General features: G+C 37.9%; 3 protein-coding genes and 2 non-coding genes across 5 annotated transcripts in view; 4 read left to right on the forward strand and 1 right to left on the reverse strand.

Annotated features, from left to right (window-relative positions):
* The first annotated feature begins 29,144 nt into the window (after positions 1–29,144).
* LOC118833831 (60S ribosomal protein L37-like) lies at positions 29,145–29,482 on the forward strand. Its single transcript, XM_036741243.1, has one exon. It carries the CDS (start codon positions 29,166–29,168, stop codon positions 29,457–29,459), a length of 294 nt encoding a protein of 97 aa, XP_036597138.1. The 5' UTR covers positions 29,145–29,165; the 3' UTR covers positions 29,460–29,482.
* A 20,053-nt stretch (positions 29,483–49,535) lies between these two features.
* UBAP2 (ubiquitin associated protein 2) lies at positions 49,536–176,480 on the forward strand. Its single transcript, XM_036739113.1, is given in 29 exon segments — positions 49,536–49,623; positions 62,039–62,179; positions 76,014–76,091; positions 87,587–87,697; positions 91,298–91,451; positions 92,519–92,596; positions 109,172–109,226; positions 109,625–109,728; positions 129,007–129,062; positions 134,943–135,010; positions 138,282–138,471; positions 141,787–141,997; positions 143,368–143,639; positions 144,190–144,359; positions 146,790–147,000; positions 152,051–152,090; positions 163,693–163,876; positions 165,010–165,079; positions 166,076–166,271; positions 167,634–167,725; positions 168,708–168,755; positions 173,216–173,294; positions 173,976–174,181; positions 174,929–175,028; positions 175,112–175,219; positions 175,555–175,622; positions 175,988–175,994; positions 175,997–176,178; positions 176,381–176,480. Coding segments are annotated over 29 exon segments (3,378 nt in total). The 5' UTR covers positions 49,536–49,620; the 3' UTR covers positions 176,477–176,480.
* LOC118835122 lies at positions 136,508–136,587 on the forward strand. The gene has a single exon (XR_005009464.1). It is a non-coding gene; the product is annotated as a small nucleolar RNA SNORD121A (small nucleolar RNA).
* Positions 138,598–138,679, forward strand: LOC118835121. Its single transcript, XR_005009463.1, has one exon. It is a non-coding gene; the product is annotated as a small nucleolar RNA SNORD121A (small nucleolar RNA).
* Positions 176,481–181,665: 5,185 nt separating the features above from the next.
* The window catches only part of UBE2R2 (ubiquitin conjugating enzyme E2 R2), a 132,400-nt gene continuing 25,707 nt past the window's right edge, over positions 181,666–288,358 (reverse strand). The window contains 5 exon segments of the mRNA XM_036739165.1: positions 181,666–185,188; positions 187,986–188,120; positions 198,349–198,403; positions 198,406–198,445; positions 222,876–222,962. Of these exon segments, the coding sequence (XP_036595060.1) occupies positions 184,972–185,188; positions 187,986–188,120; positions 198,349–198,403; positions 198,406–198,445; positions 222,876–222,962 (534 nt within the window). The 3' untranslated portion in view covers positions 181,666–184,971.

Raw genomic sequence — 288,358 nt, forward strand, 5'->3', positions numbered from 1 at the left:
GCAAACACTGTCAGTTCCTTCAACTAGTCCTCATATGACATCATTTTTGAGGTCTGTCACCCGCCTGGTTATCCTCCTGTTTTTCAATCCTATAATGTGATATTCAAAATTGAACCTAGTACTCCAGACTGATCTGATCAAGGATACTTCGTTTTGGATATGCATCTCCTAATGTAGCCTAGAGTTGTAATAACTTTTTTTGACCCATGAATCTTGTTATTTTTACTTCCCTAACATCTCTCACATCTGCCCTCCCATTAATCACATAGCCACCACTTTAGTTCAGGTCTCATCCCTTCTCATGGATTTATTGCAATAGCCTCCTAATTGGTCACTTTGCCTCACATCTATCTCCATTCCAATGTGTCATTCACATGGCTGCAAAAGTAATCTTCCTAAAGTCCTAAAGTGTCATTGCCTCGGTAAATTTCTACGGCTCCCTATTGCCTCTAGGATCAAATATAAACTCTTCTTGTTTTGAAAGCCCTTCTCAGCCTCAACCAGCCTTATTCATTTCTCTTCTTTTCTCCTTCACTTCAGCCAAATAGGCCTTCATGTTGTTCCACGTAATGGACATTGATGTACTGAGGAAGTAGGTTCTCTTTCAGGCCTCTGCCCATAAGACTGGATATATGAAGGAAAATTCAGGTAACCTTGGGAAAGGATAGCAAAGGTATACTGGACTCCTTCCAGGAAAAAAGTGAACAGCCTTTGACCAATGTCGGCTACAAGAATAGAGAAAAAGGCATGAACAACGATTCCATACTACTCTCCTGAGGCCTGAGCCACCTGGTCTACCACATTGCCGGGGTCAGAGTTAGCCATGTTATTAGACCTAGCAACTTTATTCAGTTCTCTTATCCAGTGTGAACCTCCAGATATCATCCACCTTTTTCACTGGCCACACTGGGAAGGGAAGAGAAGAGAAAGAAGGGAATAAGAGTTTATATAGTGCCTACAATATGTCAGGCACTTTTTACAAATATTATTTGTAAATTGGGGAGTTAGCATAAGGGGAGTTAGTATAGCAAAGTATGTCACAGAATAACCACTAACATTGACACCACTCAAGTGGGGCTCTGCCCAGAAGATAAGGTCTACTTGTTTGTGATGCATAGGGCATCAGGGTCATAGTAGAATGTCAGATCTAGTTTAACACGTCTCATAGTAATTTTCAACCCTTTGCTAACTCTCATGGGGGAACTGTCTACAAAGGGAATTTATCTTTATGGGGCTGGGTATGTTCAACTCGCCATGTCAGCCACTAAAAAAGGGATAAAGAACAGGTCTCAACTGGGACTTCTAACTGATTCACCTGGTTTTGCAAAGCAAAACTAAGCTGTTGTAATTCAATGGCTGGGAAGAGCTCTACCTTGGCCATACTAGACCATTCTATCACCAGTCATGGTTCCAATAACTCATTAAATTGTTTAAAGTTCTCCTGCAGTCTCCCAAGTTCATTGGTGGTGAAATCCCACCCATCCTCTAATTCCCTTGTAGAGAAAAATCACCCTCTAGTGTAACAGGTTAAGACTGAGTTTCTTGATCAAGACCAAGTGTCTCCCAGTTATCTTCATTTTCACTTCTATCTTTTTTTTCTCGTGGCCCTGGTCTCAGTAAAATTCTACACAATTACCAACAATATCTCTAGGTTGAACCTGAGGTTTCACCAAACACCCTGCAAATTGGCAAAAATGACAGATGAGAATAGTCAATGTTGGAAGGGTTGTGGGAAGATAGGCACACTGATGCATTGTTGGTGGAGCCATGAATCACTACAACCATTTTGGAAAGTAATTTGGAATTATTTAAATTAAGTGACTAAAATATTCATACTCTTTGACGCAGATATTCCACTATTGGGCTTATACCCCAACAGGGTCAATGAAAGAAAGTCTCCATGTACCCAAAATATTTAGCAACATTGCTTTTGTGTGTGATAACAAAGAATTGGAAACAAAGTAGATGGCAGTTGATTGGAGAATGTCTTAAATAATGGTACATGAATATAATGGAATATGACTTGCTATAAAAAAACTATGAAAGTAATGAGTACAGAAAAGCATAGAAAGATTTACACAACCTGATGCCGAGTGAAGTAAGCAGAGCCAAGAAAACAATATACGCAATCACTACAACAATGTAAATAGGAAGATACCCACTGCTGTGTCAGTCAAACACACCTTTCTGGCCAGGTGCTTTGACTATGACAAATGCAGAAGCAGAGGGGAGCTGTGTAAAGGGAAAAAACAGCCACAAAATATTTAAAAGTGAATATTGCAAAATTACAAAAAAAAAAAAACCCATGGTCCCAAAGAAGGTATATGAGAAGACAAACCAACCCATTCATTTTCAGAGGGGGCAGGTTCATTAGTATGTTGCATTGCATATATTTTCAGACTTTTGTATCATTGTAAATAGTTTTGCTAATTTCTTATCTTTGAAAAGTATTTGTCATATGGAATGACTATGAAAGATGCTGAGGAAAATTTTCATAAGCTAAAAATAAGGATAAGAAAATTTATTTTCTTTAATCCTAATGTTTCAAAGTAGCAAAAGAAAAAAAACCCGGCACTGGTCCAAAGAGAAACAAGAAGACACCCCTGCCTCTCCTTTTACAGAGGTGGGAAGCCCACAGGTGTGGGACATGCAAATATTTTCAGACTCGTTCACTTGTTTACTAATTTTTTTCTTTTTTTTCTCTTAAAAATGTTCTTTATTATATAGGATAGTCCTTTGGGAAGGAGAAGAAGGAGGGACAGTAGGGGAAATTTTGGTGATGTAAGACAAAATCAATATAATTTTTTTATAAAGACCTCTACGTTGGAGACCATACTTCCCATATGTCATTGGTCTTTGCCCTAATCCACATCACATTTCACTTGTGCTATTAACTACATCTATATACTGTCAGTCTTTAGGGCATACTGCTAAGAATTCAAAAGTACATTCACATCTATCTCAAGTTGACACATTTTCATTTTCCTTATGCAGGTATCCTAGGTTTTTTGTTTTGGTTTGTTTTTTGGGGACCATTAGCAAAAAAACAAGCCCTTGTAATACCTTCAGTCTCCCAGTCACCATCCTTAAACAGCCATTGGACTAATTCTGCAGTGTCAGAGGAGCCTGCCCCATTGTGATGACTTATCCTATTCAGTCAGAAATAAAGCATCCACACGCCTGTATCCAGCCATCCAAACACCCAAGCATCTATGCATTCTGCATCACTCTTCCTTGCCTTCAACCACAAAGTCATCGTAAGTTAGCTTGCAGATTTAACGCAAAATGTTCTGGGCCAAGTCTAACTCAGGCCTGGCTGATGTTCAGGCTTGGGTTTGGAACATAGCAAAATACTCATGTGGACCACACAATATTTTATAAATAGAAGTTTACTTGATTAAACAGAGATTCAGTATGGAAACATGATTCGGGTGGACCCAGCTCCCCTCTGCCTCTGCATTTGCCATGGTGGCAGCACCTGGCCAGAAAAGTATGTTGACTAGCACAACAGTGGGTATTCCATTAAGCCTAAGAAATGCTCATAGGCTGGACTTTTCTATTCTCCAGGAAACCAGGAAACAACAGCAATGGCTGGAGCCTTAAGTCTTCTAGACCAATCAAGTCTCAAGGAAGGTTTCCTTGCCTTTTTAAGGAGAACATCTAGCCTAAATGAAACAAATTCTGTCTCTCCTTCATACTCTCAACTGGCCTCTCTTACCAGGCCCCAATGAATTGTATCCTAGGACACTGAAAGGACTGGCAGGTACAATTAATGAAACATAGTCAAGTGATTTCTGAAAGATCATAGGAAATGGAATCAGTACCACAGCATTGGAGAAGGGAAAATGTTCCACTTTTTTAAAAGTTTTCTTGGGTTTTTTTGTTTGTTTTTTCTTTAAAGGGAAAAGAGTCTTTGAACTATAAGGCCAGGCATCTTGATTTTTACATGTGGCAAGATTCTATCAGTTTTTTTAAAGGGATGGCTAGTGACTATCTAGAAAAAGGAGCAATAATCACAAAGCCAGCAAGCCTTCTTCAAGAACAAATCATACCAGATTCATCTCATTTCATTTTTCAACAGGGCTATGTTTGATAAAGGGAATGCTATAAATATAGTTTACCTGGATTTTAGCAAAGCATTTTATACTATATGCTGTGGACAAAATGGAAAGATGTGGGGTAGATGACAGTACAGATAGTTGGACTTGAAACAGGTTGAATGGCTGGACCCAAGAATTGGTCATTTAGAGTTTAAGGTCAACTTGGAAGGTGGTTTCCAGTGGAGTATTCCCAAGAATTTTTGCTTGGCCCTTTACTATTTAATTTTTTGTCTATAACTTGGAAATAGAAATAGATGACAGTAGATTTGCTGGTGATGTGAAACTGGGATGGAAAGCCAATAAATACACTGGATGACAGAGGAGATCCAAAAAGATCTAGACATGCTTAAACACTGGACCAAATCTAATAATCTGAAATCCAATAGGGATAAATGTTAAATTGACTTTGTAAGTACAAAATGGGAACGGTGTAGCTAGCTAGTCGGCAGTCTTTCTGAAAAAAGATCTGGGTGTCTTGATGAGATACAAGCTCAATGAGTCAACTGTGTAATACAGCAGCAGGGGGGAAAAAGCTAATATAACCTTCAGCTACATTAAAGAAGGCATACCTTTCAGGACTAGGAAGGTGATAGTTCTATTGTACTCTGCCCTGATCAGATTCAATCTGGAATGTTGTGTACATGCTCAGGACCACATTTCAGGAAGGATTTTGATAAGCTAGAAAGCATGTGGAGAAAGGCAATCAAGAAAATCAAGGGCCATTTGAGATTCTGTTCAAAGAACTGGGGATATTTAGCCTGAAGAGGAGAAGACTCCAGGGGAAAGGAGTAAGCATTTATTAAGCACCTACTATGTACCAGTCACTGTGATAAGCACTTTGTTACCTCATTTGATCCTCACAACCTTGTGAGGTAAGTACTGCTGTTACCCCATTTGACAGCTGAGGAAATTGAGGCAAACAGAGGTTAAGTCACATACCTTGGGTCACATAACTAATAAATGTCTATGGCTGGATTTGAATTCGGGTTTTCCTGACTCTAGGTCCAGCTCTCTATTACCCTACATAGCTGCCTTTTTGTTAGCAAAAGTAACATGTCCTGTTAGTTGCAAACATAATTATTAGATGTCCGGCTAGTCCTTTTATGGAAAATCTCTATGGGGGAGTAGTCATCTTGAGTGAAGTGAATGATGTGTCAAAATAATATATCCCCTCTCATCCCTCTCCCCACCCCCAGATAAATCAGGGAATCAAAATCACTGTCCCAACAACACAGCCCATGCTTTCCTGGCTTATTAATTTACCACTACTTAAAGTGTCCTTCCTTCCCACTACCCCAGGTCTCCATCTACTGAAATATCATCCACTCTACAAGTGCCAATTCAAATGCCACCTCCACCATGAAGTCTCCCATGGATGTACATATGAGTTTAGACCCATACAATCCAAACTCATTTACTCCAGCCTCATTTAACTTACAAGGAAACCATTCCCAACAGATTAAATGACTTGTCTGAGATGACTCAGGGTGGGGTTGCAGAGAGAGGATTTGCAGTCAAGTTCTCCAACTACACAGCCAGTGTTGTTTCCAGCACACTAAACCACTGAGAGCTTTGTCCTCCCAAGGCAGGGACTAGGGGCAGCTGCTTCATAGGCAACTAAAGAGAAGCAACCAGGAACAGTTTTTAAACTCCTTTTTTCAAAGGCACAGACAGTTCCACTTTTTATGGAGCACAAATAATGATTTTGCAAAGTCAAGTTGCATATCCTTCAGTGAAAGCTCAAAACCTCCGGTGGACAGTGTACAATTTTTAGACCTTGTCTAAGGCAGGCAAATGCCTTTCATCCCTCAGGCCATAAGTGATCTCTCCCTGTTCAGGATTTCCTCAGTCCTTTGATCTGACCTCACTCATACACTTGGCCACACCAAGTTTTGTGTTCTGTTTATATCCGTATACATCTTAATGCCTTCTAATAGATTATAAGCATCTTGAAGGAAGAGGTGCTGTCATAAACTGTATCCCCTAACAGCATCTAGAATAATGACTCAAATATAGCAGGGATTCAGTCAATATTTGTCAAATGTTGGATGAATGAATGGATGAATGCATGAACAAATGGAACAGTAGTCCTCCAGACTTTGCTTGAATACTTCTAGTGATAGAAAGTTACTAAATCACAAAATTTTCTGGTTGTTGTATAATTTACAAAGTCAAATTGAACTGAATTGTAAACTTCAAAAGGACAAAGACCATAGATTTATATTTATTTTTTATCCTCTCCAGGGTTCCTAGTGCAGGGCTCTGCACACAAGGGGATACTATCTATGCTAAGGATTTCAAAGGACTCTGTATTGGTATCACTGAAAACATTATTGTCCTCACATAAGAGGAGAAAACTGAGACCAAAGAGACTTACCAGAGGGTGTCAGAGTCAAAAACAGAGACCTGAGACTACTGACACTATCTCTGTTCCAAGCATAGGCTGGTTTCCCTCCTAGAAGAAAAATTGAAGAGCCCTGAGGAACACCTCTTTACCCTCCAGATTATCAGGAACCATGAAATGTTCCTAAAAACAAACACACAAAAACCAAAAGCAGGCTTTAATCAGGGGAAAAGAACCTGAAATAACAGAGGGGAAACTTGACCCTTGTCAGGAAGTTGGAGAGTCAAAGGATATGATCCTGTGGTGTCAGGAGGAGCAAAGGAAGGAAAAGAACAGCTGTACCTTGGAGCTTAAAAGAGAGACTTCCTGAAGAGGAAGGAGCTGGGTGCCCTCAGGAGGAAGCAATTGTTTGACCTCCAAGGATTGATGAAGAAGAGCCACAGAAGCTATCAGGTGAGAGATTATTCAGTAAAGGTCAGAATGCCTTTGGTGGTTGGTGTCTCTGCACCCAGGGGGACCGAGGCAGCTATCTGTTGACCTGATAACAACAATAGAGAGGTCTTTTGTCTTCCTAGGGCACAGTTCCAAAAAGTAACTGAAAACATCCCAAGACTTGTCATAAATGGATGACTCCCACCCAATTCTGGCGATTTGCTTCCTGATTCTTCAGTTTACTCATTCCCCATTACCACTCTTCCACTCAACCTCATCTTCACAACAAGATGGTCAAACACTTGACCTTGCCATTGCCCATAATTGTTCCACTTCTATGTTCATGAACTCTGAAATTCCCTTATCCAATTATTGTCTATTGTCGTTCTACCTTTCCCTCTGCCTTATAACCCCTAATCCTGCTCTTTATCCTCACCATTATCTCCAATTTGCCCACCCCTTAGTTCTTTCCCAAGCCAGGAGATGTACACTAGCTACACTCTTCCCTTCCCCATCTTGACTCCTAGGTGAACCAGTTCACTTCTACACTCTCCTTCTGAGTCCCTGGACCCCTCATCCTATCACTACGAGGCATTACCCTGCCAAGCCTCAGCCTTGGATTATCCTCACCATCCACTGCCTTTTTTCAAGCTCTCTTGCCTCTGAGCAGAGCTGGAGAAAATCCCGAATCAGGGATGCCTAAACCCTCTACAAATTTGTTACATAATCTCAAACAGGTTCTCCCCGCAGCAATTCCTCCATCCTTTTACACCTCCTTAATCAGTTCACTCACTATCCCATGCACCACAATGGCTTTTCCAAACCTTTTCATCCTTCTCAAACTTGCCTTGGCTCTCCCTTCACCCTTGGCTTCACCCCCTCACCTTGCCTCACGTAACACTGAAAGAAAAATGAGGCCATTCACCAAGAGTCCTCTCTTCTCCCCTCCTCATCTCATACTATTTATATGCCTTTTGCCAGTATTTCCTCCTTCACCCCTATGTTATGTAAAGAGGTAGCCTTTCTCCTTACCAAAGCAAACCTTTCCCTAAGAACAAGTGATCCAATTCCATCCTGTCTTGTCCAGGAGATTAAAGTTCCCTCTGCCATCCAAACACTCTCACTAATCTTCAATCTCTGCCTACCAGCTGCTTCTCTGCTGCCCGCAAACATGTCAATGCCTCCCTTGACCTCAGAAAACCCTCCTTGATCCTCCCATCCAAAGGGTGTGCTGGAGCCAGCTCGTACTGACTCATAAGAACTAATTGTTAAATTTTCAGTGGGAACATTTATGCCTCAGAAATTGGCAAACACTATAAAACTGGGGATTAAGTCATATTGTTTTGTTGATTGTCTGTCCTTAAGGGTGATGGAGAAAATGGTAATAATGAGGATTAAACCTAAAAAGGTGTCTTTTCAGAGCACTGGTTGTTAAAATTTTACCAGCACACCACTGCCTCTGTCCCTGGTAGTTTTCATCTTATATTTCTCGTCCTCTTTGTGGCTAAACTCCTTGAGAAGGCCATCTACAACTGGTGCCTCCATTTCCTCTCCTCTTACTTCTAAGCCCTTTGCAATCTAGTTTTTTACCTCATCATTCAACTGAAACTGCCTTCTTCAGAGTTACCAATGATCTCTTAATCGCCAAATCTAATGGCCTTTTCTCAATCATCATTCTTCTTGACCTCTCTGTAGCCTTTGGCACCATTAACTACCCTCTTCTTGACACTCTCTACTCTCTAGGTTTGGCGACACCTCTCTTTCCTGATTCTCCTTCTCCCTGTCTGACCACTCCTTCTGTCTCCTTTGCTGGATCTTCATCCAGCTTGTACCTACTAACCATAGGTGTCGCCCAAGACACTGTCCTGGGCCTTCTTCTTTCTCCTTCTATACAATTTTTCATATGCTTCCATGGATTCAATTATCATCTCTATGCAGATAATTCTCAGATCTATTTGTCCAGCCCTAACCTCTCTCCTGACCTCCAGTTACATCTCCAACTGCCTAGTGGACAACCCATACTGGATGTCCTATAAACATGTTAAACTCAATGTGTCCAAAGTAGAACTCATTATCTTCCCCTCCAGCCACCCAACCTCTAACTTCCTAACTTCCCAATTGCTAAGGCACCACCATCCATCCCGTCACTCAGGTTCACAATCTTAATGGCACCTTCAACTCCTCACTTGCATTTGGGCCCCTATTGCCTGCCAATTCTACCTTTGTAACATCTGTCCTGTATACCTTCTTCTCTCCTCTGACACTGCCACCACCCTGGTAGGGGACCTCATCACCTCATGCCTCGACTATTACAATAGCCTGCTGGTTGATTCCCCCTTCTTCGAGTCTCTGTCCACTCCAGTCCATCCATCCACTCAGCTGTCAAAGTGATCTTCCTAAAGCACAGGCCTGACCATATTGCACCCCTGTTTAGTAAACTCCAGTGATTCCCTATTTCCTCCAGGATCAAATACAAAATCCTGTGTTTGGCTTTTAGAGCCCTTCATAACCTGGCCCCCTCCCACAATTCCAGTCTACTTACTCTGTGACCCAGTGACACTGGCCTTCTCTCTGAAGCTCAAAAATATACTCCACCCCCTGACTCCTGGCATTTTCACCAGCTGTCCTCCATTGCCGGAATGCTCTCCCTCCTGGATTCCCTGGATCCCTTCAAGTCTCAGCTAATATTCCGCCTTTGCAAGAAGCCTTCTGTCTCCCTCAATGCTAGTGCCTTCCCTCTATGATTATCTTAAAGTTATCCCATATATATATATGTGTATATATATATATATATATATATATATATATATATCTTGTTTGTACATAGTTGTTTGCATGTTGTCTCCCGTATTCAATTGTGAGCTCTCTGAGGGCAAGGACTGTTTTTGCCTTTGTTTATATCCCCAATGCTTAGCCCAGTGCCTGGCTCATAATAAATGCTTACTGACTTGACTTGATGAGCACACACCGCCCATCCCCCTTAGACTACAGTTCATTGCTTTCCCACACCAATGTAATGACAGTTCCCCACCCCGTGCACACAAAAAATGACTCTATCTGCCACCACTCTAACATTCCTTCTCTGTTGGACTCAGCTGTATCAGCAGGTAAAGTTCATTAGAATATGTGGAGTGGAAGAGAAAGAAATAAAGGAAAACAGGAAGGTGAGACCAAGGGGAAAGTAAGACCAGTTAAACCAAGGTTGTTACAATCCACTCGAGTTCAGAACTTTTACTTGCCCTCCTCTCCCAAATGAGACACAACTTCCTGGTATTTTGCTGCGGCAAATGGACCTCCTGTCTAGTTTCCCAGCCGAAAGACTTACTGTTCCTCCCCAACAGGGGCTGCACAGGCCTAAGTGAGTAAAGCTGCACATGGAGCCAGCCCAGTTCAGTCTGGTCCCACTTGGTTTAGTCCTGTCCAGGGTGTCCCAGCAGATCTGGGTCCCTACCCCTGGATGCTGCCCTTGGAAGGTGATAGTGGGACTGGTGATGTGAAGAGAGAGGAGGGTGCTGGGTTTAGGACTCAAGATGTGGAGAGGGAGGGAGAGGAATGGGCAAGGACAGTCTCCTTTCCTGCTTATTAATCCATGCTGAAATTTGCTGAAAGCCAGACAGTGGAGAGTAGAGTCCTGAGGGGCCTGCTCCACCCAGTCTATCAGGAGTAGAATTGTGAACTCCTCCGATCCATCAGCTCTGCCTCTTTTGGAAGTGAACTTGGTTGGGGCAGCTGCTTTGAAGAAACCTCATTAAATCTGAGCCCACTCTCACCAGGGACCAAGTTGGTTTGGAGAGAATGGGCACTTGGGTGTTGGGGGAAAATATTTGTACTTCTGTCCTTGGTATTTCTTAACAGTGATCAACGGTGTCAAATGCTGCACAAATATCCCTTTAATAAAGCTATTAAATGTTAATTGGTTAAGGGGATTGGGGCACTCATCACTGATCACTAGTCACAAGTGGAATACACCTGAATGGGGACTTAGCCATTAGCATTAGAAAAAAACTCCAGCTCTTCAGGGATGATCATAGAAACCTGAGGGGGAGATATAGTCAGTCCTGCTCTGAAAGAGCGAGCTCCAAAGTATTGCTATCCATACGTGAATGAAAGTCATCCTCCAAAAGGGTATTAGGAGGGAACTTGCAGGCTTTCACAAATAACAGTCAACCAGGAACATCTTCACTGTTAATTGTTCTGAGGCTTTAAAAGGGGAAAGAGATAGAACAATAAAAGGATTACCCTTGTCTATAAAGGAGGAAGAAGGTGGCAGAGTTTAACCATTTCTTATGATTGGTATGTTTGAGAAGAATATACAAACAGAGAGCAGTTATCCAGTGAACTTCATTCTTATCTGAATTGGACAGGGGAGAGTTGGACACTCCCAAACACAGTTTGTTGCAGAAATATATTAAACTCAAGAAGGAAACAAACGATGATAGAAATGGGAGTAGGTTCAGAGAGGGAATGGTACCAGGGAGGGAATTATTGCAAGCACAACAAACTTCCTGATACTGAAGGAAGATTAAAAGGGGGTGCGGTGGGGGAAGGGCAGAGAAAATAGAGTCTAATGGGGTGCCTTAGATTGCCTGTTAGATGATGGGGAGGATGACTAAACAAATTATGGTCTAAGAATGGAATGGAATGTTATTGTGCCATAAGAAATGATAAAAGAGACGACTGCAGAAAATCCCGGGTAGCATGAACTGATGCCAATCGAAGTGAGCAAAACCGGGAGAACAATTTCCACAAGGACAACATTGTAAAGAAAAACAACTTTGAAATACTTAAGAACCCTGATGAATGCACCGACCAGCCATGTCACTAGTAAGAACTATGTTGAAGCATGTTATCTACCTTTTGACGGGTGATGAATCCAAGGTGCAGGGGGAAAACACATTTTTGGACATGGCCACTGTGTGCATTAATTTTGTTTGACTATGCTTATTTGATACAAGGGTTGTTTTTTTTCTTTCTTTGTCTCAGTTTTTATTGGGAGAGGCTTGGGGGAAGGTTATTGATATTGATGCCAAAAAAGAAGGCCGTTTAACATTTTTTTAAAGTGCACAGAAAGGAACAGAAGAAAGTTTAGAAGGAAGCACAAACAAGCAGGACAGTAACGCGTGAAAATATTCTTTGCTATATAAATGGTTCTCTGGTTGGGGGGAGGGATACTGGGAGAAATTTAGATGATGAAAAATCAAAAGGTATCAATAAAAATTTATTTTAAAAAAGAATGTGTGAAATTTATTTAAAAAATAAGCAGTATGAAATGGAGATTATAGCTTCATGTATATAGCTTCCTCTTTGTGTGTTTTGCTGTGTATCTGGAAATGTTTATTTTTTGGTGTTTATATTCAGAATAAAAATTAAATTAAAAAATTTAATATCATATAGTGGACATTGGGGAGACACAAGGTGGTTATGAGCAATCTGTGACATAACCAATGAGGAAATCCAAAGAACAGAAATTATCGAAGTTTAGGGGTGTTTGGTACACCAGGTCTTGCCCAGATTCGACCTAAGCCTCCTTTCAGCCAGAGAGAAAAACAAAGTTTATTAAAGATCTGCCATATTGGCCCCAGACTCTTAAGAAATCTCACCATTGGCTAGACTCTTAAGGTATCTGAGCATTTGTGACACTAAGCGGGTCAGAACAATCTGAGCCAGAATGAATCTGAGCTAGATTGAATCTAAGCGCCTTCATGGAAGCAAGGTGGATCATATATACAGAAAGATTGTGGGAGGGATCTAGGGGTGGCCAAGTAGTCTGGGGTGACTAGAAGAGGAGGTTAGGGAGGGTCTTGAGGAGGAGTCTGGGGTGACTAGAGGTCAGACTGCAGGAATGGGATTAAGGGTGGGAAATGACTGAAGGCTACAATGGAGGGCTAGGCTAGGTAACAGATTTGGACATGAAAAGCTTATGGCCTCAAGTGACTGCCAGATCAAGTGGGAAGATTCGAGGTGGGGTTCAAGGGGGTTCCCAGAGCCTACCCCATCAGAATCACCCTGGAATTTTATAAGAGGAGGAAAAGATAGGCCTTCAGTCAATAAACATTTATTAAGCTCGATAAACATTTATTAAGCACTTCTATGTACCAGGCACAGTGCTAAGCATTAGGGATACAAATAGGAAAACCAGTCCTTGTCTTCATGGAGCTTACAATTGAATTGCTGTAGACAACACACAAACAGAAGCTGAAAATCAGGGGAGGAAGGTACCTGGGGCTGATGGTGTCCCTTCCCTGTGGTCAGTATATGGGAGGATATGGATAAGAGACAAAAAGGATAAGGAAACATGTGATTGGGCTGCCACCCATGCACATCAATGAAGGGTGCTTCTCAGTCAGTGAGATCATAAAGCTGTTTAAGCATCTGAATATTGTAGACATTGTACATATTGTTCTCCTGCTTCTGCTTTCTTCATTTTGTGTCAGTTTGTACAAGTCTCCCTAGTTTTCTCTGAATTCATTGTATTCATCCATTCTTACAACACAATATTACATTCATAGACTATAATTTGTCCAGCCATTCTCCTATGAGCACCTACTTTGTTTCCAGTTCTTTGCTACCACAAAAATAAGAGAGAGAGAGAGAGAGAGAGAGAGAGAGAGAGAGAGAGAGAGAGAGAGAGAGAGAGAGAGGAAGGGAGGGAGGGAGGGAGAGAGAGAGAGAGAGAGAAGGGAGGGAGAAAGGGAGGAGGAAGGAAGGAAGGAAGCAAGGAAGGAAGGAAGAAAAAAAGTTGCTATGAATATTTTGGAATATTTTATGAATATTTTGGAGTATTTGACCACCTGTTTCTGAGATCACTGGGTCAAAGAGAATTATTAGCAGTTTAAAGGCTTTTCTTACATAATTCTAAATTGTTTTCCAAAAGGTTTGGAACAATGCATATCTTTGCCTACAGCATTATTAATGTCCTAAGTGCACACCGTCATGAAGTTTTCCTTTCTCATTCATCTTATGTTGACCTTTTTTCCTCTAAAGCCTACAACTTTTAACACCAGGCACCCAAGCTAGCACCTGGGCAGACTGTCTTGTACTTTTGTTATTGTTATGAGTGAACCTTGTCTCTGCAGTTAGAGTCTTTTACTTTTCTGTCTTTATGCACCAATAGCACAGCTTGCTGGCCTTTCCGTAGGGGTCATATTCCTTGAGCCAGTTTACCTCACATCTAACCTGGGTCAAGTTATTCCCTTTACAATATTCCCCACCCCTACCCCATCTCCAAAGCAAAGGTTCTTAACCTGGGATCCATGAACTACTTTTTGTGGGGGGTGGTGGTGGTAGTTGTTTTTTAATTTTGATCATTGTATTTCATTTTAACTGGTTTCCTTTGTAATTATATGCATTCTATTTTAGGCATTTAAAACTATTATTCTGAGGAGTCCATAGACTTCATCAGACTGCCAAAGCACCCCACAACTCAAAAAAGATTAAGAATCCCCTGCTCTAAAGGGCCCTTTTGGCTTCTGGTCATGAGCATGCTGATTCCATTATCAAATCAACAAAGTGTCTTCTTGCCTTGTAGGCTTGTAGGGGATCAGTCTATAACTGAAAAAAGAAAAGGAGAAAGTAAGCCCCCTGGTCAAACTTGAGACCTGCCAAAGAACCAGTGAAGCTCATTGGGTAATTAAGCAAGGCACCTTGGTGTGATGGAAAAAATACACAGTACTTAGAGTCAGAAGGGCTTGGCTCCCTTTGTGACCTGGAAGAAAACTACTTCACCCTCCTTGGGCCTCATTTTTTTCACTTGTCAATAAAAAAGGTTGGACTGGGTGATCTTCAGGGTCCCTTCTATCTCTAAAGCTTAGAATCCCTTAATCATGGCCTCATTGGCATCTGGGTGTTCTTAACAAAACTACCATACCAAAGTGTCAGAGACTGACAAGGGTAAGAATTTAACCTTCTTTGGTCTGATTGGAAATGGTGGCTACTCTGGTTTTGGCCAGGCATTTGCCCTTACGTATTCAACTCAAGAAGCATTTGTTCAATACCAGGGGTGTACTGGAGGCAGATCTTATGGGCTCCCAAGAACCAATTGTTAGATTGTAAGTGTGAGCATTTGCACCTTGGCAAATACTACAAATCAGTTTGAGTTATTGATTTGTTGATTATCTAGATTTAAGAAAGGATGGAGGAAATGTTAGTGATGCAAATTAAACATTGTGCATCCATACTGTTCTACCCACACACCCCCAAAGCAGGTTGTTGAAACATTTATTATGGCACCCCGTTAAGCAAACTCTTCATGGGCTAGGTTCTAGAAATGCAAAGATCTTGTATCTGGTGACTCCTTCCAACTTGAAGAGTTGGTCATCCAGAGAATGACTATGGGTTTGAATTCCCTAAAGCTCGTGAGTCTCCAGTGACCTTATCTTTAAGGGTCATCCAGAGGACACAAGTATTAAAAACAAAAGATAAAATGGCATAGTCACAGACAAAAGTAGCAATGAACCATTTTCCTCATAAACCTAGAGTGCCCTTTCCCACAAATATACACATTGGTGTGAAGAGTGAACACTCATAGAGAGTACATGTTGAGGTGCATATAAGCAAGGAATATATATGTATGGCCAGGGTTCATACATGTATAGAGAGGCACAGATGTAAGGAGCACATGTAGCCAGGGCACATATGCAGAGGGGCAATCTCTCATTCCATATGAGTTGATGTCTTCTACTGGTATCATCATGATACTCCCACCAGGCCTGTGCTCTCTGTTCTCATGAACCTCAGAAATCCTGGTTTCTGTCCTCCCAGGGGTCTTTATATCCTGAGGTATCTCCCCCACACAAATGAATTTGTCTTAGAAACTTGATTTTGGGGCTCCTTCTGTGCTGGTTTAGGACCTGTGCTTGTCTGAGATGCCAATGAAGCCAAGAAAGTGATGTGGAGAACATGTGGGTCTTCTCTATGGACCCTATTCTCAGATTGGAGAGACTTAATGTAATGGACTGACTTCGCTCAATTTTAGGTACCCAGGTTAGTATCCTAGTTTCACTTGATCACTAAAAATCAAATCAGCTTTTACAAATGAATACAAATATTGTCCCCAATACCCCAGGGACATAAGCCCCCTCATAGCACCTCAGAATTGGGGTTGGGAGTGTAATCAGGCTCACAGCGTAGCTCAGTTCCAACATAGCGTTGATTATGCAGCTTTTGCTAGGTTTCAGAACCCAAACCATGCTCCTCAGGGTTTCAGTTCCAGGCTGACTGCAATATCAAATTTACATTCCTCAATTCTAGAATTCCCAAAGTTCAAAGACTCCACTCCCTACATGCCTATAATGGAAAAGCAGAAATGAAAAGGCCAAAGCCCCAGGCCCATTTCTTGCGCCACAGAGCCTAAGGAAAGAGTAGGAGAGGCAGCCATCAGGCCCTCCCCTCTTATCTATGCTGTGAGTAGAAAAAGTCCTTCACCCTTAGACCCCCGTGCAGCAAGGCCTGATGGTGCTCAGTCAGGTAATTTTAACAAAGCAGATATTTCTAGCTATGCAGCCAATGTAAAAAAAAAAACTGCTCTCAGCTCATCCATGTGGTGGTGGTTGTTCTTCATTTTCAAAGAGGACCAATGATATAACAGGTGATGTATTGGCTTGTGCATGAATTGGATTTAAGTGAGACAGACTTGTACAAAGTGGTCAGTCTTACTCTTCCTGAGTCATCGAAGTCCAGTGACAAGACAAAAGTCAGGATGACTGGCAATGGCCCATGAAAGAGTGGATGACCTTGGTGTTTTCCTTGACTGACCAAACTCTAAGCCCTCCACAATGCCTGCTTTAGCTGTCTTCATGGCTGTTGGGACAAATCATTCTCATCGGCCATTCCACTGGGGAAAGTCTTACTATGCTTGGGGTAGACATTCCCCTAACTCACCAACAGGTTTGAGTCCTGTCAGTTACCCTCAACCTGGTTTAGCCCATCTGTCCAGATGGTTGCCTGGGGTATGGCCATTGCACATGCTGCATTTTCCTGGAGCCATAGATGAGAGTTGTGTGAAGGTGGATACTAAAGGTGGATGATCAGCCCTGAAAAGGATTAAGCAAACCCTCACACCAGAGGTGCTAGTACTCCCTGAATACTCCATACGCCCCATCCGTGTGGTGGGCCAATACAGAATATCCATGCATACACCAGTTCTCCAGTCTCCCAGAAGCAAGTCCTTTAGCAGTCTTCCATGTGAGTGACACCATCTTGGGTGGTCTAGAAATGTGCCAAACCCCCATTACTAGAGAACCAGTCAATAGGGACTCTCCAGATGATATTAAAAAATATCCCCAAGGTTCATAAATAATTAGGCTATAAACTATCCCAGCCCCCTCCCCTACCTCCCATTCAGATTAACCTTTAAAAAAAATCTCCCCTTCCAAAGCTGCCCTCAATATTCAGAGTAACTTGATGTCTTGTGGATAACAATATCAGGAAGAATAAGAAGGGATGTTGTTTTCTGTTAGTCTGCACCTTGTGAATTTCATAGATGATAGCCGATCTTTTGGTATGGTAGAAACCCAAGCACCCAGTAAGAGAACAGTGATCAAAACTGTAACTAGGAAGAAGGACCAGGGATGTATCCCAAGGAACTAAAATGTAGAGATGCAGCATTTGTACTCCAACAGGTGGAAATAACTAAGCTTAGCACCTAGCTAAGAAGAATAGAAAAAATAGGAAGGTATCAGATGGACCTCTTCCTCCCTACCCCAACAACACAGGTGAGCTTTTCCCTAACTGCAGCTACCTTATATCCTCCCCTGGTATCCTGGGGAACCTGGTGGTTCTTCACCCTTGTTCATGGACACACGGGTATAAACTCTCCTCTGGTGACTATAAGACTTGCCTTGATTGCCATGTAATTCAAAGTCAGAATTTTAAAAGGCTAATAATACTCATTAACTGAGCTCATAGATGGGTGTTTAAAGTACAGCCCATTAAATAGTGTTCAGAACTATAATTAACGTCCCTGACTTTGAAAGAAAACAAACTATCAAACTATTTCATAAAAATAAACTTTACTCATGGCTCTATCTGCCCACTAGAAAGAAACATGAGACTCTGTAGAGGGAGGAATGGAGGTTAGGACTTGGCTTTTTGCCAGTGGAAAACAAATATCATTATTAAGGCCATTACTATATAGCTCAGGCATGTGCCTAGGTAAGGAAAGGCCTGTGATTGGAAAGAACCCTATGCTAATAAAACCTAAGCTCTGGGTTTAATTCCCACATGACCTAATTATTTCCCTTTGCTGAGTCTTTAGTTGAAGTCTGCACCCCTAATTTCATCCAATCATCTCCAGATGTACTTTTTGATGGGCCTGACTTCATGTCAAGGCAGAGAGAGTAGATAGTCACTTACCTGATTTGATGTAAGGCTAGGAAGAAGGCCCCCACTGTCCCACTGCAGCATCACAGAATCAGAAATTCCACCACTAGCTCTTCATTCCTCTTAGTTAAATATAGCATTTATTGGCCCCTCTTTTTAAAATGTAAATTCTCCAAGAATATCCAGTATTTAACACCTCAGTGTGAATGAATGTATCAAATATATTCCTGGGCCCAAGATTAAAGTTAGGGGAGGAGTGAAGGAAGTGGTGCCAAAGATGAACGGAGTGGGGGAAAGACTAGCATAGGGAGAGACTTGAGGCAAGGAGACCAGTTAGAAGATTATTGTAGTGGTCCAGAAGCGAGGTGACCAGGGCCTAAACTGGAGTGATGGCAGTGTAACTGGACACAAAGCTGTCTTCCTAAAGTGATTTTCCTAAGGTGGAGGACTGACCACATCAACCCCCATTCAGTAAACTCTAGTGGCTCCCTATTACCTCTAAGATCTAATACAAAATCCTCTGTTATGAATTTTAAAGTTGACCAAAGCCTGGCCCCTTCCTACATTACCAGACTTTTTTTTTTTTGGTGAGGCAATTTGGGTTAAGTGACTTGCCCAGGGTCACACAGCTAGTAAGTGTCAAGTGTCTGAGATCAGATTTGAACCCAGATCCTCCTGACATCAGGGCCAGTGTTGTATCAATTGTACCACCTAGCTGCCCCTATTACCAGACTTCTTACACCTTACTCTTTGTTATTCTTTGAACATCTCTATCTCCAAACTCCATGTATTTTCACTGGTTGTTTCTCATGCCTAGAATCCTCTCCCTCCCCATCTCCACTGAGCTTTGCTGGCTTCCAGGTCTCAGTTAAAGTCTCACCTTCTTCAAAAAGCCTTCTCATTTCTCTTTAAATTTTAGTGCCTACCTTCTGAAATTATCTCCAATTTATCCTGTATAGATCTTGTTTATACATAATTGTTTTCATGTTGTCTTCCCCATTAGACTGTGAGCTTCTTGAGAGAGGGGACTGTTTTTTTGCCTTTCCCCCCAGCACTTAGCACAGTGCCTGGCACATAGTAAGCACTTAATAAATACTAGTTGAATGTCTGACTGAGCACCAGTAGTTGGGAAACTGAAGACAGGTCTTAGCTCTTGGTTGTCAGAATAGAACTGGGAGACAAAAGCAGCCTTCACAGGTCACTACCCAGGAAGACAGGACCTGGTTTTATACTCCTTGGATTACTGAGAGCCATAGAAGGAGACACAGCCAACTCTGCACCCAGGCATTCAATATGAGGGTCCTTGCAAGAGACCTGACACCATTATGATCTCCAATACCTGACTGGGACATGTCAGGATCACAGTAAGAGACAGAATCAACTCCTAACTACTGACTATGCAAGGAGAGGAGATGGAGCCCAGTCAAGACCAGAATCTGCAATAGGCCACTAGGAGACAGACAGAATCCAAGGACTGAGAAAGAGGCAGGGGCCTAACACCAGGAACAGAATTGCAGAAACAGCAGCAACCATAGGGATAGAACAAAAGAGGGCCTACCCAAACCACCTAAGAGTGCTATAAGGATCTTGACCCAAACTCAATGTCCCAGTTCAAGAACTTGACATGGAAATATGAATGAACAAAAGAAAATGCTGAATGAAGGTGAGGAAATACTATGGGTAAGTGAATCCCAGGAGATAAACCAAGAAAATATGATTAACTCCACAACATCTAGAGAAAAAAAATTGGCCACAAGAAACACAAGAATACTAGAATGGATTATAGCATGGATTATAAAGTTTGATCCACCATGCTCAGCCATTTCCTGGAATATGGAGAAAGTAGGGTAAGCAGGATACACTTGAACCTCATTCTCATATTAACTAGTCGAAAGAGGGAAGAACATACACACATGGTGAGGTAGAAAATGGAAGATCCATTACTTAAGTGTAAAACATGGATTTTAGAGTGGAACAAGGATTGATAGAAAGGTTCTATCAATACAAGTTTCAAGAATGAGTTAGGTATCATGAAGTTCATTTGTTGAAATTTTTTGACCATGGTTTTTAAGAAACAAATTGATAATTTAAGGACAAATTAGGGCATCTAGGTGTTTCAAGACAACAAATTTCAATTCCTGAGTCAGATGTCTTCAGGAAAATAGTACTTGCTTCATGCACCTAAGTATTTAGCATTTACATATGGCTTAATCAGAGATGACTTAACAAATTTGAGGATAAAAAGTATTGTGACAGCTGAAGTATCAACAATGCAGCATGTAAATCTTAAGTAATGATACAGAAAATGTAGCAGGTACTCAAATGCTTCTATAATGTGAAGAAATTAAATTATTCATGTATAAAGATTTTTGAGCAGTAATTTTTTACTTACTGGCATTGTCACAAATTTCTACAATACATCGATTCATGTAAGCTATTTGTTAATTTAATTTATTAGATGGTATGTATGCTCTCAAACAAGATTACTATAGTATGTGTATATGTACATATAATCTGATGGAATAAGAAAGTATGAAAGAAAATTTTATTGAGAAACTACATTGTAGCTAAATAGTAGAGTATTATACTAAATGTAATTTATTTCATTAAAAAATCTATTAAGGAAACACAGCAACCAAATAACAATGTTTCTTCACGCTTCTTTATTGGTTCATGATAATATTTATTTTGCATTAAGAAGAGGGTAAAATTAAAGTCTGATTGAATTACCAGAGGGGAAAGGTTATATCGTTTATGCCCATTTTTTTCAGGCCCAGAAAAAAAAAAGAATAAATGGATTTTTTTAGAAGGTGGAGCTATATGCTAAAATGAACTTGAGTAATACCAGAAGCAACACTGGAATAAAGTTTGTTCCTAGTAAAGAAATTTTCATATTGTTCAAAGAATGTATATATTTAAGTCCAGATATGGCTTTACAAAAGCTGGGAAAGAAAAGGATTTCTGGAACCAGAAAGGGTAGGAAGAAAGGAGGAAACTCTTTGAAAGAAATCTGCTGAAAGAAATTAAGCTGATGGACTGAAAGGTTAAAATGGTTAAGATAAATGGTTAAAATACCACATTTCTAAAAAGCATGACATCGATCAGGAGTATTCTTCACATGTTTATCAGCAAGGCAATCATCACACCATAGATGATAATTGCCAAAATGCCTATGTGGTTCTGTATCACAAAATATATGAGACTCTCCACATAGAAGGTAGAAGAAGTAAAACATTTATTCAGACACCAAAGGACCAGATCCCATAAGCCATCCACCCAATCCATCACAGTGGCAAAGGATTCAGCACACAACATTACAGCATGGAGCCTCACCACCCCAAAACCATCCACCCCCCTGCTGGGGCCTTCCCACAAACAAACTCACTCACAACCACCACATGTCTGCTCTTTCCCTCAGCTCTAACTGTCATAACTGCTCTCTCTGCATTTCCTGTGACACAATTTCCTTTTGCTCTCAGCAAGCTCCTCCCACCACATGTGACTTAGGTTTCTTGTGATTTAAGCAGGTCATGCAGCCTATTAATGGGTGGGAAAGATCTTCAAATCTAAACTGCTATTACAACATGCAAAGGCTAATTGTCCAAGTCAATTTAATTATATTCAGCTAATGAATTAATCAAGAATGTCCATTCTTCAATCACATTAGTTAAAAGGTGTATTCAATTCTGAACATTTTAAGATTGTTGCACATTTTCAAATGTCACTATTTTGCACATGGTATAAAATAAATATTGTTTGATTTACTTTTTAAAAATTCAGGGGTAAAAGCATGATTAGAGGTAAAGTAACAGCAAATAGACTTGATCAAGAGATAAATAGGGAAATTAATTTTTTTGAAAGGTGCCACAGACAATGTATATCAATAACAAACATATATGCACTAAACAGAATAGTATATAAATACTATTAAATGAAAAGTTAAATGAATTACAGAAAGAAATAAAGAGTAAAATCATAATAACGGGTGACCTCGATTTACCTCCTCTCAGCCCTAAAACAAATCTAACAAAAATAAAGTAAAACAAAAAAGAAGAGAAGGACCTGAACTGAATTTTAGAACTGAAAAGCAATAATGTCAAATGCATATTTTATGGATCACAATGTACTAAAAATTACATTAAATAAAGGGTCACTGAAAAATTCCTAAAAATTAACTGGAAACTAAACAATCTTATAGAAGACGTGGCTCAAAGAACAAATCATAAAAACAACAAATTCATTAAAAACAATAACAACAATGAGATAATATACCAAGATTTCTGGGATGCAGCTGAAGCAGTTCTCAGGGGAAAATTTATGTTTCTAAATATTTTCATCAATAAAAGAAAGAATGAGAAAATCAATAAATTGGATGTGCAACTGAAAAAAAAAAACTGGAAGACCAACAAATTAAAATCTCCCAATTAAATAGCAAAAAGGAAGTCCTAATAATCAAAGGAGAAACTAACAAAATTGAAAACAAAACAAAAAAGCTACTGAATTAATAAACATAACTAGGATCTCTTTTTTTTTAAAAACCGTATTAGTCATGTTGTAAAACAAGATACAGACCTAAAGGGAAAAAAAGACATGAAAAAAATGCAGAAAGTGAAAAACAGCATGCTTCAAATTGCATTCAGACTTTATGAGTTCTTTCTCTGAAGGTGGATGGCATTTTTCATCATGAGTCCTTTGGAATTGTTTTGGATCATCGTATTGCTGAGAATAGCTTATGTTATTCACAGTTGATTATCAAACAGTACTGCTGTTACTGTGTACTATGTTCTCCTGGCTCTGCTCACTTCACTTTGTATCTTTCCAGATTTTTCTGAAATCAACCTATTCATCATTTCTTACAGCACAGTAACATTCTATTACAATCATATAGCACAACTGGTTCAGTCATTCCTCTAATGGTCATTCCCTCATTTTCCAGTTCTTTGCAACAACAAAAAGAGGTGCTATGAAATATTTTTGTACAAATAGGTCCTTCCTCCCCTTCCCCCTTTTAAAAACCTCTTTGGGATACAGATCTAGTAGCGGTATTGCTGGGTCAAAGGGTGTGCACAGTTTTATAGCCCTTTAGGCATAGTTCCAAATCACTCTCCAAAATGGTTAGATCAAAATGCATTAGTGTAGGAGCTCTTTAAAAAAAATAGAAAAGCAATAAAATAGACAAGCCATTAACAATCTGATTTTAAAATAAAGAAAACTAAATTACTAGTATCAAGTTTTTTAAAGTATCAAATTTTTTATAAAAGTGAATTTACAGCCAATGAAGAAGAAATAAAAGAAGTTATTAGGAACTATTTTGTCCCATTGTGAGTCAATAAAACTATCAAACTGAAGTGAATGAATATTACAAAAAAGTAAAATTCCCTGATTACCAAAATAAGAAATAAAGGATTCAAATAACTAATCTCAAAAAAAAAATTGAAAAGCCTAAGTGGGTTTCTGGGTCACATGAGCAACAAAATGGAGGACTAGATATTTTCTCTGATCCCCATGACTTCTCAAACCTCTCCAAAATAGAAATTATGTGCCAAAGATAAAGCAACGTCAGCTGTCTTCCTAGTCTACAACTCCAAGTATCCAAAAGAAGGTTAAAAAAACCCCCAACATCTCAAACCCATGAACTGATGCCAACTGATCCTGAGCTCACTTAGCACCACTCCCCCACCTCCTACACAACCAGCAGCAAGGCTGCACAGGCACACCCAAGAACAGAATATAAGCTTATTTTTAAAAAAAAAAACTCACCCCACACACTGGTCCCTCCACCCTCTTTCCAGTGCTATGGAGACCATGTGAAAATTTTCTCTAGCTGTGACAAACAGCCAGCAGAATAGCAGCCATTTAGAAGCAAATATCTGCCAGGGGCCACAACCCATAGCAAAATTACTGTAAAGCTCTGAATGGTAAGTGCCAGGCCAAACAACTAAGGAAGACAGAATGATACCAGGACAGTACATCATGTCCATGGGAAGCTGTGCAATACTCCACAAAGTCTGATGGAAAGAGTATAGCATCCATCTGGGGCCAGTTCTAACCCCACAAAAGCCATTTGGAGCAGAAACCTTGGATAGGGAACTGTGAATTGTCCAGCATGGGAAGAGGCTGAGATACTTCGAGATCTAACCCCCAAGGAAACCACAATAAGAGGGGAGGAAGTCTGAAAGGAAACAGTAGGAAATGAGGGAGGAAAGACCGAAATTATTAAAGATTTCAGAAAACTCAAAGACCTTGAATGTGAACAGATATATCAACAATAAAGGCATTAACAACAGAAGGAAATATAGTCTCCAGATATATTAAAGTAGTTCAAGCATCTGTGACTACTATAAAATAAAAGAAAACAATCCTACATTTGATGAGACAGGGGACCTCACAGAATTTGAGAATCCAGAACCAAAAACACTGTTCCTGAGTGGTTCAAAAGAGAAATGAGAATGATGAGAACAGAATTTACAGTCTGCAGAGTAAAATAATGGGCAGAATAGAAAAACTTGAAACTGTAATGGCAAATACTCACCAAAGAAACAAAAGAGAGAGCAACAGATTGGGAAAACTAATTCATGGAATGAAGGACAATCCAGAAGGAGAAAAGCAAAAAAAAAAACCAAAAAAACAAAACAACCCCAATAACATTAAAAGAATATGCTCACTATGCAAACAAAACATACTGATGTCAAAGACAGGATGCACAGACAACCTAAGGATCATAGGTCTCCCAGATGAACATGACAGGACCAAAAACCCTCAACATTATAAAGCAGGAAATAATAGAAGAGAACAGCCTAGAACTTCTGAACATAGTAAATTAAATAACAATTGAAAGAATTCACAAATTGTCTCCAGAAATGAGGCTGCAAACTCCAAGATCTATGTGGTTAAATTCGGCATTTCAATTCAGAAACAAGTTCTGCAAGTGATCAGGATGCTTTCAAATTAAAGGAAAGGAAATTTGAATAATGCAAACTATTTTGCACCCACTAGAAAACGTAGGAAGGAATGGAATAATGTGTTCTGATGAGCAATGGAGCTCAGTATGCAGCCTAAGGTGACCTACCCTGCAAATGTGAACTTAATCATACATGGAGGAAAAAAATGAACATTCATTAATAAAGAGGCATTTGAAATATTTTTAGAAAGAAAATCAGAACTGAAGATGTTACTTGCTTATCAAATATCCAAAGAACAGAAATGCAAGAGGAGTGAATAAATGCAACAGCCAAGGACAGACAACAATAGCAACAAAGTGACAGTGAAGGGACCAATGAGCAACTTCTTTCTAAAGGCACCCATGTAGACAGGGTGAAGGTGGAAATATGGTGGAGATAAGGGTGAAGAGGCAGAGAGGGAGCATTTTGTCTGCCAGTTTTTGTGGATTTACAACATGGGAGGGTAGATGAAAGAGTGAAACAGGGAGCAGGGAGATAGAGAGGAAAATGTGATGTGCTGGGGTCAAATCAAGGGTTAGCAATGGGGGAAAGGTAACCCTGTGATCTCAGAAAGAAAAGACTCTACAGGAAAGTGCATGAAAAGGAGAGAAGAAGGACTGAAAAGTGGGGAAAGGAAGGAGGCCTTACTTTGATGGTAGAAAGGGCTTTTCCTGATGAATGCTCCCATGGGAGAAAAGAAATGGTCTTTGAAGGGAGATGGGGACTTTACCCTGAGCATGGACTAGAGGATTTGGTGCTTGAAAAGTCTATTCATCCTTCATAAGGAGTTGGGGGGAAAGGGGAGGTGAAGCCTCAGGAGGCAACTGGCACCTAGGGGAGTGGGAGAGCAAGGACCTGGGGAGAGAAATTTTTGAGGCAAATGGGGGGAAAAAGGTAACCAAGGGAAGGTATAGATCAGATCAGTGATAGGCTGCATGATGGGGCAGGGCCCTCTCTGAAACCTGCAATAATTGGCATTGTTCTGGTATTGAGGCACAATGGAAAAGGGGAATTCATGGAGCAAGCTCAACAAGGCAGTGGTAGAAACTACCTAGAAGGGAGAACCTAAAACGGAGACCTTGGAAGCTTTGATTATATGAGGGATACAAAGAAAAGAGAGAGACCAGACAATTATAGTGGTCATGAATCAGACAATGAGGGTCTAGAGTAGACGTAAAAAGAGGATGGATAATGAAGAGAGTGCGAGAAATCCTTTTTTTTTTGAAAGGGTACAAAAAATGAAATTCAAAAAACTAATGAACACTTCTGGTGCCAAGATGGCAGAGTGAAGCAGGAAACTCACCTGAGCCCTTCCAAATTCCCATCCAAACAACCTTGCAATAATTCCTCAGAATGAATTTTGGAGTGGTGAAGCAGTTTACCAGTCCAGGACAGCTTGGAGAGTCAGTAGGAAAGCTCTACTTCACTGGGATGGGAGGGGAGCAGAATAGACAAATAAGCCAATGACCAGATCACACATTGTGGGCCAGCCCCTGGGCAAGCCAACAGTAAGGCCCTGAGCCCCAGCACAAGTCAGAAGCGAGGCCCTACCCCAAGTGCAACCCAGCAGAGAGGCCCTATCCCCTCCAGTGCAAGCCAGCAGCTAGGCTTTGAGCCTCAGTATAAGAAGCTTGGGGGAGTGTCCTCTCCACTCCAGGAACAAAGTCCAATTTTTACATAAAATAAAACGTCACAAAACAGGAAGAAAAATGAGCAAAAAAACCCCACCACCACCAACAACAAAAAAAACCTGACCATGGAAAGTTACTATGGTTACAAGGAGAATCAAGGTACAAACTTAGAAGAGGACAATAATATCAAAACAGTTACATGTGAAGCCTCAAAGAAATATATGAATTAGTCTCTGGCCCTAAAAGAACTCCTCGAAGATTTCCAAAAGGATTAAAAAATCAAATAAGAGAGGTAAAAGAAAAATTGGGAAAAGAAATGAGAGTGATGCAAAAGAATCATGGACATCATATTTCAAGAAATTATCCTGACATCCTAGAACCAGAAGGTAAAATAGAAATTGAAAGAATCCACCAATTTCCTCCAAAGAGATCCCAAAATGAAAACTTCCAGTAATATGATAGCCAAATTCCAGGGCTCCCAGGTCAAGGAGAAAATACTGTAAGCACACAGAAAGAAACAATTAAAATATCATGGAGCCACAATCAGGATCACACAGGATTTAGCAGTTTCTACAATGAAGGACTGGAAGGCTTAGAATATGATATTCTTGGAGGCAAAGGAGTTAGAATTACAACCAAGGATCACCTACCCAGCAAAGCTGAGAATAATCCTTCAGGGAGGAAAATGGATATCTAATGAAATAGAGGACTTTCAAGCATTCCTAATTAAAAGTCCAGAACTGAAAAAAAAATTGATCTTCAAATACAAGACTCAAGAGAAATATAAAAAGGTAAACAGGAAAAAGAAAACACAAGAGATTCAATAAGTTTAAACTGTTCATGTTCATATATAGGAAGATGATACTATTAACCCTTAAGAGCTTTATCACTAAATACAGTAGTCAGGAGGAGTATACACCATTTAGTGCACCAGAAGCACCTCTTTCTCTACAGCAGTCAGCTAGGACCCCTGACTCTCCAGCAACCATGTTAAAGGGACATGCAGTTGGCATTGATCTTGGCACCACTTATTCCTGTGTGAGAGTCTTCCAACATGGAAAAGTGGAGATCATTGCTAATGACCAAGGAAACAGGACCACCCCAAGCTATGTCACCTTCACCAACATAGAATATTTAATCAGTGATGCTGCAAAGAACGAAGTGAGAAAAAAGACTTCACTGAGAGAAGAAGAAAAGGAAAGATAGAATAGGGTAAATTATGTCATATACAAGAAGTGTGGAAAAAGCTATTACAGTGGAGTTGAGGTGGGGTGTGGTGAGCAACACTTGAATCTTACTCTTACTGGAATTGGCTCAAACAGAGAATAACATTCACACTTGGTTGGATATAATAATCTGTCTTGCTCTATAGGGAAGTAAAAAGGGATGGGATAAGAAAAGTGGGGTGGGGGAACTGATAGAAGAGAGGACAGATGGGAAGCAGTGGTCAGAAGTAAAACACTTGAGAGGAGGGACAGGTTGTGAAAGAGAGAAGGATAAATGGGAAAATAGGATGGAGTGAAATACACAGTTATCATAATTGTAAATATGAATGGGATGAACTCACCCATAAAACTGAAGCAGACAGTAAAATGGATTAAGAATCCTACAATATGCTGTTGACAAGAAACATATTTGAAGCAGAGAGACACACAGCTGAAGTAAAAAAAACAAACAAACAGGAATACCAATCATGATCTCAAACAAAGGAAAAGCAAAAATAGATCTAATTAAAGGAAATAAGGAAGGAAATTATATCTTGCTAAAAGATACCATCAACAATGAAGTAATATCAATACTAAACATATATGCAACAAATGGTATAGCATCTAAATTTTTAAAGAAGTTAAATGAGTTACAGGAGGAAATAGGGGGACTTCTACTTTCCCCTTGCAGAACTAAATAACTCTAACAAATAAGTAAGTTAAGAAGGCGAATAGAATTTTAGAAAAGTTAGATGTGATAGACCTCTGGAGAAACTGAATGAAAATAGAAAGGAATATACCTTTTTACAGTGGTACATGGTACCTACATAAAAATTAACCTTGTATCAGGACATAGAAACCTCACACCAAATGCAGAGAAGCAGAAATATTAAATGCATCCTTTTCAGATTATAAAACAATAAAATTACATTCAATAAAGGACAAACACATATGTATGTATTGATATATATGCACATATATATGTACATATATGTGTATATGTATGTGTGTGTGTAACAACAATGCTACTTGCCACTACTGTGGCTGTGTAAGACCAACAACAAGAGCACACAGGAGGGCTGCTAGCACAGGTTCTTTGATCTGCTTTTCTGAGGAAAGCAACTTTAAGGGGCTCACAATCTCACTTTAATTAAACATACATATACCTCTTTGGTCCCGGCGGCTGGAGGAAGATGACGAAGGGGACGTCTTCGTTTGGTAAGCGCCGGAATAAGACGCACACTTTGTGCCGTCGTTGTGGTTCTAAGGCATACCATCTTCAGAAGTCAACATGTGGCAAATGTGGATATCCTGCTAAACGCAAGAGAAAGTATTATTGGAGTGCAAAAGCTAAGCGACGCAACACCACCGGTACTGGTCGGATGAGGCACCTAAAAATTGTCTATCGCCGATTCAGGAATGGATTCCGTGAAGGAACAACACCCAAACCCAAGAGAGCAGCTGTTGCAGCATCTAGTTCATCTTAAGGATTTGACTGTTTGTTAAAATAAATGTCCTGAATGAAAAAAAAAACAAAAAAAAAACATACATATATCATTCATTTAGTTCAGGGGAAAAAGTCGGCACCCTGAACTTCAGAGAAAACACAAACAGAAATTACAAGCAGGAAAATATAAACAGCAAATAATACAAATCAACAGACAGGCTTCTAGCTGTCTGACCATAGCAACACATACAGTTCTCAGAGAGAAAAGCACCAGCATCTGGGTTTTCAAAGCCGGGGGCTCAACAGCTACCCAGTCTTGTCTGGTCAAATCACATGACACTCTTCCAGTGAGTGAGCCTCAAACAAAATGTTAACCTCAGAGTATATATACACTTCTTCAGGATCAGGGAGCTTCACACCTCTCTAGAGCTTCACACCTCTCATAACCTAATTAGCAAAAGGGTATGGGCCTTCCTACAAACAAAGGCAAGACTCAGTCAAAGGCACTTCATTGCCTCAGTGCTGAGAAGCACTCCAAAACAAAAGACAACAAAAAGTCCCACTTTGCTCGTCATTACAACATGAAAAGGCAGAAATTATTAATACAGCCTTTATAGCCCATACCACAATAAAAGTAGTCATTGGTTCAGGGCCCACAAACAAAAGATACAAATCCAAATGGAAATTTAACAATGAAATAATAATAATAATAACGATAGCTAAAATTTATGTAGCCCTTATTACATACCAGGCACTGTGCAAAGCACTTTACAATTATTATCTTGTTTAATCTTCCCAACAATCCTGGAAGGTAGGTGCTATTATTATCCCCATTTCATAAATGAGGCAAACAGAGGTTAAGTGACTTGCCCAGGGTCACTCAGCTAGTAAGTATCTGAGATTACATTTGAGCTCAGGTCTTCCTGACTCCAGTCCTGGCTCTCTATCCACTGAACCACCTAGCTGCAAATTCTAAATAATGAGTGAGTTAAAGAATAAATCATAAATTAACTTTGTAAAAAATGATAGTGATGAAACAACATACCAAAATTTCTGGGATTAAAGGAGTCCTTAGGGAGAAAATCATATTTTTACAAAAACACATTAACAAAACAGAAAGAGAGGATTAATAAACTGAATACTCTCTTTAAAAATTAGACTCAAACAAACCTAAAATAAGCAAAAAAAAGGCGATATTAAAAATTAGAGGGGAAATAGATCCATTGGGGAAAAAACATAGAAGTGACAAATAAAACTAAAAGCTGGTTCTTTGAAAAGACTAATAAAATTGATAAACCTTTAGCTAATTGATTAAGAAGAGCGGAAAATCAAATCAAAAAAAGAGCAAATGAGCAAGGTAAAATCCCAGCAAAATCATAATAAAACAATAGAACATATTACATATCATTATATGCTAACAAGAAATAGCAGAATATCTTCAAAAATATTAAATACCCAAACTATTGGAAGACCAGCTAGAGATCTTAAATAACCCAATCTCAGAAAAGGAAATAGATCTAGCTAGTTGTAAAGGAACTACCAAGGAAAAAGATTCCTAGTGCTGATGGATTCGCAGGAGCACTCTATCAATCTTCTAAAGAACAGTTAGTACCCATAGTTCACAAATTATTTTCTAAAATTGAGAAAGAAATCACCCTACCAGAATCCTTTTATGAGATAAATATATTCCTAATACATAAATAAGGGAAAGATAAAACACAGAAAGAAAATTATATGCCAACATCATTAATGAACATTGACTCAACAATTTAAAATAAAATTCTGTCAGACTACAGCAATTTATCCAAGAAATCATTCATTACAACCATTACCAGGGATTCAAGGATGGTTCAATATTAGGAAAACAATCAACATAACCAATCATACTAAATCATACTAAAAACCAAAACACCCAAAACTGTACAATAGATTCAGAAAGAACTTTTGACAAAGCACAATACTCTTTTATCCTAAATACTCTGCAGAGTATAGGCATAGAGGGACCTTTTAAAAAATATATGTATATCATAAAAGGCATCTATCTAAAACTGAAAGCAAGAATTATATGCAATGGGGATATTGGAACCTTTTCCAATAAATGAGAGTGAAGCAAGGATTATTATTTGATATAATTGTAGAAATGCTAGCAACAGCAATAAAACAAGAGAAAAAAATTAAAGGAATAAGGATGGATAAAGTATAAAACTATCCCTGTTTGCTGATGATCTGATTTTTTTTACTTGGAAAATCCTAGAGAATCAGTAAAAACACCAATTGACACAATTAGTAACTTCAACAAAGTTACATGCTTTAAAATAAATCCTCAAAAATCAACTATATTTCTACACAATAATAGCAAAACACAAGGAGCAATAATAGAAATAGGATTGCCATTCCAAATAACTATAAAATACATGAAATATCTAGGGATCAATCTACCAAAGCATACAAAAGACTTCCATAGAGTTAATTACAAAATGCCCCTTAAAGAAATAGAGAACAACATAAAAAGTTGGAGGAATATTCAGTGCTCATGGCTAGGCTGTGCCAAAATAATTTAAATGACAATACTACCAAAATTAATTTATACTTTTAATGTTATACTAATCAAATTACCAAGGGCATACTTAACAGAAATTGATAAAACAAAAACAAAAGATCTAGATCAGGGTTGTACAAAATGTGGCCCATGGGCCGCATGTGGCTCGCAGTAGGATTTGTGGGGCTCACCTACAAGCATAGAAATTCACATAAATGCTTTAGTAAAGGAGGCTGAGCTACTGCAGAACTCTCACTAAAACAACAAATCAAAACATATTGTCTATTGTTTCAATAAAAACCTAAGGTTGGACAGCCCTGATCTAGATTATCAAGGGAAATGATTTTTTAAAAAGTAGGGTCAAAGGAGGAATAGTACTTCTAAATTTCAAAATATATTAAAAAGCAGCAGTCATTGAAAACGTCTGATGTTGGTTAAAGAACAGAGAGATCAAATGGAATAGTCTAGACAAAGGAGATTCAGAAATAACAGAACTCAATAACAGTGTTTGGCAAAGTAGAAACATAAATCACATGGGGAAAAAACTCTTTATCTGATAAAAACTGTTGGAAAAACTGGAAAGCAGTCTGGCAGCAATTAGGTTCAGACTGCCACCTTACACTGCATGCATTCTACATGGATATGGAATCTTAACATTAATGATCAGACCATAAAATAATTAGAAGAGAAACAGATCATATTCCTCTCACACGTATGTATAGAAGATGTATTCTTAAGCAAACAAGAGACAGAGACAATTACTAAAAGATAAAAGATAATTTTGACTCAACACATGCCTACCAGGATAAAACATTCTTAGCTCTATTTGATTTCAGGTAAGAATCACGGTCAAGTTTTTGGAATGACCAATCATGGAGCAAAAATTCCATCACACTAGACTCAGGGTTAATCAGGTGGAAAACATTCTTTTTTACAAGAAAGTAACACAATGGGTAAAGCGAGTCAAGAAGATCTTACCTTTGACTGTGCCAAGTTCACTTACTCATTTTTCCCAGAACCAGATATCCACATCTGCAACTGTTCAGGATCACACTCTACTCCCTCTGAGCAGCTTGTGGCATTTTCCTCGAATTTTACTTACTTGATAACCCATCAGACAACTATACCTGAATTAAAAACTCAGAACAATATCATTTATAGTCCCAAGAGATTTTACCTCAAATAGCAAATTTCACCAATCACAGCTTAGAGCTGGATATAGTTATTATTACTCTTGTGGTGTTGTAATAAGCAATAAAAGTTTCCAGGACACATGCTCATACAAAAGATTTCACTTAACTCCCTTTATTTGTTTGTTTTTTTCTTTTTCTTCTCAAGTTTAAACTTATAATGGTATTTTAAAAAATCAATCATTGGAAATTACTTTTATATTATAAATAAATGTGTAAATTCTCAGTAAACCAATTAATTGCTTAGGAATTTCACAATCCTAGTAAGTTCTTTCCCAGGACTAATCAGATGTTACGACCTTGCCTAAACACAGTTTCAAGCAAGTCCTTATAAGTTTAAAACAAGGAGATTCTATAAGGTCTTTTCCCTCACAATAATTACCACTTTTTCCCAATAATTTTTCCAGTCCTTATCAAGTCTCATCCCTCAGTTATGGACCTAATTGGCAGGATTTTTCTCTAGTTATTATAGTTTGGGAGTCTTCAGGAGGGCTCACAGGCTCACTCCTTTGATCCCCTTAAATGTTTCTCCTTTTGTAGGGAGGAAGCAAGACAATTCTTAGAGTTCAAATTGAACATAATCTATTACAAAAATGGGTAGGAGACTCATAATGCACAGCAACATTTCTAATTTCAAGACACACATAAATTTAAAGGGTATTTTAAAATTTATCAGTAGTTTGTAAGACTCCCTAAGTATCTAATTTGATGTTCTAATCAAATCCATTTACTTTTTGGTTGTTACTTTATGTACACAAAAATTTATCTTTTTCTTTTTTTTAATATTTTATTTCTTTCTCCACTTATATGTAAAAACAATTTTTAACATTCTTTTTTAAAAATTTTGAGTTCCTAATTTTCTTTCTCCCTCCCTTACCTGCCCCTCCCTGAGATGATAAGCAATTTTATGTAGGTTATACATATTCAATCATGCAAAATATAATTAACATATTAATCATGTTGTAAAAGAAGACACAGACTCAAAGGGGGAAAAACACACATATACACCAAAATACAGAAAGTGAAAAATAGTATACTTCAAACTGTATTCAGACTCCATTAGTTCTTTTTTGGAGGTGGATAACATCTTTCATCATGAGTCCTTTGGAACTGTCTTGGATCCTTGTATTGCTGAGAAGAGCTAAGTTATTCACAGTTGATCATTAAACAGTATTGCTGTTACTGTGTATGATGTTCTCCTGGTTCTGCTCACTTAACTCAGCTTCAGTTCATATAAGTCGTTCCAGGTTTTTCTGAAATCAGTCTGTTCATCATTTCTTACAGCACAGTAATATTCCATTACAGCCATATGCCACAACTTCTTCAACCATTCCCCAGTTGATGGGTATTTCCTCAATTTCCATTTCTTTGCCACTACAAAAAGAGCTGCTATAAATATTTTTGTACAGATAGATCCTTCCCCCTTCCCTCACCTTTTTATGATCTCTTTGGGATACAGACCTAGTAGGGGTATTGCTGGATCAAAGAGTATGCACAGTAGCCCTTTGGGCATAGTTCCAAATTGCTCTTCAGAATGGTTGGATCAGTTCACAAGTCCAACAATGCATTAAATATCTCAATTTTCCCACACCCCCTCCAACATTTATTATTTTCCTCTTCTGTCATATTAGCCAAGAGTGAGGTAAAGCCCATTCGGTGAATAGGTCTCTTTAAGAAGTGAATCAAGGGGTGGCACCTTTAATTAGAAAAAGAAAAAAAAATCTAGCTGAGAGAGGAAGACTCTCAGGGTTGCTGTTCCAAAAAGAAACAGTTACCATTGACATTCACTCTAAGCCAGGAGGGCCCAAAATACAGCCATTGTGGTCCAATCTATGAGCTTCAGAGTGAACTGAGTTTACCGTTTTAAGAGAGAGAGAGAGAGAGAGAGAGATCTAGGCAGTAAACCCCAAGTTAAGTGGGCAGCTTCTGGCCATCAAAATTTGCCTTCTTTTGGAAAGAAGGAAAGGGAGAGGGAGAGGATGAACTGAGTTACTTAACTAGCTGGATCCCCATTCGGGCAGCTCATTTACTGAATGGGCATTACCTCACTCTGAGTACATGAAAAGGCCTTAGCCTAAAAGGGCCAGGCCTCCCATTGCATCCTGGTGAACATCTGGTCACTGGATCCAGATGGCTCTGGAGGAGAAAGTGAGGTTGATGACCTTGCACAGCCCTCCCTCAATCTGTGCCATGGTCCTCTTCAAAATGGAAGGATAAACACAACCTGACCTTAAGGAGTTTACTTTCTAATGAGGGAGGTAACCTACAGGGTAGTACCAGCCCATCAACTGCAAAGTTGACAATGGAATAATTGGGCAGGCAATTAACATGCCTTTTCCAGAGTATTGTTTTAATTACAGTTCTGAGAACTTGACTTGGAAAGGTGGCTGGATATGATGAAAGTATTTAGACCAACTGGGGTGGTGGTGAGGAGAACAGCTGAAAAAAGTTTGGGTTGAAGAAGAGAATTGTTTGGTCCTGGTGATGAGGTCATGGAACCTTATGTTTTTAGGGGTGCTTGAGACCCCAAAATACCAACACACCGGGTCCTGCCAAGTGAATTCGACTCAAGCCTTCTCACAGCCAAGGAAGAACAAAGTTTATTACAGATTCACCATATTGGGTTGTCTGAGGTAGATGGAATATGACCACCTTCATGGAGGCAGGATGAGACTTATATACACAAAGATTGTGGGAGGGATCTAGGTTGGTCCTGGGGTGATGGGAGGAGGGGTTTAGGGAAAGTCTTGAGGAGGCGTCTAAGGAGGAGCTTGATGGGACTGGGGTGAGGTCAGACTCCAGGAACCAAGAAAATGGGATTAAGGGTGGGAAGTAGCTGAAGGCTACCTGGAGATAACAGACCAAGTAGGGCTAGGCTAGTATTAGGGTAACAGATTTGGGCATAGACACTGATAAAATCAAGGGTGGAAACTAGCCAGACAATGGAGGGCTAGGCTAGGTTAAGAGTAACCTAGCCTAGAGATTTGGGCCTAGCCATAAAGAAAGGTTTATGGCCTCAGGCAAATGCCTCATCTAATGGGAAGATTCAAGAAGAGTTCAAGAGGGCTCCCACAGTCTAAACCCCATCACTGGGGACTGACTGGCTCAGAGGCTTAGCTCCTCCCAGGCATGATCTCTGGGAATCCACTTTGATGTATGGAGCTGTACTAGATGTCGGTAGGAAATTTTTGAAATCTTGTATTCTCAAAATAATGAGGAGCAGCACAGCTAAAAAGGAAATAAGGACAAGACTGATCTTGGCATGTGATTGAGGTGTAAAATATTGCACAGTTACATAGGGCAGCTAGGTGGTACAATAGATAAGAGTGCAGGGCCTAGAGTCAGGAAAAGTCTTGTTACTGAGTTCAAATCTGGCCTCAAACATTTACTAGCTATGTGACCCTGAGAAAGTCACCGGACCCTGCTTGCTTTATTCATCTGTCAAACAAGCTAGAGAAGGAAATGGCAAACCAGTCCAGTATCTCTGCCAAGAAAACTCCAAATGTGGTCACAAAGAATTGGACACAGCTTAAAAAACAACTGAACGCATTTTTAAAGCTTTACAGTTTTTAAAATATCTTTATATATTTTATTTGATCCTCAAAAACTCTATGAAGTTTCCAGCAAGGCAAGTCAATCATGACTATTTCCCTTTCCCTTCCTTGCCCCCCAAAGCAGTCACCAAGTCTTGTGGATTCTTCTTTCATTTCCTTCCCAAAGTAATCTCTCTCTCTCTCTCTCTCTCTCTCTCTCTCTCTCTCTCTCTCTCTATTTCTCTCTCTCTCTCTCTCCCCTATAAACTCATAACTTAACAATGAGATGGGTTCCATAAAGTTCTCAGGACCGCCAGAGGTCCAGGACAAAAGGGGCTAAGGACTCCTGCTCTACAAGAATCTGGAAGCATCTTGTTACAATGGATAGAGAGTTTGTCTTAGATAAGACAGTGACAGTATACGGTGTGAATCAGGGCAAACCTCTCAATGTCCTAGGTTTCCTCAATGGTCCCTTCAAAAAAAATCGAAATTCGACCAATACTCCAAGGCCATAGCAACATGCCACTTTCTATCCTCCCTTTAAACATCTATTGTTTTTTCAAGTGAAATACATCATGAACGGTTGATGACTGATCGCCTATTTTCGGGTTCTGTGTGTATCTTTCTTCCCTCACTTAAGACTGGGAGGATCAATAATTTGCCCAGATTAATGAAGCTCTCACCTAGAGTCAGGTCTTGGGTCTAATTCTCCAAAGACCCGGGGCAAGGAGGAATTTGGCTCAGATTTGTACTTGGAACCAGAGAAGAGAACCCGGGACGCCAAGCCCGTGGAGGCGGGGAAGGGGAATTTGGGTGGTCTAAAGGGACATATGAACGGGAGGACGGGCTGACAGACATAGAAGGATGAACTGATGGCTGGCTGGGGGAAGGGGCGTATCATCATCTGTCCTATCCAGAAGCTCTTCAGCCTCCCGCTGAGTTCGTGGGAGGCCGGACTTTGCCTACTTCTCCAACCGAAGTGGAAAGAAATGTTTCTAAGGTAGCGGTGTCAAGGACAAACACACAGGGTGGGTGGATGGAGGAGCCGGACCTAAGGCAACCGTTGGAAACGTGGCGTGGGGCGCCTAGGGGCTCCGGAGCGCGCGCGCCCGCCCCTCTCCCCAACCCCTCGGACGTCACTACGTCTCCCGGTATCCCCTGCGCTGGGCGGACGCACCGTGGAACGTGCCCGGCGCTGGCAGCAAGCCGCGGCTCCCTCATTGGTCGGGGCGCGATGGCTCCCGGAAACGGGGACTTCCCTTCTCCTCTTCACCCTCCCACTTCTCTTCAGGAACACTCCGAACTCTTAAGCACTACCTGCCAAGGCTGCTGACGTTCGCATTCACATAGCGCCTTAAGGTTTGCAAAGCGCGCTTTCCATACGCTATTTCCGAGGTAGGGTATTATCCTCCCGAGGATGGAGGGGGAAACTTGACACTCAGCGGGGAAGCTAAGTGACTCATCCTGGGTCACATACAAGTGTCATAGGCATTTGAACCGAAGTCTCTCCGACTCCTGGTCCTACTCTTTTTACAAACACCATGCTGCCTTTCGGTGGGGGGGGGGGGGAGAGGGGAGGAGTGTCACAGTACGCGGCTTTGTAGCGGTGCATGTCGGAAGTGGTAGTCCCTGGCAGTGCCGCGTTGGGTGACGGGCTCTTTCTGCTGAGGAAATGGCCCCTAGTCATGTGATCGAGGAGCCTGCGGTCCGGGGCGGAGAGGAAAGGGGGGGAGGGGAGGGACTGCCTGCCTTGTGATGTCATCGCCTCGCGACATCGAGTTGGAGTAGTGGGAAGCCTGACTGGTGTGTAACATTACTCCTGTCAGTCCTGATCCTTGTTCCTCCGGGTCTGGCCCCACACACCCTCCCAGCTGTTATCCTCACCACCACCCCCGCTGGGTGCCGCTCAGTTGGTTGTTCGCAGTCTGGGCGGGGAGGGGTGGGGAGGCAGGGGAGAGGAGGAGCGCAGCTGCGAGGGTCGGGAAAGAGCCGCCTACTAGCGCGTGTTCTCGGCTCTGGAGGAAAGGGCGGGGGAGGGGGGGAGGGGAAAGAAGGCGGGAGCAGGGCTCCGCCCCAGGCTCCGCCTTTGCCGGTGACGTGGAGGGGTCACGTGACGGGGCCCCGGCCGCCGCTGCTTTGTGAGAGGCACATAGGCAGGTAACGAGCGGCGGCGGCTGGTCCGGGGCGCGGCGGGAGCAGCAGCGGTAATGCCTTCCGTCGTTTCACCCTCTTCTTTCGTCTCTCTTTTCCCCCCTTCGCTGACCATCTTCACCGGACCCTAGGTTCTGCGGACCTCCGTGGTTTCTCGGGACCCTGTCCTACCCACCCCATCCCAACCGGGCCCACCTCCGTCCACGACCTGGCCTCCCACCCCACCCCAAGGCCTGCCTTCTCCTTGCCCACCCGCAAGGGGGAGGGGAAGGGCTGAACGCCCCTCCCCCCTCCTCAAGACCCAGCTGCCTTGGACTCCCGATAATTGCACATAACTCGGTGTTTTCCCACTACACGCTCACGGTGGCCATTTGGCTCCCACCCGATTCCCAGCTACCCTTTTCTCAATCCATCATCATCCTTCCTAACCCTTTCCCCTCCCCCCATTTTGCTTTCCCAATCTGGGCACTCCACCTAAGGCATCTGTGTTTCCAGCTTCCCAGACTGCCATCTTCCCCATCCATCTATCTACTCCATCCACCGCTGGGGGCTGGTTTTCTTCTTTACTACAGTTGCCGATCTCTACTCTGGAGGGTGTGGCTTTCTGCACTCTTTTCTTTCCCACCTAAGTACTTAAGCTAACCCTTATCCTGGTTTTCCCAGTCTTGTTCCTGGGTCCCAGGCTCATTTCCTCTCAGCCCAATATTCTGAAGTTTAGAGCTTTCAACTGTATTTCACTACTCTGAGGTTCAGAGCTTTCAACTATATTTCAATATTCTGAAGTTTAGATAGAGCTTTCAAGTCTGATAAACCTCTTCGAACAGTCTTACCAGTGTTCAGCCTGACTAGAAGTGAATTTATTATCACCTACATTGACATATGTAGTTTGAAGACAGTTTTCCTTAAAGCTTCTAATGCAGCTTGAAGTGCAACTTAATTAGCCCCCTTAAAGTGTACTCACTCAAGGAGTCCAACTTTATCAGTTTATTGGATCCTAGTGTTCTCTCATCTCCTTTCACAAACTCCTTGGGGTTCAGCTCAGCCCTACTTTGCATACTTTTCCCCTGGTTTAATTCTGGCTCTCAACCTAATTAGTTGCCTAGCCATCTTCTCAAGTTACACAACTCTGATCCCTCCTTGACATCTACGGAATTCAGTTTTTCTCTAGGGTGTGTGACTGCTTCTTCCTGCTTAACCTCACTCTAGTCACTTTCTTGCCCTGGTAACAGCATGACCTAATCTTCCCCTTCACCCCCAGCACTATCATTCACATGTATTATTTTCCCTTTTCTACCCTGGTTATAAGTATTCTGATTATATTCAATATTCGTGTCATTTTTTTCCCACCTGAGGATGCTATGAAACCTTTAACTATTTTAAAAGGGTATCTAAAAGTCTCCCATTTTTTTAGGGTAGGGAGAGGCACTTGACTCCCATAACTCCCTTGGTATTTATTTTCCTAAATAATGCCTACTATTTCTTTCCCATTCTTGCTTATGTCTACTGTTTTTCTCATGTTAGAACTTGATACTCATTTTCCTCTGAGTGTGCTAATTAAATAAGGGTTTTTTTGGCTTTTTTTTTAATTTGCTGGAAGAGAAGGCTATACAGGTCTTTTTACCACTTAATTTCTCCTACTAATACTAATATCTCCTTCAGTTCAGCAAGCATGTATCAAATGATTACTGTGCTAAGGATACAAAAAGAAAAAGGAATGTCCTTTAGTTTATATTTTGGGGGTAGGGACTGGGGCATGTATGTAGAAAATTAAACACATAGTAATTTCCCTGGAGGTTTGGCACCTGGGACTAAAGGGGAAAAGTTGGGATGGGCTGCTTCTATGATGTGACCCCTGAACTTAGCTTTGAAGAAAGTTGGGTATTCCACCACGTGAGGGTGAGAAGAGAGTGGAATTCAAACATGGGGAACATGGAAGGCAAAGGCATGAAGACTGGAGATGGAATGTCGTGTGGGGGAACCAGTAAGCTAGTTTGGTTGAACATAGATGGTAAAGGAAAATAATGTGCAGTAAGCCTGGAGCCCAATTGTGAAGGGCTTCAAAAGCCAAACAAAGGAGTTCATATTTTAACCCAGAGGCAAAAAAGGTGGTACCATGTATTCTTGGGCAGGTGAGTCACATGGTCAGATCTGTGATTTAGAAATACTTGTTATTGTGTAGAGGATAAATTAAAGAGAAGAGAGAGGCTTGATGCAGAGCTCCAGTTAGGAAATCATTGCAGTATGAGCATTTGGGGTGAGTTTTGTGAGAGGAGAAGGTTGTGAGAGAGATTGTGGATGTAAAATTGTCACCTATAGCTTATGAGGGAGGGGGAAGAGATGAGGAAGACCCTGAGGTGGTAAAACCTAGGTGACTGAAAAGATGTGCTGTTCTCAGTAGAAATAGGAAAGAGGTTTTCAGAGTAATGTTGCGTTTTGGACATACTGAGTCTGTGATGCCTTTGAGACATTCGTTTGGAAATAACCAATAGTTGGTGATGCAGGTGGAGCTCAGGAGAGATGCTGGAGTTGGATGAGTAGGTCCAGGGTTACCTGAGTAGAGGTGATTAGTTAAACCCTTAGGAGCTTATGAAATCACAGAAAGAGTATAGATAAATAGGTAGATTTATTTGTATGTCTAGAGAGAGAGAAACAGAGTGAGAGACCTAGAGAGACAATGTCCTGACTGGATTCTGAAGCTTCTTTCTTCTAACCTAGGGTAATCTCTTATTTGGGGAAGTGGGGGTGGGGAACAGAGGAGTTGCTCCTTTAGATGGATAACTAGAATTTCTAACAATAACTTCCCCCCTCCCTCCATATTCCACATATTGCTTGCTTCTCATTCTCATGAAGTCGTAATACTAGGCTAAAGATTTTTGCCCAGACTTATGCATTTACTTCTACTTCAATGAGGTTTTCTTATGAAGAGAAAGATAGTGGTCTTCTCCATTCCTAGTGTCAGAGTTAAGTTGATTTTTATATTTTTGCTGCTAACAGTAGTTATTTCTGTATCACACGAAGCTCCTCACCCACTACTTAAAACATTCACGGAAGAGATGACCTGGTAGACTGTGCCTGAGAAGAATAGGAGAGTCGTTTCTTTTGGGTGGATGGGGGAGAGGCCATAGGAAATGCCCCTAAGGATTGCTTCTCACTACTTTCTATAATTTTTCATTTTTAATCTAGAAGGGAAAATGTAGTTACATGGGAGCTGTCTTCTGTGCAGTGTATTAAGGATACCACCGCTCTTTTCTTGATAAGAAGCAGAGAAAAGGCCCATTAAGATTTTCTGTTTTTATGTGTCCTGGATTTTATGATGGTCAAAGAAATGGGATACATCTTAAATTTGTGATTCACTTAAGCTGAATGTGTTTTGCATTTGAGTAATAGTGGAAACTGGTCAAGCTCTCCACCCCCTCAAACTGAAAACTAGGTATAGACATTATAAACCTGGTTTTCCCAGTTAGTGTGGCCTCAGCTCTGCTGTGAGGATGTGTGGCATTAAGTTCAAAATGTTGCCCTGAAATTGCCAGGGCTCAGTCTTTAATAGTTCCAAAGTTACAATTTTACATTGTTTTAAATTATTTCTTTTGTATAGGTGTTTTAAAAGCTTGATAGGAACTCTTAAGAACCATTTTGAATATGTTTAATCCTTAGGAATATCTTCTGTAAGAGAGCATGACTGTTTTACAATAAATATGAACAGTATTTCTTTTTAGTGATTTTTTTTTTCATTTACATCTGACCATCCCTCTAGAAGTGGGAGGGACCTTAGAAGCTGTCTAGTCCAGCCCCTTCATGTCGCAGACCAGGAGGCCCAGGGAGATTCAGTGTCTTGCCCAAGATCACACAGGTATTAAACATCAGAAGTGAGATTTGAACATGGGTCCTTTGTCTCCAGACCAAGTGCTCTTTCTACTGTACCACATTTATTGTGGTCATTTTATATTTGGTTCTCTTCTGCTTGTTTCATTTTGCTTCAGTTCTTTAAACCGTGGTTCATACAAACCATGTTTTTTCTGAATTTCTCATTTGTCATTTACTGAACAGTAGAATACCTTCATATGTCACAGTATTTTTAGTGCCTTTTCTAGTCAGTGGTATTCACTTTATTTCCAGGTCTTTGCCTCCACAAAAGAGTGCTGCTTTTAATATTTTGTTAAATATTGGAACTTTATTTATGTCTTTTGCTTCCTTGTGGTATAAGCCCAATAAGGGGGGATTGATGAGTCAAAGAATTTTGACATTTAAGCCATTTTTCTTGCTTATATCTAAATTGGTGTCTAGAACAGCTTCACCAGCAGTGTAATAGTATGCCTGTGTTTTCATAGTCCCACTCAAATTGACTGTTAATCTCTTATCATCTTTGTCAATTTGTATGCCATCAGTTTATTTAAGTTTTTTATTTGTGTTTCTCTGATAGTAGTTTGGGGCATGTTTTCATTTAATGTTTTAATTAATTTAGAGTTTGCAGTTCTTTAGAAAACTACTCATGTCTTTTGACCACTTACCTATTTGGGATGGCTCTTGGTGCTAAATATTTGTGTCATTTATGTGTTTTGGATATTAGGGGTTTTTTGTGATATTTGATGCAAATATTTTTCTGCTCTATCTTCTAGTTATACATTAATTGATTTTGTGTAAAAGCTTTTAATTTTAGTAGCAAAGATTCCCTGTTTTGTCTTTTATGATTTCCTCTATCCCTTTAGTTAAAAAATTTCCCTAGTCATAGTTTTGAAAGATACATTGATCTGATTTTCATCTAATTTTTTTTTTTGGTGTAACCTTTTATTTTTGGTGCTTCTTGTGTAGTTTAAAATGTTGACCTAAAACTAATTTTGGACAGCTTTCCCAACGGTTCTTGTCAAAAAGGGAGACCTTACCCTAATAACTTATATTCTTGGGTTTATCAGACATTTGGACAGTGTTTTGGATTACTTCCTTGTCCATTCTTTTTTACTGAGATACTTTTTGTCCTTAATCAGTACAGTTTGATAATGTTATCAAATCAGTGTTTAGAAACATATCCTTCTTTGCAAATCTGTCATCTTCATGAAAAATATTCATATAAATCATAGGTTCCCAAACTTATCTGGTCTACTGCCTCCTTTAAAAAAATTACACAGCATCCTCCTGGAAATCCAAAGTAGGTAAGAAGTCTCAGATGAAGTGTACAATTGCACCTGATGCTCCTGGGGGGAGAGGAGGCCTTGTTCCAGTGCCTCCAAGGGGCAGTATCTCCTACTTTGGGAACATTTGATTTAAATCATATTGATATACTAGAAGCCACTTGTTAATCTTTTTCTAGTTATTAAGAATTATTTTCTTTTAGACAGTTATAAGGCATGTAGGATTGTTATGCTGCCTCAAGACACTTGCTGTGTGATCCTGGGCAAGTCATTTAACCTTTCTTAACCTCAGTTTCCTCATCTATAAAATGGGAATTTTTGTGAGGATCAAGTGAACTAATATATCCAAAGCATTTTGCAAACCTTGGTGAAGTGCTGTGTAAAAGTTAGCTATTTTAATTTTACTTTTATCTTCCCTACCCAAAACAACATTCCATATAATAAAAAATAAGGGGGGAGCATTTCAGCAAAATTAACCAGCAAATCAACCAAATCTGACATAGGCAGCGCTCAGTGCCCATATTCCCTCACTTCTGCAATGAAGGGAGGAGGTACATTTTCTCGTCACTTCTTTGGAACGAGCATGGTAGTTATAATTATACAGCATTAAACTTTGTTTTATGTTTTTTTTCTTTTACATTCCTTGCCATCGTATGTGTTGTTTTCCAGGTTTACTTTACTCTGCATCACTTCATATCTTCTGTCTTTCACGTTCATAATTTCTTAAATTGTAATAGTATTCCATTCCATTATATTGTGTTTGGGGACACTACTAATAAAATGATTAATCCATATATAGGACAGTATATGATTAATTAATGAAAAGATACAAGTACTTGTGGATTTGGGGAGAGGGAGATTTATATAGGCTGGAATTGTCAATGTCTTATTGGGTAGAAGTTTAGTCATTCAGAAGAGAGGAAGGGTGTAGTTCCAATTTACTTACCAGGATGACTGGACCAATTAATTCACAACTCCACTAATAGAGCATTAATTTTTTTGTTTTCCCACAACCCCTCCCACATGCCCCCCCTTTTTAATTCAGATCTCTAATTATTAATGATATGGAGCATCCTTCCCATTATCATACTCCCTCTTAACTCTTTTTCGTGTGTCTGCTTATTTTTTTCTGTTGAATTTGATGCATTTCCGCACCAGAATTCTTTGTTGTTTTCAGCCCTCCTTTGTCCAGTAGAGAAGAATGAGATTCGTCTCATGCTTCCCTGCCCTTTCTTCATGTTTATATATTCTTTTCATGTACCTTATTGTGAAAATAGCAAGTTCTGCACCTTGTTCCTACTTTCTAGATTGGTGTGTTCCTTTTACCTTCTTTCCCCTTGTCAAACTTTCAGAACAGTCCTGTCCACCCTCAAAACCCTTTGGTTTTTTTTTTATTTAATTTTATTTATTTAATTTTTTATTCTACACACTTAGACCACATTAAAGTTTGGAAGGAATGTGTTTCTTTTCTCCCTATTATTAGTATGTTAAAACTGCATCATTGAGCAGCGCCTTATAATTGCTCAAATAAATTTATCTTTCTAGACAACTTTTATGTTGGCATTTCAAAGTAACTGCTGAGCTCTCAGCTTCTTAATCAGAAATGCTCGAAAGTTCTCTATTCCATTCAAGATTCCCCCCCATTATTCTTAGCTTTAAAGAGTCAGTTATTCTTCATTTTATGCCTGTATATTTCTCCTTTTGGAATAGAGACAGCTAGGTGGATGGAATGCAGGACTTGGAATCAGGTAGGCCTGTTTAAATCCTGCCATTCTCAGGTACTAGCTGTGTGACCCCGGGTAAGTCACTTACCCTGTGTCTCAGGTCCTCATTTATAAAATGGGGATCATAATAGCATGTGCCTCCCAGGATTGTTGTGATGGTTAAATGAAGTGATATTTGTAAAGTGCTTTGTAAACTTTAATGTTATATAAAGCTAGCAATTATTGTATTCCAAGTTTTCTTCTTTATAGTAGATGCTCTGCCTGGTCTTGTTTGATTCTGACCTTTTGTTTCTTGGTATTTGAACTCTTCTGGCTACTTTTTTTTTTTTCCTATTCTTTGAAGTGGAAGCTGCTTTTGGCTGTGATATTCCTGGAATTTTTCCTTTTGAGTTTTCTTCTAGGAGGCGATTGGTGGATTCTTTCAAGCTTCTCTTGCCCACTGATTCTAAAAAGTCCAGTCAGTTTTCATTTGTGATTGCTGAAATATGGTGTCCAGGCTTTTCATAAAGTGTTTTTCAGGAATTCTAGTGATTCTTAATCTCTCATTGACCTGTTTTTTATATCATATCTTATATTTTCTTCTATTTTTTTAGTCTTTTGATTTTGTTTCAGCATTGCTTGAAGTCGTTGACTTCTCTCTGTTCTATTCTGATTTTTAGTGAGTCTATTTCTTGGATAAATTATTCTCTTTCTAATTGTTTTTTCCAGAGGTTGGTCTCCACTTGGGTTACCTGTGTTTTTTTTTGCTGACCTCTCTATTTTCTGAAGGTCTCTGAGGTAACGAATTTTGGACTTTCAGTTCTGCCCTCTATGGTGTCTCAGAATACAGAACTAGGAATCTTGGACCCTTGGGCCTAAGTTGTCCCATTCCAGGTTTTGCTTCTAAGTTCCATACTGTGAGTTTCTCACCATCTTGGGGTTTTCTCTGGGAAGCTGTTGGCTTTTGCTGCCTAGGGAGGTCTGTCTTTCTGTCTATTTACCCACCCCCAACCCCATCCCATATGTCTGTGCGTGTGTTTGTATGTATATACGTACACATATATCTAGTTGTATGTGTGTGCATGTATTTGTGTGTGTGTGTGTGTGTGTGTGTGTATAGAGGGAGGAAGAGAAAGAGAGAGCGCTATAACTGCTTTATAGAAATCAATCTATAAAGTATAAAGATAGAAAGGTAGATAGATAGCCTTGGAGGCTACTGTAGTCTCTGGCTTATTAGGCCTGGAGGTTTTCCGCTTGTTTGTCTAGGATGGTACTGGCTTTGATAGTAGGCCCTTTTCCTTTACTCCTCTTGGACTTTAGGTCTGCTTTTTGTGTGTGTGTGTGTGTGTAGTTCTTGTGTGAAAGAAATCACTTGCTTTAGCTTCTTATTGGATTTCTTGGTTTTTATTTGATGTAGTGTCATTTGCTAGAGTAGATTTGTGAGAGCTGGACTGCCTGTCTCTGTTCAAGCATCTAGGCCAAAGATATTCTTGTTGCTTTTTAAGAGATGTTTTATGTTGATGCTTAAAAAACAAAACAACAGTGTTGTCATTTTCCACTAATACCATATAACTTTCAAAAAGGTTCAATGAATTCACAGCCCCACCATTAATGAGTAACTTGCCTCTTGTCATAGTGGAAGCAGCATTGAATATTATGTGATTAAAGGAGACTAAATATATGGCATTTTACAAACCTTAAAGCATTATGTAAATGTTAACTATTTTATCTCTTTATTACTCATGCTAATTTGATGGGCATAAAGTGGTATTTCAGTGGTTTATTGTTGTAATTTGCATTCTCTGGTGATTACATGGTTTTTCTTGTCAGAAATTTTGAACACTTTTTCATATGGTTGTTGATAATTAATGTTTCTTTCCATAACTTAACATTATAGAATGGTTTTTAAAGTACCTTCTTGAAATAACTGGAGTCAAGATTGGGAAGGGAAGGAAAGCCAAGCCAGAACAAGGCTGATAAACTAAGAAAGTAAGGAGGGATTTAAGACCAAGTTCTTGAGACTTTGAGGCAGTGGGATAGATGGAAGAAAATGGGAGATTGTGATCAGTGAGAGGAATAACTTAGAAGCTGCAGTAGAGCAATTTTTGTGTTAGTGAATTTAAATTAAGGTGTAACTATCTCTGCTTGAGATAGAATCATGGGAGTTGAGATTGATGGCTTGGGGGAAGTCAGGGTGTTGGATCACATGTGTAAACAAAGAGTCACCAAGAATGTTGGGGATTGTGCTCTGGATATTAATATTAAACAAGAAGGAAAAATGGCATCAAGGTTGACAGATGACAGCATAGAGTGGGAGTTCTTAGAAATCTTTTTTTGTGGGACCCCTTTGGTAGTCTGGTAAAGAGTATGGACTCCTAAGAATAATGTTTTAAAATGCATAAAATATATAGGATTGCAAAGGAAACTAATTATATCGAGATACAGTTGTAAAAATATGTATTAGAAAAAGCACGAAGTTCACGGGACCTAAGTTTAAGAATCCTTAGTAGAGAATTGGGACAGGTTGATATAATTGGATGTTATGAACTTTAAAAGAAGTGGCATTGCCTTTTTCAGTGTATGGAAGTGGGGAAGAGGGGAAGGAGGTGTGCTGTAAGTGGCAGTGAAAAATAAGGAACATGGTAATTTTTCATCCTGGTCCTGTAGATTAGGTAGAAGCTTCAGAGGAAAGCCAGATTTCAGTTGGTGAAAGAAGACCAAAGATAATGGGAGATTTTTTGTTTTAATAATGTAGACTGAATTTCAGTGTGAATGGTGGTTGAAGGTAACTGGGGAGAAGAATTTTCACATAGCTTGATGCTCCTGAATCACAAGGAGTAGAGAAGAAAGAGGTTGCGATTTTTTAGAGATGGTTTTGGTGGTCATGGCAGACGGGGAAAGAATAGATATACAGAAGGTTAGATCTACCTCAAACTTTCAGATTTCAAAATTAGAATGTTGTTATGGTGGAGCCTATTTTGGAGTATGAAAGGAGTGAAGGTATCAGAAGCTTATGGTGACTGGGAGAATTCTGTAGGATGAAGAAAGCCTCTCTTTCTCCTGGCTAAGAGGATTACATCTACACCTGGACAGGGCCAAAACTTAGGGATTTTTTGAGGGTCTTTTCCCCTGCAAACTGACTTGGGAAACTTGAAGATCTAGCAAATAGCAAGCTTCTTTTGGGGTGGGGTGGGGGGGAGTAGTAGTTATGTCTCCTGGCATTGTTAAACTCAAATAGAATCCCTGTGAGCTGCATATTGACTTAGTTTTAAAATGTGATATCATCCATGTTTTATTGCATATTTATTTATTTCGTTAAGTATTTCTCAAGTACATTTTAATCTGTTTCTGGCCACATTCAGGAGTGTTGTGGACTGTGAGTTTGACACCTCCGGTGTACAAAATATTTTAACATAATTATTAGATAACATCTGATTCTACATTTGAACAAATTCTGCTATGTTTAAGCTTTATCGTTTCCTTGACAGTACAAAACAAATGTTATTTAGTTCTTGCACTGTAATCTAGTATGATTCACATAGGATTCAGTTAAAAGCAAAGCTTCTTGCTTGTATTTCTGGTGGACTGAGAAAAACAGATACTAAAACCAGAACCTGGAGGAGACTAGAGTCTCATAAGCTAGTGCTTCTAACAATTCAAGAACTCTAGATATGCCTCAATCTTCGCTGGGTTATTTTTAGTATTTGTTGCGCCTATCTGTTTCTATTCTAGGAATTCTTTGGAACAATTTTTCCGGGTAATTGAATTGAAGCCAATGTTGGGGCCGGTACTAAAGAAAGGAGGTGGACTATAAAGATAAATGGTATTCCTGTAGTTCAACAATAGTGTACATGGCTGGACTTTGATAGTGTTCTGCTTTACTAACAAAGCTCTATTTATTTTTTTTTAAATGGTCACATAAAGTTCCTATCTTGTAGGCTGGTCAAGGTCTTCATGTTATGGTAAGTTGGTTAAAGTCAGTTTTGTATTCTTATTCATTTGCCCTTGAATAATTTCCACAATTTAATGATTAGTATACATGGCCCTAAGGGCATAATTATTCTGATAACTTTTAACTATTGGAGTTTTGAATTCTGATTTTAGATTCTCTCTATAAAAGTTGTGTGTAAAGTGAATATGTATATCGAAACATTTTCCCATTGATATAACTCATGGTTTCAGAGATGTTTATTGAGAGCAGATTAGATTCCTAGTGTGTAATTAACCTGATAGTGCCTCTGCCTGATTGTCTACTTTTTAAATGATTCTCTATCTCTCAATGTGGTGAAAGAACACTTAGGAGCAACATAATAGTTGTCAGATGGAAGGGGAATTAAACTTGTTCTGCTCTGTTCCGGAGGTCAAAACTAGGAACAGTGGTTGGAAGTTAAAAAGAGGCATACTTAGATTTAAGGTACGGAAAACCTTCCTGGTAATTACAGTTAGCTAAAAGCAGACTGGGCTGCCTCAGGAGTTAGTGGGTTCCCCCTCAAAGGCTAAATGATCATCTGTCATGCATGGGTTTTTTTGGGGGAGTGGAGGGTCTTGATAAGGAGTAGGTTGTACTAGATAGCCTCTGAGAAACTTTCCAACTTGGTGATTCTTTGATTTCTGAACACTATTGTAATCACTTATTAACATATAGCTGTTCCACGTTAAAAAGAATTTTTTTTTTATTGAACAAAATTTTATTTCTCTCCCTCCTATGACACTTTCCCACTGTGGGGGCGTGAGGGAGACCTTTGTAACAACTATACAAAGTCAAGCAAAATATGTTCCAAATTTGGCCAAGTCAGAAATATATAGCTCATTCTGAACGATGAGTCCATCACTTCTTTAACAAGAAGTAGGGAGCATTGCTGCATTGTTGGTCCTTTGAGATTGTGGTTGGTCATTGCATTGATCAGAGTTCTTGAGTCTTTCAGCATTGTTTGTCTTTAAAGGATTGCCATGGTATAAATTGTTCTCTTACTTTTACTTATTTCACCCTGAATTAGTTCATATAAATCTTCTTAGATTTCTCTGAAACTATCCCTTCCATCATTTCTTATAGTATCACACTATTCCAATACATTCATTTAGTGTAATTTCTTCAGCCATTCACTGTCTACTTGATGAACTACTCCCTTAGTTTCCAGTTCTTTGCCACCACAAAAAGAGCTGCTATAAATATTTTTGGCATATATGAATCTTTTCCTCTTTCTTTGATCACTTTGCGGGCATAGTCTTATTTGTGCTATCACTGGGTCAGGCTATCCATGGTTTGCTAACTTCTTTGGGCATAGTTTCAAATTGCTTTCCAGAATCAACTGTTTTACTTTTAGGGGAAAATGGAATCAGGTATCAAGCAATTAAAATGTATAAGGAATTTAGTTAATGTGAGAAAGAAATTTCTTCTTTCATTGTTCTGCTTCCACAGCACTATGAGGGGAAACACTGGGACCTTGGGCTTCCCCTTATTCAATTTATGGTTAGGGTACATCCTGTCTGAAACAGGGACTAGAGGCTGGGACGTGACAACCCCTCAAAGCCTGGGAGTGCAAACAAGGGGCAAAGTTCTCTTGCATCTATGCATGCCTAATAACCTTCATACATATTAACTTACACATCCATGCATAGATTATCCCTCCATTTTTTGAACATGGGACCCATGTTTAGGAGGGGGAAACATGTTAGGGAGTAATGTGTAGTGAGTGGGCTAGAAAGATTGTAACCTGGAAGAGCTAGGACCAATCCCACCTCTAAAGAGAGGTACCAGGAATGATTAACTCCTTAAAAGGCTCAGTTTGACTTCTGTACTGTATGTATGTCCCTTTTGGGGTGTCATATACCCAATTCTTGCAAGAACTATAAATAAACACTTCCTTCACTCATTTCAGTTTAAGTTCTGTTTCTTAAGGGAGGGACTGAATCCCATTTCTAACAGTGAAGAATGCTAGAGAGGATCACAGAAAATAAAACAGACAATTTTGATTATATAACAAAAGTTTTTGTACAAACAAATCTGATGCAGATAAAATTAGAAAGGAAATAGGTAACTGGAAAAAAAAAAAGTCCATGCAGCAAGTTTCTCTGACAAAAGTCTCATATTCAAGATATATAAGAAGCTGACCCAAATTTATAAAACAAGGTCTTTTCTCTAATAGATAAGTGTTCAAAGGATATGAACAGGCAGTTTTCAAAGAAAAATATTCAAGCTCTTAACCATATGTAAATATGCTTTAATCACTATTAATTAGAGACATGCTAATTACAACAACTCTAAGGTTCTACCTCACTCATAAGATTGGCAGTGATGACAAGAAGAAAATGATAAATGGAGACAGGAAAACAGGTGCCATTAGTATAGTGTTGGTGGACCTGTAAATTGGTTCAGCCATTCTGGAAAGCAATTTGGAAATATTCCCAAAATATGCAGTTGGGGAAGGGAGTAGATATTAGTAGATACTGGTTTTTAACAAGACTATATTTCAGTCATTCAGTAAACATGAAGTGCCTATTATGTCCCAGGCACTTTGTTAAATACTAGCGATACAAAGAAAGGCAAATGGCACAGGTCCCTGCTCTCAAAGTTCAGAGTCTAACAAGGGAGACAATACGAAAACAACTAAGTACAAATGGGATGGATAGGGGATCAATTGACGACAGCTGTAGAAGTAAGGCACTAAAATTAAGAGGGATTGAGAAATCCCTTCTTGTAGAAGGTGGGATTTTAGCTGGAACTTGAAGGAAGGCAAGAGGCAGAGGTGGAGAATTCCAGCCATGGGGGATAGACATGATTAATGGGCATGATCTAGATGAAGATGTAGCTAAGGAGACTGAGAAGGAGCTGTTAGGATCACAGAAAAACTGAAGAAAAGACAGTATCAAGGACAACAGGGTGGTTTGCAACGTCAAAGGCAGCAGAGAAGTTACAAAGGATAAAGACGGTAAAAGGCCCATTAAATTTGGTGATTAAAAAGTTGTATAATAATGTTTGAAAGAGCAATTTTGGTTGGATGGTGGTAGGAAGCACAAAGATAAGAAAAGAGTGAGAAGGAAGTGAAGGCACCTTAGTGTATAGTTGAGCCCCCAAAGAGAGGAGAGATGGGACAATGCCTGTTACAGATGGATAGATCAGATAGGGGTTTTTGAAGTTGAGGGTGACATCGTCATGTTTGTAGGCAGTAGGGAAGCAGGTAGTAGGCAGGAAGAGATTGAACGTAAAGGAGAGAGTAGGGATGATGGAGGGGGTAATCTGTTGTAGAAGATGAGGTGGAATGAGATCACTTAAGTAGAGGGGTTTACTTTGGCAGCTCTTCCTGTAAGACCAGCGAAGGTGAGAATAGTGGTGGAAGGCATCTGGGTGATATGAGATGAGGGGAGAAGAGGGAGCGGCAAATAGTTTGAGTATTTTTAGTGAAATTTGAAGCAAGGCTCTCAGCTGAGAGGGTGAGAAGAGGAATAGCAATGCGAAGTTTGAGGAGGGATGAAAAGGTTTGGAAAAGGCATTGTGGTGAATAAAGTAGTCATTTACAGAGATATAAGTGAGGGCCTAAGTTAAAATTTCAGAACAAATTTGTTGCTGTAGATCTGGACAGCACAGTTTTGTGATTTTTCTCCAGCTGGTTTGGCAGCAGGTGATCAGGAGCCACAGAAGAGTAGGAGCAAAGGCAGCAGATGGGGAGTAATCCAGAGTTGAGGCTTGGCAGGGTGTAAAATCAGCAGTAAGATAAGGGGGCAAGGGATTCAAGAAAAGGAAACTAGGATTAAACTGATTTATCAAGGGGTCAGTGAGAAGGAAAAGAGGCAGAAGTAGTGGTCTAGGGGAAAAGAACTAACAGGTAGAGGGATTGGAGGTCACTCTGAGGACTAAGAATAGAGTTTGGGGTTGCAAGGCAGAGGGGAAGGCATGACAACAGATTATGGTGGTGCATTTGTGGGTGATGGCAAGATCAAAGGATATGGCCATCTTTGTATGTAGCTGCAGCGTAAGATAGAGGAGTAGGTCATGTGAAATGATAAATCGAGGAACTGTCAAGTTAGGGGGTTTGAGAGAATACCATTTATGTATGAGGAGGAAGGGGGGGCGGGGAAGAGACTATGAGCCAGACACTGAATTCATTGAGGAAAGAAAAGAAGTGTCCTGGAGGCTAAGTAGACTTCAGTAACAGAATTTTGAGTAGGTGGTAGTTGTAGATTGAGCGAACCTCACAGGAAGAAGAAATCACTGAGTGATGTTTGTAGAGAGTATGAGTTTGGTTGGAAGTGGCAATGGAGAGTAAATACCAGAAACTCCCAACTCCCCCACCTTGACTAGTGAGTAGAGGAATGAGATGAGTTGCAGTCAGTGTTTGAAAGGGTGGTCAGGGGAGTCAGTGTCATCCAAAGGAAGCCAGGTCTCTATGAGATCCAAAGAGGAGTGGGAGAGGAAAAATTAAGATAATTTATTATGAATTTGTTGTTGTTGTTGTTCAACTGGGGGGCAATAAGAGGAAGATTTAATAAGTAACTTGTAAAAATAAATAACTACAATTTGTAAAAGATGGGAAAACACATTGCATAGGATATTTTATAATCATTCCACATTATTCCAATTTTCTATCTTATATATCCATTTGCACTGTGAGAATTGATGTTTACAATTTTACCCTTAGGTACATGCTGTAAGTTTAAGTAATTTTCTTTTGGTTCTTAACTTGGCAAATATTTACAAAGGAGTATTTCCATATACAAAAGAAAGAACAGAAAAAAGAGCATTGCATATGAAACGTAGCAGCTTCATTTCAATACACAGCTTACATTTCTTTTCAAAACTGTATGATAGATTAAACACATTAGTTTCAAAACTATTTTGCTTATTTATTTCCTTGTGACTCTCCTATTTTCTGTTCCTTTTCTAAAAATGTTATAACCCTCTTTTGAAGGCATCACAATCATTACTCCTGTCCCTTCCCGGTTTAGAAAAAAAAAAAAAACTGAAAAACCAGAGACCGTGGCAACAAATAAATTTAATCCAGCAAAACATCCACACATTGACAGCATTTAAAAACGTGCCTCAATCTGCTGCACCTTTAGCCCCTCACTTCTTTGTTAGGCCATGGCAGGGTAGTGTGTGTTATCTGGAGTTGAATTGATCAGTTCTTAAGGTTTTCAGGTTTGTTTTCTCAACAACAGTGTTGTTACTTTCTTCTAAATTGTTTTCATGCTTCTGCCCGATTTACTCTTCACCGATTTACTCTTCATCAGTTTATATAAGCAATCCCAGGTTTCTCTGAACCTGTCCCTTTCATTATTTCTTTGGTGCAATAATACGTCATTAAATTAACATACTTGTATTTTTGTTTGGCTCTTACCCAGTTGATGAGCATCCACTTTCTTTCCAGTTCTTTGCTGTGATGAAAAGTGCAGCTACCAATATTTTACTACTCATACCTCCTTTCCTTTTTTCATTCTCTTTTGACATAAGCCCAATGGTGATATTATTGGGTCAAAAGTTATATACAGTTTAGTGATTTGGGTGGGGAGGGCATAGTTCTAAATTGTTTTCTAGAATGGCTGGACCAATTTACAGGTCTACCAATCAGTGGTACTCAAGGTGTCTCAGCCTGTTGATCAATTAGCACTTCCCTTTTTTTTTGGTCATCTTTGTCAATCTCATGGTTGTGAGACAACATTTCAGAGCTTTTTTTTTTTTTTAAGATTTTTATTTAATTTTTAGTTATTTAGAACATTCTTTCATATACCTGTTGATAGCTTGGATTTCTTCCTTTGAGAAGCTCTTCATATACTTTGCCCATTTCTCTGTTGGAGGACTGACTCATATATTTTAAGCAATTCCTGATAGTCCTTTATCAGAGAAACTTTGCTGCAAAGATTTTTTCCCTTGTTCTGTTTCCCATCAATTTTAGCTGCTTTGAATTTGTTTGTGCAAAGCTTTAATTTTATGTAATCAGAATTGTCTGTTGTTTGGTCATAAACTCTTTCCCTATCCATAATTGTGAAAGATGTCCTCTTGCTTGTTCCTTCAGTTTATGATCTGACCTTTTGTATCTTAAGTCAAGTATCCATTTGAAGTTTATTGTGACACATATTATGAGATCTAGTTCTAACCTTAATTTCTGGCTAACTGCTTTCCAGTTTTCCAAGCATTTTTTGTTTTTTCCCAGTGGTTAGGGTCTTTGCATTTACTGAACATTATGCTTCTACGTATTGTGTACCTAATCTAAAATTTGTAAAATAGGAAACCAAATGTTAGCTTATCTTGGCCATGTCTAAGAAAATGTATTCTCTCCTTCATTTCCTGCTACATTTTTGGATTATTGCTCTTATTATTTTAGTAGCTTTTAGAACATTTGATTGGTACATTTATTAAACACCTATTGCATGACCAGCATTAAGTTGGTATTTGAGATTTACGAAAGAAGAAAAACATCTTGACTTTCAAAGAACTTATGATAAAGTATTTAAGGAATCAAGTGAAGCAGTTAAGAAACAACTAGAGAATATAATTAAGTTATGGTCAATAAGATATTAACTACATAAAATGCAAAACAAAGGAGAATATGAAAATACTAATAGATTCTGAGTAACCAAAGGGAATTGCATGTCTCTTTGCTATAAAATATTGGGAAGAGGATTTAATTAAAAACTGAATGACTTTCATTACATTCCTGTTCTTTTAAGTTTTCCTTTTAGATCTTAGTTTATTTGGCAGACTAAAAACCCAATTCTCATTCTAGGTGGTTTATTTATTATCTTCCCCCAATAAATGATTAAATATTGTCTGCATTGTGATTTTAAAAAATTATACCTAGTGGCCAGAGCATTTCTAGAGTGATACATTACCAGTTTTATAGTGAAAATAATTGGAAATTATTTTTAACATATGGAAATTTGCTTTACAGATGTTTAGCAGAGTACTGTAATCCTACAATGTGGTAGCTTTGGCTTGTTTTTTGTTTGTATCTGTAACTCTTCCATCTCATCACAAATTCCTAATGTAAATCTTGAGATTATATGAACTCTTCCTCTTTGCACTGTTTAATTTAACCTGGCTCTGCTTTTTGGCAGTTTTGGCAGTTTTATAACCTTGATTTAGTCACTTATACTCTGGATTTCAATCTCCTCATCCGTAATATGGGTGGTGGTATTGGGATGATAGGCAGTGTTAGATAAGATAATCTTTAAGGTTTCTTCCAACTGAAATCCTAGGGATCCTGTGAGATGACAGTTTGGCTTAACCTATAAACTCAGTTCAGAAACCAATTTTTAGTTTTTTGGTGTCTAATCCCCTGTCATGCCACATCCCCCCCCCCCATTCTTCTGCATTTACTAGTCTTCCACTTCCTTTTTGACTAGTCTGTTTGATATTTTATTAAGTAGAAAGTTAAGCAATTTGTACCCATCCCGTACCTCAAAGTCTTTCTTCATCACCTGCCACTCATTGTAGTCTCTACCTTCCAGGGGTCCACTTTGTCATTTTATAGCAGTTGTTTGAGCTCCTATTCTCTTCTTAGTGGTGGAAGGTTCCATAGCTAAAGCATTCTAGGGCTTCACTCAGAATTCATTGTTTGTTAATTTTCTTCCTTGTACTCTTAAGTCATTTGACAAAGTCCTTACCTGAGATGATCACACACAAAATTACTGTATCTTTTTCTATTAATTATCATTCAAAGCAAAATTTTTGAATAATGGTGTTTATGTAGGAGTATTTGGTGGGAAAATACTTTTCTTTTTTGCAGGGGGGAAGGCAGGGCAGTTGGGGTTAAGTGACTTGCCCAAGGTCACACAGCTAGTAAATGTGTAAAGTATCTGAGGCTGGATTTGAACTCAGGTACTCCTGATTCCAGGGCCAGTGCTCTGTTCACTGCGCCACCTAGCTGCCCCGGAAAATACTTTTGATAGATTTTTTTTCTTCAGCCATGGACCCAAGAATCTCCTGGAGATCTTTAATTCTTGTCAGAAACTGCAAAAGATATTCCGAGGTGAATATTAGGAGGTAAAGAAATATTCTTTGGAGAGAAGTAGGGTAGAAAAATGAACAGAGACTTTTGAATTGTGAGAATCATTCGTTATTGCAGAGAGTTAGTGCCAACCCCGGGGCTGCTCGGACCCTAGCGCTTGGCCTGTTTCCTGGGTAATACCAGACAGGCTTAGTAGGAGCTGGAACGGTAGGCGCCCGGAGGAAAGACTTCCATCCCTATCAGCTCCCCCTTAACAGCCGCCCCCCCCCCCCCCTTGCTCTGGTAGCCATCCTTTCTCATGCAGGCAAAGTCCATTCACCAAGGACTCACAAGCCCAGTAGGAGGGACCCAGCTGGCCACTACCTAATGCTCTTGAACCAGTGCCTAACACAAACATGCTTTAATTAATGGGAACTTCTTGGATACTTTACAAGGGCGTCCTGCCCTGTGCCTCACATAGCTCATACAGTTCTGATACCAGTTTGTATACTGCCTGAGCCTTCCCATGCCTCTTTAGATACTGTAGAACAGCACTCCCCTTCTGTTCCCATACTCCTATGGAAACTATCTTACCACAGCCCTAGTTTTTCCCATATGCTTGTAGGCAACATAGTTTACAATAATCCAGATTCTTCCCACCAGATACCGCTACTTACGTCTAATCTAAGTGCAACAATACATTACTGAAGCACATCTCCTTTTTCCCATGCTCTCATCCCCTTGAACACCTGCTTCTGCTTATGTAGTGCAAAACCCTATAAAACTGGATAATGTCTGCCAATAAATCGGAGTTGTATCCATCTTTGGCTCCTGCCTCATCATTGCGTACTGAGATAGGGCTGCTTGCTGGTCAAGGACCCCTAACAGGTTATGATGGGGAGAGTTTTAGAAACAAACTGAGTTTACTTAGTGGCCCCACCAAACCAAATTAAAAGCTTAACATTTTTGTTCTTAAAGTTCTTTCAAGGTTATAAGGTCCTATGTTCTTAAAGGTTATAAGGTTAACTGCATATGCATTTTTGCTATGGTATGCCTTGACCTTTAAAAGAAAAATTTATTGCAAGAATGATAAAACCGAACAAACAAGAAATAAAAAAACATTCTGAAATTTTTGCATTTTGCTGAAAGAATATTGTAATGGCGAGTAAAGTGGGACTTTTTGTTGTCTTTTGTTTTGAAGTGCTTTTCAGCACTAAGGCAGTCAAGTGCCTTTGGGTCTTGCTTTTGTTTCAATCAAGAATCTTGATTGAATAGGGAGTCTGATGACCTGATCAGATCAAAGAATCCATGCTACTAGCCCTCCTGTGTGCTGGTGTTATTGGTCTTATGTAGCTACAGTGGCAGCAAGTAGCATTGTTGTTACAAATATGGAGAAGCAAATATTAACAATGTTAGTAACAATTTGCTTTATGTCCTCTCAGCTTTTCTGTTTATGAGTAGTTTTTTAGTTTCATGAATTGCCTTTCCAAAATACTGTTTTTCTCCTCTTTGGGCCTTTAACCTGTTCAAGTGCAGCATTTGGTAATTTTTGTCTGTTGGATAACCTGTTGGAAGTTGAATCTTTTTTTCAATCTCTTTGTCCTTATTCTTCCTCCAGAGGCAATATCTAGAGGCTGTTAATAGAAACTCATATTCATAGGATCACATAAAGTTGAAAGGGACCTTGGTCACCATTTAGTCACACTCCCTTCATTTACAGATGAGGAAATTGAGTCCCACGGAGGTGAAGTGGTCCAAGGTCATGCCTAGAGGATTTAAGCCTGTCCTCTGACACTGTATCATGGTGCATCTCTTGGCACTTGTCTTGGATGATTTCTGTGGTGTAAGGAATGAGAGTAAAGGTAGTGATATAGACAATGTGCATTGTTAGCTTTTTAGAGGCCTTTTCTTCATCAGAACACCTTGAGACATGATAAACAGGGTTAAGTATGATAAAATTTGTGGTTAGGAAGACACATTTGGTTAGTGAATATCATGCATGTTGTGATACATATTTTTCACAAAATACTTCTTATTGCTTCATGCACATGTGATTGGAACATATACTTGTGAAGTTGTCAGGGAGGAGTGAATATTTCCAGTTCAGTTAAAACATATTCCCCAAATATCTATAGATGTTAGTAATGGTAGTCTCTTTAAATTAGCACATTTTAACTGATGAGATCTCCTACCATTTAGCTAGCTCTTTAACATGTCTCTTTGAAACAACTGGGCCATACTTTTAATTTTTTTAAAAAAAATTTTCAAAGTTCTGCATAGTGAGCTTGCCTCTAGTTAGTAGCTCTAGATGTCAGTTTATCTGCAACACTGGATTGAAGTTCTGGCACCTGCCACTTCCAGCTTTGGAGATGCACTGGGATGCAGTGCAAAGTACATTTGGAGTAAGGAAACCTGGGTTTGAACTTGGACAAGTTCCTTAACCTCCATGGACCTCAGACTCCTCATCTTTGGAACTAAAAGACTGACCTCCAAGGTCCCTTTCTTGATTCTGCAGTTAAGTTGTGATGCTGAATTTATCCCATGGTAACAGATTGATGTCAGTTAGTGGATTTGAGTAACCTGCGAAGTCAGACAGGATGAAGATCCAGGTTGGTAAGGAATAGACATCTTCCTGAAATACAAATACTTCAAATAATTAAGGTGCCATCAATCTAATAATAGGAAGTTCTATGCATCTATGAACTTTTTTTTTTGCTTTTTAAAAATAATTTAGTATTTCTTTTCCTCAATTACATGTAAAAACAATTTTTAACATTCATCTTTAAAATTTTGAGTTCCAAATTCTCTTAAAAGCTTCCATCTCCCCCCTTTCCCTTTGAGAAGGCAAGCAATTTGATATAGGTTATACATGTGTAGCCATGGAAAATATATTTCTATATTAAGTCATATTGTAAAAGAAAACATAGATGACCCCTTCCCCCCAAAACTGAAGAAAAATAAAGTTTAAAAAGTGTGCTTCCATTTGTGTTCAGACACCATCAGTTCTTTCTTTGGGTATGGATAGCATTTTTCATCATAAGTCCTTCAGAGTTGTTTTGGATCATTGTATTGCTGAGAATAACTAAGTCATTCACAGCTGATCATCTTACAGTATTGTCGTTACTAGGTACAATGTTCTCCTGGTTCTACTCATTTCACTTTGCATCAGTTTGTGTAAGTCTTTCTAGGTTTTTCTGAGAGCATCCTGCTCATCATTTCTTATAGCATAGTGGTTTCCATCACAGTAATATACCACAACTTGTTCAGCCATTCCATCTGTGAACTCTTAATTGTTTAAGAACTATATTGGAATTTCTTTTTCCTTTTAGACAGAAAAATGACTGCCAGGAAGAAATGCTAATGGAAAATGGGCAGTGTGTGTGTGTGTGTGTGTGTGTGTGTGTGTGTGTGTAGTTTCTAGTAGATTTCTACATTTGTATTTGAAAATCTAGAAAGACTGATGCTTAAATTTTTTTTAAAGGTGAATATTTTATCTTTTTTAAGGGGGTGTAATTTGACTTAATCAGATTTTCTGGTGATAGTTAATCAGCTATCCGTAGGAAGACTGTTAGTTACAAGTTTATGCTTGTGAGATTAAACATCTTTTGCCCACCTTATTTTACCACATGTGAGTTGAAGTCAGAAACTTGGTTTCTGTTTTCTGTAACTCAAATCTCTGCCTGCTGTTTTCTCTCCGTACTTGATATCTGTTTGCTAATGCTTGCAAAGGCACAAACTCATCAGTAATTCTATTTCTGGACTTCTATAACATGAGTCTTGAATAGTTGCTGTCTATCTAAAGTGGCCAATAAGTAACTCCTTAAGGAAGCTATAATAAAGGTCCTTCCTATTACATTCATTGACCTTCTTGGTAAAATTTGTTTTTACCTTCCCTGACGGAGTGTGCTGACATGATTTGATAGTTTAACTATAATTACTTTAGCCTCCTTTGCAGATTTATAATTTGTAAGTGGTTCCTTTGTCGAGATGCCTTGGACTCTACTGTAAAGTAGAAGAAGTGAGGAAAAGTCCTGACTACATATGCATTATTGCCTTTGTGGAATCAGTTTAAGTGAAATTGTCAAATGGATAGGAAAAAAGGTCAAGAAAAGTAGTCTTCGGTCTGAATGAAGCTGCGGAAAATAGGAACTGCCTATACTTTTATTTAGTATTTGGGAACTCTAACTTGAGTGGGAGTTCTGCTGAAAATATTATTCCTGCACCTCTAAGTGGAGTGAATAAATGAATATTCTACCAGCAAATATTATTTGCTGTTGGTTTAAAAAAGTACAACTTTTAGAAAACAACTTTAATTATATTGTGTTTTTTCCCCTTTCCCCTAGGAATAAAAAGTATTTTCTTGTATAGATCTTGGATTTTCTGACTTTTTCTCATATAAGGGAGCTTTCTTTACTCAGATGTGTCTGAAATGCTTTATTCTGATTTCTTACAGATTTTCTATTTTGTACATAACGTTGTTTTGTATATACTGTATATGATGACTTCAGTGGGCAGTGAACGTTCCCGGGGCACTCGGGACAAAACTCAGATTTCAACCACACAGATGACACAGCCGCAGAAACAAATAGTACAGGTAAGTTTTATTCATCTTTAGTGGAATAAAGTAATTTTAGGGAAACTTTTTTTTTTGTAGGGGGAATTCAGTAGGAAGAGTCAGCAGAGCTTTGAAACACATAGAGACACCCTGCCTGGAGAAATTTGCATTCCCAGGCATACTTTTTGATATCTTGTAGCTTCTAGGGTACTGTTTTCGCATCACTTGGCTGTGCACCCAGAAACCATAAATTGTTACTTTTAGACTAAGCAAAACTTAGCAAGATGAATTTGATACAAAATTGGGAAGGGTACATTAAAGCCACTGATTTGGAGCAACTGAGGAAACAGCTCTGATTAGTAGTTTTAAGGTGATGAAAATTTATTCATTTTTGAATGCGGTAGTACATAACAAGTAATAATGTTTTCCAGCCTAGACTTGTTTTATTCAATAAGAATGGATTATGATTAGCAACAAATGTTTAATCTACTAAAGTCATCTGTTTATCATCTTAGATCAGTTAAGTAAGCTCCCCCAAATTTTGTTTATATTTTGCCTGACAAATCTTTGTAAACAGTATACAGATAGCTAACTTGAATCAGGCAAAGCTAAGTTTTTTTTTGTTTGTTTTTGTTTTTTTTTTAAATTTATTTAATATATTTAGTTTTAGTTTTCAGCATTGATTTTCACAAAAGTTTGAATTACAGATTTTTTCCCCATTTCTACCCTCCCCCCTCTCCAAGATGGCGTATATTCTGGTTGCCCCGTTCCCCAGTCAGCCCTCCCATCTGTCACCCCACTCCCCTCCCATCCCCCTTTCCCTTCTTCTCTTGTAGGGCAAGGTAAATTAATATGCCCCATTGCCTGTGTATCTTATTTCCTAGTTGCATGCAAAAACTTTTTTTTGTTGTTGTTTTTGAACGTCTGTTTTTAAAACTTTGAGTTCCAAATTCTCTCCCCTCTTCCCTCCCCACCCACCCTCCCTAAGAAGGCAAGCAATTCAACATAGGCCACATGCATATCATTATGTATAACCCTTCCACAATACTCATGTTGTGAAAGATTAACTATGTTTGACTCCTTCCTAACCTATCCCCCTTTATTGAATTTTCTCCCTTGACCCTATCCTTTTTTGAAAGTGTTTGTTTTTGATTACCTCCTCCCCCCGTCTGCCCTCCCTTCTATCATCCCCCCTTTTTTATCTTCTTCCTCCTTCTTTCTTGTGGGGTAAGATACCGAATTGAGTGTGTATGGTATTCCCTCCTCAGGTCAAATCCAATGAGAGCGAGATTTACTCATTCCCCCTCACCTGCCCCCTCTTCCTTTCCTACACAACCACTTTTTCTTGCCACTTTTATGAGAGATAATTTACCCCATTCTATCTCTCCCTTTCTCCCTCTCTCAATATATTCCTCTCTTATCCCTTAAATTGATTTTTTTTTTTAGATATCATCCCTTCATATTCAACTCACCCTGTGCCCTGTGTGTGTGTATGTACCTACAAATATACATACATAGACACACATGTATGTGTATATATATGTATACACACACACACATAGATATAGATATATATATTTTATTTATTTTTATATATATATATATACATATATATATATATATGCATGCATATTCCTTTCAGCTACTATGATATTGAGGTCTCATGAATCATACACATCATCTTTCTATGTAGGAATGTAAACAAAAGGTAGAGCCAAGATGGCGGCTGGTAAGCAGGGACTAGAGTGAGCTCCGTACCCGAGTCCCTCCAAAAACCTATAAAAAATGGCTCTGAACCAATTCTAGAACGGCAGAACCCACAGAACAGCAGAGGGAAGCAGGGCTCCAGCCCAGGACAGCCTGGATGGTCTCTGGGTGAGGTCTACTCCACACGGAGCTGGGAGCTGGGAACGGAGTGAAGCAGAGCCCAGCCTGAGGGGGCCCTAGCGCCCTAAATATGTGAGCTGCGGCAGTTACCAGACCCCTCGACCCACAAACACCAAAGACTGCGAAGAAGGTTAGTGGGAAAAGCTGCGGGAGTTCATAGTTTGGCTTCCAGCCCCGGGGGCAGTGGAGGTGGGGAAGCTACAGCTGTTGTTACTTCCGGCTCCAGGCCCACCTGGTGGGAGGAATTAAGTGGCGGATCAGAGCAGGAGTGCAACAGCCTGCTAAAGATCTAAGCCCAGTCTGGACTGGGGGTTCTTGGGGAAGGAGTAGTGCGGGTCTGACAGAGCTGGCACCTCCCCCCCAAACGTGGAACATAGAACTCTGTAGTCTACAAGCAGTCATACCCCACTGAAAAACTCAAGGGTCAAGTTAGTTGGTTGGGAATATGGCCAGGCAGCGAAAACGCGCCCAGATTCAGTCTCAGACTTTGGATTCTTTCTTTGGTGACAAAGAAGACCAAAACATACAGCCTAAAGAAGACAACAAAGTCATAGAGCCTACAACCAAAGCCTCCAAGAAAAACATGAACTGGCCCCAGGCCATAGAAGAACTCAAAAAGGATTTGGAAAAGCAAGTTAGAGAAGTAGAGGAAAAATTGGGAAGAGAAATGAGAAGGATGCGAGAAAACCATGAAAAACAAGTCAATGACTTGCTAAAAGAGACCCAAAAAAAACACTGAAAAATACACTGAAGAAAACAACACCTTAAAAAACAGACTAACTCAAATGGCAAAAGAGCTCCAAAAAGCCAATGAGGAGAAGAATGCCTTGAAAGGCAGAATTAGCCAAATGGAAAAGGAGGTCCAAAAGACCACTGAAGAAAATACTACTTTAAAAATTAGATTGGAGCAAGTGGAAGCTAGTGACTTTATGAGAAATCAAGATATTATAAAACAGAACCAAAGGAATGAAAAAGTGGAAGACAATGTGAAATATCTCATTGGAAAAACCACTGACCTGGAAAATAGATCCAGGAGAGATCATTTAAAAATTATTGGACTACCTGAAAGCCATGATGAATAAAAGAGCCTAGATACCATCTTTCAAGAAATTATCAAGGAGGACTTCCCTGATATTCTAGAGCCACAGGGCAAAATAGAAATTGAAAGAATCCATCGATTGCCTCCTCAAATAGATCCCAAAAGAAATCTCCTAGGAATATTGTCGCCAAATTCCAGAGCTCCCAGATCAAGGAGAAAATACAGCAAGCAGCCAGAAAGAAACAATTTGAGTATTGTGGAAACCCAATCAGAATAACCCAAGATCTGGCAGCTTCTACATTAAGAGATCGAAGGGCTTGGAATGCGATATTCCGGAGGTCAATGGAGCTAGGATTAAAACCTAGAATCACCTACCCAGCAAAACTGAGTATCATGTTCCAAGGCAAAATATGGATTTTCAATAAAATAGAGGACTTTCAAGCTTTCTCAGTGAAAAGACCAGAACTGAATAGAAAATTTGACTTTCAAACACAAGAATCAAGAGAAGCATGAAAAGGTAATCAAGAAACGGAAATTGCAAGGGACTTACTAAAGTTGAACTGTTTTGTTTACATTCCTACATGGAAAGATGATGTATTTGATTCATGAGACCTCAGTATTAGGGTAGTTGAAGGGAATATGCATGTGTGTGTGTGTGTGTGTGTGTGTGTGTGTGTGTGTATATATGTTTATGTATATATATAAGTGAATGCAAATGTATGTATATATTTGTATGTGTATGTGTGTGTGTGTGTATATATATATGTAAAAGAGAGAGAGCAGACACAGGGTGAGTTGAAGATGAAGGGAAGATATCTAAAAGAAATAAAATCAAATTAAGGGATGAGAGAGCAACATACTGAGAGAGGGAGATAGGGAGAGATAGAATGGGGTGGATTATCTCACATAAAGATGGCAAGAGGAAGCAGTTCTGTGGGAGGAGGGGAGAGGGCAGATGAGGGGGAAATGAGTGAACCTTGCTCTCATCAGATTTGGCCTGAGGGGGAATACCACACATACTCAGTTGGGCATCTTACCCCACAGGAAAGAAGAGGGAGGAAGATAAAAAAAAAATAAAAGGGGGGGGATGATGGAGGGGAGGGCAGATGGGGGTGGAGGTAATCAAAACAAACACTTTGGAAAGGGGACAGGGTCAAGGGAGAAAATTCAATAAAGTGGGATGGGTTGGGAAGGAGCAAAATGTGGTTAGCCTTCCACAACATGAGTATTGTGGAAGGGTTATACATAATGATACATGTGTGGCCTAGGTTGAATTGCTCAACTTCTTAGGGAGGGTGGGTGGGAGGGGAAGAGGGGAGAGAATTTGGAACTCAAAGTTTTAAAATCAGATGTTCAAAAACAAAAAAAGTTTTTGTATGCAACTAAAAAATAAGATACACAGGCAGTGGGGTGTAGAAATTTATCTTGCCCTACAAGAAAGGAAGGGAAAAGGGGATGAGAGGGGAGGGGGGTGATAGAGGGGAGGGCTGACTGGGGAACAGGGCAACCAGAATATAAGCCATCTTGGAGTGGGGGGGAGGGTAGAAATGGGGAGAAAATTTGTAATTCAAACTGTTGTGAAAATCAATGCTGAAAACCAAATATGTTAAATAAATAAATTTAAATTAAAAAAAAAGGAATGTAAACAAAACAGTTCAACTTTAGTAAGTCACTTAAGATTTCTCTTTCTTGTTTACCTTTTCATGCTTCTCTTGATTCTTGTGTTTGAAAGTCAAATTTTCTATTCAGCTCTGATCTTTTAACTGAGAAAGCCTGAAAGTCCTCTATTTTATTGAAAATCCATATTTTGCCTTGGAACATGATACTCAGTTTTGCTGGGTAGGTGATTCTTGGTTTTAATCCTAGCTCCATTGACCTCCGGAATATCGTATTCCAAGCCCTTTAGTCCCTTAATGTGGAAGCTGCCAGATCCTGTGTTATCCTCATTGTTTTTCCACAATGTTCAAATTGTTTCTTTCTGGCTGCTTGCAGTATTTTCTCCTTGACCTGGCAGCTCTGGAATTTGGTGACAATATTCCTAGGAGTTTTCTTTTTGGGATCTATTTGAGGAGGCGATCTGTGGATTCTTTCAATTTCTATTTTACCCTCTGGCTCTAGAATATCAGGGCAATTCTCCTTGATAATTTCTTGAAAGATGGTATCTAGGCTCTTTTTTTGATCATGGCTTTCAGGTAGTCCAATAATTTTTAAATGATCTCTCCTGGATCTATTTTTCAGGTCAGTGGTTTATCCAATGAGATATTTGACTTTGTCTTCCATTTTTTCATTCCTTTGGTTCTGCTTTATAATATCTTGATTTCTCATAAAGTCACTAGCTTCCACTTGCTCCAATCTAATTTTTAAGGTAGTATTTTCTTCAGTGGCCTTTTGGACCTCCTTTTCCATTTGGCTAATTAAAGTGTTGTTTTCTTCAATATTTTTTTCTGTATTTTTTTTGGGTCTCCTTTAGCAAGTCATTGACTTGTTTTTCATGGTTTTCTTGCATCATTCTCATTTCTTGTCCCAATTTTTCCTCTACTTCTCTAACTTGCTTTCCCAACTCCTTTTTGAGCTCTTCCATGGCCTGAGACCAGTTCATGTTTTTCTTGGAGGCTTTTGGTGTGGACTCTTGGACTTTGTTGACTTCTTCTGGCTGTATGTTTTGGTCTTCTTGGTCACCAAAGAAAGATTCCAAAGTCTGAGAGTGAATCTGGGTGCGTTTTCACTGCCTGGCCACGTTCCCAGCCAACTTACTTGACCCTTGAATTTTTCGTCGGGGTATGACTGCTTGTAGAGCAAAGAGTACTTTGTTCCAGGCTTGAGGGGATGCGCCATTGGTTTCAGAGCTATTTCTATACAGCCAGCTCTGCCACCCCAGCACTCCTCCTTCCTCAAGAACCACCAACCTGACCTGATGCAAATCTTCAGCAGGCTCTGCACTCCTGCTCTGATCTGCCACTTAATTCCTCCCACCACGTGGGCCTGGGGCTGGAAGTAACTGCAGCTGTAGTTCCGTAGCTGTACCTCCCCTGCTGCCCCCGGGGCGGTGGCCGAACAGGGAACTCTGTTCCCCGCAGCTTTTCCCACTAACCTTCTCTGTTGTCTTTGGTGTTTGTGGGTTGAGAAGTCTGGTAACTGCCACAGCTCACTGATTCAGGGTGCTAGGGCTTGTTCTGCCCGGCTCCTGGTCTGGCTGGTCCTGCTGCTTCCCACGCTGAGCTCTACTCCCCTCCACTCCGTGCCTGATAGACCTCATCCAGCGACCATCCAGGCTGTCCTGGGCTGGATCCCTGCTTCCCTCTGCTATTTTGTGGGTTCTGCAGTTCTAGAATTTGTTTAGAGCCATTTTTTATAGGTTTTTGGAGGGACGTGGTGGGGAGCTCATGCAGGTCCCTGCTTTCCAGCTGCCATCTTGGCTCCACCAAAGCTAAGTTTTTATTTGAATGAATGGAATCTATAGTAATAAAATTATACTGTATTCAAATGCCAAATACATATGATTTGTGGATTATAACACCACTGTGGCCCTTTTAGGGGGAGCTAGGTGGCTCAGTGGATAGTACTGGGCTTTGAATCAGGAAAACTCATCTTCAAATCTGACCTTAGACACTTAGCAAGTTGTATGACACTGGGTAAGTTACTTAACTCTGCCTCTGTTACTCATCTGTAAAAATGAGCTGGAGAAGGAAATGGCAAACTACTCCAGTATGTCTGCCAAGAAAACCCCTAATACAGGGTCCAGAAGAGTCAAGACAGGACTGAAATGACTGATCAAGTAGGCCTTTTATTGAATATGATAAGAAGGTGTTTTATTTTGCATTGTTAATGACATCTCTTTGGGGGGTTGGGGGCACCTTTAGAGTGCTACAGCTTATTAAAAAAGATCGTGGTACTTTGAAAGAAGTTATGGATTCTAATCTTGGTTCTGCCATTTACTTATCTTTGTGACCTGAGGCAAATCATTTAACTTCTGTGGGCCACAGTCTCCTGTAAAATAAGGAGATTGCACTGGTGACCTCTAAGGTTGCTTTAAACTGTAATGTAAACTATGACTCTGTCGTTCTATAGAAGGGGTCAATAAGACTGGCCTTTTTTTCTTTTAAAAAATACTTTGATGCTTTTTGTTTTTTTATGTTCATTTGAAGCCTCTCATGCGCTATTGGATCTTACTTTGTGACAGAAAAACAATTGAGCAAAAACATGCAATATAATAACTCATCTGATAGTATAAATTATATAATCTCTTTTAACAGTTCTTGTCCTCTGCCATGGGAGGGAGGGGGTAATAATTTCCATATCTGTTCTCTCTCTCCTCCCTTGGCTTATATATAATAGTTGGTGATCTCATCTTTATTTTTATTTCTTCAAGGCAAAGAACACTGAAAGTCACTTAATCTCCCTGGAGCCTTGGGTTCCTCAACTATGAAATTAAATCATTTGGACTAGATAGTATTTAAGGCCTCTTTTTTTACATGACTCTTGTAATGTAGATATTTAGAATATCTGTTTGACCCAAATTTTACCATGTGAAAGAGCTATCCCATGAATAACTCAGTATGAACATGGTTTCATTACTAAGGATGTAAAACAGTTCACATATCAAAATAAAAGGGAAGGGAGCCTCGGGAAATCCTGTACTATTTATTTATTGTTAGCTAAAGGATGACTAAATATATTTTATAACATTTCTTTTTTTTTGTATTTTTAATGAAGTTTTCTTGGCTCGTTAAAACCTATTAAATTTTCTCTAGCCATGATTTTAGAGAACACTAAAATCAATCTGGAATGTTTGCGTATGTTTATTTAAAGTAAAAGTCTTGTTTTTAAGCTGTTTTCAACTTAAAATTTTTCTTCCTGTGGGGCTGTCACATTTCTTGATCCCCCCCCCTTCCCCCCCACCCTTCAGATTCACACAGAAGGGTTCTTCAGAGAAAAAAATGTTCTGGGTTAGGGTCTGGTGTGGGGAGAGATATTTAGGGGCTCCAAAACTCTTTAACCTCAATAAGCCATTATGCAGTGGATTGGAGAACGTGGATTTAACATCAAAAGAAATGTCTGACTTTGAGGTAAATAATTTAGGGCCTTTCATTTGAAAATAATAAATCTTTCAGTTTTTTACTTGAGGATATATAGGGTCATTTTACATTATTTATTTTGAGACTTTAACTTTTTCGTTTTACACTCCAAACCCATATCAGTATTAAATTCAAAGTGCACTGCTTTGTACCCTACTTTGGATAGTTATATTAAAAGTCAACAATTACAGTTCTGTAGTCCAAACAGATCTTTAAAGACAATTCAATTACTAGATTTTACCTAGTATAAGCCATTGAACTAAGATTTGTTGTGATAGAATTAGTATGTTAAGTACTAGACTAGCATGTTTTGTTTTTATGTAGATTCCTGCTGTCACTGTTTTTCCTTCAGTTAACTGATTTATAATTCATCATATAATTTCTAGTACATTTAACCCTCCCAATATTCCTTCCAGTTGGGTATGTACCTCCTCAATTTCTTAAATGTACTAGGAGATTGTTACTTCAGAGCCTAGATGAAGATTCGGGGCTATAGACTTCCAAGACTTCTTTTGTGTACTTTGGGAACTTTAGGGAAGCTTCTTGAAAAGTAACTTTCATTCTTTCTTTTCCCCTTTTGCCCACTCCTTCACCACTGAACATGCTTGGCCTTGTTGCTTATGTGTTCCATTCATTGGTCAGTCTTGCAGAGTATTTTGCACAGTTCGATATTCTTTTAGGCACTTAGGTTGCCTGTATAATTATATAACACTGTATTTGGTGCAATAAGCACAAATATATTAAGATTGAATGGATCAAGTAAAGTGATAATTTCTAAGTTTTCCTGATATTCGTTCTTACTGTACTGTATCTCCCTTGCTGTTTCATTTTTCCCTTTCTGTTTTCTAATTATCCCAAGGCTCAGTCTTTGGCCACTGTCCTTTTTTTTTCCACTGTTCTTTGCCTTGAAGAAATTTAAAAAAAAAAAAGATGAGTTCACCAACTATTATGTTGCCTCTCAGATCCATATCTGCAACCAATATCTTGTTGTATTCCCTGCTCCCAATACCTGTAGTGCATTTTTAGGCTACTTACTTTCTTGGGCTACTACCGTCCTCTCAAGCTCAGTATAGTATTCACAAATTTACTTTCCACTTTTTGTTTACAAATAGATGCCCTCCTTCCCAACTTTTATATTTCTACAAATGACACTGTCATTCTTCCATTTACAAAACATTGGACTTCTTAAACATTGACTTAGCTTTCATCCAGTAAATCCTTTCAGTTCTTATCTGTCTTTTAAAAAATTCTCACTGCTGCCATCTTATCCTAAATTTACATCTGCTTCAACTTCCTAAGTTATAATAGGGTGTCTTGATGTTGGGTATAGTAGATTGAATTTTGGACCAGGAATTTGGGGAAGATACAGGTTTTGCTATTAATCAGCTGTATATTCTTGGGCAAGTTACTAATCTCTTGGGATCTCATTCTGTACAATTCCATCATTCCATATATTTTATAATTCATCCTGGAGAGAAGTGTTCCATTGCCTTCCACAGTCTTCTGTCTTTGGCCATTGGTTAATTCTGTAATAGGCATGTTTAGCGAGATAACACAGACCTTAAGTAGCCAGTTGTGTTGCATGACAACTGTGTGTGTATGTGTGTGTGTGTGTGTGTGTGTGTGTGTGTGTGTGTAGATCTTGATAGGTTGGAAATGTGCACCAAAATTTAATGATAATCCCAGATCTAGACCAAAAGGTATTAAAACATTTTTGAGTTCAGGAAAATCTTTGCAAAGAATTAGATGCTCAAGACCTTGGAAATAACCCAGAAATTATTTCCTATGGAAAAAGACCTATAGGCATTGTTCATAACAAACTCAGTATAGCCTGTATGATTCATTGCTAAAAAGACTAATGCAGATTTGGGTAGCATTAAGAGAAGTACAGTGTTGAAACTGAGTGATTTTAATGGTGTCTCTGTACTCTGCACTGCCAAACCAGTTTCTGATGAGATTGTTTATAGACTACTAGCCCGTGGTGTTAAAAATGTCTATATTCAAGTACTATTTCTGATGCATAGTAGCTCTATTGACTTTGGGCAAGTAACATTCCCCAAATGACTCTATTATGATTTTAAGTTGCAGAGTAGCTAATTTATATTGTTAAGAGATGATTCTCACCAGGAATTTCCCATACCAGCGAAACTGCAGTCTGGACTCTCTCTCTCTCACACACACACACAATATTTTTTTTTTAAGATGAATACTGACACAACCTAAGACAGTAAGGATGGTGAGGGATCTGGAATCTGACATGCATGGCATATTGGGCTAATTGGGAATTGTCTAACATAGAGTTTCCTAAAGTGGGTGATACTGTGGCGCTGGAATGATGAGGGGAAGAAGAGAGGTAGGACAGTAGTAGCACATTTTTCATCTGTTGTGTAACAGAGTTAAAGTCAGAGTGATTACATTATTTTTCAAATAAACACACCATACGCAAGTTGTAACTGATCAGTGGTCAAGTCTGCTGACAGGTCTTAATAAGCAAGTGTTGGCAGGAGAACTTGTGCGTTGTTGGGAAGTTGAGCATGCACTGGCAGGAATATGTATGTGTAATGACTTGTTTACAGTATGATACTATAGGGTTAGATGAACCAATATTGCATCATCAAAATTTCAATGCAGGAAAAACCCCACAAATTTATAAAAATTATTAAATTTAAGCTGCATCATTAAAATATTATATATATATTTTGAAATGGTGCAAATTTCAAAAAAAAAAGTCATTGAAGGGTTAAAGAAAGTGGATTACCTGAGGGGTGCTGAGTAATTTTTTTTTTAAAGGGGGCTGTAGGCTAAATAAGTTTGGGAACTTCTGGTCTAATAGAAAAGTAGACTTGGAAGACACAGTAGTTGTCTTCCTATGTTTGAAAGACTGTTAAAGATCCGATTTATGTAATTTATAGAAGCAGACCAGGATCCTAGTAGTGGGGAAACAGAATTAAAGCAAGGCAAGAACTTTTATAAGATTTTACAACAGATTGAGCTACCCTGCTTAAGTAGTGGTCTCCCTGTCACACTGGAAGTATTCAAGCGAAGACTGGATGGTATTAACAATAGTTGAGAAAGGGATTATTTTTTTTTTTGGTGGGAGATTTAACTACATAAATTCCATTCCTATCCAGTTGCAGGATTTTTATTCTGTTCATTGAAATGAACTTTTCTGTTTAACCAGGTTTGTGTCTTACCAGCCTAGTTAATTAAGCTTATTTTCAGGTTGGCTGACTCTCAAAGACTATATCAGCTAAGTTGTATGGAGGCTATGAATTGGATCACTATAAAGTGCCCACACCAAAATGACAGCCTTGAAGGATCTATTAAACATTTTGACATTTGATTATTTGTTACATTACTTTCAGTTATGTGTGTGTTTGAAAGCTAGATTCTAAGGTCCTCTGAGGTAATAGTCATCTCATACATTTCTTTTCCGTTCTTCTCAACAGCTAGCATGGAGCCACATTATAATTTTCTTGTACATTTATTTGAAAGGAATAGCAGATTATGCATAGTAGATTTGCAGTTTCATATGCAGTCATCCTTTTCTTACTATACTATGTTATGGAAATGTTTGTTTTATTCGGTAAATTAAAAATAAAATTTACAAAAAAAGAACTACATTCTGTTAGCATTTAATAGTGATATTAATTGAAATAAATGTTAAGGAAGCAGAGGTATGAATGTAAAGAGATGGTTTTAGTATTTTAGAAATCATTTGTGAGTAAGAGGAAGGGAAGAAGAATCAAGAGTGTTACAGCCATTGAGTAGGGGTTTATATATAATAAGTATGTTTTCAGAGAGGTTGCATTTTTTAGAAGAGACCTTTTGAATGGTTTAGAAGTTAGCCTTCTGGAAAAAAAATTTTAGCCTTATACTCAACTCCCAGATAAGATTAGATACCTTTTCCAGTATGCCACTTCAGATATTAAGAGGGGAGTAGGAAGAGAATGAGCTTCAGTATTGGTATTTAGGTTGGACAAGTTTCGGAGCAGGCCTAACTTGTCTGCTGTGTAATAAGATGCAAATATTTCTAGAATGGAGAGAATTATGATTAAGCTCTTTCCTCATCTTACTGCTTTTTCTCTTTAATATTTTAGTGTAGCCTTCTCTGTTTTTTTTCCCCCTTGGCTGTCACTTTCCCCTGTTCAGTTTTTCTGCTGGCTCCAGATACCACCCTCATATGGAGGTGAGCAGTTAAGGCATCTTGAAGAATAGCATACAATCTTTGATGCATGGTTAGAGTGCTATGTGGTGAAACCAGTAGTGGCTAAAGACCACTATTAAGCTTACTTGGAAAACTGTTGTGAGATGAATATATATTATCTCCAGAACCTCTCTTATACTAGCAGTTTTGGGGTTAGAGGGCCAGCTTGGGAGTTACTGTGAATAAAGCATTAATATTGCATTGGAAATGCTTTGTGCCAATATGTTTGCTATCTCTGGAGCTAGAGTTCTCAAGGAACCTTGTATTCTCAGACCTGTTCCTCTTTCCTGAACCCCTACCTCAGCCTCGGGTCTTTGGATAGTTTTCAGGGGGTCCAGGAACTTGTGGCGGGATAAATTTTCATCCTTGTTTCACCATAATTGTTTTCCTTTATAATCATGTGTATTTTATTTTATTCATTTAAAAATATTCTGAGAAAAGGTTCATAGGTCTCACTATTTACTCCTGTTCTAGAGTTTTTTGGCCTATGCAGTGTAGAGATTATACTTGATTGTTATGGCTATGGCATATGTTTGAATCTGCCTTGGATGCTATTAGAAAAGAAGTTTCTATAAGCTTACTGGCAAATGCCATTAAGAGCAACACCTACAGAGGAAATGCACCTACAAAGTAAGACGTGCTGCAAAAAATTAAGTGTTGTGGATACTGTAAGTCATAGATTGTTTAGTCATTTCAGTTAGTTACGCAGTTACGTGAAGTTAATTTTCTTAGCATATGTAACTTCCATTTGGAAACTCCCCTCTACCAAGGAACATGAAATTCATCTAAGATTGAATACATATGTTCTAGGGAATCATCTGAAGTACATAGAGGTTAGTTGCTCAGAGTTATAGAGCTAGTGTGGGAATTAGGATTTGAACTCAGGCTTCAAGTTTTTTGAGGCTGTAAGTCCTATCCTCTGTGTTGCTTGCCGTTTCTCAGTTACTTAGCTGAGAGAGACAGAAAGTGAGAGAGTTTCTGTTTAATAGTTTAAAACTTCACTAAGACTTTTGGGAAGCTGTGTATGATTATACTCACAAAATGCACACATTTGCATTATAGGTTTTGACCCCAGTGTAACTTTAAAAAAAGGTTTAAGTCAAATAATTGGTTTTATCCTTTTACATATGTGTGTGTGTGTGTGTGTGTGTGTGTGTGTGTAGTGGGGTGGGTGGGTTTTTATTTTGTTTGTTTTACTTTGGTCTTGTAAGAGTGATACCTGAGCCTTGGTTTTATAACAAGGTCATTTGTCATACCAGCTGTTCCTTTCTGCCTACCCATCCACTTCTGCTGTTTCTCTGTCTGTCTCTCCTCCCCCCCCCGCCCCATTTTTTGCCTCTTTTTATTTAATAATTTCTTTCTGAAGAGAAACATCATTAGGGTCATTGTTTCCATGATTAACTAATGCTGATAAAGCATGTGGTCACAAAGTGGAACACAAGTTTTAGGGCACTCAGATACAGAAATAGAACACTTTAATATTTGTCTTTATTTTGATAATAGTTTACCTTATAATAATAATTGCTGGCACAATTTGCAAAAGGGGACTATTTGCTAGATAACTCAAATTAACAGAGTATTTTGGTTCTTGGACATTAATGCAAATTTTGTCATTTTGATTGTATTTTTATTGCAGAAACCTTAATTGTTCATTGTACTTTTTAGGCAACAGCTGAACAGATTCGCCTCGCTCAAATGATCTATGATAAGAATGATGCAGACTTTGAAGATAAAGTTAAACAGGTACATTACTGTCAAGCAGAAGCTCTTATTCTAGCCTTAATGTTTATTTTCTAGGGTTTTCAGTTATACTGTAAAATGAATATAGGATTAGCATTAGCCACAATTCATTGAAATTTTGAAAAAACGTCACTTATGTTCACTCCTAATTTTTAAATATTGGAAACAATTTCTTTTAGGTGTCCTAAGATGTCTGGGAGTTGATATTCTCATTGCTCTTAAACATTGCTAAATATTCAGTTAGCTGAGTATTCCATGGCTGCCTGTTCAGAGTACCATTTCTTCCTCCCCACCACCCCCCAATAGTATTTTATTTTTTTCAATTACATGTAAAGTTTTCATCATTCACTTCTCCAAGATTTTGAGTTCCAAATTTTTATCCCTCCCTTCCCAAGACAGCAAGCAATCTCACATAGGTTATACTGTACACTCATATTAATCATACATCCATGTTAGTCATGATGTGAAAGAAGAATCAGAACAAAAGAGGGGAAACCAGGAGAAAGAAAAAAACTGAAAATAGTCTGTTTCGATCTGCATTTAGACTCCAGAGTTCTTTCTCTGAATGTGGATAGTGTTTTCCATCATGAGTCTTTTGCAATTGATTTGGAACATTGTTTCGCAGAGAAGAGCTAAGTCTGTCATAGTTGATCATCGCACAATGTTGCTATTACTGTGTACAGTGTCAGTTCAGTTTCAAACTTACATTTGAGAAATTAATTAATCTATTTGTTACGACAAATTCCTACCAGCTGGAGAGGAAGTAACTTGTGAATTTGACTTGTACCTACTGCTTCTAGGTTTTGCAGAATTTAATTTTGAGTTCTATTCAAAAACATGAGCTCACAAGAAGTATTTTCATTTTTAAAGTTTTCCTATCAAAGTCTTCTTTTGTTCTGGAGGGATCTTTGTTAAATGACAGGACTGAACTAAATGATTTTCAGGGTCCCTTTCATCTCTAAATCTTGAGGAAAGGTAGCGTAGTACGTTGGGAAGAGTTCTACAAGAATTCTTCTAGACTTGGAGTAAGGAGAGGCCTGTATTCAAATACGGCTTCTTATGGTTACTGCTTACTGGCTGTGTGATCATGGACGAGTCATTTAATGTGCAGGAAGCAATAAAGCAAGTAAAATGAAACTTGATATTTATAGTAATAATACCGGACCTTTATATAGGATTTAAAGGTTTGCACATACATCACCCTCTCAAGCCATAAATGGTATTATTCCTTCCCCCTCCCCCTCTTTTTGTTTTTTTACAGTGACAGAAACTGAGATATAGGTTAAAGATTTTGCTTACAATCCTATATCAACTAGTAAATGTCACAGCCAGTTTTAGGACTCAGGTCCCATGATTCCAAGTACTCTTTGCCTCTCTACCCACTTCACAATGTAATTTTTGGAATCAAATGAAATAATTTATATATTTGTAAACCTTAAAGAACCATTTGTTGGTTGTTATTATTATTATTATGAGTAATGGAATCAAAGCATTAGTGAGTGCTGAAAGGAAAATTAAGAACTCTGTTCCAGCCCACTCGTTTTACTGGCAAGAAAACCTAGGTCCAGAGAAACCAATAGCCTTGCCCAGAATCACTTAGCTAGTAAATGGCAGAGATGGGATTGAAACTTGGGTCTTCTCACTTCATATCCAATGCTCCTTTCCAGTTCAGGTCATGCAGGCTCACAGTTTAGGTGCCATCCTCTACTCCTCACCACACTCTCACTTCATATCCAATTTGTCTCCTAGTACTCTCACTTCTACCTTTGTAACATCTTTTATATATATCCCCTTCTTTCATCTGAAGCTGCCACCACCCTCATCCAGGCCCTCATAACCTGATGCCCGGATTGCTGTAATAGTTTACTGGGCTAGTTGGTTTTCCTGCCTCACGTCTCTCCCCACTCCATTCCAGCCTCCATTCAGCTGTGTTCACTAAGCTCCAATGGCTTCCCAGTACCTCTGGGATAGTAGAGAAGGCTTGGGAAATTGACTAAAAGTTGATCCTAAGAAGAGAGATTAAAAACTTATATCACTATTCTGAAATTCCCAGATTTTAAAAAAAAGTTTTAGCTCAATGGAAGTTGTTTTCTTAGAAAAGCAAAAGACCAGGTGGAATTGATTTTATCCTGTATTCTGAGGCAATAAGAAGTTCTTTGCCTGGGATTTTTGATTATATTATTTGAAAAAGTATTTGTAAAAAGGCTATAATTGCAGATAATTGCATATTACTTGCCAATGTTTCTTCAGGTGATGAGGGTAGAAAGGTTGTGCAAAGAACTTGATAAAACATCTAAATTCGATCATTATGCTCTGATGTTGATTTCAGAAACTCCTAGGTAATAGCTTAATAAAATAAAAGGAAGACTACATCTTAACTTAAGCGGTGTGGTATTAACATTGATTTGCATTTAACCAGTTTTATTACAACTCAAAGCTGACTTTATTATTTATATTTACAGTGTTACTGTTGTTACATTGTTATAAATTTTCCCATTATGTTCATAGACCATCATTTCCTTAGCCATTCCCATGTCATTGGGCATATATTTTGTTTTCAATTTTTGTTAACGCAAACAATTTCTACAAATATTTTTTACATATGGGTATTTTTCTTGCTGTCAATAACTTAATTGATATCTTGTCCTAATAGTGGGATTAGATCCCAGTTTATTAACTCTCTCTTACATAATTCCAAGTTGCTTTTTGAAGTGGTTGAATAAATTCATAACTCCCTCAGCAGTGCATTAGCATGTCTGCCTTTCCTCAGACCCCTTTACAATGAGTATTTCCATCCTTTAGCACCTTTAGTTTGTTGGGTGTAAGAGGGTACCTTGGTATTGTTCAAATTTGCATTTTCCTGATGGGTAGTGACTTTGAACATTTTTAAGGTGATCATAGTTAGCTGTTATTTCCTCTCAAAAATTGTTCATCTCAGAGGGCCATAGTCAAGGTGGCAAAGTGAGAACATAGCAACTTTGCTGCAGCTCTCCCCAGCCTCTTCCACAGTGACCTAAAAAATGTGCCAAACCAAATTCTGAGTGGGAAAGCCAAGAAAAAGTCAGAATAAGTAATTTTCCATTTCAGGGAAGCTTAGGAAGCTAGAGTGGTCTGCTGATACTGGGATGGGGCTGATCAGGACCATAGCACAACAGAAGCAGCACTAGGTTGTGACAGTAATAGTAACAGTGAAGGAGAGCAGCTCAGTGCCCTGGGATGGTAAGGAGACTGAACACCTGGCCAGAAAGAGATCTTAGGTGACCCCTGTGCTAGCATTGGGAGCAAGAAAGGTGCCATCTAGCAGCTCTCTTGCCCATTACTGAGTTCTGGATCACAGTTGCACAGTGGAGTGCAGTGGTCACAGTTCTGAGGAACCAGGGGCCCTACTTACGTAGGGAGCAGAGCACAGACCATGAGGACAGTGAACATACCTCTTCCTGAATCATACCACATAGGAAGCAACAAAAACTTACAGGCCTTCAAAGGGCGCTTTGAAAACAGCAGAAGAACATCAAACAAAGAAGCTCAATCGAGTCATTCTCTTCCCTATACCCTACCTTCCACCCCCAGGTGAGCAGAGCCCAACTAATATAAAAGCCCAGATTCAAGAAGTAGGCTGGAAAAATGAGCAAACAGCAAAAAAAGAACCTGAGTTTTAAAAGCTGTAATGGTGACGGGAAGTTCAAGACACAAAGAATACAATGAGCTGAAAATACAGGCTCAACAAGAATTCCTAGAAGAGCTAAAGAAAGAGATTTTTTGCTATTTTTGTTCATGTGGAGAGCAACTTGAAATTTTCCAAAAGGGCTATAAAACTGTGTGAGTAGTACCCTTTGACACAGCAATGCTACTGCTGTGTTTATACCCCAAAGGGAAAAAAGAAAAAACCCACCTGTACAAAAATATTGTAGCAGAGAATTAGAAACTTAGGGGATGCTCATTAGTTGGGGAATGACTGAACAAGTTATCCTATACTAATATAATGGAATCCTACTGTACTCTAAAAAATGATGGATGAGATGGTTTTAACCAAAAATCTGGGAAGACTTGTGTGAACTAATAAAAAGTGAAGTGAGCAGAACCAGGAAAACAATTTACACAGCAATAGCAACAATATTGAAAAAATAATCAACTTGAAAAGACTTAACAACTCATTAATACAGCGATTCACCATAAGTCTAAAGAAATCAAGATGAAAAATGCTATCCACCTCCAGACTTGAAAACTGATGGACTCAGAGTACATCCTTCTTTTCCTTTTTCTTTTTGGATAGGTGGGGGAAACGTGGCTAATGTGGAAATATGTTTTGCATCACTTCCTATGTATAAGGAGTATTGTGTTTCTTGCCTTCTCAATGGAAAGAGGGAGAGAATTTTTTTGTAGGAAAATCTTTATTTTCAGGTGCTTGCATCTGTCATTTCTAATAATTTATTTTATTAATTCATCACTTAAAAAAAAAACTAGTGAAGTCTGATTTTTTTTTCCACTCCTTTATTGCCTTCTCAAAGGTAACCAAATGAACATCAAGAACTACTGACCTATGTTCCCACTGTACAAAACCTTTAAAGTTAATTTTACACAAATTCAGAGTATCTTAATAATGAGTGTTAGTAGGGAACAAGTAGACTTTATCAAGTGATTTAACAATGGACCAGATGTTTACTGTTTCACAATTAAATAAGAAATGTCAAGAAAATATTATAAGATCTCATTGTGTCTTTTCTTTATTGATTACAAAATACTTATTTGCCAGGAAAGTACTGATAGACTCTGTTACATTAAGATCATCAAGGATATTTTGGAAGATGTAACAGCAGAATTAACTGTTCATTGACCTGCTATAAACAAGCATCAGATTAGCCACAAAATGGGTAAATCCTCACCAAAAGTATTTGCCACTGTGATAGGGGGATCTACCAGCACAAAGTCCAGGTGGGAAAGAGATTCCATGTGGATGCGGAGGTTCTCCAGTTGTCCTTCTTTGTTCATGTCATTGTCCAGACATGTTCATGTCCAGAACATTGCAAGACCTCCTCAGAGATCTATACTTAAGAGCGATACTAACTCAGAGGGGTTTGGTGTCATCATCCTCACAAGAAAGACCAAGTGGATAAAGAAATGTCCTTTGCACAGATAAAACATGCACCTGAACGGGCAGTCCCTTTTTAGTGCTTGTTCAACAATGCATGTATCCAGGCAGAAAGTACATATGGGTGATAAGTTAGGCTTGTAGTGGAACTGGAAGAGGAGAGACAGCTGTTTTAAATCTGGGAAATTGCAAAGCTCTTTAATTGACCCCAGATTTCTCATAAAAGCAAAGGCCCACCTGTCTTTTTAGTATCAACATTTTACAGTATTGCTTTGTGGCAGTGAGGCATGGAAGGTACCATATGCAGAGAAGTGAGGTGCAGCATGAGTGGAAGTACACTCCACCATCTGACCAAAGAATATCTTTGATGAACATCACCAATAAATTACATGCTAGGAAAGGGGATAGGCTTGCTGATCATGTGGCAACAGCATTTGCCTGATAAATGGAAATAAGGCAGGTCTCCTGAATGTTGGATAGGCTACCTGTGGTGAACTTTTAAGACAACTTGAACTAGACTTGCACAGGATAGGCAGTCATGCATGGGTTGGGCTCAGCATTGTTGGATGAAGCTCCCAAATTTATGATATCAGATCTATTTTAATACTAAGTTTGTTAAGTTAAAAAAATTCCCTCACAGCTAATTTTCTTTTAGTGATTTGTTTTCTCTTGTTCTTAAATGAAATTTACTGTAAATATGTGGTGTGAGGTGGGGATTGAAACATAATATTTTGTTATGTCATCTAATTTTCTTAAAAATTTTCATTGAATAATGATTCTTTACTAGTTTTTATAATCTCGTATTTATCACTTAACGTCTTGAATATATTTGGTTCTGTTTCTGGGTACTTTATTGTTCCATTGGCACTTTTAATCTCAGAACAGATAGTTGTTTTGTTTTTTTTTTTTAAAAAAGATAGTGATTTTTTTATTGTTGATTTTTTTTAAAAAAGATTGTTTTGTTTTTATGTTTAACTAGATTTGTCCTTATATTACTTCCTCTCTCAGAAAGCTGTCCTTGCTTTGAAAGACTCTTTAAAGAAAAAGAGGAATAGAAAAATATTAAGAAAACCTGATTCAATATAAAAAAAATCTAGTGATGTTTGTAATGTCCACATTCCCCAACCCCTGAAAGGAACAGGAAGTATTTTATTATATTTTTTCTTTGGGATCAAGCTTGTTCTTCATATTTTTGCATCATTTAGTTTTGTTCTTTCCATTTGTTTTATAATTATTATGTATATTTTATTGAGTCTGCTTACTTCACTTTGTTTTATGATTCTCTGCATTCATTATATTCATCCTCTCTGAAATGATGCTAATATTCCTTTACATTCATATGCCACAATTTTGTTTTGCCATTGTCCACTCAATGGGGATGTACTTTATTTTCAGTCCTTTGATATCACAAAAAGTGGTGCTATAAATATTTTTTGTGTATACAACCTTTGTTTTTGTCGGTGAACTCTTTGGAGTATTTTCTTAGAAGTATAATCTGTGTCAAAGAATATAGAAAATTTAGTCACTTCGGTTGCAAAATTCAGAGATGCTTTCTAGCATGCTTTTACCAATGTAGCTCCTCATGATACATTAATGTAACTTTGTTTCCATTATCCCACCAACATTGACATACTGTCTTTACAAAAACTTGAGAGTTTTATAGAATTTAATTTAGTTTTTATCAAAACATGAGCTTATAGTTTTAGTATTTTCATTTTGTCGGATATGAGGGTGAAGCTTTAAAATTATTTTGATTTTCTGCTCTCATTAATTCCTTCATAAGGTCAGTTGCTCACACATCTTTTGAGGTTTTTAAATTTGTATCCTTTAATCATTTATCTGTTAAGGAAGCAGATAGTAATTTTACGTAACATATTATGAAATCTGGCAAGGTTGAGTCACAGTACATAAACTTTCTCCCACCTGTTTCCTTTGATATACTTGCTCTTTTTTTCTCCAAATACCATTGTTATATTATCTAATTCTGTGAAGTAATCTGTTTTGATTGTTTTTTTCTTTAAATTTGCATCTTAATTTGGGAACCTTGAATGCTTTAACCCTTTTGAATCATCCTAACCATGCTCACAGGTCATCTCTACGGATGTTTACTTATTTCTGTTTTTAAGAAGTTTTAAAAAAATTGATGCTTAAATTTCTTTTAAATGTATTTTAAAGAGTTTTTATATTTCATTTTCCCCCATTTTTCTATAGATCTGACAGGATATTACATGCTCCCCTGATTGGCTTATGTTATCTCCCTTTATGTCTAAATCACATACCTGTTTTGATTTTATCTTGCTATGCGGTATTAGATATGTCAGTCTATAGCTAGTTTCTGCCAAACTGCTTTACAATTTTCTCAGCAGTTTTTGTCAAATAGTGAGTTCTGTCTCAAAAGTTTGGATCTTTGTGTTTATCAAACACTAGGTTACTATGGTCATTTACCACTGTGCGTTGTGTATCTAATCAGTTCCACTGATCCACCACTATTCCTTAGCCAGTACCAGATTATTTTGATGATTACTGCTTTATAACAGTTTGAGGCCTTCTTTCACCTTTTTTCTCTTGTTTCTCTTGATGTTCTTGACCTTTTGTTCTTCCAGATGAATTTTGTTATTTTTTTTTAGCTCAATAAAATAATTTTTTTGGAATTGGCATTGAATAAGTAAATAATTTAGGTAGAGTTGTCAGTTTTATTATATTGGCTTAGCCCACCCAAGAACAATCAATATTTTCACTGTTGTAAAAACTGGCTTTATTTGCGTGAAATGTGTTTTGTAATTGTGTTCATATATAATTTATAGTTCTTGGCTTTGTCTTGGCAAATAGACTCCCAAGTATTTTATATTGTCTACAGCTGTTTTATATGGAATTTCTCTTTTGCTGTTTAACTTTATTGGTAGTATATAGAAATGCTGATGATTTGTGTAGGTTTATTTTGTGTTCTGCTAAGTTGTTAATTATTTCAACTAGTTTTTATTTTATTCTCTAGGATTCTCTAAGTATACCATTATATATCACCCACATCATATATTGCCTACATCATCTCCTCTGATCTTTTTGGGAAGGCTTCTAGTTTATCCCTACTACAGATAATACTTGCTGATGGTTTTGGATATTTATCATTTTAAGGAAAACTCTATTCCTGTGCTTTCCAGCATTTTTAGTAGGAATGAATGTTGTATTTTGACGAAAGCTTTTTCTGTATCTGTTGAGATAATCATGATTTTTGTTGGTTCTTTTATTGAGATGGTCAGTTATACTGATAGTTTTCCTAATACTGAACTAACTCTGCATTCTTGGTACAAATTGAGCTTTGTTATAGTATCTTTGTGATATGTTATATATCTGTGTCTATATCTATATTTTTTATTTATATATATATCTCTTTGTGATATGTTTCTCTAATCTCCTTGCTAGTATTTTAGCTAACATTTTTGCTTCATTACGGAAATTGGTCTCTAGTTTTATTTCTCTGTTCTTGCTCTTCCTAGTTTAGGTATCAGCACCATATTTGTGTTGTGAAAGGAAATTGGTAGGACTCCTTCTTTGCCTATTTTTTCATATAATTCATATAGTATTTGAATTAATTGTTCTTAAAAATGTTTGATAGAATTCACTTATGAATCCATCTTTCCTGGAAGTATTTTTTTTATCTTAAGGAGCTCATTTATGGCTTGTTCAATTTCTTTTTATAAAATAGGGTAATTTATGGATTCTATTTCCTGTCCTGTTAATCTGAGCAGTTTATATTTTTGCAAGTATTCATCCATCTCATTTAGATCATTAGATTTGTGAAATTCTCACCTTTTTTTTTTTTTGAGATTCCAACAGAGTTGACTCATATCTGTGCCTTTTATATATGTCAACTCCTTTTAACAGCCCTAAAAATGATAAAGTTTTTTGGAACTGTATGTATTATCTTCCCTTATAGGAATGTTAGTAGTTTAACTTTATTGTGACCTCTATAATTATACTTTCGTGTTTACCTTTTTATGTTTAAAAGATGATTTTAAAGGCCTCATGTGTGTCTTCGTTTAGAGTAGTGCTCAGATGTTTTATAGTTTCTTATTGCAAATCTGTAATCTTTTTCTAGAAGCTTTTCCTATTTTTTGTTCATATTTTATAAAATACAGTTGATTTATTTTTAACCTTTCAGTAGCCAGTCTTTGACATGAGTTAAGATTTTTCTTGATAAGTACATCGAATTGTGCCATTTGTGAATCACTAATAATTTATTCCTTTAATTTTTTTTTCATACCTTGTCATTATAATAGCAGTAATAAAGCATCAAATGAAGTTGGCTATATTAAAAAAGTGTTTTATATGCCTGGAGTTTAATAATAATAGGATTTCTATAGTGATTTAAGGGGCATAAAAACACTTTTTTGCACATTTTATCTTCACCACAATACTGAGAGTAGGTGCTGTTACTGTCTTCATTTTTCAGATGAGGAAACTTGGGCAGATAGTAACAGTGTCACAACAGCTAGCCACTTTTGATCTGTGGTTAATCATTTCTTCTTCTTTAGTTCTGTATTCTATCCCCTGTGCCACCCAGCTTCCATTTTAGTAGAAATACCTCTGTTCATTGAATATAACATTAGTTTCTGGTTCCAAATAGATGCTTTTTCATCCTATTTAAATAATCCCACTTTTAATTTTTTAAAATTGCAAACGGATGCTACATTTTATCAAAGACTATTTATAAATTGATAGCGTAATTTTAATGATCCTAATATCAACCCATCCCTTTAATTCGTAGGATCTTAGGAAGCTTTTATATAAATGCTATTTAATAGAATATAACAAAATATTTTTTTGAATTCTAATTTGATATTTTTATGTCAGTATTTATAAAATTTGCCTAAACTTTTTTTTTTTTGCCCTTGACATATTCTGGGACTAAAATTTGGTTTGCCACATTTGAATAATATATTGTTTTTATGTTTATTAGCTATATATATTAGTAGGGAATGGTAAAGACCACAGAATACTTTAGCTGTCTGGGGCAAAAGAATTAAAGAGATGTTCCTCCTTGAGGAGCAGATGACAGAAAGAAGATAGTCTAGTACTTCTTGGTTTATTTTTTTGGGGGGCGGGCAGGGCAATTGGGGTTAAGTGACTTGCCCAAGGTCACACAGCTAGTACATGTGTCAAGTGTCTGAGGCTGAATTTGAACTTGGGTCCACCTGACTCCAGGGCCGGTGCTCTACTCAACTGTGCCATCTAGCTGCCCCTAGACTAGTACTTCTTTACCTCCTATTGGAATGTTAGTACATTGATCAAAATGTTACCTTTTTAGTTGAATACATCACCTTGAGGGTACCGAGAAGAATTTACTGACATGCAAATTGTAGCTTTAAAAATCACCAAGGGAGGCAATTAATTTTGGGGACACAAAGTAATGAAAGACATGGTCAGATAAAAATACTATAATTGAGTTGAGAAGGGGTCACAAGGATTTTGTCACTGATATCCCTGCAACAGAACTTCCTTTGTGAAATCTCACAGAAGTAGATTACAACTTTTAGAAAGATTGTTTACATAATAGCTTGGGTAGTTTGTTCTAAAAAGTCAAGGTTATGGGAGCAATGCCAGGCATATATGGAATGAGACTCAGAAAGCCATGACATAATAGTGATTCCTTAATGTGTAATCTTACACCTCTTTTAGTATTTAATTGATGAATTTCATGCAACTCAAGTTTTTAGTAACCTTTGAAAAGTGATGCACCTTGCTAGTGTGGGAATTTGTTACTCTGAACTATGAAGCTGTGGATTGAAGATTTAATTTTGTTTTTTAAATTTACTAAAGGGGATATTGGAGTGGCAGCTTAATGAGATAAAAGTAATGCCCCAAGAAATGGACCCTACCTCAGGGCTATTAACACAGTTTGGGGAGATGATATTATCAAATTAGGATGGGGAACTGGTCTGCTTGGAGGACTCAAAGCTACAAGTAAGGGGGCTTGTTGGCAATAAAATAAAAATGAAATGAAATGAATTTCTTCCTGAAATCTTGTAAGGCTATGTCTTCACATAGTAGTAGGTGACCCCCAATTTGGCTGTGGGAGAATGAAAGAGCACACATGTAGACTTAAAGTTCAATGTAAAATGATTTTGTGTCACTTTATGATCAGTTGTTGTAAAGTACACAGATGAATCTAGAAACTGAGAATTATTTGAGCTCTTGAAAATATTTCATTAAAATACTATGGGGTTTTTTGGGCAGGGCATTTGGGGTTAAGTGACTTGCCCAATATCACACAGCTAATAAATGTGTCAGGTGTCTGAGGCTGGATTTTAACTCAGGTCCTCTTGACTTCAGGGCTGGTGCTCTACTCACTGTGCCACCTAGCTGCCCCAAAATGCTATTGTTTGTTAACTAATTTGTGCTTTTTCCATAGCTTATGGAAGTAACAGGGAAAAATCAGGATGAGTCCATAGTGGCCCTGCATGATTGCAATGGTGATGTGAACAGAGCCATCAACATATTGCTGGAAGGGAATTCAGACACGGTAGGTATTAATTTCTAAAATTCTTATGGGGTGTTTGCAGTTGATTCTTTTGGTAGTGAAATTTTATCATTTTAAGTGCAAGCACAATAGAATTTGTTAAGTAGACTTCATTGGCTTCAACCAATTCATATTTCCTGGGTTGGTGGTTTTTTTTTTTTGGATTGTTTTTTAAGATGACCTCTGGGTTACTATAAATCTATTTTAGTTATTGAGGTAAATAATTCAAGTCCTATCAGATACCTCCCCCCACACCCCAATAATTTTTTCTTTTCCTAAAAGAATTGTACCTTTTCTCCTTATTTCTTCTTATTTTTTACCACAGCAAATGAAATATTTCAAAGTAGTATCTTTTGGGATACTGAGGAGTCCTAATTTTGTAAACTTCCCTGTATCCTTAACCCCAAATTTTTTTTTTGCCTCTTATGATAATTATGGGAAACATTTGAGGGACCGGGAATTTATTTCAATGTTTCTTAATTATACGATTATACATTATGATAAGGTTATGATTGAATTTTAATTCCATTTTTTTTTCAGTTGAATCAGAACTGAAGGTGTAGAAAAAGTAAACTACATATGGACAGCTTATTCTAATGTGTAATTGAATGCACCTGTATGATCACCCCTTGGACAGTTGAAAATACATAGGGTTTATGTTAGATCCATTCTATTATATCTCACTTCAAAAGGTAGAAATATGAATGTGAATACATATTTGTAGTTAAATACAATGTTGAGTGCATGAGAATCCAGTGGTTGTGCTTTAGGTAGGGGAGTTTTTCCTAGTGTATCTTTAATTTCAAATAAAATGATTTCTTATACTAGCTCAAGTTTAAATCGCTACATGATCTTGGACGAGTCACTTAATTTGCATCTCTTTCATGTGTAAAATGAGGATCACTATAGTGCCTGCTTTACAAGGCTATTGAGAATAAAATGAGATATTTGTACAGAATACATTCATGTTCTGTTTCTTACCTATTTTTTCCCCCAGCTTCCCTGAGGAAGCCCAATACATAGTTAAAGAGCTCTAATTCTTAGGAAGCTTTTTTTTTTTTATATAGAATCTGAATCTGGCTCCTACTGACTGTTCTTAATTCTCCCCCTCTGGATCTAACAAGGAAGGTCTAATTGCCGTTCTAAATAGCAGCCCTTAAAGATTTGAAGATAGCTATCATACTACCTCTAAATTCTCTTTTCTGACATTGAGGCAAAGTACCATTTAGAAATCAGCTATGCACACATTTTTAAGTTTATTACATACTGAGGACCAAGTTCTTTCCAAAGCTTATATGAAATATAAAGCAAATTCACAGTTAAAAGTTATTAAAAAAAACAGTGCTTGTGGAGCATTTTATAAATTATAAAGATTAGTTTTATATATATCATTACACCTGTGCCAGGAAGTGGGTAATGTTCCTCATTGTCAGTCTTCTTGAATCAAGGTTAATTATAACATTGATCAGTGTTATAAGTCTCTTAGAGATTTTTTTATTTTTATATTGTCATGGTATAAATTGTTCTCCTCTTCTGTACACTTCACTCTGCATCAGTTCATGCAAGTTTTGCCAGATTAGAAACTATCCCTTTCAGTATTTCTTATGCGTAATAGTTGCACTCATGTACCATAATTGTTCAGCCATTCTCCAGTTGATGTCCAGGCCTTTAGTTTCCAATTCTCAGCTACCATATTTAATTTTGCAATTAAAATATATAAATATTTTGTGCATAGAGGACTTTTTCCTCTTGCTTTGATCTCTTTGGATTAACTTTGGAACATAGTTGTAAATTTTTTCCAAAGTGACTAGAGCAAGTCAGAGATTCACCAACGGAACACTAATGTACCTGTCTTCCTGTAGTCACCCTCCAAATGTCAGCTTTCCCAACTAATGTATTTAAGTTTGGAGCTCAGAACTACTCTAATTTTGTTAGTTATTAGTGGTTTTGGTCATTTTTTCATATGGTCATTGATAGATTGCTTGGATTTCTTCCTTTCATAACCACCTGTTCAAATCCTCTGATCATTGTCATTTGGGGAATGGTTCTTAGTCTAAATTTGAATCAGTTCATTCTGTATCTTAGAATTGAGACTTTTATTAGAGAAATGTGCTGCAAAGATCCTTTCCCCTGCCTTAATAGTTTTTCTTCTAATCTTAGCTGTGGTTTTTAAATCTTAGGTTTGTCCACAACCTTTTTATTTTACATTATCAAAATTGCCCGTTTTGTCTTCCGTGATGCTCTTTATTGTTTGGTAATGAACCCTTAATCCCTTATGACATGACCCATTTGGATCCTATCTTGGTATATAATGTGAGATGTGGATGCAGATTTCTCAGAGACAGCTATTCGCTTTCTTGAAACTTTTTGTCGGGTGGTGATTTCTTACCCCAGTATCTCAAGTGTAATTTTATTGAACACTAGACTACTGGATTTACTTTTATATGTCGTGTATTTTTTTTACTGATCACTGTTTTTTAACCAGTACCAAATTAATTTTAATGACTAGTATAGTTTGAGATATAGTATTGCTACTCCCCTTTTCGTTCTGCTTTTTTCCATTGTTTCCCTTAAAATTTGTGTCTTTTTGTTTCTCTAGATGAATTTTGTGACTGTATTTTCTAGTTTTATAAAGTAATCCTTTGGTGTTTTTATTGCTGTGGCCCCAAATAAGTAAACTAATTTAGATGGTATTCTCATTGGCTTCATGAGCAACGAATACTTCTAATTATTTTGTTCTTTCTTTATTACCATAAAGATTGTATGTGTATCTTTGGAGTGTAGACTCCCAAGTATTTTATGCATTCTGTAGTTATTCTAAATAACTTTTCTCTTTCTCTTTCTTCTTGCTGGGTTTTGTTAGTAATATGTAGAAATTCTGGCTACTTTATGTGGTTTTATTTTTTTATCCTTCCTACTTTAATGAGGTTATTAATTGTTTCAGTTTATTTTAAGTTTACTGTAGGCTTCTGTAAATATACTATCTTATCATATGCAAAAAACAATCTTGTTTTCTCTCTTCCTATGTTCTCTCCATTTCTTTTACTTTTCTTATTTCTTATTTTTTGTCAGTGGTATCTTGTAGCATAATGAAGTTTACATTTATGTAATGCTGAATGAATATGATGTATTGTATTCATCTGGATTTCAGGTATTAAGCTGGGCAGGTACTATTTGCATTTTTCAGACAAGTAATTAGTTTGTGGATAATATTGGTTAACTTAATTGGCTTGTCTAAGGTTACACAGTAAACAGTGAAAATGGAAGGACCTGGTCATCTATTTGTTCTATATCACATTGCCTCATGGTCGTAGTGTTTTATCCAAATTTGAGCTGTGACTCACTTCTTAGCTAGGTAAAGTAAGTGGTCTCTTATATGCCTTCGATATCTATATGGAAAAGAAACTCTTGGTTAGAAAAAGAACATTCAAGATATGAGAAATTTTAAAATAGATGAATTGTTATGTTGGGTATTCACTTGAAAGCTTTGATTGCTTAGTATTATTGTTACCTTTATGGGGGAAAGACAACAAGTTTGGAAGATATTTTTAATGTTCCTCGGTTTAGTTTTGAACATTTAGCTATTTTCTTCTCTGCAATCAGACTTCATGGGAGACTGTAGGTGGTAAAAAGAAGAGTATTGGAAAAGAGAGCTCAGAAAACAAAGAGAATAGAGAAAAGAAAAATGATAAAGAGACAAGTCGTGTACGTGGAAGCAACAACCGGCGGGGAAGAGGTGGCAGTCGTGGCAGAGATTGTAAGTGCAAATCTCCCTTTGCCCAATAACTTCCCAATAGCATTCCCAGTTATTTGGAGCTGAAATAGGTGGTTTGTTTAAATATAAAATGAACACTCATCCACCAACTTTTGGCCAGCATCAACTCTGCCTTATCCTTTTGGCCTTTGTGTATGTTTCTGAGAACTGTGCTTATTGTTATTTTGAAGGATAATTTTCTCATTATAGAGGTAGATTTATTCTTTTCTCCTTTTCTTTTGTTCTGAATATTGTTACATTGGAATTTTTTTTTACATCTCAGCATATTTTATTACACTTTAGTGAAGAAATTATCTAAGTTTGATAGCAATTACACAGATAGGTCACAGTTTATGTATATGTCTGTGCGTGTACATAAAGCATAATTAAATAAAACTTTAAGACTCAAGTCTGTTACTGTAGAGTCTTTATCTCATCTAGTAGTGAATGTTATAAAATTAGGAATAGTATTTGGGAGATAATTTTTCTTTTGCTCAGAATTCATGCGTTTCCTCGGAGAGCTCTCATATATATATTATTTTTTTCAAGGTTGAAATTTCTACCAGAACCATGAATTTTAAAGACTTTCATTTGGCACAACTTTGATACTCTTTGCTGCCGCAGCTTCATCTGGCTGCATAATATTAAATAATTACACACAGTGATGATTTGTTATATTGTTATTTGTTATGTTGGACGATTTTTTTTATGTTGGACAGTTACCAAAGAACACATTCATTTCACGGGAAAAGAAAGGGACTTTGGATTGGACAAGAGCCAAAAATTAATGGATCAAAATGATTAATTTATGACACTTTTTTCTCATTCCTGAAACCTGATTTGGTAAGGAAGCAGGAATGTTTAGCTTTTGATATTCTGGGCTTTGGGTTTGGTTTTTTTTTTTTTGTTTGTTTTTGTTTTTTAGTTTTTTTCAGTAACAGAATCTTTTGTCCGCACTAAACTTCTTGTAGATTCTCTGTCCTCCTTAAGTGTTTCATTATCCTTCCATTAAGGTCATATATGAGATGACATGACAAAAAGTAGAATTCTTTGTTATTCTTCCTTCTTAGTTAGAGGTGAAGAGAATGGAATTGACTGCAATCCAGGGGACAGGCCTTCAGAACGTGGCAAGCGTGGCCGCGTTAGAGGTAAGATCTAAAAAATAGGAGACAGTGTGAAAAGAGGTTATGATTGTAATATTGTATTTTGTCTGAGGGATCTCATTAAAAGACATTTGGCTTTGCATTCTCTGGGTCTCTTTCTGTTTCTTGGTGCTTTGAAGAAATATGTTAGTCTTACCCTGATTATCAGAAAACATTTAGGCCCCTTTTGGAGGTAGAGATTTAAATGTTATGATTCACCAAATGTAATACAAAGTGAATACAGAGTTGATGTCAGTATATTTCGGTTGACTTATGAGATTCTTCTTAAAAGTAAGATTGATTAGGCACCTGGCTATCTCCAGTTTTTTTTAGAAAACAATGATTCTTTGTTCCCAAGAATGTTACGGATTCCCTTTTGGAAAGTAACTTTATGAATACAGAAGCAGTTTTTTTCCCCCTTGGGGTGGTAGGTGGTTGGAATAAAAACAGATAATTAGGAAAGGAAAAGAAATGACACTTTTTCATGTTTAGTGCTGGACAGATTACTCAAAAAGCATTTCTTTTGGGCCTTTTTGTCAAGGAACTTGGCAGTGCCTAATCACTGGGAATACAAAGATAAAAATGAGCTAGCCATTGCCCTCAAGCAGTTTACATTCTTTCAGAGAGACATTTACAAATATATAGAAAATTTACACTAATTTTTTGGTAGAGTGGGAAGTCTAGCAACTTTGTTGATCAGGAATGGCTTCATGTAATTGGTGATGCTTGAGGTGAGTCTTGAAGCTAGGGATTTTGAGAGGCCAAATTGAGGAGAGAGAACACTCCACGTGGGGGGGGGGGGTCAGTATTGAAGGCTTAAAGATAGGAGATGGTGTGTCAAGTAGTTGAACAGTAAGAAGGTTAATTTGGTTGGACCATAGAATATATGAGTTATGTAATAAGACCAGAAACATAGATTGGAGACAGATTATGAAATCCTGTATTAGATCCTAAAAGTAATAGGGACTCATTGCAGCCTATGGAGTAGGATAGTGACATGGTTCGACCTGCTCCTGAGGAAAATGATTTTGGCAGCTTTGTGGCACATACATTCAAGTGGAAGAGATAACTGAGGCAGAGAGACCAGTTAGAAGGCTATTAAAAAATCTAGTTGGGAGGTGATCAGAACCTGAGCTAAGAACTGTGAATAGAAAGGGCTGGATACTAAAATTTGTTCTGGAGGTAAAAGTAAGGTGAGTAGCAGGTGTTTAAAACAGTAATACATAAATTATGAAGACTGTATTACATTAAGGCTTATCTGTGAATTCTTTTCAATTCGAATTTCATTTTCTTTGTTCAGAAGCTCTAGGAAGTTCTGTTATTTCCTCCAGTTAATTTTTTTTTGTACTGTTATGTTCTTTAGGGAGATTTATGTACATACGTTATATGTCAGCATCCTGTCTTCAGTGAGTTTAGTATGTTTTGCCAGCATATAATGAGCATAGTTTATTGTAATGTTACTGGTTTTTGCTTCTCTTCTAGGCTGTCCTTCACTTCTGTGTATTTGCATTCCCAGTCTATTGTTTTCTCTTTTGTTTTGTTGACACTTCCTTTTGCAGATTCATATTTTTATATTCTGCTCATTTTTTCAGGCCATAAATTCTACACTCATAATTTTCATTTCTCTTTTGAACCACTCAGGAACAGCATATTGTGGTTCCATGTTCTCAAATTCCACAGGATCCTCTGTTTCATTAAGTGTTGCATCGTTTTCCTTTCTCTTGGTTGAACTAATTTACTAGATCTGGAGGCAGTATTTCCTTCTGTTACTGTTTTTCCTGTTGATTTATATGTTTATATTCAAGGTCTTTTGAGTTTCCTTCTTACTGAAATCTTTGGTAATTTCAGCCTTTTTTCTCTCCTCATTTTCATCATCACTCATTTCCTGGTCCCAGAGCCTCCCAAACTGGGCAATGCACAGTTCACTAGCCTAGTCCTTGCCCCAACTAACTTTTGGGTGGTTAGAACTGTCTTCACCTGGGTGTTGGGCTCTTTTCTCTTTGGTTTGATGGAGTGCTGCACTGCCCCTCACATACATGGTATCCTGACTTGGCAGCTTGTCCCCTTCCCTTTGTTCTTCAGTTCTTTGGCCCAGTACCAGGAGTCAAGAGCTTTGCAGTGCTTTTCTGGGTTGCAGCCCCCAGTAGGCTCGTGCTTTTTAAAGAACTGTGGCCAAGCTGGGTATGGAGGCTGGAACAGACTTACAGAGCTGGGGTCTCCATGCATTGGAAAGAGGGAAAGGGAAGGGAGGGGGGAAGATTGGGGAGTAGGGATGAGTTTTGGTATAAGCTTTGCCATGTTTTTGGGGGCTTCTAGTCTTGGGGGGGAGTCGGGGAGGAATACTTAGTGAGCTCAGTGTCAGTGAACAGCAATTCCTGAGTTTTTGAGGGTTTGGTGTTTTTTTGTTTGTTTTTTTTTTAAATCTTTTGGATTCTAACTATCTTAGACTATGAAACTAAAGTCGCTTTATGTTTTGCACATAGTTTCTGCTTTGGAGAGACTTGAGAGGTTGTAGGGATTGGAGAAAATGTCTGGTCCGCTATCTTGTTGCTCATATGACCAGGAATGACCATATTATGTTGAAAGGGTGTAATAACAATGCTACTTGCTGCTGTGGCTGTGGAAGGCCAATAACACCAGTACACAGGAGGGCTGTTAACACAGGTTCTTTGATCTGCTTTTCTAAGGAAAGCAATTTTAAGAGGTTAACAATCTCACTTTAATTAAACACGCATATACCATTCACTTAGTTCAGGGGGAAAAGCCAGCACCACCCTGAACTTGAGAGGAAATACAAACAGAAATTACAAGCAGAAATTATATAAACAGAGCAAATAAACACAAAGCAACAGACAGGCTTCTGTCTGGCCACAGTTATCAGAGAGAAAAGCACCAACGTCTGGGTTTTCAAAGCTGGGGGCTCTTTTATGGCTATCCAGAGTCTTGTCTGGCCAAATCACATGAACACTTCCAGTGAGTGAGCCCCAAGCAAAATGCTAACCTTACAGTATATATACACTTCTTCAGGGTCAGAGGGTGTCATAACCATGTGACTCAAACCCATGTTACCTAGGCCTTCCCTTGACACAAGAAGGTCATCAAAGACTCTTGATTGAAACAAAGGCAAGGCTCAAAGTTCTGAGAAGCACTCCAAAACAAAAGACGACAAGAAGTCCCACTTTGTCTGGCATTACAGAGGATTTCAAGAATTTGCTCATGTTACTTAGCATTTGTTTTCTTGGTACATATCATTGGCAAAATTATAGACTATCCCATTTTGAAGGGGTATGTACTTTTGAGGCCGTCTGTAAGTCCTTAACCACACACTCCTGTTTGGCTTTTTCAAGCTGATTATCCATGACTCTCCTTCAGAACCAGGTTCAGCCAAACTGCCCTTCTTGCTGTTTCTCACACATAACACTACCATCTTTCATCTCAGTGTCTTTTCACTGGCTCTTCCCCATGCCAGTAGTGAACTGTCTCCTCACCCCTACCTCTTAGAATCTTATCCCTTTTTCATTTTTTCATTGTTTTAATTTTTTAATGGAATTTTTTTTTCACACCATTTCTCCTTCCTGTCCTTCCCCCATTTGAAAAAGAAAGAAAAACAAAACTCCTGTTAAGGAATGTATATAATCAAGCAAAATAATTTTTTGCATTGGCCATGTCCTTCTAGATTTCTCTCCCCCCCCATTCTACATTCTGCACTCTGAGTCTTTTACTTCTATATAAAGATGTTGATATCATGTTTCATTATTAATCCTTTAGAATTATGGTTGGTTATTATACTGGTCCTAAATTTTTGAAAGTTATTTTTCTTTATGATATTGTTATTATTTAAGTTCTACTAGTCCTCCTCATTTCACTCTGCGTCATTTAATACAAGTTTTCTCAGATTTCTTTTAAACTGTCCTCTTTATCATACTTATATATAGCTGTAACTTTTTCAGCTTTTCCTCAGTTTGGGGGTACTCCCTCAATTCCCAGTTCTTTGCAGTCTCAAAAAAAATCTACGCATGTTTTTAACATCCTTATTTAGAATTTATTTTGCTTAGGAATAACCCCTCCCTTAATCTGCATTCCTTCTTATTCTCCCTTCTGCTCTTGCTTCCCTTTTGAATGAAATGTGTTTCTGTTTATGTATGTATTGTTCTCTTTTTTACTAGTTTAGATGACAGAACCCCTTCTTCCTTGTTTGCATAGATTTCTCACCTCAGTTATGTGAAATAATCTCCCCTGTTCTTCTCTTTTCTTTCTCATATTTCTCTTCCTTTCCCTTCTTCTTTTAAGATCTTCAGAACATAATAGAACCACTCTCAGACCTGTTGTTTAATTAGACTTTCTATGATTCTGTGATACTCATAACTTTCATAGTGTTACACATGTGTTATCTTCCCTCTGGTAGAATGTAAACAGCTTATTCTTATTTCATCCCTTATGATTGTTCATGTTTACCTTTTATATTTCTCTTGGCTTTTGTTAGTGCTTCCAGTTTTTGTGTAACTGTGATCTTTTCATCAGAAATGCCTGGAAGTCCTCTTTTGTTAAAGATCCATTCTTCTGTAGGATTATACTTAGTTATGCTGGTTAAGTTAATTCTTGGTTGTAAGAATTTTGCCATCTGGAATGTTGTATTCCAGATTCTTTGTTTCGCTGTAGTTGTGGCTGCTAAATTGCGCACGATCCTAACTCTGGTTCCTCAGAACTTGAATTCGCTCTTGCTTGCTTTTTGAAGTGTTTTTTTTTCTTTTACATGGAAGCTTCTCATTTTGTCCATCACGTTCCTAGGAGTTTTCATTTTGAGGTTTCTTTCAGAAAGTGACCAGTGGGTTCTTTCTGTTTTTGATTAGCCCTTTGTTTTTAAGAGATCTGAGCTGTTTTGAGAGTTCTTGATCCACAAAGTCTACACTCCATTTTTGGTGATGGATTTCAGGTAGTCCAATGATTCTTAAATTTCATCTCTGTCTGTTTTCAAGGTCAGTTAATTGCTATAAGATAGTTTAAATTTTCTTCTTTTTTAAAGTCTTTTTTTACCTTGAGATATTTAATATGTCAAGGAGTCTTTATCTTCAGGGACAGCTATGTGGTATAGTGGATAGAGCAGCATGCCTAGAGTCAGGAAGACCTGAGTTTAAATCTGGCGTCAGACACTTAGTAGCTGTGTGACCCTGGTCAAGTCAGTTCGTCTATGTTTTCCTCAGTTTCTGCATCTATAAAATAGGGGTGATAATTGCACCTACATCCCAGGTGAGATAATAATTGTATAATATGTGGTATAGTACCTGGCACGTTGTAAGCACTGTATAAATGTTAGCTGATATCATCACCATCAATATGATATTTGGTCAATATTGATTTTCATGGAATTTGTCACTTTTGTGACAGTTTTGTACATCTTGTGCCAAACTTAATTCTTTCTAGTCTTTCTTTCATAGCTCTCATTTCTTTTTCAGTTTTTCCCTTGAGTGGTCTCATTTCAGTTAGTCTTTAAAACCCTTGTTTCATCTATTCCAGAACTTCTAGTTGGTTTTGTGGCCGACCTGTGTTTTCCTTTGAGACTTTGCTTTTGTTTTAAAGTCATTTTCTTCTTCTGGGTTTGTGTCTTGATTATTCCTTACACCAGAATAAACTTTAAAAAAAAACTTTTTAAAATTTAAAGATTTAAAATCTTTTGTGTTTTAACATAGCCGTAGTTTACCCAAATATCCTTTTGCCTCCCCAAGAGCCACATCATAGAACAAATACTGCTTTTTAAAGACAGAAAGGGAACAAAGAGCAGGGAGAAAAGTCAGTATTACTGAATAGTACAACAAAAATGTCCAAAAACATGTAATGTGCAGCACAAGTGGACTTTCCTCCTCTGAGAAGGGGTGAATTAGGAACATTATATCACATCTTTCCTTTCAACTTATACTTGTTCTTTTATGTTTGTGTTTCTGTTTACATTGTTTTATTTAATGTATTTGTTGTTCTCTCTGCTTACATCATTATCAGTTCATATAGATCTTTCCATGCTTCTCTGATTTCATCACATTAAATATTTAAGCACAGTTATATTCCATTACATTCATACCCAGTTATTGAGTATTTGTTGTTTCCAATTCTTTGCTATCATAAAAAATGCTGCTATAAATATTTCAGTGTGTATGGGAGCTTCTTGTCAAAGGCCTCCTTGTGGTATACACCTAATAATGAAATCTGTGGGTTCAGAGGGCATGGACATTTTAGTCACTTTATCATACTTGCTTTTATGGTACAATCTTTTTTTTTGTTTGGTCTTTCTTCCTGCCTCCTTCCTGACTTTTTGTTAACTTCTAGTTCTGTTCTATTGAAAGTAATGTCTAGGTTGTTCCTGCTGTTGCTTTTTGGGGGGTATTGAGTGTTGTGTTCTTCCAGGGTTTCAGAGGCAGGCTGGTAACCTGCAAACTTTCACTGTTTCATAAGTAGTCTCAGCTATGGCAAAGTCTGATGACCCCCACCCCCACCCCCTTGCTCTGCCGTTGCCCTTGGTTTGTGTCTGGACAGTGGGCATTTAGGTTCACTTTGTTTGTAGTTTAGTAGATTGCAGCTGCTGCTGATCTTCACCCCTGTCAGCTATTGAAGAAGCCCTGCTTGTTCGGAGTGATGGAACTAGAGGCTCCCCTTTGTTCTAGGATACCTACTCCGGTTATTCTGTTGCAAGCTTCAGACTGGGCTGGAGCCTAGAACAGAGACCTTCGTTCTGCTCTTGGGATTTGAGCAACACTTTTGAACTTATTTCTGGCTCAGTACTTGACCTAGGGGCAGCATCTGCTCTTTACTCTGGAGTGCCCCTCTAGGCTCTTCAGTCTGCCCTGGATCAGTGACTTAGAACTGGGTAGTAAATGAGAACAGAACTCCTGGCTGGTGTCTCTTCCTGCACCATGCAAAAGTTTTTCAACTCCTTTGTGCTAGGATGGGATCCTCTTTGTCTTGGTAAATCAACATCTCCCTGAGCTGGAATACTCCTCATGGCATGCTTATTGCTGTACCCTCTCTCTAGTGTCCACAGACCTCTGTCTCTCCCTGCTTACCTGGGATGAAAAAATGATTCACTGTGATTTTTGTTTTCACTTGGATTTTCCAATCAGGATTCATTTGAATGTGATTTCTGTATCTGTTTGAAAGAATTGTTTTCTTTAGTGGGACAGGAGCAGGGGAAGCTTGCTGTATTTCTTAACTTAGTGGAACGGGGATTCTTAACCTTTTTTGTATATGATATGCACCATTCTCAGAACAGTGTTTTTAGATATATAAAATACAAAGAATTCTAAAGGAAACCAATGATATTGATATTCTTACTACAGTGTTTAAAAAAAAAATTATGGATTTGGGGCAGGTAGGTGGTGCAGTGAATAGAGCACCAGCCCTGGACTCAGGAGGACCTGAGTTCAAATTCGGCCTCAGACACTTGTCACTTACTAGTTGTGTGACCTAGGCAAGTAAGTCACTTTACTCTGGTTGCCTTGCCTTCCCCCCCCCCCCCCCAATTTATGGATTCACCCAAAAGTTAAACATAACCCTGAATGAAAAGAAATGGACATTTAATAAATTGCCAGACTTTCAGGATTTTGTTTTTTTTTTTTTTAAAAAAAAGAGCTTAACAGAAGATTTGACATATATAAGATCCAAGAAAAATACAAGGTACGTATCAAAGACTAATTACAAGTGATTCAATAAGGACAGACTTTATTTTTTATATGAGGAAATGTAAAACATATGTCTGAGATTGTTATTAGTAATTGGGTAGTTTAAAAGAAGGATTGGGGTAGACCTCAGTATAATAGGGTTCTAACAAGTAAAATTGTTTAGGAAAAAGTGAAAAGAGTAATTATACAAATGAGGTGTGAGAGGCAGAACTGACACAGAGGAATTAGATGGGGGAGGAGGGCTGGTAGCTCTGGAACCCTACTTTCATTGGGAATGGGTTTAAGAGGGAACAATACATATATATTTCGAAGAATATAAGAAAATCTAAATTCAGAAAGAAATAAAAGGCTAAGGGGATAGGGAGCGTGGACAGGGAGGGGATAGAGGAGAGGATGAGGTAATAGGGTAAGGGGGATGTATACAGATTAATGGGAATGGGAGGATAAGGGAGGGATCCTGGGGGGAGGTGGGGAGGGAGGTTAAGTATTAAGAGGGCAAGGTAGATAGAAGTAAAATAGAAGAGTCAGGAGGGATAGGGAATAAATAGATACGCATAAACATAAAATAAAGATGAGGAGTAGAATTTATTGGGGGGGGGAAGCAGGGGTAGTGATCATGATCTCAGACCAAGTTAAAGCTAAAAGAGAAAAATGTGGAAGTGACACTGTAAGTCAGCTGTATTAATCAACATTGTTTTAGACTACTTAAAATAACTAGATAGTATAAATATGAAATGTTGCTGTGGTGTAGGAAATGACAAGTTGGTGGACTTAGAAAAAATATGAAAAGACTTGGACTGATGAAGGAAAAGGTTATCCACCCATAGACAAACAGAGGGCAAATAAGTATAGTACAGTCTTACATAGATGTATATGACTATATATGAGTATGATTATAGATAGCTAAGTGTATATGTAAGTGTGTCTGTGTCTGCCTGAACTTAATTGTTGCCTTCTTGAGGGAAGGGTGGGAGGAGGAAGGGGAAAAAACCAAAATAAAAGGTACACGGCAGAGAACAAAAGAAAACTTTCAAGAAAGCAAAGATAGATAGCTCTGAACACAATGCGTAGTATTATATAGGCTTTCTTGAAATGGAAATTTATTGTACATTTTGAATCCTCTTATGTTCTGCTGTGCACATGGCAATGCTTTTTTTTTCTTATTCTGTATTTCAGTTTTAATATTTGTTTCTTTTTCTTTTCTTATTGTATTTAAGTTTTAGTGTACAAGTTTAAATTTTTTTTTTAAATTGAAAAAAACTCATGGATCCCCTGAAATCTTTGTAACTTGTGGTTAGGATCCCCTGTAGTAGATATTGTTACAGCCTAGAACTCCTGTGGTAGGAATTTCACAACGATACCTTTGTCATGGGACCTTCAGAATTCACTAATTGCACTACATAGGATTTTTTTTCCCTAGCAGTGAAAACTCATTAAGAGTGTTGTATTAGGAAGATTTTTATTTCACCGTATTTTCACTTTAAGTGCTTAATTCTGTAATTTTAGGAGTGAGGCAGTTATTGGAAATCATCTAATTCAATTTCACTTTAAAGTTGAACAAGGCATTGTTAGCCTTGCATCAAACTCCCAACCAAAAACAAATTGACCCAGTGGTGATACTAGTCAATTTTTTTTTTAAATTTAATTTTTTACAGTTAAATGTTTCTTTTCTTTTCCTCCCACTTCTGCCCTTACCCTCATTGGAAAAAAAAGAACAAGATGCTTGTGACTAATATGCATAGTTAATCATAACCAATACCACATTTGCTCTTTCCAAAAGGATATGTCTCATTCTTTACCTTAAATGTGCATTCTCTTTTAGGAGATTGGTTAAAAGTTTCTATCCATTTGTCTCCTTGAAATGTAATTGGTTACTACAATGATCAGTCTTTGAAAGTTGTCTTTACAGTGTTTTTACTATACAAGTTTTTACTATACAAGTTCTTCTTGTTCTGTTCACTTCACTCTTTGTCATTTCCTTCAAATTGCCCTGTTTCTCAAACACCATCACTTTGATAATTTCTTTAAAAATAATAATGCTCCATTACATTCATAAACCATAATATCTTCAACCAGATTCTTTTCCACTATAAAAGGAAGATCATAAATACTTTTGTACATTTAGAACCCTTTGTTCTTCTTTCCTTTCTTTAGGGTTTAGGTCTGGTAGTGATACATAACCTAGTAACCTAGGTTCAAAGTATATATAAGCAGTTTAATGACCTTAGGCATAGGTTCAAATTGCATTGAAGATTGGCTAGACTACTTCATAGCTCCTCCAAAAATGGGTCAATAAAGTGTTTGCTTCCAGCCTTCTCCCACCTTTGTCGTTTTTCTTTCTTGTAGTTTTTGCCCATCTGATGGATGTGAATTGCAACATCAGACTTCCTTTAATTTGAATTTCTCATTATGAATGAGGAATTCCAAAATAGTATGTAGAAGATAATATCTTTTGTATGATATAAACATAATGAGAGAATATTGAAAATATGTAGTATCCATTATATAGAGCAGATATTTTCCTCAGGAATTTTTTCTCTGAGTATTTTGATTTAAGGAAAAAAGGTGCCTTTTAAAAATAGATTGTTGATAATATATTTTGTATATCACCTGTTCCTGTAGCCATTCTGTAAGCCCCTTATAGAAAACAGTGCCTTATAATAAAGCATTTAAGGGAATGGGAGAAGGAGTTCAGCATAACTAATCAATATATCAAAAACTCTGACATTATATACAGCATCCTATATCTGTGGACCCCTACTTCTGCAAAGGAGCATGAGCATGAGGAGAAGGATGTTTTCTCATTGTCCTTTTTGACCCTAGCTGAGTCATTACAATTTTTCAACATTCAGTTTTTTAAAATAATTATTTATTATGGATACCTTTTGTTTTTATATTGCCCTAATTTTTACATTCCATTCTCCTCCTTTCATCTCTATACCATCCCTTATAATCAGCATTGATTTTGCTTGTTTTGTTGTTTAGTTTTTCCATTTATGTTGTTACAACCATTATGTATGTTGTTTTCCTGATTCTGCTTACTTTATTTCATATAGGTTCATGTAACATGTCCTGTATTTCTCTGTATTCATTTTGTTGTTTTACTATTGACCAGGGAAATCCTGTTACATTTGACTATATCACAGTTTATTTAGCAATTCCCTGATCAAGGGGCATCTTCTTTATTTATATATCCTTACTACCATAAAATATGTTGTGATAAATATAAAATAGGACCTTAAATATAGGATATTTAAAATGTACTTTCATATATTTGTATAGAGTCTCATAGTTTCATCATAAGAAAATCAAAATCATTCGCTACGAATCCCCTCCTTCTCATCTCAAAACCCCTTCATGTTATCATCCCCCTATGTCTTCTTTTACTCCAGTCTCATGCTCAAGAGGTCACCGTTCTGACGTCTCTTCTTTTTTGGGTCATCCGTATTTTATTCCTTCTCTTTGCCAACTACCTTTTGGACATATTCAGACTGAAGGTCTCATCAGCGTTTTAAACTCAACATGTCCAAAACCGAACCCATTAGCTCTACTTCCACTCTGTCCCCAAATCCCTTTCCAGACTTTGTTGTTACTTTTCAAGTTGCCAACATCCTTCCAGCTACCCAGTTTTGCAGCCTTATTTTCGTATTCCACTACTCACTCCACACATCCAAGAATTTGCCAAATAACATAATTTTTTTATCCCCAAATATCTCTATAATCCATACATTTCTCTTCACTCTCGTAGCCATTACCCTGTTTCAGGCCCTCAACTCCGTAGCTGAACACTTGTAATTGTTGTGCTTCCCTGTTGCTAAACCTACCTCCATTTCCCATCTCTGTACGTTACCTTGACTCCCTTATGTCTATAAGATTCTTCCTCCTCATCTGCCTCTTGGAATTCCTCTATTTCCTTCAAATTTCAACTCAAAGCATTTTCTGATTCTACCACTGGATAGCACCCTCCCTCCAAAAACTAGCTTGAATTTTGTATCTTGTGCATGTATTTCTATTTCTATATGTACATGCTATCTTACCTTTTAAGAGTGTAACATCATTGAGCCTAGGAACCGTTTCATATTTGTTTTTATTTCCCCATCTCTTATTCTAGTGACTGGTACTGTGGGAAATTAAATGTGTGTTGATTGATTCAAGTGGCTTGATATTTAAGGGAATTTAATGCTGAGTCCTTTAGTAAAATGAATCATCATTTCCTGATTTGTGTGTTTGTCTTTCTTTTTACATATTATGAAAGTGAGAAATATTCCTCACAAAGATCACTGTGGGCTGGGAACCAAGAAACTGTCTTGGTAGTCATCCTGATGACATCTGATTGCTTCTGAGACCCATTGCAATCCTGAGATGATAGAATTCTTTGACCTTTTCTGGTGTTCTCTTTTCCTTTATAAATAATTTGTGAAATGCATTTCCAAGCAGTGTACATTATTTAAGTGTTCTTGTACATATTGTATTGATCTAATATTGTAACTGTATATTTTTAAGAACTGTATGTATAGCTGAATCTACCCTTCTATTGTGATATTGCAAACACTACAGTGAATTCGTTCTAAATTTCTCTTTTCCCTTTGTCCTTTTCACAATATATTCTCTTTCAAAAGGTGCGAAAATATGTTTCTTGGGTGGCATGATTTTTAAAAAATATAACCCATTTTGAAAAGAATACTGGTGTCTTGGTAGGCTGGTAATAGATTACCCATGTTTCTTACTGAATTACTTACCTACTGGTACATTCATTCTCAATTATGAGAAGATCCTAAGGAATTACAAAGGAGAGATTTTAAAATGTCATAATTTATAAATCAGTAATTTAGAATTCTTTGTAGCACATGTTTTGCATTAAAAAGTAAGATCATACACTTAGTACTGGAAAAGGGTGTTAGAACTAGTCCAACCACCTCATTTTAGAGATGAGAGACTCAGGCGCATAGAAGTTAAATGATTTGCCCAAAGTCACATAGCCATAGTAAGTAGCCTAGCCACTTTCAACTCACATCTAGATCTAATTTCTTAACTGACAGTCACTGAGATTTTGTTCATGTCCCCTTTCCACCGTATCTCTTCAGAGATGTGGTGTTGCTATGTTCTCAAATCTGTTAGGCCTGAGCTTGGTCTTTATAGACTCCAGCCTTCATTTTTAATAGTTTCTTATGAATTGCTTTCTGTCCCTTGGATTTCCCTCTGCTTCCTGCCAGAGAACACTCTCTCATAATGAGGAAATTTTTTTTTTGGTGCAAAGAAAGGAGGAATAGGAAAAAATTTAAGCAAAGCAGTTGATACATATAAAAAAATCTGACACCACACACACTTTTGGACTTTGTAGCTCTGCAGAAGAGTATAGAGAAATGTCTTCTCAGCTTGTCTTTGTTCTTTGTAATACAGCAGTGTTTCGGTATCAGTTATTTTCTGGTGGTAGTGCTTTCTATTTACATTGCTGCTATCATTGCATAGATTTTTTCCTGGCTCTGCCTATTTCCATTTTCATCATCTCATGTAAGTCTTTCCATGTAGCATTTACTTTCATTTGTTTTGTTGCTGTTCTTGCATTTACATTGTTTGATTCATTTTGTATATTGTTTTCCTGATTTTGCTTATGTCACTTCATTAGTTCATGGAAGTCTTTTATGGTTTTCTGTATTCATCACCTTTTTTCCTACAGCACAGTAACATTCTGTTATATTCAAGTGCTAAAATTTATTTAGCCATTCTCTAGCTGATGGGTAACTCCTTTGTTTTTTTCCTACAAAAAATGCTACTATAAATATTTTGTAGCATATGTGATCTTTCATTTTGTGATTGATTTTGTTGGGTTGTACACTTAGTGAAATTTCTGGGTGAGAGGATATATAGGCACTTTTTATGACATTAATTTTATTCTTTTCTTTTGAAAGAATTGTCGACACACTTTACTCCATGGACCATTCGTCTGATTTCCATTCGATTCAGTGCTATTAAAATAATTAATGGATGTGGTAGTTGTTACTATCAGTAATCTAGTTGACTATATTTTTTAAGATATAAATTCCTTTTAAAAAGAGGTCTTTGCTAAATAAACAAATCAAGAAATTTAATACTTGCTCTCCACTCTTGTTGCTCAAGAGGCTGACCTTGAGTAAAACTACCTTTTTGGTATTGTGGAATTGTTGATGCTGTATATGTTGGCCGGTTTTGCTTTCCAAATGTAAATGAAAAAGTTAAATCCTACATTGTACTATGGGTCTTTTAGAATTAGAAGAGACCTTGGTTGGGGCGGGGCGGGGCATCTAGTATAATTTAGGAAAGCAACAATCATGAACATCCTTGAAATTTTCATGTGATGGGGAACCCACTACCTCTTGAGGCACAGTCTCTTCTACTTTTGGACAGCTCTAATTGTTAGGAAGGTTTTCCTCATAAATTTGCCTCTTTGAATTTTCTCATTGTTTCTGGTTTTGTACTTTGGCACCAAATGGAACAAATATAACTATTTTCACAAGTGACAGTCCTTCAGTACTTGAGGACAACTAGTACTGCAGGCCAGACGTTCCTAGTTTTCAGTCATTCTTGATGTGATATTGATGTAAGGCCTTTGACCATCCTAGGTTGCTTCTCTTTGGAAGCTTTATAGCTTTTTCTTTCCTAAACTCTGGCTTCCAAAATCGATTATAATACTGTAGCTGTCTTTTGACCAGGTCATAGTACAAAGGAACTATCTTATTTTTGGAAGTCATGATAATCTTAGGCTTCTCAGGTAGGTAGGTATTGGTGCAGATAGAGCAATGGAATTACAGTTAGGAAGGCCAGAGTTAGCCTCATCTCTTAAGATACTGCTGACTAGCTGTGACTCCAGACAAGTCACATAATCTCTCTCAGTCTCAGTTTCCTTATCCATAAACTGAGGATGAAATCCTACATCACAGGAGCATTGAGAGGATCAGATGACAATTATAGCTTTGTAGCCTTGTTTGAGATATGATACTGCTGGACCCTCTTCTTTCCCATTTTTTTCTTTGATTCCCTTGATATTCTTGACCTTTTATTCCTTCTGATTATATATCTTGTTAAAATTTATGTTGACCAATGTATTCCTTATGTATCCCATTTGTTTCTGTCTTCTCTACCTCCCTCTTTTTCTCTCTCTGATGGATTTGTGACTGTGAAAAATGTTCCATCAAAAGCAAAATATCTTGACAATATTTGTCCTCCAACAAATTTTTTCCCATGCATGTCAGTTACATAGGATATAACAGGGAGCTTTGTTCAACCTTTTGATTATTAATATCAGATGAAGTATAAAACAGGTGTAGCTTGCTACTCTTAAGGAGGCCTTTTAGTGAAGAGTACAAATGCAAGAGGCACTTTGTCAGTGATGAAATCCTTTAGATCAGAGGTGTCAACTGAAGGCAGTTGAACTAGATTAAAATATAATTGGGAGATGTTTAACACAATACATTAAAGAATGTTAATTTGTGGATATCTAATCAATCTAGAGCCATCTGGGATTTATTTATTTGTTTGTTTGTTTTGGGGGTTTTGGGAGGGCAATTGGGGTTAAGTGATTTGCCCAAGGTCACACAGCTATTACGTGTGTCAAGTGTCTGAGGTCGGATTTGAACTCAGATCCTCCTGACTCGAGGGCCAGTGCTCTACTCACTGCACCACCTAACTGCCCCCATGGGATTTATTTCGATTTGAGTTTTGTCTCACTGTTCTAGATACTCTTTTTCTTATAACATGTACTGATTGCATTAAATCCCGAGGCAATACTTGACTTAAAAACATCTAGTTTTAGAACATCCCTTTCATATAAAATGACCTTACCCTCTCAACACACTAATAATGTTGCTGCAAAACCTCTGCTGCTACTGACCTCCTGTGGAACTTGTTTTCTCTCTAACCAGAGTTTCCATCTTTTCTCTTATCCTCCCTCCTTGTGATTGTTTGATGATAGTTATTGGATGATAAAGGAAACATGATTTTCCTAATTCATTCATTGCTGAGGACCTCTCTCCCCCACCCCTCACCCCCATTTCATATGTGCGGTCTTCCTGCCAATAGTTTGGAGCTAGAGAAAATACTACTTCTGTGTCTCCTAGGAAAGGATTTTGTGATGGTGGTATTTTGGGAAGGGGACATAGATGATAGGTCCTGTGTTTGTGCTGGGGCTTTAGCTGAAAAGATGGAAAAACTCATGTTAGAAAGTGAACATTTTGTCACTGAAACCTTGTTGTAAATTGTTGGATTTTATGCATTTTTTAAGAAGGTACCATTATGTATTATTAGGTCCTTACAGGCTACACTAGAGATCCAGTCATTATTTTAAGACATTTTCCTATAGGAAAATGTTTGGTTTTCTAGACAAAAATCAACTTTTGGAGCTTACTCTGTGTAGTTTATGTATTAATTGCATAGTATCATGACAAAGGGAGAAACAAAGTGGGAAAGAGGGGTCTGCTGTTATTTAATTGCTTAAGTCCTTGTCCTCCCCAGATAATTCTTTGGCCTTTCTATTACTTTTCCTTGTCGGTAAGTTTATTCTTATCTCTTAGAAATCAGTCCTAACAGTTTAGTGCCACATTGATGGTGCTTTATTATGAGCTGGTGTAGCTGGGTATTAATTCAGCCCAGCAAACCTCTGCCCTGTTTTCTGAAGCCAACCTCCCCGCAGTTGACCTCACTGATTGGCCCAACAATTGAGCTGAATAATTTGTTCAATGATTTAACTCTTTAATGGAGCTAGACTCCTTTGCTTCATCACTGTCACCATGTGCTTAGTTATTGGGCTTTCTGCTATAGATAAAGAATAGAATATTTTTGGAGACAGTAGGAGATATTGACAGTTAAGGAAATTATTGGAAAGGGAATTAAAATACTGTCTGCCGCCGTATAAGATATTCTCTTTTGCTTCCTTTCATAGGATTTGGACGAGGGAGAGGGAGAGGGGCAGGGCGTTTCTCATCCCAAGGTATGGGGTAAGTATCAGTTTTCCAGTCTGACTTGTTTCCCTTCTTATTTCCTTTACCCATCTTGCTTTTGCTGGTTCATTTCTGCCACAGGTGCTTTCTATAATTGTAATATTCAGCTTATGTTTCATTCCCATGAAATGATTTGATAAGGGGAATAGAACAAATACAGCAGTTTCGTAAGGCAGTTTAAAGATGTCTAGTTAAATTTAGTGAGTGTAATTGTGTATTAACAAAAAGCAATGTTACAAAACTGAATAAATGTGGTTTGTTTTTTTTTGTGAGGGCTACTATGAGAAGTAAAAGGAAATGGGGACTTTTCCTATAGCAAAGCAGCAATACTTTAACATTTTAGAATTTTGATGTTGGAATTTTAACTTTACTTTGCAATTATTTTCAAATCCTAGGACATTTAACCCTGCAGACTACACAGATTCTTCAGCCACTGATGGCTTTGGGACAAAACCAGAAGTTTGGGAAGCCGGCCAGAATGATACAGATGATGGACCTGGTAGGATTCTCTTAAAAGAACTAAGCTGTAATAAAATGCTGCAGTCAGAGGCATTTTGAAATTACTTGAGATGGATTATTTTTACAGTAATAGAAATCAGTTTTCATATATGATCATGAAACTAAAGAAACCAGACAGATAATTGGCAGTGGTTTTTGAAATTAGAAACAAAATGCAAACAACTTAGAACTTAATTTTGTCTATAGTCATGAAAAATGGACTAGTTTAAGATATAATGATTTTTCCCAATTTTGCCCCCAAAAAGTTCCTGATAATTTTCAAGTGGTCTGTAGCCTATAATGTATTTCTTTTTACTTGGAACTAAATTACTCTTTATCAAAAAGCAGATGAGAATCTTACAGGGTACAATTTTGCCCGTATATCCTTAGGAGATATTAAACAAGCTGTGAATTGTAGGGTTTTTTTCTAACAGTATTTATAATTGTATTGTCTTCTTAGGAATACATGGATATAAGGTTGAAAATAGAGATGTTAGTAATTAAGTGGGTTTTTTTTTTTAAGTAATAGACACTCAACAAAAACTCAGATTTACCAAATTCTTTACAGTTGGGAATTATTTTTCTCCCAGCGTCCCTGATTGGTAGATAACAAAAATGTAATTTTCTAGAATTAAGGTGATGAAATTAAAGGTCAGGGAATTTAAGTGCTTAAGTACTTGATACATTGTATATAACATAAATTTTGTAAGTAATGTAATGCAGAGATTTCATATCATTTCCAGTCAATCCACAGAACCAGCATAGAGTAGACATAATCTTGCTCAAGACCTGCCAAGCAAAAATTATTTTGGACTTAAAGGTAGAAAACCAAAATTTAGCATTTAATTTTATTTTCACAAATTGTTCTCATAAAAAGTTTGGGCCATACTTAATTTATCAAGGTCAGAAAAAAATTCTAGGATACAAATCTGTTAACTCTAGATTATATAACCATTTGATAAAAAAGAATTAACATGTTAGCAGAATTAACTTAAAATGAAAAGAATGATTTATCTTTATGATAGTTAAAAATCTGTATAAGATCAAGTTGATTATTTTAATTTTCCTTGTATTATAATTATTTTACATGTTTTGGGGGATTTTTTCACCCCAAATTTTTTCCATGTGCTTCATTGAATTTGTAACAGCATTGAGCCCCAAGTGTGGTTAAGTGCTTGTTTCCTAAAATCCCCAAGTTAGTGGATATTAGAAATATATGCATTCTTTGGAGAGGAAAGCCAAAGTGAATCATAGTGATTTAATCTCCTGTTCACTGAGAAATCTATTACAATACTCCATAAATAAAATTCTTTTTTCAAATGAATTCTTTAAATTAGGATTCAAACACCTTTTATAAGTTATGCCTAATGGTATTTATTTCTATTAGATTAAAACTGATTTTAAAAAATATTTAGGAACCAAATGAAAATAACAATAAACAACATTTTTGGTGGAAAATAAAAATGAGCAAGAATGCCAGCATTATTTTTTACATTTTTAAAAAAAATCTATAATGTCTGGCTCAATAGAAAACTGCCAGATTCTCATCTCCTTCTGCATTTTATCTGTTGTGATAAATTGTTTGAAGTATATGAAGAAGATTCATAATATCTTAATATTATTATGAAAATAGTTTTGACCTTGCTGACCCCTTAAAAAGGATCTGGGGACCTCTAGGAGTCTACCCACTACACTTTGAGAAATGCTGTTTGATGTGATCATGGAGAAAAGTGGGGAGGCAATGCTTTCTTAAAAAGTCTTTATTGTTGTTCTGAATTTGTGGCCTTGGGCAGTCTTTTAGGCCTCTTTTTCCTCCCTATTTAATTTGAGATGTTACCCAATTTTTATTAAGAGATATTAGGATAAATCAAAAAATTTTAAAGGGGCATAAGTTTACATAGAGGCATAGATTTTTAGCTAGAAGGTACTGCACAGGTTGTTTAATATAGCTCGTTAATTTTGCAGGTGTGGAAACAAAAACCCAAAGTGACTCATACAGAGTAGCTTACTCTCTGAGGATTGCATATACCACCTCTTCAGTATTCTATGATTTGGACTTAAGGGCAGCTAGGCAGTGTTTTATTAGCCTTATCTCAGCTTGCAAGACGTTCTCTTCTTCAGTGCCATCTTTGTTCTTTGTGGAACATTTAAATAATAATTTAAAAATTAAGATAGACTGAGGCACAGAGTTTGGAGCATGATTAGTTAATTAGTAAAGGATGAATTTGCCAATAGGATTTCAGCCTCCCCAGAAAAACTAAGACCCTGAGGTTGAGGGATAGGTACCTTTTTTTTTAATAGATTTTAGGGAAGTGCAAAATAAGGAACAGGATGTCGTAGACAGAGAACAGGTTATGATTGGTTGGAAATTGAGAATGAGGGGCTAATAACAACCCTCTCTTTCCCTTCTGTGACTAAGAAATGTTCATTGTTTGAATCCACCTGCAAGGTTAGAGATAGTGGACCAGAATTCTTTGGATAATAAACCAGACATCCTTCAAGGATAACATATCTTTCACACAAAAATAGAACAGTTAATTAACAAGAGAACCATATTTCTAAAGTTAACTCATTACAGGACAGTTGAATTTCTGACATCATGACTTAGACAGTTACTGGACAAAATAAATTTTAAAACAATTTAAAAAGAAAGAATTAATTTGATTATTTCATTTGTAATTCTGCAACATTCCCTTTTTCAGTAGTTTTTTGGCTATTACCCTTTACATTGGTTATAGTCCTTATATATGCTGTTTTATTTGCATCTTCTCTTTTTTCATCATGTTTATTGTTTTTTATAGCACAATGGTATTTCATTACATTTATATGACAAAGCTTTTTTTTTTTACTCATTCATTTTCTTTTTCTTTTAAAAATTCTGACCTTGACAGACATTCCAGAAAATTTCCAAATACAAAGCAGAATAGAAAAAAGAGGATATGTGAATCCAGGAAATCTCTATTACACACAGCATGCTTTTTAAGTTTGTAATAAATTCACGATATTACTTTAAAACCTTTCCTCCTTATTGATTGCTTTGTGAACTTGTCTCTGAAGTGTATTTTTTAAGTGTTTTGCTAACCCTCTTTATTTTTATAGGGATTTTGGTAGGATAGGGCAGGAGGGAGAGAGTGCAGCACTAGCACTAGCTCCCATCGCTTCTGAAATTAAAACTCAGTCCTTTTAACAAATAAGCATTAAGGGGCAGCTAGGTGGCACAGTGAGTAGAGTACCGGCTCTGGAGTCAGGAGGACCTGAGTTCAAATCTGGCCTCAGACGCTTGATACATGTACTAGCTGTGTGACCTTGGGCAAGTCACTTAACCCCAATTGCCCTGTCATCATCTTCATCCCCCCCTCAAAAAAAAAACCCAAAAAACAAATAAGCATTAGTGAAGAAAACAATGGAAGTGCTTGTTTCAGCTAGGTGGCGCAAGTGGTTCGAGTGCCAGGCCATGAAGGAAGACCCATCTTCCTGGATTCAAATCTGGCCTCAGATTCTTACTAGCTGTGTCACTCTAGGCAAGTCACTTAACCCTGTTTGTCCCTGTTTCCTTGTCTGTGAACTGAAGAAGGAAATGGCAAACCACTTCAGGCTCTACCAAGAAAACTCCTAATGGGGTCATGAAGAATTGGAGACAGCTAAAATGACTTAACAACTACAAAGAGCAAAACAAATCATACATTTGCCTTGTCTAAATATATCTCTCATTCTGCATTATCTGGAGAGACTGTGCTTCATCTGAGATCTTCTAGAGTCATGGTTGATCGTTACATTGATCAAAGATCCTTAAATCTTTTAGAAGGTATTTTTCTATACAGTGTTCTTGTTACTGTATAAATGATTCTCCAAGTTCACTTCAATTCACCCAAATGAATTCATACAATTCTCACTGGGTTTCTGTGAATCCATCGCTTTGGTCATTACTTAAGATGCAATACCATGCCATTATATTCATATACCACAATTTGTTCAGCCCAACTATTGAATACTCCCTTTTGGTATGCTGTTAACACATTTGTATTATTGGGTCCTTTTACTCTTTCTTTCATCTTTTTAGTGTACAGTCCTAGTAATAGTATCACTGAATCATCTGCATAGTTCCAGTTGCTTTTGAGAATGTCATGACCATTTCACAATTCTTCCTGCAGTGTTTATTTTCCTGTAGCTCATCCAAATTTTTTAATTTTGTTTTTTGTTGTATATTTGTCATTCTGATTGTTGTAAGGTGAATAGGCAAGTTATTTTAATTTACATTTCTCTTGTTACAAGTGTTTTGGAGCGTTTTTATGTGTTTTGTTAGCTTGAATTTCTTCAGGAACCATCTTTATGTCCTTTGATCATTATAAAATAGATGTCATACTTTTGCTTCAATGCAATCTTAAACATCTCAGACTTGAGATCTTTGTCAGAGAAATTTACCAAGATTTTTACACTGTTTCATTTCTAATTTTAACTGCATGTATTTTGCTTGTGCAAAACTTTTTCAATCTTATGTAATCAAAATTGTGTCGTATCGGGGGGCGGAGCCAAGATGGCGGCTGGTAAGCAGGGACTAGAGTGAGCTCCGTACTGAGTCCCTCCAAAAACCTATAAAAAATGGCTCTGAACCAATCCTAGAATGGCAGAACCCACAAAACAGCAGAGGGAAGCAGGGCTCCAGCCCAGGACAGCCTGGATGGTCTGTGGGTGAGGTCTATCCCACACGGAGCTGGGAGCTGGGAACGGTGTGGAACAGAGCCCAGCCTGCGCGGCGTGGAACAACCAAACTTGGAGTCAGGCAGATGGGGCCCCTAGCGCCCTGAATCAGTGAGCTGTGGCAGTTACCAGACCCCTCGACCCACAAACACCGCGGAGAAGGTTAGTGGGAAAAGCTGGGGGAGTGGAGGGAGTGGAAGGAGTTCCCGGTTCAGCTTCCTGCCCCAGGGGCAGCGGAGGTGGGGCAGCTACAGTTGTTGTTACTTCTGGCTCCAGGCCCACCTGGTGGGAGGAATTAAGTGGCAGATCAGAGCAGGAGTGCACAGCCTGCTGGAGATCTAAGCCCAGTCCGGGTTGGGGGTTGGGGAAGGAGCAGTGCTGGTGTGGCAGAGCTGGCACCTCCCCCCCAAACGTGGAACATAGAACTCTGTAGTCTACAAGCAGTCATACCCCACTGAAAAACTCAAGGGTCAAATTAGTTGGTTGGGAATATGGCCAGGCAGTGAAAGCACACCCAGATTCAGTCTCAGACTTTGGATTCTTTCTTTGGTGACAAAGAAGACCAAAACATACAGCCTAAAGAAGACAACAAAGTCATAGAGCCTACAACAAAAGCCTCCAAGAAAAACATGAACTGGCCCCAGGCCATAGAAGAACTCAAAAAGGATTTGGAAAAGCAAGTTAGAGAAGTAGAGGAAAAATTGGGAAGAGAAATGAGAAGGATGCGAGAAAACCATGAAAAACAAGTCAATGACTTGCTAAAAGAGACCCAAAAAAACACTGAAAAATACACTGAAGAAAACAACACCTTAAAAAACAGACTAACTCAAATGGCAAAAGAGCTCCAAAAAGCCAATGAGGAGAAGAATGCCTTGAAAGGCAGAATTAGCCAAATGGAAAAGGAGGTCCAAAAGACCACTGAAGAAAATACTACTTTAAAAATTAGATTGGAGCAAGTGGAAGCTAGTGACTTTATGAGAAATCAAGATATTATAAAACAGAACCAAAGGAATGAAAAAGTGGAAGAAAATGTGAAATATCTCATTGGAAAAACCACTGACCTGGAAAATAGATCCAGGAGAGATCATTTAAAAATTATTGGACTACCTGAAAGCCATGATGAAAAAAAGAGCCTAGATACCATCTTTCAAGAAATTATCAAGGAGAACTTCCCTGATATTCTAGAGCCACAGGGCAAAATAGAAATTGAAAGAATCCATTGATCGCCTCCTCAAATAGATCCCAAAAAGAAATCTCCTAGGAATATTGTCGCCAAATTCCAGAGCTCCCAGATCAAGGAGAAAATACAGCAAGCAGCCAGAAAGAAACAATTTGAGTATTGTGGAAACCCAATCAGAATAACCCAAGATCTGGCAGCTTCTACATTAAGAGATCGAAGGGCTTGGAATGCAATATTCCGGAGGTCAATGGAGCTAGGATTAAAACCTAGAATCACCTACCCAGCAAAACTGAGTATCATGTTCCAAGGCAAAATATGGATTTTCAATAAAATAGAGGACTTTCAAGCTTTCTGAGTGAAAAGACCAGAACTGAATAGAAAATTTGACTTTCAAACACAAGAATCAAGAGAAGCATGAAAAGGTAATCAAGAAACGGAAATTGCAAGGGACTTACTAAAGTTGAACTGTTTTGTTTACATTCCTACATGGAAAGATGATGTGTATGATTCATGAGACTTCAGTATTAGGGTAGTTGAAGGGAATATGCATTTATGCATGTTTATGTATATATATATAGGTGAATGTGTATGTATGTATATATCTGTGTATATGTATGTGTATGTATGTATATGTATATATATGTGTTTTTATATATATATACATATATATGTAAAAGAGAGAGAGCAGACACAGGGTGAGTTGAAGAGGAAGGGAAGATATCTAAAAGAAATAAAATGAAATTAAGGGATGAGAGAGCAACATACTGAGAGAGGGAGATAGGGAGAGATAGAATGGGGTGGATTATCTTGCATAAAGGTGGCAAGAGGAAGCAGTTCTGTGGGAGGAGGGGAGAGGGCAGGTGAGGGGGGAATGAGGAAACCTTGCTCTCATCGGATTTGGCCTGAGGAGGGAATACCATACATACTCAGTTGGGTGTCTTACCACACAGGAAAGAAGAGGGAGGAAGATAAAAAAAAAAATAAAAGGCGGGGGGATGATGGAGGGGAGGGCAGATGGGGGTGGAGGTAATCAAAATAAACACTTTGGAAGGGGGACAGGGTCAAGGGAGAAAATTCAATAAAGCGGGATGGGTTGGGAGGGAGCAAAATGTAGTTAGCCTTTCACAGCATGAGTATTGTGGAAGGGTTATACATAATGATACATGTGTGGCCTAGGTTGAATTGCTCGACTTCTTGGGGAGGGTGGGTGGGAAGGGAAGAGGGGAGAGAATTTGGAACTCAAAGTTTTAAAAACAGATGTTCAAAAACAAAAAAAAAAGTTTTTGCATGCAGCAAAAAATAAGATACACAGGCAATGGGGCGTAGAAATTTATCTTGCCCTACAAGAAAGGAAGGGAAAAGGGGATGAGAGGGGAGAGGGGTGATAGAGGGGAGGGCTGACTGGGGAACAGGGCAACCAGAATATATGCCATCTTGGAGTGGGGGGGGGGTGGAAATGGGGAGAAAATTTGTAATTCAAACTGTTGTGAAAATCAATGCTGAAAACCAAATATGTTAAATAAATAAATTTAAATTAAAAAAAATTGTGTCGTATCTTCTGTGGAGTGCTCTATCCTTTCTCTGGTCTTGAATTCTTCTATCCATCAGTATGAAAGTTATTTTCTTTCTTGCTCCTGTAATTTGTTTTTTAAGTGACCTTTTAATGTGACCCATTTGGAACTTATTGTGGTTTATGATGGTAAATTTTAGTCTAAACCTAATTTCTGCTAGGCTGTTTTCTAGTTTTCCCAGTTTTTGTCAACTAATGAACTCTTATGAAGTAGTTGTGGTCTTTTAAGTTTATTGAACACTTATTACTATGTTTGCTTTTGTATGTTATATACCTAATTTGTTTCACTAACAGACTTTTCAAATATCAAATTGTTATGATGATTACAGCTTTGTAGTAATAGCTTGAAATCTAGTACTGCTGGGCCACTTTCCTTTTCTCTTTTTTTCTGTATTTTTCCTTGAGATTTTTGACCTTTTGTTCTTGTGTATTTTGAATATGTTTTGGTGGTAGTTTGATTTATATGCCATTGAAAAAGTAAATTTAATTGGCATGACTCCATCCATAAAGCAATTTATACATTCTACAGTTAATTTGAAGAATTTGTTTTTCTCTATATTGCTCTAGAATTTTGTGGGTAATAATATAAAACCAAAATTTTGTGTAGTTTTATTTTATATCTTGCTACATGTGTTAGTATTTTCAAATTTCTTTTAAATCAACTTGTTGGTGTTCTTATCCTGTCTTTTCCAGAAAGTGTGCTTATTTTCTCAGTTTTTTTTTTCTTGTCTTATTGATAGAGCCATTATTTGTAACACTGTCAAATAGTAATAGTAGTAATGGACATCTTTGCTTTACTCTTTATTGCAAAGGGCTCTAATTTATCTCCATTACATAATAGTATTTTTGATCTTAAAGATAGCTGCTGTTTACCATATTAAAGAAAGATTCTGTGCTTTTTAGTGTTTTTAACAGAAATGAGAGTTGTATTTTTTTTAATGCCTTGACCATGTTGATATAGTCATGTGATTTTTATTGCTTTTGGTATCACTGGTTTATTTTGCTTAAAATTTTCCTAATATACCAACTTTTTGTTCTTTAAAAAAAATTCTCTCTCATCATATTCTAGAATCTTGATGATACTCAATCATCAACTACATGTTACATATACTACATTTTATTTCTTTGCTCATAATTTATTTAAAATGTTTGTGTCATTTTTTTTTTTTTTTTGGAATGCCGGTCTACAGTTTCCCTATTTAAGTGTCAACCATATTTCTATTATAGAAGGAATTCGGTAAGAACCTGGCTTTCCTGTTTTTATAAAAAGTTTATGTAGTATTTGGATTACTTTTTCTTTCAGTTTTTCTTGGAATTCACCCTCAAATCTGTTTGGTCCTTTAAAAACAATTGCTACGTAATTGGACAAAAGCGTTTCTTTTGGTTTTTTTCATTGGTTTTTTTTTTATACTGGAAAATTGTTTTCTGGTCTCTTTTAGTCAGACTGGTTAATGGTGTATCTTACTGTTTTTCCTCCCTTTCAATTTTGTTAATTTTTTGATTTTCAGTTTTTTGGGAGTTTGGTGGGGTGTTGTGTTTTGTGTATCTATGTGTGTGTGTGTGTGTGTGTGTGTGTGTGTGTGTTCGATTGGGTTTTTTCAGTTTGGTTTTCTGTGACCAGTTCCTTTTTCTCTTCTCTTCCTCTTTTTGGTTATTAAAATTGTTTAAAGATTTAAGTTTTCCATTTAGGACTGCTTTGTATATTAAAAGTTTTAATCTTTTGTCATGTTCTTCGATGAAATTTTCTGTTGTTTCTATGATTTGTTCATTGACCACTAAATTTTTTATATTAAGGTATCTGGGCTTTGATTTTTATTCATTTATATAAGGGACATTTATTGAATATAATTTTTGTTGTACTGTTGTCATCAAGGGCGTTTAACATTTTTCAGTTTTTTTAATGCCCTAATATGTAGTCAGGTTTTGTAAATGTACCATGTATGGCTGAGAAATAGGTATATTCCTTTCTTTTTACATTAAGTAATCACTAGAGACTAAGGCTTGTAAAATGTCTTCCAAGTCCTCAACAAGTCTTTCTCACTTGTATTTTAATTTCATTTATCTTGGCCTAAGAGGAATCATTGAGAAGTCCAATTATTATAAATTCTATTTCTTGCTATAAATTGATTGGCTTTTCCTTTAAATGATATGCTTTTGGGTGCATATATATCAGTTCATTATGGTACCTTTAATTACAATTTTAATTAAGTCTACTTTTATTGTTGCCTTTTCCGAAATCATGGTTGCTACTCCTGCTTTTTGCTATTTCATCTCTTTTTCTTGATTGTATTTTATTTTTGTGAAAAGTGCTTTGTAAATGTGTTCATATAGTTCCTGGGGTTTTTTGGCAGGTAGACTCCAAATATTTTGTAATGTCTATAGTAACTTTTAATTAGAATTTCTTGTTCTATCTCTTGCTGTTGGGCTTTATTAGTAATATAGAAATCCCAAGGATTTGTGTGGGTTTATTTTATATCCTGCAACTTTTGCTGAAATTGTTTATTATTTCAAGTAGTTTTTCACTTGATTCTCTAGGATTCTCTAAGTATATCATCATATCATCTGCAAAGAATAATAGCTTAGTTTCTTCTTTGTCTAATCTAGTTCCTTCAATTTCTTTTTCTTTTGTTGCTAAAGCCAGCGTTTCTAGTAGCATATTGAATAACAGTGGTGATGATGGACATCCTTGTTTCAAAAGCCCTCATCTTATTGGAAATGCTTCTAGCTTATCCTCATCACACATAATGCTTGCTGCTGTTTTTAGGTAGATGCTACTTACCATTTTAAGGAAGGCTCCATTTATTCCTGTGCTCTCTAGTGTTTTTAATAGGCATGGCTGTTGTTTTTTCTCAAAAGCCTTTTCTGCATCCATTGAGATAATCATGTGCTTCCTGTTAGTTTTGTTGTTGATATCAATTATGCAGATAGTTTTCATAATATTGGACCAGCCCTGCATTCCTGGTATAAATCCTACCTTATGATAGTGTATTCTCATGATCGTTTGCTATAATCTTTTTGCTAATATTTTATTTAAAATTTTTGCTTCTGTATTTATTAATAAAATTGGTCTATAATTTTCTATCTCTGTTTTGACTTTTCCTGGTTTAGGTATCAGTACCATGTTTGTATCATTAAAAGAACTTGGGAGGACTTCTTTGCCTATTTTCCTCAATAGTCTATAAAGTATGGAAATTAATTGTTCTTTAAATGGTGGATAGAATTCACATATAAATCCATCTGGCCCTGGAAATTTTTTTCCTAGGGAGTTTGTTGATGACTTGTTCAATTTCTTTTTCTGAGATGGAGTTATTTAAGTATTTTACTTCCTCTTCTGTTAATCTGGGCAATTTATATTTTTGTAAATGCCCATCTATTTCACTAAGATTGTCAAACTTATTGGCATACAGTTGGGCAAAATAGTGCCTAATTATTGTTTTAATTTCCTCTTCATTGGTGGTGAATTCACCCTTTTCGTTTTTGATACTGTTTATTTGGTTTTCTTTCTTTTTTAAAATCAAATTAACCAAAAGTTTGTTTATTTTATTTTTTTTTTCGTAAAACCAGCTGTTACTTTTATTTATTAGTTCAATAGTTTTCATAATTTCAATTTTATTAATCTCACCTTTGGTTTTCAGTATTTCTAATTTGGCATTTAATTGGGGATTTTTAATTTGTTCTTTTTCTAGCTTTTTTTTGTTGCATGCCCAATTCATTGATCTCTTTCTATTTTATTTATGTAAGCATTCAGAGATATAAAACTAATCCTAAGAACTGCTTTCACTGCATCCTGTAAGTTTTGCTATGTTGTCTCATTATTGTCATTCTCTTGGATGAAGTTATTGATTGTTTTTATATGATTTGTTGTTTGACCCACTTATTCTTGAGGATTAGATTATTTACTTTCCAATTAATTTTTAGTCTATCTTTCCATGGCCCTTTATTATATATAATTTTTATTGCACCATGGTCTGAAAAGAATGCATTTAATATTTCTGTCATTCTGCACTGGATTGTGAGGTTTTTATGCCCTAGTACATGGTCAGTTTTTGTGTAGGTGCCATGTACCGCTGAGAAAAAGGTATATTCCTTTTCTCCAGAGGTCTACCATATCTAATTTTTGTAAAATTCTATTCACCTCCTTTAACTTCTTTCTTGTATATTTTGAGGTTAGGTTTATCTAGTTTGGAGAGGGGGAGGTTGAGGTCATCCCTTCTTCCCCCCCGCCCCCTCCCACTCTTATAGTTTTGCTATTTCTTCCTGTAACTCCCTTAACTTCTCCAAGAATTTGGATTCTATACCACTTGGTGCATATATGTTTAGTAATGATACTACTTCTTTGTCTATGGTGTCTTTTAGGAGGATATAGTTTCCTTCCTTATCTTTTTTAATTAGGTCTCTTTTTGCTTTTGCTTTGTCTGAGATTAGGATTGCTACCGCTGCTTTTGTTAGTTCAGCTGAAGCATAATATATTTTGCTCCAGCCTTTTACCTTTACCCCATGTTTCCCGATTTCAAATGCATTTCCTGTAAACAACATATTGTAGGATTGTGGTTTTTTACTTTTAGTTTTTAACATTCACTTCCGTAAGATTTTAAGTTTTGAATTTTCTCTTCCCCCCTCCCCAAGTTGGTGTGTAATTTGTTAAAGGTTCTACTTATACATTCATATTAAACATATTTTCACATTAGTCATGATATAAAGAAGACTTAGAACTAATGGGAGGAACCATGAAAAAAAAGAACCAAAACAAAACAACAGAGGAAAAGGAGAACAAATAGTATGCTTCTAGACTCCAAAGTTCTTTTTCTGGATGTGGATAGCATTTTCCATCATGAGTCTTTTGGAGTTGTCTAAAATCCTTGCATTGTTGAGAAGGGCTAAATCTGTCAGTCACTCATCATACAGTGTGGCTATTACTATGTACAATGTTCTCCTGGTTCTGCTCATTTCTCTCTGCATCAGTTCATATAAGTCTTTCCAGGTTTTTCTGAAGTCCTCTTGCTCATCATTTTTTATAGCACAATAGTATTCCATTACATTCATATACCACAACTTATTCAGCCATTCCTCAGTTGGTGGGTATCCCCTCAATTTTCACTTCTTTGCCATTACAAAAAGAGTTGCTATAAATGTTTTTGTACATGTGAGTCCTTTTCTCATTTTTATGATCTCTTTGGGATACAGCCCTAGAAGTGGTATTGCTGGATCAAAGCGTATGCACAATTTTAGTCCTTTGGGCATAGTTCCAAATTGCTCTTCAGAATGGTTGGCTGAATTCACAATTCCACCAACAATGCATTAGTGTTCCAGTTTTCCCACATCTTCTCCAACATTTACCATTTTCCCGTTTTGTCATGTCAGCCGTTCTGATAGATGTGATGTATCTCAGAGTTGTTTTGATTTACATTTCTCTAATCAATAGTGATTTAGAGCATTTTTTCATATGACTATAGAGAACTTTAATTTCTTCCTCTGAAAAGTGCCTGTTCATATCCTTTGACCATTTCTCAATTAGGGAATGACTTGTATTCTTTTAAATTTGACTCAGTTCTCTATATATTTTAGAGATGAGGCATTTATTAGAGAAATTAGTTGTAAAAATTGTTTCCCAGCTTTCTGCTTCCATTTTAATCTTGGTTGTGTTGGTCTTTGTGCCAAAACTTTTCTATTTAATGTAATCAAAATCATCCATTTTGTATTTCATAATGTTCTCTATCTCATTTGGTCATAAATTCTTTTCTTCTCCATAGATCTGACAAGTAAACTATTCGTTGCTGTCCTAATTTACTTGTAGTATCAATCTTTATATCTAAATCACGTACCCATTTTGACTTTATCTTGGTATAGGGTGTAAGATGTTGGTCTGTGCCTAGTTTCTGCCATACTGCTTTCTAATTTTCCCAGCAGTTTTTGTTAAATACTGAGTTCTTATGCCAGATTGCTATAGTCTTGGACAGTGTTGTGTGTTACATGCCTAACCTATTCCACTGATCCACCCCTCTTATTTCTTAGCCAATACCAAGTAGTTTTGATGATTGCTGCTTTATAATACAATTTAAGAACTGGTACAGCTAGGCCAGCTTCCCTTGCACTTCTTTTCATTAATTCCCTTGATATTCTGGGCCTTTTCTTCTTCCAGATGAATTTTGTTAGTGTTTTTTCTAGGTCTATAAAATAATTTTTTGGTAGTTTGATTGGTATGGCACTGAATAAGTAATTTAATTTAGGTTGAGAATAGCTAAGTCATTCACAGTTGATCATCATACAATACTGCATTTACTCTGTATACTGTTTTGCTCACCTTACGTTGTATCAGTTTATGTACAACTTTGCAGGTTTTTCTTATAGCATCGTGCTCTTCATTCTCTCCCCCACCCCCACCCCACCACACTTAATAGTATTTTATTTTCTCCAATTATATGCAAAGGTAGATTTCAGCATTCACTTTTACAAGATTTTGAATTCCAAATTCCCTCCCCCCTTCCCCAAGACAGCATACAATCATATTAAACATATTTCCCCATTAGTCATGTTGTGAAAGAAGAATCAGAAGAAAAGAAAAGCACAAGAAAGAAAAAACAAAACAAAAAAGAGAGAGAGAAAATAGTGTGCTTCAATCTGCATTCAGACTCCATGGTTCTTTCTCTGGATGTGGACTGCAATTGTTTGTCTCTTCTTATAGCACATCACAATCATATATGACATCTTGTTCATCCATTCCCCAGTTGATGGGCATCCTCTCAATTTTCAGTTCTTTGCCACCACAAAAAAGATTTGCTATAAATATTTTTCTACAATGTCTTGTCCCCTTTTCCCCCTGCTTTGGGATGCAGACCCTTGTAGTGGTATTTGTGGTTCAAAGAATCTGTATAGTTTATAGCCTTTTGGACATAGTTCCAAATTCTTCTCCAAAATGATTGCGCTATTTCACAACTCCACCAATAGTGCATTTGTACCCCAATTTTCTCACATCCCCTCCAAGTTTGTCATTTTCCTTTTCTGTCATATTAGCCAAAAGAGCGACAATGTACGTGCAAAGAACAATAACAAAAAAAAATAACAGAAATGGAAGTGGCACAAAAGTACTAGTCTAGGGGCAGCTAGGTGGCACAGTTGAGTAGAGCACCGGCCCTGGAGTCAGGCGGACCCAAGTTCAAATTCAGCCTCAGACACTTGACACATGTACTAGCTGTGTGACCTTGGGCAAGTCACTTAACCCCAATTGCCCTGCCCGCCCCCCCAAAAAAGAAACCAAGAAGTACTAGACTATCTTCTTTCTGTCATCTGCTCCTCAAGGAGGAACATCTCTTTAATTCTTTTGCCCCAGACAGCTAAAGTATTCTGTGGTCTTTACCATTCCCTACTGATATATATAGCTAATAAACATAAAAACAATATATTATTCAAATGTGGCAAACCAAATTTTAGTCCCAGAATCTGTCAAGGGCAAAAAAAAAAAGTTTAGGCAAATTTTATAAATACTGACATAAAAATATCAAATTAGAATTCAAAAAAAATATTTTGTTATATTCTATTAAATAGCATTTATATAAAAGCTTCCTAAGATCCTACAAATTAAAGGGATGGGTTGATATTAGGATCATTAAAATTACACTTATCAATTTATAAATAGTCTTTGATACAATGTAGCATCCGTTTGCAATTTTAAAAAAGTGTTTTTATGCCCCTTAAAGCACTATAGAAATCCTATTATTATTAAACTCCAGGCATATAAAACACTTTTTTAATATAGCCAACTTCATTTGATGCTTTATTACTGCTATTATAATGACAAGGTATGAAAATAAATTATTAGTGATTCACAAATGGCACAATTCGATGTACTTATCAAGAAAAATCTTAACTCATGTCAAAGACTGGCTACTGAAAGGTTAAACATAAATCAACTGTATTTTATAAAATATGAACAAAAAATAGGAAAAGCTTCTAGAAAAAGATTACAGATTTGCAATAAGAAACTATAAAACATCTGAGCACCACTCTAAACAAAGACACACATGAGGCCTTTAAAATTAAAAAAAAAAATAACAGAAATGGAAGTGGCACAAAATATCAAAGTTTTACCCCAAAGAAGAGACACAGAAGAAATCTCTCCCTTGATTCTTTGCAGAGGTTAAGAGGCCAGGGGGGTGGAAAACAGCATATTATCAAGACATTTTTTGATATGCTGGTTACTTTAGCTCAATGTTTTTTCTTGCTGGAATAACTGAAGCAAGCAGAATCAGAGAAACAATACACACAATGACTACAACAATGTACGTGCAAAGAACAATTAATTTTTTTAAATTTTTTTCCACATTGTTGTAGTCATTGTGTGTATTGTTTTTCTGATTCTGCTTGCTTCAGTTATTCCAGTAATTCTCAAAGTGTTTTCTGAGGACCCCTTATGTTGCCAGACCCTTTTAGGGTATCTGAGAGGTCAAAACTGTTCTAATTTCTAAAGTTAAACATTGATAGATATATCCCATATAAACAAAAACTCTCTGGGTGGAGGGATTCTTGGTAATTTTTTAAAAGTGTAAAGGGGTCCTGGGGCCAAAAAGTTTGAGAACAGTGACATAAATACTAAAAATAAAACTATGTTTTTCTATATTCATCATATTAATCTTTTATTCCATCACAGTAGTATTCCATTACGTTCACATACAATTTGTTTGAACATTCCCCAGTTGATAGGTATGTACTTTGTTTCTATTTCTTGGCTAGCACAAATATATGCACAAAAATATGTACGTAATTTTGATTTATACAGGGCTTTTTTTTAGTCATTGACATTCTTGCAATAGTTGCACTGCCATGAAATCTTTTGGATTGGTCATTTAAGCATTCTTTTGTGTAGTTCAAAATTCCTTTCCATGATGGTTGTACCACTTAATAGCTCCAACAGTGCTTTAGTGCACCCATTTTCCCCTAATTCCTCCAGCTTTCACTGTTCCTTTCTTTTGTCATCTCTAAGTGCTTTGTTGTGAAACCTTAGGGTTGTTTTATTTCCACTTCTCTTATTGCTGATTAGTAGCATCATTTTATATGGTTTTTATTAGTTTACAATTTGACCGTCTAAATATCCATTGCATTTTACTTATTTCTGTTAGTTTCATATATATTTTAGATAGCAAATACTTATCAGCGCCACTGGATACAAAATTTTTTTTTTCTAATTGACCTCTTCCCTTTTTATCCTAGTTGCAAAAGAGCTTGTTCGTGTAATAACTGTTATCTAGATTGTCTTCTGTAAATCACTTTTGTCCCTTGCTTGGTTAAGAATTCACCTTTTAACAATATCTGATTTAGTTTTCTAATTTTAAAAAAATTATATGTTCTTTACTCTTCTGTTCAGATTCAAGTCTGTTTTGAATTTAGTGAGGCATAATGGCTTATATCTTTTAATGGATCTTCCTCCAGGTCACACCCACCAACTGGTGACTGTCCTTTGCCATTCTCTTTTCTCCTAAAATTCTAACTCATTTCGTTATCTCATGAACTTTCTTGGATTCAATTGTCTATTGTAGGTGATTCCTAGAAATGTTTTTCCAGCACTTATCTTGTATGTGCTGCTTCCTATTATATATCACTGAAGTTAAACTGAATTTCCCTTCAATATCTAAAAATCAAGCTGTCTAAAACAGAACTCATCATTTTTCCTCCCAAGCCTCCCCATCTTCCCTGTTACTATTCTGAGTACTCTCTCATGCTCCCACTCCTCACTTGCGCTTACCCCACATGTCCAATTTTTTGTCAATTCTTATTGTTACTATGATGACAGCCTCATCAGTACATGTCCCCTTTTCTCTTCTGACACTAACAACCTGGTGCAAGTCCTTTAGCAAAGGACTGAGCATGTTACCCTCCTACTCAGTAAACCCTTTGGCTCCCCGTTACCCCCAAGATCAAATAAAAAATTCCATTTGTCTTTTTAAAGTTCTTTATAACTTGGCACTTTAAGACTTTTCCAATTTTCTTAGACTTTATATTCACTTCCACACTCTGTGTGCCAATGTCACTGGCCTTTCTGCTGTGATTGGCTGTTCTCTGTGCCTGGAAGGTTCTCATTCCTTACCTCCGTCTCCTGGCTCCTTTTAAGACTCACGTTCAAATTCTCCCTTCTACAAGAGGCCTTTCCCATTCCTTGCCATTTTAATAAAGCCTTTCCTTTGAGACGTAGTTGTTTGCTTGTCTCCTTCTTTTGAATTTTCGCTCCTTGAGGTCAGGTTTTTGCCCTCTTTGTATTCCTGGTGTTTAGCCCATGACATCTGGCATGAGATAAATACTTCATAACATATCTTGAACTGGATATCCTTGTAGGTATCTTAAACTCAATATGTCCCATATTGAACTTAGTATCTTTTCCCTCAGCTTTTACCACCTTCCCAACTATATTTCTTTAGGGGGCACCACTATCCTCCTAGTCCCTCAGACTTGCGCTCAATGTCATTCTTCTCACTGTCTTTTACCTCCCATTATCTAATCTGTTGCCCAGGCATATCCATTTTACATAATACTATCTCTTGAATACCCCTATCGCCACATGCCTAGACCATTCCAGTAGTCTGCAGTTGGTCTCCTTGCTGCAGGTCTCCCCACCTCAGTCCATCTTCCACTCAGCTATCAAGTGATCTTCCTGCGTAGGAGGTCTCACCATCTCACTCTAATGCCCAGGAAACTTCAGTGGCTCTCCATCACATAGAGGATGAATTATAAAATCCTTTGGCATTCAAAGCTCTACATATGCTCTCCCCTCCCCCCACCTTTCCAGTCCCACCTTTCCAGTCTTACTATACCTTACTCTACTCTTATGTACCGTGTAATCCAGTGATACTGCCTCTTTGCTGTTCCTCGAACTCTGTCTCTTGGCTCTAGGCATTTTCCTGGCTCTCCCCCTGGACAGAATTCCTGCCTAGGTTTCTCTGAGTTTCTCCCCATTTCTGTCTCCTGGATTCCTTCAAGTTCCAACTTAAATCTCACTTTCTACAGGAAACATTTCTCAATCCTTCTAAATTCTAGTGCCCTCTTTCTGTTTATTATTTCTAATTTTTCCTGTACATATTTTGTATGTGGATAGTTATTTGCATGTTTTCTTTAACATTAGGTTGTGAGTTCCTAGTAGTCAGTGACTATCTTTTGCCTTTCTTTATATACCAGCCCCCAGCACAGTGCCTGGCACATACTAGGTGCTTAGTAAATGCTTATTTACTAGCTAATTTCGATCTGACTTCTTTGTGGTTTCTCCCAGTAATTCTGGTCACATATTGAGATCTTTCCTGTGTAATTTATGTTTTGGGTTTATTGCACTACATTAATGAGTTTAGCGATTAAAAAAAAATCTTGTCTAGTCTGTTCCATTGAGCTACTATTTCAATTTTTTAAAACCTTTCAGAGTTCCACTCAATTTCTCCTCATTTGTGTTTTTTATGCCATGATAACATTCTAGTACATTCGTGTAACATAATGTCCATCAGTTGTTTCTAAATTTTTGCATTTCAAAAAAGGTGTTGCTGTTAATATTTCCTTATAAATTAGTCCTTTCTGCCTTTAACCCATCAATCCTAGTATTTGGTATCTATGAATAATAGTTGGTAACTTTCTTGGTTAAAGCCAATTTTATCCCCAGAATGGTTAGCCCATTTTTCAACCTTGCCAACAGTGTACTTGTATACGCAATGACTCTTTCCCCCCCTGCACAGTAACTATTAAACTGAATTGATGATGACCTAAAACATCCCTTTGCTTCATATGAGATGGAGTTTAGAGTGGAACCATGAGACACCTGAAGTAAAAAGTATACTCTGTACTTACTTTTTTTTTTTTTCCAGCAGGGGCATGGAAGAGCTCTATGGAAGAGTGGACAACAGAAGACTGGAATGAAGATGTAAGTATATGTTGTAGACTGGATAAAATAATCATATTAGTAAGTAAGAGTTGATTAAGTGCCTATTCTATTTTTGTAAGCCACTTTGCTAAGTGGTGAAGATGCACAGAGTTCCTTTTCCCTCTAGAAGGTTTTATTCTATCTGTTGGGGGTGAGGACTATGTAACATTCACATGTACAGATGCGTGCAAAACATACAAGGTCTTCTAATAGAGGAGCATACCGAGCAGGGTGGGCCAAGCTGTGTGTTTGAATTGGATTTTGAACAGAATTTAAGGATTCCAAGTGGCCACGGTGAGCTTAGAGAATTTCTGCTTCCAGACTACTCAGTTTGGCCTTCATACCCTGTTCATCCTGTCTACAGTATGTGTTTTCAGCCCTCTTGCTTAATTACTCACCTTCCCAAAGCATTTGCCACAGCCAAATCTGTCTCCTTACTTGGCTTCCACATGTTTCTGGCATTCAGTTCTCCATACTTTCATTGTTGTTCTTCTTGCCTATCTCCTACCTAGATAACCCCTCATGTATCTTCTCATTTCAAATCCTGTACATCCTCCAAAACTAAGGAGGATGCAGAGTGTTACTTCAAAAGTTGTCTGTGTGTGGAGGCAAAAACTTGGTTCATGTTACCTGTATGATCTTGGACAAGCCATTTCTCTTCCGGGTCTCATTTTCTTTCTCTAAAATAAAGCAGTTAGAGTAGATCATCAGATCTCTTCATCTCCCTTCTTACTCTCAGATTCTGTGTGCCTTCCCACACCATTCCAACCCACACTGATAAGTTCCTCTCTCAATTCATGCAGCATTTTTTGCCTACTTCTCATAGATAAATAATCATGTATGGCTACTTCTTGGCATTTTTTATTCTTTCATTTTTCTGTCTTGCCTCTCATCTTGGATAAGTCATGGTTCTCTTTGTGCCTACCCCTTCCCCCATAGCAACTAATACTATTCCTTGCACATAGTAGAGGCTCAGTAAGTGTGTTCTATTTCATTATAAAGAGGACATCATAAATGGATAGTGTACAGTCCATAAATGGATTGTAAGCTGTGTTATATTTGGGTTAGGTGAAAGAACTACAATTGTTTAGCTTGGATAAAGAAAGTCTGAGAAGAGGATATGATCGGCATCTTAACGATTTAAAGAGCTATCGCCGGGAAGAGGATGTAGACTTTATATATTGGACCCCATACAAATGAACTAAAAGCAGTGGGCATAAGGTACAAAGAGACAGATTTCTGCTTGACTACTAAATAAGTTTCCTTAAAATTAGAGTTTAAAAAAAAATCAAATGGATGGGCTGCTTCTTGGTTGAGTTCAACACACATTTATGTAAGACCTGTTATGTGCCAAGTTCTGTGCTAGGCCCTGAGGATACCAACAGAAAAAAAAATGAATCCCCTGCCCTCAAGGAACTTAGAGTTTGTACAGCAGAAATAGTATGCACACAGATAAGTAAATGCTAACTATTTTGGTAGGTGAAGACTAATAATTAGGGAAATAGGATAAGACCTTGATACAGTGACTTCCATTTTACCTGAAACCTTTAGTCAGTGGCTAGATGACCACTACTTAGTGATCATTTAGAAGGAGTTACTGGTGAGGTATGGGTGTACTAAGTGATATGTCCCTTCCAACTCTCATAATGTCATACTAAAGTTATATAGAAGTGTATCCAAAAAAAAGCAGAATTAGATTTATTGTCTTTTGAATTAGGAGCCAGACACATTTTTCTCTTTACATAGGTATGAAAGAAAAACGAAATATTTTTATTGGATCATTGATTTAGAGCCTTTGAGGTACGATGGTATGAAAATTACTTGGAATCAACAGAAGTTTGAAAAGTTTCCATTTTGGAGCATCATGCACATGTGTTTCTACTGACAGGCTAATTCAGGACATCATCTTTGATGAAATAAAACTAGATTAAGTTGGTTTCCCCTGACAGGCTAATTCAGGACATCATCTTTGATGAAATAAAACTAGATTAAGTTGGTTTCCCCATCTTTTGTTAGTTCTCTGTGAGTTGAGTGCTAGATTTTGGGCCATACACACATTTCATAGTTTTCTTGTGTTGTTTTTAATTCTTTGGCGTTTAAGAATGTCTATTACTCCAAGGAAACATGCAAAAGATAGAGCTCTTTAAATGGCACACTTTGACTAATAGAGTACCTATCTATTGTCTCGGTAAAGAAAAATGCTTATCTTAACCAAGATGATGTAAAGACTGGACTAATGAAGATTCTTCTGATAGAACTCGCCTTTTCATTTAAAACTATACCAAAATGTTAGACTGATGATACACAGGAGGCACTGGAAGCTTGGACTCCAGCCTCTAACAGGTTCACTCTTGATCTAGTCAGACAGGAAAGTGAGCTTCAAAGGGGTTAACAATAAGCTTTATTCTAGTCTAGTTTTCTCTAACACAGTATTGCTGCTAATGGAAGCACCACAAACTCCTACAGTATTCACTAATCACCCTTCTCACAGGGGCTGGCCCAGTCAAGACGGGCACAACTTGTGCATTCAACCCTAAAGGGTTCCCCTAAATCCTTTCATGCCTCAATGTGGGCTGGTTGAGGCAAACACAGATTCCCCTCTCCCAGTCTTTGATGGGGGCCGATCAAGGCGCACAGCATCCCAGCTTGTGCATTCAACCATAAAGGTTCTCCAACTTACTGACCGTTGACCACCTGTTTTATAGGGCATCAGACAAAGAAGGCATATTGCCAGCAATAACCTCACTAGTTTACATCACCTCATCCCTATATCTCACTGCGCAATCGCAGTGGATGTTTACAGTTTCAGCACACATGTTTATGTTATTTATTCTTATATAATGCTGCATAAGTGTGGTGGAGATGTTTTGAACCATGAGCCTGGGAACTCATATCTAATACCTGGGAATGTTATGGCCACGGATCCTGGGAAACTGAGGTTGTTATGACCATGGTTCCTGGGAAACTGAACTCTAAGAAATAATAACAAAAATCCACTTTACACATACTAAAATCTACCTCACTGACACTAAAATTCACCTTACTTACACAAAACTGTTATTAGAAGTTCAGGTGAACCTGTAAAATCTGGGCATGTTCATTAGATAGTAGAATACAATTAGAAAAATATTGCATATTTTTTACTTCTCTTGGGCCTAGAAGTCTTGCCTCCATTAAAGGAATTATGAATTCTGATAAACATATTGCTATATTTTGAAGCCAAAATTTTCTGAAATTATAAAAATTCCCAAAGGAAGATGGCATGCTGTATTATTGTCCTTATACCATGCCTCATTGATTAAGAAATGGACAAAAACATGGTTGACTGATTTATAACTCATTGAGAATTGGTGGGGTATAATGAAGACTAGATTTGGAAAAATGGATTGTTCAAAGCTATCCAATGTGATAAGTGTGCTTTCTTGATAAATTATAGAATCTGTGTTAAAATCTTGTGAACTCAATGCAAAGTTATGTAACAAAGTGATTGCACCAAATGGAACACATTTTGCTTATTAAAAGTTTTTTTAAGTTGTAAAAAAATGTAAGGTTAATTATGTCAGAAAATATACCTTACTTTGTCTTAAGTAATTCTCACAACTGTAGTCATTCTAGACTCCCATTTCACTTTTGAAGAAAAGAGGTGATAACATGCCTTCTGCAACACAAGCAGTGCACCTGAGATTCCAGTTTAGGTCCTCTGGCTCTTTCTTACTGAACTATAAGGAACTAATTTCCTCCACTTGTCATCTTCTCCATTCCCCTGTTTAAACTCAATGGTGCTGGATGGCATGATAGTTTAAAATTATAGTAAAACACTATGACCATATAAGAGCAAGAAGAATTAATTTCACATTTGGAATTTTGGTTAAAATTGCAAAAATTCCAGGCTCCATGTGGCCTTTTTATTTTATTAATTCCTGTCATCATAGACACTACTTTTTGAATCCGACACTGGGATGCCCATTTATGGCTCATATTTTATCTTTTCTGGTAACTTCACACACTCGCATGGCTTCATTGTGCTGTTTCAATCAAATCTGATGTCAGCTTCCTATTGTTCTATCTCTCCCTATGTTCCATTCCTTTTAAACGTATTCCTGTTCATTACTGTGACCCCCAGTTCTTCAAACCCTCAGTAATTTCTAAACTATCATCCTTGCTCTTGCTTCATTTTCCTTCCTACTCATTCTTAACTATAGTTAACCAATCTCAACATACCTTCCTTCCCTGCAGCAGGGCAATCTGTTTACACTTCTTTAATTGGTTCTTTACCTCACAACAGCTGTATTGAGACCTCCCTTCTCTCCTTCACATACCCCACCCTCCATCATACATGTCAGTGGAAGACCTCTCATTACTGTAGAAAATATAGGTCTTCATATCAAAACCCCTTGATACCCTTCCCTTTTACTTCTAAATCTTAAGTGTTGGCCATTCTTCTTGACCATGCCAACCCCTTGTACCCTTGATTTTATCCCTCCTTATCTTTTCTAACATCTTACCCCTGAAATCGTTCTCTCCCTTCCTCTCTAATCTACTTCCCTATGTACTGGCCCAGGGGTCAGGTATATATGCCTTAGGCCCAGGCCTAAGATACCTGCTGCCTTGAGGTCACATGTGGCCTTCTAGGTCCTCGGGGTGTATCTTTTTGACTGAGTCCAAGTTTTACAAAACAAATCCTTTTATCTGTGAAGTTTGGATTCAGTCAAAGGGTTACACTTGAAGACCTAGAGAGCCACATGTGGCTTAGAGGCTGCAGGTTTCCCACCCCTGTACTGGTCTGTTCTCTGCTACCTAAAAATATGACTGTTGGAGAGTCACAGTTTCCCTGCCCTTAAAAAACAAAACACCAATTTAAAAAAAAAAACTGTTTTGAACCTCCCACCCACTTGAAATACTATCCTAGATTTCTTCTGTTCACTTACCAAACTCTTAGAACAATTTGATGAACTCAGTACTCATTGACTCCTCTTCTTACCTGTTTCTCAGTTCCTTCCACTCCAGTTTCTGACCTCTTCACTCAACTGAAACTGATTTCTCTAGTTACCAGTGATTTCATTGTCAAATATCCTCCATTTCTACATTCTTGGTCTCACTGCAGTATTTGACACAAATTACTACCTCCTTTTGGATGCTGTCTCCTAAGTTTTTGAGACCCTGCTTTCTCTTAGATTGCCTCCTGTCATGGTGGGTTTCGGGTCGGGGGGCCCGCTTTATCAATATCCTTTTGCTTAATCTTTATTGATATTCCACTCATCTTTGTATGTCCCCTGATGCTTTGTCCTAGGCCCGGTTCTCTATATCTTCTCTGTTATTTCAATAACTTCAGTTCTTGGCTTTCAGCATATGTGTATCAGAAATACATCCCATATGTACCTTAAATTTAGCCTGTCCAAAACAATTTATTATACTTCTACTGAGAGCATCACTCATAATTCCAGCCTTGGAGCCATTCTCATCCTTCCGTTCTCCTTCCCCCATTTTCCACATACTCAATCTGTTTCTACATTTTGGAGCTTCAATGTCCGTAACATTTCTTTCATTTGTCTTCTTTTTACCCACCCATTTACCACCCTAGGTCCTTATCTCCTCTCACCTGGATTATTGCTTTACCCTCCTAATTGTTTTCCCCTTCTCAAGTCTGTTTCCATCCTTTATACAGCTGCCAAAAGTCATTCTCTGGGGTTCTTTGTTACTTTAGAGATTGAACACAAACTCTTGATATTTAAAGATCTTCACTTTTCCTATAAACTACCACTGGTTGAACTACTATGAGATGGTTACAATATAATAGCTTATGATTGTTGGGAATTTGGTGTGGACATTGCTTTTATGCTCTGCCTGACACCTAGAATTAAGTTTCTCATTTCCACACAGCTTTCTGAAACGAAGGTATTCACCGCTTCTTCTGTTCCAGCTGAAAATCATGTAACACCTGGACAAAGGTAAAATCTTCTATCCTTGACAGCTATTAGAACAAACTTTTCCCATTAGTTAATTTCAAGTTCATATTATATTAGGTTACCTAAATCAGATGTAAGGGGGAGGAAGAAAGATTTCCTTTTTTTATATGGAAATATTTTCAATTCTCAAAAATGACTAAACTTAATTTTTTTTTTCCAGAATGAGATTTCTAATAGTGGTCTTCACACAAATATTGACATCATTTTAAGTATGTTGCCATTTTTGGCAGTAGTTCTCCCTATTTAACTCAAGGGAATAAAAGGGGAAAAGTTTAAGATTGAGCTTTTTGGGAAATAATAACCATTGTCTTTCTATGATTAGAAATCATAGTACACTATATATGTATGTAGTGGAAAGATTAGGTTTAAAAATATGAAACTATATTTTGTTTTTAGCTGAATTAATATCAACTTATTCTAAAGACCATTTATAGATAACGTAAGAGACTCTGAAGTTTTTCAGTTTTGAGATTCTTTGCTTCTGCACACATGAAAGGTTCTGCATTAGAAGTATTAAGTAAGATAATTTTAATAATATTGACAACTCTTACTGCATTAATCATAAAAGAGTAACAAGCTATATAGTACTCTGCTCAGCAAAATAACTTTGTTTTAGAGCTAATTTTAGTTAAATATAATAGGAAGAAAGATGAAATCCTAAGAGTGTAGTAGTAATAATTACATTTTGAAATTGAGCTTTTTTAGTTTTGACTGATTTAACCTAAATATTCAATTAACTGCAGTTTATTGTATTATCATTTAAGTCCTGAATTATGGCTTATAACTGAACTCCTTTTCCCTTCTAGAGTTCCTAGAGTCTCTCTTCCTTATAATTTTGGTCCTTATATAAGGTTAAAGTCTAGTGAGAATTGGTTTGAAAATGTGTCATACACATTTAAAATAGTAAAGTCTCTGAAATTAGCAAGAACTAAATTCCAAATGTCTTCCCAATTTTCCATCTCTTTTCTTAGAATTCACTAAATGTAATGTAAAGTAAATTCAAATGTATCCTATGCTCAGAATAATACTAAAAGCCTCCACAAACTAAAAAAAGCAGTTAGTGGGAGAGGTGTGGTAGTTGGTGCATGTTAACAAATTAGAAATGAAGCATTCAAAGAAATCATTTAAAAGATTTTTACTCGATTCCTTGGTACTGAGGAAAATCTAAAAAATTAATTTTAAGGCCATTTTTAAAAAGTATTAAATATTTTTCCATGCAGTAGATTTAAAGTTCTGAAAACAATACCTAGAACTATTTTGTTGTATATATTTTTGAAAGTACTACTTGAGAATTTTGAACGTGTGTAATACTTTTTTCATGTTTATTAATTGTAGGTGTGAAAACAAATTTCTTGTCATTTAAGGTGATAGCAAAACTTCTTTAGTTTATGAGATTGTCTTTTTTTTCTGAAACACAAATTATTTTCAAGAAGTATGTTCATTGACCAAATTTTGGAGGGGATGGGGCAGTACTGAAAAGTCCAAAAAACAATGATGTATTCTTTTCCAAGCACATATCTGACCAATCCATGTGGAAAATGTTTCTGAGTTTTTTGGACCTAAGAAATATTATAAATATTATTAGTTTTATAGGTGAGGTATTCTACCCATGCTATTTATCACACAACTTTGAAGTATAATTAAAACAAACAACTAGATTATCTTATAGTCTAAAATTCTAGGCTTAGCTTTAATTTATGTTCTGGTCAAATAAGTATTTTAAAGAAAGACTTCTGCTTGAAAGAAGAGGAATTGCGGAGGCCTCAGGCTTGTTCATACAAGTGAAAATTGGTAGCAGAAACTGGGGGTATTTGTCCTATAGAAGAAGACTTGGGTGGGGATAACATTGGAAGGGCCCTTCTTTTGGAAAAGGGAATTAGATTTGTTCAGCTTAGAGTAGAATGAAAATCTAAGAATAGCGGGTGAAGGAGGCAAATTTAGGCTTGAGTTAAGAGGATGAAAAGTGTTTCTTGAAAATGAGACTGCCCTAAAGCAGAATGGGCTGCCTCAAGTGGCAATAGGTAGGTTCTCTCCCACTGGAGGTCTTCGGACAAAGACTGTGTAAACAGTGGTCAGATTTTGTTTTTTTAGATTAATTTATTTTTAGTTTTCAACATTGACTTTTATAAGATTTTGAGTTCTAAATTTTTTACCCTCCCCAAGGTAGCATGCAATCTGATATAGGCTATACATGTACAATCATATTAAACATATTTCCATATTAGTCATGTTGTGAAAGAAGAATCAGAACAAAAAGGGAAAACCACAAGAAAGAAACAAGCAAAAAAAGAGAAAATAGTATATTTCAGTATGCATTCAGATTCCATAATTCTTCATCTGGATGTGGATAGCATTTTCTGTCTTTTGGAGTTGTCTTAGATACTTGCATTACTGAGAAGAGCTAAGTCTATCAAAGTTGGTCGTCACACTATGTTGCTGTTACTGTGTTACAATGTTCTTCTCCTAGTTCTGCTCACCTCACTCAGCATCAGTTCATGTAGGTCTTTCCCAGTTACTTTTTTTTTTTTGGAGGGAGGAAAGCAGGACAATTGGGGTCAAGTGACTTGCCCAAGTCACACAGGTAGTAAGTATGTCAAGTATCTGAGGCTGGATTTGAACTCAGGACCTCCTGACTCCAGGGTGGGTGCCCTGCTCACTGCACTACGGTAGCTAGCTGCACCCCTAGTTATTTTTTTAAAGGAATTTCTTGTTCAGGTTTTGACTTCTGAAATCCCCTCTGATCCCAAGATTAAATTCTGTTAAGTAACAACCTGATAAACACAGTCCTTCCTTGAACCAAGGGAAAAAAAAGCCAGCATAAATGTTTATTAACTAAATAAAATTCAGTATCTATATCTGCAAGTCCAGATTAGTCAATTTGCCTCTCACATTCCCAACTTTATAAGGTAGTAAATGATCTCAGATATAGCAACAATGAAGTGAAATAGGTTTTCAGAAATAATTACTCCCAGATTTTCTGGGTAGATGCATTCAATTTTACTGCTTTTCCTCCCAACTCTTTACAACCCTTCTTGAATTTGAATTTCTGTGCATTTGTTTTTTCTGGCGTATATATCACCCCTCCTTTTTTATTTTGTCTTATTTTTTTTGCTTCCTTGTTTCCCAAAGGTTAAATATAGCTCCTTTGCTTATAGATTTTTTCATGTGCACAATTTTCTTGTTATTTTGCTTCTCAATACACTTTCTGCTAAGATAAACATTTGACTTGGATATTGTCTTTTTGTCTGCTTAGCATTGACTTGGTAGCCTTGCTCCAGAAGCCTTCTACTTCTACCCAAGTCCCAGAGGTCAACTCATTTGAACCTCCTCAACAGCAAGGCTTTGGTCAAGCCCTGGTCTTCACAAATTCTCAACACAATACTCAGATGGCATCAGGAACTAGCAACTCGAGTACTGTCAACTCTTATTCTCCCCAGAGCCTGGTAACTGATTTTTATTTCAATATGGAATTTCAAGGAATGTATATAACATTTTATACTACAATCATCCATATTCTGGAGCTCATTCAGAGCCTTGCCAGTCATATTTAGAAAACAGGTTTTTTTATAGTCCAGGAAACAGTGATGTGATAGTTTCCAAGCACATATCTGATTATTGTATGTTGAAATCCTATCTCTGAGTTTTCTGGATTAATGAGAAGATATATTTTAAGAAAATAGTTTCATTGTCTTAGAACACTTATTAAAGTTCCAAGTATTGTTGATGAAATTTAAATAAAGATTTTTGTGGAGTCTCTGTTATTATGAATTAGAGCCATGCCCACCTCCAGTCTCCAAATGCTGTATTGTTTTTATTTTCCATGTTAACTAAAAATAGACACATATGATACTCCTTTTGGCATGCCAGAACACCACAACAGGAACTGTTTCTGTGGTGGTAGTTAGCTAGGTGTTAAACAATAATACTAAAAGTTTGCCAAAGATAGAATTTCATATTTTAGAAATAAAGATTTAAATGTCTATAGTGTGTAGAACACATCGAAAAGCGTAAGCAAAAAGGAATGCAGCAGGATTTTTTGTTTGGTCATGGAAAGAACATTTGCTGAAGTCACTGGACCTAGTTTCCAATCTCAGTCCTGCTAACTAACGAGCATTGTGATCTTGGGATAAGACTTTTTGTCGTTTTGTGCTTTAAGTTTCTCATCTGGACAATGAACAGATTTATCCAGTTTAAATCTATAATCCTGTACAACTGCCATTTTGAAATATTTCCAATCCTAGCCAGTTTGATGTGTCCTAAGTGTAACTTTTTTAGTTATCAAATACCAGCTTTATAAATGCTCTTTTATGTAATAAGAGCCATTTGCAGATTTAGTAACTGAACATGCAGACTTTTATACAGACTATTTTGTCTTACCCTTTTTTATAAGTCATCTTTTCCTGATTTGGAACTGCTGGTGTCATAGAACTGATATATGTGATGATGGCATTGCTTTTGGTAGAATGGGGTAAGGCATGGTGCTGTCTGTTTTCAGGTCTGACACCATTAGAATACCATGCAGTGTTTGTCTCTCTGTTAGTTATTTTACTTTCTTCCTGCATTCAGGTGTTAGAAAATGAAAACATATATGATTGTAATGCTAAATGAGTGAGAAATCATGTAGTTCCTTAATTAGTACATTCACCTTTAGTTTTGTTACATTACCTTAAAGCCCATATTCAATCAACCTAATGGCCCCAGGAATTGAAAGAGAGATCTATGGGAGCAGCATTGTGCTCAACCTTATATAATGTAACTCCCCAACCCCCCCCCCCCCCCCGGGACAGAGTTAGGGAGACCAAGCTTACACATGTGAAATAATGTGAGGACAAAATAATAGTTATTTAAGTGCTACTTTTGCATTACTGATGATAGATATAAAATGAGTTGGAGATTGTCTAGGGTTGCTGTTATCTAGGACTCTTTTCTCAGATTAATAGGGACTTGAGTTAAACAGTGCAAAAAGAGGGGTTAGCATGTGGATAAGAACTGACATTTATATGATACTTCTGAGTTGGCAAAGTTGTGTGTGTGTGTGTGTGTGTATGTATGTGCGTGTGCATGCGCACATGTGTGTCTTTTTTTGGTCTCTATGGAAATCCTGTGAGGCATGTGTTATTTTCCCCATTTTTTAGATAAGGAAAACGAGGTCCTGAGATGAAGTGACTTGCCTTATGGTCACACAGAAAAGTGCAGGATTTGAACCCAGATCTTCAGTTCCAAGTTCAGCACTTTACTAAGCCATGCTAGGAGAAGTAAGGAGAGGTCAGCATAAATACTGGTTTAGAAACAATTAAATTTGGGGTTGGGATCGTTAGGGAATAGGTATGTATTGTCTGACTAAGTTTTTTCTTAATAAGAAAACCTTATTTCAATAGAGGTGTCATCTGTACTATCATCCAGCCACTAACTACTTTATCATTTATGTACTGCCAAGTTTGAAACTTCTCCAGAACAAGTGCCACATTTCCTGTTTTTATGACTTACTCTGTTTAAGAATTTGAATTGTCTTTTTTTATCAGATTACTGTATAAATTTGAAGGCTTTTAAATTGGGATCTATCATGTTGCCCTATTTTTTGTTCAGGTAATATTTGATTAGAAGACCTACGTCAGTTGTGCCTGGGAATGATCTGGATAAGTGAAACCTCAGTGTCTGGAATTACTTAGACCATTTCTTCCCCGTTCTCTTTTCCATCTTAACTAGTCCTCTATTCTGCTTTTAGTTGCTGTCCAGATCAGTTTAGCTTAAACTCTCAGGAACCTGAAGAAAAGCAAAAGGCATTTGGGTGTACAAGTTTGCTAGAGTACTGCCTTTATGCATAATTTGGGTCATGCGTAATTAAGTATCTTGAGCACAATTTTTAAAATAGCATTCAATGATTATAGATTTCTTAGAACAAACAGGTAAAACAGTAAATAATTGCTGTAGTCCAATGAGATTTACTTAAGAAAAGTACATAAGTTATAATGCTATTGGATATCTTTGAGTTCTAGTTACAGAGAGTTTGTGTGTCTCTATAAACCTAGCAGTATTTGGTTTAGAACACATCCACCTAATAATATTACTTGAGTCACTTAGTCATATTGTCTGCTTTGATTTAGTTTACTGTTATGTTTCCGGGCCCCCTTTTGAAAACTCTTCCATTAGTGTGGCATTGTTGTGTGATGTTCTCTTTCTTTTTTCTTTTTTTTTGGAGGTGGGGAGGCAGGGCAATTGAGGTTAAGTGACTTGCCCAAGGTCACACGGCTAGTACGTGTGTCGAGTGTCTGAAGTCAGATTTGAACCCAGGTCCTCCTAACTCCAGGGCGGGTGCTCTCCTCACTGCCCCACCTAGCTGCCCTGTGTGATGTTCTATTAAAATGGCTAACATCATTTTTAGATGATGATATGCTTCATTGCTTGTATAAAGTATATCTCAAATACTACATTTGTGGTGCTTAGTCATGAAGTTTTTCAAAAGTGACATTTTTACTGTCAAATTTTACAGTCACTCTTCTTGTCATACCCTTTAAATTACTTATGAAATATATAACACTTTTCTTTTAATATTAGAATTTGCCAGATAAAGAGAGTTTTAGTTATTTGTCACACTTTATTAGAATATCCAGAGTATGGATTTTTCTTCAAGCAGGTTTCAAAAATAGTGAAGAATTGAATTTCAGGTTTTGAAATATTGATGAAAACTTGTCTATTTCACATCTCACATGGAAATTCTTCCTTCTTGAGAAAGTCCTTTTTTTCCCCCCTCTATACAGTCTTCAGTTCTTGGTTCTGGGTTTGGAGAGCTTGGGTCCTCAAAGATGGCAAACCCTACTGGTTCCCAGATCTTGGACCAATTGAAATCTCCAAGTTTGGGTCAGTTCAGCACGCAGAGTTCACAACAAAACAGCACTAGTCCTCCTACAACCACTTCAACTTGGGATCTTAAACCCCCAGTTCCCCCGTCCTCTATAATGAATCAGTTTGGTAAGTGCATGAATTTTCTATTACAGATAATCAGTTCAACCCCTGTCTTACTTTCAGTGGGGAAAAGCATGATTCTTATCATTGGTTGAATTACATTTAATCACACAAATACTATGGAAATAATATTACATAGCAAATACAACCACAGAATTTTATGCTAAATTAAAGGGAATACAGTTTTTGTTAGAACTTTGAAAAATAATTATATTGGCAAAATATCCTTTTTTAAAATTTTTGGCTAAGGAGAGAAAGGCCTTATTTATTATTGTAGCTATGGTATACATAAATATGTGTGTGGAGATATGTATTCTATAACAAGGAATAACAATTCATTTATATTCCCCCCAGCATGAGGAAGGATTACATTATAGTTTAAAAATTTTAAGCAAACACATCCTTTTACATATAGGAAGAAAGGTCAGAGGATACAATATACTAGTGATTATGAAATGAACAGCAATAGTTACAGTGTCAGTCCCTACAATAACCCATTGGTATCTCAAACTCAGCATGTTCATAATTTTGGCAGTGTTCTAAGCTCTGGGCTATGGCTACTTATAAAAAATGTCATTCAGATAGCTCATTTTGATGTTTTGGATTGTACATTGTAGGAAAGATAGGAGAAACAGTGATTTGAAGAGCTTAATACTATTCTTCTTGAACTTTTTTTTTTTTTTTTGCCTTGCTTTTAAATTTAGTAACTGAAAGTGATCTGAGATTCTGCTTCACAACTGGCAAATTTAAACTAGTTCCTCCTCTGGTTTCCAGGTGTTCTCATGCTTTCTGTAAATTGAATCATGTTCTTTCTGTATCTAGGTAGCATGTAAAGTGTACTATGTGTTAAAAGTTTTGTTTAAATTTCAAACACTGGCATCATAGGGAGTGCCATCAAAACATCAAAGTGGTCTTAAATAATTTTACTGAAGACTGTAGTGTTTTTATTTCTATAACCAAGTTGGTGGTACCAGCACCACTCATTGAATTTAACCTAAATTTTGTGGCTATTTAAGATTTTCACTTACATAGCTATAGTTTGAGGTATCTCTCTTCACACAAGTCTTCAAATATTCTTTTGAAGTGATCAAGTATTCTTTAACATGGACCTTTCCCTACCATATATGGAGGAAAACTTTGCCATGGAAGTGCATGTTATAGTCATGTCATTTATGTGAAAATTAGGTAGACAAATATAAAATCATAAATTAACTACTGCGTTGACTGGATTAGAAGGTGGGGTGGAATAATTTTTTTTTCCATTATCTTAATTACACATGATAGTGACAGAACAGATAGCACAAACAAATGAGCACCTTTTGAGTAACTGAATAATGATTACATGCTGGCCTTTTTTCTTTCTGGGTATTTGATAGACTTCAAATCTCAGCCTGAGCCATCCCCAGTTCTGAGCCAGTTGAGCCAGCGACAGCAACACCAGACCCAGCCCATCCCCGTTCCTCCCCCTGGGATGGAGAACTTCTCCTCTCAGGTAAAACTCCGAGAAAACTCTAGAGACAATGCCACAGCTGTGAACAAAATGCTGCAGCTCCCCAGCATGTCTACAGAAAACCAAACGGTGTCTGCCCAGCAAACTCAGCCGAAACAGATCAAACCCCCAAAACGGAGAGTACCGCCATCTTCTAAGGTGAGTAGCCTAACCATAAGTTATGTTTACCAAAGGGAAACTTTAAAATGGGAAAAAAAAATTGAAAATTGAACATTTCTTTATAAATTGTTTATTTAAGTATTTTTTACATACATCATATTGTACCATGTAAAAATACATTTATTTTCAGTTGGACTAATAACATAGAGGAAAGGTAAAAATGAAAGATGGCGGCTTCTAAATACTAGAGACTTTTTACATAAGTAAGGAGCTAGCCTAGCATCTGTTTAGTTACCCTCCTTACCTATTGGTTGAAGTGGATTCATTTATATTATCCATAGGAAATAGTTCCTTTCTGAGAACTTCAATGCAAAGTTATGTGCAGCCAAAGGAAGGCAGTGGTGTCACTGACAGTCCCCATACTGTGTATTTGTCTTCCCTCTCCCTGGCCCCATTTCCCCCTTTCATGCCTTAGGTTCCTCTTCAACATCTAGTGACATTTAAGGATTCTTGCTATTCAGGAAAGCTTCTTGAGACTAAAAAATATGCTGAGCTCTGAATGTGAAAAACATATGTTTTCCCCCTACAGATCCCTGCATCTGCAGTGGAAATGCCAGGATCAGCAGATGTTACAGGGTTAAATGTTCAGTTTGGAGCTCTGGAATTTGGATCAGAACCTTCTCTCCCTGAATTTGGATCAGCATTGAGCAATGAAAATAGCAATCAGGCCCAAATCAGCTTGTATCCAAAACCTGTAAGGTATACAATTGCTCTTTTCTATGTTTCAGGCTGTTGAGTGTTGTTTTCAGTTTCTATAAGGTACAAGCACAGTTGAGTCAGAACGGCTCATGGAAAGGAGACAGTTTTGTGAATTGGGAGTTGAAGGAGTTGCCTCTTGACAATGGGACTTTGAGAGTAAGCAGGCTTGTTTGGCTGCTATATGAAAGAAAACAGATTCTTGGGAGGGAAGAGGAGTAAAATTAAAGTTTCGTTGTGCTCAGTAGTATCTCCTACCTCCCCACAATTTCTTTAACCAGCCTTTTCTTAGGTATATGTTTTAATAGCTTTTTTTTTTACAACCACAAAATTCCTCTGATTAAATATATATATGAGATCAAATCAAAGTGAAGAAGGAATGCTTGCTTTTTTTTTCTCAAGATATGCTTGCTTTGGAATGGAAACATGAACAGTTTAGCGAAGTCTGCTTACTGGATTCATGCATCTTATTTCCAGAGAACATGAAGAAATATGTGTTTTGTGACAACAGTCATGTAGAAGGTAGAAATGATGCATCTTACAGAATGAATTCCATATAAGGATGGTGGAAAGTTAGGGTCCTCAAAAAGATATAATTTAACCCTTCAACAACTCATCAAAGATGAGATGGTTATTTTTCCATTGAGGATAGGAGAAGAGAAATGAGTTCCATTTTAGCAGGGCAGTAGTCGGTAAGGGGACACATATTTGTGTGTATTTATTTGTACTCTGTCTTTGGGAGACATTTGTTATAGAAATCTTATCAAAATGATGGGGAGGAAAAGACACTCTGTTTTTCATTCTCACAACATGCCCTCTGTATTTTAGAACCATCTCCTATGAGTTTTTCATGCAGAAGTTCACTAGGTGGTTATTAGTTACGCTAAAGTCAGAACTAAACATCTATGCTATTCATTATTATGCCTTTGGTTACTAAATGAAGGTAAAAGCAACTCGGGTAGTATTAGAGTGAAGAAAGGGAGTTTTCTAAAGGGGATTGCATTTTTAGGGAATACAAGTTAAAGAAGAGCCACTCTTTTTTTAAACCAGTCCTTTGATTTCATTGGTGTAAGGAACTCCTTGTGTGGTAACTTCCCTCCATCAATCAGATCAGCATCTGCTCTGCAATTTTTTGCTCAGAGGTTAAATGACCTGCCTGGGGTTGTCCAGCTACAATGTATAAAAGGTGGGACTTCCAGCCTTGTCTTCCTGATTTTAATAATTGCTCTCTGTCCATCGTGCCATATTTCCTCCATAATTTTACACTCCACAATTAGAAAAATGAACATATGTGTGGTGAAGATCCAAGAGGAATTGGAGGAAACAAAAGAAAACTTGCAAGGTAGCACAAATGTTGGTGACAAACAGTGACAGTGATGATATATCACTAGAGAAGCAAGTAAGAGTATCTATGAGAGAAAAAAGTCAGCTCAGAGTGAACAAAATCTTTTCTTAGCACATTTTAGCTTTTTATCATACTCTAGAACACTTGGTATGATGTGAGACTGATGGGACCAATGTGTTAGCACCCTGGTGTAAGAACCAAATACAGAGGATACAGTAGATCTTATCTCGCCATCAGTTTAACCAGCAGCAGTGTATTCAAGCTTTGGAAAAGTACTGCTGAATTTAACCTTTTCGTTTTTGCTATATTCCCATAGTTCAGTGCCACATTGGCTTTAGGGTTTTTCCCTCCTCTGTTAAGAGTTTTATTTGAGCCTTTTTGAAGATTTCAATATTGAATCATAATTTTGAGTCTCTCTTGTCTCTTGAAAATAAAAACACTTAAAGTCATGTAGTCTAACCACCTACCTCATAAAGGAAGGCCTTCTATGTTATCCCTGACAGTTGATCATACATTTACAACTTGATCAATTGGCAGTAATGGGGGAGCTCAGTACCTTAATATGCAGGGCTGAGGGAGGGATATGACTGATTTGTCAAGTCTCTATTTTATTGGACTATTTTTAAAAATAATTATATTTGGTATGTGTTTAGTACTTTTTAAATTAATACCCACCCTATTCCCCAGGTGACAGAGATCAAAGTTAGCTTATGCCTTCTTTCTAACTGGGAAACTAGAACAGGATTATTAAAAAACTTGCTCAAGGATATACAATGAGAAGAAAAACTTAAATCCATCTAGATTCTACCTCATTAGGAGATCACTAAGTCATTATAACTTCTTAATCAGATTAAAATCTAGTTGCCTTTCCCCACCCCCAAGAACTGAAAAATATTTGAGGTAAAATGGCTTTGGAGAGAACCATGATAATTTATCTGTATTTAAATGTAATATTGTAGGTAAGCACACTATTTATTTGATTTTAGAATATGGCTAACCAGTTAAAGTAGTAAGGTGGTGGTATTTCATGAAGGAATCTGAAGTGACATTTATTTACTGAGATGATAAATAACTTTTACTTTTTCCAGTGATCCTTTGAATACCTCTTTGCCAATATCCAATACAGTACAGGAGTCGACCTATACAACCTCCGTCATCACCTCTTCCAGTTTGACCAACTCATCTCAGAGCACTAGTCCCGTAACAACATCTTCCTCCTACGACCAGAATTCTGTGCATAGCAGGATAGCATACCAAAGCTCCATGGCTCCATCTGAGACGACTTCTATTGCTGTCACAGTAAGTATCTTTTTGGCTTTCTTGGCCCGTTGAACATCTCTACATGCTTGTTACTTAGTCATCTGAAACTCAATCCAAAATGGAACGCCTCTTCTCCCCCTAATATGCCCCTCCTGCAAACTTCTGTATTTTTCGTGAAGGTTCCTACATACTTTCATTTACCTCAGAGTCATCCATGACTCTTCCCTTTCCTCCTTCCCCTTTGATCCACCTCCTTTCAGGTAAGAGGTCTTGCCCATTTTACTTCTATAATATCTCTTACATCTGCCTCCTCCTTTCCATTCACTTAGCCATCACCCTTATTCGGGACTCTCACTTGAACTACTATAGTACCTTCCTAATTAGACTCCATGCTTTTACTCCCTCCCCTTACCCTCTCTAATCCGTCTTCTAAATAACTATCATGTTCCTAAAACATGTGCGTGTGTGTGTGTGTGTGTGTGTGTGTGTGTGTGTGTGTGTGTGTGAAAATTATATACGGTGAAGGAGGGAGAGTGAGCGTGGCTGTAGCCTACCATTCCAGATTTATTTGTTTACATGCTATATCTCAAAAAAAATATAAGGTCTTGGATGTTAGAGATGTTTTTTGTTTTTATCTTTGTATCCCTATGCCTTATATATGTGATAGATGTTTTAATAAATGTTTATGTAATTGAATTATAGTTTTATAATTTTATGTATGAATTTGGGCCTCTTTTTTCCCCTAACATGTTATGCAGATATTCTTTTCTGTCTATGGACTTTGGGGTTTATTGATACCATGTTTCTTTACTTGTGCTTAGATTGCATGATTGGGCCTTTGTTGGTGAGGCCCTTATTGGGAATATAGGCACCCACTTGACATGAGTTGACTCGGTTCTCTGTTTTTGTACTCTGCAAATCTACCTTGACTTGTCCTTTCCACCTGTGCTTTTGATTTCAATCCCCTCCAGTCTCCTTCTGTCAATTATCCCCTCTCTATTCATGCTTCTCCAAACATTCCCACACTTTTCCTTAGCCTAAAATATGTTTAGGTCTACCAGGTCATGAAAAAAAGAGTTCTTTAAGATTCATTTATATTGTATATACATGGTGATACTCTCTCGTTACCTGCTCACTCCTTGGCATTCTGTATTTCCTCTCACATTTAACCTGATCTCTCCTAAGTCAAAGACCTTGTAATTACCAAATCTAATGACATTTTTGGTGTTCTTTTTCTCCTTGATATTTTTGCAGCATTGGGCACTCTTCAACTTACTATTTTAATATTCTCTCACCTTTTGGTTTTTGTAACACCGTCCTCTCAGAAAGATTCTACTTACCTCTTTTGCTGCTTTTCTCCTTTACTAGTGTCTTACTTCTCTTCCTAATCCCTACTTCTGGATATCCTTCAAGGCGCTGTCCTCTACCATCTTGTTTTTCTTTGCATTCCTTCCTATGGCAATCTCATTTCTAGCCATGGCTTCAATTTTCAGTTCTTTTCCAGTGGGTCAGTCTTTTCATTTCTAGTCTCAACCTTTCCCTTAAACAGTGTTCCTGTGTCTTAAGCTGTCTTCTCCACATATCTATATATCCTGCTGGCATTTCAAACTCATGTTTATCCAGAGTTGAACTTATCACATTATCCAAACCTGTTTCTCTTCCTAGTATCCCTGTTTTTGTTGGTGGTTTTCCGTCTCCATAACTCCCTATAACTATTCAATTTCTACATTCTGTCAGCCCTAAATTATATATATGCTTCCCATCTTTTCCTCTAGTTTAGACTTTCATGGCTGATTTCCTATAATGACCTCCTACCTGGTATTCCTTCCTTCCTCTAGTCTCTTCCCTTTTATAATATTTTCCTCCTGTGCCCACTTAATCTTTCTAATGTATCATTCTGATTATGGCTGCCCCTTGACTCAAAAACCTTTAATCACTCCCCATTGCTCACCAAATAAATTATGAACTCCTTATTCTGAAATTCAAGAACCCTCTCCGACTCCATTATCTAACTCTAACTGACCTTAGTTCTCTCTGTGTGTATTTGATTTGTTTTGTGCTTCACCTAAATTAAACTGTTTTTTACTTCCTCTATTCCCTTTCTTATAGTAATACCTCCAGTAAATGAAATCTACCTCTTCTATCCTTCATTTTCACGAGTTGAAACCCTTACCTACCTTTAAGGTTCACATCTGATATTGACATCCTCCCTTAAGCCTTCTCTGGTATACTATGCTGCTGCAAATAATTTTTTCTCCAAACTCCTCATAGAATTTTATTTAGGTGTACACTTTTGACTTAGGTACATCTCTTTTACCTTGTCATTTGAGCCATTAGATGGTAAATGGCTTGAGGGCAGAAATGATATCCTGTTTCATCTGTGTATTTCCTTAATACATTGCACATAGTCTTCCTGGCATTCCCTAGCTTAAACATACAAGTTTAATGGTTTTCAAACTATTAATAGCACCATATAATATAAAGTTGATGGTTGAATTTTATTATGAATTGAAAAGTATTAAAACAATACCTTAGTGAGAAAAGATTAGTAAATAATAGTTGTATGGGTTTATTTGCCATTACATCTTTGAAACACAGTTTTAAGAAATCTGGTGGTATATACTGAGAATGACCATAAGCTCCTTTTTTTTTCCCCCTCTAAGATAGGAATTCCTTTTGTCCTTTGGTCTGTCTTCTCCCATCAATTCTTCTTTGTACCTCTAAGCTTTTTTTTTTTTTTTTTTTTTTGAGATAAGCAGAAACTCAGACCAAAGTACCACCTGGATCAAGTGTTCCTCTGATGTATAGATATCCTTTTGGTCCCGAGAGTCCCCCATAAACATTTTAAAACAATTTTTTCCAAAGTCAAGGACGGTGACTTTGAGATTTCCTTCAAATGTCTAGTAGAGAATAAAATTAAATATGACTGCAATCCTATGCCTAACAAATGTTTAAATTGAATTGGTTGCTTATCCGAGGAGAGATACTCACTGTTTACTAGTTATACTTCTAATGGATCTCAGGTTACCATGGAAGCAGCTGCTACCAGGTTTGTTTTTTTTTTTCTAGAGGAGAGTTTGTTTTCATGACTTGTGGTATTAAATATAAGTGATTTGCTTTGCTCCTGTGTGACACTGAGCAATCTATCCCTTTCAGAAAGAGGAATACAGTATAGTTAAGATAGTTCCTATCCTCCTGGAGTTTATCATGTACGAGTGGGGTTAAGACATTCAGAAAGTGTACAATGCTTACCTTCCATTAGACTGCTAGCACCTTGTGGGCAGGGACTGATTTTTGCCCTTTTTTTATATCCATAGTTCCTGGCACATAGTAGGCATTTAAAAAATGCTTATTGGGAGCAGCTAGGTGGTACAGTGAGTAGAGCACCGGCCCTGGAGTCAGGAGGACCTGAGTTCAAACTCGGCCTCAGACACTTGACACATGCACTAGCTGTGTGACCTTGGGCAAGTCACTTAACCCCAATTGCCCTGCGTTCTCCCTTCCAAAAACAAAAATAAATAAATAAATGAATGAATGAATGAATGGAAGGTTGTTCTTTGGGGCAGCTAGGTGGCGCAGTGAGTAGAGCACTGGCCCTTGAGTCAGGAGGACCTGAGTTCAAATCCAGCCTCAGACACTTGACACATGTACTAGCTGTGTGACCTTGGGCAAGTCACTTAACCTCAATTGCCCTGCCCCCCCCCCCCCAAAATGCTTATCGACTGACTTTTCTAAGAGCATGTACCTAACAATAGGAGTCTACATGTCTATTTCTCCATTCTTCTGGAAAATAATCTTTTCTTTCTCCACATTTTTTGTTGTGGGGGAATGAAGAGAACATGAGACTTAGAAGCAAGTTATATAGAAAACAAAGATGAATTAGGGATTCAATTATTGTATTAAAAATAAAATTAAGAATTTTCATCCTTCAGTGTGGGAGAGGGAGGAACTAGCCAAAAGATTATAATTTAGTTTTAAATTTTTCCTGTAATTTTTTTCTTCATCCTTTATTTCCACTTTTTGAAAAAGAAAATGCTTTAGTTAATTATAGTTCAGTATGAGCAATGGAAGTATTGTGACATTTCCCTTTGTAAGATTCTAATTGAGTAAATGAGGTTACCAATTTGTTTAATTGGTTTCTTACTCTAGGACAGAGCTGTCCAAAGTGCAGCCTGTCGTGTGATTTTATGTGGCCTGCCTGTGTTTACTACAGGTGTGAAACTTGACATAAATGCTTTAACTAAAGCATTTGTGTCAATTTCTGTGCTTGTGGACACAGGCTGGCCGCATGGGGGTGCACAGCCAGTGTTTTGGACAGCCGTGCTCTAGGAGATAGTTCCATTTACTTGGAGTAAATAAACTTGTGTGGGGAAGAGAAGGAGTAAGGTATTTTTCTTTCCTTATGATAATATAGCTATTTAGCTTAAGTATCTTTATTGTTGTTTTCAGTTGTATAGTTTCTTTGGAGACTAATTCATTTCTTATCTGTAAGTTGTGATGTTTTGCAATCACAGTCATTACTTTACACATGTCTCTTTTGAACTGGAAACATCTCCCATCTCGATACTCATATATAGCAGCTTTGAGTTTGTTATATTGTTTGTTATATCATATCATGACAACTTTGAGTTTGTTGTATTGCTGATGGCCTTACTCATTGGAATAATTGTGTATTTTGCCATTAATATTCTGACACAGAAGCTTGGAATATACTGTCTGCCTACTTGTTAAATTTCTGTTCTTTGTAGTTAATATGTTCTGTTTTTATTTCCTAGCATTTTGCTCCCTGAGTCTTGCCTGAATCATAAAATAATTTTAGGGTGCCATTTAGTGAATTTTAAAGTGTTATTTAGATTGGTACCTTATAGTCTGCTTTTAGTCTTATGTGATGCAATGTTCATTTTTATATAATCTGTGCTGTTACATTCATTATTATTATCATTCACATTCGAGGCAATTCTGCCCTTTATTCTCCCCTTTTAAATACATAGCTAGATTACGTATTAAATTATTTATTTTTGATGTTCCTTACACTACTCCTGTAGTTTCAAAGCTAATTTTTACTTGTCCTCTTTTCCTCCTGATGCAGAATGGACATGGTGGTGTTCGAACTCAGCAAACTCTAGACAGTAAGTATACAGAATGCTTTTTCTGATACCTTGATTTCCTCAGGACTGTACAGACTGACTTCAGAGCTAATCATTTGATTTATGATATGGAGATCTTGTCACCTATTGGTTATCAAGTAATCCTAGAATGGACCATGTTCTGTAAAACTTTGTGTATCTTTTCTGTGATTCTTTCAGTTGGGAGAGTTTAATTCATCTTGAGGGAGACCCAACTTTTTATATTAGTTGAAAGGTCAAGAAGATGTTTGCCAATTTCTAAAAGATGAGGAAGATAAGGGGCCTTTGGACGCAGTCATTTGGACTTGGCTGTTAATAGTTATCTGATTCAGGGTACTGGGACCAGTGGTCGCCACCTGAAAACAAGAAGGAAATGAGAAATAAGTTTTGATTTCCAGCTACTTTTAACGATTCCTGTGGTCATAAATGATACTGCTATAAGGAATCTAGAAAGCATTGCCAAAGATTTTAAGAAGACTTCAGGAAGAAGCTGAAGAACTTAAAGGATCTGGTAGTATTTGTGTTGTTGTTGCCATTTGAAGGCCACAAGGACTTTGAGAGTAGAAGGGGCAGAATTATGAAGTGAATAGCTAGGGAAAATAGTGTCTCAGAGGAAGATTGGGATTTAAAATCTAGGTACAGTGAGCTTCTGGTTAGGGATGAAGTATAGCAAAGACTTCAGAATTTATTTACCTGAAATCTTGCAAATCTAATGAAAATGACATTTAACTGAAAAGGAGGAAACAGGAAATGACCTAGGTTAGATGCCACAGGCTGTATGCCACCTGGTGTGAGCTCTATTATGGGAAAAGAAATAAAAGAAACACCTGATGTTCCCAGTCATCTAAAATCTTAAGGAAGCCAGTGCTTATAAAACCTATGGCCTTTGAGATCTCTACACAAATGTAGAAAGCCTCTAATAGGAAGGTGCCCATTTGAACCAATGAGGATGAAACTAGTGATTGGAACATTGCTCTGGAAATATAGAACTTATTTTACAGAAATAAGAGAGGGTTTTTTTTAAAGTGTTGTGGGTTTTTTAGCTATGGGTATAAAGGGGAGAATATAGGGCACACCTTCCTTGTATGTTTATGGATAGATATAGACATTTGAGGAATGCAGGATTGGAAGCAAAGCAAACATGAATGGTAGAGAGAAATGGATGGCAAGACAGAAGCAGTATTGTTACCAGTATACTATGAATGCTGCTGCTACTTTTACTACTACTAAGCTAACATTTATTTAGCACAATTTGAAAAGTATTTTACTATTATTTTATCCTCTCAACAACTCTTAGAGGTCGGTACCATTATCATCCCTGTTTTACATATGAGGAAATGGACCTCAGAGGTTGTGTGACTTAATTAACTGGAAAGTGTTAAAAGTCAGGATTTGAACTCAGGTCTTCTTGACTCTAAGTCTAATACTCTACTGTACCACACTGCTGTGTCTATAGACCATGTGAATAGAAAGAGGAAACAGATGAATTAGGGAGATAAATCACAAATGTGGCACAGCAGCTTAGTGGAGTTACAACGGAGGACTTCAGTTATCAGGACATCTGGCAGAGTACACTCTTTGCCTAAAGGAATTAATAATATCTCTTCTTGCTGTAATGCTGGAATATCTGCTACCTACCCTAGGTTTAAGGAGAGCAGATTTCTCATTGTTCAGGGGAATAACAGATAGGATCTGACGGCCTAAAATTCTACAGTGGAAGTCAACCCTAGAAGGATGGGAAGCATTTATAAATGAATTTTTGAGACACAGAAACAACTGTAGGGAGAGTTGTCTAAAGTGACCTATACAAATGAGCAGGAAACTCATTAACCAAATTAGATTTTTAAATGATACTTAGAAGATGGAAATCAGAGCAGGTAGTGAATGGAAGCAAAATTTCCATAAGACTGGTGTCAGGAGTACCAAAAGCCAAGGCTGATGAAGAAAACCAAAAAAGGATAATGTTTTGTTTTGTTTTTTTTCTGGGTGGGGTTGTTTTTGGTTTTTTAAGCTATGTTAGAAATAAGAACAATCAGAAAAAGGGATGGCACTGCTCCTTAGGATAGATGTGGCATGTTGCCGTGTTGCCAAAAAAAAAAAGGGCAAGAAAGATAAAGTGAAAAAATTATACTTCATTCTTCACGCAAGAGTTCATTCGTTCTCTTGAGGTGGATAGCATTTTTCAACGTGAGTCCTTCCTGAATTGTCTTGCATCATTGTGTTAATCAGAGTAGCTAAGTTTCTTACGGTTGATTTTCCTTACAGCATTGTCTTCATTGTGTACAGTGTTCTGCTTTGGCTTGCTTCACTTTATGTACTTCACTTCAGATGGGCCTTCCCAGGTTTTTCTGAAACCATCCTGCTCTCATCATTGGTAAAAGCACAATAATGTTCTATCACAATTATTAATACTATAGATAGCTTTGATTTCTTCTGAAAGCTATCTGTTCATATCCTTTGACCATTTATTAATTGGGGAATGGCTCTTATTTGTATAAATTAGACTCAGCTTCCTATATATTTGAGACATGGGGCCTTTATCTGGGAATTTTGCTGGGGGACTTCCCCCCCCCCCTTTTTTTGCTTTCCTTCTAATCTTAGCTACATAATCTCCCATGATCTATCTATCTCTTCTTTGATCATGATAGATTCTTCCTTGATCCACAGATAGAATTGTTAAAATTTTCCAGGTTCCCCTAATTTTCTTGTGATATTTCCCTTTATGTTTGACTCATGTACCCACTTTGACCTCATCTTGGTATATGGTATGAGATGTTGGTCTCTATGCAGTTTTCTGCCAAACTACTTTTTAGTTTTCCAAGACAATTTTTGTCAGTGAATTTTTGTCCCAAAAGCTTGGATCTTTGTGCTTATCAGACACTAGATTACTATGGTCATTTAATACTGTGTATTGTGTACCTGATTTCTTCCACCAATCCCCTGCTATTTCTTAGCCAGTATTGGATTGCTTTGATGATCACCGCTCTGTAATAGAATTTGAGATCTGGCCCTGCTAGGCCGCCTTCACACGTCTAGGTATTCCTGATGTACTAGGCCTGCTGTCTCAGGTGAACTCTTATAGTTTGATTCTAAAAGTGGAATGTGAGTTTGCTCAGCTATTGTCAGTGATCAGTGAGAGATGATAGAGAATGAAAGGGGGTCCTGCAGGATTAAAGAGAGAAAAATGTTCCAATTTTTAAAAAGAGATCAGGGTAGGGGATGGAGAACAATTCTCCAAACTGTAGACCAATGAAGGTTACTTTGTTCCCTGTCAAAATTCTAAATCACAGTATTTAAATTATTGTTAGGGAACATCTAGAGAAGGAAGGCAGTGATCACAAAGATCTTGTCTTGACCAAAAACAAAGTGTTTACAGACTAACCTCATTTCTTTTTGATAAAGTTACTAGCTCAGGACAGAGTTGTAGACAGTTTACCTAGATTTTAGCCCAAGTTTGGCAAAGATTTTCATGCCGTATTAATATGAAAACTTGTCTGACCTTGAACCCAGAGCAAACTCAATAAAAATGGTTAGTGTTATTAGACAGGAACTGCGTTTATGCACAAGTCTCATATATCCTGAAGTATTTGAAACATCATCTCAGCAAAGATTGTGATTCATCTCAACACAATCAAGATTGTTCCATGAGCAAAAAAGTTTCAGAACTCCTGTGCTGAGATATAAACGAAATTAATTCAGCAGGTTCCCAGGGGCTGTTGTAAGGTCTCTCATTTTCTCTTTTCTTTAGTTTTTATTATTTCTTGATTGTTCAAAGGCTCTTTTGGTATCTACTATTGCCTTGCTTGTGTTTCTTGTCCAAGTCACCTACTTTCCCTACAGTTTTAGGAGTTATATCCATTATGGTTAGTTACCCAACTAAAATGTATCTTGCCTGTGCTTTCCTGCTTCTCATATTAGAGATGATCTGGCATTTGTGCCATTTTCTTCTTCCTTCTCATACCCTCTCATCTCCAAACAAGTATCATAAAAAACACCTAGATTTCTTGCAGAAAATTTCACCTGTTTATGGATCTTTTATTCCTAACATTTTGAAAAGTGTATACATTTCTTTCAGCAAAAAAAAAAAAAAAAAAAAAAAATTGTCAGTAATACATTTGAATCAACAAAAATATTTTCTTTTGGGGGGGGTTTCTGCTTGTTCTCAGTATGGCCCAAAATTAATTGGAAGTATACGTACATATACACATACATACATATAGCATAAAGTGACCCCCTTAGATTCATGGACTATTCTGAGTCTTTTTGATATAATGCACTTGAAATATGGATTTGGCATTAGTTTTTCTAGTTTTTATGTATAATGTGTTATGTGTGATTGAAGAAAAATTATTCAAATTTCCTTCCTTACCTATTGTAAAGTGATTGTGATCTTTTCAGGCTTGTTGAAATCCTAATGTGCTTTTCAGTCTTTTGATAAGTGTGCAATGACTTTAAATAACCACATATTTTACTTATGTTTTCTTTTGAAAACAATGGAGTCTGCTCTCCATGAAGTACTTTGGAATTAATATATTAATTGTGCCCTGTAAACCAGATTCACTAATTCATCAAACATATTTTAAACTCTTTGTGCCATCTATTAAGGCTTATGGGATATATGAAGGTGAATAAGGCTTAATCTCTCCCTTCCCAGAGTCTACAATCTCGTGGAAATTTTTAACATACATAAACAATACATTAAATTACAAAAATGAAATAGCATTACCATTCTGGAAAATTTTTGATGGGTTTGGAGTAGGTTTCAAGAATTAGGTGTCATTTGAGCTATCCCCTGCAGCACAGGTGAGCTTTTAAGGGGCTAGGGCATTCTAAAAGGAGGAGACATCCCAGGCAAAAGATTGCATTTGATGATAACCACCTAGGTCAGGCAGTAGTAGAGATGAGGCTGGAAAAGTAGCTTGATTGAGCTTGTAATCTTAATATAAGGTTAAAGAATTTGGGCTTTGTTTGGCAGGCAGTGGGAAAAGCATTTGAAGGCTTTTTAGCCCAAGAACAACATAATCAGAATTTTACTTTAGGAAAATATGTCTAGCTATTGCAGTAGTTTAGATTAGACATGAGCAGGGCCTGATGTGAAATAGTGGCAGTGGAAAATTGAGGAGCTCACTTGTTTCATCTGTATCTGACTCTTTGTGACCCCATTTAAGTTTTTCTTGGCAAAGATACTGGAGTGATTTGCCATTTGCTTCTCCAGCTCATTTTTACAGATGAGGAAACTGAGGCAAAAGGAGTTCTTAAGTGACTTATCTAGTAGGGCCATACTGCTATTAAGTGTGTGAAGCTGGATTTGAACTCAGGTCTTCCCGATTCTAGGACTGGCATTCTGCCAACCTTGCCACCTGGCTGCCCAGTTGATGAGCAGACAGAAGAAAAGATATGGTAAGAGCATAGCAGTTAACTGTATGTTGAAAGTGAGGGAATAAGTCAGGCATGGAAAGAACTTCAGAGGAGTAGCCGAACAGTGTCATCTCAGTTCAGAGCATCAAGCCTTTGCTGTCCATTCTCTCCCACTTTGAATAATTTTCTATTTTGTATATACCTAGTCAGGGGTAGGGAACCTGCAGCCTTGTCCCTGATCGGAGATCATCATGTACATGTTGTCTCTTCCAATACAATGTAAGCTTCTTGAGGGCGAGGACTTTCATTTCACCGGCTAGGTACTTAGTAAATGCTTGTTGGCAGATTGATTAAGGTTGCCACCTGTTGTGTGCTGCCTCTGTTCAATTGAATGGAGCCTGAGAAGCAGGCTCTATTAAAATTCCACTGTTAGTTGATTGCTGTCCAGAAAGAATCCGTTGCACTAAAAGCCTCCTAAAAAGTTCCTTCATAGTTAGAATTCCAATTGTAGTGTTGGCCCAGCTGTACTACTACCTATACAGTGATCTCGGTGTAACATTTACTTCAAATCGGCAGTATTCTCCATGTTTTCCAAACCAAATTCCTGCCTTCTAGTGGCACATTTCAGAGCTATAAAAAATGATGACATTCTCCCACCCCCTGAACAAAAACTAAGGAAATCTGGGATTAGACATCTTCTTTCTGTGTTTCCCAACTTTATCTTTGCAAACTACATTCAAAATTGCTCTGTAGAATAGTCATAATGGTATATTGACCACCATTAGAGTCTATAAAAATGCAAGTATTCCATTTATGATTTCATTATTCCAAAATAACATTACCAATAAAATATTTCTGAACCATTGTAATATGACTGATTAAAATTCAAAAAAATCTACTTTGTGCAGCTCATTGTTTTATAAAAAAAACTAATCTGTATTTAACAAAATTGAATTGTAAAGAATTCAGTTTAATCCAGTTTACTGTGAATACTCACTTAATAAGAAAGCCATTATCCATCTGGTTGTGTGATCCCCGGTTTAAATCTTTAACACAGACTCATTAATAAGGCACAGATTCACCGAAGTTGAAAGACCAGGGCTTTAGAAGGGACTTCAGAGATCATCTCCCCCAATTCTCTCATTTTCCTAACAGTGAAACTGAAATCTGGAGAAAGGAAGGTCACACGAGTGGATTTGAAATCTAGGGCTTTCTCCAGCTCCCCACCCTGATTTCCCAGCTTTCCCATCGTAGTTGATACCTACTGCAACACGTTCTTGGGAAGTGGTCGGGAAAGGGCTCCCCTCTGGAGAACAGCAGTTAAAGCCCTGTCATGGCACGTGCTGCCTTGTTGCGTACAGAGTAGAACAGTATTTAAATACTGGTAACAAGTTGGAAACTCTATTTTGATATCTCAGAGGTTGGTAAACTCTGAATTGTAATGTTACCGGCCCTGATCTAGTGGAAATAAGAAATATCTAATCTGTGATGCTTTAAGGTTTACATAACACTTTCCATAAACTCTCTCATTTGCTCCTCACAACAATTCTGTTTTATATATGATGAAATTGAGGCCCTTCTGTGTGCGTTCTTAATGTCACCTCCTGCTGGCTCACTTACCCACTATTATCTTCTCTAATCTATTTGTTCCTTTCTGTATTCTGTACACAGATGCTCAAAAGTCCCCTGTGTCCTTCAAGGGAAAAAAAAAACAACCCTCACTGGAACCCTACCTTACTCATTAGCCATTGTTTTACATATCTTTTCCTTTTCTCATCCAAACGCCTTGAGAAGCCCATCTCTACTAGGTTCTTCCTCCTCCTCACTCCACTTCTAAATTTCTGTGATCTGACTTCCAGCCTCATCACTCAGCTATGACCCCTTTCTCCAGAGTTACTACTGTCCTCCTTATTGCCAAATCCCTTAGCCCCTAATGCTCTTCCTTCTTTAGTTTGCAGCATTTGATACTTAACTGCCTCCTCCTGAATATCCACTCCTCTGAGTTTGACGTTTTCCTGTTTATCTAAACACTCCTGCGTCTCCTGCTGGATCTTCATCTGTTTCATACCCACTAACTTTAGGGCTTTGTGATATTGCTCCTAGTTTTCCTCATTACTTGAACATCCCTCAGGCTTCTATTAAATCTTCAATAATGTCGCATCCACTAACTGATTCTATCCCAAGGCTCTGTTTCTTTTCTTTCTCTACTCTTGTACTTGATCCCATCAGCTCTCGTGATTCCTTTACCATCTTTGTGCAAATGACTATTCAGCCATAGTCTCTTCCTTGATATTTAATCAGTGACATTTCATGTTAGACATTTCGAATTGGATGTCTGAAAGGCATCTTGAACTAAACATGTTGTTTCCACTCAGACTTCATCCCTTTAACCAATTTCCCTATTACTGGCACTTGCTTCCAGTCACTCAGCTTCCCAACTTTGAGGTCATTCTCCACTCCTCACCCTCACCCCATATATCTTGATAATTAGTTGCAAAATCTTGGGTTTTTTCCCTCCATTTCTTATATTCCTTTCTCCCTGCTCATACAGCCACCTTCCTTCATTCTTTCCCCTCCCCCAGCAGAGCTTTATCACCTTTCACCGGGACTGTCGTCGCAGTGTCCTGGTTGGTCTCCCTAATTCAAGTCTCTCTACACTAATCCATCCTCCATGTACCCACCAAAGTGATTTTTTCTAAAATGTAGATGTGACCAGGTCATTGCCTTCTCAAATTCTGACCTTATCGTCTTTCAAATTAAATATGAACTTGAATGTTTGGAATTTAAACTTCATCTTACCTTTCCACCCTTCTTACCACCTTCCACATGCTCTTTTGTCCAGTCACACTGGCCTCTTTCCACTTTCATATTTGTAACCTCGTTTCCCATCAGCATTCCTTTCCCCTGGCTGTATCCTATTTCTAGAAAGCTCTCTCACCTGTGTCTCTTAGAGTCTGAGGCTTCTTTCTTGACTCATTGTTTCCAGCCCATCCCCCTTCCAGTTGCTCATTCCTCCTCATAAGGTTACCATGTATTGACTCCATTTGTATCTTCTGTATACCTGTCCACGTATGCGGGATCTCCCTTTTTAAAATGTGAGCTTCTCTAAAGGAGAGATTGTTTTTGCTTTTTCTTTGTATCCCCAGTACTTATCACAGCATCTGACACAGAATAAGTTCTAATTTAATAAGTGCTTGTTGACTGAGGGTCAGAGACGTTAACAGGTTATAATTAGGAATTGTCAGAATGTGAGAATTGGAATTTAAACACGACCCCTTCCAACTCTCACATCCTGCTGGATATTTTTGTACTGTATCACACCAAACCACTTGAGATAAGAACCATGATCCCAAGAAGGCTGTATCACCACCCTGCAGAATCCATGCTTCTCTTAACTAATCCAAGTCCCATCTCTCTCACTTAGTACTTTAATGGCTACCATGAAGTGTCCTTGAGTTTCAGTTTCTTTTTCTTTAAAATAAGGACAGTTAGTCTTAATAGGATTCTTGTAAGGATCAAATTAGTTAATATGTGTAAAACCCCCTGAAAACTGCCACGTGCTTTACAAATAACTGTTGTGGATGGTGGTGATGATTGAGGCAGCCTTAAGGAGTATATATGGTGGTGAAGCAGCCGGGCCTTTTAACATGTCCTAATGGGAAGGATTTTTTGACCTTTTAAATATTTCAAAATTTTGCTTGGTTTTAAAAAGGTGTCATTTTGAAAGTGGGGGCATATGAGACTAATCCTGTTATAGAGGGGGTTTTGTTCATTTTGAATTTGTTAATCTTAGACTGTGTTTGGATTTACTTGTATCATTTTCTTTTAATTATACTTTGTAATTTGTTAGCTTCTCTAATGCCACTTTCCCCTTTGAATATCTTGACTCAAGCTTTTTGAGAAAAATAGACTGATTTTACTATGCAAATTTGCATTTCCACTGTCTGCCATAAACCTTTCTTGCCAAAGGAATACCAGTTCCTTTTCAAAAAAAGATGAACATAGACCCAATGCTTTGTTTTAAAGCATATATTTGAGTTAAATATATGGAAAATTCTATACCGGCATGCTAAATCCTTTTCTTTGGGCAATGTCTTTTTTTATTAATTAAATTTTTTTTAGTTTACAACACTCAGTTCCACAAATTTTTGAGTTCCAAATTTTCTCCCCCTCTCTTCCCTCTCCCCCCGCCCCAAGATGGCATATAATGATATGGGCTCTACATATACCTTCACATTAAAATTCTTTTCCCCATAATAAAACTGTAAAGAAGAATTATAACCAATGAAATGAACCATGAGAAAGATGTAACAAAACCAAAAATAAAATTACAAAAAAGAGAGAGAGCAAATAGTTTGCTTCAATCTGCAGTCAGATTCTGTAATTCTTTGTCTGGATGTGGACAGCCTTTTCCATCATGAGTCATTTGGAGCTGTCTTAGAATCTTGCGTTGTTGAGAAGAGCCAGGTCTATCAAAGTCAGTTATCACAGAAGCAGTGTGTCTTGTTGTCTACAATGTTCTCCTGGTTCTGCTCCCTTCACTCATCATCGGATCATATAAGACTCTCCAGGTTCTTATGAAGTCCATCTGCTCCCCATTTCTTATAGCACAATATTATTCCATTACATTTGTATACCACAACTTCTTTAGCCATTCCCCAAATGATGGGCATCCCCTTGATTTCCACTTCTTTCCTACCACAAAAAGGGATGCTGTAAATATTTTTCTACATACAGGTCCTTTCCCCCCTTACATGATCTCTTTGGGTAAAGAGATACAACCCTAGAAGTGGTATTGCTGGGTCAAAGGGTATGCACATTTTTATAGCCCTTTGGGCATAGTCCCCAATTGTTCTCCAAAATGACTGAATCTGTTCACAACTCCACCAGCAATGTAACAGTGTTCCAATTTTCCCACATCCTCTCCAGCATTTATCATTTTCCTGTTTTGTCGTGTTGGCTCATCTGACAGGTGAGATGTGGTAACTAAGAGTTGTTTTGATTTACATTTCTCTGATCAATAGTGATTTAGAGCATTTTTTCATGTGACTATAGATATCTTTAATTTCTTCCTTTGAAAACTGCCTGTTCATATCCTTTGACCACTTCTCAATTGGGGAATGACTTGTATTCTTATAAATTTGACTCAATTCCTGGTACATTTTAGAGGTGAAGCCTTTGTCAGAGACACTGGTTGTAAAAATTCTTTCCCAGTTTTCTGCTTCCCTCCTAATCTTGGTTGTGTTGGCTTTATACAAAAACTTTTCAATTTAAAGTAATCAAAATTATCCATTCTGCATTTTGTAATGCTCTGTTATCTCTCGTTTGGTCATAAATTCTTCCCTTCTCCATAAGTTGGACCGGTAAACCATTCCTTTCTCTCCCAAATTGGTTGTAGTATCAGCCATTATGTCTTAAGTCATGAACCCATTTTGACTTTATGTTGGTCTGTGTCCAGTGTTTTTTGGCACCTTCTGTGCTCAGTTTAGGTGCTGGACATTAGTCAGCAAAGTCAAGTAAGTGTCCAGGAAGTAAGAGCAGAAATGTGAGACAGCAGAGAGCTGCCTTCAGAGTGAGGGGCCCAGCTTCCAGTCCTTTCTGAGATGCCAGCGAGTCATTCAGCCAGGATCCCAGGCAGCTCTCTCAATGGACTTGTGACCTTCTTTATTTAGTGACATTTCCTTACCTGGAGTTGCCTATGCTAAGGAAATCACAGACCTGACCCAGAGAATGGCTGTGAGCAATTTCTAGTAAGTCTTTTTAAACCCGCTCATGAAAAAGCATTGAATTTAAATATACGTTTTGCTTGAAAATACAGACATTGTTAGTTTTTAGGATAATTCTTCTGCATGAGGGCTTTAAAGATCTTTCCCTGAAAGATTTCTTGATCCACTTTGTGGGTTGAAGCTAGAAGACCCTGTAGTGTTGTAGACATAGATGTAGGTTATGACATCTCCTGCCCTTCATCAAAAGGAATTTACTTTGGATGAAAAAATGTTGATTTTTCTTGCATTCGTTTGTATAAGGAAAGGCCTCAGTTAACAGTGAAGGATGCTAATGTCCATTGTTGTCGCATTCTATGACCGGTTTTAGCCCAGCCCAGTTCCACATCATTAGTAACAGTAGAAATGGAATTGGAAGGTGAAGGGAAGGCTCTCCGCCGAGCACAAGTTCGCTGTCACTATTGAGCTTAGCAGAACCCTGTTCTTCTATGGATTTCTCTGCAACTTAAATAAACTTGTTGCAGCTACTTCATCTGTTACAGCACCGAAGACAACAGAAACCTCTCCCTCTCTCTCGACTCTGGGCTCTCTGCCAAGCACAGCTTCCGGTACTACGCTTCTGCCTTCAGCAACCCCACACACGGCCACGTTGCCTTCCTTGCCCCAATCCAGCGATTTGTCCAGTGGCTCCCTCGCTCAGCTAAGCAGGTATAGTGTGATGTGCGGGCCTGGAGTGGAAAAAAGAAAAGATTGAAATCCGATGGAAAGCTATGTGGAGATTTGTTTCCAATAAAGAAATAATGTTTTTATCTGATGGTTGATAGATTTTTACCATAAATCATTTGGGTGAGGTTTTGCCTGGCTTGTACCTTAGCAGAAAAAAAATAGGCTTAATAAAATGAACTGCCTAACTTCCTTAGCCATTCTTTTATTTAAGTGCAAGAATGTCCTAAGTTCAGGCTGATGCCAGCCTCTGCTTTGATTCCCAGTCAAATGGTATCTAAACTGCTACCGTCATGCCCATTCTTACTTTATATGTTCACCCAAGCTTAAGTTTAGGGAAGGATTGACAATGAAATGAAAATTGAAATGAAAAATGAAAAGACAGTGGTGCCTACTTTCAAACACATTTCCAATTTGACTCCCAAGAATCACTTTTCAGCCTTAATCTTTTTACCAGCAGGGTTATAATGAAATGGATTTTGAGAGATGAAGTACTTGAAAAACTGTGTCTCCTTCATTCTGTTAACCTTCTCTTATCAGAGATCCTTTCCATCATGTTAAGCAGAAGAGCTTGATTTGAATCCTAGAATTTATGGTTAATTACCCAGCCCATGAGCGTGGGTTGTTTGGTTGACTATTTGAACATAGTTCCTTTAATTACAACTATAATGAAATATTTCTTGCCCTTTACAAATACTAGTGGCTAGAGAATCTTAACTTCTATTTCTTAAAAGAATACTCAGACTTTTTCTAAGAAATGGAGACAAGTAGCATGTATAATTGACTCTTTAACTTAAAAGATAACAGGGCTACATGAGCCAGAGTTTTTCATGCTAGCACCAGCCCCTGGTGATCTAGACCTCCAAGTTTTGCTGAGGGTTTTTCACCTGTCTAGATGGGGAGCAGAGACGCCATTGGCACTGAAATAGCTTTTAGAGGAAGAGAATGGAAGAGACACATTAGAGCCCAGCATATGGTTTTCGAAGCTGCCAGGTGGGCCTATGTGTAATCTTAAAAAAAATTTTTAAACTGTGCCCCAAAAAATCCCCTTCTCTAAGTAGTCATTATCACATAATGACTGGTCTCAATGAAAATAGTTACTCCCTTTTGTTTTGTAGTTCACTGTCCAGTCATCAGAACAGCCTTTCTTCTGCATCATCAGCACTGTCATCAAGTACTTCACACACAGTAAGTGGCCTTTTTTCCACCTAGGAATTGGAGAGTGTTGAAGGTAATTTGTAATTTTTGACAGAAAATTTCTTTAAGATTCTCATCAGTTAACCTCTCAAGCTCTGAATTTAAAACAAAACAAAACAAAAACATGAAAGACTTGTTCTAACTCCAAAAGATCTCTTTCTTAATAGGTCTTTTAAACTTGTTTAAAAAATTATCTAATTGTGAGGATAATCTTCAATAAACCTCTGTATTATTAGTTAATAAAGAACAAAAAAAGTTATACATGAAGTTCTGTTTTGAACAGTTTGTATTTTTAAAGTATATTAAATTTATTATTGTAAAAATAGACATCTTGTTTGTGTCCCCTTGTGAATTTTTTTTCTGCTGTGTGTTTGATGCTTTTTTGGTCAATTCTATCACTACCCACTCACTAAACTTCCTTCCCCTTCCCCCTTCTTCCTACAAATAGAAACCCTTTTTTGTAATAAATAGTCTTACAAAATGGATCAACACATTGGCCATGTCTGAAAAATGGATGTTTCATTCTTCATCTCTATTCTCCATCACCTCTCTACCTAGAGGTTGTTGGAAAGTTTCGTGTGTGTGTGTGTGTGTGTGTGTGTGTGTGTGTGTGTGTGTGTGTTAGTGATAGTCGAACACCCTCCCACCCTTCAAGGATTTTGGGGAGTTTGCTGGGTGGGGTTTCTTCAGTGTTATAAGAAAACATTCAAATTGGGTTTTTTCCTTGCCACTTAAGTGAAATGTGTTACCCCTAAAGAATATTGTAAATTATCTACAGTGTGTAAAGCAAAAAAAAATGAATGGGCGACTGCACTAATCAACATCTCTGAATTATTAGACTCCACACGCATTTGGAATTAATCTTGGAATCATAGTGAAAATAGCCCTTGCAATTTCTAAATTGAATTTGTAAGAGAGTTTACTGTGTGTTTGGCACGTCGCCTCCAAGCACTCCTGAGTCCCTTTTCCTCGGTTTTGTTTTGTCAGCATGCCGGGGCTGAGAACACAGCCTCGCTTCCACCCTCCACCACTTTCTCGGCTGCTTCTGCCTCCGCCACCAGCACCAGCTCTTCAGCTGTCAGCATGGCCAACAGCATGAACACTACAAACAGCCTTGGTCTGAGTGTCACCAGTGTCTCTATGCCGAGTGCAACCACCAGGGCAGCACCCTTAGTTTCTTCAGGTATAAGATGAACACTGCTGCCTCTCCCTACATAACCAGGCGGGTTAGCATCTTGACACTTTGGAGTGACTTTTGTAGGGGGGTAATACCACTTTTTTTCAAATGCTGACAGGCTTGAGAGTTGAATTCTTGGGATTCTTTTTTACTTCAGACACATCTGGGGAACCTTCAGGTTTCATTTAAAGGGGAGAGGGAACTGCCAGAGTTAAGTCTTTGAGATGCAAGAAAGTATCAGTTTTGACAAATTGTGGCAGGTTTTTCCCATGTAGTTTTCAAGTTCTGTTGCCAGAATCCCAGTGGCCACATCTTATTCTGTGATTAAAGACAGCATCATGCCTTGCTGTAGCCTAGAAAAATGCTGCCTGTTCTTGGCTACTGTTCGGGGTGGGGGTGGAAGAACTTTATCTGTAATTTCACTAGTAGGCAGGTCTCTCCCAGGGTACAGCATTTAACTTAGCAGGACAAACTATTGCCCAGCTACTCTACTGAATCCACAGTCCAGACGTTGCCCAGCCTGATTTCCCATTCAGCTTCTTTGTATGAACAGAAAAATTTTGCCTTTTTCAAATCTGATAACCTATGTGAACAGTATTTCCCTTAGGACAGAAGTTCTTAACCTAGGGTCTATAAACTTGCTTTTTAAAAGCTTCAGTAACTGTATTTCAATATAGTTGATTTCCTTTCTCATCTTTTATGCATTTAAAAGCATTATTCTAAGAAAGGATTCATAAACTTGACCATACTGTCAAAGAGAACCATGTCACAAAAGGTTAAAATCCCCTATCTTCCAGAATGTGCTTAAGTGTTCTCAGATCGTGGATGGCAAAATGCAGTTTTTCTCTCAGTTTGATTTTCCTGCACACTCACCACTCCTTCCCCATCCTCTCCTTCTCTCTCTCCCTCTCCCTCTCCCTCCCTCCCTCCCTCCCTCTCTCTCTCTCTCTCTCTCTCTCTCTCTCACACACACACACACGCACACGCACACGCACACGCACACACTCTCACAATATTCTTGGAATTCAGTCACATCTCATCTAGCAATGGCTTCACTTTTGCTCCCTAGGGTCTCCAGCATTCACCTGTCAGGAGATAGCGACCCAGTTGCAAAGTGCAAGCAGTCAGCCTTTGAATTGTCTCTCCAGTGTGTGCCGCCCCACTCCCAAGCAGACATACATGTGATCCAAGCTTTTGTGTATAGTTAGTATCACAGGACCTACTTGACTGAGGTTCTTCTGACTTGCCATGAAATTAGGTCTTATCAGCGATGGACCAGTAGGGTCCTGTCGATACTGTTTTCGTTACTGCTTTACATGGTTTGGTGGTTTGTTTGTTTTTTTGTTTTTGTCTTTTTTGCTTCTACAGGCAAAGCTCCCCCCAACCTACCCCAAGGTGTCCCACCCCTTCTACATAACCAGTACATTGTGGGTCCCGGAGGACTCCTGCCTGCCTACCCAGTAAGCACTCTACTTGTACCTTGTCTCCTGCTCTGACTGCCTTGATTTGGTCAGTTTTGGGGGTGGTGTTCCAAGCCTCCTGTCTGGCTCCTGGAATTGTATCGTGCACTTAATTTACAATTTTCCTCCTGTGCCCCTTGTAAGTGTTATTTATCAGTGATTGTTAGGTAAGGCATTATGGGCATGTCTTCCTTACCCAGCAATGTATGTGTGATGCGCCCTACACCCAGAAGCATACAGACTTTGCTCATTCCAGGAGCTGTAGGTTGTCAGGGCCTCCTATGAAGCTCAACAATACTATAATTCTCACCGCCCCCTCACTACTCTATATGTCCTTCCCAAACCCTGGAGTACATTCACTCTTCGGTCCAGATTCCGCAAAGGAAAAGACATCAGCTTACTGATGAAGGCAAAGGAGTGATTTGAATAATACAACTGGGCTTGGCTCCCAACACTGTAAAATTCAACTCCTGGGACAGCCTGGCATTCAGACTTTGCATTGAAGATATTTTCTCCAAAAACTAAGCTGTGCCCAGAGCTGACCTGTCCGTGGTTGCTGCTTTACTCTAAGCTGTTAGAGGGAAAGGATGTAGTTGGATGAGAGTCCTGGCGCTTCCAATTCCTAACCTAGAAATCCAGGCTTCCAGTGACTGTAGGAGCTGAGCCAGGTGATCTCAACTCCAGCACACTGCTGGCTCCTCCCTTTTTCCTGGCTTCCACCGAGGAGCAAGCTATATGTTAAAACCAGTGGGTGAGTTGGTTATTTATAAAGTCCAAATGAGAATCTCCTGGGTTGTCACAATGATTCTTCCTTGGGTTTCCCTCCTTCCCCATTTGGGTGCTTGCACACCATTGTTATGGTGCCTTGCCAGCAACAGTTTTGAACTTCTTCCCTGGGGTTCAAAATCTGGGGGGGTGTCTGTGGCCCAAGGAATGGGGGAGTGTTATAATGGCCTTGTTACTTGTCTTTGTCTTCAAGCAGATTTATGGTTATGATGATCTCCAGATGCTCCAATCCAGGCTACCAATGGTAAGTAGGAAACTGTTGGTCAGATTGTGGCACAACCACTGTCCTCCTGCAAGTGGCAGGCAAGATGAAACATGGACGAATCGGCTTGTGTTGCTCATCAGCTGTCGTCACCATAGTGGGCCAGACAATGTGAGGCGAGGGCAGGCACCTGAGGCATTTGCTGACACCATCCCTGTCCACTGTAGCTACCGTTTTTCTCTCTTTTGCCTGCCTTTCTCCCTTCTGTCACCCATAATTGCTTTTTCCTAACCATATTTTCCTTTCTCCTCCTTTGTTCTTATGCCTGCACAGGGTCTCCACAGGCATGGCTTAGATTTACTTTAGTAATTTTGAGCTGAAAAAAAAAATTGCTGCCCATTGATTTGGGGAATTCTTAAGATTACCAGGAAGAGGAAGGATAATTTTACATTAGTTCACTTTTGCTTTTTCATGAGATTCAGATAAAAGAATCCATTCCCAGTCCTAATCTCCTTCCTGCCTAGTCTTTTCATCTGTAGTGACTGAGCATAAGATACTTTTGGGAGGAGGCTTCAGAGGGTCCTGGCCAGATCAATCTGCCTGTCTTGGGTTACCTCTAGATCAGAACTCTACAAGGTCTTAGATATAGGATCCTGAGGAGGATGGATAAGGAAGTCACCCCAAATTTAAGGTGGGAAAACAGAAGGAGGTAAATGTTTAATTAACTTCAATGATGTTTTTAATTAAATATCTCTTTATGTAGCCCATGCAGAAATATGCCTGACATATGGTTCTGTCGCTTGGGGTCCCAAAGAATGAAAATCAGTTTTAGTTTCCCTTATATTTCCTAGGAAGAGAAAAATGTAACAGGATTTATGTTCTTTTCCCATAGTCCCAATGTAGGTCCATTCTCTCCTTTCTTCCCTGCCTTTATTCTATTGCCCCTAGCCTCCATTCTTTTCTTTAAAAGCTAAGAAGTAATATCCACTGTTACAGACCTTTTTGACATGGGTCGGTTGAATTTATTTCTGATCATTTATCTCATTTTCCTGCTTGAATACCCAGGCAAAAACTTCATTGTTAGCGCAGATACTGTCATAGCAATGCCATTTGTTGGGAAGGTAATTTTACTTATCCATCCAACTTGGAACCTGGACTAAAGGAATGATTTGTAACAGGCTTTGATTCCAAATCCAGGTTGGCCCCATGGTCTTTAGTTCTGCTAGTTTCGAAGAACACTAAACACTTGCTTTTCCTATTGGTAACTGAAGGTTCCTGTTTTTTAGACCAACAGCATCACAAAGATAAAATCTACTTAATTGTCATAAACACAGCCTTCATTTTATACAGCCTCCATTCTAGATGCAACTAGCCCATCTTTAGGAAGGGTTTCTAGGGCCAGGAACGGCAGGGCATAGCTATCACCTTCCCTTCAGGCAAGAATTCTTTAAAGCCAAGCCAAGCTCAGCCGTTTAGATGGAGAATATAGCTGCTTCTATTCCTGTGGTTCCTTTAGTCTTTCCTTCACTAGACTGAAAACCCGTAGCAGCAGCTTTTCTCTGTATAATTCTGATTTTCTAAATCTTTTATCTTCTGAACCTTTGAACTTTTTAAAAACCATGCCAGTTAACTCTTAAGTCAGTCATTCTGAATTCGGAGAATATTAATATATAAATTTGACAGAATGTAGTCACAACAGATTAAAAAGTAGTTTTACAAACCTGCGTCCAAAATCGAGATAATTTATTCCCTCGTTGGTGTCATAAGCCTGTGGACATATTGCCTAGGACCAAGTTATTCAGCTTTCAGTCTTGTCTTTTCGATTCTCAGAGTTTTTCTTCCTTAGTCAAAAACTGTTGGTGTTGATTCCCCCTCAAAACACCTCCTCATTTCTACTCTAACAGATCTGCCAAGAGCATTAATTATAATTCCTCCCCTTTAAGAAATCCTGTGCCTTTTGGAAGTATTTTTTCAGCCTTAGAACCATGTGTTCCATAAGCTCATCACTTTCTCAGTCAAGTGTCTGTAGGAACCTCTGACTAGGGGATCTTTATTTCCTTCTCTCACCAAGCCTGAGATTGTTTTTGCTGAAGACTGGGAAGCTTGATGACAGATTTGTGAAGTTAATGCCTTGACATTTGCCCTTTGGAAGAGGCTGATCTTTAAGACTTTCTGAGGATTTGGATTGCAGGTTGTGCTTGCCGGTTAAGAAACTCCCAAGGAAACCATCTGGGCCAGTGTATTGGAGATATTGTGTAGGAGCTGCTTCTTAGGAAGGTTATAGTCATGATAGATTTGAGTGAAAAGGAACAATAGCTGATGAGAAAACTCCAAACTGAGGTGAGAGATCTGCCCACTCGTTGTCTATATATTTTCCATTTATTTTTTAGCTTTTAAGAATTTTCCCTATTCTCTGTCATTTTCATGTTTGTTTGGTCACTCTTAATCTGTGGAACTTTGAAGCCAACTTTTTCAGAGATCAGATTGTTTATGGCAGAGTAACTAGGCATTTTTAGTGTATAGAGCATGTTCTCTCCATAGCATTTAGGAAAAGTCCTGAAGCAGCAGGTAACCCTCTCTCTTCTTGGCAAACCTGGAGCACCAGGTTTCTGACTAGGTCTGTGGTTAGTGTTGTTAATGCACTCCTGACAAACCTTAAGGCCGTATTTTTCAGGCTCAGTAATTTGCAGTGGCCCAGAGCAGAGCTCAGATGTCTACAGCCTTGGACTAGCATGAGCCATGGCCACATGAGAGGTAGTTCCCTCAGGAAAGCCCCCAAGAGTCTAGCTGTGTCTTTCTATGTCCCCAAGATGAGTATCGATGGCCAGATCTCAAGACCTTCCCCCAGATGACACACTTTTGAGTTCCTGGTTAGTCAGGCCTGCTTCCTGCCCAGAAGAAGAGGAGGAGGAAGGCTGTTTCCCCAAGTTGCTTTTTTTTCTTTCTAGACACAGCCAAGTAAAACTAAATGAGAACAGTGATTTGTGTACACTAGCCAGTGGTAAGAGAAGCAGCCTGGTGTAGTGAGAGGAGTGCTGACCCTCGAGTCAGAAGACCCAGGTTCAAGACCTGGCTGTGCTGTTTCCTAGCTCTACCACTTTGGGCAAGTCCCTTAACTTCTGAGCCTCAGTTTCTTCATCTGTGAAATGGTGATAGTAGCACTGCCTACCTCACAGGGTTGTTGTGAACCATAAAGCACTATATAAACGTGAGCTGTATTATCATTTATCATGCTCTGCAGCCACAGTGGGTGGCTTTGGCAGTTCACTTCCTCCTGTATTCTGTGGGATCTGGGTTAGTTTTCCCATTACTGGTAGGCCCTCCCTGCCAAAAATCCCTAGCCCAGGAGAAGGGTAACCCTCTGCTTTGTTTGTGATCATTTTCCCAGGAAGGTGATTCCCTTCCATAACTACTTGCTTATAATTCAGTTTGCATTCTCCAGACTATAGGCTCCATCCAATCAAAAATATCCTCGTTTGTAGCTGATACTTAGTGTGTGTTAAATCTTAAAGATAAGAAATTGAAGTCTTTTAGCCAGCTCTTTATGACCCTTCACCAAAAGTGCCTTCAACTCAGTCAAAATGTCACCCCACCCAGCCCTGCAAAAGTACATGGTGGCTCCATCGCTGGGGGCCCCATGGGGGCTGGCTCTTGGCCTGTTGGAGGGAGGGAGGGAGGAGTGTTCACCAGGCTTTGTATAGGGGACACCTCACTTTGTAGGAAGGATGGATGGTGCAGCAATAACATGGCATAAGACATCTCTTCTATCCCAGCCCCTGCAGGGGGAGGGGAGAGGGGGAGGGAGGAACTTGCTGAACTTTGCCGTCTCTGCTGCTGCTGCTGCTGCCGCTGCTGCTGCTCATCCATAGAATCACTGCCTTCTCCACGTTTCTCCTATGCTCTGCAGGTGTCAGTCCGGTTGCCTCAGCCCCAGGGTGGTGGGTGTGATGGTTGTCATAACTCGCTGTCATGTTGCTGATTGTAGACAAACACCAAAGTCTTAACAAGCTCTCAGGCCATCATTTCCTTTAATGCTAGCACTGGGGGGAGTCTGCCCTCCCAGCCCAACCCTCACATACCTCCCCCCTGATTTTTGGCTGTCCCCTTTTTAACCCTTTAGGCACCTCCTCTACTGATGACTCCTTTTCAGGTTTGTACTGTTCAATCAACTTTTTTAGCCGCTATTCTGAGTCTTTGATTTAGGAAAGAGTAGCATTTTTTAGGCCTTGTAGCATTTGCAGCCAACCAGTTAAGGTACGAAACAGGAGTGTGTGGGATTGGGTACCTAGGCATCCTGGCCGGGTCCCATCTGACTCTGACCATGCCTGGGCTGTCTGTCTGTCCTTCCCCTTGGAAGTCCCTCACCCCTGCCCCCACCCTGTCCCACATGTGTTGGAACCCTGTGCGTTCTGGTGCTGCCGTGTGCCTTTGCCTGCTGGGGGTTTGTGCTCTCATGTGTTGGGTTGGGATTTGATCAAGTTGTTTGGGGGTGTCTCTTCCAGGATTATTACGGAATTACATTCCCGGCTCCTGCGACCCTCACCGGCAGAGATGGGAGCCTTGCTAATAACCCATACTCAGGTTTGTGCCTTTTCGGGGAAGATGTAACTAGGTTGGCTTTTTCTCTCCCATCCCCGCTCCAGGGCCAACTTGAGGCTTGTGGTATCGATCCAAAAACTTAGGGTTTGGGTAAACTAGAATCTGCTTTGCCCATCTTTTCTTTGTAGGTAACATTGTGACTGTCCACAAAGCAGTTGGATCTGAGACCTTTCCTTGTCTGTCTTGTGAAGGGACCATCCCTAATAACTTTTGCTTTCAGCTACAGTGTGATAAAAAGAGTGCTGGATTTTCTGGGTTTGGATCCCTTGGTGACTTTGGGTAACTCACTGTAGCAGTCTGGGCCCTAGGCTTCCCCTGTTAGTGTGTTTGGACGAGATGATCATGGGATCAAATGGAGTAAGCCTTTCTGCTCTCTGAGTCGAAGAGGAGGAAAGTGACAGCCACAGTGACTGCCAGTTGGCCCCTATACCCCATCCCCTCTTGTATATTCTTCCATGGGGCCAGTGACAGAGGCCTTCTTTGTCCCTCTTGCTGTCTTGAGAGGGAAAGGAGTGGTCAGAATGGGGCAGCACTGAGCTAGATAGGAGACCTGGATCCTGTCTTCATGCCCTCGGATGTCCCTACATCTCTCCTACTCAGCTGGGACTGCTTCCTACAGGGCAGAAGAGGTCAGCCCTTGGACCTGCTGCCTTCTCCCCGCAGGTGATGTAACTAAGTTTGGCCGTGGAGATTCCTCGTCCCCTGCTCCCACCACCACTCTGGCTCAGCCACAGCAGAACCAATCTCAGACCCACCACACAGCTCAACAGCCCTTTCTCAACCCCACGTTGCCTCCTGGCTATAGCTACACTGGCCTCCCCTACTACGCCGGTGTACCCAGCGCTTTCCAGTATGGGCCAACCATGTTTGTGAGTATGTGGGTGCATGTTTGGGGACAGAAAAACAGCTTTAAGCCACGCAAAAGGCTGTGCCAGAAGCGACGGTAATTAGTAGCCTTGAGGAAAGTTTCCGCTCCCTACTCATGTTATTTTGGAGCGTCTTCCTGTGTTGAGCTAGGTGACACAAGGTTCATTCTAATTCTCAGTTCTAGAGTGGCTAAGCTTCTTTGGCTCTCTGCTTCCTCAGTAGCCATTCTTAACCAAAGAATGCCATTCGAGAAATGTTCTCCTGGTACAGCTTGGTTTTGGTTTTTTCCCTTAAAGCTTTATCACCTTAGTGGAGATAGAATGTGAGCAGTTTCTCTAGGGTCTGCCTTGAATCCTTGCTCTTTATGGGTTGCTTCACACATTGTCATTTTCAGTAGCCATAATATCACTTCAGCTATCCCAAACACACACTAGGAAACTCATTCCTTACCCCTTTTGGAAGCAGTTATTTTAATCTGTACAAGATAAGATGTCTTTGTCTCCCAGGGCGGCCCCATCTTAGAAAAATCCTTTTCAGCAAATGCATTCTGTCTCATACTGGCAGAGGATGTTTCTGTCTTGGGGACATAGAAGAGCAGTTACGCGGGTTGATAAGGTTTCCTGAAAGGGGGGTAACCACATAAGTATCATGTTGGAAGGCCAAAACGTGGGAAGGCATGGAGAAAGAAAACAGCAGGTGTTGCTGCTTCTCTGTCCTTGCCCCAGAATTGTGTCTCCCTGCCCCTTTAGGTCCCTCCTGCTTCGGCTAAACAGCATGGAGTGAACCTGAACACCGCCACTGCACCCTTTCAGCAGGCCAGTGGTTATGGCCAGCACAGCTATGGAGCAGGTGAGGGGGCAAGGCCAGGAGAGGACTTGGGACTGGGCCCTCCTCTCAAACCTCCTGTGCTCACCATTTCTGATGCCTGGCAGGTTATGATGACTTGACCCAGGGAACAGCGGCTGGAGATTACAGCAAAGGAGCCTATAGTGGTTCATCACCAGCACAAAACAAGTCTGCTGGTTCTGGACCTGGAAAAGGTAGTGCCTTGACTTTAGCCCCTTTTCTTCCCATCTTACTCTCAAGAGCTATTTAAAGTTCCCTGTATTCCACTGGCAATTTCTCAACAGCTGCTGAATCTATCAGAAGTTCTTTTTGTGGGTTTTTCTTTCTTTGGGTGGTTTGATTTTTTATTTTGGTAGGGTTGGGTTCATTTTTATGTACTAAACTCCTTCCGGCCACTGAGCTCCCAGAATCTTCCAACTCTTCCAGCACCAACTTTTTGCCCTTTACTCTGACATTGGAGCAGGAAATACTGCCCTAGGGAGACCTCTACTGGATCTCCTTGGGGGAACAGCCGCTGTTTATTTCACAGGGGTGTCAGTGACCTCAAGTAATACAGGTGTGCCTGACATAGCTGGTTCCGTGTACAACAAGACTCAGGTGAGTTGCAGGAAGGAGGGGGAAACTGGACTTTATGCCTAGATCCCCCTCAACCTAGCCCTAATTCCCCACACTTTCCTTTTGCGTTCAAGAAGCCTGGTATGTCCATGGAAAACACGGAGGCACCATATGTATGTCGTGCAGGGCAATCTTAAGCACTGCTGCTTATTCACCTTTCTTGACTTAATTTCCTCAAAGGTCAAATGAGGGATTGGGCTAAGTGATCTCCAAAGCCCCATTCCATTTAGGTGAGGAAGAACCAACCTGAAGAGGCAATGGAGCGTGCTGTAGTGGGAAACACTTAGCTTCCCACTCTCCTATGTATTAGATGTATCACCCTACCCCCTGCCATATCCACATTGCAGACATTTGACAACAGGGATTCCACGCGGGCACCCCACCACCATTCAGCCTGCCCTCAGCCCTGGGCTCCACAGGCCCACTGACCCCTGGTGCCGCCCCGGGTTATGCCCCGGCCCCGTTCCTGCATATCCTGCCTGCCCACCAGCAGCCCCATTCCCAGATGCTACATCACCACCTCCAGCAGGATGGGCAGGTGAGTCGATCCTTAGATCCCAGAAGGACTCATCTCCCCCTCCCTTCCCACGATCCACAAAAGTGATCAATCAATTACTGAATGGGGGGTGGGGGTGCATAAGTTGGGCTGGGGATTAAAAGGACTCTGGGACTTTTCAATCTCCTGCCCCTGGGGCAGGTGACTGCTTAAACCCTGACTATCTGGGGCCCTCACTTTTCAGGGTGGCGCTGGCCAGCGTAGCCAACCCAGTACCCTGCAGCCAAAGTCTCAGGCCACCAAACCCACCTATGGCAGTTCTCCATACTGGACAAACTGAGCCCCCTGGGGGGAGGGGGAAGATACTGGACCTGAGAGGAGAACCAACACACAGAGACCCATTCTTGGAGACCGGCATTTTATTAGAAGAGTACTTACGGAGAAACAGTAACTGTCTCAGCCAAGAGTCCGTCTGGGGGGAGCATCTGCCTGCCCCTGATTCACTGTTGTATGTAATATATTTATGTATGTATTTGTAAATGTCATAGAAGCCTACATACTTGTGGTGTCTACAGCCTGCAGCTGTGTGTGCTCTCCGTCGGGAAAGAGGATCCTCCCCTTCCCCTGTGACCCCAACTCTCTGGGCTTCCACTCTGTCCCACTGGCTCTTGACAGGGGCATGGGAGGGGAGTGGGAGGAGGTGGGAAAGGGAAGGGGCCCTCAGCCAAGGCAGTTCAGGTTTGGAAGGGCCTGGTACACATGAAGAATCAAGGTGTTCTCTCTCTCTCTCTCTCTCTCTCTCTCTCTCTCTCTCTCTCTCTCTCTCTCTCTCTCTCTCTCTCTCTCTCTCTCTCTCTCTCTCTCTCTCCCCCTCTCTCTCTCTCTCTCTCTCTCTCTCTCTCTTCCCATTCTCCTCCTCCCCTTCCATGCCATTGAGTTTTTGTTCCCTATGTTGGTTTTGCTGTTACTTTTTTTTAAACCATTCTGTCACTTGTCCCATCCCGTCTCTTCCCCCAGCCTGTTGGCGTTCACTCTGGCCGGATGACAGCAGAAGTGTCCAAACCCCTCCCTAAGGTGAAATCGGACATGGGCCATGTGTCTGTGTAGGGAGGCCCTACCCTCCAAGAACTTTTTTTTTTTTTTTTTACCATCAGGGCCTCAGGCCATAAAAGTTTCTGAAACTGTCCTCTGTTCCCACTCCTATGCCTGGCCAATGCCCACAAAGTAGGGCCAACTACTCCCCCACCCTCCCAAAAGAAAACAAGCCCCCTCCAACCCAAGAGGAACACAGGCTTTGTTCCTACTGTCCTGCACCAATTGGGTGACTGTTTCAGAAGTTTCATTTCTTTTAGCCCAAACTCCACATAATAAAGTTCTGAGAGTACAAATGTCTTCTAGATGTTGTAATTTGGGTCAGGTGGCACAGAACTGAAGTCTGAATGAGAGAATCTAAGAAGAGAAGGTTCTTCTCTGAGTTTGGTATTCTCACTCCCATATCAACTCCACCTCACGACAGGAGGCATTCCTTTATTTGTATCCCAGGGTTGGATGAGCTGAAAATGCTCCATTTTCTATTCCATTGAAAGAGGAAAACTTCAGCAGATGGGGCCAGTTTACCCAAAACAATCTCTGTGAACCAAACAGGGTCCACTCCAGTTAGCTCCTATTCTCAACCTGCGTCGCCTTGCCTCGAGGACAACAAACCTCAAGGTGAGAAACTACTGTCTTTTAGGCCCTCCAAACGGGATATTTGTGAAGGGCACATAAGAAGGGGAAAATTTGAAGAATTTTGAAGTGAGATGGCACCAGAAGAAAGGGGATTCCTTCAGGAATTGATGTCAGGAAAAGCCGTGCTACCTTTGCTTCATATTTAAAGTGAATGAAGCCAGAATGGGGAGAAGGCACCCCACTTCCCCAGTACCTTTCTTGATGCATTATGAAAATTTGACAGTAGTGTTTAGGAAAGATGATAGAGGCAAGGCATGAGATATTGGGGTAGTTGCTAAAGGTGTGGAATCACAGTGGTTCACAGAATGCATATGAGTAGGATTATTTGTGTGGAGATAGTCCAAATGCTTAGGTACTACAAAATGGTCAAAAAGCTTAAATGTTAAATTTTAAGTAAGTGCTAATAAAACATTCAGGAAGGAAAACAAAACCAACTGGAGGAATCATAAAATACAATTTAAGTCACAAAACAATTGAGAATTGTTAAGAACTTAAGCAGCCATCTATGGAGGTAATCTAACCCATACCAAAAAGCAATCTCCACATACTGGTAGCACAGCCTCTGCTTGAAGACCTCCACAAACTAGGTAACCTCAATTAGCCCATTTGCAACTTTCCCATGTTTCTTCTGGATCTGCCCACTAGGGATGAACAGAACAAATCTAATCCTCATGGAGGCCCTTCAAATACTTGACAGCTGTCTCCCAAGTCTTTGTCTGCTCTGGTCTTCATGGCAAGTTCTTTCAGCTGATCTTAGCATGACTTCAAGTACGTTCACCAACCTATTGTTGCGTTTCTGATATTCTAAGGCTTATCAGTGTCTTAACCTGTGGCATCCACACAGTGGGACCATCAGCTTCCCTATACCAAGAGAATATGCCACTGCCTCTGTTTCTCAGTGCAGCCCAAGATTTCATTTGTGGTTTTGTGTGCCAAATGACACTGCTAAGTTGGAGCAAGAATCAAGTGCAGAAAATGTACGGTGAACTAACCATGCATGCCTCCCCTCATCCTATGTGAAGCTGAAGATTTGGCACCAAAAGATATATAAAACTCTACATTTACTAAATTTTATTTTATTGGGTTCATCCCAATACCAAGCCTGTTATCAAGATCATTTTGGATCCTGTCACCCAGTATGTTTCTTTTCATCCATGGAACTGATGAGTATATATCATCTATCCTTTTCTCCAACTCATTGATTTAAAAAAAAATTATAGGAACAAGCAAACTCCACTATATGCTACCATGTTGAAATCAACCATCAACGACCACTGAGTCTGGACATCTAACCAATTCTGAATTGTATTTTCATCTCAGTTCTTAGATCAAGACTGATCTGGCAGTAGGGTAATTAAAGTTAGGAGCCTCATAACTTAATTCATTTGTAGCATAGGTTGGACAAGATAGGGGCTTAACCATTTTTTGTGCCATGGACCCTTTTTCTCAATGTTTTCAAATACATAAAGTACTTAAAGGAGTAATTTTGAAATACAAAAACTACTCTTTTTAAAAATTGGACTGAGAAAATGAAGTACAAATATTTCAAGAAAGTCCTAATATTTGATCTGAACAAAATTTTGAATTCTTCACGTGCAAGCTGTTCCTGCCTTGCTTGAAATGAGCCTGAATTATGCAGTATTTAACCTGCAGAAATAAGATGCAAAAGATAGAATTTCAGGCAGTTTGACTAGGGTGATAGACATACTTTGAGGCCATGGGTTTTTCTGTTGTTTCTGAGGTCACCACAGAAGCCCATGTCTGTCAGGTCTAGTATGGTGAGAGCTTCAGGTCAAAACAAATGCTGGCATGCTTCCTATGGCTTCCCTATAGACAAATGAAAAGACAAGTTATATAGAAGGTGATCGTAGCCAGCAGTGATTGCCTCTGGTAGCTGAAGTCAACTTAGAAGTAGCTCATATCTGGTGTGACATTTGGTCTGGGTTCTTTCCTCACCTTAAACAATTTTTGACCAGGAGGATGTGGAATAAAAGTAGTTTTTAAAAAAGAAAAACATGGTGGCTTGCATGAGGGGAATGAGGTTGTATGGCTGATAGCTTAACATCCTATGGAGCAAAGCATTAACGCCTTAATTAGCATTTGTAGTGTAATGAGATGTAAGGCATGGTTTAATACCAGACATATAAACGTAAAAGCCAGTCCTACTTATTACCCAACAATTATTGTAATAAACCAGACATCTATTTACTCAAAATGTGAACCTAAATCCTGGTTCATTTTGGACTTAAGCTAATGTAATGGAAGGAAAAATTTGATGAACTAAGTAAGGCTGGGGGCAGTAGCAAGGTGACCAGAATTATTCCTCCTTTTCTTCCCTTTCCTGCTGGTTTAATATAAGTTCAGAGAGACTTGAAAGATTTAGAAGCCCTAGGAAAAGAGAGCTTTGCCTTAGTTTGGAATTGCTTCAGTACAACTTAAATGTAGACCTCCATACTGCTTGGTAGATAAGGAATGACCTTTGGGTGGGGTCAAGGTTAATCTGGCAAAAGCCACAGAGAACAGTATCTGAAATTAGCTGAGGTCTGGTGTAGAAAGGCAACAGAAACTTGCCAGGAGTATAGGTACTAAGAAGGACAAAAGTGCTGAAATTAAAAACAACGTGGTTGCTCAATAGAGTTCTAAAAAACAAACAGTGGAAAGAAGAAAATGAGGCAGATTAATGTTCCAGGGGCCATATGTGTTCCTAGAATATAAGTGTTAACTTGTTGTTATAAAGAAAATATTCCTTTTTATTCTGAATTATCTTAAAAATTCATCTGAACACAGCTTCCTGAGTCTATCTTCCTGGAGGAATGAGTGTGCTGCCCATGTGAGGTAAGATTAGCCCATCATGATCTCAGCCTAATTCCCTCTTAAAACAGTGGCTAATTAAGTTCTGGGTTTAGTTTCACTAAGATTCCCAAACCTATGGTGCCCTCTCCAAACTATTTGGGAAGCTTCTTGGTTGATGGGTAGAATCACTAATAAGAGAAATGAGAGTGGATATGCTGCCTCACTTGCAGAATCCAATGGTCTGAATCCTGCCCAAGGCAACTGACAAATTCTGCCTCTCTATCTTAGCTTAGCTTTGCTTTCAGAAGGTTCTTGTATACTGGAGTGGGCAAGAGGCGGCCAAAAAAAAAATTTAAGGGGTAAACTTTTGGAAAGCGTTTGCCATGAGATGCTGTCCATGCTTGCCATGGCTAATATCAGGGGTAAGGGAAATAACATGCAATATTTAAAACATAACTCTTGTAACAGAATTAGTGCCTCTTCCTCATCCAAACCCACAATTTATTGACAGGTACATTCACTGTTGGAGCCAGTGAACAAATTATACACCAGAATAGCAAACACCAATGTTACATCCTCAACTACCACCCCTACCCCACCCCCACCCCCCAGCAACACCAATGTCTTAGTTTCTTAATAGTTCTTAATTTCATAATAAATATTTCTGACTCCAGCTATTTCCAGGACATGCCCATTAGCTTTAATAGCTATGAAGAAGGGAAAGGTAGTGGAAAAGAAAGCAAAACTATTCCCTTGAAATACCAATTAAGTAGTTTGAAACATGTCACGGTCTGGTGATTCCCAGGCAGTTGTATCTGTTGCTTGGGCTCACCCTTAGCTCGGAGGCAAGGGAGGATTCTCTAGGAAGTGAGAGTGACACACCAACATTCCATGAAGTAACTTTACAGCAAACACCCAGTGCACAGACTCGGAAGAAAACAATGAGATATTGAGAACTTTAAAATATTTTAACCCACGGGGAAAAAAGCGGATCATTCCATGGGGAAGTAACAATACAGGTGTTATATTTTATTTCACATTTTATTAGTAGACAGGTGTGCAGAAAAGACAAAAATAAACTACTAATGAGGAGGACAACACAAAATGCATCAGTTAATCCTTTCCGGTAAATTATAATACTGAAGAAAAAAGGGAAAACATCTAGAATTTCAGCTATGAAAATTACTAAGAAGTCTAGTGCATCCTGCTGGTTTCAGAACAGTTGAAAGTTGCATCTGAATCGTGTTTTAATAATAAATGTAAACCTTGTTCATCAGGATGGGAAGGAGGATGGGGTAAGAAAAGCAAGAATGTTCTAGTTAAGGTAAACTTTTTCCCCTCAATTTCTTAGATCTTTTTATAGCCTTACTTTGCTTGTGTGTCTCCAAAACAACAGAAACCAGCAAGTAAACAAGTAAATGACACTTGGGTGTAACAGAGGAAAAGATTAGTCAAATGGTGGAAAAACTGGAAATGTTTTTCAAATAAAGCAGAGGAGGGGGCAGGGGGACCAACAAAGAATCATGATAATGCATCTTCTACCACCAAGCCTGAATATACAAGTCACTGGAGATCATAAAGGTCGGTCTCTCCTAGTACAAAGGGAAGCAGATCCTGAAAGATGCAGCCATCCTCATTTCAAACCGAGTCATTGGTACAGCTACTGTCACAATGATCTGGCCTGAACCTCTGGCCCTTGAATCACCTCCCCTTAACCTCCACAAAAGGGAAATAGAAAACATGGCCCACACTTGGCCACTTCCCCACAGATAGCATAGGCTGCTACCAACGCCAGTTACGTTAATTAGACGTATTCTCAGAAGTCCCTGGGATGTATACACTAGGTTCACAGAGTCAGACTGTCTTACAAATGCCTACAGTTTTTTAAAAGCTATTACACCCCAGATATGTTTCTTGAACACAATCTTAATAGATAGTAGCCACACACTCACTAAGTAACCCACCATAAGGCTAAGCCAGAAGCTCACCCTACATTCTCTACCTTCCATCTTTGGCTCCCTGAGTCAACACGCAATGGAGGCTGATAGATCTTAGGAAGATGGATACAGCCTCAGCCGGGGCTCAGCAGCAACTGAAATAAAAAGGAGCCGAGACTGGCTTGTAGGAGACGTCTCAGCAGCAAGGGATCTATTAGAAACAAAACTAGGCTACTTTTGACTCTTGCTGCTGGACACTGGTGGATGTCACAGGGACAGGTTAAGATAAATTAGGGGTCCCTGAAGTCATCCTTAGGTCATTAACACGGGAGTTAAAAGCCCAGCATTAGAAGGATGTTTAATGAGGGGTGGCTAGCAGCAAGTGCTGGCTTAGGGTCCCAGGCAAATAATCCTCAATTTCTGTTTAAAAAGGACTTGTCCCCAACCCACTCCCCCAGGAGACAGAACCAGCATCTTGCTGGTTTTAGGACCAAAGATGATTTAGCCCAGGCTAGGCAAAAAAGCAAGAAATTGAAGAGCTAATGAAACCCTGAGATCAAAAGGAAGGGAAGTTAAGTAAGAGTGCATTATTAACTCTTAATCCCTAGCCACTACAGGATCCCTGGGATGCAGCTAGGATTTCTTGCTGAAGAACATTCCAAAAGGGTAGTGCCAAGTAAAAGAACTAATGAAGCTGATGCATCCAAGATAGGACTGTGGTCATGCTCCCTTTATTCCCAACACTTAGTGTGTGAAAACTTTGACATTCTAGGGGTCTCCTCACTGCCTCCCCTCCCCCTGCTATGGAAAGAAACCATGAACCTTTACTCTGACAGAAACTCTCAAATCTGAAATCCCTAGTTGTCAAACGCTGCCAGGACCCACCTCCTGGGGTTAGGCCTGGAAAAATTAAAAGCAGTGATTTCCAGAACAAAGTTTATCATGGGAATTCCCTACTTTCCCACAAATTTCCCCTAAAAGAGAGAAGGGAACTGTACTGTAGGTGGTGTTTCAAGTCAGACACAGACTCCACATGGCTCATCTACTGCCTGCACCTAAGTAAGGTCTTCCCTCCCAGGGCCCACCCTCTCCCTTAGGGCATTCAAATCTGCCTCTGGAGCTATCCAGCCAGGCACCCATCAGTGCAGGACTTTTACTATGACAAAGGAGGTTAACAAGAAGAAATTTTTATCAGTTCAGATTACATTCAATGAAGAAAGCAGTAACAGTCACTACTCACTCACATCCACATTTATCACTATAGGGTGTAGTAGCTTAATGATATACCAAAACCAGAACACTGGACATGCTCCTGGGACTAATACTGGCTGAATAACACCGGCTACTTGAAAGACCCAAAACACAGACCACCAGGTAGCATAAGATTGTTCCCTGTGGGGAAGGACTTGTTTTAAATCTATTTCCCCTCCTGGTGGTGGCCATCACCAGGAGTTCTTTTCCCCCCCAGCAGCATCTTCACAATGGCATAGTGATTTTTTTTTTAACCTTCCTTCTCACCACCAAAAAAAATCCCACAAAAACCCCTGCCTTAAAAAATAAATAGCAACCGATGTGCTCAGTCTATGTAAAGTATGAATATTATTCAGGCATTAGATCCTAATCAATTTTTTTAAATCTGATTTTCTCTCCACCCCAGTATAGCTGAGGTCTCAATATTAAGATTGTTTCAGAGATGGCTGAAAAGTCGCACTGGCCTTTCAGTGACACATCTCCTCAAGCTCAGCACACAGCTGCTCACACCATCTGCCTCACACCTTAAAAAAGGGAGGAAAACAAAATTTACCACCACAAGGTGAACGCAGTGTGCACACGCTATGTCAGAATGGAGCAGCTAGAACCTGGCAAATTTGCTTCTTTTTTTTTTTTTAAAAGGTTTTGTGGGTTGTTTTTTGTTTTGTTTTCCGGTTTTTATTTTGCTACCAGAGTATATGCAGCACTGTTGAACTCCCAAAGACCCAACTTCTGGTGGGTTCCCAGCTTTAAATACATTAAACGTCTTGATGAGAGACTGTATTTAATTCTTCAGAATCTAAACACAGACCAAACGTGTTTCTCTGTGAACACTTTGTAGAGATGAAGTGAGAAGGGAGTTCGGGTTTTGTTTAAAAAGGAATCGTAATACAGTGATGGAAGGATAAAGAATGCAAGAATTCAGACATTCTGTGGAGGGTTACTTCCTCTCCAGTGAGAGGTCCATAAAAAGGAGCAAACTGAGATCCACACAACAGGAGACAGCAGTAGACACATTTGTTTTCCCCACCCCCTGTGTATGGTTTTTGCCACTGGACTGCTGAGTTACCGCTGCTTCCCTTTGGCCTGAGATGGCTGGGCAGTACAGGGGGCACAGAGGGGCAGGTCACGACTCCTCATTCCCAGAATCATCATCATCATAACAGTCGGCATCTTCTTCCTCCTCATCTTCATCATCAATATCATCGTCGTACAAGTCGTCATAAAGTAAATCCGCACTGTTGTCATTGGAAGGCACTTTAGTTTTGATGCAATATTCAGCCAGTGTAGTGGGACCTTCACTCCATCCTTTCTGCTTCAGCCTTAGTAGCCAAACTTGTTTCCTGAAAGGAAGAGAAAGAAAAATAGTACATATTGGGTCTGTCTCTGCCTTAAGCTGATGTTTGTATGCACTTCCATTCCCCGAAAGAATGAGATGGGCCTCCAAGCTCCCCCCACATGGTACTTTCCAAAGGTACCAATTCAGAAAGCTCCAACCAGCAGATCAAGCAAACACACCCAGGCTGGCTTTGCCACCACCAACCCTACTTATTTCCCCAATGTGTGCATTATGATCCCAGCACCTAGCACGGAACAGGAACATAACAATTTCTCTTGAACTTAATTAAATGGGCAGAGAGTGAAGACTAGATTTAGGACATTCTTTATAAAGTAATATTCAAGAGCTCCTTTTACTTCACTGAAACCCTAAGGAAGATTTATTTTAATATGCCCTGAGTAGTTTTTAAAACAAAATCATCATTTTCAGAGATTAAAATCAAAGGAATTGTTACAATCTGAGTATAGAAGAAGGGAAACTTTGACAGAGAACTAACTTGACTTAGAGACACAAAACAGAATATGGGCAAATAGATACTCCTCTAGGTAAAGAAATATAAAGTTAGGATCCCCAGGGAAGAATGATGCCAGAATAAAAGCACTAAGTGTGTGGAGATTAACCTTTTCTGAGAATAAACATCAAGGTGATAGGGATAAACTACTGAGAGGTCTTTGATGTGAGGGAACAGAAAAGCAGCAGATGAGTTTCAACAAAGCTAAATGTAAATTACATACTTAAGGAAAGAAATCATGTGAGGATTCTTACAGGATGATGGACTCCAAGCTATCATATGCCCTCAGAAAGGGACCAAGTCTTTCAGGGGTTCCTCATTCCTCACCTACAGAATAAGATCCAAATACCTTTATTTAGCATTCAAGATCCTTCAAAATCTGGCACATATCCGCCTAATTGGTCCTCCATTAAATAAATGAATTGCTTTTCCTATCAACGTGACCTATCATTATTTATTGAACACACTGCCACTACCTCCACATCTTTCATCATGCGGTCTCCTCTTCCCAACCCTGCCCCATCAGAAATACTCTTCCTGATCACCTAAGAGTCTTACCTTTTTTTTTCCCTCCTAGCCCAGCTCAAGTGCCACCTCTTTTTGGAGCATTTGTTGACTGCCCTTTCCCTCAGGAATTATTCTCATCTCTGAATTCCTGTAGCATTTGTAGTATAGAGCAGGAATCTTAAATAAGGTAGGGGCCTTATTTGCAGTCTAACTACCCCACCCCCAAATAAGTCATATTATGCAATTCTTCATCCCTTTCATTCCATTGTTTGTTTATATATACATATATATGCTCAAAGGGCAAAAAATTTATCTGGAACACCTGCACAGTGCTCTGAAAAAGCAGTGCACAGTCAATGTTTGCTGCTGGTACTGACAGTGAATTGTGGTTCGTTACCTCCTCCAAGCAATAAGATGTGCTGCTGTCACACAAAAAACCCAAGAGAACATCAAGAGGTGTACTGAAAGGGCCTACCCCTGTAGAAAATGATGGGGCAAAGTTATTTAGAAAACCGACACTTCTTGTTACTGCCCCTCAAGTATAAGATAACTGACGTGCAGGTAAGTGTAAAGGAGGAAAAACCAAAGTAGGGCCTGTTAGTGGAGGCTGCACTAGCAGTGGGTTCTTATGGCTGCAAAGTTTGAAGACTTGGAGAAAAATGTGATTGAAGTTTATAGAACTGTTAAATGCACAAATTGAGTGAATAGATTTACTCTTCAAATTCTAGAATATAAATACAGCAGAATATCCCCTGAAGCTCTGCATAACTTGAAATCACATAATTTTAAAACTAGAAAGAATGAGATCGTTCAGCTCAGCTCTCTTATTTTACATTAAATGACTTGAACAAGGTTACACTGATTAATTATGGCAGAGCTGGGACTGAGATCCCAGTCTCCTGATGCCTGGTCTGAGTTCTTTCCCTATGCTGTGAAAGAAATATACAATAGGAAGCCCATTTATTCAACTCATTACCCCAAAGATTTGTTCAGGCTGACAATAAAAGTACACATATTTTAAAGGCTTACACATGACTGTAACCTTCCACATATGCTTCTGTACCTCTCTCACAGTGTATCAGGATGGATGGACAATGGCTCTGAAATTCTTTGCTTACACACTTCTTTGGTGTTTTAATTACTTTACTATTTAAAAAACAAACCAACAGGTTGTAAGGATGAACCCTCAATTGTGATCATAGGACAACTATTTTTTTTCTTTTTATAAATGAAGGAATGAAGATGCTGACAATCTGCTAAAGTGATTCAGGTATGCAAACAGACCAATTGCTAAAGGAGATAAAATAAAGTCAGTTACTTAGCAATAGGGGAGGTGATGAAGAAGAAATAAAACTTCCAAGAGCTCTCTAATGAGTATCTCAGCTGTAAGACATCTGGAATGAGAGTTGAAATGTAATCCATTTAATCTTGTGGAGACCTGAATTCAAATCCAACCTCAGACATTTATAAACTGTGTGACCCTGGGAAAATCACTTACCTGTTGTCTCAGTTTCCTCATCTGTACCATCAGAATAATTATAACTGCATCTATCTCCCAGTGTTGCCGTAAAGATCAATGAGATGATTACAAAGTGCTCAGGACAGTGTAGACATTGTACAAATGTCAGCTATCATCATCATCATCTTCCTCTAGAGCCCAGTCTAATGATGTATGTCATCTCTATCCCAAATTCATGATACTCAAGAGGAAATCCTTGTTAAGCGTCCAGTCTTCTGACTAATTTTAGCCTTGAACGATAAGAACACAAACATATGATCTTACCTAATGATTTCAGCATATTCTTTATCTTTTCCTTTACTGTCCCTCCACTTCCTGAACATGACTGAAGCGTCCACGTTGGCTGGAGAGAAAGTGTTGGGCTCATTAAGCAGCGAGATTACACTCAACAGATAGGTCCTAGAAATGTGAGAGAATGGTCAGTCGTAACTATTCGTACAATTAAAGCTGATATTGACAAGTGTTAAAATCAGGAAAATCTGATTAAATATTTTCTTTTTCACCTTCCAAAGGATGAGCTAGCATAATCTGATTTGGGGCTCTGATTAAAACATCACAAAGAATCCCCCACCTTAGAAATTCAGTTAAATACTGCATATCCAATGTAAAAGTTAACTCATCAAAAAGAAATCAACCTGTAGGAACAGATCCCTTTCCCACCCCACCTCCCAATGGGCAGACAAAGAAAGTGGTAATAATGAATCCAGTGTGAAAATGGAAGTCGAGATTCGGGTTCTAGCTACAGTTCGTGGTGTTAATATTTATATATCTACTGCTCAACCCTGTAGAGGTGGTAAGTCTTTAATTTTGTAAAAACCAGGAAAAAAAGAGTCCATGAAGATGACAAATTAAGTAACAGTGGGTTGGAAAGATGAAAGAATCAAATACTTTATATAAGGAATTCAGAATTTCTTTCACTGGGTAAAATGATTTGAAATATTGAAGGTGAAGAAGAAAGTGTGAAGAAGGGCATGCCAAACAATGAATGGGTTGAAAAGAAAGGTCCAGAGGAGTCAGAAACACAGTCCCTTATTAGCTGAGATTAGCTGCTGCTACTGTACAGTGTACTCTAAACATCCCTAATCTGATCCATTATCTATTAGCTTCAACTCCTCACCCTGGAAGGCTTTTCAAGAAGCAGCAATATTAAACAGACCTGCCTTTAAGTTAATAGAAAAATACATTGTTAAAAGGACTGGTAATAGTAAGAGAAAGAAGGAAAAGGCAAGAACAATAAAGCAGACACCGGTATCTCCTGAACAAAGAAGACTGACTGAACCTGACCATCTTTAAAGTCTTAAAATTCTGTAAGTGATAAGGAAATAGTAATCATCAGAAATATGGCTACTTCTAAGGATTAGAAGCTAAGCCTCTTTGGTTAATAAGAAATCTAACACCATGACGAAAAGATGGAGTACCAGCTCCAAGATGGTCCCCTAATATTTCCAGTGTTACAAACTGCATGTGGATAAAGAAAAAACCTAAACTGTAATGAGTGCAAATGGTGCAAAATAAATAAACTTTTTCATCTGGGGAGTTTAATCAGATTGGTAAAAGTAAACAAAAAGTAGCTCTATTTGCTTTTACTTGCCTACTATTCAAAAAAGGGCAACCAGCTCCTGAGAGGTGTGGACTGATGCATCATCACTCCTTTGAAAGATAAAAATAAAGGAACCATTCAAGATCACTCATGAGAGTAAGATTGGGAAAAGAAATGGTCAGGAAAGTGATTTTTTAGATCTTAAAAAAACAAAAACCATTCAATCTGAGGAGGGACATATGTTCAACAAGAAAGATAATGATGAACATGAAGCGCAAGAGACTTCGGTTTCCATATGGGCTCCTATATACCAGCTACATGACCACTAACAAGTCTAACTCCTCTAAGCTTCTGTCTCCTCATTCAATAGAGGGTGACAAATATTTCTACTACATATTTCAGAAGGTGGTCGTGGGGAAGGATTTTGTAAACCTTAATGTAAGTAGTATATAAAGGTGAGTTATTATGCTGATATGATGAGTGAGTAAACATCTAATGAACTCCTTAGTGTGAGGAAACTTATTCCCAGACACTGAAGGGAGAAAAAATCTAGTCCAATGGCCAACGAGAAAACACAATAAAATTATATTTATCTTACTAACAAACTCAACAAATTAGCATAACATTTATCTACTTAGAACTACTTTTAGATTGGCTGATCTCACAATATAGACAACCTAGCAGTTAATACACTACATACATACTCAATTATCAGCTCAATGAAGGCAAAGATTGTATCTTAGTCTTTGCTGTGACCTTCTGTGCAGTATGTTACATGATGTAAAACTGTTATAAAATATTTGTCGAAACTAACTAAAAGAAGCAGATCCCTTAAGATTTCAATTTCATTTGTCCAATTTGTTCATTTGTGCGGCTTATCTTCCACTTTAACATAAGGAAATTGAGGACTGCTCGATGGTACTTGGAAAACAAAAGTATAGTCAGATGAAAGAGGTCTGAGGTGTAGGTTAAAAGAAAAAGTCACCCACCAGAAAAATCACAATAGATTGAGGACCTCCTATCCAACAGAAGAATAATGTCTGGAAACTCCCAGGGATGATTATGGTCACCTTAAATGGGAAATCCCAAGACAGTACTGCTGCAACTACAACTTAAATTGAGAAAGACCTGAGTCTTTGGGAAGATAAAACAGTCATGGAATTTCCAGAGAAGACAGAAACAGGAATTGGATTTATTATTTAATTTAATCCCTCAATCCTAGTGAGGAAGCTCCCTCTACCAATGTAGGTCATGTCTTCTCTGCAACTTATAGAGTGACTTCCCAGGACCATAGAGCCAAAATGCTTAAGAGAACCCAGAACCCTAGAACCCAGACCAGCTCCCTGTATACTACACTACACAGCTTCTTGTCTAGAGAAGAAAAGGAAAAAGCAAATGCTGAGCTTTAGGAGACTGATCCCCAAAACCAATCAATAACTGCCAAACCTTATTAATCCTACCTCCACTCATATTTCCTTTTTCCACTCTTAAAGTCACAACTCTAGTTCAGATCTTCATCAACTCTTCCCCTAGACTACTGCAACAACCACCTAATTGGTTTCCTACCTCAGATTCTGCCCCCCTCTTTCCAATCCATCCTTTACACAGCTGCCAAAGAAATATCTGAAAGTACAGGAGTAACCCAAGTCATTTGGCTGCTCAAGTAACTCCAATGATTCCCTACTATCTCTTGTTTTTGGTGTTCAGTCGTGTCCAACTCTTCATGACCCCATTTGGGGTTTTCTTGGAAAAGATACAAACGTGGCTTGCCATTCCTTCTCCAGTTCAATTTACAGATGAGGAAGCTGAAATAGACAGAATTAAGTGACTTGCAAGTGTCTGAGGCTGAATTTGAACTCAGGTCTTCCTGATTTCAGGCCTGGCACTCTATCCATTGCCCCTGCCCACACCATTATTCTAAGATTAAATATATACTCCTGACATCTAAAGCCCCTCACAGCCTGAATCTAATCGATTTCTTTAGGCTTCTAATACACTATTTCCCTCATGCACTCTACAGTTCTGCAAAAATAGCCAAAAATAGCATTCAATTCCATTGCTATCTTCCTGCCTTCACACACAGACTGTCCCTCGTTTCTGGAACGTACATCCTCCTCACCTTCACTTCTTAGAATCCCTAGTTTCCTTCAAAGCTCAGCTTAACACCACACTTTGCACATGAACTTATGCTGATTCTCCCGCCTACCAGCCCTACCTCCCAAACATTATCTTGTATTTACTTTGTCTATACCAAAGTATATGCGTGTTGCTTTTCATAACATAATAAAAGCTCCTGAGGACCACTTTACTTTGACTTTGTACACCTAATACCTATGGCCAGAGACACAGGAAAGGAGAAATTTAATGCAGGGGATTCTCTGGCAGAGGCTTCGGTATAGCATTAAGTCAGCATACACAGGTCAGAAATGGTTTCAACCTGAAGTTGAGGCGTAAGGACCTAGAGACTAGATTGTAGTCCTGAAACTATGAATAGATAACTATGGCATTATAGTCATCCAAAGAATTAAGCTTTAGGAAAACAAGGTTACCTGGGGAGTAAATGGAAAATGTCTGAAGTTGTTGAATAATTGTTTCAAGTGAAGAGCAAGGCCTTACAAAAAAGCGGGGGCGGGGGGGGGGGGGGAGAGTGTCTTGTAATTTCATCAATGTAGGAAATTCTTGGTGTAGAAATTTCCCTGCAGTAATGTAACTACAATTATTTTTATAGCTTGTAATTTTAGAGTTGCTTGGGGTCACTTAGAGGTAAAATTTCTTGCTTCCAACCAGCCAGAGAACCATCTAAATCAGGGCTGTCCAAAATACGGGCCATGCGCCCCCATGCGGCCTGCCTGTGACCAACACAAGCACAGAAATTGACATAAATAGGTTAGTTAAAGCATCCATGTCAATTTCCACGCCCGTAGTAAACACAGGCGGGCCGCACTTCGGACAGCCCTGATCTAAATCAATTCAATTCAATAAATATTTATTAAATGCCTGCTATGTGCCAGGCAATGTGCTAAGTATGGGAGATATTAAAAAAAAAAACACCAATCCCTGCCCTCAAGGAGCTTACAATCTAATTGGGGAAACAAAATGCAAACAAATATAGACAAAGCAAGCTGGTTAGTGTTCTTCATTCTCAAAGAGGGCCAAAATGACATCACTATGTTGGAGTCAAGGTACAGTGTGTCTGACTGTGGCTGATCAGACCAGTATGAGCTCAGAAGGCTTTACCAGAGGTCGAGCACACATAGTCCATATGAACATTTGGAGTGGCAATATAAATCATACATACATACATACATAATTGAAAAAAGGGAAAGCACTGGAATGAAGAGGAGTTGGAAAGGCTTCCTGTAGAAGGGATTTTAGTTGGGACTTAAAGGAAGCCAGAGGGTCAACAGTCAGAGCAGAAGGAGGAGAGCATTCTAGGTTATAGGAGACAACCAGATAAAACACCCGATCTGAAAGATGGAATGTCTCATTCCTGAAAGACCCAGGAGGGCCTGTGACACTGGATCAAGAGTATGGTTCTGGAGAGCAAAGTGTTAGAAGGACTAGAGAAGTCAATGGGGGCTAGGTTATGAAAGGCTCTGAATGACACACAGAATGTTTTATATTTGCCCCTGAAGGCACTAAGTAGCCACTGGAGTTTACTGAGTAGGAGGGTAAAATAATTAGACTTTTGTTTTAGGAAAAAAACACTTTAGTGGCTGAATGGAGAATGGATCAAAAAAGGCTGTCACCGGTGATTAAGACATGACGTGATGTGATGAGGGGCCAGCACCAAAGTGGTGGCAGTGTCAGAGGAGAAAATGGGGGCATATTTGAAAGATGCTGCCAAGGTGAAATAGACCAGCTTTGTTTGGATATAGGGAATGGAAAGGATGAGGAATCTAGGATGACTACTAGACTGTAAGCCTGAGGGACTGGGAGGATGGTGTTGCCCACAGTAACAGGGAAGGTAGGAGGAGGAAAGGCTTTGGAGAAAAAGATAATGAGGTCTGTCCTGGATAGACTTGTGTTTAAGATGCCTACTGGACATCCAGTTCAAGTTGTCTAAAAGGCAAATGGAGATGCAAATTGAGGTCACCCAAGAGTTTAGGGCAAGATAGGTAGATCTGAGAATCATCAGCATAAATATTAATTAAATCCCTGGGAGCTGATGAGATTCCCCAAGTGAAGTTGTATAGAGGGAGAAGAGAAGAAAGCCCAGGACATCAAAATGTGCTATCTTTCTCCTGATACATAAATATTTGAGTGAACTAATCTATAGTACTAACAGAAAATCATGTACTTATAACATACTTTTTATAAAATTGGTTTTTATAGTTTGGCAAATATTTGACATGTTTGATTTCATGTGTTGTGTATGTATGTGAGTGTGTATACATGTGGATATGGATATAGATATAGACTCTATATCATATCTATATCTCCTGCAACCTGAAATCATGGAAGAGTGGCACCATAGGCAAATTAAAAGATGTAAGGACATAAATCCCTGGTATATTAAAAGAAAACTATACCCTGGATGATGGCACTAAAAATTCACCTAAATAAGTAACAACAGAGTCCAACCAAGGAACTTTAAGCAGAGGGACTGCATTTCATCCCTGTGGCTCCGGCTGCATGACTCACTCTCTATACCACCAGCTCTTCTAGTCCTGGTCAGGCCCAAAAGGGTAAGGGTAGAAGATCATTCTAAACTGTTAAGAGCTACATTTTTTTAAGATCTAAATTTTCAATGAATGTTATATGAATTTTATTGAATTTCCCTCTCCCTAATCTGAGTCTCCTCATCTCACCCAAGGGAGATGTGTATCTGCCACTCACAGACCTATTCCCCAATGCTGATTAGTAAGAAAGCTTTAACCTACTTTTTTTCTAACAAAGACAGGTTCACACCTTTAGGCAAGCAGACAACCTGACAGTCCTCCGATCCTGACAGCTCACTATGTTTGTGATGTGCTCAGTTTGAAGACCTAATTGGCTTTAGACCTATTGCAATTCAGAGTTCCCCTAATTCAACCAATCCACCAACCTCTCAATCTCCTCTAGTAGCAGAGGATTGCAGGCAAGCAAGCGACTCAATGAATGTTTTTATAAATTAATATACAAGTGCAATGCATACATAAATTTTAAAACATTAAAATGTATTAATACACTCCAACAAAGAATCTACAAAAATGGAGCAAATAAAAATCAATTTAAATTACATTCATTAAATAAAGCCCATTTCTTAGATGTGCTTTATAAAAGGTCTAAAAGTCAATCATGGCTGTCTTTTTTTTTTCATGTGGTAGGTCATTCTTGGGAAGTTGACAACTAACACTAAGTTCTCTATCACAGTAATAAAAACACTGCTAAAGGAATGAAGCCTCAGTTAAAATCCTCTGATGAACTCCTTTCCTAATACCTCAAAGATTAATTAATAGCTACTAAAGTAACTTCCACAAAAAAATATGATGGGAAACTACCGTAAGTTTGGCAAAACTCATTTGTTCAGAATATGAAGATCAGATTTAGAACTGGAAAGGAACTCAAGAGGCTAGCTAGTCCATCTCATTTTACAAATGGGAAATGAAGGCCCACACAGGCCTTTCACAAAATTACATGGATACAAGTATAAAACTGGGATCCAACCCACATCTTTTGACTCTCAATCAGTATTTTTTTCACTGTACTACAGTGTCTTTATTAATTGCCTGCCTGACACTATCATTTCAAAGTACTTCTGAACAACATTACTTTACCAATTATTGGAATTATATGAATACATGCCATAAAATGTTGACAGTAATAAACTAATCAACACTTCGAGTAGGATTTTCAAGCTAACTGTGTATTCACTAAATGATGTGGTCTAGACCAATACTTTCCAACTAAATGTGTACCCAAAGACCTCACTAGTGTTCAGCAAATTGGGCAAACTGTGACTAGGATTATTACATGTACTTCATGAACTCAACCTGACATCACTCATCATCCCTAGATGATTTAGATATCCCTTTAGATACTTACTAACTCTGTGACCCTGTGTAAATCACTAAGCTCTCTTTACTTTGGTTTCCTCATATGCAAAATTGGGGGGAGGGGAAAGGGGCTCTCTGCAATAGTCTCTAAGGCCCTTCTAGCTCTGAATCTACAATCTTATGATCTTTATCCCCTTCACTATCATCACGTACTTCCTCTCCACCACTCTAAATATCCATACACATTAGCAAGTATAGAAAGAGAATGGTATAGCAAACTAAGAAATCACAATCAGATTGGGAAAAAAATTAGGAAGCTCTGATTTAAAGTACACCTCAAGCTATAGCTGGTCATATCATACGAGGACAGAATGAAGAAAAAAATGTCCAAAAAGATAACATGTTGCAACCAGGTACACAAGGTCAAGAAAAAAGATCACATTAGTCAAATAGCTATCTTTTTTTTTCAGTGCCTACTGTGATGGTCAATGTACAATTACAGAAAAAATAAAGTAGAAGGAGTATACTGATAAAAGATGAGTGGCTAGCCCACTGTCCAGTTTGTCAGCCTTAGAGCTGATGTTTCCTAATTAGCTGGTCTCCTTGATTTTGTTATTTCCTCTTCCAATCCACACCACATTCTACTGGTTTAATTATTTTTATCTTTCTTATTTAATAGCGATTCAATTCAACATGAATTTATTAAGTACCAAAAAGGCACAAGGCCCCATGCTAGGGATACATAAAAAAACAAAATAGAGGAGGTAATATTTGAGTTGGATAACTTATCAAGAGAAAATGTTCACTTAAAATAACACCCAGAAAAGATAGTTAAATATAGTTTATATTTTCAACTGACCAGGTTCCAAAACTAACATGAAAGAGGATAGTCTCTGAGTTTATGAATCTAGTCTGATCTGGGGAACCCTCAGGCTCTCCAAGATACTTTTCAGGTGCTTCAACAGTTCAAGTATTTTCACAATAATACTAAGATGTTTTAATTTCTAATATTGCACATGCACACACATATGTATGTGTGTATAGGTGTACACACATGCACATACGCACAAGCAAAAACTCTTTGTGGTCATCAATAGTTTTTAAGAATGTAAAGGGGTACTTAGGCCAAAAAGTTGAGAACCTCTAATTTAGGATTAGAGCTCTTCCTACTGTATTAGCAGTAAGCTCCTTGCGGCAAATGATTATTTTTCATTTTTTCTTTGTATCCTTAGCAACTAATACTTGCACGTAGTAAGTACTTAATAAATTCAAGTTGATTCCAACTACTGCTATACAAGAAAGATTAAAAATAATCTAATATTATCTTGAGCAAATTCCACATTTTGAGGGAAAAAAGGCCTGGCTGACCACTAACGGAAATGGCAAAAAATATTCTGAGGTTATTACAGAGTCTTCTAACAAATTGCTAACAAATTCTTTTCACAAGAACCACTATTATCAAGAGCTCACTATATACTGTGTGAGGTAGTGAGACAATAAAGCGTGAAGACTTCACAGGGTATATTGTATGTGTATACATATATATATATGTATATATGTATTAATGTTTGAGAATCAATATTAAGGGAAATGGGACAAATTTGAGTCTGTGGGAATCTGATTACTTAGCCTTTAGGAATGTCTTTTTCCCCCTTCTTTAGATTTATAGATGTCACCTCAGCTGTGAATAGAATACAAGATTGTGAAAGCTTCCCTATGAATAACTCAAGCAAGGCCATATTCAAATAGAGATAGTACAAATTTAGTTAGGATGTGAACCTCACCAAGCCTAAGTTTCGTTTTCCTGTAAATCATATGATTTTGGGGAAATCAGGTGTATTCCCTTCTTCCCCTCCCCTAGCCTACTCACAAACCACCATCCTAACATTAAAGTTTACTTATAAGGTAATTCTGTAGTTTCTGTGCTTGTATTGGGTAAAACTTATTCCTGGTTAGATTGTGAGGCCACGCGTCTCTGCAAATGGGGACGAGGGTCCAGCCTCTGGGGTGGGATTTCTTAGAATTGTTTGTACAAGGGTATATATCTCCCTGCTTGCTCCCCCGCCCCGTTTGCCTCTCTTCACTGCTATCTCCGCCCTGGTAGCGGGAGATGCCCAATTCTCGAAGACTTGATCAAATAAAGCTTCTGGTTTTTTTTTCTACCTTGAGAAACCGAGATATCTCTGTTTTTTTACTTGAGCCAGTGGGTTTTTGTCCCACACAATACTAACAATTTTAACTGGGTAAACTTCCAGGAAATAGATACCAGTGTGCATTCCTAAAGATTACATCAATGTGGATCCCTGTAATGTAAAATTCTTAGTGAACATGGGTATTCATCTCTTTATGAGGAAGTGTCAAACAAACAAAGTGCAACATAAGAGCTACTTGTAACCCCAAAATATATAATATGTTCCTGCTACTCAAGAAGCTTGAAATTTAGTGTTCGACCTACATGAATTAGATTATACCTAATATGCTACAATTTAATTTCACACATATTGATACTCTGCTACTATCACTACAGAGTAGTCACAGTACTATCCATACGTCTAAATTTCTTACATCAAAAAAGATCTCACAAGACTTTTCACAAAAAGAGGTATTCTATCAACATCTTTGGCCTAAGTATAGGTAATTAAAATATACATGCATACCATACACGTGTACATACATATATGTATATTGTGTATGTTGGTGTGTACATATACATATGTATACATACATGCTTTCAAATGGGGAGAAGTGTCTTTGTTGCTTATTGAACAAAAACAGTCCCACGTTTAAATGTTACTGTTAACATTTATGGATGAACGTATGATAAAAAGTTAGAAAAAAATAATCAATGCCAAAAAGAACATAATTTTTTTTACATTTTTCCTGAAAACTTATCAAAAGAAATATTATAGAATGTGACCAAATCTACAAGATCATGAACAAAAAGTGAACACAAGAGAACCAACCATTTATACATTTCAGACATACGTCCCACAAAATGCCTATAGAGGCAAAGGAAACTGGAAAAACTTCCACCAAAAGGAGTCTCTTCTTCCTTTCCCTCCCCTAGGGGGGAAAAAAAAGGATAGTTCTTATTCATATAGCCCATTACCTGACATTTTGAGTAGGGTTCCACCTCTCAGAAGGTAGTTCTCCACTCTGTGGTCATCTACAGGAGGATGAAGAATAGAAATGCACACATCTCCATTCTACAAGACAAAAACCAGGACATTCAATATATACCAATAAAGAAGAACTTTGAAGGCACATTATTAAAAACACACACACACACACATTCTCATAATCAGCTATTTTTTCTTCCTATAAACTTTGTTTCCCTTCTTGTTAAAGGGCAAAAATACTTCCTGTTTTTATTTCACTTGAAGATCCTAAGTCGAGATAGCCATGGCAATTTGCCCAAAATATTCATGTGTAAATATTCATTTTGATGAGAGGAGTCAAATCTATCAAAGTTAGTCCTTACAGATACTGTGTGTCTATATCGTGTATAATGTTCTCCTGGTTCTGCTCCCCTCACTCAGCATAAGTTCATATAAGTCATTCCAGGTTATAATGATGTCCACCTGCTCCTCATTTCTTATAGCCCAATAGTATTCCATTACATTCATATACTACAATTTGTTTAGCCATTCCCCAACTGATGGGCATCTCCTTCATTCTAATTCTTTGCCACCACAAAAAGAGCTGCTATAAATATTTTTGTACATACAGGGTCCCCTCTCCCACTTGTCTGATCTCTTAGGATACAGCCCTAGAAGTGGTATTGCTGGGTCAAGGGGTATGCACATTTTTATAGCCCTTTGGGCATAGCTCCAAATGTTCTCCAGAATGGCTGGATCAGTTCACAACTCCACCAACAATGTAACAATGTAACACTGTTCCAATTTTCCCACATCCTCTCAACAATGCAAGGTTCAAAGATAGAGCCAAAAGACTCATGACGGAAAAAGCTATGCACATCCAGAAAAAGAATTATGGAGTCTGAATGCAGACTGAGGCAAACTTTCTGCTCTCTTTTCTTCCCTTCTTTTTTGGTTTTGTTTCTCCTTTCTCATGATACATTCCATTGGTTATAATTCTTCTTTACAACTGGACTATTATGTAAGTTCAACGTGAAGGTTTACGTAGAACCTACATTGGATTACATGCCGTCTTGGAGGGGTGGGGGAAGAAGAGAAAATTTGGAATCCCAAAAACTTGTGGAACTGGGTGTTGCAACAAAAAAAATTAAAAATAAATTTATTATTTAAAAAAATACTCATTTTGTCCAATTCTGTTCATTCAATTGCTTTCTCAGAGCAAACCTCCCCACCCCCACCAAAAAACCCCCACCGTTATACATAGAGCACCACTTTTCTCAAAAGCATTTGAAATTCAAGAGACACCATACTATGGAGTCAAGGAGTTACAAAGAGTCTTGAGAACTCATCTAGTCTACATTCAGGCACCACTATACTACCTTCAAGTACTACTATACTTACATAGCATGAATAAGAAAAATAATAATGGTAATCTGTCCTAAGATTTAAGATCTGCTGATGACATTTTTGTAGGCCTCCCTTGAGTATTCTGGCTTAGTGTTTAGTAACTCATGATTAAGAAATTTTTATAACATAAATCCTTCTCCCCTGTTAAGTGAGAACAAGCCTTCTTACCCTATTCATAACAAAAGTGACAAAGTGACTCAAAAGTAGAACACTTATAACCTTTCCAAAAAAGATGGAGTCTAACCACTATCACTGTAGAACTAGCCAAGGAACAGAAATGTAGAAGTGACAAATCCCAGAATCCTCGGACTAGTCCACAACAGCTCTAGCTTATAAGACACCAGAGGCTCCCATACCTAGACTTTTTTAAAGAATGCTTTGTAGGAGCAGCATCTCTCCCATGCTCCCCAGTCATCTATCACTGCAATCATCTGTGTTTCCATATCCCAGATATTCACATACACGCATATTTTTTCTTTCTCTATCTCCTTGCTCTCAATACCCTGCATAAAAATTCTCAGTAAAAGAACACAGAAATGTAAGATTAAACTGTGCCCAGAATAAGCTCTGTGCAATAACTGTTATTTGTCCCAAGAAAGATATACCACTAACATACAGCTGTCTAGCCTGTGAAATGTCCAAGAATACTACACTGTTCCTCCTAACAAGACCCAATCTAATGCTTACAGTTAATTCTTTCTTTACTCATCTACAAACTGTACTACTTTATTTCTATGTTCCTTTCTAGCTAAAGATTTCTAAGATATACACAGTTACAAATGTGTGTATAAACACTCATATATACTCTTTTTTTTTTTGCAGAGGGGAAGGTTGGGCAATGGGTTAAGTGACTTGCCCAAGGTTCACACAGCTAGTGGGTCAAGTGCCTAAGGCCAGATTTGAACTCAGATCCTCCTTGACTCCAGGGCCGGTGCTCTACTCACTGTGCCACTTAGCTGCCCCACTCATATATACTCTTAGTAAACATATATACTGAAAATATATACTGTTCACAGGTTTGATTTTTTTAAATAAATCCTTCTCCCACCACCACCACATAGCCTTAAACAAATGTAATGTGCAAAATTACTACAAATGAATGAATGAACATAATTACACAAAAACACAAAGCTCTTAAGTCCCGAGTAATTTCAAATGACATCCTGGGTTGAAAAAGAAAAAATGAGTCAGAAGAGAGAAGACTGACTGCATTTTTTTGCTACCTCAAACAAAATGTTTACCTAACAGGAATGCAACAAGTGAAAAGGAAGAGGCATCCGAGGGTATGTCAGGGAGGGCCTTTGGGGGAAGTGTGGCCATGCGAAAGCTTGGGGATTAAGGATGAAGGGCCAGAAGTAGGCAAAGGTGGCATGAAATTCAAGTATAATGGAAAGATTACTAAATTTGAAGTAAAAACACTCAGCCAATCACAAGTGTGCCACAGGCAAACCTTTGTGATCTCCATGGGCCTGGGTTCCATCCTTGCACTTCTGTTCTAATCACCTAGCACAGTCTCTTGATTTGGAGACAAATGGACAAATGGAAAAAGGGGAAAAAAAATTCAAAAAACTGGCTGAGATATTTAGTAGGCTACTGAACAGTCCAGGCAAAAAGGTGATGAGAAGCTGAACAAGGACGCTGGCTCACTGTGTAGGAAAAAAGGAATAGTATGTATGAGAGCTGCTATGGGCTAGGTGGCACAGTGAATAGAGCACCGGCCCTGGAGTCAGGAGGACCTGGGTTCAAATCCCAGCCTCAGACACTTGACACAAGTACTAGCTATGTGACCTTGGGCAAGTCCACTTAACCCCAATCGCCCTGCCCCCCAAAAAAATGTAATTGGGAAATATGTGGTTGGTGGAGAAGGATTTCTCTAAAACATAGATAACATTTAAAAAAAAAGTAAAAAAAAGTGACAGATTTGGTTATATGGGGGGTAAGAGAAATGAGCAGTTGAGATTGGTAAATTTGGATCACGGAAGGAAGGTGATGCCCTCCAGAAAGTAGGGAAGTTTCAAGAAGGGTGGGGGTGAAGGGCGGAGGATTATCAGTTTGAAAAGTCTAAAAAAAAAAGTTTGAAATGAGGAGAAAGAACATTCCAGGCAGAGACACAGTCAGAAAAAATGTCCAGGGCCAAGAGAGGCATCCTGTTGGATGAAATAGTAGAAGGCCAGGGTCAAGAGTACACAGCAAAGAGTAAGATGTAAGACTGGGAAGGTAGAAGGGAGCTAGGTTAGGAAGGGCACTGAATACCAAAGGAAGAATTTTGCATTGCTCCCGAAGATGATATGGATCCATTACAGTTTGGGGGCAGGGAGGAAGGAGAGACATGTTTGAGACCTACACTTCAAAAAAAAAAAAATCACTTTACTAGTTCAATAGAGGATGGATTAGATTGGAGAGAAGAGAAACCTGAGGCAAGACCCACCAACAGGCTACTGTAATAGTCCAGAGATCGTGAGGTGATGAGGGCCTTCACTAGAGTGGTGGCAGTGTTAGAGAAGAGAAGGTGGCATATCAAGAGATGCTGCAAAGATGAAATCGATAAGCCTTGGCAACAGACTGGTATGGAGAGGAAGAGATAGTGAGGATTAGAAGGTGACACCTAAGTGTGAGCCTGAAAAGACTGGGAGAAGGATGTTACCCTCTACTGTAAAGATGAGTTCAGATTTGGACATGCTGAGTTTAAGATATCTACTGGATATCCAGTATGAGATGTCTGAAAAGTGTTTGGAGATGCAAGATTGAAGGTCAGAAAAGAGGGTTGGGCAGGTGTAATAGCAATTTAGATTTGGAGATCTTTTCCACCCATTATACGCCCACGTGACCTGCTTATATCACAGGAAGCCTAAGTCACATGTGGTGGAGGAGCTTGCTGAGAGGAAAAAGGAAAGTGTGTCACAGGAAATGCTGAGGAAGCACTTATGACAGAGCTGAGGTAATGGGCAGGCGTGCTGTGCTATAAATTTGATTGTTTTGGGGAAGGCCCCAGCAGGGCATGGATGGTTTTGGGATGGTGAGGTTCCCTATGTATTGAATCCCTTGATGCTGTGATGGATTGGGCAGATGGCTTATGGTTCTCTGGTATCTGAATAAATGGTTTACTTCTACCTTCTAAGTGGAGAGTCTTGCATACTTTGTGACACAGAACCACATAGGCATTTTGACAATCATCACCCATACTGTTATTACTGACCTGTTGATATAGCAGGTGGGGTAGTTATAAGAATAGTCAGCATAGAGATTAATTAAATCCATGGGAGCTGATGAAATCACCAAGTGAAGTAGTATTAAGAGAGAAAAGAAGAGCATCCAGGACAGAATTCTGTGGGAGACCTACAGTCAGATGGGGGTGATCTGGATGAGGATCCAGCAAAGGAGAGTGAGAAGGAGTGGTCTAAAAGGTAGGAAGAAAGGGATGAGAGAGGGGTGTTCGGAAAACCTAAAAAAACAGAGTATTAAGGGGAAGAGGGTAATCAATAAGGTTAAAGGCTTGCAGAGGTCTAGGAGAATGAGGATTGAACAAAGGTCACTGGATTTGACAATTAAGAGATCATCAGTGACTTTGGAAACAGCAATTTTGGTAGACCGATGAAGCTGGAAACCAGATCTAAGGAGTTGAAAACAGAGTGAGAGGAAAAAAGTGGAAGCACCTACTGCAGAAAGCCTTTTCAAAAGAAGTTAGCATAGAGGGGAGAAGAGACATAAAAAATAGTTAGCAATGATGGAAGGATCAGCTGAGGGTTGGTTAAGAGATGGAAGAAGGCACTACTAGCATTAATGTTGATTTGAAAAGGCTTCTTGAAGAAGGTGGGATTTTAGCTGGGTTCGGAAACCAGGGAAGCCAGAAACAGAGATGAAGAGGGAGAGAGTTCCAGGCATGGGGGACAGTCAAATGAAAATGACCAGTCAAGAGTTAGAACGTCTTGTTCAAAGAACAGAAAGAAGGCCAGTGTCATTCTCATACAGAATACACTGGGCTAAGTAAGGTATAAGAAGACTATAAAGGTAGGAGGGGGCCAGTTTATGAAGCGCTTTGAATGTAAAACAGATCTCATACTTGATCCTGGAGGCAAAAGGAAACCACTGGTGTTTACTGAGGGGGCTGAGGGTGACACTGCACTTTAAGAAGATCAATTTGACAGCTAAGTGAAAGTAAAACTAAAGTGGGGAAGACATAGCAGACAGACTAACCAAAAACCTATTTCAACAATCTAGGCATGAGGTAATGTGTGCCTATGTATCAGTAATTAAGGTGGGACTTTCTTTTACTGTTTTCTCTTTTAGCACTCATTTAATCAAGTTGCCTAGAAGAGTCTGGCCTTTGTTTCCTTGATTGGATCAGGAGTCATTGACTTGTATATGGTGGTACTAGGGATTAACTTTCCCACACCTAAATGGGATTTTTCACTGTTCTTTGCTTTGAGTGCATTTCAGCACAGAGGTAATCAAGTGCCCCAGGGCCCTGAGATAGGTATGTAAGATCCAAGGTTGGCAGGTTGACTTTTGGGGGCACACTAAAGGAAGGAGTGTTGAAACTCCTGGCAAACTGTAACTACCCCCTGGCTTTGTAACCCAGATAGATGTTGGTGATTCCCTGGTAACTATGAACTGTGATTTGAATCAGACAAAGTCTGTTGATGTTTGTAATTTGTTTGTATTTGCTCTGAAGTCCACGTTGCTGGCTTTTCCTCCTGAACTAAGTGAGTTATATATTTGCATATATGATTAAAGTGAGATTGTTAACCCCTTAAAGTTATTTTCCTTAGTAAAGCAGGTCAAAGAACCTGTGCTGGCAGCTTTTGTTGCTGTTCTCATTGGGTCCTACACGTCAGCAGCTGCTGCTAGCCAAATTGTTGCTACAGCCTACATCACAAAGGTGAGCAAAGGGCATATACAAGAGATGTTATAAAGGTAAAATTGACAGGACTGGGCAATAGATCGGATGGGGGGGGCAGGTAGGAGGGAGAGTGGAGTTAAGGATGACATCTAGGTGCCTGGGAGGATGATAATATCCACCACAGCAATGCAAAAATACATCTAACAGACAATATACTTAACAAATGGATTTAACATAAGCTATGAGAACATGGAGATAACTCAGCTAACAAAAAGAAAGTAATGGAAATGATAAAGTAAAGTGGAAACTGTTTTGTTTACATTTAAGAAACAAGATTATATTATAGCTTAACTCAACTGTAAACATTCTCCCTCAATTGGAAAGACAATATACAAATTCCCACATGGTAGAATGCAATAAGATAATAGTAAAGCAAGTCAAATACTCATCACAAGTAGCTCATATTCAGCCTGCACATAAAATACATACTTATGGTCATATGCAGTTCCCCAACAGGCTTTGATACTCATCCCAATCGCCATCTGCCCAATTCCCAATCCCATGATAAACAGCAACAACATTACTGCAACATTAATCATTAACTTATTTTTTACAAAGGCTTTTTTTTCTTTCATTTTTTAATTTGGGAAATACAAAAGGTTGGTAGGGAGTGGGGATTAGCAATAGTAATGTCACACAAAAATAGGAGGACCTTAGGAACAGTTTTAAGTGCACAAAAGGAAATTCAGGAGTAAGCATAAACAGGATAGTTTTGAAAATGATCTATAGAAGGTATTAAATGATTTTTTTTCAAAACCAAGTGGTATAAAATAGAGATTTATGGCATTATAGAAAATTATTTTTTGTGTTCTGCAATGCATTATGGAAATGCCCTTTTTTAAAGCATTTCAGATTTCTTTTTTTACAAAAACAAGCTTCCCTGTGATCAAGACCCACAAGCCTATTTCTCTCTAGAGCCATAAATGTTGACTTCACTTGGAAAGGTACTTTCAACAAATCATATAGAAATGTGAAAAAGTTACCTATGCTTCTGTGTAGATACTTTTTAAGGACCCTTTCAGTTATAGTTGATTTTTATTCCCTCTTACCTATGATTATTTATAAAATTTATTTGTTATATAAGTATCAAGCAAATAAAATAAATTAAACTTACTTTGCAACTATTTACATTTAAATAAATAAATTTCCACCCACCAAATGTCAAAACTTTTCATTTATTCCCTCTGTGCATCCATTCTTTGCTAACTCATTTCCTTTTCCTTTTTGCTTTATGAGCTCCTAACCTGGAAATTATAAGCTTATTTTTAAAATTTTCATAATTGTATTTTAATGTAATTGGTTTCCTTTGTAATCCTATGTATTTTCTTTGATGCATTTAAAAACATTATTGTGAGAAAGGTCCATTGGATTCACCTGTCTTCCAGAGGGGTCCATGACACCAAAAAGGTCAAGAATCCCTAACAGGGTCAATATGTGTGTGGCTCTGTTCTGCATCTGCTTTTTGCACTCTGTATTATTTCATAAAGTTTTTGGTCATTATTTCTTTAATTTTTTTAGTTTTCAATATTGATTTCCACAAGATTTTGAGTTACAAATTTTCTCCCCATTTCTACCCTCCCCCTACTCCAAGATGGCATATATTCTGATTGCCCCGTTCCCCAGTCAGCCCTCCCTTCTGTCATGCCACTCCTCCCCCATCCCCTTTCCCCTTACTTTCTTATAGGACAAGGTAGATTTCTATACCTCATTGCTTGTATATTTTATTTCCCAGCTGCATATAAAAAAAACAACTTTTTTTTGAGCATTTGTTTTTAGAACTTTGAGTTCCAAATTTTCTCCCTTCTTCCCTCCCCCACCCACCCTCCTTGGGAAGGCAAGCAATTCAACATAGGCCACACAGGTATCGTTATACAAAACACTTCCACAATAGTCATGTTGTGAAAAACTGACTACATTTCCCTCCATCCTATCCTGTCCCCCCCTTTATTCAATTTTTCCCCTTGACTCTGTCCCTTTTCAAATGTTTGCTTCTGATTAGCTTCTCCCTGTTCTGCCTTCCCTTCTATCATCCCCTCTTTCTTATTCCCTTCCCCCCGACTTTCCTCTGGGGTAATATACCCAAGTGAGTGTGTATGTTATTCCCTCAAGTCAAATTCCCTTTCGCCTGCCCCCTCTTTCCTTCCATTATAACTGCTTTTTCTTGCCACTTTTATGTGAGATAATTTACGCCATTCTATCTCTCTTTCTCCTTCTCCCAATATATTTCTCTCTCACCGCTTAGTTGTTTTTATTTACTTATTTTTAGATATCAACCTTTCATATTCAACTCACCCTGTGCCCTTTGTCTGTGTGTGTGTGTGTGTGTGTGTGTATGTATATATATATATACATTCATATTCCCTTCAACTACCCTAATACTTAGAAAGGTTTCATGAGTTACAAATATCATCTTTCCATGAGACCAACTCATATTTACATAGGAATGTAAACAAAACAATTCAACTTTAGTAAGCCCCTTATGATTTCTCTTTCCTGTTTACCTTTTCATGCTTCTCTTGATTCTTGTATTTTAAAGTCAAATTTTCTCTTCAGCTCTGGTCTCTTCTTTTTCAGGAATGCTTGAAAGTCCTCTATTTTATTGAAAATCCGTATTTTGTCCTGGAGTATTATACTCAGTTGTGCTGGGTAGGTGATTCTTGGTTTTAATCCTAGCTCCTTTGACCTCTGGAATATCATATTCTGAGCCCTTCAATCCCTTAATGTAGAAGCTGCTAGATCTTGTGTTATCCTGATTGTGTTTCCACAATAGTCAAATTGTTTCTTTCTGGCTGCTTGCAATATTTTCTCCTTGATCTGGAAACTCTGGAATTTGGCAACAATATTCCTAAGGGTTTTTTTTTGGGGGGGGGGGGGGGGGGGGGGGTCTTTTTGAGAAGGCAATCTGTGCATTCTTTCAATTTCTATTTTACCCTCTGCTCCTAGAATACGAAGACAGTTTTCCTTGATAATTTCTTGAAAAATGATATCTAGGCTCTTTTTTTGATCATGGCTTTCAGGTAGTCCAATAATTTTTAAATTATCCCTCCTGGATCTATCCTCCAGGTCAGTGGTTTTTCCAATGAGATATTTCACATTGCCTTCCATTTTTTCATTCCTTTGGTTCTGTTTTACAATATGTTGATTTCTCATAAAGTCACTAGCTTTCACTTGCTCCAATCTAATTTTTAAGGTAGTATTCTCTTCAGTGGTCTTTTGGACCTCCTTTTCCATTTGGCTAATTGTGCCTTTCAAGGCATTCTTCTTATTGGCTTTCTGGAGCTCTTTTGCCATTTGAGTTAGTCTATTTTATAAGGTGTTATTTTCTTCAGTATTTTTTGGGGTCTCCTTTACCAAGTCATTGACTTGTTTTTCATGACTGTCTTGCATTACTCTCATTTCTCTTCCCAATTTTTCCTTTACTTCTCTTACTTGCTTTTCCAAATCCTTTTTCAGCTCTTCCATGGCCTGAGACCAATTCATATTTTTCTTAGAAGCTTTTGATGTGGGCTCTTTGACTTTGTTGACTTCTTCTGGATTCAATACTCTGAGTCCTTTTATGCTGCTTGCTCATGGTCCCAACCAACTACTTGACCCTTGAGGTTTTTGTTAAGGTATGACTGTCTTCAGAATAACAAGTGCTTTGTCCCAAGCTTCAGGGGCATTGCGTTGCTATTTTCAGAGCTACTTCTACACAGCAAGCTCTGCCACACGCCAAGAACTGCCAACCAGGACCCCAAGCCAGATCTAAGCAGGGCAAAACAAGAGAACACTGCCTCTACTGCAAGAAAGTGCTCCCTGCACTCCTGCTCTGATTGGCTGCTTAATTCCTCCCACTGGGTGGGCCTGGGGCTGGAAGTAACTGCAGCTGGAGCTCTGAAAGCAGCCACAAGAGCTTCCTGCTGCTACAGCTGCCATGCTGCCCCTGGGGCTGGGGCCAACAGCACACTCCTCTCCCTGATCCAGCAGTATTCCCATGACCTGCTAAGCTGTCTTTGGTGTTTGTGGGTTGAGAAGTCTGGTAACTGACACAGCTTAGTAGTTCATGGCCCTAAGGCCTGCTCCGCCCCAACTCCTCAGCACCTGGTTTGTCCTGGTGCAGCCCACGGTGGGCTGTGCTCTGCTCCCAGTACAGTACAACAGACCCTTCCCGGAGACCATCCAAGCCATCCTGGGCTGGAGACCTGCTTCCCTCTATTATTTTGTGGGTTCTGTAGCTCTAGAATTTGTTCAGAGCCATTTTTTACAGGTGTTTGAAGGAATCTGGAGGAGAGCTTAAGTGAGTCCCTGTTTTCCAGCCGCCATCTTGGCCCCAGCCCCATAAAGTTTTGATTATCAATATTTACAGCAGTATATTGTTTTGCCTTAATATACCACAATTTATTTCATTACTCTCTCAAATTCTTGGGACTTCTGGTGCTTTGGGTTTTGCTAATTTTAATACAGCATGATAAAAATCTTTTATCAGATGATTATCTTTTATTTAATAAGTTATTCAAAAAAACTTTTATTTTATTCTGAATTACATGTAAAAACAATTAACAATTGTTTCTTAAATTTGTGAGTTCCAAATTCTCTTCCTCTCTCTCTCCCTTCCTCCCCTCCCCCTTCAATGAGAAGACAAGCAATTTGTTATCGACTACATATATATGCACAGTCATGGAAAACATATTTCTATATCAGCTATGTTGTTAAAAAAAAAAAGACCGAAGAAAAGAAAGTTTAAAAAAGTATGCTTTGATCTGCATTCAGACTCTATCAGTTCCTTCTCTGGAGGTGGACAGCATTTTTCATTTTAAGTCCTTCAGAACTGTCTTAGATCACTGTATTGCTAAGAATAGCTAAGTCATTCATAATTGATCATCATACAACATTGCTATTACTGCATACATTGTTTTTCTGGTTTTGCTCATTTCACTTTGCATCAGTTCAAGTAAATCTTCCTAGGTTTTTCTGAAATACTCCTGATGGTCATTTCTCATAGCACAATAGTTGTTTGTTTGTTGTCATTTGTTCTCAAAGAGGACCAAAATAACATCACTTTGTTGGGGTCAAGGTACAGTGTGTTCAACTGTGGCTGATCAGACCAATAAGAGCTCAGAAGGCTCTATAGGTCAGGCATAAATAATCTATATGAACATTTGGAGTGGAGATGGCTTTACATTTGTGCATCTCACATTTCCTTTGCACTGCTGCAATTCTGCTTTGCTCAGAAAACACAGTGATCCTTTGATGCGGGCATGCCATACTGGGTGGTCCTTTGTCAGTGTCCCCCATGTCTCACAAGTGATTCCAAAGTCCTTCAGAAAGACCTTGAGAGTGTCCTTATATTGCTTCTCCCGATCATGTGAGCGCTTGCCTTGTCTGAGTTCTCCATAAAACAGTCTTTTAGGCAAAGCATTCAAATAACATGGCTAGCAAACTGGAGTTGCACTCTCTGCAGAAAAGTTTGAATTCTTGACAATTCAACTTGAGAAAGGACCTCAGTGTCTGGTACCTTATCTTGCCAAGTGATCTACAGAATCTTCCTAAGACAATTCAAATGGAAGCATTTTAGTTTCCTGGCATAGTACTGGTAGACTGTCCAAGTTTCACAGGCATACAACAACGAGGTCGGCACAACAGCTCTGTAGATCTTCAGTTTAGCAGGGTGTCTAATAGCTCTTCTCTCCCACACTTTCCTTTGAAGACTCCCAAACACTGAGGTAGCTCTGGCAATGCGTATGTAAACTCATCATCTATGTGTACATCCCTAGAAAGTATACTACACCAAGATAAGTGAATTTATCCACTGCATTCAAAATTTCTCCATTTGCTGTATCCAATGGTTCCATGTAAATTCTGTTTTCTTGGTGTTAAATTGCTAAGTCAAAATCAGCACAAACAGCAGAGAATCGATCTATACCTTTGTTGCATCTCAGCCTCTGAGGTAGCATTCAGAGCACAATCTTATCTGTGAACAAAATCATGCACCAACTCACCCTCCACTTTAGTCTTGGCTTATAACTTTTTCAAGTTAAATTATTTATTGTCAGTAAGGTAGCTGACCTTGATGCCATTTTCATCCTTATTGAAGGGGTGGTGACTTCATCACTGAAAAGATTCTGCTAAAAAGTATGGGAGCAAGCACACAGCCCTGCTTCACTTCGCTGGTAACTGGGAAAGTGTGAGAGCATTGCCCATTATACAGAACCCATGCAAGCATGTCATCATGAAACGGATGTAAAATAATGATGAACCTCTCCAGGCAACCAAATTTTGCCATGATTTTCCACAAGCCCTCACAACAAATAGTATCGAAGGTGTAGGTCAGATTGAAGAACACTGTATACACAGACCTCTGTTCTGCTCTTAGCATTTCTCCTGGAGTTGTTGGACAGCAAAAAAATATATATGGATCATTCCTTGGCCCTTTTTGGAGCCACACTGGCTTTCAACTAGAGGACCATCTTCCCAGTGAAGGATCAGTCTACTACAGATGACTTTAGCATTAAAATCTTACTGAGCCAAGAATCCTGCATCTAAGCTGTACGTGATTTTCTCATGGAGTTAAATACTGCCTTCTTAGAAGGCAGATGAACTGTCTTGCTGGTAAACTCGGTGGAGTTCTCATTTCTCATTTAGCAGCTCTGAATTTCCCCATCATTTTCATCAAACCAATCTTAATATTTTTGAGTGTTCTGGCTCAGATAAGTAAATACAGTGCTGTACACCAAATCTCTGAAAGCCACCCACTCCTTCATTGCTCCACTGTTGCCAACAATGTGTTGGTTCAGCTTTTCCTCCAAGTTAGCAACTAACAGTTTCCACTCTGCTCTAATCTGTTTAATCTGTTGTCTTCTGGTAGTCATCTTGCCTTGGGGCCACTGCTTTTGTTAAATGTGAATATTTAGCTTGGAGAGGACAAATCTATGATCAGTCCAGCACTCCGTGACACACAGAGCCTTCATCACTCTTACAACCTATCTCTTCTCCTTAAAAATGGCATACTCTATTTAAATGCCAATGTTTGCTGTGATGGTGCATCAACGAAGTTTTATTGCATTTAGGTAAATGGAAGACAGTATTGGTAACGAGAAGGTCATGAGATGTACAAGTCTTCAGTGGGAAGTGACCATCGCTGCTGCTGTTTCTAACTCTATTCTTTTCAAGGACTCCCTGCCACATCTGCTAGTATACCCCAACGCTTGCATTAAAGTCACCCAGAATTATAAGTTTGTCCTCTTTCAATACACTGATAATGAGGGTTTCCAGGTCTTCATAAAATTTTTCTTTAACCTCATCAATGTTTGTCATGGTGGGAGCATACACATTGATGATGGCGGCATGCTGCTGTCCTGCAAATGGCTACTGCACTGTCATGAACCTGTCATTCACTCCTTTGGGGAGGTATATAAGCTGGTTGACTAAATTAGTTTTGATTGCAAAACCTACACTAGCTTCATGGTGCTCCCCTTCACTGTGGCCAATACATAAAAACATGTATCCAGCTCCAACTTCGGTAAGCTGGTCTTCACTTGCCAGCCTTGTTTCACTCAGGGCTGCTATTTGAATACGATACCTGCTGAGTTCTATCACAACTAGAGCTGTTCATCCTTTGAGTATATGGGATTTCCTGTTGTCAAAAAAGAATTCACCCATTCCATGTACCGATGATGAGTAGAATCATCTTGGAAATTTTTTATGTTTTTTTTCCATTCTGACCACAGAGTGGGACCCCACATGCCACAGAGTAGGCAGGCCAGCGTTGGGTAAAACAGACAATTTTTAGGGCACCTTTTCTAGCCCCCTACTCATGCCAGGAAATGAGCAGTGAGGTGCTTAAAAAATGGCTGCTCAGATATCTAGGCGGCTACAGGGTCCCACTGCTGCTTCGGTCCAATAAGAAGACGACTCTATGTCCTGGTGCCTGGCCACAGGGTCATCTTCTCACTGACTACAGCTCCCAGTGTATCCGTACCTGCTGCTTTGTCTTTTACTTGTCACCACAGGAGATTGAGGTAGGTAAAGATGGTAAAATGGTATGAGTTATATCTTTTGACTCCTACATAAAGTGGATTTAAGTGAGGCAGAGTTGCACAAAGTAATGGGTCTCATTCTCTCTTCCAGGGTCATCATAGTCCAATGGCAGGACAAAGTCAAGATGACTAGCAATGGTTCAGGATGAAGTGGATGACCTTGGCATCTTTAACGTCTAACTAAGCTTTCAGTGTTCCATAGAGCCTATTTCACCCACCTTCATGGCCATTGGAAGAAACTGTTCTCATCTACCCATTCTATCTCTCCCTTTCTCCCTCTCTCAATATATTCCTGTCTCATCCCTTAAGTTGATTTTTTTATAGATATCATCTCTTCATATTCAACTCACCCTGTGCCCTCTGTCTATATATCTATACATATATACACACGCACACACACATACACGTATGTATATTCCCTTCAGCTACCCTAATACTGAGGTCTCATGAATTATACACATCATCTTTCCCTGTAGGAATGTAAACAAGACAGTTCCACTTCAGTAAGTCCCTTATGATTTCTCTTTCTTGTTTACCTTTTAAATTATCTCTCCTGGATCTATTTTGCAGGTCAATGGCTTTTCCAATGAGATATTTCACATTGTCTTCTATTTTAATTCTTCCCTGGCGGGAGGAATTAAGTGGCAGATCAGAGCGGGAGTTCAGAGCCAGCTCAGATCTGAGTCATAGTCCGGGTTGGTGGTTCTTGGGGGAGGAGGAACACTGGTGTGGCAGAGCTTGCTGTGTAGAAGTAGCTCTGAAAACAAAAGCGCAGCTGCTCAAGCTTGGGACAAAGTACTCTCCACTCTACAAGCAGTCATACCCCTACAAAAAGTTCAAGGGTCAAATAAGTTGGCTGGGAACATGAACAAGCAGCGAAAATGCACTCAGATTCAGACTCAGACTTTGGAATCTTTCTTTGGTGACAAAGAAAACCAAAACATACAGCCAGAAGAAGTCAACAAAGTCAAAGAGCCTACATCAAAAGACTCCAAGAAGAACATGAACTGGTCTCAGGCCATGGAAGAGCTCAAAAAGGATTTTGAAAAGCAAGTTAGAGGAGTAGAGGAAAAATTGGGAAGAGAAATGAGAGTGATGCAAGAAAACCATGAAAAACAAGTCAATGGCTTGCTAAAGGAGACCCAAAAAAATACTGAAGAAAATAACACCTTAAAAAACAGACTAACCCAAATGGCATAAGAGCTCCAAAAGGCCAATGAGGAGAAGAATGCCTTGAAAGGCAGAATTAGCCACACGGAAAAGGAGGTCCAAAAGACCACTGAAGAAAATACCACCTTAAAAATTAGACTGGAGCAAGTGGAAGCTAGTGACTTGATGAGAAATCAAAATATTATAAAACAGAACCAAAGGAATGAAAAAATGGAAGACAATGTGAAATACCTCAATGGAAGAACCACTGACCTGCAAAATAGATCCAGGAGGGATAATTTAAAAATTACTGGACTACCTGAAAGCCATGACCAAAAAAAGAGCCTAGACATCATCTTTCAAGAAATTATCAAGGAAAACTGCCCTGATATCCTAGAGCCAGAGGGTTAAATAGAAATTGAAAGAATCCACCAATTGCCTCTTAAAAATGATCCTGAAAAGGAAACTCCTAGGAATACCGTTGTCAAATTCCAGAGTTCCCAGATCAAGGAGAAAATACTGAAAGGAGCCAGAAAGAAACAATTTCAGCATTGTGGAAACACAATCAGGATAACACAAGATCTAGCAGCTCTACATTAAGGGATCATAGGGCTTGGAATATGATATTCCAGAGGTTAATGGAGCTAGCATTAAAACCAAGAATCACCTACCCAGGAAAACTGAGTATCATGCTCCAAGGCAAAATATGGATTTTCAATAAAATAGAGGACTTTCAAGCTTTCTCAGTGAAAAGACCAGAGCTGAATAGAAAACCTGATTTCGAAACACAAGAATCCTCATTCTATCAAGAATAGAATCCTCATTCCCCCAAAATACTGAAATATACTGAAGAAAACAACACCTTAAAAAATAGACTAACTCAAATGGCAAAAGAGCTCCAAAAAGCCAGTGAGGAGAAGAATGCCTTGAAAGGCAGAATTAGCCAAATGGAAAAGGAGGTCCAAAAGACCACTGAAGAAAATACTACCTTAAAAATTAGATTGAAGCAAGTGGAAGCTAGTGACTTGATGAGAAATCAAGATATTATCAAACAGATAAACTGCCCTGATATTCTAGAGCCACAGGGCAAAATAGAAATTGAAAGAATCCATCAATTGCCCCCTCAAATAGACCCAAAAAAGAAATCTCCTAGGAATATTGTTGCCAAATTCCAGAGTTCCCAGATCAAGGAGAAAATACTGTAAGCAGCCAGAAAGAAACAATTTGAGTATTGTGGAAACACAATCACAATAATCCAAGATCTGGCAGCTTATACATTAAGAGATCAAAGGGCTTGGAATACGATATTCTGGAGGTCAATGGAGCTAGGATTAAAACCAAGAATCACCTACCCAGCAAAACTGAGTATCATGCTCCAAGGCAAAATATGGACTTTCAATAAAATAGAGGACTTTCAAGCTTCCTCAGTGAAAAAACCACAGCTGAATAGAAAATTTGACTTTCAAACACAAGAATCAAGAGAAGCATGAAAAGGTAATCAAGAAAAAGAAATTGCAAGGGACTTACTAAAGTTGAACTGTTTTGTTTACATTCCTACATGGAAAGATGATGTATATGATTCATGAGACCTCAGTATTAGGGTAGGTGAAGGGAATGTGTGTGTGTGTGTGTGTGTGTGTAGAGAGAGAGAGAGACAGAGAGAGAGAGAAAGAGAGGGCACAGGGTGAGTTAAAGATGAAGGGAAGATATCTAAAAGAAATAAAATCAAATTAAGGGATGACAGAGGAATATATTGAGAGCGGGAGATAGGGAGAGATAGAATGGGGTAAATTATCTCTCATAAAAGTGGCAAGAAAAAGCAGTTCTGTAGAAAGAGAAGTCAGGTGAGGGGGAATGAGTGACTCTTGCTCTCATCAGATTTGACCTGAGGAAGGAATACCATACATACTCAATTGAGTATCTTACCCCACAGGAAAAAAGGAGGAAGAAGATAAAAAAAGGGGGGGGATGATAGAAGGGAGGGCAGATGGCGGTGGAGGTAATCAAAAACAAACACTTTCGAAAGGGGATAGGGTCAAGGGAGAAAATTCAATAAAGGGGGATAGGTTAGGAAGGAGCAAAATATAGTGAGTCTTTCACAACATGAGTATTGTGGAAGGGTTATACATAATGATACGCATGTGGCCTATGTTGAATTGCCTGACTTCTTAGGGAGGGTGGGTGGGAAGGGAAGAGGGGAGAGAATTTGGAACTCAAAGTTTTAAAAACAGATATTCAAAAACAAAAAAAAAAGTTTTTGCATGCAACTAGAAAATAAGATACACAGGCAACGGGGCGTAGAAATTCATCTTGCCCTACAAGAAAGGAAGGGAAAAGGAGATGGGAGGGGAGAGGGGTGAAAAAGGGGAGGGCTGACTGGGGAACAGGGCAACCAGAATATATGCCATCTTGGAGTGGGGGGGAGGGTAGAAATGGGGAGAAAATTTGTAATTCAAACTCTTGTGAAAATCAATGCTGAAAAATAAATATATTAAATAAAAAAAATAAAAATTAAAAGAGTCAGGATATGAACCTAGGTTTTTTGATTCCCTGTACAATGCTCTCTACAGCACTATACACTGCCTGTTGACTTCAGAAGGAAGGTAGGAAAAAAGTAAATGGCAAAATATATGGAAAAAATGTTTCATAATTAAGAAATGAAAGAAGCCAAAGGTTTGAAAGGCTACTGAAAAGTTTCACACATTATACTACTAATGTTTTCTTCAAGAAGAGAGTAGAAGGTCTGAGATGAGGCAAACAATTCACATTACAAAAGACAAAATTAACTATAACAGACAAGAAATGACTGATAAGGGGCAGAGCCAAGATGGCAGCGCAAAGATAGGGACTCTCCTAAGCTCTTCACAAAACCCTTCCAAATAAGTTTAAATGATACCTCAAAACAAATTTTGGAGTGTCAGAAAAGATGGGATGAAACAATTTTCCAGCCCAAGACAACTTATTAAGTTAGATCTCTTTCACTGAGGTGAGTGTGGCATGTAGTCCAGTGCAGGCCACATTGCATCAATAGGCCAAGTGGAGAAAGATATTCACTGAAGAGAAGAACCCCTTAAAAAGCAGAATTAGCCAAATGGAAAAGGAGGTACAAAAGACCCCTGAAGAAAACACTACCTTAAAAATTAGACTGGAGCAAGTGGAAGCTAGTGACTTTATGAGACATCAAGAAACAATAAAAGAAAACCAAGAGAATGAAAATATAGAAGAAAATGTGAAATATCTCATTGGAAAAACAACTGATCTGGAAAACAGATCCAGAAGAAATAATTTAAGAATTACGGGACAACTGGGGCAGCTAGGTAGCACAGTGAGTAGAGCGTTGGCCTGGGAGTCAGGAGGACCTGAGTTCAAATCCAGCCTCAGACACTTGACACATGTACTAGCTGTGTGACCTTGGGCAAGTCACTTAACCCCAATTGCCCTGCCCCCCCCCCCAAAAAAAAAAAACAAAAAAAAAAGAATTACTGGACAACTGAAAGTCATGATCAAAAAAAGAGCCTAGACATTATCTTTCAAGAAATCATCATGGAAAGCTGCCATGATATTCTAGAACCAATGGGTAAAATAGAAATTGAATTGAAAGAATCCACCAATCACGTCCTGAAAGAAATCCAAAAATGAAAACTCCCAGGATTATTATAGCCAAAATTCTAGAACTCTCAGATCAAGGAAAAAATACTGCAAGCAGCCAAAAAGAAATAATTCAAACATTTGGGAGCCACGTTCAGGATAACACAAGATTTAGCAGTTTCTATATTAAAGGACTGAGGGACTTGGAATACAATATTATGGAGGGCAAAACAGCTAGGATTACAACCAACAATCACCTACCAAGTAAAACTGACCATAATTCTCGGCTGGGGCGGGGGGTGGGCGGGTGGGGGGCGGGGAATGGACATTCAATGAAACAAAGGACTTTCACAAGCATTTCTGATGAAAGGACCAGAGCTGAATAGAAAATCTTTCAAATACAAGACTCAAGAAAAGCAAAAAAGGTAAACAGAAAGAGGAACCATAAGGGATTCAATGAGGTTTAATTGTTTATATTCCTACATTGGAAAATTATACTTTTAACTCTTAAAAACTTTCTAATTATCTCATTATTAGGACAGTTAGAGGGAAAGCACAAGTTAGAGGGAATATGATAGAATGATTATCTTTAAAAAGTAAAATTAAGGAATAAGAAAGAAGAATGCACTGGGAGAAGAGGAAAGGGAGAGGTAGAATGAGGTAAATCATCTGATATAAAAGAGACATGAAAGAGCTTTAACAGTGGAGCAAAAGATGAGGGAGGTGAAGGAGAGTATGGGAACCTTACTCTCATCAGAATTGCCTCAAAGAGAGAATACCATACAAATTCAGTTAGGTATAAAAGTCTATCTTACCATATAGCAAAGTAGGAGGCAAAGAGGATAGGAAATGGTGAGGGGAGGGGGGCTTGATAGAAGGAAGGGAAATACATAATCATAACTATGAAAAAATGTTTGCGGCAAGTTTCTTTGATAAAGACCTCATTTCTCAAATATATACAGAACCGAGTCAAATTTATGGAAGTTAAGAGCTATTCCTCAACTGATAAATCATCAAAGCATATGAATACGCAGTTTTCAGATGAGGTAATCAAAGCTATCTAAAGTCCTATTAAAAAAATACTCTAAATCACTTTTGATTAGAGAAATGCAACATTCTCACATTTTCTTCCATTTTTTCATTCTTTTGGTTTGGTTTGATTGTTTTTTGATGTCCCATAAAGTCATTAGCTTCCACTTGCCCAAAAATAACTTTGAACTACCACTCCACACCCCTTTTAGATCGGCTAATATGACAGAAAACGAAACTGACAAATGTTAGCAGGGATGTGGGAAAATTAAAACACTGATGCACTACTGGTGAAGTTTTATACTGATTGAACCATTCTGAAGAGCAATTTGGAACTATGCTCAAAGGTCTATAAAACCATGCATACCAAGCAATACCTCTACTAGGTGTGTATCCCAGAGAGATAAAAAACAAAAAGGAAAAAGACTTATATGTTAAAAAAAAATTACAGTAGCTCTTCTAATGCCTATCAATGGGGGAATGACTGAACATGTTGCTATATATGATTATGATAGAATACTATTATGCTGTAAGAAATGACAAGCAGGATGCTCTCAGAAAAACCTAGAAAGACTTGCATGAACTGTTGCAAAGTGAAACGAGCAGAATCAGAAGAACATTGTATATAGTAACAGCAATACTGTATGATAATCAACTATTAATATGAATTAGCTATTCTTAGCAATACAACGATACAAGATAATTCTGAAGGACTTATCATGAAAATCTCCAGAGAAGAACTGATGGGCACCTGAATGCAAATCAAAGCACACTTTTTCTTTATTTTCCTTTGGTTTTGTTGTCTATATTTTCTTTCACAACACGACTAATATGGAAATAAGTTTTGCATGACTACACATGTATAACCTATATCAAACTGCTTGCCTTTCTCAATGGGGAGGGGGGAGAAGAGATGAAAAAGATGAAAAGGCACGAGTTACAATTATAACAGCTCTGACACAAACTATTTAAACAATCTATTGACAAAAAAAATAGTGTTTAATAAAGTAGAAAACAAATGACCCAGGGAAAACTTTCTATTTGACAAAAACTGCCAGGAAAATTGGAAAGCAGTCTGGCAGAAAAAGGGTTTAGATCAACACCTTACACCATACTCCACAAAATTATTTTAAATGGATAAATGACCTTTAAAATATTAAAGATCATATTATAAAAAAGAATAATGGATCATATGACTCTCATGGTTATGGGTAAGAAATGTATTCTTAACCAAACAAGAGATAGAAGCAATTACAAAAGATTTTTTTAAAAATAACTTTTATTACCTGAAACTGAAAAGCTTTTGCACAGACATCATTAATGAATCTAGGATAAGAAAGGAGTGATCAAATTGGAAAAAAAATCTTTGTAAAGGATTGGTTTTATACATGAATATATACATACATACATGTATACATACACACACACACACACACAACCCATATGACTAAAAGCCATTCCCCAATAAATAGATGGATATGAACAGTTTTCAAAAGAACTGGAAAATATTCACAACCACATCAAAAAATGCTCTAAATCACAAATAATAAAGGAAATAAAAATCAAAACAATTCTGAAGTTTTACATCTTGTAAATTCACACCCTGTACAGTAGTCTGTCCACCGTCCACCCCACCCCACCCGCTAAAAAAAGTAACAATGTTAAAGTCCCTATGTATTCCAAAATATTTATAGCAGCACTTTATGTGATAGATAAGAATTGGAAACAAAATAGACATCTATCAACTGAGAAACAGCAAGAGTGAGATGAATACAAAGAGGCATGGAAGAAACTATATGAATTGATGCGGAATGAACAGAGACAAGAAAATAATGCATATAGTAACTACCAACAATGCGAATGGAAAGAATGACAACAAAAACATTAAAAAATAAACGTAATAAAATGAGAAAGCTCAAATAAGATTTGAATAAAGAGAGAAGGGAAGAAATTCCCAATCTACCCTTTGGTGGAAGTGGGAGATCCACAACTGTTACACAGTGTACATGGTTTCAAATTTTTTCAATATGTCTATCAGTTGTGTTGAGTTTTTCCCTCTCTCTAAATAAAAAGAGGAAGGATATATGGGATATGGTGGTAATGTAAGAAACAAAATATTTTTTACAATTTGTTTTAAAATCTATCAACTCTGAAGAATGAAAAACAGATAAAATTTAAAAAAAAAACATAAATCAGCTTTCTTTAGATATATTTAAAGGTCAAAAAAGGTCCAGAAACAACCTCAACCAACAAACACTTTGATTTCCTTGCCAAACAGCAAGAGGTGTTACCCAAGGGTAACAGTGAGTTTAAAGGAAAAATTCATTTGCAAAAAAATTATGGAGGATGAAGCCAGAAGATTGATCATATGCAATACTCTTGCAAAGAACAGAGAAAATAGTGCCTCATAAACGTTTAATTATTTACATTTCCCCTACAAGCTCGGTAAATATTTTGCTTAAGTAAACAAAATACTGGATTTAGAGTTTAAAGACATGAGTTCAAATTCCAGCCCTGACCTTGGGTCAATTCACTTAACCTCTCAGGGTCTCAAGTCTCTTCATATAATATCAAGAACAGTTTTAAAATTCATGACCACTAGGGAACATTTTCTATAAAAAAAACTATAAACCCCAATCCCAGAAAAATGAAATTTATCTCAGCAAGTGAAAAGAGAGGTTTGAACTCAAGTACTCCCTACAAGTACAGAATTAGACATATTCAGGCAGGATCAGCGAGTCCTTTTGTTTTGCTTAATTGTACTTCTTTGTTACAAGATAGGATTCAGTGGGGTTAGGAAATACTGGGAAATGACAAAAATGTTAAAAATAAAAGCAACAATTAAAAGAATTTTAAGATATAAAGAAAGAAAGCAGGATATGATGAAACTGCCTGACAAAAAGTTAACACGAGAAAAAAAAAATTTTGCTTGACTATGAATATTTAGTACAAGAGATTTTTCTTTTTGTTTTTTCCCCAATGGGGGAAGAGACTAGGAGGGGAGGAAAAATAGACTTTTGTTACTTGAAAAAGTTAAATTTTGAAAGTTAAATTTTAAAAAACTAATAAAAATAAAAAACAAAGCTGGATCCAAAAAACAACATGCATAATGACTATTAATTTTGTAAAGAAAGGCAACAAAACTCAGGACAAATTCGATAGACATTACCAAACTACTTAAGTTAAAGCACATATCTTTTTCTCTCAACTATCTTTATCTTTTAACTACAACAATTAAAACTGACATTTTATTACTACAATAGTTCAACCTGGTGGTTTTGCTAAACTGTTTTTGGAGAATGTATTTTGTGATAGTACCTTGTTTGGGCAGTCAAAAAGGTATACTGCATCAAAACAAAATGTAATGTCAATAAAAAAAATGGACAAGAATAATACAAAGCATTTGTAGTAAGGGTACTTTTCGAATAGACTAAAACACAGAATTAGAGCGAGAAGAAATTTTGGAGATAAATTCATAGAATCTTGGCACTAGTAGAGACCTCAAAACTATCTAATTCAAAATATACTTGAACCAGAATGTCTTCCTCAATATTTGTGACAAATGACTATCAAACTTCAGCTTACAGACCCTAGTAGGGGTATAATTGATAGAAAATTTTTCTGTTCAATTCAGTTAAATGCCCTTGCATCTGATTTGCCAATTTGGCCTAGGACACGTTGTGTGATTTAGTGTCTATCTCTAAGATGTTAGAGGACAGCAAATGTTGGCGACAAAAAGGATTTTCTAGTGCTTCATCTATCACCCTTAGAAAAGGGACACATATTCTATTGTAACTGACAGTCTCAAAGAACCTCATTTTGTATTTATTGCAAAAGAGGTTCTCAATCGCTCAGCAACAACTCCTTAAAGGAGACCAGTCCAAATGGGCTAGGAAATTTTCCCCCAAAAAGCTAAATCTCAGGTCATAGCCACAGGTTCACCCTTGCTTCACTGTGAGGTCAGAGGATAGGTACAAAAAAGCATTTACAAGATTTTTTTAATTGCTAACACATAAGTGTTTATATACTGAAGGAAAAATAAATGGTAAATGGCAAAATTTTAAAAAGATAAATTCCTAACAAATCACTCAATGAACTTTGAAAATGTTACCCTCATTTTGGGGTTTTTAATAAAAGTCTATTGACTTTTTAATATGACAGCTCCTATGAAGAGCTATTGGTAACTATCACAACCTCTAAGGCCACTTTGAAGTAAAAATAAAACAGCAGGGGCAGGTAGGTGGTGCATTGAGTAGAGCACTGGCCCTGGAGTCAGGAGGACCTGAGTTCAAATCCAGCCTCAGACACTTGACACACTTACTAGCTGTGTGACCTTGAACAAGTCACTTAACCCGAACTTCCCTGCCTTCCCCTCTGCAAAAAACAACAAAACAAACAAACAAACAAAAAAACAACAGTAAAAGAGAAACTTGTGGTACCAGTCACTTACCTCATAAATGTTAGGGTGCCACATTTTGGTCAGGAATCTGAAGGTAGGTGGTGAATATGGATAGTCAATAGGAAATTTAATATGAGCCTAGAAAAGACAAAAAATGCAAACAAATTATAAGACCTTGGTATTTATTTCCTTAACTAACTAGTCCCACGAAAGCCCAATAAGACAGTTTGTTCTTATTGACCACAGTACAAGATTTTCAGTTCATTAAGTTACCATATGAGTCAAAACTTCCAATTCAGAGTTGCCCCAAGTGCCAGAAGTATTTCTAGTTTAAATCCTTTTCAAGTAATTCTAGATGCTTGTTAAAATCATCATGCCAGTTATTATTTTTTAAAAATGAACTTTAGGAATGAGAAAACCCGAGCCTGCCGCTTCTTAGCTTATCTTTAGACAATTTATCTTCTCTGAGTCTAAATTTCCTCACCTGAAAAACAATGACAATTGCCACACAGTTTACCTTACAGGATTTTTCTAATGATTATATGAAATTAGATGTGGTATTACTTTGTAAATTGCTGTGACAAAATGCACATAATATTAGTCTATTACACAAAATCTGTTACTATTTTTTCTAAATGAACACTATGATTAATTGTAGAGAAAGAACCTAAAGATAAAGTCATTTCAGAAGCACTTACATTAATGTAGTTAAAAGATACAGCTTTCTTTTTACTTATTTAAAGGCAAGTATAATAATAGATGTGCAAAGAAAAACATATCTGTTATATTTTATATTTAAGAGGAAGGTACCCTTTTAGAAATACAATTCATTAGCTTTTTGTGAAGAGTAGGATTTGAGCAGTGTAATATTAATAAATCTAGCATTTGTATAGAGCTTTAACACTTGCAACTCATTTTAAATATTATCTCATTTTATCCTGACAACAACCCAGGGAGGTAGATGCTATTGTTATCATCCCCATTTGTACAGATATGGAAAGGGAGGCAGAGGTTAAATGACTTGCCCAAGGTCACAAAGCTAATCAGTGTCCAAGGCAGAATTTGAACCCAAGTCTTCCTGACTCCAAGTACTGCACTCTATTCACTACATCACCTTTCTGCCTTTGAATTATGAGTCTGGATTTCCAGTATTCAGAATAAAGGGAACACAGTAAAACTTGTAGCTGAAAAGGAGGAAAGTATAATGCCAACAAGAATGATGCCATAGGTTTTATCTCATGTGTTTCACACATGTTCACCTGTACATCTCTGAAGGCAGAAAAATCTAAAATCTCTTAGAGGCCAGTTGAGGAGGGTATCCCAAAAACAGAGTGGACAAAACAATAGATTAAAAGGCTTGAGTCCAATTTGATGAAAGGAACGTGAGCCAAGGGACAGAGTCCTATAACGAAATTATGATATCCTGGGAAAACCTAAGATTGTAGACCAGTGGACAGCTACCTCACTTCAAGTAGTCAAGAGATCAGATACCACTTTACAAAACAGATCTGGAAAATGGCTGAGGCCTTAAAAAGTTACGTGTTGTATACACTTATAACTAACAGAAGATGACGGTTAGACATATGGCTCTAACTACGGTTACAGAGTAAGTACCAGAAGACCCATATGGAGAATATACCATATTTCCCCATGTATAAGACACACCTTAATTTTGGGGCCCAAAGTTTGAAAACAAAATGTATTACATAAAGTTATTAAACTCAAGTTTTGTTCATCTGCTCATAGCTTTCAAGGCATCTTTTGGGCAAGTCTGGTGCATGTATGCATGCTTAGTCCATTCTGTTTCATGAACCTGAAGCACCAATTGTGTCCTCCTTTGAAATCAGTAACTTCTTTTTCATTAGCAATTCTTGCTTCATGCTGAACCATCTTTGTGGACATAGGAATTCCAATTGTCCTCTGCTCTTCAATCCATATCTTCAACTCCCTCTCTAAATCAGGCCATTTTGCTGACTTGCTTCTCACGGCCTTCTTCTGCTGTGGCATTTTCAGTAGGGTTTCTTCTTCCCGTAGCCGGTTTCAGATTGTTTTCTCAGTTGGAGGAGGACCAAACTTACGTTCAGCAGCATGATTTCCATTCACTTTTGCAAACTGGATCAAACTTGAATTCAGCACTGCATAAAAATCTTTTCTGAGCCATTTCCGGGAAGAACATGGCAAAATGTAACCCAATATACTGGTAACAAATGCGTGAAAAAGCGGGAAATTCAAGTAAAAAAATCTACAACCACTGTATAATATGCACCCAGTTTTTAAGACCCCAAATTTTTCAGAAAAGGGTGTGTCTTATACATAGGGAAATACGGTATGTATCAAAATCCAGATGGAAAGGGAGGCAAATTTGGATATAGCATATAGGAATGGGGAAGGATGTCAAGGCTTCTTCAATCTGAGGAAAAACTCTAACCTCTTTACTTAGCTTTGGAAGTTCCAAGAGAATAGGTGCCAACCACAAAGCCTTACCACTCCGTTAGGAGCTACTAAAAAGCCCCATTATTGTCCCTAAATCATCTATAATCATGAAACTGGAGTTACACATGCCAGTGCCTAAAGGCATTTGCTTACTTAATAATGATGAAGAGACAAAGTGATTAGAAGTCAAAGTGAGTCGCCATAGAGGTACCAAAGATTATACCACTGAACATCAGAGAGGCCTAGTAAAGGTTCACTTGTATCCATCATTCAGCTAAAGGAACAAACAAGGCAGCTGAGCTAAGACCAACAGAAAGATGAACTTTAAAAATAAGTGTAACTGAAGTGATAAGATTGATTTCCAAAGTAATGAGATCTGAAAGTTTGTCTAAGCTATAAAACAATTAAGTTTGTAGAATGATTAGTAGTTTGATATTCAAGAAAAACATAAAAAACCAATAGAGACTTATAACTTTCAAAGAGCTGGAAGAAAAGGTAGGTGTCCATCAAATGAATAACAGCTGAATGAATTGTATTATATTAATGTAATGGAACTGTACAATAAAAGCTAGTATGAACAAGTCAGAGAAAGTTGAGAAAATGTGTATGAACTGATACAGAGCAAATAAAGCAGAACAAGAGAACATTTTACACGACAACAAGCATGTAAAATACAATAGAAAGACTTCAGAATTATGATGAACACAACACAGTGACCACTTTTAACTTGGATAACTGATAGCAAAAAAAGATTTCTCACCTTTTAGAAGACAGTACAATACAGATGCAATATAAGGCATACATTTTCAGACATAGTCAATGTGTTTGGGGGTGGGGGTAGTGAGGTGATGTTAATTGTACTTATTTGTTAGAAAGGAGGTTTCAGGAGTGGAGAGTTATTTAGAAGGAAAAAGAAATATAAAAATCATTTAAAAATTTTTAAATCTCAAGTCTGTCTTTTTGTTTTTTAAATAATGAACAGTGTCTTCCCAGCTAATTTTTCCTGTAAGTGATTTATAGGTTCCTAACAGAAATACATTTTTTAATGCTTTGGAGTCCTAAAAAACAATATGAAATAAATCTGGCTACTAATGTAATTGTGACACAGGACATTCTTGAAAATATATGTGATATTTTCAGTTTGTGTTGTATAAACTTTGAAATTAAACATTATATAAACATCATGGGATATTTAACAGAAGACTCAACTTAAGTCTAAAAGTATAGAAAAAAAGATTTAGGACTGAATCCACACTGCAATGTGCCCAATTAGAAAGAATATCATAGAAATAGCAAAAAGAAGTTTTTTATCCCATATTTGTTTTAATCCTAATGATGAATGTACATAACTATATGTAAAAATGTACCTAAATATACCAACACTAACTAGCAAATACCATTTTCTTAGGAAAAAAGAAACAAACCAACCAAGAACTGGGAGCTACAGTAGTCAAATATTTGTCAACAATTTTTTTTTTATCCTGCAGTCCAGATAAGCATACTTTCTGTTGCTAAAAAATCCAAAGTAGTCTGGGGAAAAAAATTAAGTAATCATTAATTCAGAAGTATGTTTCTATAATTATTACTACTTCAGATTCAGCATGGTAGAATTAAGATCTTACTGAAAAATCAAAGGCAAGTATTTCCTATCGAGTATCAAAAACAAGATTATAGATGGGATTTGCCAAGAAAAGCAAATATAGGAGAGTTTTTTTGGCTAAATTTAGGTAATTTCTTCACCATATAAGACATATTGATATTGTTCTCCCAAGTTGTAGCTTGCAGTACACCCCAGATATCCTCCCCTTTTAAAGTCTGAACGCTTGGAATTTTTACTCTGGTTACTTTACAGTGATTTTTATGATTCTGGGTACCTTCATGAAGGTCCAAAAGAGGCCAAGTAGAAGGAACAGAAACTCAGTGAAAAGACTGACTTCTAAGCTGAGAGATTCAGAAAGTACCAACAAATTCTTAGAATTGTGGGAGAACAGAACATTATGAATAAAAGATTAGAAGTAAAAGGAAAACTTAAAAGGTACATTCACAGTATACAAAGACTTTTTATGAATACATTTAGTAGCTACTATATGAGTTTCCTACTTTGCAATCAGTTGTCTAAATCCTTGGGTAACAAATGTAATTACTAAGCAACTGTCAGTCTGATAAATGATTATGGAGAATGGGGAATTGCCATAGTATAAAAGAAAGGCAAGGTTGCTCCAAATTTCAGAAAAGAGAAGAAATTTGAATGTGTAAAATATAGGCCAGTAAGTCTAACTTCAATTTTTGGCAAAATTCTACAATAGGATGGTTTGTGAACATCTTGAAGAGAAAAGAAGTGATCAGAAAGAACAGGTTACCATCTCTCTATGGTCCTGTGTTGCTCAATGTTTTTAGTAATGACTTGGATGAAAACATAGATAGCATGTTTATCAAATTTGTAGGTAACAATAAGTGGGGAAGATGACTAACCAGCTGGATTACAGACTCAGAATACAAAAAAAAAATAAAAATATAGAAAGATGAGCTGTATTTACCATAATATATATTAGGGATAAATGGAAATTCTTACCTTAGGTTCAAAAAGTCTGCACAAATTTGAGACAGGCTAAGTACAGATAAACAACAGTCTGTGCAACTTAGGCTGCTAACAGCATCTGGAACAAAGGAGATTCCAGTTTCATTTGTCTCTGCCCTAATTAAACCACAACTGGAATAGTCAGCTCAATACTGAGTGTTACATTTTAGGAAGAACACTAACAATGTGAAGAATATTCAGGAAAAAAAGACTAAACTTCTAAATACAGGACCTCAAAACTATACCATATGGGGAGAAACAGAAAGAACTAGGAGTGCTTTGTCCAGAAAAGAGAATATACGATAAATGTCTTCAACTATATGAAAGGCTGTCATATAGAACAATCACTAGTAATTCAGTTGGGCACTAGAGGGCAGCCCTAGGAACAATGGGTGGAAGCAGATTAAAGATAAAAACAAAAAACTAACAATTAGAACTTTGCCAAAGTGGAATGGGCTGAAGAAGCACATGATGGATTAAATGAGTTATCATTAAACCATTTTTCATACCTTAAGGCACTATATAAATGCTAGCTAAGATGCTGATGATTTTTAAGGGGTTCTTGTTCAGCAGGTATGAGTTAGACTAAATGGCCTCTGAGGGCACTTGCAATTCAAGATACTCTGTTGCTTCAGTCATGCTTCAGCTTTCTCTTTTCCAGGCTAAATAATCTCAGGTCATGAATCAACCAGATATCCCCCAGTTTACTGGTGAAATTGCTTTATATCCCCCTCCCCCAAAAGTCTTTTTAAAAGACTGGGTTTTGAAGTAATTGTCACAAGTGTCTAGACACCACTGCTCCTGGCCATTTAAATGACAGGGAACTATAGGTGGGGGAACGTGCAACATTCCATAAGACAAGTCAACAAGCAATTATTAAGCGTGCCAGATACTTTGCTAAGGGATGAATCCATCTAAACAAGCATGAGTGAAGGAGAATGCTGTATAAGAAGATTGGAAAAGTAGGTTGGAGCCAGGTTGTAAAGGTCCTTAATGCCAAACAAGAAAACTTATATTTAATCCTGGAAGTAAAAGGAGGGTAGAATAAAAAAAATCCACTATCATTAATACAGATGATATTTCTTTTATCAACCAAATTCATAAGGTCAAGAAAGAACAGATTAGTCAAACAACTGATTTTTTTTTCAATGTCCACTATTATAATCAATACCAGATTACCAAAAAAAGTGTCTGGGTCTGCTGATTTGTCCTTGATTGGGAGTTCAGTTAGTTGCTGCTGAAAGCAGTCACTATTAGTCTGCTGGGAGGTTCTACAAGTTCAGAGGAACTGAATTGCCAGCTCCCCTTTGACCTGGGACTCCTGCTCTAGTTATTCCATTGCAAGGTTACATGATAGGCTAAAGGATGGAACTAAGTTGCTTCTCTGCTCCTGGGATCAGAGCCCCAGAACTACATTTCTGAAACTTGTTCCCTGCTCAGTACTGCCCTGAATCTGTGACTGGAATTGGGTAGTGGATGACAAGTTACCAATTCCTAAACCCAGAGCTAGTTCAGAGATCCCTTGCCTTTCTGCCTAGTCTCCACTCTTTTTCAGTCCCTAAGTGATGGAATATTCCAGAGCTGCTGAGTATGCCAGTCAGATCCCTTCCCTGATGCTCACAGATGTTTCTGTCTTCCTAAGCTGCCTTACTTAGCTGGAAAAAGAATCACTGTTACTTTTTTGAGGAGCTTTCCCAATCAGAATTCAGTCAGATAAGTTTCTAGATTGTGGTAGAAGAGAGGCAGTGGAAATCTAGGCTGTATAGTTTCCTTTCAAGCTCTTATCTTGACTCTGCCTCAGGGGAGAATCATTCTTATACAGATTAAAGGCTAACCCAAATATCCAGGTCCTAAATTCTGTCACCACTCCCCCTTCCAATCTATATCACTTCCTAAAACACTGACTCCACCAGTTGGCTCTCCCATTGTCACCTATGGCTAGCTTTTAAATTTGGACAAGTAAACTCGAAAAATGTATATACTTCTATACTTGTCCATGTTAATTTTTTGTTTCTTTTGTCTTTGTTTTTCATTAATATCCCTTTTGGGGGAAAAATACAACTTTCTCTTAGCTAAATTTTGCAACACTTGAATTAGGATAGTTAGGGGATGGATCAGATTAGTTGCAGAACCCGAAGGAACCAGGTTAACATGAACTTGTAAACCCACGAAGAAAGGAGATAACTGTGGACATGGGACAATTTACTACCTCATCTCCAAGCAGATTAGATCCCCTCACTGTGCCCCCTCTCCCCCAGACTACATTCATTCAATGTAACATTTATTTATAGAATACTTATACTATAGAAGAGAGTTTGTTACCTTTGTCTAATCATGGAGATAATCCATGTATGCAAACAATAATAACATAAGGCAGAATACCAAAGGAAAGGTACAAAGACTACCTTTGGAAGCAAAGGAAAAAGAAAGAGGGTGGGGAAAGGTTACTGCTAGCTGCAAAGCTTCAGGAAAGAAGTAGCATTTGAGTCAGGCTTTGAATAATGGAGTCTCTAGGTTCAAAGAATTAACATGAGTGAAGGCATAGAAACTGAACAAGTTATCAAGAACTAGCAAGTCTAATCCATCTAGAGCATACTAAAGGATAATAATAGTACACTGTGGCCAAAGGATGAAATGACTTGGAATTATGTCTAGGGGTAACTGGGGAAATCCACTAGATTTCTGGGCCCTATGTTCTTTCCCCAAACAGAAATATCCATCTTCTTCTTCACCTCTAATCCAAATCTAGATCCGGGTCATATCCAACTTTCTCTCACCAGACCTTTCTTATCACTTTTTCTTACCACTTCAGCTTACCCCTTTTCTCTACATCATACTTTTGGTTAGAACCACTTAGTACTTTGAATTGTCACTAAAATTTAATTTTGTTGCCATAGTAACTATTATTAAAATACTACTTTATTACTCTAGAAGCTTTCCTTATTATAGACTATAAGACTTGCTTAATGAAATATATAACTAGTCAAAAGAAAATGACTTAACGATTCACACATTAAAAAATGAATAAAGGAAAAATTTGTTTTCTGAAGTATGATATATGGCTTGGATGAACAATTCACCAAGTCAATAAATCAGTACATCTATATTGGGCCCATAACTGCCAGGGAATAGTTAGCATGCATTTAGGAAATAATGTAGCACATACAATGATCCCAAATGTTTCCTGAAATAAAAATCAATCTAATTAACAACGTTATACTATTAATGTGTGCATATGCCTTTAAAATGGAACACCACAACTTCCAAAGACTTAGAACTTCAAGTAACCCAAAAGGGTGACAAAAAGCCAGTCTGGCTATAAGTAGGCTGCAGCATATTAATGACGAAGATTTATATGCAGATATCGCTGAGGAAATGCCTGACCAGAAAAGGTAGTAGGGCCAATTATATATGAGATCAAGGGATGGACAGTCCAAATGCTGTATTGGTATAGGTATTTTATGGAAAGTTTGTACAAGAATCACAAAGGATGAGAAGATTGATGGGTTACAATCTACTATTTGAGGGAATGCCTACACGGATGAGAACACAGATCCACTAATTTAAGTATATTTGAGTTTATTAACTTCATTTATATAATTATCATTATTTCATTTGTCTATGTACGGTTTTTCTCTCCCTGAACAGACTACACATTTTGTCCCAAAAGAATTTACATCTAACTATCCTCTGAAACCTAACAACGATACGGACACAAAACTCAATTATAGGATCTAACTCCACCGACATGAAGAATTCTACTCTCAAGGTTAATTAGTAATAGGAAGATAACTTTCAGTCCAGAACCTAGAGATGAATTTAGCCTACTTAGAAATCCATGTCAATAAGCACAGACTCAAGCCAACCCTGAACAAAGGATGACTCCCTCCCAATCCCTTTGAGACTGGATCGTTGTCTTCAGATCTGCCCCGATGTACATTAAACCCTTCTAGGATCTAAATAATAAAGGAACAGCCCATCTTCTTAGCAGAATCCTAGCCTGCTTCAGCCTTGTCATCTAACCTCAAGTTCATGGCTAGAGTTCATGAACTTTGGGATGACGTATTTATTTCCAGTCACTTCTAACTAAATATTAGCATTTCCTTCAGTATTTTTTTTTAAAAGCAGTGAGATTTGAGCCCAGATCCTGTGAAAGTGCTCTCTCCTCCACACCACACTGCCTTCCTAACAAATCAATGCTATGTCACCCATCAGGTATTACTATTGCCTTTCTTTAAATCTCCAGCTCTTAGCACATTGCCTGGGCAGATAGTAGGCACTTAATAACTGTGTCTCAGCTTGACCTTTGCCCTGTGCCTCAACAAAAGAAATCTGTTTTGACTGAATGTTCCTTTATAGGTTAGTGGTTTGAATCTTTTTTCCCCAGAGAAACACCATTATAAATTAAAAACTTTTTCCCCAAAGAAACAATTTTTTTTTATTTAAATTTATTTACTTAACATATTTAGTTTTCAGCATTGATTTTCACAATAGTTTGAATTACAAATTTTCTCCCCATTTCTACCCTCCCCCCCACTCCAAGATGGCATATATTCTGGTTGCCCTGTTCCCCAGTCAGCCCTCCCCTCTTTCACCCCTCTCCCCTCTCATCCCCTTTTCCCTTCCTTTCTTGTAGGGCAAGATAAATTTCTACGCCCTGTTGCCTGTGTATCTTATTTTCTAGTTGCATGCAAAAACTTTTTTTTTTGTTTTTGAATATCTGTTTTTAAAACTTTGAGTTCCAAATTCTCTCCCCTCTTCCCTTCCCACCCACCCTCCCTAAGAAGTCAAGCAATTCAACCTAGGCCACATGTGTATCACTATGTATAACCCTTCCACAATACTCATGTTGTGAAAGACTAATTATATTTTGCTCCTTCCCAACCCAACCGGCTTTATTGAATTTTCTCCCTTGACCCTGTCCCCTTTCCAAAGTGTTTGTTTTTGATTACCTCCACCCCCATCTGCCCTCCCCTCCATCATCCCCCCCCTTTTATTTTTTTTTTTTATCTTCCTCCCTCTTCTTTCCTGTGGGGTAAGATACCCAATTGAGTATGTATGGTATTCCCTCCTCAGGCCAAATCTGATGAGAGCAAGGTCAAAGAAACAATTTTATAAATAGTTGCCAGTCCAGTCCACAAAAGTCAATATAAACCATAATGTTCTGTATTACTGTGTTACTGGGAATGTTCCGTCTCCTGACTCCAGGGCCAGTGCTCCACTCACTGTGCCACCCAGCTGCCCCAGGATGTTCATTTTCAACTTGATATGAGGCACACACTGTCCTAGAACTCCTACAGAAAGAATGAAGCTGCTATCTAAGTTCCAAGCTCCTGGTAGGAAGTATGCTGTGGTCTGGGGCACAACAGTCCAGGGAAGCTACTGAGGGGCTAAACAGGGTCTCCTAAACAGGAGATCCAAGAGGTTGAGATAAAGTAACTGTATGGAGGAGGAAGAAAAGAGTACTTCTGAAGAAAAGTAAAAAGCTTCCCACTCACCCTTCATGTTCTTCCTCCACACTTAGACCCACTGAGGTGAAGACAGTTACAAATACCTGTCACTAGTAGGTATGTCTGCGTACACAAAGAACTGAAATAAAATCCATCTATATTTAAGAGGAAATACCAGACTACTGCAGAAGTCTCATCAGAGATAGAGGTGAAGAACAGAATGAAACAGAGATAAGACTATATGCTATAACAGCAGCCAAAGGTTCTTTTTCAAAAATTTGGGTTTTCTTCTTTTAAATTCTTCCTCTCATCAAATAAATAAATTCTACTAAGACCCTACTCTGGATTAGAAATAGGAATGGAACAGGAAAGCAGTCCCCAGAAGCAGCCCCCCCACCACCAAAAAAAAGAAATAAAAGAGGGAGGGAAATTTCATTTTATGGCCGTAAGAAAAGGGAGTTCCCACAGCAACTAAGTCACCTAGCTAGAAAAGCTATTCCCAAATACACATTAAAGGAACATATTTATATTGGGGTCATGTAAATAGGAGACTGCCTTTACATTCCCAAGGAAAGTTCATAGGTTCTATAATTTCCATTTACTCCTGCATTAAATAAAGGCTACAATAATCATTCTACAACCTTGAAGCTTATGAATAGGTTCTCAAAAAGTGATAACTAGGAAACTGTGTGCGAACCTGCTTAATTTACATATCCCTTGCCATTCTAGAAATTCAACTAGGTAGAGAGGCCTGCACTTATGGCACGGTATTTCCCTAACAAAGGTGGTAAGTGGTAGAAATTATTAAGTCAAATATATAGGAGATCTGATGTCCAACTTTTTATATAAATGATTATGAATTATCATAGCCAGTGGCATACACTTTATAATCCCTTCTGCCTGGAAGGCTGAGGTGGATTGCTTGAGCTAGGGAGTACAGAGCTTAGTAGGGCTACTAAACTAATCTGACATTAGCACTAATTTCAACACCAATATGGGAATGCAGGTGGTAAATTTCCATGACTGGAGAAATTGGCCTCTGAGTAGCCACTGCACTTCCAGCCTGGGCAAAATAGAGGGAACCTCAATCTCTCCTCAAGATCCCTAAAAACCAAGAGTATAGCTTGTGTTTAGAAGGAATCTGGTGAAAGGTGGCTTGAAATCATCATTAAGACTGGGTTGAAATCCTTGTTTAAGGAGATAGGTTATGTGGCCCTGGCCAAGTCACTTATCCTCTACATACCTCAGGCTACTTCCTCCCTTATTTTAAATGACAGACATTAACTAGAGCACGCTAAATGGAAGGTCTCATCATTTTGTATCACAGATCCTTCCCACATTAACTATCTGTGTGCTGAAAAATAGATTGGGATCACATCACAATAAACTCCTTCAGTGGTATACATATTAAAAAAAAATAATTCATAAAAAAAGGAAAATGTGCCAACTCTGCAGAGAAGGAATATTTCTTTCAAACAAATGGAAAAAATTATTGCAGAAAAAAAAATGGATCTGATTGTACAAAATTAAAGATTTTGCACAAAAGAAAGTAATTTATCTAAAATTTTTAGAAAAGGAACAACTTGAGGGGAAAATTACCATGTATATGCATATGGAGAGTACTGGCTCAGCAACTTAAAAATCTTAAAGGCTGCCTGGGGGAAGAGAGTAGATCAGAGAGGCTAACCTGTACATCACACAACCTAAAAATTCCAGATTACAAAACAAAACAAACAACCCTAGCAGATGGTCCTCTATCCATGTCTCCCAAGGGGAGAAAATAATCTAGTAAATATTACCAGCAAGGGTCAGACATCCAAAATATCTATTTCCCAATGAAGCAATGTTAGAAAATTACATTAAAGGACCATTTTTAAAAAAAGTTTGATTTTTATTGATAAGGCTTGGGACTACACATGTGCTTTCCTTGGTATAGCAAACTCCCAGTAAAGAACTCCCTTCTACCACTGCAGGTTAGTAACTCTTTAACTCTTTTAACTTTAATTCTAGGGAGCCCAGAACACAAGAAGTTAAGTGACTTGCTAAGTTACACAGCCAACATGTATCGAAGGATTTGAACCTAGGTTTATCTGGCTCTAAGATCATTTCTTTATACACTACACTGTGCTCACTCAATTTTATTGATATTTTGTTTTGACATCATTTCCTTTTGCAATTATAACTCTCCTCCTTCCCCTAACCAGTAAGCCACATCTTTTAACAGAGTAAAAGGAGAAAAATAGCAGTTTAGTAAAGCCAACAAATACATGATGATAACTGAAATATATGCAATATTTCACAAGCCTAGTCCTCCTACCATTTTACAATGAAAATGCAGAGTGTTTTTTCTCAACTTGTCTCTGGGATCAAGCTTGGTCATTAAAATTACACAGCACCCAAGATGTTAGGGTTGTTGTTGTTTTTGTTTTAATAGCCAAGGAAGACATGGTGACTGTCAATAATTACATGAAAAAAATGCTCACGTGTCCTGGTTATCAAAAATATAAGTCAAAATAAACTTAAGATCCCATCTTAAACCTACTAGGATGTCTTTCCCACACCCTAATAGATACAATTAAATGTAGTTGGGAAAGGCATCCTAATATTTTTTATGGTGGGATTGGAAATCAATGAAAACATTTAAGAGCAATATGTATTAATAAGAGTCACAAAACTGATCATACTTTTTGACCCAGTGATTCTATGGAATATAGCCCATAAAAATATCATTTAAAAGAGAAAAGAATAATTCTATAAAAATATTTAAGCTATTTATTAAAAAAACCCTGTAAATTCAAAAATATTAATCTGAGAAATTATGGAAAAACCTATTATGAAGTGTTGTCAAGTGAAATAAACAATAAGAACCATATACTATTGAGTACATATAACCAGAAAGCCAAAGGTAGCACTTCCAACAGACTTGGAAAAGAGGTATACTGAGGCATCAACATTTTTCCTTGCTGATAATCTATTTAATATATTTGGCTCTCTTTTATTAAATGCAAGATTGTATTGTTTATTTTGCATTTTACAAAATTATTTTTTATTGATAGATAAGATTACCATAAAAAATTTTAAAGGTGAAAAGTGATATGCCTGAACAATGTAAACTTTCTAAATGGACAATAATTTTAACAGGTATATGTAAAATGATTATATAGGGCAAAACAGTAACCAGTCACATAAAATGGTACTTAATGACATAGTATCATGTTCTTATCTTACTTCTTCATAATTCTTGCTTTATTTTTACTGCAACAAATTAGAAGATAAAGGAACACCTTCATCAAGGTCATGAATTACAGCAGGACTTCTATGAGAAGAATTATAACTACTTGATGACATTTGAGAAACTGATCCAAGGATGTCTGTTTTGTTGTCTTTTTCTCATTGCAAATCTCCCTGTAGAAAGCAGAGGATTATAAGTCAAATTGTTGGTCACTTTGCTAACTTAAAAAAGTCAAATTTTTTTGAAATGCTCTCCCACATATAACAAGTAGCTTCACCCTACTTCTATGTTACATGAGACATACCTGCCTTCAAAAATACATAAACCAATCCTTTCAGCACAGAATTCTTCATTGTTTCATCTTTAATCAATTTGAACAGTGGCCAAATTTTTCTATCTCTTTGATTTAAAACAGACTGCAAACAATCACTGGTGCCCTTCCCCCTCCCCCTTCTTTCAGCCATTTTTGCATCTAATAACAATTTTAATAAAGTATTTATCATAATCAACAAACATTTATCAAGCACCTATTGTTACGTACTATACCAGTCACTGGAGATACAAGGAACTTAATTTCTACCACCCTAATGTTTGTTAGGGTCACAGAGGGAAAACAGAATAAGAGCAACAAAGGGAATGAGGGAAGTTTTGTTCTGTGTTGATAATCTTGAGAGGAAAGGGGAAAGGGAAATAGGAAACACTGAGAAAAGAAATGGGAAAGAAGACCATGGAACTTATCATTTTGTTGCTCAAGAAGAGTATACACAAACGTGAAGAAAGGGATGGGGAAGAAAGTATCAAATCAACTCCACTATTATCTGAATCAGACAAAGGATGGTTAAACATACACACACACACACACACACACACACACACACACACACACACACGCACAATCATCTGAAGTAAAACAAACTTCAATTGCAAAGGTTGAATGTTAAAGAGAAGACTAAATAGGAAAAAAAGCAATGTAAGAACCAGAGAAGCTAGCTAAATAGAAGAAAATTTAAATTATACATCATTTGTATTAAACACATTCCTTTTATTTCATCAGCTTCTTTCTTTTAAAGGATGAAGGAAGAGAACCAATTCACCTATAAAAACAGAAGATGATGGATTACCAAACAATTGAAAAATACTTTTATAAGAAAACATACATGAAACAAATATTTACAAAGCCAATGCAACCAAGAATAGGAGGGAAACAGAAAACTGAGAAAAAATTTTTACAACTACTGTCTCTGATAAAGGCCTCATTTCTAAAATATATAGAGAACTGAGTCAAATTTGAAAGAATACAAGTCATTCCTCAATTGGTAAATGGTCAAAGGATAGGAACAGGCAGTTTTCAGAAGAAATCAAAGCAATCTATAGTCATATGAAAAAATGCTCTCGATCACTACTGATTAGAGAAATGCAAATCAAAAGGACTCTAAGGTAGGACATCACACCTATCAGATTGGCTAACATGATAAAACAGGAAAATGATAAATGCTGGAGAAGATGTGGGAAAATTGGAACACTAATGCACTGTTGGTGAAATTGTTAAACTGATTCAACCATTCTGAGGAACAATCTGAAACTGTGCCCAAAGGGCTATAAAAATGTGCATACCCTTTGATCCAGCAATACCACTTCTAGGGCTGTATCCCAAAGAGATTATAAAAATGGGAAAAGGACCCACATGTATAAAAACATTTATAGCAATTCTTTTTGTGGTGGCCAAGAAATGGAAATTGAAGGGATATCCATCAATTGGGAAATAGCTGAACAAATTGTGGTATATGAATGTAATGGAATACTATTGTGCTATAAGAAATGATGAGCAGGTGGACTTCAGAAAAACCTAGAAAGACTTATATGAACCGATGCTGACTGAAGGGAGGAGAACCAGAAGAACATCTAACACAGTTACAGCAACACTGTGCAATGACTAACTTTGTTAGACTTAGCTCTTCTCAGCAATGCAAGGTTCTAAGACAACTCTAAAAGGTCCATGATGGAAAATGCTATCCACATCCAGAGAAAGAAATATGGAGTCTGAATGTAGATCGAAACATTCTATTTGCTCTCTCTTTTTTTGTTTTGTTGCTTCTTTGTCGTAGTTCATCCCACTGGTTCTAATTCTTCTTTTACAACATGACTAATGTGAAAATATGTTTAAGATAAATTTATATGTAGAATCTATATCAGATTGCATGCCGTTTTGAAGATGGGGGAAGGGAGGCAAAGAAAATTTAAAACTCAAAAGCTTGTGGAACTGAACGTTGACAACTAAAAATAAATAATTAAAAAAAATTTTAGGCCTATTTACAGAGAATTAAAATGGAGGGCTGAAGTAAAATATAGCGATGTGGCAATAGTAAAAGCAGTTAAAAGAGATGACCAAGAAAACTACATTTTGGTTAAAGGCATCAAAGAAGATTAAATAATATAAATAAACAATTATTAAAACCATGTGCTGGTGGTTGTTCAATGCAACAGATTAGGACCACAAAGTCCAGAAGCAAACAAAGAGTACTATAGTGTATGATAAACTCAAAGACTCCAACTACTGGAATAAAGGCTCAATCTTTTTAATAGCTGGGAAAACTGGGAAAACAAAAATTAGGTTTAATCCAACACCTCTCACCATCCACCATTACAAATTAGAAATAGAATTATCATCCAGATATAAAAGATGACATAAATAAGAGAATGAATACAGATGAAAAGTTTCATATCTATGGATACATGAAGACTTCTTGACTAGACAAGGGATAGAGAGAGTCATAGGAAATAAAACAGGCAGTTTTCATTACATAGAACAGAAAAGCTTTTACAAAAAGTAAATCAATTCAAGTCAAAACAAAAGACAAACAGTCAACTGAGGGAAAAATTCATCAACTTTCTCTGACAAAAATCTCTGATTTTCTATCATAGACCTCTCCCCAAACCATTTTGGACCCCCAAGATCTGAGAAAGACCTAAAAACATGGATTGGCCAATCAGGAGAGGCATTGTGAATTATTCTAAGCTCAACCTACCATAATGCTTTGTGTGCTTTGGCATAACAGACATGCCTTGCCCTCTGAGTGAACTCAAAATACCCCTTCCTATGTCAACACTACAAGGCCAGATAAAGCTGATCAGCAACATTCTTCTGTTTATGATACAATGCACCTTGACCCAGACACTATCTTGAATAATGGGACTTATCTTATCTTGATATTTTATAAACATATGCTACACAGGGGAAACACAGATATCTTGGGATTGTAATTTCAATTGACACTTTGACATTCTCCTATCTTATTGTAGTTACAACCTATTCACTTAAGAAATTCCTTTCTCATATCATGGTTAACCATATAGAGATTATAATTCTGGCTGACATAGGCATCCTGAGCCAGGAAGGGAGGGAGGGGTGAGAGGGAATTGCTCTGAAGATAAAAGGTCTGCTTTGCCTATCCAACCTTGAGTTCGCTGTCTTACAATGAGCTCCTATGCTCTATATATCTGTATCTATCTATATATGTATGTATCTCTATATGCATGTTCCAAAAGCTTTGGGAGAAATAAAACACTCATATTCAGCCTAATTTTGTCTTTCTAAGAATGAACTCAGTAATGGTTGACACTATCTAATATGTTTAGGGAATTGATTCAAATAAATAAGAACAAGAGCCACTCCCCCAAGAGGCAAATGATGCAAGTCTATGAACAGGCAGTTTTCAAAGGAGGTAATATAAGCCATCAACAATCATAGGAAAGAATGTTCCAAAACATTTAATAACAAGAAAAATGTGAACTGAAATGGTGAGCTTCCTCTTCACATCCATCAGAATGGTACAGTTAACAAAAAAGGAAAATAATTGTTGAGAGGGGATTAGGAAGAACATACATACTAATGCAACGCTAATGAAGCTAGAAACTAGTACAGCTACTCTGTAAATTTAGAACTCTACCCAAAATGTCACTAAACTATGTACATCCTTAGATCCAGAAACTATTACTATTTAGGTATGTAGCTCAAATAAAGAAAAAAAGGAAAGAATACATTGTGTACCAAAGATCTTCACAGTAGCACTCTTTATTGTACCAAGGAACTGAAAATTAACACAGTACCCATCAGCTGGAAAATGGCTGCACAAATTAGGGCATATGAATGTAACGAACTATTATTGTACCATAATACATAAAAGGACAGAGTCAGAAAACACTGGGAAGACTTGTATGAACTGTAATTTAAACAATTACTATATCACAAAGAAAAGCAAATCTGAAAGACTTCAAAAAACCGTTTAATGCAGTAACTAACCATAATTCTAGAGAATCAATGAAGAAGCATGCTACTGACCTTTCTAAGGGAGAAGTGATATATAAAAACTATGAGACAATGTTTTCCACTGGCCCAGGAAAAGGCATGTCTCCAAAGAAGTAAGGGAGAGGAAGGCACCCAGGGATAAGGAGGCACTGACGTTGCAAAAAGACATCATATGGAAAGGGGAACTGGGCAGGATGGTCTGGACACTTAGTGATTTCTACCATATGACCTTGCTAAATGGCACAGTGGATAAAGTGCTGGGCCTGAAATCAGAAAGACCTAAGTTCAAATCATTCTCAGACACAAGCTGCAACCCTTGGACAACTGCAAATGGAGATATCAATAGCACCTACTTCCCAGGGCTGTGGTGAGGATTAAATGAGATTATCTCAGCACATAGCACAGTGCGTGGCTCATAACAGGCACTTATATTTACTGTCTTCTGTATTTCATTCCTTTCTTCCCTCTTTCCTGCTAACATTCCAGCACTGTGGTTCAGTTGTTTCAGTCATGTCCGATTCTTTGTGATCCCATTCGGGGTTTTCTTGTCAAGGATAGAGTGGTTTGCCATTTCCCTCTCTAGATCATTTTACAGATGAGGAAACTGAGGCAAACAGGGTAAAGTGACCTGCCCAGGTCATATAGCTAATGAGTGGCTAACGCCAGACTTGAATTCAAGGAGATGAGTCTTCCTGACTCCAGGCTCAGCACTCTATCCATTGTGCCACCTAGCTCCTCCATTCCAGCATTACTCCCCTCAGAAACTGATACTTCTAAAAAGACACAGAAAAAGGAGGTGGAGGAATAGGATAATGGGAAATACTGATAAAGGTAATAACAGAACGATTGGTTAGAAGCCAGAACTCAAACTCAGTACCTCAGGACTAACCCACAGAAAGATTTAAAAATTAATAAAAAAAAAGTATAAAATTTCACAAGAGCCTAGAAGAGAAAAAAAAATTAATGAAGATAACAAAGAAAACTCCCTAGAAAAAGAAATGTCTTCCATGTCATATAATCAAAAATATGGAAGACTACTAGACATTTTCTCCAGGCCTCATGACCTCTCAAACTTCTCCAAAGAAGAATTACATACAAAAGAAAAGCAATTACAGCTTTTTCACAGTTTAAGATCCAGGAATCCTTGGGAGGTACCATTCCAAGGAACAACAGAGAAGACTAATTCTGAATCCCCACTTCACTCAGAATCCTCGCCCCCAAGGGCTCTACACTCTAGCAGGGCCATACAACCCAAACCTCCCTTCCCCTCCCCCAATCCCAAACTGTGCAGTAGATAAAGGTACAGGAAAATGGAAAGCACGCTCTGCCTGAGGAATTAGGAAAGCAGACAGTCATCTAGCTAGGATCAGGTCTGCCTAACCACCACCACCACCATCACCATCCCCAACACCCCCACCCCCACCCCACCCCCGCCAATAGAAGGCAGTAAGTCTAAAGGGAGGCTGAGACAGCTTTAAAGTTCAGCCTCCATCAAAGAGTAGAGTCAGAAAGTGAGGGATGGGAGTGGGTGAGAAGAGAAGCAATCAAAAAGACTGAAATTGGGGCAGCTAGGTGGCACAGTGAGTAGAGCACTGGCCCTGGAGTCAGGAGGACCTGGCTCAGATACTAGTTGTGTAACCTTGAGCAAGTCAATTAATCCTAATTGCCCCGCCTTCCCCATGCCAAAAAAACCTTAAAAGACTGAAATTACAAAAGATTTCAAAAGGAAGAAAACTCAGCTTAAAAACCTTAAGCATAAATAGATAAACCAAACAGGGAAGAGGATCAATTACAGAAGAGAATATGACCTCCAGATTAGCTAAACAAGTCCAAATATCTTTGAATAAATATCTGTAAGATAAAGGAAAATAAATGAACATTTGATGAGGCAGAGGTCTCTGTGGATTCCCCAGAAAACAAACAGCCACAGCAGGATGTTCCCAAATGGTTCGAGAGAAAAATAAGAATCATGACAGCATTGGCAGACTAGAATTTGAATGCATGATGGCAATCCTAACCAAAAGAAAACAACTGACTGGGAATGCAAAACAGAAGTGAAAGACTATATGGAAGAAAACTAAAAAGCAATACTATTTAGAGAAAGCACAGTCTTTATATAAGCAAAATATGCTGATCTCAAAAAGATAAAGGATGCAAAACCAATTTGAGGATTATAAACCTCCCAGAAAAATACATGAAATCAAACCTCTAAGCAATGCAAGAAAAATGCTCTATTACTTCTAAATATAGAAAACCAAGCCCATAACAAATGAATCCACAGATTGCCTTCAGGAAAAAACCTTCTGTTGTAAACTTAAAGACAAAGAGTGGTTGAGTTTAATAATTCCAACAACAAGCTATTAGGAAAAAGACTTTCTATATAAACAACAAGAAATTTGAACAACACAAGACTATTCTGCACCAACCAGAAACTGCAGGAGGAAATGGAATAATGTGTTGTGATGAGCAAAAGAGATCAAGATTCAGCTGCCAACACACTGAAAAATGGAGCCTAATCATCAAAGAAAAAAAAATGTTCAAAAACAGAAAGGCATCTGAAGTATTCTTACACCTCCAAAGGAAACGAGATGTCTACAGAATATCTGCTTTGCAAACAGCAACTGACCAAAGAAATACAAGAAAGGTAAATAATACAGCAAGCAAGGAAGGTATAAAGAAATGGAATAAATTACCCCAGGAAAAAAAGAACGTAACAGAAGTAAAAATAGAAAGGAACAGAATGGGTAGGAAAGGAATAGATAGGAGTGGAGCTAAAATCAGCAGCAACAACCTTAATGGATTTCTTTTTAAAAGTACACAAGGAAGTATTAAAAGTTGTTTCTACATGCAACTGGGAAATAAGATATGCAGGCAATGGGGTAAAGAAATAGGAGGGTAAAGAGAAAGGGGGAGTGGTTACAGAAGGGAGGACAGATGGGAGAAGGGGTAATCAGAATGCATGCTGTTTTGAGGTGAGGGGAGGGGAGAGATGGGGGAAATTTTGGAACTCAAAATCTAGTGGAAGTGAATGTTGAAAACTGAAAATAAAATTAATAAATTTTTTAAAAGTGTATAAGGAAGGAGACAAGAAGAGTGAAAGCAGAAGTTAAATAGAAAATCTGATGACGGAGGAACAGGCCTAGATCATCATGGACTAACCCTCACACCATGCCTACAGATGAATCTATGTTTTTGTGGAGCTAAACTACAGATGGGAGGGCAAAGAAGAGAGAGGGTGAAGAAGACAGGAGATGATATAAAGTGCCCTAATAAGTCAATGGAAAAAAATGAAAGGAAAATAACAAGAGAATGGCTGACATGGTAAAGGGAGAGAATGACAAAGGAAGGGGGAAAAAAACCTTAATTCTGTGGTGGAAAGGAGTACCACTGAAGAAAGGTCCTAAGGGTGGAAAGACATGTTCTATAATGAAAGGTCCTTTAATGGGTATAATTTGCAGGGCTTTGCTGCTTAGAGAGACAGTTATTTCTGAGAGAGTGATAAGCCTCCATTGACAGCATCTTGCCTAAGAAGAAGGGAAATCAGAGGTCCTGGGGGCAACTGATATCCAGAAAGAGGTGGAAGAACATTGACCAAAGAGATATCATATAAGCAAAGAAGGAAAAAACGATTATGAGGAGGGCAGGGTTTAATAGTGAGCTGTACATCAAGTTCACAGGAAAATTTCTACCATGGAGCAATGCTTCTATCCTCTTTATCTCATCCTGGAATTCTCAACTCTAAAAATAAAGCATTAACAGAAAAAATAGGGAAAGGGGCAAGGTCGACAAAGTAGTAACTTAGAAAATGTTAGAAGAGGAAATTCAAAATAGGTACCTCAAAAGTTTTAATGTGGAATGCAGAACAAAGGAGTATACATTCATAGGAGCCATGAATAAAAAAAGTATAACAGATAAAAAGGGAAGAGAAATAATGGAGATAATGAAGAAAATAAATGCTTTTTAGAAAAAGAAAAAAACTAACAAGTTCAGCAAAAGAAGAAAAGGAGGTGACAAATGGGAAATGGAGTTTCAGGATGAGAGGAATAGGGTTTCGTTAAAGCAGATTATGTGAAAATAACTGAAGAGACAAAGTACCCTTCTTTACAGAAGAGGACTAACCCCCCCCCCAAAAAAAACCTTAATTCAGAAAAAAGGCATAGCAAAAATAAACCTAACAAACATAAGAAGTCAGAGGAGGGAAGACTTTATCTAACCACAGCTGACTAAAGAAGGGGGAGTGGGAAGGGGGGACAGAAGGAAGAAGTAATTAAGCAAAACACTCAAACTAGGGAAAATATGCTTTAAATTAGGATTTTTTTTTTAAAAAAAATCTTTTAAAAACCACTAAAGGAAGAAAAACACAAACCTACCTAAAACTAAATGGAAACAGACTAAATAATATAAAACAGCAGAATAGAAAGAGTAAACAAAACTCCACAATCTCTTGTTTTTAAGAAATAAAGGCATTATTCATAAGATAAATTTAAAAACACACACATTAACAAAGTTCTAGAAATGTCAGCTATATGTTAAAAGAAAAGAAAGGCATAAAAAGAAGAGAAGACAAAATTTCAGGAAAGTTAGAGATTACAAAATTAAACACAAAAATCAATGGTATTTATAAACACCATCAACAAAATCAAGGAAGTAGTTGATAACAGATTAAGTTCCATTCAAAATAACTACTAAATGCACAAAATATCTGAGAGTCAGTCTACCAAAACAGTTATAAGACTTATAAAGATACAATTACAAAACAACACCTGTTAAAGAAACAGAAAATTTAAATAATTGGAGGGATATACAGTACTCAGGGCTTCGCTACGACAATATAATAAAAATAAAACTACTGAAATTAATATATAAACTTAATGTAAACATCAATCTACCAAAGACACTTTAGATAAATAAAATAAGAAAATTCATTTGAAGGAATGGAAGTATTAGAATAGAAATAGGAATGAAGGGGAAATAGACTGTCTATACTTTAAGTTTAAGCATAATAATCAGTCATTGAAAATTGTTCGAGAAAGAAGAGAAAGGAGACAGAGACAGAGAGAAGAAATAATAAAGAAAGAAAAAAGAATGAGAAATGATTGAATTCAATAATCAAGTTCTGACTAAATCTAAGACCACAAATTACTGTGAAAAGAAATCCATATTTTAAAAGAATCGCTAGGAAAGCTGGAAAATAGTGTGACAAAAATTAACATCTTACAACATATACAACATTAAACTCAAAATGAACAGGTGGTTTGAACATTAAAGCTCAAACCATTAAAAAAAATTTAGAAAAGAGCCAGATCAGATATATTTCTCAAGTATGGCTAAGGGTAAATTTTTAATCAAACAAGGGACAGGAATTATTACACAAGATAAAATAGGTAACTTAAATTATGTGAAATTGAACAGCTCTTGTAAGAACAAAATTAACACAGTTGGAATAAAAGATAAAATGGTCAACTAGGAGAAAGAACTCCATCAATATCTGCGATAAGGGTTCAAGATATTATAGGCAACTAAAAGAAATATATAAGACCAAAAGACATTAGCCAAGAGATAAGTGGCCAAAGGAAGAGTTCTCAAAAGAACTTCAAACTATGAACTTTATATAAAAAACTCCAAATCACTAATAATGTAATAAATGCAAATCCAAACAACTATGAGATTTGGGTTTTTTTAACCTCACACCCAGCAAATTGGCAAAGATAACAAAAGATGAGAATAGTTAATATTGTACATAGACTCACTAATGTACTACTGGCAAAAGCTGTGAACTGATCCAACCTTTCTGAAAAGCAAATAGGAATTACCAAAAAAGTTGACTACTGCTTAGGCATGCACAACTCAAGAGATCAAAGACAAAAAGAAAGGACCTATTTTGCCTAATTATATGCTAATGAAATTGATAACTTAGAAAAAATAAAGGAAAACTTAAATAGTTATACTTGACTATTTAAATAATCCAACTAAATTTCAAAAAAAGAAACTGAATGAGTTATAAACAAACTCCCAAAGTAGAGAGGGGAGGAACTCCAAGACCAGATGGAACCGCCGGATTCACAAGTCAATTTTATCAATATTCAAAGAATAATTAATTCCAATGTCACATAAACAATTTGCAACAATAAGAAAAGGTACCCTTCAAATTTCTTTCCATGACATAAATACGGTCCTGATAACCAAACCAAGGAGAGACTAAGAAAAGACTACAGACCAATATCCCTAATGAACACTAATACAAAAATTTCAAATAAAATATTAGCAAGTGGGCTACAACATATGAGAAAGATTATTAAAAAAATTTTGAAAAAAGAAAGATTATACACTACTATATGCCCAGGTGGGGTTTATAACAGGCATGCAAAGCTGGATAAACATAAGTGTAAATATAATAAACCATTTTTATAATACAAGTAATTTTTAAAATATGTGATTATATAAATAGATGCTGAAAAGGCTTTTGACAACTAACATCCCTGTCTGTAATGGAATTTTCCTTAACATAGTAAATACTATTATCTAAATCCAACAGTAAATATTATATATAATGGAGAAAAGTTAAGAGGCCTTCTCAATAAGATCAGAGTTAAGGCAAGAATGACTATTATTACAACTACTAGAAATGCTAGCTATAGCAATAAGAGAAGAAAAAGAAAATGAGGCATGAATAAGCATAGAGAAAGATGAAACAAAAATTATTTTTTTTATAAATGATATGTGATGGTGTACTAAGAGAACCCTAGAGAATCAATGAAAAAATTAATATAATAAATTCCACAGTTACAGGATAAATGTACACAAATCATCAGCTTTCCTATATATAACCAACAAAATCCAGCAGGAAGAGTTAAAAAGAGAAATTCCACTCATTATAACTACAGAGGCTACAAAATGCTTGAGAGTTTATTTCCAAGACTCACTATAAAACACTTTGCAGAAAAACCAGAATAAGATAATTGCAGAAATGTCAATTGCTCTTTGGTAGGATGAGGATGAGGGCAGCCAGGTGGATAGAGTGGATAGAGTTCTGGGTCTAGAATCAGGAAAACACATTCTAAGTTCAAATCCAGCCTCAGACACTTACTAGCTGTGACTCCCGGGCAAGTCACTTAACCCTATTTACCTCAGTTTCCTCATCTGTAAATAAGGGGAAGAAGGAAATGGAAAACTACTTCAGAATTCTTTGCCAAGAAAACCCAAAAGGAGTCACGAACAGAGTCAGACAAAATTGAAAACAACTAAACCAACAACAATGAGGTTGAGGTTGTGGGGAGAGGAAAGGAAAAGCTCCTGAAGAAGGCAGCCTTTGAACTGAGTCTAAAGGAAATTGGGAATTCTAAAAGTTGGAAGTTAAAACAGAAGCCTGAACTGTGAACTAGCTTTATGCCCCTACTATGTATCAGACACTGTGCTAAGTGCTAGGGATATTAAAAAAAAAAAAGGCAAAAGATAAGTCTCTGATCTCAAGAGATAACAGTTAAGGAAAGACAGCATGCAACAACATAAACCAGATACAGAGGATAAATCAGGAATAATCTTAGAGGAAGATGGTCGGGAGAAGGAATCCTAAAAAAGGTAGAACTTTAGGTGAGACTTGAAGGAAGTCAGGGAAGCCAGAGGGCAGAGATGATGAGGGAAAGAATTACAGGTATGCAGTACAGTTAGTGAAAATGCTCTCAGGAGATGGAACATCTGTTAAGTAACATCAAGGGCACTGTAGTTGATAAAATATCTCACTGACCATTCTTGTGGAGGGGGAACTAGACACAGATATTATACTAGATACAATCAGACTGATTCAGATCTAGCTCAATGGCTAGACCCAAGAGTAGCAGTAATCGATATAGCAATGTAAACATAGAAGAAAGTTGGGGGCAGCTAGGTTACCACCTAGTAGGTTACCAGTGAGTAGAGCACTGGCCCTGGAGTCAGAAGGACCTGAGTTCAAATCAGGCCTCAAACACTTGACACACATACTAGCTGTGTGACCTTAGGCAGGTCACTTAACCCCAATTGCCCTGCCCACCCCCCCCCCCCAAAAATAGAAGGAAGTCTCCAGTGGAGTGCTCTATCACTAAGTCCTTTAAGAAGTAGCTAATTAAGAAATTACTATGTGGCCAAACAAAGAAAGGTTTAATTAAAAAAAAAAAACAACAGTCCCTGCCCTCATAGGGCTCATATTCCAATGGAGAAACATTTTTATTTTTAACTTGGATAAAGGCATAAATGTACATCAAATCTGCAATCGAGACAAAGCTGGGATAGAGAGCTAACCCAGAGGATAATAAAAGATTCTGAATCCAAAACGATCCTGAAAGACTAGCACATTGAGCTAAATCTTAGTGGGATGAAATTTAATAGGAATAAATGTCGAATTTTACACATGGTTAAAAAAATCAATTTCACAAATATAAAACAGGTGACTTATGATTAGACAGAAGTTTGGAAAAAATCTGGGGGATTTGGGAGCCTGTAAATTCACTATGATTCAGCAGGGGGAGGGGGCAATCAAAAAAGCAAATGTGAACACAGGCTACCTTAATAAGGCAAAGCTTCCAGGAATCGGGAATTAATTGTTCCTCTGCACTTTGCACTGGTCACTTCCAAAGTATCGTGCTCAGTTCTGGACACCAAGGTTTAAGAAGGGCACTGATGTGGTAAAATGTCCAGTGAAGGGCAGACAAGATGGCCAAAGGACTTGAGGTAATACCCTATTGGTTGAAGGAACTAGAGATGTTTAACGTTGGGAAAAAAAATCTCAGTAGGGCAGCTTGATAGCTATATTCAAACACATAATGTGAAGGGCTGTCCTGTAGAAGGTGGATTCAACTTCTGAATGTGACAGTGGAGTGTCAGTTAAGTATGTACGGTTGGTAGTGCTGAAGTGAAAAACCATCCACACTTGGTTCGTTTCCATACTTTCTCAATGCTAAACAGGAGCAGGCTGTCAAATAATTATCCAGCCAGGTAGGGGAATATATATACAGTATACAGAATGAATATAAATGAAGGATAATAAATATTTTTACTCTTTTAGTAGGGCATAATTATTTTGATCTCTTTTAATAGAGTAGTAACTGTTTACCTTTTATGAAGTCACTGTAAATATGCTTTTATGTGATAAACACATACTGACTATATAGCTAGGCACCTAGGTAGCCCAGTGGATAGAGCTCTGGGCCTGGAGTCAGATGGACTTAAATCTGGCCTCAGACAGCTGTGTGACCCTGGCTGGCAAGTCACTTAACCTCTATCTGCCTCTTCATTTTCTTTGTCTATACAGTGAAGATAATAACACCTACCTCTCAGGGTTGTTGTGAGGATCAAATGAGACAATACAGTGACTGGCACATAGTAGACACTATATAAATCTTAGCTAGCAATATTATTATTATACATTTATAGACATTACAAATTTATGTTATTTATCGTATTTTACTACTATTAGGTATTCATTTAGAAGGAAATTTCTGTTTGGAATCATTGTTATGTGGTAACAGTTGGGCACTAAAAAGAATTAATGGAATAAATTCAATATATTCTAGCCAGTTATTATTATCAGTAACCAGATATTACTACACTCAAATCACCAGCCCAGTAGCTCCCAAAAAGGGAATGCCATGTGTCTGTCTCTGCCTGCCCTTCCCTCTCTCTCTCTCTCTGACCTTCTATGGGCTCATACTGCCTTTTGAACCATCTCTCAGTCTCAGGGTTTGTGAGAGTTGCGCTGGTTGCTGCCTAAGTATATGGCACTCAATTACGCTCCATACAATTACTCAAAGAAGTATCTCATCTCTGCCACTGAGCCACCATCCACATCTAGAAGGTCTCTATTTCTTGCCAACGACCTCATCACACTTGGATAAGTGACTTCAGAGTTCACATGATTTAGTAAGATACAGTAAAACTTTAAAAAATTGTAAATGGAACAGTCACATAGAGAAGCCATAGAGAAAGTTTCTGTTTTTGCTGAATCATCTCCCCTCTGCTCATTTCTACCATTTCCTCAAATGGACAGATCCCTACTTTCAAGGGATACACAGTGTAAGTGAAAAGGTTATGGAATCAGGAGATGAAGCGTCATGTGTGAAGAATAGCAAGTAGGCCAGTATGGCTAGACTTTGAAGAAAGTAGAAAAGAGTCAATGTAAGAATATTAAACAGGTAGGAAGGAAGCAGGTTGTGAGGAGCTTCAAATGTACCCCCCAAGACCATATTTGATCTTGTAAGTGTACTGAGAGGTGACATGGTCAGACCAATCTATGCTTTAGGAAAAATCACTCTGGCAGCTATGGATAATAAATTAGGGCACAGACACCATTTAGAAGGCTACAGGGATACTTCAGGCAGCAGGAGATGAGAGCTTACACTTGGATGGTGGCTGTGGGACTGGAGGAAAGGGGACATATAGGAGAAATGTTGTGGGAAAAGAAATTGTAAGATTTGAAACTGAATGGATGAGTCATGGATGACACCAAGGTTACTATACTAAACTAGATAACTAGAAGGATAGTGGTACCCTCACCAAATGAACACAGTAGATCTTGGTACAATTATCTCATTCAAAAGCAACTTTCTCTTCATAAAATGAAGAAAAATTTATATAATTTTAAATAAAAACCTAATAGTGCTGAATTACTATCAGAGAGTTAGACAAACCATATTTCCCCAAAACTCAGGTAACAACTCTTTTGTGGAAATAAATTTCAGCAGAAAAACAAATGAAAAAATCCAATGAGAGTCTCTGGAAAAATAAAACAGATTCATCTAACTGGAAGCTGCACATAACAGGTATGAACCCCCCAAAAGGCTTGAGTCTTCACAAGATTACTTTAAGGTTATAAATCGTGCTGATGGGAGGAGACAAAGGGGACCCACTGCGGCTAATAACCTCTTAAGTTTGCTCCATGCTTCAATACACCCAGGGGATGGACAAGAAGATTCCAAGAAATCTCTGAGGCAAAGCTTCAGGGAATCAAGACGCAACAAACATTCATTAAGTCCTTTATGTACACAGAAAACATGCTAGATGCTGGGAGAAATACAAAGTTTGGAGAGGAAATAGAAAGTTATGAAGTTGATAATCTGAGTTGGATGGTAGTACCACAGAAAGAGAAGGTGAGAAAATAAGCAGTTTGGGGACCTAAGTTTTACACGTTTAGTCTGAGGGTCAGTGAGATTCCTAGGTGGAAATATACTGAAAATAGTTGGAGATTCTCACTTGGAGTTCAGAATTAAATATACAGATTTGAGAGATCTACATAGAAACAGTAATAGAAGAAGCCACGAATGTGACTCAAAACACTGAAGGAAATAAAAAAGAGGAAGAAGACGGGCAAGAACAAGTCCTTGTATATAAGAATACATAAGAAAATGGGCAAGAACAAGACTCACATTAATAAGTCAAAAAGATAAGAAAACACAGAGTGAAGAGACATAGGAGGAAAGTATGTCATATAAAGTTGAGAGACTTATCAGTATCAAATACTGTGAAAACCAAGAATGGTGAAGAAAATGACCATAAGAGATCCCTAGTGACCTTCAAGAGGGCAATTAAAAGTAGGTGTTTTGAAGAAGAAGGGAGGCCCAAGAAGCCAGATGCTGAAAGGTTATAATAATAGTAGTAGCTCGCATATTATACATACACACACACATACACATATATACGTATAAAAACATTTATATAATAACAGTAGTAGCTAGCACTTATAAATATCTCATTTTATCCTCAAAACAACCCTGAGAGAGTGGTCTCCAACAGCTGAGTTGTGAATTTGTTCTCTCTCCTGTCAGGGCCACAGCAGGAGACAGAACAAGCTCACAACCAGAGACTGAGCAAGGAGGAGAAAGAGACAATGCAAGACCAGCACTCACAGTGGAAGAACAGGAGAGATAGAAGGGCAGGGGCCTAATAATAGGTAGCACAGCGCCAGCATACAGACTACAGAGGGGACGGGACCAAATAGAGCCTACTCAACCCATTCAAGGCAGCTGTTAGAGATACAGCTTCACCCTGCCATAAAGTCCCAATCTGGGAAATGAGGTTATAAATATGAGTAAACAGAAGCAGACACCAAACACAATTCAGAAATGCTAAGAATTACCAGAAGTCTAAGAGAAAAATCCAAAAGAATATAGCAGTAACTCTAAAACAAGTACAAGCTGAGTCTTAGAAGAGTAAAAAACAAAATAGCTTGGTCACAAGGAAGCAAAAGAATGGCTAGATAAAAATTGAAGCACGATGTAAATGAAATTAGAATTGCTGAGGGAAAAAGAGAAAACAAAATAGCTTAGGACAAAAAGGTGCACTTCGTACCACAACGGCTGCCTGGACTGAGGAAAGCTAGCCAGCTCTGGGACATCTACTTCAGTAAAAACCTGAAATTCCCACCAGATTGAATAATGATCAAGAAAACCAAAGAAATAAAGGAGATTGTGAAGAGAGTAACATTACAGGACATGAAAAAACTCACTCCACCCCAACACCCTATTAGAAATGCATCACTCCAAAATGAGAAGAATTATCTATAACTTCCCCACCTAGGCTAGGAATCCAACGAGGAACCCCTTGTAGTCTTGCAGAGACCCTGAGATAGGCAAATCACAGCCTGGACGGTCTGCTGTTAACCAGAAGCCTGAGTCCAATAGAGGCCCAGTCTGGGTCCATGGCTGCAGGAACTGAGCCTGAGAAATCTTGGGGCATTAGGGCATTAGTGGGGAAGAGGGGTAAGCAGCACCCAGCCCAGAACAAATGGTCTGAGCCCTGACTTCAGGAGTCCAGCTTGAAAGAACAGACTCAACGAGTTCCATGTGAGGCACAATACCAGCACAGCCAAAGTCCTTTGAAGGTATCTAGGATATTGTAAACAGAGGACCAAGTCAGGCCCTGCCCACATTATTCAATAGAGAAAACTGACCCAAGCACAGCCAGCAACCCCACTCCCCCAAACCTAGACACTGAATTAGATGAGATGAGCAAACCAAGGAAAACTCCAAATACTATGAGGAAATACCTTGGTTTAAATGATGCCCAGGGAGTAAACCCTGAGGAGGAGAGCAACCCCACAACAAGTCCAGGTAAAGCCTCGGAGAAAAAATGTCCTGGCCAGAGGGACTGCAGAAGTACCTGGAAGAAATGAAACAAGAGAAACAGAATGGAAAAGCTAGGGAGGAAAGAACGGCAAGGAAAATTGACACCTTATAATAGACGATGGAAAACCTCACCCAGGAACTATATCACCTAAAAATTAGAATAAGTCAAACAGAAAATAACTCAGTAAGAGAACAAGAAATTATTAAAACAAAAAACATGAGAAATGCTGCCTCAAAACCAACTGATCTGGAAAACAGATCAAGGAGAGATAATCTAAGAATTATCAGCTGAAAACCATGATCCAAACAAAGACTGGAAGCAATTTTCAAGAAATTTTAAATGAAAACTGCCCAGAACTCTTACAACCAGAGGTCAAAATGAAAAGAGAATCTACCAGTAAACCTCGGGAAAGAAACCTCACAATGAAAACTCCCAGGAATATCACAGTTAAAATCCAGAGTTTCAAGATCAAAGGAAACATATTAGAAACTGCATTTTAAAAAAAGAGAGGAGGAATTCAAGTACCAAGTAGCCAAAATAAGGGTCACACAAAAATTCACATCTGCAAATAAAAAGGAGAAGAGACCTTTGGAATACGATATTCCAAAACACAAGAGATAATCTACAATGAAGGATAATCTATCTGGCAAAACTAAATACAATCTTACATGGGAGTAGGGAGTTGGGGGCAGAGAGGAGGAGAGCTTTAATGGAACAGAAGATTCCCAAACATTAATAATGAAAAGGCCAGAAGCAAGCAAACATTTTAAAATGGAGAACACAGGAGCCAGCAGAAAAATACAAGGGTATACATATTTGTTTCATTAAAAGGAAATGAGTATGAATTCTTTACATGTTAATAAGAGAATAAGAAAAAATAACTTCTAAGAACCTTAATAGCTTTATGGATGATAGAGGGTTTTTCTGGGTAATTGTGTTCTGTTTTAATGGTCTTAGAAAAAAAACAAAAATGGAAGGGACAAGAGAACACATTGGGAAAGAAAGGAAGAAGGTAAGGAAAACCACTATTGCTGCATCAAGGTACATTAAGATAAAGAGTATAAACTCAGAAGAAGGAGTAAGGGGAATGAAGAATTCATGAACTCATTTTCATCTGAACCAGATAAAATAAGATAGAAACAACCACACAGACACACAGGTACAGGTATTTGTAAAGGCAATCAGTGAATGGGAAGATCTTCCCCGCCCACTTGAATGGGCTTCAGGGGCAGGGCTCTCAGGGTCCTGGGGGTGTGTGGCTAGGACTAGAGCCAATGGTAGGCATCTGAGTTGTGGTCCATGTGATGCCATGAAGCCTGCAGTGGGAGGAGCTTGCTGAACAGTTGGAGCAGAGCTAAGAGGCAGTTGGTAAGAGCAGTTAAGAGCTGAAGGAGAGAGGAAGCAGTCAGTTAGCTGAAACACAGCTTGGAGATTGCGGCGGAAGCAGCAGCAGGCTCTACAAAAAGGCAGGACTGACCCTCGTGGAGACCGGAGAGTGCTGAGCAGGGGCTTGAGGCCACTGGGTGGTCTTCTTGCTGGAGGGCCCTGTCATTGGCAGGGGAAGCACCAGTATGGCTTGGCTTGCTGCCATAATGTTTTTCTGTGGCCTCCTGGTCACTATTGTGAGATGGGCATACTGGTTTTGGAAGGTTCTTGCCAGGATGTCAAATTGGGGACACTGGTCCATGGGTCTGCTACTTTTGAGTTTCAATAAATGCTTTAAAACTCCTCTGCCTTCTACTTAGAGAATTCCTTATATCCTGTGATTCTGGACCATTCAGGCATATTCATGGTTATCTTTGAAGTCATGAATTGTACCTTAATGATATAGTATTTTGGTATCGAAATACAAAAAACTCAACAGAGAAATAAGAGGGGGCAGGGACAAAGGAAAGGTAGAGAGGGGAGGGGTCTGAGAGGGAAAGCAAGGTAGGTATGGGAATAGTCATAAATAAAACTATCTCAAATGTTGTAAAGAGGGGGTTTAAAAAGAAAGGAAGAGTAACAACCTGGGATCAGAATGGGATAAGGAAATGAGAGAAGCTGCAAATAGAAAAGTAAGTTCCTTCACTGTAGATCACAAGTGTCAGGCAAACGCCTACTCTTTAGCAAAATTTTCATTTATAAAGGAAAGGATGGTAACAAAGGGAGAAAAAAGTACAACAGGAGGGGAATGGGATAAACTCACCAACAAAATGGAAGAGCATACAGAACGGATCAGAAAGTGGAATCTGACAATATATTGTTTTCAAGAAACACAGCTGAAACACAAAGATTCACAATGAAATAAAATGAAGGGCTGGAGCAAAATCTACTGTGCTTCAGCTAAACTCAAAAAATAAGGCAAGAGTTGCAAATGTGATTTCAGATAACGTTACAGAAAATTTAGACAAGATAAGAAAAGCAGAAAATTTATATTGCAACTAAGTGCACCCATATGTAATTAACATCAATATTTAATACATACCCACCCAACAACAAATCATCTAAATATTTAAAGGTTATTCAAATTGGAGAGAGAAAATCTGGCAAAAGGATAAGAAGCTAAGAACCTGAATAAAACTTTAGAAAAATAAAAGATGGTAGCTCTCTGGAAATTACTGGAAATGAACAGTGAGGAATATACAATACTCTTTAGCTGTACATAGAATCTTTCCAAAAAATGATCATGTATTGGGGCATAAAGACCTCACCCAAAAACACAGAAAAGCAGAAACACTAAATATAACTGTATACTAAATAATTATAAAGACTAATAGGTCAAATAAACTATAGAAATAATAGAAAATTTCAAAGAAAATTGCAATGATGAGACAATTTATGAAATGCAACTAATACAATTTTGAGGGGAAATTTTCTATCTCTTAATATTTTCATCAACAAAAGAACACATCAGTGAACTGGGAATGCAATTAAAAAAAAAACAACTTGAACAACAAATCAAAATCCAAAGCACAAAGATTACAGAATTGATAAATCAAACTAGGAGTTGTTTTGTGGGAGGAAAAAAAATAACCAATAAAATGGTTTGTTAATTTGACTTTTAAAAAGAGAGAATGGAAAGCAAAATTGTTCAAATGAAAAGGGAAATAGAAATAGCAACAGAAGTGGAAATAAAGGTAATTATTACGAACTAATTTGCCCAATTATATGCTAATAAAACTGACAACAGAATAGAAGAAAATCCACAAAAATATGAAATATGCAGATTAACAAAGGAACAAACTGTTTAAAGAGTCAAATATATTTTTAAAAGAAACTAAACAAACCAAAATAAATTTTCAAAGAAAATAAACTACAAGACTAAATGGAGGCATAAATCAATTCTAGCAAACATTCAAAAAATAATTACATAAACAGTTTGCAATAATAAGAAAAGGCACCTTTTCCAAATTGTATGACACTAATATGGTCCTGATGATCAGACCAAGGAGAGACTAACAGAGAAAACAAACTACAAACTAATAAATATCCCCAATGAGCACTGATATAAAAAAAATTAAAATAAAATATTAGCAAATAGGCTACAATAACATATTATAAAGGTTATGCCCAGGTTAGGTTTACACCAAGAATGCAAGGTTAGATACACATAAGAAAGACTTCATTGTTGTTGTACACTCATTTCAGCTGTGTCCAACTTATTATGATTCCTTTTGGGGGGTTTTCTTGGCAAAGATACTGGAGTGGTTTGCCATTTCCTTCTTCATCTCATTTTATAGATAAGAAGACTGAGGAAAACAGAGTTAAATGACTTGGCCCAGGGTCGAATAGCTTAGTAAGTGTCTGAGGCTGCATTTGAAACCAGGACTTCTTGACTCCTGCTGAGCACCACCTAGCTGCCCCGTAAGAAAGACTACAAATACAATAAACCATGTTTATAATACAAATAATTTTTAAAATATATGGTTATTGTAAACAGATACTGAAAAGGCTTTTGACAAAATCCAACACCCCTGTCTATTAAAAGCTCTAGAAATCATAAGAATAAATGGACCTTTCCTTAACACAGTAAAGATTATTTATCTAAATCCAAGAGTAAACATATATAATAGGGAAAAGTTAAGAAGCCTTCCCAATAAGATGAGGAATAAACACAAGGATGCCTATTTTCACCATGACTACTTAGTATGTTAGAAATGCCAGCTACAGCAATAAGACGAGAAAAAGAAAATGGGAGATGGAGCCAACATAGCAGAGTAGAGGCAGGAACTCAACTGAGCTCTCCCCACAAACCCTCCTAATACCTTTAAAAAATGACTCTAAACAAATTATAGAGCAGTAGAACCCACAAAAAGACAGAGTGAAACAAATTTCCAGCACAAGACAACTTGGAAGGTAAACTGGAAAGATCTGTTATACCAGAGTGAAAGAAGAGCAGCATAGCTCAGACCAGACCCCAGCAAGCTGGGACCAGGCCTCAGGGCAAATGAATCACTGATAGCAGAAGATGTTTCCAGACCTCTTGGCCCACAGACTGTAAGGGGGTTGAACAACTGGTCAGAGAGATTACAGGGGTCTTTCAGCTAGCACTGAGGCAACACTCTGTTGCTTTGCGCACACTAGGATCCCAGTCCTGGGTGGCAGTCCCAGGGTGAGGACGAGCACTAGCAAAGCAGAGCTTGCAGCCACAGTGGAGCAGGACCCTCTTCACACTTCCAAGGCAGAAAAGACTGCTTGTGGCTGCTCACAGACTAGCACACAGGCCAGGAGAGTAATAAACAGCTCTTCTTAAATCATATCACCTTGGAAAAACTGAAAACTTACAGATCCCTAAAAGTATCTCTGAAAACACCTGCACAAAATCCCCGAAGCTTGGGACAGTGCCCTACTTTAACAGTTAAAAAATCAAGTAATAGGCTGGGAAAATGAGCAAACAAGGGTAAAAAAAAAAAAAAACCTCTGACTATAGAAAGTTACTATGGTGACAAGGAAGCTCAAAACACATACTCAGAAGATAGCAAAGTCAAAGCTTCTACATCCAAAGCCTCCAAGAAAAATATGAATTGGTCTCAGGCTATAGAAGAGCTCAAAAAGGATTTGGAAAATCAAGTAAGAGAAGTACAGGAAAAATTGGGAAGAGAAATGAGAGTAATGCAAGAAAATCATGAAAAAAGAGTCAACAACTTGGTAAAGAAGACAAAAAAAAATACTGAAGAAAATAACACCTTAAAAAATAGACTAGGCCAAATGGCAAAAGAGATTCAAAAAGCCAATGAGAAGAATGCCTTGAAAAGCAGAATTGGCCAAATAGAAAAAGAGGTATAAAAACTCAATGAAGAAAATAATTCCTTAAAATTTAGAATGGAGCAAATGGAAGCTAATGACTTTATGAGAAATCAAGAAACAATAAAACAAAACCAAGAGAATGAAAAAATAGAAGACAATGTGAAATATCTCATTGGAAAAACAACTGACCTGGAAAATAGATCCAGGAGAGAGAATTTTAAAATGCGTGGACTACCTGGAAGCCATGATTTTAAAAAAGAGCCTAGACATCACCTTTCAAGAAATTATCAAGGAAAACTGCTCTAATATTCTAGAACCAGAGGAATAAAATAGAAATTGGAAAAAATCCACTGATCACCTCCTGGAAGAGATCACAAAATGAAAACTCCCAGGAATGTTACAGCCAAACTCCAGAGCTTCCAGATCAAGGAGAAAATACTGCAAACAGCTAGAGAAGAAACAATTCAAGTATTGTGGAGCCACAGTCAGGATAACACAAGATGTAGCAGCTTCTACATTAAAGGACTGGAAGGCTTGGAATATGATGTTCTGGAGGGCAAAGGAGCTAGAATTACAATCAAGAATCACCTACCCAGCAAAGGTGAGTATAAACCTTCAGAGAGAAAAATGGACATTCAGTGAGATGGAGGACTTTCAAGCATTCTTGATGAAAAGACCAGAGCTGAATAGAAAATTAGACTTTCAAAAACAATACTCAAGAGAAGCATGAAAAGGTAAAGAGGAAAGGGAAATCACAAGGGACTTAATAAGGTTAAACTGTTCACATTCCTACATGGGAAGATGACATCTGTAACTCATAAGACTTTTCTCATTATTAGAGTAGTTAGGAGGAGAGTGTGTGTGTGTGTGTGTGTGTGTGTGTGTGTGTGTGTGTATACACACACACACACACAGAGCACAGGTGTGAGTTGAATATGAAGGATGATATCTAAAAAATAAAATTTGGGGGTGAGAAAGGAATGTACCGGGAAAAAGAAAGAGGTAGAGTGGGATAAATTATCTCACATAAAAGAGGCAAGAAAAAGCTTTTACAGTGGAGGGGAAGGGGAGGGGAGGGGGAGTGAGTGAACCTTACTCTCATCAGAACTGGCTCACAGAAGGAATAACATACACACTCAACTGGGCACAGAAATCTATCTTATCCTACAGGAAAGTAGTTGGGGAAGGTGATAAGAAAAAGGGGGATAGATGGGTGTTGATAAACGGGAGGGCAGATTGGGGAAGGGGGTGATCAGAAGCAAAACAGAAAGAATAGGATAACTGGGGGTAGAGGGAATAGGATGGAGGGAAAGACAGTCCCTCTACCCCCAGTTATCCTATATCCTAGCAATAGTAACTGTGAAAAAATATTTTGAAGCAAGTGTCTCTGATAAAGGCTTCATTTCTCCAACATATAGAGAACTGAGTCAAATTTATAAAAATAAGAGCATCCCCCCAAATGATAAATTAATCAAAGCTATCTATAGCCATATGAAAAAAAAAATTCTACCTCAATATTGATTGGAGAAATGCAAATTAAAACAATTACAAGGTAGTACCTCCTACCTATTAGATAGTCTAATTGGATAGAAAAGGCAAATGACAAATGTTGGAGGGGATATGGGAAAAATGAGACATTAATGCATTGTTGACAGAGTTGTGAACTGATTCAACCATTCTGTAGAGCTATGCCCAAAGGGCTATAAAACCATGCATACCCTTTGACCTAGCAATACCACTACTAGGCCTGTATCCCAAAGGAGGTAAAAAAAAAAAAAACAAAAGGAAAAGGGACCTATACGTACAAAAATACTTATAGCAGCTCTTTTCTGAAGGTATAGAAATAGAAATTGTGGAGAATGCCCATCAGTTGGGGAATGGCTGAACAAGTCGTAGTATGTGATTATGATGGAATATTATTGTACTATAAGAAATGATGAGCATGATGCCTTCAAGAGAAACCTGGAAAGACTTGCATGGGCTGATGCAAAGTGAATACTATGTACAATGAAATATTGCAAGATGACCAGCTGTGAATGACTTAGCTATTCTTATAATACTACAATCCACGACAACTCTGAAAGACTTAACGATGAAAAATGTTATCCATTCCCAGAGAAACAACTGCTGGTAGCTAAATACAGACTGAAGCATACTTTTTTTTTCTTTATTTTTCTTGAGGTTTTTTTTTGTCTGTGTTTTCTTTCACAATATGACTATCACAGATATGTTTTGCATGACTACACAGATATAACCTATATAGAACTGTTTTCCTTCTCAATGGGGGGGGGGGGTGAGGGAGAGAATTTGGAGCTCAAAGTTTTAAAGACAAATGTTAAAAATTGTTTTTACGTGTAAGTGGGGAAAAATAAAATGCTAAACAAACACAAAAAATAAATATTTGAAAAAGGAAATGAAGGAATAAGCATAGACAAAGAAGAAACAACATTATTATTGCTTTTTCTAAATGATATGATGGTATACTAAGAGAACCCTAGAGTGTCAATGAAAAAAAATTAACTGAAATAATAAATTCTGCAAAGTTGCAGAATAAATTCATATAAATCATCAGTTTTCCTATAAAACTGATATTTCCAATAAAACTCAGCAAGAAGAGCTACAAAGAGAAATTCTATTCAGATAACTATAGAACCTATATAACCATAGAAAATATGAAGGAGCATATCTATTGTGATGCACACAGGAACTATATGAATTTAACTATAAAACAGTCTGCAGAAATAAAGACAGTCATTCTGGAGAGCAAATTATAACTATGCCCACAGGGCTATAAAACTGTGCATACCCTTTGATCCAGCAATACCACTACTAGGTCTGTATCTCAAAGAGATTTTTTTTAAAAGGGGGGTAGGGGAAACCTATTTATACAAAAATATTTATAGCATCTCTTTTTGTGGTGGCAAAGAATTAGAAACTGGCACAATGTCCATCATTTGGGAATGGCTAAACAAGTTGTTGTTATATATTGTAATGGAATTACTACTATGCTAAGTATAGGGGTGTTCAGGAACACTAGTATCTCTGGTGTAAGGGCTGCTATACCCTTTTCAGGTCTGCTTTTCACCTTTTGTGTCCACCTGATTAACTCAACTCTCAATCTATGGCTCCAAGAAGCTGTAGCACATGCAGTGGCCACACCACAGTAAACTTCTGGCAGATGGGGAGAGTAACCAAGGGATCTCAAACTTGTTGGTTACTTAGGGGGATGTCTACCCCAAGCATGTGAAGACTTCCCCTGGCAGAATGAGTGGATGAGTATAGTTTGTTCCAACGGCCATGAAGGTAGGTGAAGAAGCTATAAGAAATAAGCAGGAGGGTTTCAAAAAACCTGATGCAAAGTGCGGTGAGCAGAACCAGGAGAACAGTGTACACAATGATAGCAAAACTGAATAATGATCAACTGTGAATGACTTAGCTTTCCAAGACAATTCTGAGCGATTTAAGATGAAAAGTACCATGCACCTCTAGAGAAAGAACTGATGGAGTCTGAATACTGATAGAGGCAAACTTTTTTTAACTTCATTTTTCTTGGGGAGTTTTTTTGGACTGTGTTTTCTTTTGCAACATGGCTAATATGGAAATATGTTTTGCATGAATGCACATGTTTAAATCAAATTTCTTGCCTTCTCAAGGAGGGGGAACAGGAGGAAGATAATTTGGAACTCAAAATTTTAAAAAACGAATGTTAAACATTGCTTTTACTTGTAATTGAGGGGGAAATGAAATATAAAAATTTCCCTCCTCCCAAAAAAGAAAGAAAAATATCTAAATAACAACATTAATTGTTCATGAAAAACCAGATTTAATATAATAAAAATGGCAATACTACTTAATTTACTTATTCAGTGCCATACCAATCACACTCCCAAAGGAATAATTCCTAAAACAAGAAAAAAAGATAGAAAGAAAGAAACAAAGAAAGAAAGAGAGGGTGGGAGGAAGGAAGGAAAGAAAGACTGAAAGAAAGAAAGAAAAGGGGGTAGGGAGGAAGGAAGGAAGGAAGGAAGGAAGGGTTGATTCATATGAAGGAACAAAAGTCAAGAATCTCAAAGGTAATCATGAAAAAAGTAGCAAAGAATAAAGGCTATTAATACAAGATCTCAAACTGAATTACAAAGCAATACTCATTAAAATATTTGGTAGTGGTTCAATTTTTTTAAAAAGGTAGGGGAGGTTCATCATCGGAATAGATTAAGCACATGGCATACTAAAGCAAATAAATATAGTAGTATAGTGTTTGATAAGCCCAAAGACTCCAGTTACTGGAAGAACTACTCACTATTTGATAAAAACTACAGGGAAAACTGGACAGCAGACTGGTAGAAAATAGGTTTAGACCAGTAACTCATATACCAAGAAAAGCTCCAAATGGATATGTGACCTAGATATAAAAGGTCACATCATAAACAAATCAAGAGAAACAAGGGAAGAAATTACTTTTCTGATCTACAGAGTGTAGAAAGGATAACATGAGATAAAATGGAAGATTTTGATTATAACATATTTTAAAAGTTTCGCACAAACAAATAAAATGTAGCAAAAGTTAGAAGGTAAACAGGTAACGGGGGGGGGGGGGGGGGAATTTGTAGCGTGTTCTTCTGACAAAATTCTCATATCCAAAATACACAAGGAATTGATTCAGCTTTATAAGACCAAAAGCAATTAGGTATTCCCCAATATATAAATGTCCAAAGGATATGAGTAAGTAGTTTTCAAAAGAAGAAATTCAAGCTATCAACAATCGTATGAAAAAATGTTCTAAATCACTGATAATTAAGATATGTACATTAAAGCAACTTTGAGGTTTTACCCCTATCCCATCAGACTGTAAGAAATGACAAAAAAAGGAAAATAAGAAATGCTTAAGTGACTAAGAGAAAGCAGGTACCCTAGAGTACATTCTTGGTAGAGCTTGGTAGATCCAGCCACTCTGGAAAGCAATTTAGAACTATGTTCAAAAAGCTATTCAACTATACATAAACCCTTTGACCCAGCTCTAACACTATTAGGTTTATATCTATTTCAAACAAGTAAAAGAAAAGATACCATATATACAAAAATATCTATACTAGCTTTTTTTGTGATAGCCAAAAATTGTAAATTAAAGAGATATGTCCTCCTATTGGGGAATGCCTTTAAGAAATGATGAAACATATAGTTTCAGAGAAAGCTGGGAAGACCTCTATGAACTGATGCTGAGCAAAAATGCTGAATAAAAGCAGGACAATTTATGCAATGATAACTGGTGTTAATGTGATCAAAGATCTTCTCTGTCCATTCAACAGGGCTCAGGTAGAGCTAGTTAAGAGAAGCTTGATTAGGAGAGGCTTGCTTGTAGGCAGGCCCACACCCTTTTTGCTATTAGGTACTAAGCCCCAGGCCTACACCCATTTACTACTAGATGCTAAGCACCAGGTCTACACAGGGTATATATATCCTGTGGGTAGCCATTAAGCTCAGACTAGAGAGCTGCTGAGAGTGGAGATGAGATAGAGCTTTGGAGAGTGCAGACTAGAGAGCTGCAGAGACCAGAGAGCTGAAAAAAGAAGAGAGAACTGAAAGAAAGGACAGAGAACTGGAAGAGATGGAGACACAGAACTGAAAGGGCTCTGAGAACTGCAAGGGCTTTCAGAACTGTGGGAGGAGAGGATGAAGGCAAGCAGACAGTTAGGATTCATGAGTGAGTGTTTACAAGAAGGCCCTAACAGAAGAGAAGGTTACAGATGGCTTCGCTCTTTGCTGTGATTCTGTGTTTTTATCTCCTTGCTGTTACATTGAGGTGGACTTACTAGTTTTGGGATACAATTACTGCTGCGTTGAATTGGGGTTATTGGTTCTGGGATTTGATCCTCTGGTATCTGAATAAATGCTTTACTTCTTCTGCCTTCTATACAGACAGTCTCTTATACTTTGCGATTCCAAACTATACAGGCATATTCATGGTCACCATAGATATCATGAATCTTGCCTTACTGATACAATAACATAATGGAGAGAAAAATAACTTTTAAAGACTTTGGAATTCATGTCAATGAAATAATAAGCCATTAAGCCCAATCAAATGAAGATGAAACATGGAGAGGTGATAAACTTAAAATGCAGAAACACACACACATATTCAAAGAGGTCCAATATGGGAATTTATTTTGCCTGAAGCTAGGTGTATATGTATTGAGGACTTTATTTTTCAAGTTTTTTTTTTATTTGCTCAATTTGAGATGGGAGATAACAGAAGGGGTAGATTAACGAGAAAAGATGAAAATAAATGGGAGCATTTCTATAAGAGGGAATTGACAAGGCCTAACAGAATTATGAACATACAGAAAAGCCAAGAGATAAGCAATTTTTTGTTGTTGTTTCATATATATTCCTCTTTTCTGTTTATTTGTATGTTGAAATGATCATTTCTATTAAGTTCAAATTAAGAAATAAAAATTTTTTAAATCCAAAGAGAAACTACAGCAACTTCTTCCACCAAAGAAATGTACAAAAATTCAGCAAGCAGCCCAAAGGCAATGGAAAATGGGAGTGCCTCAAGGCCAGTATTAATGCCAATAAACAAATAGCGACCTCCAAGATGACCAACGGCAGAAGGCATGGAAGGTGTCAAGAGTCTCTATCTAGAGGCAACAAGAGCTGAGGGCTCCCAGAGAAAGTCTGAAGATACTTATAAACTACAGTGGAGCCACTAGAAAACAACAGTGACCAACAATGGAGAGGCAGACCAGATAGGCACCAGGAATCCTCCAAGGTCTTTAGCTTTCAGTCCTGAGAAACCATAAAAGACCCTAATGATTGTATTTTCATCTTTATCTCACCATATCTCAATAAATAAATAAAAACTCCCCAAATCTATCAGAAACAGAGGGCAAGGGGCAGCTAGATGGTGCAGTGAGTAGAGCACCAGCCCTGGAGTCAGGAGGACCTGAGTTCAAATCCGTCCTCAGACACTTGACACATGCACTAGCTGTGTGACCTTGGGCAAGTCATTTAACCCTAACTGCCCTGCCAAAAAGCAAAAAAAAAAAAAAAAAGAAAGAAAGAAAAGAAAAGAAACAGAGGGCAAAAGTAAAGACAAAAAATTACCTTCTGAAAGGAAAAGTCTCAGAACATCAGAGATAAAATCCAGAGCTCCCACATCAAAGAGGGCAACATGAACAAAGTTGGATTTGGAAGAGTGGGCAGTAACAGTGGGATAAAGTGAGAGAGAGAAAAAAAGTCTAAGAAGCATATATTGAGGGCCTGGGCATAGTGAAAAGCAGAAATATGAGAAAGCAGGAACACACCACTTAGTTTCCAGAGAACAAGTGTTGATCGGACTCTTCCCACTCATCTAATTCTTTGTCTAAGGAGAGGTGGCGGGGGGGGGGGGGGGGGGGGGGGAATAGTATATGATTGTTAGCATTATTATCATTAGTGTTTTCATGTGAGAATTCCTTGCTGATATTTTTTGAGAAATTTACATTTTTCTTAATCCCAAGAAAAATCCCCATCAAGAAACTGAGAGGAAGATATTGTAGTTTTCTTGTTAGAATTACAGGTTAATGATCACCATGGAGAGCCTACTGCGACACCTTGGGGTCAAAGGTTATGGTCAATACTTCCAGGAACCTGGATGGCAACATTTAGGAAAGAAATGTTCAAAAAAAAAGTTTTTGCATGCAACTGGGAAACAAGATATAGAGGCAATGGGGCATAGAAATCTATCTTCCCCTACAAGAAAGTAAGGGAAAAGGGGATGGGGGGGAGTGGGGTGACAGAAGGGACGGCTGACTGGGGAACGGGGTGACCAGAATATATGTCATCTTGGAGTGGGGGGAGGGTAGAAATGGGGAGAAAATTTGTAATTCAAACTCTTCTGAAAATCAATGCTGAAAACTAAAAATATCAAATAAATAAATGATAAATAGATAAATAAATGAATGAACAAATAAGACATAAATTATTAAAAAAAAAAGTAAATCTGCTCTGTGATTATTTTACAGTTAATTTCAATGCATAAATCAAAATGCTTTTTCAGTCAAGTCCCCACCAGAATTCTTTGTCCATTCATTTTTCCTCATGGTAGAGTGTACGTTCCATTTTCTAGTTCTGCTTTTTTAAGTTTTCCTAAAAGTCCTTCCAGATTCTTTGTATTCTTCATACTTGTAGGTTTTAATGGCATCATCAGTTGCCAATCCTATCTCCACACCATCTCTCACATCTGCCCCCTTCTCTTCTCTCAAACAACCACAATCCTAATCCAGATACTCATCATTTCTCATCTGGATTTCCATAAGAGCTTTCTAATTGTTTCCCTGACTCGTCTCTGCCTTCTCAAATTCATTATCCATCTAGTTGCCAAATTGATGGTTCTAAAGCACGAGTCTGATAATGCCCCTCAAAGAGCTTCAGTGTTTGCCAATAGTGAGTATGATACAATGCAAATTCTTCTGTGTGGCATGTTAAACTCTTTACAACCTGGCTGAAAATTCTCTAAGAAATCTAGGCCTAAGAGTGGCATTCACTGGGTCAAAGGCTATGATAAATGTAAGTGCCATTGGCAGTACAGTTTCAAATTGCTTCCCAAAAGGTCTAGACCAATTCACGGTCTAGCAATAGTATGAATTTGTTGTTCAGTCATTTCAGCGGTGTCTGACTCTTCATGATGTCATTTGGGGATTTCTTGACTAAGATATGGAGTAGTTTGCCATTTCCTTCTCCAGTTCATTTTACAGATGAAGAACTAAGGCAAACAGAGTTAAGTAACTTGTCCAGGGTCACACAGGTAGTAAGTGGCTGAGGCCAGATTTGAACTCAAGAAGATGAGTCTTCATGACTTCAGACCTAGCCGCCCATATAGCATGCTTTAGTGTGGTTCCTTTCCAATAGTCCCTAAAACAATTGAGTAGAATTAGAAAAGTCATATCCCTGACAATTTGAATGAAAATACAAAAGAATTTATTTATAAATTGGCCATGTGTGACACCTTTAACAAAACTGTCAATATGTTAGGGCATAAGAACATCATAAGTGCAGAAAAATAGAAATATTAAAACACTTTATTATTGACTACAACGTTAAAAAAAAAAGACCAATAAAGGGTCTGTAAAGAAAGGATTCAAATTTAAATAGAAACTACATAAGCAAATCCTAAATAATTGGTGGGGCAAAGAACAATTCACAGAAATAGATAATTTCATCACAGAAAATGACCAATGAGATAATATACCAAAACTTTTGAGACGCATCCAAAGTAGTCCTTGGAGGAAAATCTAAACATTATCATCAGAAGCCAAAAAGAACAGATTAATGAAATGGACTTCAAACTAACATATTAAAAAATCCTCACCAAACGCAAAAATGGAAATATCAAAGAACAGATAATAACACTGAAAAACATTTCTACTGAATTGATAAGTAAAACTAAGAGCTGTTTTAAAAAAATAATTATTAGCTAATCTGATTTTTCAAAGAAAATAAAACCAAACTGCCAATATCAAACAAAGTTCAAAGGAAATTAAGAAGAAATAAAGGAAATTACCAGAAATGATAGTGCCTAATCATATGGCAACAAAACCGAAAACTTAAATTCAATGGATAATTGTTTATAAAAATACAAAATACATAAATTTTTAAAAAATAAGTATTTAAGCAACACAACTTTTAAAAAGGGAATTCAACTTCCAAAAGGGGATGGGGGAGGATCAGGCTGATTTATAACTGATTTTTTCATGTATTCAAAGAAAAATTAATCCCAAGAGTACATAATCTCTTTGCAAAAAGGGGAAAGAATGAACTATGGAAGGAACAGTATCTACCAAGATCTACTAAGGCTTACTCAAGCTGGGCTAGTTTTTCCCTAAAAGGAAGAGGAGCTGTCCGCAGTATCTGATTGGTCCAGAGAACTAACATTTATTTGCAAGACTGACTCGGATTCCTAATCACCTAGAAATAAGGCCAGCCCACCAGGAGTCAATGCCACTTAAGAGTTGGCATTTCTCTGTTGTGCAAATCAACACAAGTTTCTAACCAGAAGCATTTCCATTTAAAGATGAGAGGGATATATATCTACTTGAACAACCACTATATTTGTGTAGAATATCTTTTCACTATATGTCTAAGTAAACTGCCCTTTGTTAACTCTTAGGTGGCCTGCAGTGTCTCATCTCATTCCAATACTGAATCTACATGACTGGCCTGAGTCTGACCTGATACACAACAACATGACTGGGTCAGAATGAGCTAGTAGTTGACCTGAGAGTTAAAGGAGGTTGACACAGACCAGCAGGTATCAAATTTCATGGCCTCAGGACCCCTCTATACTCTTAAAAACTACTGAGGTAACCCCTCCCAAAGAACTTTTGTTTCTGTAAATTATATCTATCAATGTTTACCATGTTAGAAATTAAAATCTCTTGCTACTAAAATGAAAATGGTTTGGGGGCAACTAGGTGGCACAGTGAGTAGAGCACTGGCCCTGAAGTCAGGAAGACCTGAGTTCAAATCCGTCCTCAGACACTTGACTCACTTACTAGCTGTGTGACCTTGGGCAAGTCACTTAACCCCAATTGCCCTGCCCTCCCCCCCTTCCTTTAAACCTCCCCCCCAAAAAGAAAATGGTTTTGACCTCAAGAACCCCTTAAAAGTATCTTGGAGAAGGTCTAGAATATCTAGGGTATTAATGAAAAGAAATGCTAGAGAAGGTGGCCTAGCCATACCAGATATTAAACTGTACTATAGAGCAGCAGTCGTCAAAACTACCTGGTACTGGCTAAGAAACAGAGTTGTGGATCAGTGGAATAGGATAGGAACACAAGACGGAGAAGTCAACAACTACAGCAATCTACTCTTTGACAAACCCAAAGAGGCCAGCTTCTGGGCTAATAATTCACTATTTCACAAAAACTGTTGGGAAAATTGGAAAATGGTAGGGCAGAAACTGGGCATTGACCAATATCTTACAACATATACCAAAATAAAGTCAAAATGGGTTCATGATTTAGGAGTAAAGGCTGATACTATAAATAATTTGGGAGAGCAAGGAATAATTTACTTATTAGATTTATGGAAAAGAAAAGAATTCATGACCCAACAAGAGATAGAGAGCATTACAAAATGCAAAATGGATAATTTTGATTATGTTAAATTGAAATGCTTTTGTACAAAAAAAGCCAATGCAACAAAAATTAGGAGGGAAGCAGAAAATTGGGAGAAAATCTTTACAACTAGTATCTCTGATAAGGGCCTCATTTCTAAAATATACAGGGAACTGAGCCAAATATATAGGAATACAAGCCATTTCCCAAATGAGAAATGGTCAAAGGATATGAACAGGCAGTTTTCAGAGGAAGAAATTAAAGATATCTATAGGCATATGAAAAAAATGCTTGAAATCACTATTGATTAGAGAAATGCAAATCAAAACAACTCTTAGATACCACATCTCTCCTGTCAGATTGGCTAAAATAACAAAACAGGAAAATGATAAATGCTGGAGAGGACGTGGGAAAATTGGAACATTGTTACATTGCTGGTGGAGTTGCGAGCTGATCCAGCCATTTTGGAGGGCGGTGTGGAACTATGCCCAAAGGGCTATAGAAATGTTCATACCCTTTGACCCAGTAATACCACTTCTAGGGTTGTATCCCAAAGAAATCACGCAAGCGGGAAAAGGACCCATATGTACAAGAATATTTATAGCAGCTCTCTTTGTGGTAGCCAAGAATTGGAAAGCAAAGGGATGCCCATCAATTGGGGAATGGCTGAACAAGCTGTGGTATATGAAGGTGATGGAATACTATTGTGCCATAAGAAATGGGGATGATGCAGACTTCATAACAACCTGGAAAAACCTACACGACATAATGCTGAGTGAGCGGAGCAGAGCCAGGAGAACGTTGTGCACAGCCACAGATATGTGGATTCCGTGAGGACCAACCCTGACATACTGCGCTTCTCTCAGCAACCTAAAGGGGCAAGGACAACTCACGATGGAGAATGCTATCTTCATTCAGAGAAAGAACTGCGAAGTTTGAATACAGACTGAGGCACACTACTGCATGCTCGCCTTTTCTGCTTCTCTTTTGTTTTTGGTTTTGGGTTTTTTTTTGTTTTTTTTTTTGGTTCTGTTTCTTCTTTCTCATGATTCATTCCATTGGTCAAAATTCTTCTCCACGACTTGACTAGAGCATAAATTAATTCAATGCGAAGTTATACATGACAGTTATATGAGACTTCATGCCGTCTTGGGGAGGGAGGGGGGAGGGAGGGGAGAAAAACTGGAACTCAAAACTATGTAGAACCGTGTGTGGTAAACTAAAAATAAATAAAAAATAAATTAAAAAAAATAAATAAATAAATAAATAAATAAATAAAGAAAAACAAATCAGCAAAGTCAAAAATTTTTAAAGTTAAATTCGCAACGACAAAGAAGAAATAAGGGAAATTATTTTTAACTATTTTGCCAAGTTATATGCCAACAAAATAATTTAAATGAAGTAGGTGAATTATCACAAAAATACAAAATGCCCATATTAACAGAGGAAATAAGAATTTAAATAACTCAGTCTTAGAAAAAAGGAACTGAACAAGACATAAATTATCTCCCAAAAGGACCACATCAACCAATCAGTTAAGGAGCATTTGTTAATTTCTTACTATAGCAGAAGCACTGTGCACAATGAAGACACAAATAAGAGCAAAAACAGTCCCTAACTTCAAAAGGCTTTAATGCAGATGGGAGAGATAATTATACATACACATAAATAGGCACACACAAGACACAGAGATGTAATATCAATTAAGTTGGGTATCCTTGATTGAGTCTTATTAGGTGCTAAACCCCAGGCCCAAACCCCTATCTACTAGGTGCTTAAGCGTATGTGGGCATGAAGCCCTCAGGGTCCTAAGGAGAGGTGCTAAGACCAGAGCCAATAAATAGTAGAAGCCTGAGTTCTGGTCACTCAGATGACATCTGATGACGGCTTAAGAGTATATAAAAAGAGAGAACAGAGCTATTTGCTGGAGGCTCTCACTCCAGGAGGCTTGGGACTCTGGGCAGTCGATTTAAGGGCCTCCCAGCTGAACTCAGATGTTGATGGTTTCTTGGTAACTATGAATTGTATTTGGTCTGTTTATAAATGTATAGTGGGAAGGTACCTTAGAATGGAAGGTGCAAACAAGTAATATTTGAGTGGAGTATTGAAAAAGGACAAAGATACCAAGAATGAAGAAGAAGAGCATTCTAGACCTAAGGGAGAGGCACAGAGACTAAACTATTTGGTAATCCACTTGCCAAGACATACACAGAAATTTTAAGAATACAACTACAAAATACTCAATACAGAAATAAGATACTCAATGATCTCATCAATTCAATTGCTCCCACCAAAAATGCAGATTTCAGTGCATTGTGGAAGCATATTTAAAACACAATCATTTCTTCCCCCTTCAAAAAACCCTCACTTCATCCATCCCTAGTAGCTACCATACTTTATCTTTCCACCTTTTTTATGGATAAACTCCTTGAGTAGAATATTTACTATTGGTGCTTCTACTTTTCTTTCATTCTCTTTTTGAAACTCTGCAGTCTGCCTTCTGACCTCATCATTCAACTAAAACTACTCTCTCCAAATTACCAAGAAATTAAGAACAGAAACATCCTTTTAAAAATACTTCGTCTTTTTAGGGTCACTGGTTTCCTGACTTTCTAAAGCAATTAGGATATGGCATCATCTAAGAGCAGGCTCTTCCTTATTCCCCAAAGCCATGGTACCCACCATCCCTTTTTCCACTCAGAAAAAAATGATAATCAGAAAGGAAGATCCTCTGATTACAGAACACTACTTGAGGGAAATGGTGAAGGAAGAAACAGTAGCTACTGTTAATCTCCAAACCGTATTTTAACGTATTATGATCATTTCCAAATACCTAAATTGTCAGTGTAAATCATCTTGAGATAAAGAGATATGTCAGGTTACAGGAGAACTATGCTAGCTTGTATATTTCTCTAGACTAAAAATGGCTCGGATATTAATGAAAAATAAATGAGTAAAACTGTTTCTGGAAAACTTGTTCCTAAAATAGAGCATAAAGCATTGTTTATCCAGCAATCAAATGGCACAGTTTGGGGCTTGAATTCCTTCATCAAATAAAAGTCAAAATGGATACAGGTCAGCTTCTCTCTGAAGACACCTAAGTCTTTAACTCTAGTTTCTCCAGCAATTTGTTCAGTTCCATATTTTCCCTTTGATTTATCTTTCTTATCGAGAACTGAGAGAGGAATACTGAAGACTACTGACACTATTATTTTGTAATGTCTACATCTTCTTATAGCTCAGATGTTTCCTTAAAAAATTTAGATGATAAAGGCATTGGAAAATATAAATTTAATGCTAATATTGGTGTGATGTCTGTGTTTGTTTCCTTTCAGTATAACGCAGTTTCTTTGTTTGTCCCTTTTTGTTTTCTGAATGCTGTTCCTTCATCAGAAACATCCTTCCATCCTGCTTTTTTGTATTTAGTTGATTCTGAGTATATTTTTCCCATATTTTTATTTTATCTTGTGTATATCTTTGGTTTTTACGTGTTTGTTATAAAAAGATTGTAGGATTTTGTTTTCTTCTGTCACTTTTTCTTTTATTGACTTGTCTTATCCATTCACATTTAAAGTTATGAGAATCAGTTTTTCAAGTTATGATTTTTTTCCTCTTTGGTTGTAAAAATGGTATTATGTTCCTTCAGTTATTTTACTTAAATCTTTTTTAAAGTGATCTTATTCCCGCTGGCTCTCCCCCCCCACCCGACACTCCCTCTCTTGTTTGTTACTCCTTTCCCTTTGGAGTTTTGCTTTTATTTGGTTAAATAATTAAATAAGTTTCCCCCCTTCAACTAGTCCTGTTTAACTTTTTTTAAATTTCATTTTTGTACCCCTTCCCAAAAAGGATATCTCTCACTCTTTTCATTATCTATTCTTTGTCTGTCTACTCTAGACTCTCATTCATGACCCTTATAATTATCTAGTCTTTGTCTATTCTCTATATTCCTCATGCAATCAAAACTTCCAAAATATCTGTTCTAGGCTCTCCCCTCTAGGCAGTTTCTACCACTGCCTTGTAGAACTTGCCCCATGGATTGCCTTTTTTCAGTGCCTCTCTCCCAGAACAACGTCAATTCTTTCTGATGTCAGAGAAGGCATTGTCCCATGGTAGACCACCCCCCAAACATTATTTCTTATGTAGCCCACCACTGATCTATACCCTCCCTTGGTTACCTTTTCTCCCTCATTTGTCTCAAAATCCCTTCTTTGAGTCAGTCCATGCCTTCCCATTCCTCCATGTGCCAGTTGTCCCCAGAAGTTCTAACTCCCCTCCACCCAAAGGGAGGAGGGGTAGACTTTTTAATCACCAGTCCACATACAGTGCAAAGTTCCCATCTCCCCTCACAGAACATTTTTCTTCACCCATAGGAGCATGCATCAGTGGAACTCCCTCCCACCTTTATTTTTGATGCATCAAAGGACAGCCTCCTGCCTTTCCCTTCCTTTTTAATCTCTCCTCACCCACTCCTTTGTAGGTTCTTCTCTTATAGAGATCACAAAAATCATCTCTCCCTTATTGCTAGCCCTTGGTTTGACCCAGGCACATCACACATTCCTCTCTATAGTCCTACTCCCCTTCCTTCTTTCCAAGTACCCTTCCATATTGTATTGTAGTTCCACAAAAAAAAAACAGCTTGATTCATAGGTAGGCAGGGTGGCTTGACTTCTTCATTTATTGCCTACTCTGAGATTTCTATTGTCTGGGGCATTCAAGAAGTAAACATTCACTTCAGTTCTGGTTTTCATTCTATAAATGTTTCAAATGTCCCTTTATCATTGAACGTCTATCTCCTTTATTGTTAAAGTTCAAGGTAAGTCACCTTGAGCTGCATCCTGAAGTCCACTGCTCTTGAGAACATATTATTCCATTTCCTCCTATGTTTTCTAGTGGGGTACAAAATAACTTTATTATTCAAATTATCTTTCCTTTGTATTTGAAAGTCTTTCTCCAGATTGCTTTTGTTAACTTGTTTCTGAAATGAACTGTTAAATTTAACCACTATATATCTTGGAGTTGGAGGCCCAGGTTTTTTCTGGAGGTAACCCATACATTCTTTCAATTGATATTTAATTTTCTGTGCTCAGAAGTTCTGGACAGTTTTATTGTATTATTTCTTGCATTATGGTGTTCAAGATTTCTCATCTTGTTAGATTCTTCTAGGAGACTTATGATCTTTCAGTTGTCTCCACACATCTTGTCTTTCAGATCAGTATGTTTTGCTTACATACTAAGTACATTCTTTTCACGGCTGTTTTGTTGCTTCTCTTCTTCTAGATTGTCCTTCACTTCTATATAACTGCCTTCCTAATCTACTGTCCACCCTTTTGTTTCTTTAACGAGATATGCCATTACAGATTCCAGTTTTCTATTTTGACAATTATTTTTGCTGTGCAGGCAATAAATAAATTCTACTTTCATAATTCTCACTTCTCTTTTGAATCACTCAGGAACAGCATGTCATGGCTCCACGCCCTCCTCACATTTCACAGAGTTCTGTCTCATGAAGTGCTGGATTATCTTCCTTTGTTTTGCAGTATTTATTCATAAATGTCTGAACTCATTTACTAGATCTGGAAGTCATATTTCCTTCTGTTGTTAATGGTTCCCTTTTGGCTTATCTGCTTATGTCCAAGGTCTCTGAGTTTAATTCTTCCTGAGATTTTTGTTAATTTTGGTTCCCCTTCAGTTTATATTCTACTATTCCACTTTCTAACTATCACTCCTCTGATGGTAGTTTCCTTAGGGTCTGTGTCTCAAAGACTCTCAAGCCTCCTCCCACATCAGGCAATTCATAGTTCATCAGCCTAGGTTTCTGCCCCAAGTGACTTTTGGGTGGACAGAACTGCATGCAGCTGAATGCTGAGTACTTTTCTTCAGGCTTAGAGGACTTCCACACAGCTTTCTTCCTCCCACCCCCACTTCACCCCCCATTTCATGTCCCAAACTCTCTGGCTAGCTGTCACTATATTTTTACTTCCAAAGGGCTTCTGTGGAGCTGGCAGTTGCAGCATCTGGCTGTCATGCAACAAACTTCTATAGCCTGCAGCCAGAGTTTCTATGACAGTGAAAAGAGGAAGGGGGAACCACAGTGTGGGGTTTGATTTTGCTAAAAAATTGTATGCCAGGTGTTTGGGTTTACTAGTGCAGCCTTGCTGCAAGTAGCATAGGACATGGTAGAAGGGTACTGGCTGTGTGCAGGGTCAGTGAGCGTCCTGGACCATGGAGACAGATGAAGTTGCTTTATCTTTAGCACACAATTTCTGTTTTGGAGAGATATAGGGGTCATGGGATAGGAGAAAATACACAGTCCTCCATCTTATTGCTCACACAGTCTAGAAGCAGCTGGTCAGCTTCTCTTTGAAAGATTTCCACAACCAACTAGAGACAAGGGCCTTTTTACAGCTTCATTGTAAGTTTTTTTATACCATCCTTTTTGACTACTGATTAATGAAATCTGACCATTTGAGAGGAAGGCAAAGCCTATCAGACATTCAGTAAAATGTATTTGTACATATAATATATTTGATCTCTGCTGTATAAATAGGCCAAACTCCTTTGAGTGATATTACAGATCTCTTCCAGAAGATATTGTGGATGTCATGGGACTTGATGCAACCAACACAATACAAAAACAAAAATAAATACTTAAATATCCCCTGGGCAAAGTCAACATAATAGAAGTGACAATACAACCTAAATTAAGTATATTGAGTGTCAGGACAAACTACCAAAGGGTTATTTTTATAACACTAAACACAGTGAGAACAAAATTCATCTGGAGAAAAAATGGTCAAGAATCTCAAGGTAACAACAAGCTCATTGAGAAAAAAGGAACAAAGGGAACACTGAACAACCAACAGAGAAGGGTAATATGTAACCCCTGATATGTTTACGCAGCACCTCTTCCTTCCCCCACCCCCATCAGCCAACACGCTCTGGCAGGGCTGTAATAAGCTAACCCAAGGGCTTGCAAATAAGCTCAACTCTGACCAACCCTCTCTCTGCAGGTGGAAAAACAAAAGTCAGAAGCTTACTCTGGCTGGGACTCTGGCATGACAGTGCTCTGCAATGTAACAGTACTGAGCTACAGAATTGAAAAACAAAAGAAATTGCAGTAAATCAGCAGGCATGGTACTCCACTAGACATTTAGGAAAGTGGATGGTATCTAGCAGGGACCAGGTCTGTCCCCCACTAGAAGTCATGTGGAGCAGAGACGAAGGCCCGTGAAAAATGAATTCTCACCTGACTGAAGATAGGTCTTGACATTCAGCCCCCGCGTAACTGCCATCAAAGGATCAGAAAGTGAGGGATGGGGGGAAAAGGCAAAAAGGTTGAAATTACCTAAGACTTCCGGAGGAAGAAAACTCAACTAAGAACCTTAAGTACAAGTAGATAAACCAAACAGGGAAGATATTAATGACCAAAGCAAACATGGACTGCAGATTAAACAAATCCAAACATCTCTAACTAAATAATGCAAGACAAAGAAAAATGAATCAACACCTGATGAGGCAAAGAACTAAACCACCACAGCAGAATATTTCCAAATGGCTTAAGAGAAAAATAAGAATCCAATAGCCAGACTTATGTATGGCCTACAAAGCAGAAATAATTTGCAGACTAGAACACCTTCAATCCACGGTGGCAAGCCTGACCAAAAAAAAACAAGAGAAAACAACTGATTGGCAATGTAAATACACAGAACTGAAAGATAATTTGGAAGAAGAGAACAAAAAGGCAATAAGATAAGGAGATAACAAAGTCCCATTTAAACCAAAATGTTTATAGCAGTTCTTTTTGTGAAGAACTAGAAACAAAGTAGATAGATGCCCACTGACTGGGGTAGGGGCAAACAAACTGTGGAACATGAATATAATCTAATACTACTGTGCTTTTAAAAAATGATGAAGGTAATAAAAGAGAAGCATGGAAAGATCAATATGAACTGATGCAAAGTAAAACAGAGCCAAGAAAACAAGATACAGAATGGATAGGGCAATTTAAATGGAAAGACCAACCACACACGAAAAAAATCAAATGTAAATGGAACAAAATTACAAATACCAAGCATGACTCAAATGAAGAAATATGAGGACATTCCCAACCCATACCTTTGTAGAAGTGGGAGATCCAAAGGTATTGCATATTGCATGTTTTTTAACTTTTTCAATGTATCAATCTTTTTTGCTCATTTTTTCCTCTTCCCTATAAATAAAGCAAGAATGTTCAGTCTTTCCACTGTTATTAAATCATAACATTGTAAAAGAAAAACTATTGCAAAATATTTGAGAATTCTGATCTTTGCTGTGACCAACTACAAGGACAACTACAAGGGAGAAAAAAATATTTGTTAAATGAAATGGGGGTGGGGTGCTAAAGGCAAATTGTCGTTCCTTGACAGAGATTTGGCTGTTATTCTAAGTCACTGAAAGCCTGGGAGTAGCAGTGAAAAGCGCTGTACTTCTAAAAGGGCAGCAGTTTGTCAAATGGGATGACAAAAGGAAAGAATAAGGTGAAGATCTCAGGAACAGTTACAATAGATTTAACTAATCACTTTTAAATCATTTGTTAGTTTCCATAATTCTGCAGGCCCAAAACTCAGTAAATCTTGGAAGGAATAATACTTAAAACATTTGACACAAGAAGGCATTTTTGTTTACAAACATAGTATGCACTAAAGCATTTAAACAAAAAAGGGTCAATCTGTGCCCTGTAGCCATAAGTTTCCACTTTAACAAAGAAATTTTAATAACCTGAGTTTGTTAAAATAGTATTTTACTCATGATTAAAATGCCTTCATTATTTTAGGTAACAAAATATCCTGAATATTCCCCCAAACTGAATACTAAACAGCATTAAAAACACTTCCCAAAAAAACACTTCTCAAACTTGTTTAAACATAATTATACTTAGTAATAAGAACATTTTGAATAATAATAAGAACATCTTAGTAATAAGAACTATTTTACGCAGAATGTAGAATGTTTATTGAAGCTTTGAGATCAATGCCTAAGCATATGAGGACAATGAAGACACTACCACTGCTGAGGTTTTTTGCTATGTCATTAGTTCACTTGAATGTATCCAACATCTGCCATATGATATGTGTTTCTAACATGACATAAGCAAAAGTAATAAAAACATGTTTATTTCCTTGTTCACTTTGTCACAATTTTCAAAGATTCTGCCAAATAACCATTATTTTAAAAAACTCTTTAATTATGTGCAATTTCAGTCAGTAATTCAACTGTATTTTAGCATTGTCTATATTTATCAATGCTGTCAAAATGCTATAGGTTTTTAAAAGGATTACACTTTTTACTGAATAAAATTTTACTTTATAATGGTTTATTTTGTTACAAAAGAGCTGTAGGTAAACAGGAATAAAGATGATATAAAAACAAATGTTGTCATCACACAAAAATAATATTTTAACATAAAATTAAATTTAAATTTTTAAATAAGCAACTATTTTTAGATCAGTTTTATTCAAAGTTCTACATAGTAAAGATTCAGAATAATTTTAAAAGCCCTTGAAGATTTTATCACAGGTTACAGTCAGAGGGTCAAATCAATGAAATCAGTAATGGACTACTGTACAGAAATAAACTAATTTGAAAATTCCAGTGGAGGAACAAAAAGCCAAGAATCTCAAATGAAATAATAATGATGGGGAAAAAATAATAATGAAAGGGGCCTAGTATTATCAGAACTTAAGCTACATTATACAGTGATAGTTGTCAAAATTATTTGATGGTGATTTTTAAAAAACAGAAAATTAACAAAAGCCGAGGTAGGCAAGACTCAGAAAAAATACCAATATCTGAGGTAAGGACTCCCTGACAACTTCTAGGAAAAGTGGAAAGTAGTCCGGGGTCAGTTAATAAACTTTTATTAAGGGCTCAATAGATACCAGGTCAGCTGGCTAAGGAGATAAAAAGAAAGATGCCAGATAGTCCCTCTCTCAAAGAACTTAAGAGTATAATGGGGGAAGATAACATACAAATAACTATGTACAAACAAGCTATACACAAGATAAAATGGAAATAATCAACAGAGGAGAAGACACTAGAATTAAGAGGGATCAAGAAAGTCTTCTTGTAGAAAACAGGATTTTAGCTGGTACTGTAAAAGCAGCAAGGGAAGCCAGGAGGCAGGAGTGAGGGACAGCATTCCAGGAATAAGGGACTGCCATTCCAGGGATAGAGTGCTGTTGCTGTTGTTGTCCAAAGAACAACAGCAAGGAGGCCAGTGTCACTGGCTCATAGAGTATGAGGGAAAAAGAGAGTGTTAAGATGTAGGACTTAAACGCATGGGGACAGAAGGATAGGTTATGAAGGAATTTGAAAACCAAAGAAGAGGGTTATATATTTGACTCTGGAGATGATAGGGAGACACTGGAATTTACCGAGTGGGGAGGTGACATGGTCAGATCTGTGCTTTAGGAAGATCACTTGGACAGCTGAATGAAAGACAGAGTGGAGTGGGAAGAGACTTGAGGTAGGGAGACAAATCAGCAGGCTATTGCAACAGTTCAGGAGTGAAGTAAAAAAGGCCTGTATCAGAGTGGTAGCAGTATCAGAGAAAAACAAAAGAAGTATATAAGAGATATTATGAAGGTGAAATGGACAGGCTTGCCTAGAGATTGGATGGGGAGGTGAAAGAGTGAGGAGTTTGGAATGACAGCTAGGTTACATGCTTGGTTGACTGGGAGAATGGCATTGCCCTCAACAGTAACAGGGAACTTAGGAAGAAGGGAAGGTTTGGAGTCAAAGATAATGTGTTCAGTTTTGGATAGGTTGAGTTTAAGATATCTACAGGACATCCAGTTCGAGATGGCAGCAGGAAATGTAAGAGTAGAGGTCAGAAGAGAGGAGGGCAGGGGGCTGGATAAACAAATTTGGAAATCATCAACATAGAGATGGTAAGTAAACCCATGGGAGCTAATAGGTCATCCAGTGAAATAGTACAGAGGGAAAAGTAGGACATTCATGTTTAAAAGACAAGACCTGGAGGAAGATCCAGCAAAGGAGATTAAGAAGGAACAGTCAGAGAGACAGAAGCAGGAGAGAATGGTGTACTAAAAACCTAGAGAGTATCCAGGAGAAGAGGACGATAAATAGTATCAAAGGCTTCAGAAATAAAGTTTCAACAAAATCTTATACACTATAAAATATAAACTTCAAATATGTATAACCTCATTATAAAAGATCCTATTATACCAAAATTAGAGGAGAATGGAATTGGGGGAGTGGGAGTAGGGGTTGGACTTGATGGCCTCTGAAGTTCCTTTCAATACTGTTATAAATACCATTACAAATTTATTTTTATGCTCAGGTACCTTTTTACATTTCTTTCTCACCTTGAAAACGACGTTTCCCCAAGCTAAATACCTTGACTTCCAGCCACGATGGCTACTTGAAAAGAGAAGCAGACAGCCCAGTTCCCATATGCCTAACTCCCCCCAAAATCCTGAAATAGAACCAGACTGAATAATGATCAAGAAATCCAATGGGGGCAGCTAGGTGGTGCAGTGAGTAGAGCACCAGCCCGGGAGTCAGGAATACCTGAGTTAAAATCTGGCCTCAGACACACTTGACATACTTACTAGCTGTGTGACCCTGGACAAGTCACTTAACCCCAACTGCCCTGCCTTCCCACCTCCAAAAAAAGGGGGGGGGGGAATTCAATGAGCAACTACAGAAAATGACTTCCTCTATCCCAGAACTGCACAAAAAGTCAGCCACCAGCAAAGCCAATGCCAGCTAAAGTCAATAAGTCAAGAAGGTGGGCAAAAGCCTCCCAGAAAGACCAATAATAGGCCACAAAACACAAGTAGGCAGACTACAGAGCTCTATATATTGAGGTGCCCAGTAAGAAAATTTCAGGATGGTAAGAAAGTCCTAGGTGATCATCAGGAAGGCCAAGGGAGTGGCACAAAGCATAGTTGCCATGATCATTCCAAGCCCAGGGCCTTGAAGTCCCTAGCTCTCTTCTGAAATGCCATAGCATATCCAGTACTCTGAACCTCAAAGATCCAAGGGGGTATGACCTTGGAAGTGGAGGTCAGAGACTTGGGAGGAGACCAAGCAGTTCCCACCAACCTCTCCACCCAAAAGCACAGCAGGAAGCAAAGACCTAGCTCTAGTACAAAATTCCAATTGAGGAACTAATACTGGAGAAATGAATAAATCCAAGAAAACACCAATCAGTATCAAAATTATTTTAAATCTACAGATCCCCCAAGGGATGATATCTACTGCAATGACTCAAAGAAAAAAATGGATTTTCCACATGGACTGCATGAATACCCAGAATGAATGAAAAGATAAAAAGTGAAATAAAAAGCTCCTAAAGAATTAGGAGAATAAACAGTCTAGAAGACAAATTAGTAAATCTTACCCAAGTAGCAGACTTCTAAAAAACAAGAACATGCCAAAAAGAAATCAATGACTCTATGAAGCAAATCAAAAACAAAGGACTGGAAAAAAAAAAGAAAATTAAAGATAACTGACATAAAAAACAAGTGATATAGAAAACTGATTAAAGGTTAATTTAAGAATAATCAGACTCCCTGAAAATCACACTTTTAAAAAATCTTGGGCCCTATGTTTCAAGAAATTATAAATTAAAACCTCCCAGAGGCAGATAGGTAGCTGAGTATGATAGAGAGCTGACTTGGAGAAAGACCCAAGTTTGAACCTTCCTCAGGCACTTACTAACTGTGTTTCTCTGGGCAAGTCACTTAAAGCTGTGCTTCAGGGTTTCCTCATCTGTGAAATGAAGATAATAATTGTATCAACTTACTAGGGTTGTTGTAAGGATCAAACGAGATACGTAATAAATACTCTGCAAACTTTAAAACATTCTAAGTGTTAGTTACTATCTATTAAAACCAGGGTAAAAAGTAAAGATAAAAAGAAGCCATCAATCACTTCATGAAAGGAACCCCCAAAAAGAAAAGTCCTAGGAACATCACAAACAAAATCCAGAGCTCCCATTTCAAAGAAAATAAAGCAGCCAGAAAGTAGCCAGTTCAAGTACCAAAGAACTAGCATCAGTCTCATAAAACCTGGCAGCTTCTTCTATAAATGAGATACCTTGGAATACAATACTCAAAAAAGGCAAAAAAAATAAAAAATAAAAAATAACTTACCCTGGGAAGCTGAAAGGAAGGAATAAAGGACTTTCAAGAATTTCTGATGAAAAGACCAAAGCTGAGCAGAAACTATGAAATATAAGCACAAGAATCCAGGGAAGCCTAACAAGGCAAATTTATTTGCACAACTAGAAGGGTCTACATGACGTAGCGCTAACAATGTAGCAGAGGAAGAAGAAACAAGTGTCCCTTCAAAATTTTCATGTCTTCAAAGTATAAAAACAAAGGGGGTGGGGTGATAGAAAGGGTTCTGTTCTGATGATTTGTCAAGAGGGAAAAGGGAAGGCAAAAGCAATATACTATTGCAGAGAAGAGGAAGGAGAGGTGGAACTTTGTATTTCTCAAGATGAAAATGCATGAGAGGAGTAAACAAACATGGAGGAAGGAAAGGATTCTTCTTCATTTGCAAGGGACAAAGAAGGGTTGAACACACACACACACACACACATACATACACACACACACACACACAGCTGTGATAGGGAGGGAGAAGATAATCCCCCAGGAAGAAAATAGCAATAAAGTAAAACAAACTTCCTGATCCTGAAAGAATTTAACAGGGAAGAAAGGGGAAAAAAAAGAACTAATTGAATCTAAGGGGGTACTCATCAAAAGAGGAATGGCTGCAAATTGTGGTCTATGAATGTTATGAAATATTACTGTGCTGTAAGAAATGATGAAAGAGGCAATTTCAGAGAATCCTGTGTAGTATGAATTGATGCCAGGGTGAGGTAAGCAAAAGCAAAACAACAATTTATAGGACACCACTATAAAGAAAAATAAATTTGTAAGACTTAAGAACTCTGGTAAATGCAATCATCAACCACATATCCAGAGAACCTATGATGATGACCTGACAGAGAGCTAGTAGAATGTAGAAACAGACATACATTTTGGTTCATGATCACTGTGGATTCAATACTGCTACAAATGCCATTATAAATTTATTTTTATGCTTAGTTACCTTTGCACATTTCTTTCATGATTGTGCTTATTTGTTACAAGGTGTTTTTTTCTCTTATTTTTAACCTTGGAGGAAGGTCAGCAAGGAGAGATGGTTAGAAACAGTGAAGCCCCTTCCCAAAAAAAGTAATGCACAGAGAACAGAAGGAAATTGAGAAGGGAGCACAGAGAAGCAAGATTGTTTTCAATGTAAAATGTAGAATTTATTATACACTTTTTTTTTAAAGCAAGAATTACAACATGGAGATTGTTTCATTTACAATTCTCTTTTTTCTGTTTGGCTGTATATAAAAAGTGCTCTTTTTTAGTGTTAACTTCAGAATTTTTTTATTCAATCATTTCTCATTTGTGTCTGATTCTTCATGACCCCAATGGGATTTTCATGGCAAAGATACTGGAGTGTTTTGCCATTCCTTCTCCAGCTCATTTCACAGATGAGGAAACTGAGGCAAACGAGGTTAAGTGACTTGACCAGGGTCACACAATTAGTATCTGAGGCTGTATCTGAACTCACAAAGATGAGTCTTCTTTAGATTTTAAATATTCTAAATAAACTACCTTCAGATGGTATGTAAGTGTCAGGACTCTATTAGCTTTCCCCCCAATACTGTGACCCAGTAAGTAAACATCATCAGTGATTACCAATGCATGTAAACAAACAGGTCAAGCCAACTAACATTAATAAGTACTCTTCTTGCCTTGATTAAAATGTGTCATTTGGTTTAAATGTATCTTCTGTAAGTAATATTGTCCAGTAAATAAAAAGTCAAAAAGGCATAGACAACATCTTCTTGCCAGTGGAATTTGTATAAAGAGGTCTTAAAAAGAAAAATTTAAGTCCCAGACAAGCTTTTTAAAAAAAAATATGTTTTGCTATGAAATAAGATTGTTAGGTATAATAACTATAGGTAATGCAGAGACAGAAGAGTCAGACTTGGCAGTTATAAATAACTTTAGTCTTCATATTCTCAGTTTTGAAATTGTTATATTAACATTACTATATGTATTAAATTATAGTTATAATTAAGCATATTAACATATACCTAATTATTCAGCAAGTATTTTTATTAAGCATCTATACAATGAAGATACTGTAACAGGCACTAGGGATATAAAGAATGAAACATTCTTATTCGCAATGAGCTTACATTCTAATATATATGGCATAAATACAAAGTTAATATATGTAAATACAAATAAATACAGAGAATCAATGCAAATAAATACAAAGTAATTAAATATAAGGTAGTTTGAAAGGGAAGATACTAGCAATACAAGAGGGCGCAAGTCAAAAAGGCTTCATATTGAAGATAAAGCCTACGCTGTAACAAAGGAAAAGAAGGGCTCTCTCTGAGGGTGAAGGTGAGGACAGAATGCATTCCAGAAATGTGGGACAGGTTGTGCAAAGGCATAGAAACAGAAGATAACAGAGTGGAAGGCTAGTGAGCCTGAAATGCAGAGCTCAGAAGAGGATAAAATATATCCAGTGAAGCTGAAATGATACTCTGGGGCCAATTTGTACAGGGCTTTAAAAGATAAACAGAGGGGTTTATAGTTGATCTTGTTTGTTGTTGTTCATCCTTCATTCTCAAAGAGGACCAATGACATCAGGAGGGTGAAGTCTTGACTTGCAAGTGAGGCAGGGCTGTGCAGTCATCAGACCAAAGTCACCTGAGTCCAGTGGCAAGACATAGATCAGAATGACTGGCAGTGGCCTGGGATGCGACAGGAGACCTTGGCCTTTTTAACCTAAGGTCTCAGTTTGTCTGAGGCAACACTCAAGAGTTAAAGGCTAGGTAAGAACTGAGGCAAAAAATGGCCTAGTTTGCCTTCCTAAAATTGATCTTAAGAGGCAATGGGAAGCCACTGCTGTTGGTTGAGTAGGGGAATCACACAAATCTGCTCTTAAGAAAAACTATTTTAGAAGAACAATGCAAAGGATGGATTGGAGTGTTGAGAAACTTGAGGCATCGAGACCAGATAGGAGGTTGTTACAAGTAAGTTAGATAAGAGGTGATAAGGGCTAGAACTAAGGCAATTTCTATGTGAGCGGAGAAAAGGGATCAGATGTAAGAGATGTTGTGAAGAGAGAAATAGCACCACTTGGCAAATCATTTGATACATGGTAGGAGGGAAAATGAGGAATTCAGAATGATGCCAAGATTGCAAACTGTGACACTAGCAACAAGGTGATGCCTTAGAGAGAAATAGGGAAGTCTGGAAGAGTTTGAGGAAAAGATGAGTTCAATTTTAGACATGTTGAGCTTAAGATGTCTCAAGGACATCCAGTTTAAAATGCCCAACAGGCAAATGGAAATATGGGACAAAAACTCAGGAGAGTGCCTGGTGCTAGATTTATAGATCCGGGGGTCATCTACATAAAACTGATATGGTTTACTAAGAGAGGGTAAAGAGGATGAACAAAAGAGGGCCCAAGGCAGAATCTTGGAAAAACAGTTAAGAAATATGATATGGATGATGATGCAAAGAAAACTGAGAAGTGGTCAGACAGAAAGAAGGTAACCTAGAAGAGAAGTAGTGTCACAAAAATCCAGGGAGGAGGTAAAGGTGGTCAACAGTGTCAAATACAACAGATAGGTGAAGAAGAATTAGGACGGAAACAAGACCATCAGATCTGGCAATTAAGAGAACAATCTGGTAACTCTGGAAAGAGTAGTTTCAGTTGCATGAAGAAATTGGAAGTCAGATTACAAAAGGGTTGAGAATGGGTGAGAAGAGAAGAAATGTCAAACTGAGTGACAACTTTTTCAAAGAATTTGGTTGAGAGATGTAAGATGATAATTTGAGGGGAAAGTAGGATTTAGTGAAAGGTTTTTAAGTACGGGAGAGATCTGAGCATGTCTGAAGTCAGTACAGAAGGAACCAGCTGATAAGGGACAGCTTAAAAATCAGAAGGCAAAGGAAGAGAGAGAAAGAGAAAGGGACAGGAAGAAAAGAAGAATAAGTGGATAGAAGGAAGAAGAATAACATAGAAGGATAACTGATGATGCCATCTAATAGAGAAGACAGGAGGGGTAACTTACTGCTATAAACATATATCACTCAGCACCAATCTAGTAAGCTTCAAGCTTATTCACTATTTTAAGAAATGACAAAATTACTTTCAAATTAGCAGTGTGAAGAGAAGAACAATTCATGCAGTGACCATAAGAAAGTAAAGTAACACTGAGAGACTTCAGAACACTGTTTACCTGTTTCCCAAACTAAGACTGAAATAAGACATAATAAAAGTACCACATTCTAAATGAAGAAAAACTACAAAAAACAAGCATGTCTTCAATTACTTCAACTGAGTTATTATTAAAAATAATTATTACTGAAAGTTTCAGATACCTAGGAAAAGAAAATGTTTTGAAGAAAGGACTTGAAAACAAACAGGGTACTTTATTACTATATTGTTTAAAAAGTTCATAGGCTCACAGATAAAGCCAGAAGAAACTTTTAATTTAAGAAAAATACTTTTCTGGCACTAAGAGTTTAAATTAAACAAGTATTAATTGAATACTTTTTAAATGCTTAGTCTAATTGCTATATAGGAATGTACAAAAACAACATATTCTTGACATTAAAGTTTACAATATTATTAAAAAGAACATACATATGAAACAAAAAAGATTACAAAGACAATAATATATACTCGAGTGCCAAATTAAAAATAAATGCTATGGGCAGTCAGGAAGCAAAAAAGATCAATACTGACTGGAGAGATGCAGAGGACTTCGTGGAAACACAGGGATTGAACTAGGTCTTCAGAAAGAGTATGACATTAAGATGTTATTATCAATTTACAAACCTATATACAAGTTAGCTATTATTATTATTCTAAAAAATATTTTCATGAAGAAAGATATATTCCTGATCCTGTTCCTACATGATTTTGATTTATTTTGCTAGATCTCTGTATTTTGGAAGTTTTTCTTTCTGTGCAGGTTGGAGATTGTTGTTGTCGTTAAATTAACATTAAG

The sequence above is a fragment of the Trichosurus vulpecula genome, chromosome 1, assembly GCF_011100635.1.
Source record: "Trichosurus vulpecula isolate mTriVul1 chromosome 1, mTriVul1.pri, whole genome shotgun sequence".
Lineage (NCBI taxonomy): Eukaryota > Metazoa > Chordata > Mammalia > Diprotodontia > Phalangeridae > Trichosurus > Trichosurus vulpecula.

What these genes read in the sequence shown, in the direction of transcription:
- LOC118833831 (XM_036741243.1), top strand. Translation starts at nt 29,166, where the DNA reads ATGACGAAGGGGACGTCTTCGTTTGGTAAGCGCCGGAATAAGACGCAC.